Below are 252,966 nucleotides of genomic sequence, written 5' to 3'. Positions count from 1 at the left end.
TGAAGCGTATCTTGGGATATCGAAAAGCCTCACAATACAATTATTTCAAATGATTGTTTTGTAATTATTAATGTAATTTATAACGTATCCAAACGTCCTATTCGCATTACTGCTTGGTTCGGATATCACCTTAACCATTGGTTCCACCAAATAAATGGTTAAATGAAGTCAACCTGGTACGAGAATTAGACTATCCTTTTACTTGAATAGTTGTCTCATTAATAATAAAGCACATGAGTTTTCAATAGTGTTCAATCAATAAGAACTATTTTCCTTTTGTGGTTTTGCTGAACCTATTGTGCCGACTTTTTATTTAGTCTTTAATACAGAAGGATCATGCGGCAGACCGGCAGTAGGTAATGATGAAACCTGCATATTTTAGAATTGCTTAGTCCTGTGTTGACTCTTTGGGAATTTGACAATATATGATCCGGACCCAATTCCTCATTCATGCACAACAAACACACACACTCCTCACCCATTACTATACATTGGTAATTTGTAAATTCTTAACACAAAAAAAATACCACAAAGACATGTACAGAACAGCCGATGAGGCCGGAAACGCTGAAGCTTGAGTGGTTTCCAAGACCCAAGAAAGATTATTGAGCTAAATAACTGTAACGACCTTATCTACTGAAGATCTCCAGAGAAGTTGCTTCAGCATCTCTAGTTCGCAACCCTAACACATCCGCCTTTCTCCAGATCAAAGCAATCATAAAGATGATTAGTAGTTTTTTTCAATCGTAACAACAATTGTTCCAGAGGTGTTCCATTGATATGATTATCTCCCACAAGTGATAATTTTCTGTCCTCCTCCAAGATCAGTACGGCACCGGCAGTAATTCACCCGGAGGACTTATTTTATCTTAACTCACATGTCTCAAAATTAAGCATACCCAGAGATCAGTCTCCAAATCCACTTTTATTATGTTTTAGAATTTTTATTGAATAACGAATTTTGTAATTTGGAACTAATTACGAATGACAAAACCAACATATAAAAATTGTGAGCAAAAATTTGAACATGTTACAAAAAAACTCTCATTACGTATATATATTAAGCACTCAATTTTTGAAATCATCTTAAATATTCATTTACTAAATAAAAGAATGCTGCGTTCTGATTTGAAGTGAATGTAGAAAAATTTATTGCGGTTTCCAGGACCTTCAAGGAGAAGCTTGTGCCATTCTTCATTCCACACTGTCAGAATTGAAACACGAGCATTAATTCTTTTTTGTAGAGAACTGTGAGGTGACCCATTGTGTTACCGCAATGTTGTCTCGGAGGCTAGGCCGAGTGCTGCGTTATCCAGTAGGTTCGGCCTTGACATCCTTCCCAGCGAACTGCGACTTTTGCAGGAGTTGGATAACATGAGGATCATGCGGCAGTGTCCCCAGAAACCTGTGAGTGAATAAATTCAATCTTCTTCTGGTGTGTAATTTGATCATAATGCATATGCTAGATTAATTGTTTCCTAAGACAAACATTTTTAATTGGTATTTCACATTACAACCAATCAGTATGGGAAGATGGGCAAGTAGCATGTTAAATAACCAAGAATATTAGTGAATTATTATGTACTATCAGATTAAGATTCACATTTCAAATGAATTAATTGTAATTACATCAAAGTATTAATTTACTGTTCAAATAGTTGGTGGTTTTTAGTCATAAAACTCTGTTTTAGGAATCTCAGTCATTTTCCACACATGCTATTCAAATTGAGCTTTATGGCAACACTTTAAGTAAAAGTGATAAATTGTTCTTCCCTGAACATAATTTATTATTAGTAATGGTTGACAGAGGTTTTGATTTTATCCTGGCGGTAATTAATCAAATTAGCATAAAGGTGTGATACACTTAATCTAGTCGAAAACAATATTGAGTAAAAAAATAATTGTAATATTCCGACTAAAGTGCAGTTTGTCTAATTAATCATAGAAAATTGTGAGGTAAAGTATTGAATTGAAGTTACTATAACTGATACTCAAATAATGGCTGTGTATTTTTATTAGAGTTTCCATAAAACATTTCAGTCACAATGCTGATTTAATGGAATGTAGAAAAATATTGCATTGGATTTGGCTTCAATAATGTCATTTTAGAACTGTAATAATCGTACAATGAAAAAGAATTGAAATAACCAATTAAGTTCTTTTAAAAGTGTTTTGTGTATTGAGGGAAGCATAACATCTTGCAAGATGGACATGCTTTCAAGTTACCAATGTTTTCGTTGAAAATACGTGAATTTAAAAACTTTCGGTTAAGTAAATATGGAGTATTTTTAACTTCAGTTGTATCTGTGTATGATCATTTTTGTCAATATTGTTTGTTGTCATTATTGCAGGGATGTTGGAGAACTGACACCTACATTTGGATGAAGAAAGAAGGTAAGAGAATTTATTGGTGTGTATAACTTAAGACTATTTATAAAAATTTCCTTTCATAGATCTATCATGTTAAATACAATTCCTTTAAATATCACATTGTTAAAAAATATAGTAACATGGGGATATTTGGAAGAAACCCCTATTCTCAGGGCAGAGTCTGTTAGAATATAATTTGGGGTTAAAAAATTTTCACATTTTCACATGAAATATTAAGAATACTAATGTTCACGGCAAGGAAAGATCCATGGCAAAGCGCCCTTTCTTCAGATTAGTTTTGCGGCTATTTTTGTCATAAAAGGCTCTGCGGTACCTCCTACTGAGGGTACTCAGTACATTTCTATTTTCCACCAGAGCTGTTGCTAAAATAATTATATTTTGCACACTTTACTTTAAAAACTAAGCCATTCACTGACATAATGTTCTAAATATGTTTTATTTATCATCTAATTGTGCATGAATAATACAATGTTTCTATGAGTCAACAAAAAAAAAAAATAATAAAATTTATGTTTTTACAATGTTTAAAGACTCAAAACTTGTGTTGTATTTCTTAATAACATTTTATATAAAATTACTCGAAAAAGTTACGGGAATTAGTGTAATTTGGTACATTAATAGTAATACTCAGCCAATAGTAGTATCTGGTACGTTAATTAGAAGTTTCATGAAATAGTATTTTATACATCAACACATCCGGTAACAGTCATAGTAATATCCGGTTTATACGTCTTAGTAATATCGGCATCATAGTAATATCCGGGAAATAGTAGTATCCGGTACCTAAAATAGTTGTATCCGTAAAGCTGAAGTTTTGAAAAGTGATAGTAGTACCATAACACAATAAATTAGTATCATGTACGTCATAACTCATGTACGTCAAAGTAAGTATCCCTTGCTAGTAATCATGGTACAACGTAGTCAGTATGTTCGTAAACGTCGTAGAAATTATCTGCGTACGTCATAGTAATATCTTGTTTCATAGTAGTTAAGTAAATATTGATATCTGGTACGTTCCATCAGTATTGGTACGTTACGGAGTAGTATCTGGTACGTCATAGTAAACATTTTTGTACGTCATAGTTGTTACAAAACGTCAAGTAATATCGGTACGTCATAGTAATTAACCGGTACGTCATAGTGTAATATCCGTAAACGTCTTAGTAGTTCACGGTACGTCATACACTATCCCCCGTCACAGTAGGTATCGGTACAGTCATAGTAGAATCCGGGGGTACGTCATAACAAGTATCCAGGTTTCGTTAGTAGGATCCGGTAAAGTATCCGGTACGTTGTGTAGTATCATGGTACGTCATATGTAGTATCTGGTACGTTGTAGTAGTAATCTGGTACGTCGTAGTAGTTAAAACAAATGATACGTTAGTTTAGTAAAATTAGATAGTACGTAGTTGTATCTGGTACGTCATAGTAGTATCCGGCAACGTCATAGTAATATCCGGGCACGTCATCCAGGTACGTCATAGTTAGTACAGGCCGAAATAAGCCAGTAATTTGGGGTTAAAAGTCAATCGTAAAATTTCTCAGAGAGGATAGTAATATCGGTACGTCATAGTAATATCCAGTACGTCGTAGTAGTATCACGGCAAGGAAGATCCATCTTGGTTCGTCAGTAAGCGCCCTTATCTTCAGTCATAGTTGCAGCTTCAAGGTGCGGCGCCAGTATCTGACGTACGGCGGATAGTAGTATCTGGCCTCTGCCGTAGTACCTCCTCCTGAGTTGTCGTATGTACACAGTGTCCCCTTCGTAAGCTGGTATTGGTACTACAAATCTGGTACGTCGTATTTTTATCTGGTACTTTAAAGTAACTTTCCATTCATTGTATAATACCAGTACGTTCGTTTTGCATAATCCGGTACGTTGTATCAGGATAATGTTGTCATGACTAATACTGGTAAATCGTAGTTCTATTGGTATGACAGTCGTGCAGTAGTAGTTACGTGTTCCTCAATGTATCTGGCCTAAGTGTAAAGACTCAAAAATCTGTGTTGTACGTCTTCTAGTATCTGGTACGTGCGTAGTAAAAGTATTATACAGTTACGTAGTAGTATCTGGTACGTCATAAACTGGTACGTCATAGTTCTATCCCGGTACGTCATAGTAATATCCGGTACGTCATAGTAGTAAATCTGGTACGTCATAGTTAGATCTGGTACGTCATTTGTTGTATCCGGTAACGTCTGTATTTTCCGGTTCTTCATAGTTAGGATATCTGGTGACGTTCATAGTAGATTATCTGGTATGCCATAGTAGTATACCTGGAACCGTTCATAGTAATATTCCAGTACGTCGTGGTACATAATCCGGTACGTCGTGAGTAGTATCCGATGTACGTCATCGTAGTATCGGTATACATAATATAAAATATCTGGTACGTCATAGTAGTAATCTGGTAACGTCAAAGTAAATATCCGTTACGTCATAGTAGTATCTGTGTACGTCATAGTAAGTATCTGGTAACGTCAGTACGTTACATCCGGTACCGTCATAGTAGTATCCGGTACGTCGTGAGTAGTATCCGTCATTAGTCAATATCTGATAACGTTCATAATAGTATCTGTACGTCATAGTAGTATCTGGTACAATCATAGTAGGTATCTGGTACGTCATAGTAACATTCCGGTACGTCATAGTAGTAATCTAGGTTACGTCATAGAAACTATCAATAACGTCCATAATAGTATCTGGTTACATGTCATAGTAGTATCTGGTACGTCGTTTAGTATCTCTTACGTAATAGTAAGTATCCGGTACGTCCATAAGTAGTATCCGGTACGTCATTAGTAGTATCCTGTTACGTCATTTAGTAATAGCTGAAACGTCATAATGAGTACTGGTACGTCATAGGTGATTATAATCTGTGTACGTAAACACAGCTTTTTAAAGTAGTAACTTTCTTGGTACTTGACATTAAGTGAGGCGATTAAAGTTTTACTTGTTGTTGAATACGTCATGAGCGATTAAAAAACACTATGTATCTGGTATAGTCATAGTGAATAAATTTACATGTGTACATGGAAAAAATTTGTTGGGGAGGAAAACATACCGTATTAGTCTGACACGATCGAGATCTAAATTGTAGTAATCTGTTACGTGGACATCGTAGTATTTTTGTCAGGAAATGGTTATGACTATAAGTAATGATCATGGCACTGATCCTATAGTTATATTATTGTCAACATGGAGTGCACGTCATAATATATCTGGTACGTCATATAGTATCCGTACGATTCATAGTAGTAATCTGGTAAGTCATAGTTTAAGTATCTGATACTCATAATAGTAACTCTGGTACGTCTATGGCATGTCTAAATATCTGATACGTTCATAATAGTATCCGTTACGTCATAGTAATATCCGGTACGTTCATAGTAGTATCTGGGTTCTACATATAGGTAAGTAATCTAAGTGTTACGTCAATAGTACACAATTACCAGTTACCAGTCATAGTAGGTGATCTGGTACAGGATGCTAATAGCTATCGACCTATCTGATACGTCCATAATCTAGGTGATCTGAAAGTACGTCAACTAGAATGTTATTGTAGCTGTACCATAACATAGTAGTCCCCATCTCATTATGGTACGTCAAGTAACTATTAAGGCCGGTAACTGTATCACAGGTAATGAGTATCAGGTACGTCATAGTAAATATGCTGGTACGTCATAGTAGTATCGGGTACATCATAGTAAAGCTTTGGATCTGATACGTCATAATAGTATCTGTACTCATAGAAAATATCTGGGACGTCATAGTAGACATCTAGGTAACCGAATTATTTATTCCACCCCCCCCCCCCCCCCATAGTAATTATCTGATGATACGATATCATAGTAGTATCCTGGTACGTCATTGTAGTATCTGGTACGTCATAAGTAGTATCTAAAGTGGGGTACCGTCATAGTAAATCTCTAGGCACGTCATAGTAAAATATCTGATACTGTCAATGATCGTACCTGCTGTACGTCAATGTATTTGATATGCAGTATCACGGTACATGTTAACTTCATAGCGCTAGTATCTGGTAAACTGTCATAGTTAAAAAACTATCTGATACATCTATAATATATCTGGTACGTCATAGTAATCATCTTGAATAACCGTCATAATAGTAGTTAATCCCGTACGACATAGTAGTTTATCCGGTAAAACTTAGAGATCACAGTATTATCTGTTACGTCATGATAATTCTGATAGGACTTCATAATAGTATCTGGCACGGTCACAAGTAATATGCTGATACGTTCATAGAGTTAGTATGCCGTACGTCAGGTAGAAGGCTATCCGGTACGTCAAGTAGTACATGGTACGTCATAGTAATGCATACTACGGCCTTATAACTTCATAGTAATATCTGGCCCTAATCCTGTCATAGTAGTATCTGGTACTCATAGTAATATCTGATACTGGCATAATAGTATCTGTACGTCATAGTAATATCTGGTACGTCATAGTAAGTATCTGGATACGTCATAGTAGATCACATCTGGTACGTCATAGCTAGGCATATCTGGTTACGTCATTGATAGTATCTGGTACGTCATATAGTATCTGGTACGTCATAGTTAATAATCTGGCACGGTCATAGTACAGAGGTATCTGCCATACTCATAACACTACAGAAAAATAACTGGCCTACGTCATAGTGATTGTAAATATGTTTAGACTGTTAAAGTTTGAACATAAATACAGCCTTTTGGTTATACAATTTGGGGTCCAAACTGTTTGGGTTACATTGAATTAAGAAATGAGGTGACATACACTTTTACAACATTGTTTGAACATGTCATGAGAGTAATTAACAGCCTTTTATTGTTACATGGGAACACATGCTGACATATTGTGACCGTAAGTTTTAAATAACACGTAGCCTACCACATGGAAAAAAATTTTATTTGTTTGGGAAAACACACCACTATTGTCTGACACATGCCCACGGGTCGAGATTTAAATTGGACTCGAAGACTGTTGTTTAATGAAATTGCTGCAAACTGGTATATGATTTGTACTGAATTAAATGCAAATTAATCTAATTTATTTTATTTTTGTGTAGAGGCAGAGCGGCAAGTTCAGGACCTTACAGACCTGAACTATCACAGTGAAGCCTTCAGTAGCCGTCTCAAAAACATCACTCACGGCCTCTATGTGATGTGAAAAAGACCTATTTAACACCTTCTATACCCTAAAAAGACTTGAACAGCACAATTTTACAATGTGCAGTAGAAGACTTTTTGTTTATAACATTTCTCTGAGGTTGATCTCTGAAATTTCATAGACATTAAGGACTCAAATTCTCTAATATTAGAAATACAGTGATGACGTATTGTCACCTGTTTGTGTAATATAAGTTTGTGTGATAGTTCTAATTTATGAGACATATCAGAATAGTCAACATAGAAGATTTGGTAGGAATTTTAAATAGTTTTCGCTCAATAAAGGTAGATCACGTTTTATTTTAACATATAATTTTTATTTATCCCACAGTTTTTACCAACTGTAATTGATTGTGTGTATGTGGAGATAAATGTTTTACTGTCTTCATCAAACGATCTCTTAGCGAAGCTAATTATGAGAATATGGCTTCCCTCTAGTCTTCAGGATTGTTGTATCTTTACTTTTTGAACATGCCTCATAATTATTACGTATTATAGAAACTTTGCTGATTAGCACTTTAAATTATATATTTTTTAAAATAGAGATAATAGGTAAATAAGTGATTGTGATACCAAATAAATTACAAGGACAATTAACTTCCTAACTTTTCTCCCTTTCATCCATAAACTTTAGACCATAAAAATTACATTTATTTTAATTTATAAAATCGAGTTTATATAAACAAAGAAAAACCAATTTCCAATAAAGTGGAATTCAATAATAAAATTTGAGCAAGATATTACTGAGCAATATTACAGCTCAGCCAATAATATGTGTACAAATATAGTTTATAGGGTGGAAATATAATAGAGAAAAAGTACTCCTTAAGGTCAAAAATGGTGGCTAATTTATTTCCACAATGTGTATACTTTAGTGTAGGTTTTATTCCATATAATGAATCAGTAGGTTTACAAAATTAGAATATTTATTTCTGGATTAGGGTTGTTTTTGTCAGTGACAACATTTATGAGACGAAATCCAGTGGAAAAAAATAAAGAGGGTTAGTAAGTTAAATAATCTATGAAGGCCATTTGTAATGGCTTTAAACATTATATATTATTTTCAAAATTAGGTCTTAACAGTTTACTATTATATAATTCCTGTACAGTATTATAGAAAGTAGTTTTGTATTTTACTTTCCCCCGTACATGAAATGGGAGAAAATATTGCGCTAATAGTGAAAATAAAATTTTGGTTTTCAATGGAAATGTTTGAATTTTTTTATTCCTCAAAGTAAAAAAATTGTGTTTAGTGAATGACGTATGTGCGTGTGTTGGTATCTGCCGTGACCGATTAAATGTTAAGATATTTGAAAAGAATGTAGAAATACCCAACAATCTTTTACATCTTATGGTAAAACACAAACTGGGAAGATTATAGAAAATTTAAATTTTTAATGTTGGACAATAGAGTATATATGGATTATCTGGGTTTAACAAACTATGGTATGTATTAATGGATAAATTTATGTGCACTAATATCCTAATAGTTGTTGCAATTACAGGATTTTCAACTGCCCGATCCAAGGTTAAACCACATCTACATGAAAATTGATTCGATTTAAATTTAGTTCAAGAATACAATCTAAGGCATCGAGACCGAAATAAGATGTCAAGCTATACCTCTACAGAACTCTGTGCATGCTCTAAAGTGAAGTTTTATTCTAAATAAATCAGTCTAAGTAGAGCGAGAAAGTTTAAAAGTTTAAGTCATGTTTCTGCATTATTATTTATAATTAAAATAATGGAATATTTCAAAAAAACCTATTTTGGTATCTTTTTCCCTGCTCAAAGAACTGGTTTGTTCACCAGATGACTTGCCTTTTAAGCAGCAAATGATTAAATTCACCCTAAAAGAGTATGATTTTATATTTGTAAATTCAGTTAGGAAGAAAAGTTGTTTTGGTCATTTGCCAAAGTACAAAAGTATTTTCTATTGTGTCACAAGGATGGAAAACGCTCAGGCTAGCACACTGCCCAGAATTAATTTTAAACTAAAAGAAAAAGGAATTTCTTAGTAGTATAATATATCTCTTAGATGCTAAAGTAGAGTTTTCGTTTCCAGTCATATCTTGGAATAGTAGGATCTTTTTTGGAAAAGTTATACTATTCCAAAAAGATCCTACAATCTTGTATTTCTAAAAAATGTATGCATAGTAATTGTGTTTTGTATTATAGTGATACCATGTACTGCATTATTTCCTAATAAATTCTTTCATTTCTAAATAAATTAGGCTATTTTTAGGTATTTATTTTAGTTTGATAAAGTATTTGCAGGAGAATGGCTTTAAAAGAAAATTAATCTAGATTGTAAGGTCTCTGTGCAAGATAAGTTGCACACGAAGTGTGTAGTAATTGTCTAAAGTACAGCATACTAAAGAATAGTTCTAAAAATTTTACCTAAATCAACTTTTAGATCTATTATTTATTTTCCCCATCATATTCCAATCTTTGACAGGTATGCTAGCAGGCACCAAGTTTTCTAAAATAAATAAATAATTTTGTGTATGTATTTATTTCAATATCATATAACAGGGTAGCCACTCAACCGGGAATCTGTAGAATCGGGAAAAAAACCTAAACAGTTTTTCCGTTTCTAAGAACTTATAAAATGATTAGACACCCTCCTTAAATCATGATTTGAAAACATCGTATTTTACGCGACGTGGTTCTAGGAACTGGGAATGAAGAAGACATGCGTTAGTATTGTGTATTGGAGTTTATCTTGGTTCTACTACTGAGTCGCGGCAAACTCCCACAACACTTAACAATCCATTTGACAATTAAAGTCGGCCGATCTCTTGGGTCTCGACCACTATACAGTTCGAGGACTTTAGCTGCGCGCGTGACTTTTCACGCGTGAGTGTATGGTGATAGGCGGGAGGGGTGGCGGGGTAGCATTATGCGCTGCGTCCCGAAAACATTTCATGTGACTCATGGGTAAAACCCTCCTTTCAGGAATCGTATTGGCCCAAAAATCACACTCGCAATCAGTCTGTTTTGTGACAGTGCTGATTGTGGTGGAATTAAATAATAAGAGAATATCAATAACAGGACTTATAATTGTTTTTCAGTTGTTATAGTATTGTTTAAACGTGTTTTTGAAAATAACGTATTTGTCAATACTAATCTGCAAATTGTAATCGTGAGTTTAATGTCGTTAAAGAGATTGCTGCGCCTTCATCTCAGCGGCTAGCACGTAAACGCAACCCGCCACACAGGCAGCGTTTATTTGTTGGAAGGGTAGTATTTGGGCCCTACGAGCACAGCTAAATTCCTCCAACAGTACAGTTCGAGGACTTTAGCTGTGCGCGTGACCTTGAGTGTGTGGTTATAGGTGGGAGGGGTGGCGGGGTAGCATTGTGCGTTGCGTCCCGTAAACATTTCCTGTGACTTATGGGTTAAAAACTCTCCTTTCAGGAATCGTAATGACCCAAATAAATCATCACATTTGCTAAAATCAGCCTGTTTTGTGACAGTGCTGATTGTGGTGGAATTAAATAATAAGAGAATACCAAATAATAGCAACAATAGGATTTATCCTAGTTTTTCAGTTGCTATAGTGTTGTATAACGTGTTTTTGAAAATAACGAATTTGTCAATACTAATCTGCAAATCTCAGTCGTGAGTTTAAAGTCGTTAAAGAGATTGTTGCGCCTTCATCTCAGCGGCTACCACGTAAACGCAACCCGCCACACAGATGCGTTTATTTGTTGAACGGGTAGTATTACCGCCCTATGAGCACAGCTAAATTCTCCCAACTGTACTAGCGGTAGTTGTAAGTGGCAACTCGGTAGTGGCCGCTATACAAACGGCATTTATTTAGTCACCGAAATGGATCTTCGAACGAAATTGTCCAACTCTTATTCTTGCACATAACGTACAACAATGGTAGGAAGGGTTGATTCAGTAAGAATGTTAAGTTCAGGTCCAGTTCACCTTCCACTGAAGTCTAACATTGTGACAGATTTGACTCCTGGAATCCGGAATCTACATCATCTGAAAAGATCCAAAACAGTCTGCTATGAAGAAGCTCAAAACGAACTTTCGACATCAGAGACACCTGCACTACAAACAAATGTAATCAAGATGAAGTGGTGTGCTTATTGTCTCATCAGGTTCACAAATTGAGTGCACTACGATATTTCTGAGACCGATCTCAAATCACGATGGAGCAACCGAGTTTTCTGCACATAACGTAGAGCAATGGTGGGAATTTACATATGGGTTGAATGGGCCCAGGCGGCAAATTTTGGTAAAAAGGTAAAAAATATATTATTCCAAAAATAATTGCAACTGTAAGAAGCGTAAATTCAATGTTGACAATTCAACCTATTTTATTTGAGTTTTGTTATAAGCTTAGCGTGGCCGCCTCGCTGCCGCCGACGTCGCGTCGACCCACCACGGTACCAAGTTAAGCCTACGTGGTGGGGAGGGCGGCAAATTGTGGATAGCCCAGGGGCGGCAAATCTTCAAATCCGCCTCTGACTTTCTAAACAGGCTTAGAGTTCGGTTCATCTGTTTGACGGGTTGATTATAGGTGCAGCCCAGATTTTTGAGTACATCAGAATTTTAGATTGATTTATACATACAGGGTGTATATTATGTTTGGAAACACCCAAATATATCCTTTAATAATTTAAATATAAATTTGAAACCTCTTACAATGGTGATAGAGATTGGGCATCTACTTTTTGGAACAATGTTTTGTTATGTCACACCAACGGGGGACGTCCTGCCGAGGGTATCGTGAATATTCTTAATGGAAGCCTATACCTTGTGATACATAATTTTAAAGGTAATAGCTTACTGAATTGAATGCCACAAACCGCATCTCAAAGGAATTATTCTATCAGAAAATAGAGCATTTTTAGTATTGAAAATTTTACTGATGTTCAACAATGTAATTTTAACATGGTTCTTGCCACAAAATGTGTTACACTTAATTTTTTAGCATTTTTTAAATGTTCAATTAAAATAAAATAAACAATTTATTTTTAAGCTGGTTTCATTAGTACAAATTTGCCAGTTTTTATTACAATGAATAAAACTTATGAGTCACTTTCTGTGATTACTTATGAATCTGTACTTGGTGTTTTCCAGTCAGCAGGAAGTTTTAAAGAGACAAAGGTCACTAGCCTATGAGAAACATTATTGTGTTATTAATCATTCTGGTCTACAGGTTTTCAGTTTGTTGAGCATGGAGCTTTCACTAGACAGGTCTAAGCTTGGGAATTACAAATGGACAAAGGTCATATCATTCCTGTCGAGTTAATCAGTGTCTCTGAAGCATTGCTGTCAACAAGTTATCTAATTACAGTAGTTCAGTTTTTATTTGGCATTTTAATGGAATTGTCTGAAAGAGAACGAATTACTCTGTTGATGATGCGAGGATATGGCGATCGTCAAAGATCTTATCGGGAAGTTTGTAATTTGTTTAATGACACTTTCCCAGAAAGGAATCCCATAAGTGTTTCAACAATATCAAAAACTATTGAGCGTTTTGAAATGACAGGGAGTGTACGTAATCGGCCCAAAGTCGGGTAGGATACAATCTGCAACAGATGAAGAACATGCACTAGATGTTTTGCAAACATTTTATTGAAGACCCACATACATCGCTCAGAAAAAGCTGCACAGCAACATGATATGCACTCTATGTCTGTGAGTAAGTAAGATTTTGAAAATTAATAAATACAAACCATTTAAAGTTCATTTAGTCCAACAGTTAAGTGAGGATGATTACGACAGAAGAGTTGAGTTTTGTGAACTTGTGATGCGCAAATGTGATGACAATAGAGATTTTTCTGACTAACATACTACTTTTTGTGATGAGGCAACTTTTTTCCTAAATGGCAATGTTAACAGGCACAATTGCCGTTACTGGGCTAGTGAAAACCCACATTGGATTACTGAGTCCCATTCACAGCAACCACAAAAACTGAACGTATGGTGTGGAATTTTAGGTAACAAAATTGGTTGGACCCTTTTTCATCAATGGAAATTTAAATATGCCGAACTTTACTACAATATGCTCCAAAATGAAATAATCCCAGCTATTCAAATTGCATCAGGAGAATACTTTGATAATGTATGGTTTCAGCAGGATGGTGCTCCACCCCATTATGGGAGACAGGTAAGAGAGTATTTGGATTTAAGGTTTCCTCATAAATGGATTGGCCGAAGAGGAGAAATCGAATGGCCTCCAAAATCTCCGGATTTGTCACCAATCGATTATTTCCTATGGGGTCATTTTTAAAATCCAATGTTTATAGAAGAAAGCCTCATAATTTGGAAGACCTAAGAAACAGGATTATAGAGGAGATTGCTTTGATAACTGAAGAAATGTTAGGCAACTCTGTCGAATCATTTTACACAAGATTGGCTCATTGTCAAACCGTAGAAGGAACACAGTTCGAACAATTGCTTTGACACCAAATGCAGGTAAAACGTTTGTTGTAAGACTTTTCTAACAGCATACATTATTTTGTATTTGTAATAAGAAATCAATAACATAAGTATTTCCATAATTGTACTGTAATAAAAAACTGGCAAATTTTGTGCTAATAGAACCAGCTTAAAATGAAATTTTTTGTTTTATTTAATTGTAACATTTAAAAAATGCTAAAAAATTAGTGTAAACACATTTTGTGGCAAGAACCATGTTAAAATTACATTGTTGAACATCAGTAAATTTTCAATACTAAAAATGCTCTATTTTCTGATAGAATAATTCCTTTGAGATGCGGTTTGTGGCATTCAATTCAGTAAGCTATTACCTTTAAAATTATGTATCACAAGGTATAGGCTTCCATTAAGAATATTCACGATACCCTCGGCAGGACGTCCCCCGTTGGTGTGACATAACAAAACATTGTTCCAAAAAGTAGATGCCCAATCTCTATCACGATTGTAAGAGGTTTCAACAATTTATATTTAAATTTATTAAAGGATATATTTGGGTGTTTCCAGACATAATATACACCCTGTATATACCAAATGAACGTAATCAGGAAAATAATTTTGAGGAGGGGGGTTTCAGAAAACTGATATTTTCCCAGAGTGGACATAGAGCAAGGCCCCATTTTGTTCGTTAAAAAATTCTTGACCTGTTTCTTTGTCGAGAACGATCTTTCAGCAATACATGTCAGTAACACTGAATTAGTATATAGTTATACATATTATATATGTGTAACGCAATTTTGATTATTTTCATCAAATTTTGAATAGCTCATTGAGTCGTAAAGCACATCAACAAGATTATCACTGTAGACTAGATTTTACAGAAATTAATCCTAATTTGATCGGCCCGATTTAAAATTGTCATATGGAGTAAATTATCTCATTTTAAAAGATAAGGGTAATTTTATAAAGTTAAAATATATTGCTATTATGATTATGATTATTGCTTATGATTTTTGTAAGTAAAATCTAGTGTAGAGCTTTATGTTGAAAAGTTAATACGAACGTCAATTTTTGAAAGACGGTTATGGATTTGAGAAACTTAATTTTGGACCAGATACTAAGATACGAATCTATTTACTTTTCAACACGATGACAGTAATTGGTAAAATATATAAACATTTGTTAAGGCTTATCACCAACTGTTTTTGGACCTCTTCATCAAGGCATAGTTAGTAAAGTACATGCAAATCCGCAATCAAGTAAAAATTTGAGCTTTTCTAAGTAACACTTCACAATTTCCTGTTAAATTGTGTCATATATCATCGCTATAACTTGATGATATATGGAATACACGTTTCTGAGAATGTTTAAATCTACTTACTTTTCATATTCAATACAATACAATACAGTATTTTTCCTAAGTAATAGAGGGTATCAGTTGAAAGTCACGGCTTTGCCTATCTCAACTCCATAACCTACGAGCAGAACAAATTTACAATTAGGTATAGACAGCGTCGTAAAAACGTGCAGTTTCTGTACAGATGACTATCTTGAATTTTGGTCGATAAGAACAAGCTATTTTTGTTTTCTTAGTCCTCGTTGTAGAGTTTTCAAAAGTTCTCGTTTTTTACATCCATCATTTATACTCATCCAACTCGTACGGATATCAACGTTAAGATGAGACTGCAGGCAGTAAAAGAACGAGTATCACAGGTTATTGTTTAATCTTATTGTAGTAGTGTGAGTCTAACTTTAGTTTCATTTACATTTGTAATAGTTCCAAGTTTAAAGTTTGTTATTGACGATGGAAGATGTGAAAGGATAACAGGATTTTAGAAATTTGCCATCGAAATATGTTACAAAAGGTATAACACGACGTTTCGAGGATTGGAATCTATCCTCTTCGTCAGTGCTGGCGTGACGTGTGATTGTACTCGTGACTTGTGCTCGGAACATCCTGTGCAGTGACAACCCATGGGCTGGACTCCAAGCAGCTTTCGGGTATGTTTGAACCCTTTTCTTTCCAAAGAAAGAAGACAACTTATATCTACTCTTATCCAAGATAAAGTCAAAGACGCAGAAAAATTAACAAACTAAAAAACATAGACCCGAATGCACAGAAACCTTATTACTGAGAAATTTAGCATAAATATCAAATTAAAATGCTCATATAAGTAAAATATTAAACTGTGACAAATTTACAATGTCATAACACATAAAGAGTGTGTGTATACCGACCACTGTGAAGCTAGACACACCAAAATTTCATCACTTTTCTTCTCTGAGCCCATGCTTAATAAATCGTAGTTAAACTGAAATAGGCTACATTTTATTACAGATTGCTAGAAAATTTCTGAGGTTTAACAATACCGACTTTTGTTTAGGTTTCTAACGATATATTTTAGATGCCGCTATTATTGCAAGCCAAAGAAGAGCTAGTAAAGCGAATGGTTTTGGTTAGTTTCATAAAAGATTTTTTTGTTTAGATTTTGAAACTAAGAATCATCGGTTAACAAACATCACACTAGCCTGCAAAAGGTAGTTATTTATTATTTTCAACGAATTCCGTGAATATGCACTTCACGCCACAATTGACTTGCATGATAGATGGTTTTCTACCCAACTTTGATTCGGTTAAAAGTCCTCGCTATAAATGTTTGTTTTTAAAGAAAGCTATTTTTACTGAACAAAAATTTAAAAGTCGAGAAAATATCTATTTGGGGAAAAAATGTATAAGTATTTTACTAAAATTATGTTTCATTGAAAAACATTAAATAGTTAAAAACATATTCTTTTTTATGGAAAGAAAATTCTAAAGTTCACCGTAACTTTTAACGAAAAAATATAGCAAAATGCTCATAATAGCATCAGAATGATTTTTTGCATTTCTAAAAGTTTTTGTAAATCTTTTAGTTTAGGTTTTAAAACTAAGAATTATTGCTATTTAACAATATAAGTTATGTTCATGCTACTTTCAAACTAGTCTCAAAATCATATTATTCGTTGAATCATTAGTTTAGGTTAGTTATGGAAAATTTTTTTGTAGTTGAAGCTTCTAATAATTAGTATTAAGGTAGCAATAATGATGATATTTAAATTCGGTGTTAGATATCGTAACAATCTTTTATACTGTAAAAACTATCTTAAACTAATAACTGAAAGAGCAGACCACTGCGAAGGCCAACTTCACAGACCTGCCAAAAATGAAATGCTACATATTATAATCTTGAGATTGCCGAGGAAATTGCTGGAATCTAAAGAGATAACAACAATACACAAACATAACAAAATACGCATCGTTAAAACTGCAGTAAACGTCAAACACATTTTACAACTTCATTCCCAAAATCCCTTTCATCTCCTATTATATTTTCAAGGTATCCATCTTAACCTTTAAACCGCAGATTAAGATTTAAATCAATGGAACACAATTAGTCGGTTTGTATGGGAATATTCTGTTTTTATTTATGTAATCTTTTGGGATTATCTTATTAATTCGATAAAAGTGTAATAGATAAGCACCTGTATCAAATAAAAGCCTTTATGAGACCGATTCCGGAAACAAATAAATCCTGCGAGTTTTCTTCTCTGAGTGGTCTTGTGTTTTATAAAACTGGATGTAAACAGATCATACTTAAACTGAAATACATTTATTACAGAAGTCTTTTTATTGTTGAACCTTTAAAGCTGTGGAAGATTTCGTACTTAACGAATGCGATTATTATATTTACACAGTTCTTGCTTTTGAATATTTCCAATGTGGCAATTTAGTTTAGTCATTTAGATTGTAATTATGTGGTAGATTAGTTATTACCTGAAGAAGAGATCAGATTGCAGATCTCGAAACGTAGCGTTACCTACTGATCTTTTGTTTCACTGAACGGTGGCAAATGTCCGGAAAAATCCTATTTCCTTCACAGTCCTTCCATCGTCAAAAATAAACGTCAAGCAAAGAATTTAGTTTAGTTAGAAGAACCATTCAAAAACGTCGGTGCTCCAAAATCATAGTCGAGAAAATAGCGGATTTAATTAGAAAGCCCTGATGACCCATATAAAGCCGGTAAACACACCACCTGTAGAGTCCACTGTCCCTTGGACGGCGGTAACTATGGAGACCCGCTAAACGAGAGGAAGTGGAGCGGGGGAGTGCAGGCAGCGGTCGTGGAGGGAGAGCCCGCAGAGTGCAGAGCGCAGTGTGTAGTGCGACTCGTAGACGTGCAACATGGAAGACGACGCGCCCAGAACTTACGAGGAGAGACGTCGCTGCAGCATCAGCAACATAGAGGCTCTTGTTATGAAGGTTGGTGGACTCCTCTAGAAAACTGTTTCCGAAGTTCCAACACTACGGACGACAAAAAGACTAATTTTCATCCATACTTTCAAAATGTATTTAGGGTTTGATTAAAAGTTGTGTGTTGGGCCTTATTTTATTTATTTGATCAAACAATTGTTTATCATCATAGAGGTGTTTTATTTTTGATTATCAAACAGATTTCCACGAAGTTATACATACTTATCGAAACTTATTCGATAAGAAAAGGTTATCAATTCTTGTCCATTAAAGGACAAGAGCAGATAAAATTTAGACAGAATAGGTGTAATTTTACAGAGAACACGCAAAATGCAATATTTTTCTCTCCCCTTCTGTCAATTGTTTAATCAACGTATGTTTAACAACTCAATTGCTAACACAGTTGCTTTTTTTATCTTATCTTCGAAAAGGTCTTTTATTTTTGAGCTATCAAACAAATTTCCACAAAGTTAGTAAAGTTATACGTATTTTTCGAAAACGTTTAGTAACATCAATATGTCCATTAAACTACAAGAGCAGAAAGAATTTAGACAGAATATGTGTAATTTTACAGAGAACACGAGTAAATGCCTCTATTTTTTTCTTCCCCCTCTGTCAATTGTTTAATCAACGTATGTTACGCTCAATTACTACTAACACAGTCGTTTTTATTTCTCGTACTTGCTGTTTTTCCACGACGCATCATTTATTGTAAATAGAAACTTCTTTTAATCGCACTCATATAATTATTCATTTATTCAAAGACAGTGGTAGTTTATGCTATGCAACGCGTCTGTTGTAAAATGTAACATGGTATAAATATGCATGCCCCTCTGACGTAGTCTGTTTACACTATTGACATGTGCTTTAACACGACATTAAATCGGATTGAATTTAATTCATGGTCCTATGAATACCATTATTCATAGTTATTAAGGTACATTATGAATAATTTCAGTTTGTATTTAGCTAAAGTTAACGTTTCTTGGTCATAAAGTGACAGAGTACTTGCATGTTTAAGATATATGATGCCTAAGAAGACTTTAAAAGATGTCAGCGACTTTATGGGTCCTGCTTCCCCAAAACTGTGGACTCATATGAGTTAAATTCAGTTTCAGCTAATCGGTTAAAAAATCGCTAGAGTTCGGCAAAATAAAAAAATAATACAATTTTTATTTCAAAACGTTTGCAAATAACGTAGGACTGAAGTATCTAACACAAATAAATAGGATTTATTGAAGAAGGAGCTCATATTTTTGGAATACACTATTTTCCAAAAAATATTCCAATTTTTATTCTTTCAATACTATTCGTGTATAAAAATAAAATTATTGAATAATTGTGACTTTCTTTCATCAATAGAAAATAAATAGGATTTAGTCTAAAAAATATGTATAAATCATGTTTATCCATTAAGTAGCACAACGAAATGATCCTTTCTATTCCTATTTACTTCTAAAAGGAATTAAAACGTTAACTTTACTCCCTCTAAACTCATAAGGTATAGCTATTAAATACGTGAATAATCTCCTAACCTTATTTTCCATGTGAGTATATTATAATCGATTACTTCTATTGTCATTTTCCTATCTACACATTTCCAACTATACATTCAGTATGAAAATCTGGAGAGGTGTTGGACCGTAAACTTTATCAGTTAATAAATGGCTTCCTCATTAAGTCAAATGACCCCTTCGTTAAAGCGAAGTGATATCTATTCGCCCATGACAGGCGGGCCTCTGCGCCACGCCGCTGAGCAAACGTTTATGCGCAGTACAGATGATAGAGTGGGCCTGCGACGCATTAATTGACATTCGCTACAGTGTTGCGAAAAGATGTGGCGTATCCTGATGCGCCAGTAGCTGGACAACTGATACGGTTGTTAGTATACGTAATGCTAATTTAACAGTAGCAACGTGTATTGTTACAAAGATCTAATATTTTTGTTTTAAGTTGGTCATTGATGGTGGAAGGTTTGAAAGGATAACAGGATTTCGGACATTTGGCATTGTTTGTGTTACACAACGTTTCGAGGATTGGAATCTACCCTCTTCGTCAGGTGGGGGAGGATTAATACATACAAAAATAAAGAACAGAAAGAAGAAAAAAAAGGGAAAGGGTTTGAACATACCCAAAAGGTGATTGGAGTTCATCCCAGGCGTTGTCACTGCACAGGATGCAAGTCCCGAGCACAATCCACGAGTACGAGTATCACAATCACACATCAAACCGGCACAGGCTATAGTGAGGTCAACTATTGTTACACTCTTAAGCACGTGCACAAAATTAATAACAGTGGATGCCTCATAGAAATATAAAAATCTATGCATATGAGACGAAAAGTTTGAAACTATAGACAAGGTGTTTTAGGTCAAAGAAGAGAACGTATTCTCATGATTTAGATTTTCGAAAGTGTGGAACGCGGGGTTACTTAACGGCAGAGTTAAGTCACACTGTGACATTTTTCGAACAAGCATAAATATTTAATGAATAATCCAAAAATATAGGATATACAAAGTGGAGCCCGAAATAGGGTGAAATATCTCGGCGTGAATGTCGTGAGGTGGTTTGAGTGAGAATATGTTGAAAACTGGGTTCAAACCGGTTCACCCTTTCGGTCTGTATGCTGAACGAAAGACTATTTCGTGCACAACATTGAGGATTTTACAGATCCCTCAAAACAATGCGTCATCGTGGTGTAAAACGGAAAAATGAGAAACAATCATATTGTAAGAACTTATTGTCCATCATGAATTGGATTTTATCTCATAAATTAAACTCAATAATTATTGAAGTGATTACTTCTCTTTAGAAGTGACATGCCTATTTGCAGGCTAGAGATGTATGTTTTGCACGGGGGGGGGGAGGGAACAACTCCTTTCGCGTCACGGAACGTCACGCTTGTTCGCTCTGTAGCCGCTAAGGGCAGGACTATCGTGGTCATTTTGATGCTAGGCTATTTCTCTGTTCAGTGGCTATCCAGGCGTTCTATTGATAGGCTACTTTCACTCCTTGTTGAAGTGACTACTGCTTTTGGCGAGCTATGGATGTATGTTTTGCACGAGAAAAAACTTTTGCTTCGTGTCACGCATTTTTGTTTTCCACACGCTTTCAGAGTAGAATGACGGCTTTACTGAAACGTAAACAAACCAACAAACCGTTATATAAGCATGCGATCTGAAATAACAAAAGTTTACTTTAATGAAAAATCTATTGGGAGAGATTAAAAAGAGTAAATAAATAAAAATAACGAGAGAAAATAACGATACGTTTCTTTAATCTAGGAGTATTTTAGAATGGTTCGTTTTCTAACTATTCGATCAGTTTACTCATATTATTACTGACTTAAATGTCTTCCGAAATATTGCATCATCTAGGTCTATCTCTGCTTCTGCAGACTTTCCTTGGATATTGAATTTTTCAGGTTAGGTTACCAAGTGTCAAACGTGGTTTGAAGACACCTTAGATTGGAGGTTAGCAGAAGGAATATGCAATGCCCCACACAGGTGGCTTGAAGACTTCTGACATTACATTGACTTATGTTCTACGGCTTTTATCTTTGCCACTGCGACTCAAAATGAAGTAATGTGGGGCCACTATAGACACCATGAAGGCAGTCAAGGGTTAATGTTTATCATCAATTACCTCACTGAGGTCTAGGTCGCGAGGCTCTAGTACCAGTGTTGCAAATAAACAATGAGTCATCGTACCATTTGCTTGCTGTTTTATGGTGTCTGTAATTACTCTGCAGCCCATAAATGTTCGGTTGACTTTGAAACTGTCATCTCTGGTGAATTCAAATCTACACACGAGTTACTTTGCGGTATGTTTAGTTTTCAGTTCGTATGTAGGCCTATTTCTTTATGGGCTAGTTTTATACACTGACCACGTCTAACTACAAAATTGCATTAGTCGATCAATAAATGAAATTGAAAAATAAGAGTAATTTGATATGCTTGAATACCCCACAATGGCACTGTCAGGTTCTATGAGGGTGACAAAAGTGATATTCGAGCCAAACTTATTGGGCTTCTGGGGATGTACACTCTCTGTTCAGTGTACATAATCCGCATTAAGCATTTTACTAAAACGAAAGGTTTATTAGAAGAAGTTTAAAAAAATTAAACTTACTACAATGTTGCATCCCTCTTGACGAAATAAAAATGAAATTTGGTTACGTATCTGAAAGTTAAGAACTGTATTTGTACAATGAGGTGCAGATATTTCTTCGTAACTAATGCTTTACCTGTAATTTAGTTCTTTGTAGGTACGCATAATTTTAAATTAATTTTCTTTAGGTTACCCAGCACAAAATTCCACTACACAAACCTGAAGACTAATATAATGAATTATGAAGGAGCGTTGAAAGCCGAAAAGTCCAAATAACTTTTTGGAAATGTAAACCGGTTTCGTAAACGATTTTCAAGACGTCGTTAGTCGTTATCGGTATTCATTATAATTCATTATGGCCTTCTTATCTAATCAAACTCTGGAATTTCATTCCAAACAAGCTTTGGTAGAATGAATTTTGGAAACTGTGTCCAAACAACCTTTAGTAGAGTACATTTTTGAAACAGTGTCCAAACAGTGAATTTTGGAACCTAACAAGCTTTGGTAGAGTTAATTTCGGAAACCGTATCCAAAAAAGATTTGGTAGAATACATTTTTGAAACAGTGTCCAAACAAGCTTTAACAGAGTGAATTTTGGAAACTGTGTCCAAACAAGCTTTGGTAGAGTGAAGTTTGGAATGTGTCCAGTTCAGGCTTGCGTTCATTTTATGTTTTTAAAATATAACGTATATTTATAAAACTATTGTTTCCTGATCTTATTTGATTATATTAGGTACTTGCCTATTACTTCTTCTTTTCACGGAAAGAAGAGTTCCAGAGAAAGCATCTCGTGCTAAACCCTGGCGTTCTTCTCAATAAGTTAAACCATTTTTATATTTGAAGTTATTTTAAAAGTAATTAGAGCATATTATATCTTCTTGTGATGATAAGCGTTAGAGTTTTATGTAACCGTTTATTTTTTGTGTCACGCATACTATGTTGGGCATATTTAGGTACAATTTACAAAATTATTCGTAATAGAGCGATACAAAATTGTTCTATCTTTGTCATAGTCGACTAGTAACAATCAAGACAGGACATGCCAATAGTTTTTAATAGATTTAATTCTTGTTGATCATTTGAATTTATTAGTAAATGTACAATAACTAATACCAAGTACTTCTGTATATAATTCTTCTTAACTTATGTCCTCATGTGCGTGAATGTGCAACATATTGTCCATGTACAGTCACGTTCCATGGCGATTGCACACCGAGGAAGTATCCAGCTGATAATACTCGATAAACTGTTAGAGCCTATATTGATTATGGCTTAAACAGTAATAAAGGGTTATCAATCTCACAACAGTGACGAAAACACTTTCTCGCTCTCTCTCTCTCTATTCCCCTCTTCCTCCTCACCATTACTATCTCTTCTTATTCCCTCTTCTGTTTTTCAGATTTCTCTCTTCTCTTTTGCTCTTCCTATTATATTCATCAATCTCTTCTCTTTCGCGCCCTCTCTTACACACACTCCTGCGTGCTCTCGTTCTTTTTGTTCTGTTTCTTCTCTTACTATTCTTCTATTTCATCTTTCTTCATATCGTCCTCTCTCGATCTCTTTTCCGCTCACTTCTCTCCACTGACCGATAACTTCAAAATCATCAATAGATTTGGTCAAGGTCTCTGATGCACTAATAGTTATCCGGCCACACATCACTTGAAGCATCAGAAACTTTACTCTGCTTATGTTAGCTGTCAACATTTTAGGCAAGCATCAATGTAGAACCATTTAGACGTCTGAAATTAACTGGCGTGGGTGTTGTACCAGACCAGGAGTGGTTTTTCTGTCTTCAGTGAAGATATCTAAAAGGGCTGAATCTATTAAAAAACCATTTAACCCAAAAAACACAGTTGGTGCCATCTTAAACAATTACAGCTTATAAGATCATTCCAGTTCTGCTCTCAATATTTTTATTCCGTTAAAATAACATACGATATGTTGTTTAACTTTCTTTTTGACTCTTTTTGAGCACTTAATATTTTAAATAGTTGGTTTTTATTTGCGATATTACTTGTATTTTATCGTGTAGTATATTGACGGTGGTATTCTTACCATCTGATGGAATAATTCGCAAAAACGGAGTTATAAAACGTGGTACGAGCAGTGAAACTTTGATGAACACATAAACACCGATTTTAAATAGCAGTAATTAAAATTAAATTTTTCCACTTCGATAATCTATCAAACCATGGCTCTGAAAATTAAAATATAATTTGACATATGTTTATCTTTAAGTTTTTCCACTGGTGCTTCATGATCCCGACCCTCTGAGAGGTTTTGAATGAGAAAGTTGCCTACGAAATTTCAAATAAATGCTCTAACACAAACGGTTCGCGGAATAGACAAACAGGCAGACACGGCTGAGTTAATATCTTCGATTAAACTCACCCAGTAATAAAATTAATTACATGGTGAATATGTAGCGATGAGTTATGTGGACACAGAACATGTCCTCTCAGAGCGAGGATCTCTGTAGTACATTCCTCTCAAACGTGGGTGTTGAGCAACAATAGCCCAGCGACACGTTTCTGAGTTATTTTTGACAAGACGTACTGCAACACCCCCCCCCCCCCCCGCTCCAACACCAGGCCAACCTGTCGCCCAAATAGTTCACGACATCTAGTAAATATAAGTCAGTAGAAGTTGTTTATCACGTAGGCTTTCACGCGTAGATCTTACTGTCCAATGGCGGATTCTTGAATTTTCCGAAACAAAAAGGAGGCTCTTTGTTAGACAGTATGAGTTCTTTGTTTGAAGTTTGATTTTAATGATGGAAGGTTTGTGAACGTAAATTAATATTTTCAGAACATTTGCAATAGTTAAAAGTTATTGTCCTTTTCATTTAGGTTATTGTTATATTCATGTTCGGAGCGAGAGTTCAATAAAAGGTTATATTCGGCGTTGAGAACAAAACTGTTTAAAGTTTAATGAATCGTAACACATTTTCCTACATCTCATTGAAATCTAATCAAAGATTCCGTGATGCCAATATTACTGTATATGAACTGTGGCTAAATTTATCAAAAATTTATTAAAATAAAACCTAGTAAAAGCAGTAGGAATTGTTTGGTACTGGAACTAATTAGAAAGGACCACGATACCTGTTCAGTTCCACTCAAGGAAGATAAGATAAGAAGTTCTGCTACAAACGATAAGCTTTGACTATGATTGTTTATACACATTTTGTGATAAAATCTCTTAATTATTCTAATTGCGCACACTAAAATAGCGTTATAATTCAAAAAATTCCAGCGACTTAAAGATAAACCAATACAATTATTTACGGAACCGGAAGTCTTTATCTAACTAACCTGGATTACTTTACCCGGATCATTGCAGCTTAGTTGCCATTTGACCTATTGACCCCAAACTCAATAGAGGTCTTTCTGGGACCAAAATGACATAAATCTATGTACCCAGTTTCAAGTATCTAGGCATTTTTCTATCAAGAATTGCAGCACAAACGGACAACGACTTACGATTTTAAGAGGATGTGCCGGAAAATTAACTATTAAAAGGAGTGTTTTTAATATGTTGAGCAATGTTGGAAAGTGTGTTTATAAATTTAGGTTGTAAAGATAAGGATACCGCTTTCCTAGTTCATAGTTTAACCTTGCCATAAAATCGTTTTATTAGCACGTTAAGATGTGCTGACGCGGAAGCATAATACAAACGCCATTTCCACTTTTAATATTCAAATTAACAACGGCATTTGCAAGTTTGAAATATTATTATGATTTGCCATGGTTTAATCAGTCAAACGTAATTATTTATTTCTGAAACAGAATATTACGCTATATATCCAACATTGGATCCACGTCTATTTTCGCTTAACAAAGAACTTTAAGTAATAAGCCATTAAATTTCGTTGTAATCATTTGGACACCAACGTCTGATGGATCAGCCGTTAGAAAAACCATCTTTTGAAAGTTATTTTAAAACTTGAAAAGTTTTTTTAATTGTTTTGGACTATTTTTGAAGTAAACAAGATTATCTGTGATCAGTTTTGAAGTTGATAGTACTAATGATCTTGACACAGCGGTTTGTTTTTGTGGTTGCTATGCAACAATGTTAGTCATTCATTATTGTTTGTCTTTTTTTGATAAAGATTTTTAAATTGTTCTGTGTGCAGTAGACTAAGTACAGCCCAAGATGGAAAAACAAAAACAAGATAATTTTGTAAACATTGCAAAAAAGTGTTCACTATGTTAGAAAAGTGTGAACAAATGCACGCGAATATATATAAATTTGTAACTATTTTTTTTAGATATTTCTTACACATATTTTTATTAATTTCTAGAAGGAAATCTATAGTATAGCCTTATGGTAGTGAGAAAGTGCTCTCATTTTAATACTATGTTATCTCATTTTATTTACAAACTTACTTCCTACTGTAAAAGTAACACACGTTATATTACGTGTTTTTTAATGTACTATACACTAACAAAATATTTTGTTAAACTATTTATCAAATTTAATTTCTGAATTTTTGTGAGCAGTCTTAAATATAATATATGTATCGAATAAAAATATTACCGAGGAATAAAAATATTTTTTTGTACCAATAGCCTATTTTAATTGTACCAAAATTACCGTGTCGTAAACAAATGTGTTCTATAGAACATTTTGTATAAAAAATGCCATTCATATTATCACTATTCTATAGCGCATGTAATCTGCTACAAAATACAAAAAAAACATTCAATGTACCTACATAAAACAATAAGGATAATACAGACAAAGCGTGATAGGTTTCAAAAACGTCAAAACAGTTTTCGGTGTTTATATAACGTATTATTTAAGTAAATGGCTTTTTTAATGAAATGCAATTTAAGAAAATGTATTGTGTTGATAAAATAGTACGTAGGACATGGCCTGGACCAAAGGCAAACAAAAATATCACTGGCACGCAAAACAAGGCCTAAATCCTGCAATAGGTAAGGGATTACCACAGTTCAACAAAGTATCGTTATAATCAGCTGATTAGAGAGCATCTAAAATTAAAACAGCTGTTCGATGTGGCTCACAAACAGTGCTGTCACGTAACGAAAGTGGATACTGTTTAGTAGTCGGTGGTTTAAAAGAGCGTTATCTCCCTTTTTATCCCCCTTTTTTATCAACAGATTTTCTTAAACTTGGTATCGTTGGATTTTTAATTAAAAAATTAATGACTGGCTAAATTGTAAAAACTGTTTCTTATTATTATATGGTGTTTTTAAGATTTTTTTTAAAAGCCACCATTTTGAAAGTAAAGGTTCTAAAAAATGTAGCTTTTCTGTAATTAGGCCTTTAGGTTATAAAATGACATACGAAATTTTTAAGTTATAGGCTAGATGTTCTCAAAATTAAAAATAATTAAGTGGAAAACACAAATATCTGAATGTGTATAGTCGCCATCTTCGAACGCAAGGACGTAGCCAGCGAGGGGGTCGAAGGGGTTAGCACAAAATACTCCAAATTTTCAATTACTTTTTTAGTAATCAATTATTATTATTTAAATAATTCAGTATTACTGACGTGTACTGCTAAAAATAATTCTCATCAAAGAAACGGGTCAAGAACCTTTTAAGGAACAAAATGGAGCCTTAATCTCTGTCCACGACAGGAAAATATCAGTTGTCTGGACCTCCCAACATTTTTTTCCTGGCAAAAAATTCTTGTTCGTTCGAACGTTTTACTGGTTAAGACTGGCTAAGGAAAATATTCAAGGTATGTGCAAATACAGTCTCTGTAAAAAGTTAAGTTTGGGTATGAACTATCAGGTACAAGATGGTACTAAATCATGGCTGGCAACCAGACCGTTCAAAATGCTAGGACTTGCAAGGGACTAATCAAACTCACCCAAGGGTATTCACAATGCTACCTTTATTCGAACCTTCATAAACATTTAGGATATGTAAACAGATTTTAACTTTGACTTAGACGTTTTCTCAATTGAAACTTTTAATTCGATCTGCTGTCCAACTGGTAAAGGACGATCTTCGTTATTTGTATTGATTGTGCGAAATGGCCTTTGAATGGAACAATTCAACTAGTAATGTGTGTTAAACAGATTATAATACTTTGTTTAAAGTTTGTTATTGGCGATGGAAGGGTTGAAAGGATAACAGGATTTCGGACTTTCACCATCGTTGTAGGTTATAAAAGGTATAACACAACGTTTCGAGGATTGGAATGTATCTTCTTAGTCAGGTTGGGAGGTATTAATACATACAAAAATATGTAATACTTTCTGTTCGCTGTTTTTGTATATATTAATACCTTCTCCAACTGACGAAGAGGATAGATTATAATCCTCGAAACGTTGTGTTATACCTTTTATAACCTATAACGACGGCAAATGTCCGAAATCCTGTTATACTTTCAGATAATAATTTTTGTGACCTACTTTTGTTAGAACCCATACGATTCAAATTCGTTTAGAAGAATTACGATCTTCGATTTTGCCCTAATACTGAACCAATGCTAAAGGTTGTGTGTATTAAAAAATAAAAAATAAAAATTCTTTGGTGCATTAATTTTAAATTAAATTATTTATGCGTTTTAATGAAATAAAGCAATAGTACTCCAATCATGTAAGAAATTAACATTTGACAGAATTGAAAGACTTGCCCCTCATGTTAATCTTGGTTAGGATGGAATGCCAAAAAAGTCAATGGGGGGAGTCGATGCGCCAAGCGACTTTTACGTCCTGTGTCAAGAAAAGTGATTTACAATACAATTATCCAGTTAGCTGTAGAACGGAGGGCCGTAAATATGTCCATTTGGTGTAGTAGGCGCGAGCGTGTCGCGTGGGTGTATTATTGTTCTCTAATACGGATGTCGCTACCACCACGCTAGTGTGTTACACACGCTGGTCACGGCTCGACTATCTGGGAATTGTGTCAATTGACTCTCAACAAACAAATTGTCCGTTAATACACTCGTCTGCGCTCTGCAACAACCCTTACGTCTGCCTTGTGTTTACGTCGCAACTAGCACACCTGCCTCCAATGTCACATGTCCAGTGGGCGATCCCCAGAGTGTTTTAAAACATTTAATACTGATTGAAACTGCTAAACGTTCTAATGCAGGTACACGAGGTCAATAAAGTAGTTAAATTTACACTCTAAACTTGCATTTTTTATTGGAGTAAAATAACTTCAACAAGAAGAAAGTATAAGAGTATCGGAAACCTGGCAGCCGGTGATGTAGGAGCTATATTAAACGCCGATTGGTCAAACTGATCGGTGATTGGTTAGGCTTCATAATCTTTAGGCAATCGCAATAAAGCTCCGCCCTTTTCATTCACCTGTGGATGTGCATTACTGGTGCTGCCAGTTGTGGCTTAACCGTTTTTACTGAAGATAATTTCAACAAGAATAAAATATCAGAGTATCGAAAACCTGGCAGCAAGGTCGAAATATCTCTTGGTTTTCTCAATCGTTTGATACGACGACTTGGAAAAACTTATATGATAGTGATACATTTGAAATCAATATATATTTCTCGATGTGTTTATATCTCCTTAGTTCCAATAGACTTACGTGATATCCGTAAAACTGTTATCTATGTTTTCCGATTCTTGGAATTTCGAGTTGTTGTGGCTCAATCTAGATAAGAGGAGCAAAGCAGTTACTAGCTTATCGACACGAGTTTGTGAATTTATTATGTGGAACAATCGGAATTCATGCAATAGAATTCGCAAAACAAAATTAAATTACTTGCAAAATGTCCATATTGTTATTTAAAGACAATAAGGGAATTCATATTAACCAATCAAAACGCTTTATTGTTGTAAACATATGCACATGCATGACAAGGGTAAATTCATAAAATAAGGTCTAAAGCAAGAGCATTATACAATCAACATGATAATAATTTACTTAATATTAAACTTAAATTAGAGATTGTCTTTGAGTTGGTCTGATTGACTTCTTCATGAGGCCAACTGGATTCAGAAAGAACTGTTTCAAATGATTTATAAGAAACCCTAGTTAGGCTTATGTTGTGAGAGTATCATAAAAATATGGCAATTTCTGATTAGGGTACAATTTCTACACTATTTTGTTACACTCTGTTTGTTGGTTATGGCAGAGGAATGTTAGACTTTTAAAAATTTACGTTTTATCAGAATCTATCTATAGTTGTGCTCTTATGCTAGGAGTTACCTATTTAGAGATGCCACTGCCCACTTAGGTCATTGTAGACACACCTAAATCGATGTATTTCTAAATATTTGTCTACTAATTTACATTTTCACGAGTCTTTCCAAACTGTTTAAACCAATGATTGAACAGTTAAAATCAACCGTTCTAAACAAATCATACGCTACGTCAGATTTACCAAAGACAACTCGAATTAACTTTGGCAATGTTTAGTTTGTCGAATTTTTGACAAAATTTGACACTTAAATATACGGTTCTTTTTTCAAAATAAAACATCACATAAAGAAGTTATAGCTTGTTAAAAAAACACAACGGCCAGGAAACAAATCAAGCAACGTTCACACAATTTAATTCAAGTATAGTTAAAAATTCAAACCTACTAAGTTTTACTACTGCGAAGATATTCAACGGCTATCATATACTTGTCATATACAGCACACAAGCGGATACTTGTTGATTCTTGGTAGCTCCTCCTAAATCTTGGCTGTCTTGCTAATGTTAATGGGTTTATTTACAAAAAGAAGGGTGGTAAATCTATCGAAATTAAAAAATCTTCCCTATTATTTGAAATAAGATATTTTTAAAAATATTTTAAATGTTTAATGGAGGTTATATAAGAGTATTCTTATTTTAGTTTTAAAACTCGATGTACCATCAATGAAAGTACCATCAGACATAAAATGCAGCGAGTAAATCCTAAAAAAACGGTTATTTAAAGTTTTAAATAATTAATATAAAAGAAATCATTACTTATTTGTAAGTCATTACATTAATAATTAGACTTAATTAAATAGAAGTAATGATTGCTTTTTGTATTCAATCAGTATAAATTATTTTATTGTAAACGTTACAAACGTACTTGTAATACATTACAATACTCTCCTAATTATCCACACATATTCAATCATACATACATACAATAATCCATATATCCATTTACCTCTTTTATTTTGTACCTCATTTTGAGAATCAGAATATTTTCTCTGCTTATCACTTTTTTAGACGGCTTTTTGAGAATTCTTCCACAGAGTGAAAAACATTCAGTAATATTAAATAATATATTTCATATAAATATTATTTAATATAAATAATAATATATTGGCTTTAACACAATAATTCGGATTTATAAATTGACGATCAAACCCATTTCTTCACGTAGTATGTTAATAGATTTCACTCTAAAATGAGATAGCTGATTTCCCAACGTTTAATGTTGTCTTATAATGATAATTGTTACTATTCCTTGTCTCATACCGATGTAGGCTATGTATCTGCCTTGTGTACATGTACAGAGAGGTTGGCAACAACGAATTCATAAACACAGAATGAATAATTCAAGCTTCCTGAATGCATCAATGCACAACTCTGTGACTTTCAATTAGATGTTATCCTGATAGTTTTATGAAGTCCAAACATTATTGAGGTTATACTCGGCGGAGTTACCCCAGTGCTGTACACCATTTTATGCAAAGTAAGAACGTTTGCAATAAAAATACGCCATCTATAACAATATCTGACGTAGTTTTATAAACGTTTAACACTCTCTAGCCTATGCCAAGTACATATGTTGTTTTGCATTAAAATATGCCAAAGTATTTAATTTCGTCCTATGATCAAATTTAAATTATCTTTGATTTAGTGGGTATTTATAATTTATTGTGGGTACTTGTAATTGTTTGTGTGTACAAAACTACAGTATACTTTTTTTAATTAACTCATGTACTTCCTGTTCTATTTGTGTAAATATTTCGAGGAGCACAAATCGAAATCGTGTAAGCGAAAAAATTACAGAATTATAACTCACGAATAATGTAACTGAATTTATTGATTACAGAATATTACAAAATCTTAGTCATGCCAAATCATTTTAACCAATAAAAGTCACAGTGTTCAATAAAAACTTACAGTTATACAGTACAAAGACTAATATAAATAATACTTAAAAGTCAACTGTGATTATAGACTATACAAGTATTTTCGGTGGCCGTGGTGCAAACATAACCTAAAATGAAAAATGAGTAACGGTCAATAAATAGTAAGGAGAACACTTTAAAATACTAAATAATAAATATCCAGGAACAAAAATAAACTAATAGAGTTTCTAAAACATACAATAAATAACGAAATACACACTGTAAAGATAACAGACAACAACAATAACAATAATAAACTTTAAACTGAATATAACAATGGTAAACTGGAGTTTGAAAAGTGATGTATATCAATAATAAGTTGAATTTAGTTGATGTTTATTGGAACTCTTAATGAAACAAAGGGCAGAGTTTTCTGTTATTTACTGAAAGCCTGTTAAAGATTTTAAAATAGCAGATCAGTACAAAAGGCGTGATCTATTTTATATAACCACTAGCGAACTTTGTACACTTAGAATAGCACGTGTTCATAGCTATTGATAAAATAGCGTTAGAGTATAAAATTTTTAAACATACTCAAGCTTGTTTCTCTTTCGATTTGTATGGGTGATACGGTTAGCTTTATTTATCTAAAGGCACATAACCTTATTTTCCTACAACGGATTGTCTATCGACAACCGCGATAGTTTTGGTAGAGGTCAAATTTGAAAGGTACTAAAAGGATTAAAAATATGAAAATATGTTTTCTGAGATTTTAATTTTTTTTTAACTCGATACTCTTAAAACTGACCGCTAGACACATAAATATTTGTTTATGACATGCTATGAGAATGATACATATTTGTCCGACACCACCGTCAGACAACTAGACAAAGAGATAAAGTCGCCACTTTGTATATCGTTAGCTCTGCTGAGTTAACATTTTATTTACGTGCCGGTTGAGTTTAAGAGCGTCAAACTAAAAAAAAATATTATTTGAGAAAAAGAATATGTTGTAGTATTTTTAAACCCTTTTGATACCCTCCAAATTCGACCTCCACCTAAACTAGCATGGCTGACAATCGATTCCTTTCTTATGGGAGATTTCTCTATCGATCGATTTCAGGAATAACCAGGGTATATGCTTATAAAGTCCAAGTCAAGTCTCGGTTTGGGTCTATATTCTTACAAGTATGGAATGTAAGAATATACATACTTATTGATTTTTTTTTCATTTCTCGGATTAAATCTACTTGAATTCTAACTTCCATATCGTTTACACCACAGTATCCGAATCATACTTTATTTTCTTCCGTAATGCCTATATGAAATTACCACAAAGCTACGAAGCTATTACCTGAATCATTTAATTTCCATCAAACGACCTTGATAAATCAGTTGGGCGTACGTGTGAGATCGTGAGTGCGTAGTAGGTGTAAGGATATCCTACAACTTGTGTTGTAAGACTTCTTCCTGTCCCCTCTCCTCGCGTAATAATTTCCTCCCAAAGCTTATTTGCATTATGTATAAGGTTTCCAGGCGATTATCCGTCTTGTGTTTCCTATAGCTTCTGTTGTCATCCGAAATATGTATTGATTTAGGTCAGCAACTTTTACACACCATATGCAGAAACCAGTTTGGTGAATTCAAATCACAAAATAGATAACTTGTGGAAAACTGCATTGATGAATAAGTTTCGTTTTATTTGACCAACTGAAGTTTGCTACACAAAGTAGCTATGGTGGGAAGGATTGATTCAATACGTTTACTCCAGTTTAGCTCCAGTTCACCTTCCTCTTAGTTCAGCGTCTGGAATCCTGATTCTGTCACAGATCTGACTCCTGGAATCTGGAGTCACGTTCGTCGAAGAGATCCAAGAAACGTTGGTGAAGAAGAAGCTCAGAATAACCTCTTTACATCAGAGACAACTTAACCACAAAATATAGTGTAATCTAGGTGAAGACTTATTCAAATTGTCTCATCAGGTGCACTGTTGAGAGCACTACGATGTTTTAGACACGATCTAAATGCACGGTGGATCTTTCTACATCCAACGTAGCCATGGTGGGAGGGGTTGATTGCTAGCTGATGACTTTAATTAATGATTAAATAATGATGGATTAATTACATGATGACTTGATGAGCTTAGATCCAAGTTTACCTTTCTATGTTTAAAGTTTGTTATTGACGACGGAAGGTTTAAAAGGATAGCAGGATTTCGGACATTTGCCATTGTTATAGGTTATAAAAGGTAGCCGAAAATCAATTCTTTGTTTAAATCGACGATGGAAGGTTTGAAAGAATTACTTTTTATAACCCATAACGATGGCAAATGTTCGAAATCCTGTTATCCTTTCACCTTCCTCTTAGTGACTCTGACGCTATCACGGACTGATCACGTATTCCAGACAAGGAGTCCTTATTCTAGGAGTCTAAAAGTTAATAAATAAATAAAAATATAAATAAACAATAATTTGTAAGGGATTCGAATTAATGAAGTTTTAAAAACATTGGATAAACTCAGAGAAATTAAAGACCTACTGATACCATAGAAATGTAGTTTCTAAGGCACTGACTTAATGTGCAGAATTTGTTGAAGTGAAAGCATTAATATTAATTTAATCACACCATTCGTATAATAACAGTATGTATAATCATTAGCACATCAATTAGCCAAAACTGTTTTTTCAAATGTTTACATACATAATCTGGCAAAATCTTCCAAACTATAAAAATCATAATTTCTCAAGTGGAACGATTGAATGTTTATTTAATACCTTCATTTGGAGGTTATCATACAAGAATTCAATAATTTTGGAGTATTCATGGTACTATTCTTGTTGCAAATAGTTAGAATGTGTAAGTTGATAACGAATTGAGTTTTTGGCCACATTCTCTCCAAACCGGTTGTGTCCGGTTCGGATTGATCCCATTTGGCCTCATCACTCGACTACCATCTCTCCAGACTTGATTCATGATCACGTAACAAGAACACGTGGTCCCTAAACCTCGAGCTTCTCATCGACCGTACTGTCAATTTTCGTATTGACCGAAACATTCATAAAGCTGTACCGAAGAACGCTAACGCTGTTTCCCATTATTCCTTAACCTGTGGCATCCTAATGTTGCCATAAGGGCACAGTTGAACGTCGAAAACTTACACGTTCCACCACACCACGTGTCGCGTAGCAGGCTTCACCGAATGTGCAGGCAACATTAAACCCTAAAGCTCATATCATTCTCGAGTGATGCCCTATGGACATATTGACAGACAGACAGCCATACAGAAAGAAAACATTACCCCCCTCTCCTTGGAACGCAAAAAAGAAATTGTGTCATCCTACGGAGCTCAACCAAATTCCATGGTTTGACATGTACCACCATAGAAATCAAACTTGTCTATGCAGATATGAACTTTAATACAGCACCACCATACAACTTTAATACAGCATTTAAAGTCTACAAGTAAAATCTTTTTTCAGATATCTTATACATAAAACATTCAAACCGTTTTTCATTGAATTAGGTGTCATAGCAGTGTTTAATTGAGTTGGGAAGGATATTACAATAAAAGAGTGTGATGAAATTAAATCTTATTACTTTAAACATTGACTTTCCACTCCATTATTTCTCCCATTTCAGTATGAATAAGCTACCATTGATAATATGCCACGCGATAAAATCTAATATGATTGTACTCAGCTTGCCTAAAAAATTTATTTACTCTGCTATATTCTAGTTGCCATCATATTGGTAACGCTCAGCGAAATCCCAAAGAATAGCGCACACCATTATCGAACTCAGTGTTGTCTATATAGAAATAAAGCGTCATACAAAATTTAAAACCTATATTTCAGTTCGTTTTCGAGATATTGCGTGGAAAGACAGACAGATAGAGAGACCGCAAGACAGAAATGAAATTTTACCAGCCCCTAGTGTAATAGGCTTCGCTGACGCTCAGCCAACTAGCTGGCATATCAGTTGTTTAAACTAGCTAGTTAAGGTAAGAAGGGTTGATTCAATTGAATTTCGAGTTTAGCGTCTGGTATCTGACGCTGCCTCAGACTTGACTTTTGGAATCTGGAGTCATGTTGGTCTGAAGAGATCCAAAGAAAATCGACGACGAAGAAGCTCAAAACGAAAGTTTTGCATCTTTTCGACCTCAGAGACACATATAAATGGGTGAGTTGATAGTCTCATTGTCTCATCAGGTACACAATTGAGTGCACTACGACGTGATAGACACGATCTCTTAGCACGGTGAAGAAACCGAGCAACATACAAGAAGTATGTCAAATTATAAAAGTGGGTGAACACAAGAGAATGAGTGGAGATGTATAAATGGCAGACGCTCAAGAAATCAACCAATATTTTTATTTATTTATTTATTTCTTCCAACGGTACATGAACATTTAGCCTATGACTAAAAAAATTACTTATTTATCTAGGTATAAGAACAACTTAAAACTATATTTACATACAACATGCAATCAAAACTTCCAGTTTATCAAGACAATCTTAACAAGACTACATTGCAATTGTAACAATGTAAATGGTATTAACAGAACAATCTAATATCAAAATGCATAATATCAACAAAACAAATAAGATAACAATACAGGAACAAACATAACAAAGACTAGTAACAAAATAAATAATTTTAACAAGACAAGAGAATAACAATAGCAAGTTACATCACAACAAAGTTACTGAGTATTAGGACCTATAATTAGTTAACAATTTGCTTTATTTTTTCTTTGAAAGGCGAAAGAGACCCCAGGAAGAAATCCACCTGCCCGGACCACACACCACCATGCCTCAGAATTCTTGCAACGCCATTGTTGCATGCGTAGTTCGTGGGCAGGAATGATGGTTCGTAGGGATTTGGCCATATGTTACAAACATAGCCAAATTAAAAAAGTAGAAGAACGCCCACAACTGGCCTATCATTCTTACACAAATAAAAAAGGTAAAATATTCTATAGAAATAAAGAAAAAAGTAACACACAATTCAGCTAAGTACACTGAGTCTACAAAATTCCTTGTGGGTGTAGCTCATTCTGCTTTGGGGAAACAACATTTAATATCTAGATGATGTCTCCTTATATTATACAAAACATCAGACTACCTAATGATCAGTCATTGCAGAATACAGTTACAAAACTAAACAGCAAAATCACATCACAAAGTATTTGCGAAAATACCCTGCTGTTATCAGACGATACTAGTATTTATTTATTTATATTCGGCATACACCATTTTACAACAAATGTTAAATCCGATTCAACAAGACATAAATTATTTTATAATACAGTACAACAAGCAATAATATATTTAAAGATAACAAGCAACAAATAAATAACACCGAACTATATGAACGATTAAAAAAATATGGCAATAATCACAGCAACGATTTATGTGTGTGTGGGGGGAGGGTGCGTGCGAAGGGGGCGTGATGTATGTGTGTATAATATATGTATGGGTGTATAATTAAATCTAACTTGCAGCAGAATATGAAATTTCGACAAGTAATAAAGTATCTTATAATATATATAATAACAAGCAATAAATACATTTATAACATTTAACAAGCAATAAAAAACAAGATAACAAGCAATTATAAAACTTCTTATTATAGTACAATCACAATGCCAGAATGTGTAGAGAAGAATCACTCATGCACTCAATTTTATTTTACTCAAGTTTTGTCATCACACTGATATGTGACCCTCTAAAGGCGTCACCAATCAATCATCACTAACTCCATCATTTGCAGTAAGAAGGCGCACGGCTTGGCTACGAAATCGAGCCACACCAGGAGAGAAAAAGTTCACAGATCCACCTATCTCATTGCCGAGTTGTAAAAGGCGTGGGAGCGTACTGAGTTGCTGGTATAACGTAGAGTACTGAAGCCTCTCAAACAAGTCCTGGGATCTTGTACGACCAGGAATGTGAAAAGGAAGCTCCTGTAACAGCTCAGGGCAGCCCACAACACCATTGATCAACTTCATGCGGAGAACTGAGTCTTGAATCCTTCTGCGAATGTCCAAGTCATGAAGACGGAAGTGACACTTCAGTAGTGGTACAGGGACTTCAAGGTAGTTGTATCCCATTCGGCAGCCAACAACTCTGATGAATCGGACCTGGACTCTCTCAATATCTGATATGAGAGTAGATTGATACGGAGCCCACACAGAAGAGTTGTACTCCAGGAGTGGGTGCACTAGTGTCTTATACAATGTTACTAGAGAGTCAACATGCAGCCCCCCAGAGAAACGAAAAACGAAGCCAAGCGTGGAGTTGGCTCTTCCTGCAAATGAACCGCACATGCTCATCGGAATGGAGAGTTGAAGTAGTTATGATACCAAGGTCCTTCATCTTCCAGACTCTGTGGAGAAGTTCGCTGCCAAGGTAATAGTCATGAAAAAGTAGATTTCGAGATCTGGAAAAGGTCACTTAGATATGTTCAGATCCATAGAGTTTTTAAAGCACCAGTGCTCCACTGCCCTAAGCACTGGCACTGATACTGAGCTAAACTTTAGAAATAATCAGGAATGAAGATTACTCAACACAAAGACAGCATGAGATTATCAGAATCCTGGCAGCCTGCGATTATGAAACCTTATTGAACACTGTTTATTTATACTGGTTGTTGATTGTTAGAGCTTCTCCAATTACGATACAGCCCTGCCCCCTTTCCACACACCTTTACAAGAGAACGTGCATCACTGGCTCTGCCAGTTTTGGTTTAATATCCTTTGACGTATTTGATATTCATGATACCAGCCGCATAAGTATAAGCCTTAATAAGACTACTAAAGTATAAGATGCATGGGAGAGAAAATGTAAAAGAATATAAACTCTTAATTTCAAATATTTAAATGTCTCCATACTAGGTCAATAATCAGACAACAGGTCAGGTTCTGATTTCCCATCACATAATTCTGATCACATACTCAACATATAATATATACCTGTATATATATATATATATATACATAATGTATATATATCACATATATTGTTCAAATATTTAATTCCCTATTTTATGTTTTCGACAACTATGACGTCACACTAAACAGGTTGTAGTTTATCATTTTCTCTTTAATTTAAATATAGTGTGTAAGTAGGAAAGACGAGGTAAGAAAAGCGTAGACTGAAGAAGGAATCATTTCCTCTACTTTCTATATTTTGCTAAATTAAATAATGTATTTTTGTAGTATACATAATATTTTGTCGAAGTTGTTTTTTAACACTTCATGGTTCTCAACAATATGTGTGTATTAATAACTCATTATTACAATAACAGAATGTACACTATACATAATAATAATATTACATTTTTAGTATTTACATAACTTCTACTAAATCACTTTGGAGGCTAATACGAGGATAAATAACGTTATTGTTGCTGTTAAGGACATTTTACAGCACTTAATGTACATGATTTTGTAATTTCTTATTAACAAACGTTCAAACGTTCTATTACATTGTTTGGCAACTCTAACATGCTTTCATGTGTTGCCAGCACATAGAGCTCTTCTCTACTTTAAAATTAAAAAAATAAAAGTTCATCCTTTCATCTTGTATGCTCGAAGAAGGAGTGGAATGGAAAAGGGTCCTAATGGATATTTATCACAGTACATACGCATATATACCACATTATGAGGATAAACTGGAGGGGAAGCAGAACAGAACATACCTCTTTGTTTAAAAAAAATTGTGAAAACGAGTTCAATAACGTACAGTTAATAACCTGAAAATGGACGTAGTAGTAAAAATAGAATATACGCGACTAAATGTGGTAAAAAAGTTCAGTTAATCAAACCACAGCAGTTATTCGCTGAGCGTTAGCGACGAAGCATATAACTCGAGAGTTTGGAAAAAAATTAATTTCTGTATGTCTCTTTGCACGATAACTCGAAAACGAAATGAACTTTAAACTTAAAATTATGCTTGAATCTGCAAAGTTGCAAGGGACAACATTGAGTTAATTGATGGTGCATGTTACTCGTAACTTGACTGAGCGTTAGTGTTTGACTGAACTTTTGTAAAATGTTCAACGGTAATATCACAGAATAAATAAATTTGCAAACAAACTGACTACAATAATTGTGAAAGTTTAACTTATAACAAAGTAACACATGTAGCTTAACCATACGTAAGATATCGCGAAGTATTTCGTCTGTAGGCTTACTTTTTTGTAGGAGACTTAAATTGTTACATAGACAATAATGAGTTGTATTATGGTATTATGTGTAGTACCATACAAATTGGATGAGCTTCATCGAAGCTCAGTAGGTTGATACAATTTCTCTTGTCTACCGAGGTGATGTAAAATTACTTTTTTGAATTGTCTATCTGTTTGTCCGCATATATGTCATGAATATGTCAAAAATGAAAGGTTTAGATTTAAAATGTTGCATGCATCCTTAGCAAACCTGTTAAAACAATACGTGAGGTGGCTTACTCCAGCCTTGTTTTATTTGACTGGAAACTAAAACAAGATATATGTGTGGTAAATTGTACACGATTAAAGGATACGTGGCATTATTAGTACAGAATAGCGGATGTGAAATGAGAAATACAATAACGATCTAAGGAGGAGCTGCTCCATCTTGGTTGTTTGGCATAGTTCCGTCTGTCAAACATCCAATGACTATGGAAAACATTTCAACCTGTTTCAACTTTGGCATGAATTTTGACTGTTTGGCAGGGATGCAACTATTATACAGCCCGACCAATGTGGTACTAGGAACCTTGACATAGTTATTCGAAATGATTGTTTAATGCAATGGTATGTTCTTTTTAAATAAACAAAATAGTGAATCTGTAAAATAGCTACAATATACAACCCGTCACGTGACTGCCAAGCTAGAAAGCATTAGGTTACTAGTGTCTTGAATAGATGGTTAATTTATTTGTTTATTTTATTTTCAACTCGATTAGCATTATTTATTGTGTAACTGTTGTTCATTCATAACGTTTGGAAATGTAATCAAGTATGCAAATTACAAGATTTATTGAAAACTCATTTATTAAACACAACTTTCATAGAATCGCAATAACCAATACTCATGAGTCAAAGTTGTTGTGGATTGGAATATAGAAAGAATACTGGAATTATCTACCCGGTCTAATCGATTACTTGATAAGGTGGCCCCGTTATCAACCCTTATCAAGTTTGTTTGGACAGTCGTTTACGTAGCTTCGTCAATAATCTATGCTACTGAACCTGTGGAGATTGATATATTTGGAACTGTTTTTGTTTACATGTTTGAATCTTAATTTATTCCAAGTTGTGTTGTATATATTTTTAGGATAATTGTGTTTGGTAAGTAGTGATTATACATAAATAAAATAATTAAATAATTCTGTTGGTTCAAAATGCTGACGTGTTGGGGTAGAGATTTTCAAGTAAAAAGAATACCAATTGTTGGTTACGGCTTCACCGTACAGACAAGAAATTCTGAAATGTGCACTGGTTTTCGTAGGGTTTACAGGGCCCCTTTGTTAATTTAATAAAATATCATATGTGGGATATGTATAAGGTTGTATATATAATTTTAAGTTATAATATAGGCTATAAGTTAAAAAGCAAATATACTCGTATATATTATATTAATTAGGCTATTTGGTACGTAAAAATAATATTAGACAAAAATAGCCGCATTAAAAATTCTAAATAGCGTAATAAAAGGATATTTAGTCGTAAGCACATAAATATATAGTTTTATGGGTTTCAGAAATAAAAAATTTTATGTTTACAGCAAAAAGAGCAGTGGAAAATTTTGACTAATTTTCAGTTGCCAACATTTAAAGCTTTGCTTCCACAAATGGTATTCACTGAAGGTATCCTAATCCTGGATCTAATTCAGAATAAATAAATCCCTAACAGCTCAGGGGGCGAGAGCTAATTTGCTATTTATAGGTCACAACTTGGTATTTTGATCACTGTATGCCTAGTCGATTCAGTGAGTGTTGAGAGTGAATCGCCGCCCACCTCTGCCGTGACGTAGAGAAAGGCCGGTTCACATGCAGGCAACAGTAGTGCCAACTCAACTGCTTGCGCCTTTATATTGTTAGTAAACAGCTCTCAACACTCGATGGATAGACTTTAGAGGACTGGCTCCTAGGAAACAATCGTCAGTCGCGCTAGATTTGGTGAGAACCGAATGGAATGGCGATAGGGTTTTAAATACCAGATGATGTTTCATAGGTTGCATTTTGTTTTGCTCAGTGCAATTAAAACCAACCGACAGAGAAGTAAATAGTAGGCCTAATTATATAACGTTCAGGCAACAGGATAAATAAGTGAATGTAGAGCTGACCATAGTTTTATTGATGGGAAATGCATCTTTAGATTCAACCAAAAACTAGGAATCGCCTCTTGGGCTATAAGAGGTTGAGTGGGGTGGACACCTGAGATTGGGCAGTGAAATAGTTCTTTTTGGTGGCCATCTATGAGGTAAGGTGGAGAATTCCGTGACACGTGGTTGGAAGTTTCAAATATTTTAATATTTGTTACTGAAATAGTTAGGGCCTGAAGTTGGAGGCCTAGTCGTTCCAATGCTAAAATGTGCTATCAATCGAATTGTTCTGGTTGCGCGCTATCTTGCGGCGAACGAAAGAAACAGTGATTATAAATATAAGTTACTGCTGTAAATAATTAAACGTGTTATATTGAGCAAGCTCTAGCGATAATAAAATATAGGTACCCAATATTTTGAATGTTATCAGTGAAAAGTAGAAGAGTTTTGTAAGTTCTACAACTCTAATTAAATATATGGACGCTATCTGTGTAGGGTTGTTGCAATATTGAGGCTAGTTCCGATATTTGTTATCGATATCAATATCAAGCTTGGATATCGATATACCGATATTATCGAATCCAAATATCGATATCCTCAATATTGACCGATATCGATAAATAAGGGAAGGGGAATGATTAAATTGGTGTATAAAACCTTTGATTGTATGACTGTGTGTAACTAGCATAATCAAAGATACAACTTACGAGTTCATTTCCAAAATAATGGTTTTAATACAAGTACAACTTAATACATTAAAAAATAAACCATTATTTAAAGATAAAAAAGAAATTCCTTAAATTATTGTATTTAACATTTTTTAACTAAGAATCATTTGAAGCACAATTATTAAGGAACAATTGACAAAGTAAGAATAAAAATTACAATTTTACATTTCAATATAAATCTATAAGAATCTAAATTGAGTTTTAAGAACACAATTACAGTTTAAGAAGCAACTATATTATATAATGTGCTTAACTGAACCAAGCATCGTCTGGTTACTTTTTACTTTATCTGCATCCAAAGTTAATTTCTTTGCTGGCGTTGCATTTAACAACTGAACAAAGCAAGTTGTTTGAGTTTTGCTTTCGTAAAACTGATAAAGCCAAAATAATAAATAATTACAACTTTTCATTCAATATGATATCAAAACCCCGATATTTTTATATTTATTCCGATATCACGATAATATCGGATAATATATATCGATATCAATATAGGAAATATCGAAACGATAATATCGCAACTTCCCCTCGTATGTGCCACTGAACAGAACTAGATTTACCGAACATTTCTCACACCATCCTTCTATGATACATTAAGCAAAGAGTGTCCATACTTTGCCATACTTTCCAATCTTAAGAAATAAATATTGTCTTTTAAAATATATAAGAACGTAGCCAGAAAAAAATTTATGGAGAGGTCCAGACAAATGATTATGTCCTGTTTGTCCCGTAGTTTAAGGAACAAAATGGGGCCTTACTGTCTGTCCACTACGGCGTTCCTTAAAAAGTTTTTGACCCATTTCTTTGTTGAGAACGATCTTTCAGCAGTATACAGGGTGTCAATTAAGTCTGGAACCTCTTTTTTAATTTTTAAACCACCATTTAAAAAAATACCAAAGTTCACACGTGCTTACTGGTGATAGTAATGCACATATCTGCCCAATTACCGACCAGATAATCCCTTTGGGGGACGGTCCACAAGGAGTCAGACAAAATTCTTAATTAGCAGCATAGGTCAAGTTTGGTATCAAATTAAAGGTCTTACTTAACAAGGTACAATGCCGCAAACCGGACTTCAAAAGGTGGATTCATTCAGTAGTTATAGCTATTTGAATTTTAAAACAATTGAACAATGTAAATTATTAAGTATTACAAGTAAACACCAATTTTTAAGTACCTGTGATCAAAGTAAGTGTTCAAAATGTTCCTCTACCATCGTCTGGCAATATCCTAGGCGGTTGTAAAAGCCATCCACTGCATTTTGAAGGTAGTCACGAGGAATATCTTGAGCTTCTTGGACTATGAGATTTCTTAGGTGCGCCAAATCTCGAGGCTTAATACGATAAACTTTATCTTTGAGGTATCCCCAAAGAAAAAAATCCAGTGGAGATAGATCTGGGGAAAGAGCAGGCCACTCTACTGCACCACGTCTTCCAATCCATCTGTGAAGAAATATTGTATCCAAGTATTTTTTAACAAGGAGAGCAAAGTGTGGTGGCGCGCCATCTTGTTGGAAATAAATTCTTTGAAATTGTCGACCAAGAGCAGCTTGTAGTGCAGGAATTATCTCATTTTGGAGCATTGCTAGATACGAGTCACCATTTAAATTACCATTGATAAATAATGGCCCCATAATTTGATTTCCTATAATACCTGCCCAAACGTTAAGTTTCTGTGGATGCTGTGTATGACTCAATCTGCCACTTTCACATTCTAACAGTAGTTGTGTTATTGGTAATAATTATTGATTCCTGGCTTCGATTACTACATTGTCAGATGATGGGAGGGGAACATTTTGAACACTTACTTTGATCACAGGTACTTAAAAATTGGTGTTTACTTGTAATACTTAATAATTTACATTGTTCAATTGTTTTAAAATTCAAATAGCTATAACTACTGAATGAATCCACCTTTTGAAGTCCGGTTTGCGGCATTGTACTTTGCTAAGTAAGACCTTTAATTTGATACCAAACTTGACCTATGCTGCTATTTAAGAATTTTGTCTGACTCCTTGTGGACCGTCCCCCAAAGGGATTTTCCGGTCGGTAATTGGGCAGATATGTGCGTTACTATCACCAGTAAGCACGTGTGAACTTTTGGTATTTCTTTCTATTATGGTTCAAAAATTAAAAAAGAGGTTCCAGACTTAATTGACACCCTGTATGTAAGTAATAATAATAGTTTATTTAAAAAATCATTAAAAAAATTGAAAATGTGGAGGATATGGACCCCTTGGACCCCCTCGCTGGCTACGTCCTTGAAAATATAGCTCTTAACTTAGACTTAAACATTAATTGTTATTGTGATTAACGGAGTGTCAAATTATTATGAAATAAGTAGGAATAAATTTAGTAATATCTTCAAATTATTGAAATATTTACGAATATTTCAATAACTTTAGCATCCCTATTTACTCTTAATTGTAATTCAAATCCAAAATTCGATTTTCTCTCGTATAATCGGTTTGAAAAAAGTAAAAAGAATGCACCATCCTCAGAAACCAAACAAGAACAATATTGTTTGTAATTAGAATTCCCTACATGCAGTATTGTGTTTAATATTACGGTATACTCGTACTACACGTAGTAAAGAATACATTACGAATATTTTGACAATTTTCATACGAACCAAACAATGTTGTATATTGTAGTTCAACGTCCTTGTTTCATCGTGCTTATATTGCTAGAGCTATTATTTGGTTGGAACTAATTCAACATGACGTACGTCTAATTTGACTGCAGTTCTAGTTCAACTACTTACCTACAGATAGCACCAACTGTTGTATTGGCAGATGGCGCTGTCATGTGCTGCTCCTTGCGTAATTCTCAGTAACTAACTGCTCAATCTGGAGACGGACAGTACAGTATATACAAATCAATACCTTCAATTCTTTCTCACAAGTACGGATAATGAAAGGTTGTGAACAACTATTAAAACACATAATTCACAAATTTAGGTATTAATATTACGTACACAACCCCTCAAAAAGTATGCTAATGCTTTCTTTTATTTAATAACAACAGTATTCTTTACTATTGTTTAGTGGCAGTGAATTATGATACACCATGAAAATGTGGTAAGGCCCTTTCTTAAACCACCTGGAAGAACATACACCAATCACATATGTTTTTAGTAGTGATGGAAAAAAACCATTTGAAATAAAATTTTGTACACCGCTCTCATATTACTGCTTGTGTCAGTTCCTAATCAGCAACCTACACATTTCAGATTACTTCAGAGCGATGTATGCTTATTTTTGAAAAATGAAAACTTTGTTGAAAAACTCCAACTCGTTTGAATGTTTACATAACATAACCTTAAAACTTAGAAACAGATTCAAGTACTTGCGCAGTAAATAAGTTGTGTTTGTAATGATAAAAAGATAGATGAAACATATGAATTATAATATTGTATGGCTACGTAATACGTAATTAAACAAAAAAGTGGAATTAACAATTAGAAACCTACATAGTTTTATCAAATAATATTCAAACCCGAGCAATTAATTGGTCTGTTTTTTATGAAATTAAATGATGGCTTATTGTAAGTATTAAATTTGGTAAAATGTAAGATTGATTTTTGAATATCCTACACTTCCATTGCATGGCAATCGAACTCGAATCATCATATTTTAATTTAAAATGTCATGACGAACACAATTTACTTCGATTTACATTTCTGTAGGTTATCTGTTTATTCAATATTCATTAACATATGTATGAATTTCATATAATATATATATATATATATATATATATATATATATATATATATATCCGTAATAGTTGGGCACAAATGTAATGTAAATAGCTTATTTTCCGCATAAATTTTAGTGGGTCTACTGTAAAGATTACTACTTTTACGTATAGCACTGATAATAATTTCTCATTAAATTACTGAAAAATTACTTTCAAATAAATGTGTCCCAATAAATCTTGCATAACTATAGCATTTAAAAATTCTTTTAGGGAAAATACCCCATAATTTAAGAATAAACTTAATTAAATAGCCATAAATTGGGTCGTTGAAACAAAATCAGGTTGATAATCATTTTTATTTTTTTAATTTGTAAAAAAGATGGAGCGTTCTTCTACGATTTTAAACGGCAGATGTTCCCACACGGAATCATGTATCAGCCTAATTAAAAATTCGATCAAGTTTGATCATACGTGGTAACAACAAATTTGATGGAGCGGTTTAATAAAGTTGTCTTTGTTTGATTATATGTATTAAATCTCGTTTACTAGATAACGTCGTATGATCAGACTGATAAAGTTTGATGATGTGGTTGAATAGTCGATTAAGACTAATCTACATTAACACATTTCATATTATATCGACAGATAATCTGACAAAATACTTTCACGATAACTTATTATTTTACATTTTACAGCATGTGCATGGCATTTACCAACGCTACTATAGTGTAAAGTTGCCTATATTAAATTTTGATCAGGTTTGATTATGGGCTTATCAAAGTTTGTGTTTGTGTTGAAATGAGGTAACTGGTACGATAAATTGCAGGACTTCAACTCAATAGCCAACTGTAATTAAAGGAATTAAGCAATTACGACCTTACGTAGGTCTACTGTATGGAGCTTACGAGTAGAATAACTCCGCCTGTCAATCATTTGTCATACATTCCTAAAACATTGAGCATATTAGACTATGAATTTTACTTACGGTACGTTTTTAATAAAATAACATTAAGTATTTAATTTTTAATTACAATAAATTATTATTATTTAATCAACTGTTTTCTTAATTTGGATGAATTTTGTGTTTACATAGTATTATTAACCATATTGTTTCGGTCTTTGATCTTGTTTTATTTTTGTCTATTAGACTATTTTCATTGGTTAGCAATTCTAACTTTGGTAATTAATGTAATACGATTGTAACATCTTTTAGTACTATTGACTGTATTTCTACTTTTGTATTGTTGAATTGGCGTCGGAAATACAATTCACTCGAACCAGCAGTGGTTATACACGTGCAGCGCCTACTAAATTACGCGCAAAACAGCGGGTAACTGCTAGCAGTGCAGATATAAGAGACAATGTAATCTAACTTTTACATTTAAAGACTGCTATGAAACATAAATTAGTTGTCTTTTTACAAAAGTAGGCTTCTAAAAGCTGTGTATGTCTACATATTTTCTTGATCGGGAAAGAGGCAAAATCAGGTTTGGAATAAAAAAAATACTAACCTCGGAGTAAATTACAATCACCATAAATATACACTTTTTGACACATTTTCTTGATCATGGGAAGAAGGAAAAATTAACGTTGGTATCGGAAATATAATTCACTCGAACCAGAAGTGATTAAACAGGTGCAAAACCTACGCAATCGCGTGTGGAGCCGCGGGTAACTACTAGTAGGTATATATTTAAATGGACACTATGCATACGTTAAACGTACAGTAATTATCAATAAATTCCGAAAATTTCTAAATTACGCACAGGACTAACCATACTGTTAACAACGACTTAAACGATACTCTTAAGTTGAATAAGGCAGATAAAGACATTGCGGGCGGGAAGAAGACTGAAAATACGAAAGCGTTAGGAGTATTTAAAAAAAAAATCAACACAGATTCTATATTAATACGATTTTTTAAAATTAAATAACACCCAATTTTATATATAATTCTCCCAAAGGGAGCAACAAATTTGTAATTCTAAAATATGTAATTAATATTTTTTCCGTAAAATATTATACATGGTGGAAAAATTAACTCGTATTTTTCAAAATAAAAGTGTTGTCACTCCCTAAAGCCATATATCACATACTTACTGTAAAAATTTGATATCTTTATCATCAGCAGTTTTCAATTTATTGTGCCTGATTATAAAATAGCCCAAAATGACTACTTCAGATGTCCATATAATTCCTCGTGAAGTGATAAAATTGTTCTTTCTCTGTATTCTAGAAGAGTACCTTGAAAGATTATTATAATAAAATTTTTAAACATTACTCAAACTATAATCGATTTCAACACCTTAAACTGTTGCAGAGAGGCGGGGTAAGTATAACGGCCTATTCTTGGAATCGCAATTCAGGAATTCGCTCTTATCTATCCCTCCCCCCTTACCCCTCGCTACAACAAAAGTAATCTCCCTACAATAAAGTTGCTCACATTGCTAGATCTACTCCACCCTCCTCCCTAGATACACGACATATACACTGGTACAAGCAAGGCTACAGTGTCATGCTGTGTGTTGCCCTACACCGCAAACTCGTGTATAATTAATTAATTTAGTACCTGTTTCCTGCCTCAACCGCAACCGCTACACGAGTTCCTGCCTGGAACAAAACAGAACTAAACCCGTACACAATATACTGTCTATTTTTAACCAGATTAACCTTAACCTAGTTACACTGTAACGAGTTCACATTGTTTTATATGTAAAAATTTTCGTTATAATTTTAAAACTAACATGTGCTGTGTAAGATAAATTATTATTTTTAGCGAGCAACCTGTAATAGGGAGAATAATTTTATACGGAGTGTTCAAAATGTGGTAAAATACTCTGGAATATGGTTAAATAGGTAAGAATGTACAAAACAGTTTCTCTAACACTATATATCTCACATACACACAAGGATGTAGGCAGTGAGGGGTTTCAAGGGGTCTGGACCCCCCCAAAGTTTAATTTTTTTAAAATTTTTTTTAGTTAACAATTATTATTATTATTTAAATAGATCAGTATTACTGATATTTACTGATAAAAGATCGTTCTCCACAAAGAAACGGGTCAAGAACTTTTTAAGGAAGAAAATGGGACCTTAGTCTCTGTCCCACTGCGAGAAAAAAATCAGTTGTCTGGAGCCCCCCCTCCCAATTTATTTTCTGCCTACGTCCTTGCATAATATGTATTGAACACAACTTTGTTCAAACATAATCAAGCATACATGGCACATAGTATGTGACGTCGACGTCAGATAGAATTGAAATCTTTGAAGAGTCTGGTACAAATTAGTACAGTTCATTCCCTGATTAAAAAAAGCTGGACCAAATCATTCGTTTAGAACTGGAATAATTTGTTTAGTGGATGGCATTTCCGTAGAATACTAGAATACTCGTCCTCGTAGTCAAGGTCTTGAAAATTACTCTAGAATAAATATTAAAGAGTGCGAGATTTTAATAATGGAAGCAACTTTAAAATTCATGAGAATAAACTTCGAGGAGAGGAGAGATGCACTATCATAGAACTCTCATAGAGGTTGCATGCAAAATTTAAAACCTTCAGTAGAGATCTTTCTCAAGATGTCTTGCCACATGATACATTTACATTTTTTTCACTCGCAGTAGGTTTCATAGCAATGTTTAAATAATAACAGTTATTGTGAGATAGTGTAGGTACTAAAACGCAAGAGTGTGCTAAAATCAAATGTTTTCACCTTGTATTGACTTTTTAGTGTATTTTTTCATTTTACGGTATAGATAAGCTACATGTGTTAATTTGCCACACATTACAAACTCTCATATGATTGTTTGATACCCAGCTTGTTTCCAATTTTATTTATTCTGTTTTCTCGTACCATCATGGTTGCTCATAAGACCAATGTACGATTAGATAACGCTCAGCCAAATCCCATGGAATGGTTGCACCATCATCGAACTCTGTGTTGCCTATATACAAATGAAAATTCATGCAAAATCCCAATTCTACAGGTCATTTCAAGATACCGAATTCATTTCTTTTTCGGAGGAATTGAAATTTGTCCAGCTCCTCGAGTGATGGGCTTCGATAACGCTCAGCCAAATCCCATGGAATGGTTGGACCCATCATCGAACTCTGTGTTGCCTATATACAAATGAAAATTCATGCAAAATCCAATTCTACAGGTCATTTCAAGATACCGAATTCATTTCTTTTTCGGAGGAATTGAAATTTGTCCAGCTCTTCGAGTGATGGGCTTCGATAACGCTCAGCCAAATGCCATGGAGTGATATACACCATCATTAACTCAGTGTTACCTGTAGAGAAATGAAGGTTCTTGCAAAATTCAAATTCTATAGGTCAATTCGAGATAACGAGTTCAATTTGTTTTCGGAGGAATTTAAATTTGTCCAGCTCTTAGAGTTATAGGCTTCGCTAACGCTCAGCCAATGATGCAATATTCATATATTTTTAGGTCAAAAGCATACCTTCCTTATCACCAAATTTCTTGATCTGTATTTTTATTCCTTACGTAGTAGGAAGAATACATAAAAATTCTTAACCTTCTTCCGAACTTATTTAAATGAAGATAACTAGTATGACACCTCAGAAGCGCTGTGTAAATGAAAAGGATTGCCAACATTGTAAGCTAATAAACCAGAGAAGCTTCCGTTTATATTGGATTGTACAACAGGTGCAGACGTTTGAAATCTGATGCAATCATTTCCTCATCTGTACAACAGATTTTTGTTTTAGTGGTGCAATCGTTTTACTGTTGGAATAAGTTTTAAAAAATGTTCACGCAACATTTTTTTGCTAGATAAGAATATGTTTTTACAATACGTATGTGAAAGAATGCGGTAAAATAAGTTGTTTTATTTATAATTAATACATTTTCTCAAAAAAACTTTAATAAAATAGTAATTTTTATAAATTAAAAATCGTTAAAAATGTTACTTCCTGAAGGAAGTGACTCGTGCACATCGTGTGAACACAGATTGTTTTCTTCAGACGTTTTATTTGGGCCTTATTATAAAATTGTTAAAAATTTCTCCTGATAACGCTCGTAAATTTCTCGTGGAGTGTGAACACATTTTTTATTGTCTCTACCTTCAAGGAAGTATACTTTTCTTCTTAAAAGGTGTATGCAATTTGAAATTATTATGACTATTTATAAGATTATCACACCCAAAAGTGGATTTCATCAAGGTAAATACAACTGGTCAATTTCCATACTACACACCATGGGTTAACAGTTATGGTTTTAGAGTTTACAAATTAAAACTGGTAAGACCTTAACAAATAAAAAAACTGTATTGTTTTATTTTGATCAGAATTTGTTTAAAAGAAACCCTTCAAAAAATTGAAACATTTCAAAATAAAGCCACTTTGATAAAAAATCGTCATTAAACTTTGTAATTCCCAACGCGATTATCGGCATATTTGCGAAAATTGCCGACGATTGATATTTTGAATCGTATAGGTCACTTTTATAGGCATTTTGACATATCAACTGCAAAACAGCCTGGCATTATCCGCTATAGTACAAAAACTCGCTCTGACACTAAAAGGGTTAAATCGACGATCGATATACGACTGTGTCCAATATTACTTTGGAGAGATAGAGTTGCGTCAAATTTGAAGAATGTTTAGAAAAAAAATTCGAACATTGCTTTAGAAGTGCAAAATGCATCCTCCCCAAAGCAAATTCCAATACCTGTTTGAAGCAAAACAATTAGTAAAGTTCACACAAGAAAAGATCAAACCAGCCCATAAACCAGGCTGGTCTGTGGGGCGACTGAGCGGTACAGTTCAGGCTTATTGTAAACACCCGTCAAATACGCTCGGTTTACATGGTGTCCGCAAATATTTCCAAATGCCGGTGAAGCGGCGCGCGCACACCGAAGCTCTCTTCAGTTGTGCTTTGGCGTCGGCGTCGTCACCATGTATCGCTCTTCCGACAGCACGGTAACCCTTGCATGTCTTTATCTGTGTACCGTAGTCGTACCGTGTTCGTCTGCGAGAGTACCGTCACTCTCAACAATATGGTCGTCCTTGAACATCCAACCGCTGTCACCCTTAAGTGTCTAGCAAAACGTCAACAACTCTGGTTACCGAGATAAGAAATAGGCGCGATTTTTGGAAACAGTCCAACACACTAACAAAGGGTAAAGGGGAAGGAACGTTTTGTTTGTCGTAATTTCTCTCTCGCGTCAGCGGGACTGGGAGTGGTGCAACGCTTTGTTTACGTCTAGCGATCTTCCGAAATGTAAATTACGTTTACGGCCAATAAATCACGCTTAAAGCGCGATTGTTCACGAAATTGTGTTTCGTTGTTTTCATGCCAACCAGGGCTGTATTTCATGCTCAACAATTAGAGCTTCCCTTTGAAAATTAGCATAAAGGAATTTTTACAGAATTCAGTTTCGAATTGTGAATGGGCAATCATAAAAAACTATTTATATTGCAAATTTCAAGAATAAATTTTACAACTGCAATTTCAAAAGAAAATTCTTAGTTACGTTTGAATGCGATTTGCTTTGTAAAACACAGAATAACAATTAAGTACGTATATTTGTAATGGGCTTAAACTGTACTTTGGAACGTACATTCTATTGTAGATTGTCAGAAAGTTATCACTGAAACGCAATCATAAAAAGCTTATCAATATTTCACGGTAACAATTTTGTTTAAAATTCATTGTAATAAGGTGTAGAGATGCAATGCAATGTTTATTTTTTTGTTCAGCAAGCCATGTCGGAAAATTATAATTAAAACTAAATATAAAAAGCTAATCAATATTTCGTGTTATGGATGTGGTTTAGAAGTTAATTGTAATAATATATGGCGATACAATGCAATGTTTATTGTTTGTTTAGCTAACTATTGCGGAACATTATCATTAAAAATAAATATAAAAAGCTTATCAATATTTCGTGGTATTGATTTTGTTTAAAAGTTAAGTTTAATAAGTTATGGACATGCAACGCAATGTTTATTTTTTGTTTAGCTAACTATTACGGAAAATTATCATTAAAATGAAATATAAAAAACTTATCAATATTTCGTGGTATTGATTTTGTTTAAAAGTTAAGTTTAATAAGTTATGGACATGCAACGTAATGTTTATTTTTTGTTTAGCTAACTATTACGGAAAATTATCATTAAAATGAAATATAAAAAGCTTATCAATATTTCGTGGTATTGATTTTGTTTAAAAGTTAAGTTTAATAAGTTATGGACATGCAATGCAATGTTTATTTTTTGTTTAGCTAACTATTACGGAAAATTATCATTAAAATGAAATATAAAAAGCTTATCAATATTTCGTGGTATTGATTTTGTTTAAAAGTTAAGTTTAATAAGTTATGGACATGCAACGTAATGTTTATTTTTTGTTTAGCTAACTATTACGGAAAATTATCATTAAAATGAAATATAAAAAGCTTATCAATATTTCGTGGTATTGATTTTGTTTAAAAGTTAAGTTTAATAAGTTATGGACATGCAACGTAATGTTTATTTTTTGTTTAGCTAACTATTACGGAAAATTATCATTAAAATGAAATATAAAAAGCTTATCAATATTTCGTGGTATTGATTTTGTTTAAAAGTTAAGTTTAATAAGTTATGGACATGCAACGTAATGTTTATTTTTTGTTTAGCTAACTATTACGGAAAATTATCATTAAAATGAAATATAAAAAGCTTATCAATATTTCGTGGTATTGATTTTGTTTAAAAGTTAAGTTTAATAAGTTATGGACATGCAACGTATAATGTTTATTTTTTGTTTAGCTAACTATTACGGAAAATTATCATTAAAATGAAATATAAAAAGCTTATCAATATTTCGTGGTATTGATTTTGTTTAAAAGTTAAGTTTAATAAGTTATGGACATGCAACGTAATGTTTATTTTTTGTTTAGCTAACTATTACGGAAAATTATCATTAAAATGAAATATAAAAAGCTTATCAATATTTCGTGGTATTGATTTTGTTTAAAAGTTAAGTTTAATAAGTTATGGACATGCAACGTAATGTTTATTTTTTGTTTAGCTAACTATTACGGAAAATTATCATTAAAATGAAATATAAAAAGCTTATCAATATTTCGTGGTATTGATTTTGTTTAAAAGTTAAGTTTAATAAGTTATGGACATGCAACGTAATGTTTATTTTTTGTTTAGCTAACTATTACGGAAAATTATCATTAAAATGAAATATAAAAAGCTTATCAATATTTCGTGGTATTGATTTTGTTTAAAAGTTAATCGTAATACGGCATGGACATGCAATGCAATGTTTATATTTTTGTTTAACTAACTATGTCGCAAAAAAACTAAATATAGCTTATCAATATTTCGTGGTATCAATTTTGTTTCAAAGGTTAATTGTAATAAGGTATGGGGATGCAATGCATGTTTATTTTTTGTTTATTTAGCTATGTCGGAAAATTATCATTGAATTTCTATATTCTATGAATGAAATATAAAAAGCTTATCAGTATATCGTGGTATTGATTTTGTTTAAAAGATGATTGTAATAGTATGGAGATGCAATGCACTTTTTATTTTTTGTTTAATTATGTCGGAATATTATAACGAAAGAGATATACAAAGCTTGTCAATTTTTTTGGATAGATTTTGTTAAACTTTAATTGTTACAGGGTAAGAAGATTAAATTAAATATATATATATATATATATATATATATATATATATATATTTTTTTTTTTTTGTTTAACTAATTACGGTGTGATATTTCATCATCATAAATAATACCGTGTTTGACAATGTTTGTGTAGCAAATCACGAAATTCTGTGTAATAGAATCAATCTTACAATAAATTTCACTGTAAACACGCCAAACAATTAACAAATAAACTGTCTCAAACAGCTTGATACCGGTAGAATATGTGTCGAAAAAAGCAGCTAAATAGACAACACTGCTTGGCTCAGACATGATGAAAAACTCATACAGCGAGTCAGTCATTGTGTATTGTCACAGAAAATATAAAAGCAGACTTTTGTGACGATCTCTTTGTGAACACTCTTAGTTCTTTCAATGACACTCTTCATTGTTTCTCTCGGTAGCAATTTTCTATCTCTTACCCTCCCCCTCTTTCAATTGGGTGGTCCCTCATTTTAAAAATATTGGTATAATTTCGAGCACTTTATAAACGATTTTTAAATATTGTGCTAAAATTACGGTTAGTGAAACCCCCATAATCATGCTTGATTCACCTTCAACCGTACAGAAATTTAAAAAAATTGTAGCAAAATAAGTTTCAGTAAAATCATTAATTTTGTCTACTTCCTTACCAAGCAAGTTTATTGAAATTAAAATTGAGACGGTCATGAATTGTATAACTGTATTTCCTGGTAAATTTTCATCACCAAATCCTTATCACATTATATGTTTTTATTTCTTAATGCAATATTTTGCGTTCCTAACAATAAAATGAGTTCTGAAATGAAAGGGTTAAATCGTATTTGGTCATAGAACGTCAATAAATGTATTACATTTATTGATCTCTTTTAGCACTTTCATTCCTCCACTGTAAAATACGGAGGTCCCGTTTTCATGTAATTCAGTTTTTTTACCTAATTAACTCAGCTTAAAATTCTGAATTAGATTAGGGTTCTTAAATAAAAAAGACGGGATACGATTACTGAGTAAGAGTCTTAAACTTGGAACATGCATTAGATATAATGTTTTGGTATTTATTTACAATACCAAGACCATGGAAAATGGACTTTTTTTCATGGGTTGGGCATTTATAGCCTAGTATTATTATCACAGGTGCATATAAACTGGGGGGAAAGAATATTATTGTATTATATTGATGCCTTTCGGGCATTATTGCGTTAAGGAGCACGGGCATCAGGGGCATCACGTGATCTGGGATTCGACTTTTGCAAGCTCGAGTTAATTTTTTTTCTAAAAGGGCAAGCAGTGCACAGCACTGCGCAGCGGGCAGGCATCGTTGACAGGATTAACGTATTAGTCAGCATCATTTCAGTAACTTATCACTTACCTTAATGAACATCCAATACAAAGGTGTGCCATTACCACTACTGAACTAGGTGGTTAAGAATAGACACGGAGGAACAAAATAGTTCAAAATGGCGTCCCTTCTTTATTTGAGAGAGCCACTACCAAACTGTCAAATATGGATGGTGTTGCCAGAGGTACTGTCAAAAACAGAGTTTCCAGAGAATTAAAAAAATCGTAACTCCTTTGATTTTCGTTGCCGACGAATTCTTTTTTTCACTATTATTTTCAGGAAAAATTGTAGTTTACAGGAAAAAAATGAACATACCTCTCCATGGTCACGATATTGTAAATTGATACCAATGTTTTTTTAAATTCCCACCTTACTTCTGGTTACAATAAAAATACTATAATAATAATAAAAAAAAGAAAAATTAAAAAGCATTAGAGTATGATTTTATGTAAAATTTAACTAATGAATTGTATATCCTCTGCAGTAATACAATTAACTGATAAAACTTTTACATCTATTTTTACATTTCTACTTCTTTGCATACATTAAATAATAATTTAATAATCACTAGTCCACCTAGGTTATCCAATAGCAGTTACAAACCACTAATCTTTTAGAGTGCAACATGAATATTTAATTCGCTATTCAGTTTTAATAATATAAATGAACATTTTATGTCCCATTAAGTATTTAATTTTGAATAGAGTTACCATATAATGGGGTGGATATAAATGTGCCATGATATGTATTTCATTTTAATTTATACATTACGTACATTTGCATACATCAAAGTAGAGACATAATATCCTGAAGTAATTAATTACAAAATTTTATTTATTATATTAAACTGTGATTGCTTACGAATTTTAAAATAATTTTATTCCCTATATCGAATATTTAGAATTTCTCAATAAATTGCTGTTAGAAAGAATCTGTATATTGTAGAAGAATATTGTAGAGAAAGAATCTCGAAATATAATTGTATAGGGTATCTACATAAGAGTCTATAAAGATTCATATATGCTCCTATATGCCCACATATGAATACAATTTCTTTGTACCAGATAAGTTTGTTGGTTCTATCTTTGATCTTTTTAATCTTAAGACCACAGAGACAATTGAAATTAATTAAGTTAATAGCTGTCATGTAAGCCTTATTTTTTGGAGACAAAAACGTTTTATATTTAATTTATAAGGTTATATTCATAAAATTATGTGATTTTTTAAGACAGTGTTGAGTATTAGAACAATCATACAAGCTCGAGAAGTTACAAATACTATTGAAGTGTATGAAGTTTCCAAATGTGTGAAGTATACCAAGATACTTCTGAGTTCTAAAATTTACTAGGGTTTTTAAATGTGCTGTTAGGCTGTACAATTGTAAAGTCCATTAAGGCGTTTCTGTCCTGTGATGTTAAAATGGGCTTATGAGCTGCGAAGTACGTTTCTGAGCTGTAAAGTTTAGTGATGTGTTTCTAAATTGTAAACTTTTACGGTGTTTTTTATGTTTTTTTTTTTTATCTTTGACGATTTTCTTGGTTATTTCTGAATTTTGAAATGCACCAAATTGTTTACTACACAGCTTACTTATATAAGAGCTACGAAGTTTAATAACGTATCTGTATGCTGCGAAGTTTATTATTTGCTTATAATCTGTTATGTGAATAGTTTTTCCATGCGTCAAGAAAGATGGGTTTTCAGAATTAAATGTTCGAATTGGGTCCAAATTTATTACAAAATTAAAAGCAGATATCTGTGTACCTTAGTTAATAATTTGTATCAAATATTTAAATACCCCCTAGATATGATTATGAATGAAGTCTTTGACAGACTCTGGTTTAATTTAACAACGCATTATAATAATAAAAATAGTATATGGGATTGGTAGAAAATGGAATTAGAAAGGTATCATTTGAAGTCGGTCCCGTAATTAAGTGTTAGAAACACATACATTTGATTTGATAAGATATATATCTGAATACATTAACTGCCAAAGGTTCGATAGTTTGGTCTGCGGCCACTACCAAAGTTGGCAATGAATGGACGGACTTCTTCCGCTACCAAAGCTGGCAATGCAGTGCATAGAGATTCGACTCTTTAGTTCAATTTAAACGAGCCCTTTTACAACGTTATTTTTTATTTTTTAGTAACAAATCAGCCAAGTAGGACCTATACGCATAAACAGACCTATGCTGAAAATTACTTTACACGGGTTGTTTCGAATGTCTGGTATATAAGAACAACAACAAGACCTTCTATATAAGAATAACAACAAACCATCTACAATTCTATTGAAAATATTTTAAACATGTTTAAATGTTAATTATTACATCACAATGCTATCAGTAATTAGTAAAATTTTGGAAATCAAGCAGTTATTTTCAATAACCCTGTACAGTAATGATTTTGATTAAATTATTGCAATTTACACTCGTATCAATTAAAAACCGAATCATTTATGGAAGCATAGTCCTTTCGGATTTTTGATAGAACACAATTGAAGGTTAGGTCACCTAAAAGTGTTTTAATCTCCACGTTTCATATTTTTCCTGAGTTGCTGAAAAGCGAAATACATCATATAAAATATATTCTCTTCTGAAGCAGTTCTGCTAAATTTTGACGCTATTGTTTCTTTTATGAGAGTGATTTTCAAATTCCACAAACGCAAATTCCACCAAGGTGACACCCTCTTGCGAAATAACAGTTATAGATATACCGGACAAACATTACATCATCGCTACGCTAAGGCTCAGCTCCCCCTTGCAGGTGAGAACAAATCGTAACGTGTCCAACAGAGACGAGGCGGTGCCTAGAAAAATAGATGATTGTTTTGTGAGCCAGCTAGTACAAGAATACCGTCATTATGAAATGAATCAGCTGACCACTGTTGACGTCAACGTAAACAGGGTTTTGGCGGGAAGCCAGCTGGCCTCGCCGCGCCGCCGCTCCTGCTGCTATTTTTAGACGTTAACAACCTATATCCTCCCAAATATCAATGAGGGTTGGAGACAAGACCAGTTTAAACTGCGATTACATCCAATTATATTCTATCGCCATTGTTTTAACTGCCAGCAGAGAGGTTATGCGTCATAGAAGTAAATGCTTTGTGTAGTTCTTTAATCACTCTTCTCTTTGTTTCATATTAGTAGTAGTGTGCCTTTACTTATTGAACACTGTTTAACAAAACATTAACATTTGCTAACTCAAATGGTTTTAATAACACACTGATTTGATTCTGATCTCATGAAATGAATAAAGGATAATGTAATAAAAATACTCTTTTATATCTGATCCTAAAAATTTGAGAAATTGTTGTTTTATTTTTGTACGAACTGTTTTCGCATGGTCAATTAGTATTTTAACATAACACATATTACTGAACGTTTCTTAAAAGTTAAACATGGAATATCCTTTAAACCGTAAACCTTTTTAATTAAGAAAATGTATATTTTACATATACTTTTTGTTAATAAAGCGTATTATTAACAAAAATAAATTTTGGAGCGAAACTTGTTTATGAACGATGTTTAACGTGTTCAATTTGTAATTTAATAAAAAATATATTAACTGTAAATTTCCTGAAAGTTTAAAAATGGAATTTCCTGTAAACCGTAAACTTTTTTAATTAAAAATATATTTTTTTATTTATACTGTTTATTAATAAGGTGTACTTTTAGAAAAAAAACATTTCTGAACAAGAATTTTTTATGAACGAGGTTTCTAATGTTTAATTTGTATTTTAATATAAAACATATTAACTGAAAGTTTCCTAAAAGTGAAACATGGAATATCCTTTAAACCGTAAACTATTTTGATTTAAAATTGTTTTATTATGAAACTTTTTTATGAACGATGTTTCTAGTATTCAATTTGTATTTTAATATAAAATATATTAACTGAAAGTTTCCTAAAAGTGAAACACGGAATATCCTTCAAACCGTAAACATGTTTAATTAAAAAAATATACTCTATTAATAAAGCGTATTAAAAAAAATAACTTTTTGGAGCGAAACTTTTTATGAAAGATGTTTCTCATGTTCAATTTGTATCTGAATATAAAACATATTAACTGAAAGTTTCCTAAAAGTGAAACATGGAATATCCTTTAAACTGTAAACTTTTTTTAATAAAAATATATTTTTTACTTATGGTTTTTATTAATAAAGCGTAGAAAAAAAATGCTATCGAAACTTTTTTATGAACGATGTTTCTCGTGTTCAATTTGTAACTTAATATAAAATATATTAACTGAAAGTTTCCTGAAAGTGTAAAAATGGAATATCCTGTAAACTTTAAACTTTTTAATTAAAAAATATATTTTCTATTTATACTGTTTATTAATAAAGTGTATTTTTAGAAACAAACATTTCTGAATAGAATTTTTTATGAACGATGTTTCTAGTGTTTAATTTGTATTTTAATATAAAACATATTAACTGAAAGTTTCCTAAAAGTGAAACATGGAATATCCTTTAAACCGTAAACTATTTTGATTTAAAATTGTTTTCTTACTTATACTTTTTATTAATCGTGGAATATCCTTTAAACTTTTGTAATAAAACAAATACTATTTATACTTTTTATTGATAAAGCGTTGTTAAAAAAATTAAAAATTTGAACGAAAACATCGATTATGTGTGCAATTAATTCACTAACTGTCAGTACGAAGGTAAATTGGTTGTCAACTTGTAATAAAGCAATTTGTAATATCGATTGTAATACTACGAACCGCCCAATAAAGCGGATCCAATAGAGGAAAGAGGTGAAGCGACTAAACAAATAACAATACCGTGCGACGGACGGTCGGCAGAAGCGTGCTATAGTACGGGCGTGGCCCGGCTATTCCTGTCATACTAATTACTTCACTTTGAATGCGTCCATTTATTAGCGACCTCTCTGCTGTATTGGATTCGTCAGCTGGAACTGTTCAATACAAGTACGTTTTAGCATTTCGTTACAAATCGGCTGTTCAAAACCTATCTTATTAAAACGTAACTTTGATCAAAAGTAAAAAAAATCCATTTAAAATAATTAATTAGACCAACGTAACATCAATAATTTCCAAAGAATCATAAAAAGAGCCCAAATACGTACAGGTTTGGTAACGTGTGTGTTAGGTTCGAATAAAATATAAGAAAGAATAACATATCTTAATTTTTTTTCGGAAATTTGCCATCGTTCAGTGATACAAAACATCAATAGCACTACGTTTATTTTAACATAGTTTGTAGTTACGTGTTAGGTTAGTTAGTTACCTGAAGAAGAGATCAGATTGCAGATCTCGAAACGTAGTGTTACTGATTTTTCGTATCACTGAACAATGGCGAATGGATGGAAAAATCCTGTTTCCTTCACAATCCTTCCTTCGTCAAAACAAACTTCAAACAAAGAAGATATCTTTATATCGTATTAAAGCTAACATAGCTTTACTACATCTTAATAAGAATCAAAAGCTTCCTCCAGTGAAGTTCTAGTTTTTTTGGCTCCATCTTCAAATTCCGTCAAATGGAGGTTCAAACCTTTGGGTATCTAGGAGTCGTCTAGCAATCTTTTAACAAATAGGGTTATGTAGCCGGGTTAAATAGAGTGGGGTTCTAATGATTTTTGTAACTAGGCCAATATAAAAACTACTAAAGGTAAAATGCGATTTTGAATGAAGTTTTAGAGAAATTACATTTTATAAATAACATGTTTTAACTCCTACTACGTTTTTATTTACATAAAGTAAAAGTTTCATAACCTTATCTTCAGCAGTTTTTCTGTCGGCTGGGCCTTGAGATACCTCCTTAGTACTAGAATGTCTATTTTCCTTTGTGAAATCACAAAGTTTTTAAAATATAAAACACTTGTGACTAAGACAAGTAAAGGAAAGAGGATTTTCCCGGATATTTTCCATCGTTCAGTGATACAAAATATCATTAACACTACGTTTCGAGATCTGCAAACTGATCTCTTCTTCAGGTAACTAACTAACCTAAGACACATTACAAACTAGGGTAAAATAAACAAATCATACCAGAGCGTTGTGACACGCGTAAGTAAAGAATCACAACCATCATGTTGTGTGTCAACTTCACTAACTCTAAAAAATGCACTTAATAAAAAACAAAACACTAATTATTAAAAGTGAACTACAGAATACAGGTCAAAATAGGTCTGCATTCGCCGGCCAACCACCACCAACTGAGCAGAGGCCAATAGTAACTGGCAATCGTCACGGCAGAAACAAGATGGCGGTATAAAGGAGGGAACAGGAGTGGGCCTTTTTTACACTGTGTGTTTCAGGTGTAGTTATTTGCCTGAAGAAAAGATCAGATTTCAGGTCTCGAAACGTAGTGTTAATGATTTTTTTATCACTGAACGATCGCAATTGTCCGAAACAAATTTCAAACAAAGAAGTACGAGTAATAATCCAAGTACCAATTACACCACCTCTTCTCGGACAACACCGAACTGTACTGAGAATGGCCAATACAAGCCAAACAGAGGCTTATGGATAATTTTGGCCGCTGGAATTGCGCGCGAAAATTCCAGTTGTTTTCGAACTTTCAGATCAGTAATGGCAGTACCTAAATGTGGCAAGTAACTCAGCAGGTTGTTTCCATCGAGTGCGCCTCGCCGAGTTAAACAAACTGACAAGATCGAGATACAAACTAATCATGATTAATTGTGGCGGTGTTTAGGTTTATAAATCATACAGATTATCTTTACCTGTGGCCTTCAGGTAGTTTAGGAACTTGGCACATCGCGTAAATAACAACTCCTAGATCGATTTACTGGAAACATCACTTGTTCTGTTAGTCAACAGACTCAGCGGTATCTCTTAAGGAATTTCGCGAGGTAAGGAATTATAGCAATTAAATTTTAACGCAATTTGTAATAAAAGAAATAAAATTATATTTCAATAGCTAAGGATGCCAAGTTGATTATTCCTTTTGTCTACCACTGAGGGTTTAAAAAGTTGAGAAAATCAACTATAGCCATGTCAAAACAAATATATTACATTATTTTCCGTACTCAAAAAGAAAATATATTTTTATGGACATACATTTCTTAAGTTAAAATCCATTTTCTCATATTCTGTTTGTTTACATATTTTGTTTCTGCGATATTCTCTTTGCCATCAGTTTACCCAAAAGACCAAAGTCAGTCCGCTAAGTGAAATCCTATAAAGTGAATAGCGTCATCTTCGAACTCGTGTTGCCCAAATAGGAACGAAGCTTCGAGTAAAATTTCAGTTCGTTTTCGATATGCCGTGCGTACAGACAGACATACAGGAAAATATGAAATGTTTCCAACCCCTTAGGTGATAGGCATCCCTAACGCTTAGCCAAACTTGTTCATGCAATTTTTATTATAAAAATGTTCTATTTTATAGCCTGTTTCTCCCTCATTACGTTTCTACAAGTAGTGTGTAATGAAAGCCATTTCTTTTCTTGTGTACATAAAGTTTGCATCATTAAAAAAAGGATATCGTCAACAAGACCTTTAACCGTCTCTCTTGTATTGTTGTCGTTAATAAAAGTAAAACAAATTCAAAGCCCTTTGTTTAAAGTGTGTTTTTGTCGATGGAAGGATTGTGAAGGAAACAGGATTTTCCGGAAATTTTCCATCGTTTAGTGATACAAAATATCATTAACACTACGTTTCGAGATCTACAATCTGATCTCTTCTTCAGGTAAATAACTAATCTAACACATAATTATACTGATTTTTTGTATCACTGAACGATGGAATATTCTAAGTATCTTCGAAGGGTCGTCTGTTGTTGGTTTCAATTGATGACGTTTACAGAGGTTGCGTTATTTAGTAGTTTACAAGGCTTGTCTATTAAAACTTGAGCAGGAAGCCTTGTCAGTAACACCTCAAAGTATTTGCGAGCCAAAACGCCCACCAAGCGTGGCGCAGCGCGGCGGTGGCTGTTGATTTTAAACGGCATTACTTACGAGCAGCTGGCTAACAAACAAACATCAAGTAATGATTTCGTACCCACGTGTGCGTAAATCCGGGGTAATAACAGTAAACCGCACCGTGCGCGGTTATAACCGATTCTTTGTTTTATTCACGTAGCCTGTTCTGTAGTTTATTCTGAGATCTGTTGGCAAGGCCATCATGAAAATATGGGTAAGATTGACTTTTTCCTATAAGTTTTTAAATTTATAACTTTTAACTGGTCATTTCATCATGAGTTGGCAGTTGAAGAAATACAGTTGTATGACATGTCACAAGATAGGTGTTGAAATTCGAAAATTTAAAGTTACCCCCTTCTAACCCCCCTTGAAAAGGGAGGGTGAAATTTTTTTACTCTCCAAAAAGTTCAAAATAGTAATTTAATAAGTATAGTGAAAATTGTACATTTATATCACAATCCGTTTGGAATAAATCAGGACTTAATGTACACCCTTAGATGTAAAGAATTGTTTGCCCATAACTTTTGATAGGATCGCCGTAGAGATGTTTTGTTAATGTCATTGTGTTTCTTTTGAATTTACCTTTCAAATGACAAGTCACAAGATAGGGATTTCAATTTGAAAATTTAAAGTTATCCCCTTCTAACCCCCTTTGAAAGGGGAGGTAAGACTTTTTCACCCTTCTAAAAAATCGAAAATAGTAATTTAATGAATATGATGAAGGTTGTTCATTGATATTTCAATCCATTTGGAATATATCCAGGTGTATCAGGTCTTAATGTACACCCTTAGATGTGAGGAGTTTGTTTGCCCATAACTTTTGATAGGATCGCCGTAGAGATGTTTTGTTAATGTCATTGTGTTTCTTTTGAATTTACCTTTCAAATGACATGTCACAAGATAGGGGTTTCAATTAGAAAATTTAAAGTGACCCCCTCTACTTCTCTTGGAAAAAGTGGGGGTAATATTTGTACCCTTCTAAAAGTCCAAAAGAGTATATTAATAGGTAAGGTGAATATTTTACATCGATATCTCAATCACGTTTGGGATATATCCAGATGTATCAGGGCTTAATTTACACTCTGTATATAGAGGCCGAGAGATTCCATGTGGTCTTCTAGATGCGCTAGAGGGGAACCGCGGCTTGCAAGGAGATAGAGGGTTGGTGGAGGGGAGCCGGCTCACAGACTGAGCTTGCGACTTCCCCCTCCACTCCACATGAGCAGTAGGCTACTGCGCATCGTCGGGCCGAGGATCACATGGAATCTCTCGGCCTGTACATATAAAATGCAACTGCAGAACTTAAGAAATGGATATGAGATATTTCTAATATTGCTACTTGATTCACCCATTCCTTCACTAAGCAAATGATTTAATTTTAAATATAGAGATGTCTTTCGGTTCTGTTTGCCCATTTATGTAGCGTAAACTAAAATTCTACAACGGGTATATCGTGCGGACAGACACAGATAAACATAAATTAGATTCTTCTAGTCCTTCGAGTGATAAGCTTCACTAACGTTCAGCCAATAAGAGATTACAAATTACTACAAACAGAACCCAAATTCAATTCCGTAGAATGTAAGCTGAGACATGATCACTCAGCTACAAGTGATGGCACCATTAGTTAGATTACGTAGAGAAGCAATTGTATTAATTAAATTGAATTGCATTTGAAGCAATCCTGAAATCAATTTTATATGTAAGAAAATTGAATACCTCAATTAAATTTCAATCCTAGTTCTCATTGTTACCGTATTTTATTGGTCAGCGTTACCGTTTTGATAAGGATAAGTATTAACAAACATCCACAGCACAATGAATTTTAGCAATCATTTGGTAAAAATACAGTTCAAACATTAAATACAAGTAAGGAGTATGACATATCACTTTTTGCGTAATAGACAGGTTGCATGTAAAATTCCATCATGGTTATCCTTAAGAGTAATGTAAAGATGTGCACTAACGCTCAGCCAAATCTAATGGAGTGGCATGTATCATCATCGAACTGGATGTAGTTCATATAGAAACAACGAAAGAGTACGCCACACCACTTGTTGCGTAACAGGCTTCGCTGAGGTTCAATGCAAAATTTCATGTACATAGCTCATTTTATTATTGACAAATAGAACGACAGTCAATCATATGGCAAAGAAAATGTCACATCCCCCGGCAAAAAAAAATACGTTGTGTCAGCCTACTGAGTGACAGGTTTCAACGACACTCAGTCAAATTCCATGTTTGGACATGCAACTCATAAAACTCGTTATTGTCTATGTACATATGAAGTTTCATGCCAAATTTCAAGTCCACAGTTGAAATATTTATCGAGATATCTTGCCATATGATAAATTCACACCATGTTCATTAAATTGAGTTTGATACAAGAAAAGTGACATCCCTGTTTCGAGTTATTAAAGTCACTTTTCATTTTTTTTTTAGTAACTATTAGGTGTTTCCCGCGGCTTTGCACGCTTTTCGTAAGCTTTATCCGTGTATGAGCACTTCTGGTTCAAGTGAATTATATTTCCAACACCAATGTAGAGTTTACCTTGTTACCACGATCAAGAAAATCTGTCAAAATGTATGTTTATAGCCATTGTACACGTACGTGTACTTTATTATAAAGTGGTCTAACACTCAAGCTTTAAGTTCAACCAGAAATTTATTTTAAAGACAAATAGATATCAAAACTTAGCGCCTTCAAATAGTGTTTGGCTATGTAAAGACGTAACTGTCTCGTAATTGCAGTTTATAATGTGCAGGCGCTTTGATAACTTTTATATTTTGCAGCGCCGCCTGTTGGTGAGTCATATTAGTGGGAATAGCATAAAAACCCTCTACGTGGAAAAATACATATGCATACAAATTTTCATAACGATCGGTCAAATAGTTCCTGAGTCTATAAAGGACATACGAGTATTCATAATGTAACTCGCGTGTTGCGCTAGTTACTAATACAATAGTAACGATGCCACGATGTATAGCAATACTATTATTACCTTGCCGTGCAGTTGATGGTTCTGAGTGACAGGTTTCAAGTAATTGTACACCGCCAAATGAATACTTGATACTGGGAGGACTCTGTGCGTGGATATGGCGCCGAGTCTTGTGACTTAAGTGACATTTAGAATCGATCTACGGCAACCTTTACTTTATCGCATCCTTTATACGACTACATCATAGTGGGTCTAAGTACTGAAACAAGAACATAAATTTAGTGAAGATATAACTAACAACAATTAATTTAGTTTCGGTCATCCAATACGTAATTATAATTGACTGAGCGTTAGTGAAGCTCTAACTCAAGTTGTCGAAGAATCGTGCTCTATAACTGTCTTGAAGCACAATATCTTGTAAATTGTTTGAGGTAGAGTTTAAAAATTTAGTACGCGTTTATATTATTACGACAATAATACAAACGTTGGTTTGTAATATTCAACCAATGGGAAGCGGCATTGTGCATATAAAACCTTTTAAGAAATAAAAGTTCTAATAAAAAAAAAAACATTTAAATAATGGACTAACGTATCAGGCATAGCAGGATTTCGGACATTTTCCATCGTTGTGTGTTACAAAAGGTATAACACAACGTTTCGAGGAATAGAATCTACCCTCTTCATCAGGTGGGGGAGACATTAGTACATTCAAAAATAAAGAACAGAAAGAAGAAAATAAGGGAAAGAAAAGGGTTCAAACGTACCCAAAAGCTGATCGAAGTCTAATTCAGGCGTTGTCACTGCAGAGAATGCAAGTCCCGAGCACAAGTCACGAGTACGAGAAACACAATCACACATCACACCATCACGGATGAAAGTGGGATACTGTAAGTTTTCTTTCCCTTCTTTTCTTCTTTCTGTTCTTCATTTTTGTATGTATTAATACTTCCCCCACCTGACGAAGAGGATAGATTCCAATCCTCGAAACGCTGTGTTATACCTTGTAACGATGTTATACCTTATACATATAACAATGACATATGTCCGAAATCCTGTTATCCTATCAATCCTTCTATCGGTTTGATTAACCATAAGCTTTAAACAAAGAGTATCAGGCATCTTTTAAAAATAGTATTTATATTCAACATTTTGCTTGACACGTACAACAAATGTATTTTTTTATTTATTTATTAGTTTTTATATTTAACAACACATCAGGCCGTGGGTTATCATATTCTAAACTTTATGCATACCTCTTTACTGTAACGGGGAGTTAATAATACAAGAACACTTAACCTATGACGGTAAGAATGTGCATTATTACTTAATAAATTAATGTGAGATTATATAACTTATTTGAAAGAAATTTTGAGCTTTAAATAAATACAATTTACATAGCTACAGCATTTTTTTACAGTATATAAGGTCTTTTTCAACTTAAATCCTATTTTCCTCCTATCAACTATCAATTAACATAAATACTTATCAATTAGTTATCAATAGATTACTTGAACCATATGAAATAGTCCCCTAAAAGGGAGGGAATCCTTGAAAAAAAAATACATAACCTATAAGTACTGTATTTTTATTATTTTATTTAATTTCAATATACAAACCAATACGAATTGTACATTTTGGTGATGTTTGTTTGAGTTTGACTATTTTCTGGCACGTGTTTGTTTTATTAGTGTACTAAAATATAACACAAACAGAGAGCCACACGTTACCTACAGGTGCCAAAGATAACCACGAGACGGCATCGCTACAAGTCGAAGTGACAGAGAGACTAGTTACATCACAATATGTAATAGCGAACTGTCATTATCGGTTTAAAAAATTGTTTTGGTTACCTCAAAAGGGAAAACGTTTAAATGTTTGCATCCTTAAGTGTCTCTCTGTATTTTCCGTGGTCGTCGAACAATTAATGTTAGGTCTAATGTTAACTTTGTCACTTTCTCGTATCTCTGGAACCAGATTACGTAGAGACCTATTTTTTACATTTTAAATATTGGTTTATTGTCTAGTTCCGCAGAGATAATCGTATATTTTCATAAAAACTTATTTTTTCGGAATTGAAAAAATATAAATAATAAAGTTTTTTATTTTAAATATTTTTATGGTAAATGGATTATCATGAAACTCTCTAAGGAATTAAATATATGCACTGTTAATATACCATAAAACCTTCATAGATCTAAATCTAACGGTTTTTGAGATATGCGACATCAAACTGTAAAAAATAAAAATTACGAAAATTTTTAAAAAACCTGTAATAAACTAGGAATAGGCCTAATAAAATAAGAAGTAAATTTACCTCTTACTGTAAGCCAGCACCATGTACATGGTGGGTTGCCAGGGTCCTCTGACACCTGGTATAGGTTCTCAAGCCTTCTTATTTTTGTTAAAAGTCCTGTTCTGACGGATTTTTTTCCAGTTCTGTCGTCGCTTTTCCGCTATACGAACGCGATCAAAATCCAGACGTTTCATCGCCAACGGCATATTCTGTCCTACTTTCAATATTAAATTCTCAAGAACTCAACACTTCTTGAGTAGCCTTTATTGAGCTACAAAACTGCTTAAAATGTACAAAATTTTAATGTTGAAAGAGTGACAAAAGACCTTTTGGGATTGAGAGTCCAAATACGATTATTGAGGGACTCGTTGTGGTTCTGTGATTTGCCTTTGAGGCATTTCCCAAGCAACTGAGGGCCAGAAAGGCTTCTGAATATATGTTTTATCTCCAGCATTTGTTACTACTTCTAGTACATGGAAGTACTATATAAACTATATATACTTGTACTATATAAACAGTATATGTACCACAAACCACACATTCTTCCAAAAATCGTCTAAAATAAGGTTGCAGATGTTACATAAATTGTTCAGTAACCTTCTATTTTTTCATATTATGAGTTACATATCATTGGAAAGAAAAAGTTTCAGAGAACAGTAATCTGTAAAAATCTCAAAAACGCAAAAAAAATTCATTTTGGCCAATTTAGAGTGCCCTTACTTTCTACGATAAAGTACTTCAAATTCTAATCGTAAATGAAAATATTTTTAGAGATTCGGAATTATTGAAATAGTTTTTGAACTGTTGATCCTGCTTCGCAGACCAATGGGTCTTGGTTCTTGGGTAAAAAAACATGTTGGTAGTTTGTGTTTTTATAATTAACTTAATCACTTAAGCATTACTGGTCTGTAATGCGAAATATATAATATTATTTCAGCGGGGGTGGGGGGGTGGTAGACAATTCAGACCTACTGATTCACTGAGTGTTGAGAGTGAATAGCCGCCCACCACTGCCGTAACGTAGTGAAAGGCCGGTTCACATGTAGTCAACAGTAGCGCCAACTCAACTGCTTAAGGAAAGTCGGGAGGTCAAATATAACTTTTTTTTATTTTAATCCTTTTAATGCCGACGTGCGCCGCGAGCGCACGTCACTAGGTTTTACGAAAAAATGCCGACGTGCACTGGGGGCGCTCGTCCGGTTTTTGTTATATTGTAGTTTTAATTATTAACCAAATGCCACTAAACTTTGCATACTGTATCTAGACACTACTACTGTTGATATAATAAAATCTTTTTTACTCTATGCTCAACATGTGATGACGTATATCAGCTGTTTTCAACCTCATTAATTACGTCCCAATCATTCAGTGAGCGTCTTTGGTTGCTGTGTGGTAATACGTTGTTGCTAGGTTATGTTTTTAATGGGAATTATTCGTGCTTTTCTTTTGTTTATTTCAGTTTGCTTATATTATTATTAGTTTTGTGATTATTGTAAATAGATTTGATCATGAGTAAAAGAGGGGGATTCATACTTTGTGCTTCGGCAAAACACAAGTTGTTAAAAAATGTTAAATTATGTACCCTATATTGTAAATAATTAATTTTAATTTTATGTAACCTACTTTATTATTTCAACAAACAATTTTATACATTGGGCTAAACAACACGTGTAAATAAAAGCGATTTTTGAATGAAACTGACCAAAATATGTCTTATTGAATTTTACTGTAAAATGTGGACTTTACAAGGTTATCAATAAAATGCTGTAACTTATCTATTTTTCAAGGGAAGTTCTTCAAATTTGGTGTGTGTGTTGACAATTAAATATAGTACAATTGCCAGTAACTACCTTTTAGTTAAGGCTAATAATAAAGGTACTTTTATATGTTTCAAACTCATTCTTTAGTTTTTGTTTTTTTATTTTTATAAATATAAATTATATAAATTTGTAAAAATTTAAATACTCATTTTTTTAAACACTCCACATTATTAACAAATCATGGAAAAAGGGCCTGGCATTCTTCGCGTGTACTTTTTGAAAACAGGCTGGCATTTTTCGCATGGTCACTGAAAAAACTGTCTGGCATTAAAAGGGTTAATTGAAGATCGTTCATGCAAACGCGTTAAATTTAAGGCTAATTTGATGCATACCCATCAAGCGGTTATTTTATAATAAATATTTTTTCAAGTATTATATGGACATTTTTTTTCGCAAGAGTTCTATGTGGACAAAACAGAGGACATAATTTTATATAGTATTTACTTAGTCTAGAAAAGAGATATTGATGTTATGTCTCTTTCTATTGATCCACCTGTTTTCAATTGTGTGTTGTATTTTATTTGTTTATACTGTGTCTGCAATTTTATAACCAAACAAAACATATTGATTGTAAAGTTATTTTGTACTATGAAAAGTTTTATTTTTGTAATAAAGTAAATTATCTCCATAAGGACAACTGATTGCTTAATATTATTTTCATTTGTAGAGGAAATCAATCAACACAATTTAAAAAAAGGGGGGAATCCACTAAGTGCTGACTATATTTACTTGCTTGCTACACGTTTTGTATGAGTGTTGCAAACATATGTTGAAGATAATGATAAGTATATGAATGTTAATAAAGTTGTAACATTTTGTTCAGTAAAAGCTACATAATAACAAATTAATAACTACAATGTTTTTTACCATTCTAGGTTGAAATTAGTGTCAAAAAAGTTATTTTTTACTTTTTTATCATTTAGCTCAGCATAAAACGACTTACTGAATTGAGGCTAATAAAAGTTGAAAACAACGTTCAGTATTTTAACCGTTGGATTCTGATTAGTTTTGTTTTCCTCAAAAATATTAATCCAGTATTTAAAATTACTTCAGAAACATAAAATTGCCTATTTTAATTAATATGTAAATTTAGAAACTATTACAAATTTTCTCAAAAGATGCCTTCTGTCTGAAAATGTATGTATTTAAATAAAAGTTTACTTTCGTAATGTAAAGCACATGAGAGTTAAAAACATTTGATAAACAATATATTTATTACATTTAACAGATCAAAATGTTGTGTTCAACAAGAATTTATATACTGATATTCAAGTTTGCTTGCTGTAATATTCTTATAACGTTTTTCTTGTAATGTAATTTTTCATTAGCGATTCTCCCTTTCTTACAAAAAAGAACAAGAAACAGTGTTAAAGCAACAATAAACTGTAAACTTTCTTATTTAAAAACGGAAAGCTATCTTGATGGTTTACTCAGCGGCTCTCTCTAAAGAAGATAAATCACTTTCATGTACGGTGGAAAATATAAACTCCTAAACAGTTTCAACCTTCGGCTTAAACATGCATAAATCTCACTTTGATTTTAAGACATTGTACCTCAAAAGATTCGAAATAAAATGCAAATTTTCACTGCTATTAGCGAGTATGTTTGACTATTTTGTTACGCTACTTTTTAATTTCGAATTAGTTCCTCAAAATATTTTATGGTTTCCTTTATGGTCCTCTCCTTAATCCCACTTTTTACGGAGAATATATCACTGCTCGGTTGGTTATCAAAACGAATAGAATAATTTTAGAATTTGGCAGGAGCAACCAAAATTATTTTAGTTTTGCCCTTTATTTGTTATCAAGGAAATATTAAAAGTTTTAAAATATAAAAAATCATACCGAAATTAGTTTTTGGCATTTCAAAATAATTACCATAGTTCCTAAAAGTATTTTAAGTACGGATAATAACTTTGTATATTAGTAAGTACTGTATTTAACGGAGAGAAGTAAGTCTAATTTTAGAATGAATACACTCTTCTAATCAGCTTAAATCATTAATGGAAAGATAATTTCTGACTTGGAGTACAATATACAGAAACTACATAATATTTTGAATATTACGTTTAATTTATATAAATTTATAATGTAAAATAGATAATATCGTGTTGAAATACTGAATTTGTCTAAAGATAAGTGATCTTGTTTTTAAAACAACCGAGACTGTAGATTTTCCTTCAGTTGTGCACGTAGGAAAAGTATAAGGGATAACAGGATTTCGGACATTTGCCATCGTTTTTCGTTATAAAAGGTATAACACAACGTTTCGAGAATTGGAATCTATCATCTTCGTTATCAATACATCCCCCACCTGACAAAGAGGATAGATTCCAATCCTCGAAACGTTGTATTATACCTTTTATGACCTTTAACGACGGCTAATGTCCGAAATCCTGTTATCCTTTCAAACCTTCCATCGTCAATAACAAACTATAAAGAAAAGTATGATTAGAGGTGGGTTTTAAGAGGTTATTTATATTAATGTACGTATTCATGATTGTGTACTCTTACTGATAATTTGACATCATAGCCAGAGTGGGATAATTTGTTATTACATATATTATTTATGACAGCTTAAATATTAATTTGTAATTACTTTGCCCTGTAATGATTTGAATTCGTTCCAACAGATATTTTAACGTCCATCGGAATTTGCAATTCCTGTTGGTAGACATGGAATTTGACCTTAATTTTATCCTTTCGTGCAGCTCTCCTATTGAACAAGTCAGTATTAATCAGAGTGTTTGTTTTCTTATATCCAAATAAAAACAAATTCTAACGAAATAAAAGTAATATTTTGATAAACTATTCGGAGACGTCACTTGAATTGTTATGTTATAATTGTAAATAAATTTAATTAAAAAATGTAACAAAGTAGGATTTTAAATTCGGGAGAGGTTGTAGGTTTCGTGGAATTGTGAATAGCAAAGACGGTCCAAAGGACTGTATTTGTACGCTGGTACTAATCGCAGCTTTTATTTTCATTGTTTTTCGAAATACAGGCTGAACGTTAACCTCCGTCTTAACAATCGGGTCGCTTGTCTAACAATAGCTGCCGTCATTAGCGTTTTCAACAGGGCTTTGACGTTGATACATTCGAGGTAGCTTTACAAGTCCGTTCTGCATCCGTCACGAGTCAAGATTTACTTATCTGACGTTTTCCTTCTTCGCTGCCAGAGGTCACACAAGACTTGTTAACCCCTGTTTTCAAATCGGTACCTTACATGCAATTTTCGATAAGGTGAAAATCTGGAATTTGGCACTCAAACTAGAGCATTAGAATTTTGGTAACGCTATTGAATAGTCTGTTGTATGTTGAATTTGGAGGTGTGGGATGTACATCAAATTGGTGGGATTTGGAAACAAAATCATTGTATTGTAAGTTAAAAGGAGACATGGAGAATAACTAAAGTGACTACTTATTTTGGCGGGATATGGATGCATGATTTGCACAGGAGAAAACTTTCGTTTCGCGTCACGGAACGTCACGCACGCTTGTTTTCCCACGTGCGTCACGGAACGTCACGCATGTTTGTTTTCCAAGTGCTTTCAAAGTAGAATGACAGCTTTACCGACACGTAAAAAAACCGTTATATAAAATGTGATCTGAACTAACATGCCATTTTAAAGCATGTTTTACTGAAACTACCAGCAGTCAACAACTAGGCAGTGAGACTGGTGTGTGTTATCAGCAGTGACGAAGCGTATAAACTATTATTTGGATTCACAGGTAGTAAATATTTGTTTATTTCTTTTTCAGCTAATAATTGTAATGGAGGAAAACGAATACAAAAAATACAAAAAAATAAAGATTTAATAATTAGCAAACGTTCTTTTTGAAGATATAATATATTTACAGCCCGTTAAAAAAGTAGTCACTTCTGTCAGCCGATCATGCGAATGTCTTACTTTAAAAAAAATAATACTTCATAGCCTACTGTAACCCGAAATTTATATCCACATCATGAACCTAGAGATAAAGTCTGGATCGTGTTGGTTAGCAAAGAAGTTCATTTTAGAAGTTATTCTATGTTCTATAATAAATAAAAATTTGTGTTAATATTCAAAGATGTATTATACATAAATCCATAAGAAACAGTTTGTACTGACAACTATTAGTATAAAATTACCAAGAAATTCTGATCTAAGTCATTAATTTGTTATGACTTAGTTCTTAAAATCTACGAGTATTATTTCGGATTTCAAAGTAATAAAGTAGAATGTACTCAGAAATACAACCACAGTTTTGCATAAAAGACAAGATTTCAATAATTGGTGTGATCTGCACTGTTCACAACAATTAAGGACGTAGCAAACGAGGGGATCTTAGAGGTCCGGATCCTTCAATTTTGAATTACTTTTTTAGTAAACGATTATTATTATTTTAATAATTCAGTATTACTGATATATACCTACCGCTGAAAGATCTTTCTCAACAAAGAAACGGATACAAAATGTGGCCTTACTCTATGCCGACTACGGGAAAATATCAGTTGTTTGGACCCCTCCCAAATTTTCCTGGCTACGTTCTTGACAACAATGTAATAGATTGCACTTTTTATAAAAAGAATTACACACCATAAGTGATTACCTATACTGTTTCAGAATGAGATATTATTCGGACATATTTCGTAGGGATTATGTACGAAATTAGAAACTACTTGTGTGTGCTAGTTACTACGTATGAATATTGAAAGAACGCGACCCTGGACGGAAGATGTGGGCGTGGAACCCCCACATCTCTATAATTTTACGAAGGGCAAAAAAACATTCATTTACGTACTGTAATATCGTACCCATTACGATTTAATCATCCGATCATTGGAGGCGTTCAAGTATGTCCCCGCTCGTCTACTTCTCGGGTCGGAATAAACAGTTCTGTGTTCGCGGTATGTCGGCGGGCAGCGACGTGGTGGACGCAACCTCTATCTAAACTCGGCGCTGTTGGCGCTGACCCAGCCGGTGTGTCGGTCACTTCGCTCGTCCCCGCTCGCTGCCAGACACCGAGTTCTCACGCCCTTTTATCGGGCCAGAGAGCCGTCCCCAGTCTCGCCAAGTCCGTGGTAGCGACACCGCGCTTCTCGCCCTCGCTGTCTCCCAAAGCCCCGAAAACGTCCAGCCTTTGGTTCTGCGGTTACAGGCGGTCAGTGAGATGGAAGTGGTGTCGGAGGGACCCGGCGCGGAGTTCCTCAGCCGAGACGCGCTCGTCCAGATGTTCCGCGAGTTCCGCCAGGAGATGGTCGTCCTCCTGAAGGACTCCTCCAGGATTACCGACTCGCTCAAGGAGGACGTGACTCAGGTCAAGGGTCAACTGACCGCGCTCAGGACGGACCATGACAGCCTCCACCAGGCCTTTACGGACCTCAAGTCCAAGGTCGCCGACCTTCGACATCCCCCCAGCCTCCCCGCCACTCCAGAAGAGAGCTCTGTTGTGAGTAAGAGTACCTGCTTCCCACACGTCCTCGCTAAGAACAAATACAACTCCGTCGTACGTATATCCTTCCTTCATTTTTTTAGTTTTTGGGTTTTGTTCAAGTTCTGTTGTTTTGTCCCCTATATTCTTTAACCTTTTTTACTAGTTTACAAAACTTTTTATCCCTTTAGATCCCTCCTTGACCTACCGAAATCCACCATCTAGTATCTTCGTCGTGACCGAACTTGATTGAAATCAAGTCCCAGTGCACTCCGCGTAGCGTTTTTATGCACTTTAGCCAGTGGAATCGTTTTTGTAATTGTTATGTTTGTTGGGTTGAACTAGAGTTTGAAATCCTGCATTAGTTTTTGCTCCAGGGTTGACTAGGGATAGTTTGTGTTTAGTTGTCTTAGTGAATTATAGCATCCGGAATATTAATAAATGTGTTGTTATTGTACTGTTTTGCTGTGGATGTTGTACGTTTAGTGTAGTATATTTAATTCTTAACTAGATAATGGAACGTTTATATTCATAGCGGGAAAATCTATTAAGAACATTGATAGCAATATTTTTAAGTGAACTATAAAGCCTACATTTTCAGTCATCCTTGCTTTAGAGGGTAATCTTCAGTCAGCAGATGTAAAACTAACTTTTATTGTTTCCTTGACGGCTTTACAGATGTTGAAATTAATTTTCTTCTGTTGATGTCATCCGAAATTCAAAGAATTTAGTTGTGTGAGCACCAGTAAAGATCATAAAATTGCGATATCTGTTTTTCTTTTTGTATAAAAAACATCTTTTGCGTTATTTTATCTCTATTTTTAAACTCTTACCATGTACTATTCGGAAATAACACACTGTTTAAAACAAATCTTATGGCAAAGAAAATGTTTAAAACGGAATAATTAGTTTTAGAGAAAAATTAGTTTGGTCCGACTGGATTTGTTTTCTGGATTGCGTTATCTACTTGTTGACGTGCTTTGTAAATAAGGTTCCTATTGAAGTCATCCGTTAGTTGCAACTTCTTCGTAGCGTAGTGACAAGGCTGAGGCTCTTCAGCCGAGAGGTCACGGGTTCGATTCCCGGGGGAGATTAATATAATTTTGCAAGTGGGTTTAGACCGTTTTCACTAAAAAACGTTTAATATATAATTAAAATGATCCGGAAGTAGAAAGACACAACTTAAAAAACAACAAATTTGTAATGAATGTCATGATTTCTTATGAACTAATGATTTCCTCAGCGAATGATCAGGAAATTAACAAACAACTGAGTAACACTTGTTACCACCCGCTCTCACCTAATGTTGCTCCTCATCTAAAAGCCAGATCTACGAGCTCTATACACTGTTATATTTCGTACCATTCATGTTACATAAAAAAAAAGTTCATTAAATGAGTACTTCGGAGTACATCGGATAGTTTTTTCTAAAATATATTTTTTTTGACAAAAAACAAGTATTTTTGGTACAATAGACTACACAAAATTTCAAATTTATACAGTTTCTCAACATTCTAAATTTACGTATTGTATGATTTTAAAACATATATAAAAAACTTATATGTAAATACGGAAGTTTGTATATGGTATTGATTTTACAAATCAAATTAAAGGAGATTTAAAGAGAACATTTTTGGAGAAAACAAAACTTTTTGGGTTAACTCCTTGTTTGTGTAAGGGTTTTATTAAACCGGGTTTCCGATTAAATGTTTTTACAAAAAAAAAAAAAAAAAAAAAAAAAAAGAACTATGAAGAGGGTTATTTGACTTTTGGAGGGTTAATGGTGGTTGACTTGTAATATAATCAATTTACCCCCATAAGTATATATTTGCCGCACCCTACTTATGTACATCTCTTTTAGTAATTTTTCTTCTTTTAAATACAATATTAAAGTTTAAAAAATCTTGTTATTTTTTAATTCAGAAAAAGCAACAAATATAAGTAAAAGGTCGCTGTGCTGGCACGCTACATAAAGCAGATGTAATAGACAAAGTAGCACCATTTGTAATGTAGCGCAGCGCACTGTACTGTAATAGACTCATTACTCTCCTGGCGCACAAGTGCGCACTTGCACGCAATACACGACATCGTGTAATATGACAGTACTTATTTTATGACGACATCAATTAAAAGTTGGAACTGTCATACGACAAAACATTTTTTAAGTTGAGTAACAGACGTTCAGTATGAAATTGTGTTTGTTTAAACCAAACACCGCGCCTAACTCGTTAATGTCTGATTAAACTCATCAGTAAGTGACGATTGGATAACTTCTTCGTAAACTTCTGATTGGAATTGGATTGGTCAATCAGTACTTTGTGTGGAACAACAACTACTGTAAGTTTCCAATGAGTTATCAAATGAGCAAATCAATTAAACAGATTTAAATAATAAAGGTTGTATTAAAACGATTTAATTAATACCCATCCAAAAAGCATCTTATTTTTTCGACATTTTTATGGTTTATTAAAAAAAACTTTTAAAGTTTAAAAACACTTTTTTAAACTTTAAAAATATAATAAATATAAATATTCAAAAATTTAAACGCTTTACAAAAAAAACTAAAAAGCGTTTGGATGTATATTAATAATAATTATTTTAAATTGGGACATCAGCCATAACAATCACAAATAAGGACGTAAAATTGCATGAGCTGTAATATTGTTCTTATGGAAAAAGTCAAGGTTATTTCAGTACATCAGGCTCTAAAGTTTAAATTGTAAATTGTAAATGGAATAAACAAGTAGTTTGACACATGTTTTCATGAAGCAATTCAATAAATCACAGAATAAATAAATCACTGAGACTATTAACACCATTGCAATTTCAGTAATCAACAGAAGGTTAAACACTTGCATTGTTGTTCTTTTGTGTCGTCATTAAAACAAATAGTGTAAATTAATTACAAATCAATGCGATTTGTTTGTGTTAATCAACATCTTTCGTGGTTTAAGTAAATACGTATTCCATTAGTTGTTCAAACCTGTAAAACATTCAAGGTTTTGTGTAGATTTTCCTAACTATAGTACTTCTTACCGAAATTTATTTCATTCTAATTTTACTTTATCCGCTATTATTTAAATGCTTTAAATAACAAATTTGAAAATAAATATGTTACCCATTGTTCTGAAACATTTAGAAGAATTATTTCTAAAAAGATGTGTTTTTAAAATATTGTTTAAAATATAATCGAATTATTTATAGCAGTTTAGAGCAACTTTTCCAAGAAACCAAAGGCCGATAACAGATTAGTTCGAATTTCTATGAAGATTATTTCGTTATCAAATAACCACTCATGCAAAATACACTTTGATCCTGGCCCGTTAGATAAACTCCGCTATCCTAAATATTATGTTTATAAACAAAGATAGGGTTTTACATTTTCTAAACTTCCTCTTTCAAAATTATTATTCATATACAGTAACTAATTTAGTTATGCAATGTCTATATCTAACAATAGTTACGTGTTTACTAACAAAACCTTAAGATCTTTTTATTTAAATATGTGTATAAGTATACACGATTTAGATGTTCAAGAATCAAATATCTACAATAAGTATACGCGCCTTAACTCGGAAGAAGTTTATCTCACTCATTTGTTGTACAAATTTCATTAAATGATATTCATTTTCTTTAGGTTCGTATATTTTAATAAACAGTGTTTATCTGGTCTAAAATATATAATATGACAAAGAACTTTTTAACGTCTAAAAACACTTGTAATCAATCTTTAATTTTTTTTATTTTAAAACTTACTCACGGATTGAGTGGGACATTTAATATTGGAGAGCTCATATATTTTTACGTATTGTTATAAAGTAGGGACAGAAATGTCGATCTTTTAAATTTGGTAGAACAAACGTTTAACTTATGAAAAGTATCTTTGGATTTCCAAGTAAATTCTAAAAAAGATTTTTCTGTAAGTTGTCTCAAAATATCGGTTTGTGATCTTACATTCGATGCATATTGTTCATGTGTACGTGTGCATGTTGCAAATATACATAAAGGTTAAGTCAATGAGCTGATTTTGGTGGTGTGTGCATTCTTGACCATATTGAAAAATATTTTTATTTTCGAACTTATTTTTGTAAATCTGAATATTTCCCTGAAATGTCTCCCACAAATTTGTTTTAACTTTTCATTACTTACTAAATTCTCTACGACACCATCTAAAATATAACACACCGCATCCCTCTACAATTATTAATAGTTTACCGTTTGCAAATGGTAGGATTTTGTGTAAAATTATTTTAAGCATTAGCACTAAACATTGGACAAATTTATTTTGGGTTATATTTTGGGAATAACTGAATATAACATTACAATTGTTCACAGCTGTGTTAAAATTATTGAATTACTTTTACATCTAAAGAAAAATAAGTTTTTGTCAAAAACTAAAAATAAACTATATAGTAATCTCTTACGAATATGATTAAAAGCTTTTTGTAGACGGTAATAAAGGGTTTACACTAATGTCTTTTTAATGTGTAGTCTACTATATATATCTTATAAAAATGACGTTGAAAGCAGACATCGAAACAAAATTCTCAGCCTATCTAAGTTTACTGTATCCAGTCTCTTTCAGTGTGATAACAAGAGGAGGTGACATTTTGTTGGTGGGGGGAGGGGTAGGTTTGTACCGTTTCGGGGTCCTTTGGGGGGGGGGGGTTCAAATTTAGAGTCCAGTTTGATCTTATAACGTCGGTACATCTTGTCGATTGGTACACATGTTCCAACATAAATTAAGAAACTTTATAGTCCTGAAAACAATAGACAAAATACATACATCTTGGAACTTAACTAAACTAAAAATACTGATTTATACTTGGATGGAATATAAGTTTTGCCAAAATATGCATGACCGTCGCAGTGAGTAGTCTACGTTTCAAACACTTAACAAATTTCAAAAGACGGAACTTGGCTTTGCCTGTTCAACCATAATTTTCTTCTGTTATATTCGTAGCTTCAGAATATCCAACAGTAAAGTGTAGTAATCTACTGCTAGCAGCAAGACTGTATGGGACGGTACCGCAACACTAAGTAAAGAAAGTCTGCCAAGTTTACTCGAAGGCGGCTGGCAGTGGGGAGGGAGGGGGTGTTTGCAGTAATTAGGGAACCATCTGTTTACCATCATGTCGAACTCTGGGATGTTTGTTTACTATGATGTATATAAAACGCCGAAGTGTTGGCCGAGGTGAGGGAAGGTGGACCAATGTCGTCCGTGAAGTAGAAAATGCCTCGGGTCTTTTTCGTTTAAGGGCCAGCACAAAAGACCCTAGCGTGCCTATTCAAAACTCAGATCACGCGATGCTTGCCCGCTGCGCAGCGCTTTGCGCTGCTTGCTCTTTTAGAAAAAAAAAAAAATAACTCGAACTTGCAAAGTCCAAGCCCAGATCAACTCACCACGCTTTATTGAACGCAAAACTCAGACAGAACTAACGCAGGTTTCATTACAGGCAAAAGATAAGCGGCGCGCGTTTATCACTGTTAAGATAAGACGAGTTTATACTAGAAGTAGTACCTGGACTACTGTCCTACGAACTAATAACAAAAAAAAAAAAAAAAAAAAAAAAAAAAAAAAAAAAAAAAAAAAAAAAAAAAAAAAAAAAAAAAAACTATTAAATGCACTGTCAGTCAGGTATAGTATGTTTGTAAGGCCCTTAAACGAAAAAGACCCAATGCCTCTTAGTAAAATACTGAAGTAGGCTAAATCGACCATCCGATCAATTCAATTTTAATCATTTACAGTTATTCTAAATTTACAATTGCCAAGCAACTAAGATTGTGATATACCTAGCAGAGATCACGTCTGGCTGGTTTATACCTTCCAGTTGAACCTACCACTGGGCACAGCAAAAGCCGATGTGCCACTTAAATCTGGGAAACCTTATGGATGTCCAGGAGCTGCACATCACTAACCGCAAATGTAGAGATTCTGGGGTGCAAGGGTAATTCGATAGGTCTAGTCTACTGCGGGAGATGACTGTTAGAGTTCGTTCCCTAAGTATCAGAGGTTCTTGCTAGCCTCAACAAGGGTGTGCCACCCCGTGCCTGCTTAGACTGGGGAGGCTGGTTCAGAGCTAGCCTCCCCTTCTTCCGGGGGGACATGACTTTGAGATTAGTGCCCTAATTCTTCCTCATGGATCTCGATAGGAGGCGGCCCCTACCTTGTAACCTTACCTATCCTGAATATCCTGTCACTCCGGAAGCAGCGCTAAGGTCCTTATTTGACTAAGTGCAATTTATTTGCTTCTTCTCTTAAGAGAACAACAAAATGTAGTAACTTTAGTAACTAAAAATGGGTTATATTAGTTATACATGATATAGGCTAGCTCATCCAATGCTATAAATAGAGCCACGACAAAAGTGACCGCTATGACTACCATCATTGAACGTTAGGTGAGAGGACAGGTAACAAATATTTGAACGTTAACAGTAAAAGATCGTGGTGCTGCTCTAGCGACAGACCTCAGAACTAAAATATTCCCCCAACACCTCGTCCGTATGAATGACTAATCCTGTGTAACTAAAACAATCAAAGACAGTAAGTAGGAGAAGATACGTCATAGTAATTCACAACGATATTACAGATAGTTGTATCCTTGAAATGTACATAAAATACGTTTTAAGAACTTCCAGAAAATAAGGTACTTGTAAAAAGCTAAACCTTTAAGAATGACATACAAATTCCAAACCGCTAAAATGCTATAATAGCTTCATATTTAAACAACTTTCTACTTATAACCTGCAAGATCTTATATTCTCTCTGTTGAACCTGAAATTTACAACACGTTGAAAATAATTTAGAAAAATAAAGCAATGTAGGTTAATAATAAAAAACAATATATAATATTATTGACTTAATAATAACAATAAACTTTATTTATCTCTTAAACAAGATTTACAACAAATACATATAATAAAGACCATTTACAATGTGACACATATTGCAGTAAATATGAACAATTTCTGGTTAACAGATCACTATTCTATATTAAAAGAGACAAAGTAAGATTCCTCCAAGGCGAGTCTGTTCGGAGAATTCTCACATCATGACGTAAGTAATGTTGAGCAGCAAAAGTAAATTAAGCTTTAACACATGCCAATTTTAGTATAAAGAATTCTCATGAAATGAAAGTTTTGTAATACTTTGATTAAGCTCCATCAAATGAATAGCTTATGGTATTGATAACATAATCCACTTACAACAAAAAACAAAATAAGAAGAGTGGTTTAGAGTCTGAAACAAACAAAAATTAAGAGTGCAAGAAAAAAACTGCGGTGGTTTCCACTGAGAATACAAACACTTAATAAATTCATAGCTAGTTGAATTTAGTTGTAATCACACTATATTAAATCAACATCCTTTCTTAGCCGTAATAACAGCATACACACACTGTACAAAGTTGTGTAAGAACGTAATAGTTTCAGTAAAGATAACAGTCTTTGAACTTGGGCAGACACAGACATATGTGTTTGCCGTACCGTCAGTTTTGTCTACGTCTGTTACATCCATAGTTCTGACTATTTATGGCACAAAGCCCATACTCCCACTTTAGAACCTCTCAGAGATCAATACACATCAACACCTGCTTATAAGTTATAACTCAACGTACATATAGCGTTCTGTACTAGTGGAATATTCACATTGCATGTTATCAGTGCTTCTCTCTACAGATCATGTCGTATTTTAGTTGTTTGTCTAAATCTAATGGTCCCTCCTTATCTAACACGATCGATATGTTAGCACACAATATTCCTACTTGTGGAGTTGTGGATATTCACATTGCATGTTATCAGTGCTTCTCTCTACAGATCATGTCGTATTTAGCAGATTGTCTAAATCTAATGGTCCCTCCTTATCTAACACGATCGATATGTTAGCACACAATATTCCTACTTGTGGAGTTGTGGATATTCACATTGCCTGTTATCAGCACTTCTCTCTACAGATCATGCAACATGCTCTCCTTATCTACACTATCGCTATCACTTGTCGTATTGCCTGTTATCAGCACTACTCTCTACAGATCTAAGTCTAAACTAATGGTCCCTCCTTATCTAACACTATCGATATGTTAGCACACAATATTCCTACTTGTGCGAGTTGTGGATATTCACATTGCCTGTTATCAGCACTTCTCTCTACAGATCATGTTCGTATTTAGTTGTTTGTCTAAATCTAATGGTCCCTCCTTATCTAACACTATCGATATGTTAGCACACAATATTCCTTACTTGTGGACAGTTGTGGAATATTCACATTGCCTGTTATCAGCACTTCTCTCTACAGATCATGTCGTATTTTAGTTGTTTGTCTAAATCTAATGGTCTCTCCTTATCTAACACTATCGATATGTTAGCACACAATATTCCTACTTGTGGAGTTGTGGAATATTCACATTGGGTGTTATCAGCACTACTCTCTACAGATCATGACGTATTTAGCAGATTGTCTAAATCTAATGGTCCCTCCTTATCTAACACGATCGATATGTTAGCACACAATATTCCTACTTGTGGAGTTGTGGAATATTCACATTGCCTGTTATCAGCACTACTCTCTACAGATCATGACGTATCTTGACACAGTGATATTTTGTGAAGTATTCACATTGGATGTTATCAGCATTTCTCCTTCCAGATCACGACGTATCAGCACATAGTGATATTTTGTGAAGTATTCACATTGGGTGTTATCAGCATTTCTCCTTCCAGATCACGACGTATCTTGACACAGTGATATTTTGTGAAGTATTCACATTGGATGTTATCAGCATTTCTCCTTCCAGATCACGACGTATCAGCACACAGTGATATTATAAATATTCACATTGGATACTATCAGCACTTCTTCCTTCCAGATCATGACGTATCAGCACATAGTGATATTTTAAAATATTCACATTTGCTTTTATCAGCACTTCTCCTTCCAGATCATGACGTATCAGCACACAGTGATATTTTAAAATATTCACATTGGATTTTATCAGCACTTCTCCTTCCAGATCATGACGTATCAGCACACAGTGATATTTTAAAATATTCACATTGGACTTTATCAGCACTTTTCCTTTCACATCACGACGTATCAGCACACAGTGATATTTTAAAATATTCACATTGGATGTTATCAGCACTTCTCCTTCCAGATAACGACGTATCGCCACCAAGTCCATTTTTGTAAAATATTCACATTGGGTGTTATCAGCATTTCTCCCTCCAGTCCATGACTTATTTCAGCTGTTTGTCTAACACTAACAAGTACCGATATGTTATCACACAGAGCCTATTACTTGTGGAATAGTCACATTAGACGTCATCACTATTGCGGAAGTAACAATGCGATGCTGTACACTGCTGTTTGTATGATGCTGTCTATGTGTATGTAGGCCATCGATTGAGCGGCAGGCTCCAGCTTGGCTCTTCCCCTGCCAATTATGGGAGGGGCTGGCCATGTAGACTGGCCTCGTATCTGGGAGAAGCCTCCGCACTCTTAATGCCACATAATAAAGTTATATAGAATTCTTTCATGACAACCATGAGTCATAACTGGGGACCAATTAAAAACTATATATTCCACACGGTAGACGGCTCGATGAGACATGACATAGTATAAACAGCTAAATTGAAAATGTTAAATCAATTATCTATATTTTAAAATTATTTAAATAACTCCAAGGTTAAGTATAAAGTTATTTAATTTTTATATTTTAAAATGTTTAAATGAAAATTTTACTTTTTAACACATTGAATGTGCAAACCGATGTTTTAGATATAAATAAAAGTGCTATTATTATCATATATAGAATTTATAGAATATGTACTGGTGGTAAGTATAAACAAATTCACTACCTCTTTATGTCAACAACATGACAACAGCTAAACTCAAAATGTGAAATAAATTGTCTATATTTTAAAATTATTTGAATAAATCCAAGGTTAAGTATAAAGTTATTTAATTTTTATATTAAGATTTTATTAAATTTGAAAAAATTTCTTTATCAATACAAATTTTATATTTAACACACTGAATGTGCAAACTGATGTTTTAGATATATAAATAACAGTTTTATTATTTTGATATATAGAATTATGGTACTGGGGAGAAATTTAACCTCTTTATGTTAACGACATGACAACAGCTAAATTCAAAATGTGAAATAAATTGTCTATATTTTAAAATTATTTGAATAACTCCAAGGTTAAGTATAAAGTTATTTAATAATATCAACTAAGAAATTACGAAATCATAAAAAAACTCTCTTTAAATTAAAATTATGCGTTTTGACACCTGCATGTACAAACTGATGTTTTGATACCAATAAAAATTGTATTAGTATGAAGTATAAAATGATGGTACTGCTAGTAAACTTAAAAAAATTTACAATCTCTTTATGTACTAACTTGAATTTGCCAAGTAAAGTTTTGAAGGCAGTAGAGAGAAGTGAAAATACTATTATTACCTTCTGAAACTTTCTGTCCACACCACGTCGATATATTGCGAACACAAATAAATTCTTAGGATGTGTCGGTTTCGTTATGGAGAGCCACCTCCAGTCTTCAACTATGTACCTAACCTAACCTACTCTCTACGCCTAGCTTTTAATCCCAACATAACCTAACCGGCGCGGCGGCTACCGCAATGCCTATACGTCTTCTACGTGCTTGATGTTGATGATTTCTGCATAGACTTGCATTAACTAATTAAATAATAGGAAAATCTTCAGGGCGTATGCACCACAGTAATTGTTGTAAATCCATAGAATCTCTATTCACATTTTCTTCAGTTTGTATTTTTTTTAATCCATCATATCTAAACTTGTCCGATCTTATCCCATCTCCAACTTGTCTATTTCGTGGAAAGAGGCAAAATAATAAATATTTTAAGCGTAATTTGTATTTAAATGCTGTTTGAAATTATGTATAAATATCTCAAAACTTACGTAATTAGGATTTAGTACGCATTGTAATTCTTTAGGAACGACCTGGACCTTTTCGTATGCCCTGAAAGAACGATTGTCGTGTAGCTAAGTACGTATAAAATATTGTGTTAAATATTTGGTTATGTACGAAGTAATAAAATTTGCCTTTAAACAATTACTGAACATAGATCTAAAATTATTTATGAACTAGTACATTAACATTAACTCTACCTAATAAAAACCAAAAAACCTTGAATTTTTGGCATCTTTGATATTCTACTATTATGAAGAAATTACTAGCGTACAGACAGACACACGGACGGACGGATAGTCCCTTTACCTTTTGGCCCTAAAAGTAATCGTACAGATCTAGACCTACATCTTAAAGGTTTTTAGGTTTTAAATAAGAACTTTCTATTATAATAATTGATACCTGGATTTTCTCTTGATCATTAATCTCTGCTAAATAACCCCTTTAAAATAATGTACATCTTAAGCTATGCTTAAGCTAAAATGTTTTGCTCAACTTCTTGTGGACCATCCTGCATTGGGTGTGAAGAGTCATTAAGTTACCTTAAAAACTATTTCTCAAGTCCAATTTAATGTATATATTAAACTAGATTTTCTAAGTTTAACTTTCACAACTTGAAGAATAGACCAAGACAAGAATATCAAACCGCCTAGAACAGGACCTACATTGTAAAGGTTTTAATCTTTAGACCAGCGTAACTTTTTAAAGAGTGAAACTTTTCAGGCTAGATTTGCAGCATTGCACTCTACTAATAGAACCCTTTAATTGTATGTCCTACTCGAACTATGCTCTAATTTAAGATTTCCTACTGACTCCCTGCGGGCCATCCCCCTGACATGACAAAAATGGTAGTTACTACAAACTACAAAAAGTATATTTATAGGTGCAGTAATTATGTACCAAGTCTTATTGCTTTACCTGTAATAATTCGGGAATTATCAAACCCGTGTACGAGTTTTTTACACCCGGTATATGAACTGAGCACTGGGTCTACGTAATTTCCATCGTTCCAAATGGCAGTCAATGTGTATTTACAGATAGTTCGGCGAATCCGTGTTACACCACAACACATGTCCAGTTTGTCAGGACGGCTACACGTGTATGAATAATTTGTGTAGATATACCGACATGACTGACTGAATAATCCGCTACTCAATAACAGTTTAATAATTGATGTGATTCGTACAGAGAATCGAACATGTGACATCACATATTTATATATCGAGAATCACATGAAGATGCCAATTAGTCAAATGTGTGAATGTAGTCAGGTGTGCTGTAGTTAATCACGTTCTACTCTTCAAAGTTTTTATTATTTAAGGTAATTGATGTATTGTTTGTTGCGAGAAGCGTATTCTGGTTGGAGCTTTTTCTTTTGATCCATTTTTGAAATTTAATCACATCTCAAAATTAATTATGGAGCGGAGTTGATGCTAAAAGTTTATAAGTGTAAAAATCGTCAAGCTGTAAGAATTTTATATGATTTTAGATGCCTGTAGGAAACACCACAAGCATTCTTATAGATAAACCGTTCGCAAAGAAACCTGCGCAGAAGTAAATATCTAAGCACCACGCGCAGGAGGGGCCCCCTCCAGTGGTGGGGAGTGGGACAAGCATCTCCTCTTCTCTGTTTTATCAGCTGTGTGGACCGTGCCTCGCTCGCACCATTTTGTTTACACTGCAGCTACTTACCTATTCTATAATTATATTATACTTTTGTGTGTAGGCCTATACAAGCGTAAAATATTAATTGAACAGACTAACGTAGCCATAGACGTATCCAGGGAGCACCTCACACTTTTTAGTGTGAGGTTAGCCGCTAAGTGGCAGTGGCCCGGTCAGGGGATAGAGCAAGCGGGCGAGTGCCGAGCAGTGGTGGGGATACTGCGAGAGAGCGGCATCACAGCGGTCTAGTTTCTCCATTTTCTTGAAAACGAAATATTTGCAAGCCTATGTGTATTGGACAATATATATGTTTGTATTCCCATCCTCTATCACCCCTAAAGAATGCACACTTTTATCGGAGTTACCAGGTACAGTTTGTATGTCAGTGTCCTGCTACCACACAGGAATAAATATAGTACACAATTAAATATTGCCTTAGTCTGACTGTTTTTTAGATTCATGGCAATGCAAATGTTTCATTGAGTTGCAATTTTTATGAACTGAACTACTTCACTAGCATTTAAAAGTATTTTGTACAAAACAGAATGAAAAGTCAAAATTGTCTGTCTTCTTGATTTAATAAATCTGTATCTGCTTGATGGACCAACACAAAAATCAATATTATTGTCACGAAGATTACAAAAATAACATTCAAAATTTAGATAATGTAATGATTTTATTTTATTTTACACACTACGCCACACGGGATAAATTAATTTTAAAATCACATACGTCAACTATTATTAAAAACAAATTGAATTTTTGTATTTACTTTTGTGGTTTGTCTGATGAAGATAGCCTTGGTATCGAAAGGCCTCACAAAAGTAAAAAGTTTTAAGTATTGGTTGGTGTATTCTACATGTAGTGATTAAGTTGATAATAGCCAATACAAGCTCCGCCTTCAACATTTCAACAAATAATGTGTGTAAGTTGTTGCATTTGAAAGAAGAAGGGGGTATTAGTTACCAGTTTGTCTCTATCAAATACCTTTCCACCGTAATCTTATTGTACCATCTACAAGAGTAGAAGTTGGATGGCCATTTCCGGAAGTATCATGGAGGATGGATCTCTTAATTAAAAACAGTAATAATTATCATATTAATGTATGCGGGCAGATAAGATACATGATACTTGAGAGCTTCAGGAATTAGGGAGAAAACTCATTGCTCTTCATCATGGTATTTATAATTATCTCCTTAGATATCAAGAGGTTAGACTTCAAAGCTAAATCCGACCGAGGGGTCTCACAAATAGACATGTGAAACTGGCGGCATCCATTCCAGAAAAAGACTTTCAAACGTGTTGGAATCGTTTGTTTGGATGTTTGTAGCGCTTGTTTGGTACATATATTCTGGATATAACAAAAACAAAGTGAGTGTTGCTAGCTTAAAACTCACGACACGACACCATTCACCAAAATATACCCAAAAACTGTTGGGATCGCTAGCGTACTCCACTTTATCTTTACTTTTATTGTATATTAAACAAGAATGCCAAACAAGCTCCATAGAAGATAAAATATAAAACCTAAACAAACGCCAAACAAACAACATAGTTTTTTACATTTCGCACAAGAATTCCAAACAAACTGTGAAGAAAATATCGAAACAAACGTTAATTGAAACTTTTGAAATACACTAACAAAATTATTGTTTAATTTGTCCCACTAGATTCACACTGTTCTCACTATAAAACCAAATGATCTTTCAAATCTAAACTATGAAAACATAAAAAAGTTTGTTTGTACATACAACATCAAGCCACGATGTAATTTGCGTTATACAAGCCACGTTGTAATTTGCGTTATACAAGTTTGTTTGTACAACTACTGACAGAGCTCGAGCAAGCTCTTAGTCGTACAGCAAGCCACGTTGTAATTGGCTTTATACAAGTGAGTGAGAGTAGCAGTGATCGGCGTGTCGAGCTCGAGCATCCCACCACAACGCTCTTAGTCCTACAGCAAGCCACGTTGTAATTGGCTTTATACAAGTTTGTTTGTACAACTACTGCAGAGACAATGAGAGTAGCAGTGATCAGGCGGCGTGTCGAGCTCGAGCATCCCACCACAACGCTCTTAGTCGTACAGCAAGCCACGTTGTAATTGGCTTTATACAAGTTTGTTTGTACAACTACTACAGAGAGAAGGAGAGGAGCAGTGATCAGGCAGCGTGTCGAGCTCGAGCATCCCACCACAACGCTCTTAGTCGTACAGCAAGCCACGTTGTAATTGGCTTTATACAAGTTTGTTTGTACAACTACTGCAGAGAGAATGGACAGGAGCAGTGATCAGGCAGCGTGTCGAGCTCGAGCATCCCACCACAACGCTCTTAGTCGTACAGCAAGCCACGTTGTAATTGGCTTTATACAAGTTTGTTTGTACAACTACTACAGAGACAAGGAGAGTAGCAGTGAGTGATCAGGCGGTGTGTCGAGCTCGAGCATCCCACCACAACGCTCTTAGTCGTACAGCAAGCCACGTTGTAATTGGCTTTATACAAGTTTGTTTGTACAACTACTACAGAGACAAGGAGAGGAGCAGTGAGTGATCAGGCGGTGTGTCGAGCTCGAGCATCCCACCACAACGCTCTTAGTCGTACAGCAAGCCACGTTGTAATTGGCTTTATACAAGTTTGTTTGTACAACTACTACAGAGAGAATGAGAGTAGCAGTGATCAGGCGGCGTGTGTCGAGCTCGAGCATCCCACCACAACGCTCTTAGTCGTACAGCAAGCCACGTTGTAATTGGCTTTATACAAGTTTGTTTGTACAACTACTACAGAGACAATGAGAGGAGCAGTGATCAGGCGGTGTGTCGAGCTCGAGCATCCCACCACAACGCTCTTAGTCGTACAGCAAGCCACGTTGTAATTGGCTTTATACAAGTTTGTTTGTACAACCTACTACAGAGAGAGAGGAGAGTAGCAGTGATCAGGCGGTGTGTCGAGCTCGAGCATCCCACCACAACGCTCTTAGTCGTACAGCAAGCCACGTTGTAATTGGCTTTATACAAGTTTGTTTGTACAACTACTACGCAGAGACAATGAGAGTAGCAGTGAGTGATCAGGCAGCGTGTCGAGCTCGAGCATCCCACCACAACGCTCTTAGTCGTACAGCAAGCCACGTTGTAATTGGCTTTATACAAGTTTGTTTGTACAACTACTACAGAGAGAATGAGAGTAGCAGTGATCAGGCGGCGTGTCGAGCTCGAGCATCCCACCACAACGCTCTTAGTCGTACAGCAAGCCACGTTGTAATTGGCTTTATACAAGTTTGTTTGTACAACTACTGCACAGAGACAAGGAGAGGAGCAGTGAGTGATCAGGCGGCGTGTCGAGCTCGAGCATCCCACCACAACGCTCTTAGTCGTACAGCAAGCCACGTTGTAATTGGCTTTATACAAGTTTGTTTGTACAACTACTGCAGAGACAAGGAGAGGAGCAGTGATCAGGCGGCGTGTCGAGCTCGAGCATCCCACCACAACGCTCTTAGTCGTACAGCAAGCCACGTTGTAATTGGCTTTATACAAGTTTGTTTGTACAACTACTGCAGAGAGAAGGAGAGGAGCAGTGATCAGGCGGCGTGTCGAGCTCGAGCATCCCACCACAACGCTCTTAGTCGTACAGCAAGCCACGTTGTAATTGGCTTTATACAAGTTTGTTTGTACAACTACTGCAGAGAGAATGAGAGTAGCAGTGATCAGGCAGCGTGTCGAGCTCGAGCATCCCACCACAACGCTCTTAGTCGTACAGCAGCAAGCCACGTTGTAATTGGCTTTATACAAGTTTGTTTGTACAACTACTGCAGAGAGAATGAGAGTAGCAGTGATCAGGCGGCGTGTCGAGCTCGAGCATCCCACCACAAACGCTCTTAGTCGTACAGCAAGCCACGTTGTAATTGGCTTTATACAAGTTTGTTTGTACAACTACTGCAGAGAGAATGAGAGTAGCAGTGATCAGGCGGTGTGTCGAGCTCGAGCATCCCACCACAACGCTCTTAGTCGTACAGCAAGCCACGTTGTAATTGGCTTTATACAAGTTTGTTTGTACAACTACTACAGAGAGAATGAGAGTAGCAGTGATCAGGCGGCGGCGTGTCGAGCTCGAGCATCCCACCACAACGCTCTTAGTCGTACAGACAGCAAGCCACGTTGTAATTGGCTTTATACAAGTTTGTTTGTACAACTACTGCAGAGAGAATGAGAGTAGCAGTGATCAGGCAGCGTGTCGAGCTCGAGCATCCCACCACAACGCTCTTAGTCGTACAGCAAGCCACGTTGTAATTGGCTTTATACAAGTTTGTTTGTACAACTACTGCAGAGAGAATGAGAGTAGCAGTGATCAGGCAGCGTGTCGAGCTCGAGCATCCCACCACAACGCTCTTAGTCGTACAGCAAGCCACGTTGTAATTGGCTTTATACAAGTTTGTTTGTACAACTACTGCAGAGAGAAGGAGAGGAGCAGTGATCAGGCGGCGTGTCGAGCTCGAGCATCCCACCACAACGCTCTTAGTCGTACAGCAAGCCACGTTGTAATTGGCTTTATACAAGTTTGTTTGTACAACTACTGCAGAGAGAAGGAGAGTAGCAGTGATCAGGCGGCGTGTCGAGCTCGAGCATCCCACCACAACGCTCTTAGTCGTACAGCAAGCCACGTTGTAATTGGCTTTATACAAGTTTGTTTGTACAACTACTGCAGAGAGAATGAGAGTAGCAGTGATCAGGCGGCGTGTCGAGCTCGAGCATCCCACCACAACGCTCTTAGTCGTACAGCAAGCCACGTTGTAATTGGCTTTATACAAGTTTGTTTGTACAACTACTGCAGAGACAAGGAGAGGAGCAGTGATCAGGCGGCGTGTCGAGCTCGAGCATCCCACCACAACGCTCTTAGTCGTACAGCAAGCCACGTTGTAATTGGCGTTATACAAGTTTGTTTGTACAACTACTGCAGAGAGAAGGAGAGGAGCAGTGATCAGGCGGCGGCGTGTCGAGCTCGAGCATCCCACCACAACGCTCTTAGTCGTACAGCAAGCCACGTTGTAATTGGCTTTATACAAGTTTGTTTGTACAACTACTGCAGAGACAAGGAGAGGAGCAGTGATCAGGCGGCGTGTCGAGCTCGAGCATCCCACCACAACGCTCTTAGTCGTACAGCAAGCCACGTTGTAATTGGCTTTATACAAGTTTGTTTGTACAACTACTGCAGAGACAAGGAGAGGAGCAGTGATCAGGCGGCGTGTCGAGCTCGAGCATCCCACCACAACGCTCTTAGTCGTACAGCAAGCCACGTTGTAATTGGCTTTATACAAGTTTGTTTGTACAACTACTGCAGAGACAAGGAGAGGAGCAGTGATCAGGCGGCGTGTCGAGCTCGAGCATCCCACCACAACGCTCTTAGTCGTACAGCAAGCCACGTTGTAATTGGCTTTATACAAGTTTGTTTGTACAACTACTGCAGAGACAAGGAGAGGAGCAGTGATCAGGCGGCGTGTCGAGCTCGAGCATCCCACCACAACGCTCTTAGTCGTACAGCAAGCCACGTTGTAATTGGCTTTATACAAGTTTGTTTGTACAACTACTGCAGAGACAAGGAGAGGAGCAGTGAGTGATCAGGCGGCGTGTCGAGCTCGAGCATCCCACCACAACGCTCTTAGTCGTACAGCAAGCCACGTTGTAATTGGCTTTATACAAGTTTGTTTGTACAACTACTGCAGAGACAAGGACAGGAGCAGTGATCAGGCGGTGTGTCGAGCTCGAGCATCCCACCACAACGCTCTTAGTCGTACAGCAAGCCACGTTGTAATTGGCCCTATACAAGCACTTCCTCATTGTGAGACGAAACATTCTATTTATAGCCGCGGCTGGCGTGATATCACATCCGCGATAAACAACGACAACTATAAAAACATCTACCGGTCTTGTTTACTGTCGCTTTTCAATGTCAACTCGGTACATTAACAAGCGACCGTGCAACCACATAAACTACTTTAAATACGAGCTTGACAGTTATCACATGTTTGATAAATGTTTAAATAGCACAATGCATTTACTGTCAAACGTACCATTCTATTTATGAATTCTAAATTAGCTTATAACAGTGTCAAATTGTTTATATTATTAATATTTGAAGCGAAACGTATTCATCGTGGTTTTTTCCGGAATGCATGATTTTGTACAGTAACCAACGACTTTTTTTGTTTAAAATGTAGGCTACTTTTGACAAGGGTTTCATTTGAAAAATTGTAGGTTTTTGGACATTTGCCATCGTTTTACGTTACAAGAATAGAACACTACGTTTTGGGGATTGGAATCTGTTTTAAGTATTAAAATTATTTTAAAAAAATAGAAACTAACGACTTTATTGCGATTTAATTGACAGAGTTAACAAGTTGTACATACCAAAATGTAAGTATATACCTGAGGGTCCAGATTTGTCAATTAATCACCAAATCGTTTCACTGAAAAACACATGCTGCATACACCAGAGAAGGCGAGAGACTGGGGAAATCAATATAAGCATTTCCTTTGACATCGCGGCACGTTATGCGAAACAAAAAAGAACAAGTACAACTAAATGGCGAAGCGCTCACCAAAGCCACAATATTTGGCAACGTCGGTTGTAAAGAATAGAGTCCAGTCCTCAAACCGTATGACTGTTCATGTACCATAAATATTGTTATCCTTAACAACGTTTCCTCCGACGTATATAATTTTAAGAAATGTGTTTATACTTTGTTTGTAACGGAAACTGGCCACAACTACTTGTTATTCTGGTACTGTACTAATGTGAAAAGGAGTGAAAACATACGTTTCGCAAGACAAACTATACGTTCTCTGGGTTTAGAACTTTTTGACTTTATGATTAATTTGTAATTTGTAGTTGGCTCTTTTCATACTAACCAGCTTAACACTAGCATTAACAAAATTAGTCAAAACTAGTTTAAAATAGTTTTTAACACATATGTTTAATAAAAATATACGATATCACAAGAAAAAGCACACATTTTTTTAAAATGTATTCGATAAAAATTTATTTGGACAGCAATTCTGTTATTAGAAAATACGGATTGTTGGCGACGAAACAGTGGGGGAAGTGTGTTTTTTGGGGAGCTAAAATAAATAAATTGAAGGTCACGTGAGAAGAAAAAGAAAATTAAATTAAAATACCAACTTCCAATAAAGTCATAATTGGTCATAGATACTGTCCTGCCTCATTTGATTGTACCAGCTGATAAAACTGGCTAAGCTGGCAACTGCGTTTCTGCCTTAGTTTGTATTTAGGTTTTCAATGTATTTAGTTTTTATACTAAATATCCCTGTTATTTAAATGGCAATATCACAGAATGGCGAACATGTGAATATATTGTAAAAAGAATTATATTAAAAATTTCTTAATATTCACGCGGGCGGTCTAATGTAAACAAGTCAAAATTTATATATGCCCAATAGAATATAAACTGGTTCTTTACACTGCGAATATTATTTACTATGGATGTAAACATGCTTAGATGTACTGATTAGTTGCTTTGTTCTTTATTAAAAGACGTTGACCTTTTTGGAAACAACAAAAGTTCCATTAATCTAAGGTTGCCACCTCTTACTACTAATATTGCGGTCGGTGTGAGTGCAGGAGTTTCAAAAGTGACGTTGCTGCTTTAGAAGAGTTCTTGTGTGTATTTCAAAAGTGTTGAAGCGTAAATTAAAATTAATATAGTTTCATGTGAAAGGTTAAGTGCTATGCTAATGTGCTTATAGTTTTGGTGGTAGTGTAATTGCGTTGTAACTTGGTTGTTAAAATTCAACTCATGCCAGGAACCAGAAAGGAACTAAAGGCATCCGTTATGAATGTGTTTTCCGAGCTCAAGTCTCCGCCATAAATCTACGTCATGGCTCCGGCAACTGCGGCCGTTATTCTTATTATGGCGTAGTTACTACGCCAGTCGGCCATTATTGAGGCCTACCTATTCCGTGTCCTCTGGAATATTTCTTCCATTGCTATAATGCCAGGTGTAAATTTGATTAAGATATTTTCTATTTATTAAAAGAATGATATGAAAGGACACAAGGACATTTATCATCGCTAAATCTTACAAAAATGAAACACGACGTTTCTAAAAGTATAATCTGATCTCTTCTTCAGGTGTAGAATCATAAGGCGTTGGAACATTTAACGTTAACTGGCCTTGTGTTTCAATTTTTAAAGTCTAACTTAATCATTATTCATTAAAAAATTATATGAAAGGACATAAGGATTACGGAAATTTATCATCGTTAAATGTTTCAACAATAAAACACGACGTTTCGAAAACTATGATCTGATCTCTTCTTCAGGTGTAAAATCTAAAGTTTTGAAGAATTTAACGTTAACTGGCCTTGTGTTTTAATTTTGAAGTGTAACTTGATCACTATTCATAGCGCCATCCGGCGGCCAGACCTAGAGTTCCCAATTGGTGGGACAAATTGCATCACTAGCGAAATCTGTTGACTCGTCCTACTTCCCAACCTCAGTTAGACGTCCAAGTTTCGGTTGTCTTTAATTTCAATTTTTGTAACAAATTCCTGTAATCCTGCCAGATCCCTTCAATTCTAACGTTACAGGCGTTCTTCAACTTGTTTGGTGTATCAGTAAAATTATCAAAATTGAAATTCTAAAAAATTAGTTGTAATGGAGTAGAAATAGTTTTCAGTCTAGTTAATTAAGCATACTCAACTGGCATTAGTGTTTCATAAAATATCTATAAAACACTACCAAACCTATAGAGGAAAAATATTAAATTTCTATAATCTAAAACTGACTTACTGATACGAACTCTGATAAACGGGAGATTTATCTCTCGTTCCGCACAGAATACTATTTAGGGAAACAGCTTATCTACCTTATCGCCGCAGCCTCTGTAACTCGCTGCCTGATATGATAAAATCTGGAGCTAATTGTAACTGTTCTCGGTCAAGGGTCAAGGTCATCTTGCAGTCATTAATATGTAAGCGAGTTTTGTCAAGCCAAGATGACTTGTTGTAACAGTCTGATGATGATTATGACGCAATCTAATTTGAACAAGCGTAATCTTTGGTTAAGTTAGACAATCTCATATTATTAAAGTTCTAACAATATATAAGTTTATAAGTTTTACAAACGCGTTAATTATATAATGGCTGTTTAAACTTAAATGTAAGATAATTTGTGTTATACAGAATTTAATTTTCATTTAATGCATCAATAAAGCTTTTTTGAATAAATAGATTGTTTAAAGTAGGCTACTACATACAGGGATGTAATACAAAATTGAGGTTATTTAGAGTTTATAAACATTGAAAATTTGGTGTGCTGTATAATTTTATACATGAAGTTAAAAAACGAACTTTAACAATTTTAATTAGGATAAAAAGATCTAAAAGTTGACTTCACAGATGGAGATTTTTAGTAATATTTTTTTCAGAGCCTTCTTTTATTGGAGAGGAGTACACAAGGCTAGAAAAATAATTTTTTTAAGGAGGCCGTTGTTTGGGCTTTTTTCTTTTATAACGTTCACTATATCAAATTCTTGTAGTAAATAAAGAAATATATTTCATATAATACATATTTTAAATCAGTATGTTATGGATTTTAACGTAATTAATTCGCGTGTTCTTCGTCCATTTTTTCATTCATTTGTATCATTCCAAAACTAATAGTTAGAAATTAATTATTGATAGGATTTAAATAATCTGCATTCAATTAAATTAAGTATTATTATTATTTATCGTCGCACTTTATGTAATATTTTCGTACACTTACCTCAGGAATCCATCACTAACAACCCGTACTAGTTTTGTCGTACACATAATATCGCAAAAGCTACATGGTCTGTAAAACTTTCGGGAAATGTATCTGTAATTAATGTTTGATATTTTATAAATTTTGATATAGGAAATGTTTTAAAATCAACAACACGAATCTTAATAGTCAGTCTCGTTGGAATAAATATTGTGCATTATTTCTTGTTATACGTAACAGATGCGTCCACACCATTGTGACATCGGAAAGTTTACATTGGAAACGATTCTATAAAACGTATTTCAAAATTAAAATTAAATTATAAAATCGCTACACATTATTGAATAAAAGTTGTTTACGCAAGTGTACTTCATAGGTTTTTTAACCAATGTGCTGTCATTGAGGAAATGTTTATCAAAATAGCATATAAGTTTGTAAAATAGAGTTTATGCGTAATTGTGATCCTTTAGTAAAGACCATGAAAGGTTTAAAAATCCTAAAATTTCAAAAATGTGTCATAACTGCCACGTTAAAGGTTTTAGCGTGATATTTACAAAAGCTAATTCAAGAAATAAAAGTTATACAGGGTGTCCCGTAACTCTCTTGACAAAGGTATACCACGTTATTGCTCAAGATAACACAAGAATAACAACTTTTAGAGGATATTATCACAAATCTAATGACACCAACATTATTTAAATCGAGTAATAAATTAATAATCTGCTCTAAATTAATTAATTTTTTTCGATTTAAATAATTTTGGAGTCATTATATTTGTGATAATATCCTATAAAAACTGTCATTCTTGTAGTTCTTCAGGAAAAACTGCTGGTTTTTAAGATATTCAAAGTTTAAAAATTCTAATGGCTGCCATTTTGAATATAGTACAGAAATGTTCATGATATTTCTTTAGGAACTGTCTTTGTTATTACAAACATTTGAGCCAAATTTAGTATAATTTAATTTTTTTGTTTTTGAGATATTGATATTTTTAATAAAAAAACACATACAGACAGACAGATGGGCAACTAACCATCGGAGACCCATGTTCATTTTGTAAAATATGTTTGTTTTGACCGGTATCAACACATTTTATATCTAAGCATTTAGCCTACTGACATTCGTGAATCTACTTCTACACCATTTCCATCTTGTTTGTGTATGAGGTAAGTAGTAGAATGCGTTCAACGTATTGAACACTTTACCGATCGAACACTTAGATAGGGCAACAATATCCAATAACCGCCCACCTCCCTTGGTCCTTTACCCTTTAAAGTGACACGCCCTACCCGTATTGAGTGACAATTCAATCGTTAGGCTATGTGTCCGGCTATTTTTAGATTCACCTATCGGTAAGGAGGGTTTACGTCACGTTCCACATGATAACATCGGAAGTCCAGAAAGAGAATGCAACGTTAATTAAGTATCGGTTTTATTCCTCGTTTTTCTTTGCCTTTTTAGGTCACCTTTTCCTTTATGGGGAGACTGTGGGAGATTTTCGTAAGGTTCTGTTCTTCTGATTTAATCAAATTTGGCATACGTGTAAACTGCTTACTCGAAGAAATATATTTTTTTATTAAACATTATTTGAGAAAATAATAAATATCTGTGTAAAGAAAATAAATTTGTACTTTATCGTTTAAATATTGAAAACTTATACATTTTATAAGAAAAACATAAAAGATGGTTTTCGATCGTTTCTTAAAATTGAGGAATTTTTCCATAATTCTGCGAAAAAACACTGTTTAAAATTTAACGTTGTTCTTATTGGCCAAACATGGGAGTTCCGATGGCCATAAGGTGAAAGACGTTGGACTTTGGCCATCCAACGTGTCTGAGTTAGAGATAGGGCAGGTTCAAATCCTGCCTGTGACTTTATCAGTACCATTGACCTTGTACTGTATCGGCTCCTCCCCCTTATTCTGTTTGATAAGATCCTCGCAAGGCCAGTGGCCTATGGGGACAGGCAGAATAAAGCTCAGTACCATTGATCTTGTACTGTATCGACTCTCCCCCTTATTCTGTTTGATAAGATCCTCGTAAGGGCCAGTGGCCCATGAGGACAGCCAGAATAAGGCTTAAAAGTGAATTGGCCTCTTCTAAAAAAAACTCAGATAGTGTTGGCAAAGACAATTGCAATTTGCCTATTTTCAGTCAGGAGGTCAGTTGGAATCAACACGAGCTTGCACAGGATTGTACAGGTGCCGTAGAAGCCATAAACATTCTTACAGATACGGGTTGTTGACGTGTTTTGCTAATCTCCAACAGTATAGCAGTTTGCATAAGGATGACAACTTTGAACATGACAAAATTACATTGATCAACAATTATTGAAAGTTAAACTTTGATTCAGATCTACTGGATAACTGGTTGGAATCAACAGCTTATCAGCTCTCTACAGCTCGTCTGTTATTGGCCCACCTCGTTATCTTATCGACCCGGATCAAAGTTCAACCCTCAATCCTTATCAATTGAATACGATTTCTATTGGCTAAGCGTTATCGAAGCCTATCACAATAGGGGCTGAAAATTTTATGTCTGTCTGTCTGTCCGTAAGATGTCTAAAACGAACTGGCGTAAAGACTTAAAATTTTTATGAAGCTTTATTTCTGCATAAGCAACATCGAATTTGATGATGGTACATGTCACTCTATGGGATTTTTCTGAGCGTTAGAAAACATCTTTAGTTTGTCTCTTTGGGTAACTTCTAGTGGTTATTAGAAAATCACAACATAAATCAATTTTTAAACAAATTGAGCATTGGATATGGGAACAAATTTTAGTGAAATGAGGTGTAGATTCGAAATTTTACATACAACCTCGACGAACCCTGTTATGCTGCGACCTACTACTGTCGTGCCCCTATAGAACATATTTTCAAAATGCTGAGGCGTAACCGAAAAGGTCCTTTTAATTTAGTGTCATTAGAAATATCATCCAACGTTTTTCTGTTAACTACAGTTTCAATGTTTACTCAACGCGTCTTGGTTAAATTTATCTGGAAGGTTTCGCGAACTCATCCATTATTCAATTCGAACTCTCTCGTACCCTATACAATGTCTGTCACAGTTATCAACCCTTGAGAACTGTGATATCACAGTTGAAAAAGTAAGCGCTCTGTGGTGTAATGGTAGCACATTCACCCGGCAAGTGAGAGATCCGGGTTCGACTCCCGGCGGAGCAAGTACTTTTTGCGATTCAATGTTTATTGAAATTAAATAAGGCAATTGCCATTTATACAATTTAATGTATATATATATATATATATATATATATATATATATATATATATATATATAATTTTATTATATAATATAAAATGCCGTACAGTAAATTTACTTTTATCTGGATGTATAAATTACAGTATACACCCGCTTAGCAAATCTATAAAGCCAGTCTGCAAAGTAATTTTAACCTGAGTTTACTCAGTAGAGGAGATGCGCCAAAATCAACTACAGTCATACATGTAGCATTAAGTGAGCGCCATATTTTGGAGCTGTTTGTTTTGGCTAATACCTACCCAACACTGTGCTTCAAGTTCACTAGCTCTTTAATCACTAATGTTTACATTCCAAAATAAAAGCATTTACTGTAGCTTATTATTTATTAGCTCCTTTATTATTGCGTTTGCCCACTAGACAAGGTATTACACCACACTCCCGTATCGCGTACCAAGGGTACGCAGAGGCGACTAAATGTCTATTTCTTTCTTAGTGAAATTCGCTACCGATTTCACGAAAACTAGGTTGTGTGCTTATCCACTGCAAATGTTTTCTATGCTCTGAACTACATTCTTTAAGGCCAGTCAAAGTGAAGCGAATGCAAGTTGAACAACATATTAATGGTTTGAATAAAAAATTAAATTCTATTTAAACTAAATTCTATTAGAACTTTTTACTGTTTAAAAAAATTGTGTAATATTGATATTCTAAGTTCCCTCTATTTTGGCTTAATAAACTCTAGATTGCAATATGGTATAACATGTTTGGGCGGGAACGTGTAAGTATTTGATAAACAGATTACGAACCACCCAAATCTACTTTTTACGTATCATGTTAAAAAAACTAAAAAAGGGAAAGTTCCTTTCCCCCCTACAAAGAAATAAATATTAAACCTATTCAAAATTTTTGTTGTGTACAAAGTCCTAAGATTGTTTTTTTTACTAAAAGTGAGAATGTGGACAATGACAATATACATTATTGTACTAAATATGTAAATGGAAATAATTTTAGACTACCCAAGGTAAATAAACCTATTATTCGCCATTCTTTTCAGTATTCGGGACCAAATTATTTTAATCACATTCCATCAAACATTAAAAACATTCCAAATTTTAAAAAAAATTGTCAACAAGTAATTATTTGGCTTACTTTGCAGCAAGACATTGACTATTTAAGTACCATGATGTCATAAGGTGTAAGGTACTTTGATAGAGTTTCGTAGTCTTTGTGTAACTTTATATTGTTTTTTATTATTGTTTATTAGTATGTATTGATATTTACATTTATGTATGTATTTGTGGTGTATATTTATTTATTTTTGTGTATTTCTTTATTGCATATAGCCTAATTTATTTTCTGAATTGTAGCTAATATTAAATAAATATTTTGGAAGATACCCAAATGGTGGCTTAAAGTAATCTAAGATCCTAGGTTCTCATAAATTTGTATTTATTGTCTTTCAATTTACTAACTGGCCACACCACTTATAAAAGTGGCCAGTCAATAAAAAAAATATACTGTTAATAATTTTTTTATATTGATTGGAAATAAATTCATTTATTCAAGTTAAATAGTGGTCAGTTCCGAGCAGCATGTTAAGTGAACGTGACATTGGGTAAGAAAGCGATCTATGACTGACACCAGACGAGTGCCAGAGGCTAGTAGCTAGTGCCAGAGCCAGTTGTGTTTACGACTGAAACTAGCGCCCCTGGCATCAACACGCTATTCGGGAACCGTTCCTTTAAATATCGCTGCGCGGTCTAAAAGAGGGCTCAGTTTGCACTGTGGTTACGATGTGTGACGTAACAATACCATTGTCAGGATGGTGGAGTTTGAAATAGCCTGACCTGTTCTGAAAATTATTGCTGCTATTGTAAGTCACGTGAACTATTAGGAGTAAGATATTTTCCATTGCATGCTTCTGAAATAATGAAATAATGAATTTTATTCCGAAAAAAATACAAACGATACAAAACAAGATTATTGTGGAATGCAATCTAACCACATTATCAAGTTACGTGGTTAGATAAACAAAGAAAGGTCTGATAACAGTCCGGTCTTCTCTGATAAGGACTTGATGTGCAGATCACTGCAGTAATATTGAAATTTTCTTACTACATTTAACTAAAATTGCATCTAAAAGAAAAATATATTTACGATGATAAGAACATAGCTTACTCAATTCAAACTGTTGTCAATCTTAAATTTACTTACTAGTCAATGTTTAAATATACAAAAAAGATATGAAACTCATATTGAAGATTTTAAATGTATTTTACAAGGATTTAAATCATCTAGAGGACGCAAATTCTGCACGATCTCAAGACCAACGATTTACTATTGTCTTAATTAAGTTCTTTGATACAATACCAAAGAACCAATTAGTTGTATTGCACTGTAAAAACACAACCGGGTTTTCCGTGAATCGATAAGGGAATTGTGGTATTTTGGTATTACGCGGAAGCCACTATTTTTGGAACAGTTTTACTTACCGGAGACCTAAAAAACTACACTATTGGAAATAACCGATTTTATACAGTCGAGCCTCAATAAGACAAATTTTAAGAGCTACGGGAAAATTCGTCTTATCGAGGTATTCTTAATAAAGAGGTTCGTTTCAATACTGCCGTTATACGTATTATGGAGGTTTCTCTGAGATAACGTCTGTAAAACGAAGATTTTTTTGGCAAACCTCTATAATACGAATCATTGTTAACGTAACTAAAGATATTTTCAATATAGGCCTAGATCAAAATAAGACTGAAACAATTTAAAAAAATACAGTATCCATGTATGTATTACATCACTGGTACATATGGTTTTAGAAACTTATACATTACAGATCAGTATTTAAAAAAAAAAATAAAAAGAATTGCGAACAAGTCTTGAAAAAGTCATCAATTTTTAATTGTTTACCTGCATGAATAGTTACCATATCCAAAATAGAATCTAACTCGACTATACTTCATGGAATGTAATTAAACGAAATTGTTCACTACACTTTCATTTAAAAAAAACTTTCTCCACGAAGAAACACTTTAGTATTTGAAGTTTGTTTTTGGCGATGGAAGGATTGTAAAGGAAACAGGATTTGTCTGGACATTTGCCATCGTTCAGTGATACAAAACATCAGTAACACTACGTTTCGAGATCTGCAATCTGATCTCTTCTTCAGGTAAATAACTAACCCAACACATAGTTACAAACTAGGTTAAAATAAACAAATAAATGTTATGTGGTAACTTCACTAACTATAAAACATGCACTTAATAAAAAACAAAGCAAAAACAAGTGCATGTTTTAGAGTTAGTGAAGTTGACACACAACATGGTGGTTGTGATTCCTGACTTACGCGTGTCACAATGCTCTGGTCTGATTTGTTTAATTTAACCTAGTCTGTAATTATGTGTTAGGTTAGTTATTTACCTGAAGAAGAGATCAGATTGCAGGTCTGGAAACGTAGTTACCGTACTGATTTGTTGTACCACTGAACAATGGCAAATGTCCTGACAAATCCTGTTTCCTTCATATTTTAGAACACAATAAAATATCACTTATCCCATGCAGCTCTGCTGCGGAGAACCACATTTTTGAAAACGAATTAAAAATCCCCCAAATCCCCCTTGTTTTGTAATTTTGTGTAAACACTTTTCTATTAGACCCTAACTTTCTGCAAACAGTAAGAAAAAAAAACTCAATTTTCTCTGTGTGTTTAAACTGCAAGTAACTGAAACCATGTTACTTTAGATATTACTCATCTGATGTTTAAAAGTCAAACACCAAACTTTTTGCATTTTTATGAGGACTATCCATCATGACCTTCACCATCTTATAGTTATGACAGCTTTTGATACGTTTCACATGACGTTTTTAGATTACTAGCAATTTAAAGTTAGAAGGTCGTTTAGAAAGTTTTCGTAATGATAACATCAGCTTTTCCATTTTTTCAATCACGTAAAATTGCACCACTTCAATTCAAAACGTGTGGTTATTTCAAAATTGAAATTCACAAGTTTGCAAATGGCCGCAAAACGAGGCGTCATAAGTAGGGTAATTTCTTTATTTTTAAAGCGTTTTTATGTTTATTTTAGGTGATTTAATTGTTTCCTTAGGTAATTGTAATAAACGTAACAAAGAGTATAACACAACGTTTCGAGGATTGGAATCTATACTCTTTTTCAGGTGGGGGAAGTACTAGTACATACAAAAATAAGAAAACAGAAAGAAGAAAAGAAGGCAAAGAAAAGGATTCGAACATAGGCCTACCCAAAAGCATAGTAGTTAACTAAGTGATTTCATATTGTGTCAAATGTGTTGGGGGTGTAGTAGGCCTATTCCTGCCCATAACAATTTTAGCGCAGTGGAGTTGTTTGAAAAATTGATTGAAATATTCCAGTGTACTTTAGATTTCCACGTATTATCTACAAACAAAATGCCGCTTGCAGTAGTTTTCAAGTATTTTAGTTTCAGGATGGGAATATATAAAATATATATATATATATATATATATATATATATATATATATACAAGTACTTTTTGTGATTCAATGTTTATTGAAATTAAATAAGGCCATTGCCATTTATACAATTTAATGTAAATAAAAGTCGTTTGACAGGAATTTGGTCTTCCGATCATATGTTAGTTTGCTTATTTAAACGCATATATAACAGATACGGCCAAATACAAAATAATTGAATCGGAAAAAGTGAGCGCTCTGTGGTGTAATGGTAGCACATTCACCCGGCAAGTGAGAGATCCGGGTTCGACTCACGGCGGAGCAAGTACTTTTTGCGATTGAATGTTTATTGAAATTAAATAAGGCTATTGCCACTTATACAATTTTATATATATATATAATATATATATATATATATATATATATATATTAATTACAATTAATTATATAATATATACTGTTTATTGAAATTATATATACCGTTAACGTTAATTTCTTGTAAACATTAAACTAACTGTAAACATTTTAGAAATTCGGAGCTGGAATTGGTACATTAGCATAGTTCTTGCCGACTGCTTCGAAGAGATTCTTCGTGTCACATTCTAATCATCTTATGTTGTAGGGCATTTCGTAAGATAAATGAGTTCCTACCTAACCGCTGAAACCTAAAACTGTGTGAAAATAATTGTTATTCCTTAGAAAGTGTACTCTCTATAAAAGTAAACAAATTACAAATAATAAACAGTGTTTACACAGAACAATTGATCACATTATAGCCTACTAATAGAACCAAGTCGGGATTTTTAGCTACTTTAAAAAACAGTAGGGCTTAGTTCGGAGGGATTTTCGAAATAAGAAAGGCCTATATTCACCCCTGGAACCGAATGCCCATGTAAATTTCAGTACAATCGGTTAAATAGTTTACGCTTGAAAGCAAAACAAATAAAGCCTCTTTCGCATTTATAATATTATTAGGATTGCCCAATACGGCTTCAGTCAAGGTAATGCCATAATTGTATTGGGTGATATTAGATGTAATTTAAAACTCTCTTCTACAATAATGCTATCATCCTAAATTTTGAAATCATCTAATCCTAAGTTGACACACAACATGGTAGTCGTGATTCCTGACTTACGCGTGTCACAACGCTCTGGTATGATTTGTTTACTTTAACCTAGTTTAACATAATTATAGTAGTAATTATGTGTTACGTTAGACATTTAGCTGAAGAAGAGATCAGATTGCAGATCTCGAAACGTAGTGTTATTGATTTTTTTGTATCACTGAACGATGGCAAATGTCCGGAAAACCCTGTTTCCTTCACAATCCTTCCATCGTCAAAAAAAACTTCAAACCTCGAATCCTAAGTAATTCTGAAATGTTGACAATCAAAATCAAATCTAACTGTTTCAATTGCACTTTTGCTTAAAATAATTTTAACATACGTTGCAAATTTATGTTGCAAATAAATTATTTAATTTACAATAATACGAGTCAGTACAACATATTGAATTGCTCAGCGTTAATGTTAATTGTTAATTATTGCACACCCTCCATGGTGACTTGTTTTAAAAAAACCCAACTGTTTTGGAGAGCTACTAAACAGCGTAATGTGGAAGACGTATCTCCATCCTCCTCCAAATCATCCACCCTCCTTCTCCACCCCTCCACTCACCACACCAACAACAATTGCTGCAGCCAGAGCCGAGTAGCCTGGCAAAAGCCCAACTCTTTCTATCTCTCAGTTTAATCTAGATGGTAATTGTCTTTTCATTGCCAATTCGTCAGTATGTGTTGAATTCAGCGAATTACGCATCACGCAATGTGGATTATGACGCAAGAATGTTGCCAATGAGTCTTTATCGATCCACATTGAGGAGTGCTGATCGCCGAGTTATCAGTACTTTTTATCAGTACTATCGCACTGTACCGACTATCCCCTTATTCTGTTTGATAAGATCCTCGCACATGCCAGTGGTCCATGAGGACGGGTAGAGTAAGGTTTAAAAGGGGATCGTTCTCTCCTTAAAAAAGGCCTCTTCTTAAAAAAATATCAATATATTTATATTTATTCACATTAGTATACAGAATATAATGTCATTATTTTTATTTTATCAGTGATTCTATTTTCCTTTTCACTTCGAAAATGTTTGTGTAGTGAAATTTCAAATAAAGCCGTGCTTATTTCTTCGTCAATTCTAATTGCCTATTGTGTTATTTGCATGCAATTGTAATTGGTTTTAGCTAAATTAAAATGATCGGAACTTTTTTATATGTTTTAATTTCTTATTAGGTAACATAACTCTGCAATTTATATGATTTTAATGAGCTTTTTTACTTTAGTAATTTTATCATCATCCTTTATTTTTCTTCTCTTAGGACAAGAGGCTTAGAAATTGCACCTAGTCCTATAAGGACCTTTGCGCTGCCTCCGTAGTGACGGGGTATTTTGGGTATTACGGGGTAAGGGTGGGGATATGGCCGCCTCCTGTCGAGATCCATGAAGAAGAATTTAGGGCACTTATCTCGTCATGTCCCCTCGGAAGAATGGGAAGCCAGGTCTGAACCAGCCTCTCCAGTCAAAGCAGGCAGGGAGTGGCACATCCTTATGTATAGGCTAGCAAGAACCTTTGACTCTTAGGGAACGAACCCCACCAACTCCAACAGTCATCTCCCGCAGTAGACTAAACCTATATAATTACCCTTGCACCCCAGAAGCTCGACATTTGCGGTTAGTGTTGTGCCGCTACTGGACATCCATAAGGTTGCCCAGATTAAAGTGACACATCGGTTTTTGCTGTACCCAGTGTGGGTTCAACTGGAAGGTATAAACCAACCAGAAGTGATCTCTGCTGGGTAATCCTTACTTTTAAGCATGTTTTTCCAACACACAAAGAATTGTAACAAATATATGTATAGTACTTGTAAGCAAATACCAACTCCACAACGATTGATTCAGGATGCAAGATCCTTAACCGCAACGCCTTCAATTCAATCTCCTCGACGTCAGTACTGCTTCAAAATTGCGTTCAGCTCCTGAGAACTCTTCAAAAGTTTGAATATAGCCAGGTGTACAGACGGCCATCTTGATTATAGACCCGTAAGAACATTGTTAAACTCCAAACATGATTACGTCACTATTTATGATCTTAGAATAATGGAAGATGTCTCATATTGGCAATCTCATTAGTACGCATCCAATAGCTTATTAGTTTTTTATTGTAAAGTTTATATATTTTGACTATTCAAACTATAAAGTACAACAAATTTTGAGAGTTTTACCAAATGAGAGAGGAACCAAAATTGTATGTATGACTTTTCCGAAAACTAGAGAATCGTATCCTTATCTGCCAACTACGAAGTATCGTATTTAAATACATTTTTTTTATTATTACTTTTCTCTAAGTATTTTGGGTTTTTAGCACACACTATACTATTTTCAAAAACCACTAAAAAGAACAAATTTCCGTGTTAATGTTTATTATATATTTATAATCCTACGTTTTAATAGTTTTTCATGTGCATTGGAAAGGAATGACATATTTTTTACCCAGTATGTATTTGGATTTGTAAATATTCAAAGTCCGCTGAAGAAATCCCTATGTGGTTAGACCTTCCATTTGCTAAAAATGTATTACTCTTGTTAAGCAGTATAATTTTGTCAGATATTGTTCACATAACATACAATAATTTTTGCTAGGGCTGAGCACGATTTAAATGGGAAATTCAAGATTTTGCGGGTGGTACGCCTGGCAGGATACAGTCACAAGTGAGGTACACAAACACAATGCGGCCCAGCGCAATGGGGCCGGGACGTAGTATGGCGCGATGCTGCATAATTGTCGTCCATAGAGTCGGTAATTGTTTCTTCCGCAATTACACCGCAGGATGTCCTGGTCAAGTTGGCTATCAACCCACCAATCAGTACTCATTAGAATGTGTGCACGCGCCGTGGCATTGTTGGCATGTCGCTTCATCGTTGGACACCCACTGGCATGTTGTATTCATAGCTCTTGCTAAAATTGTCCTATCAAATTTTATCCTTCGGTTTTCCTGGTACTCTAGTCGATTTTTCATCCCTGCTGTACAAGACAAAACTGAAAAATAACTAAAAATTACGATTTTTTAATTTGTACTTTTTTACTTTTTAGGATTTTCTCGTTTATAGTCTGTTATTGACGATGGAAGGTTTGAAAAGATAACAGGATTTCTGAAATTTGCCATCGTTATAGGTTATAAAAGATATAACACAACGTTTCAAGGATTGGAATCTATCCTCTTCGTCAGGTGGGAGAGTTAAATCCACAAATTCAGTGGAAATTTCATTCAGCTTTAAACTATTATCGCAGTTGTTAAGAGCTGGCTCTGTTGGCGGCCATCTTGAATGTAGCCCCATAATATCAATGCCAATTTTAGGATCTTATTTTTAGTCGCAGAATTATGTGAGATTCCTCATGTTACAAGTGTAATAATACACATTCAAACGTTTTTTTTATTATTTCCCGATATTTTTATATGTAATTCAGAAAAAGTCTCTAGCATTTTTGTACTTCATTTTAATTATTAAAAAAGTCTACACTTCAAAAAACACTATATTAATTGTGCTCACCTATCTGACCCACAAATTCTCCTCTATGATAAATGTCTCCACACTCTTTACAATTTTAGTTCTAAAATCGCTGCCACCCACTAAAATCTCCCATTATCTCTCTCATATATATATATATATATATATATATATATATATATATATATATATATATATATATATAAATCTTCAATTGTTTAAATTAAATAGGTTCTGTATTTCGGCTTAAGCCGTCTTCAGGAAATTACAAATTATAAATAGGGCAATAAGAACAAAATAAACATAAAACATAAACACACACACACACACACACACACATATTTATTTATTTATCACAAAAACAAGCTAAATTTAAACCAATTAAAGTTTTCTTGTTTTGAATATGTGCAAACCACTATTATGAAATAAATTGAAACAGTAGTGTTTTACTGAAACACTGTAAATGCAAGCTATTTTGTCGTGCATTTCACTTCATTACAATTTACCCCAAATTATACATTTTCCTAAGTCTACGATCACCAACATCAATTTGTGTCTTCAGTGTGAAGAACTTGAGATTGTAGCTAAATTAATTCGGCCTTTTCGTGGTAACGTGACAAAGAAAATAAAGAAGGAGTTTCTCGGGAAAAGAATCATCATACCTAATAAAGTGATAGATAGACTTAAAATTGCTAAATTATTGGGAATACCTGTTTTTTTTCGGCTGTACGTGTTACCCTATCCAAACTTTAATGAACTATTATTACTTTACTATTATTATTATTATTATTTTACGAAAATAAAGAGGAAAATAGTTCATACTTAGTGATACTCAGGCGGATTCGTGCCATTTGGATTCAATGTGGCCCATTGTGCGATGGCGTCACGCTGAGCGCTGAAGGCTGGAGCCTCCTTGGAGCCTTCAGATCGATTACAAAAGCCTCCTAATCAAGCATCCCTTTTAAACTCTTGGCGTCTTATTGTCCGATTTTATTAAAGGCGTTAATGGGACCAGTACCTTGCACTGTATCGACTCTTATCTTTGATCTGTTTGATAAGATCCTCGCACAGACCTATGGCTCATGAGGACGGGCAGTATAAGGCTGGAAAGGGGAGAGGCATTTCCTTTTTATAAAAAAAACATATATGACACATTTCTTGGAAGTAATAATACGATTTATTGGTTTATATTACGATTTATAATCACATTATTTAACGATTGTGTAAATTTGAGCATTAAGATGGATTTCTGAATATTACGTAAATAGCTTAGTTTGTCGTACTACAATAAAACTCACAATTTATCATGTACAAAATAAACAAACGCACACGAAGAAGTACCCACGGATTCGACGAGACGTAAAAAGTCTTTACCGAACTGTAACTTTTTTCCTGGAATATCGCAACTTTGTATCCCTTTTATAAATAGTGGCTGGAGGCTCTTTAGCGCCTTTCTATCAAGAGTTGTCGCACAGATAAGCAGACAGATAAGATAAGATTCTAAGAAAAACCTGTAGAGTCCTTCGTAAATAGCTTCAAAATAAGGTACAAACGATTTCTATTCTAGTACAAACATTGTATCACCTTTGAAATTGCAGTTGTGAGGAAGAGGGAGAAGGGGGTTGAGAGAGAGAGAGAGGGTAGGGGAAAGAGATAGAGACTGACAGAGAGATATTATGTACCTGTACACATCAATTCCAACGTACGTGTCTATCACTGATCAGTTCACCAACATGTTTGTACAAGCTCTAATCCAGGCGAGATAGCACATATTATGACGTGAACACTCCCTCCCCATCCCCATCCATCCCCTCCCACGGTGATAATGTCATTGTTTACTCCTCATATATAACCTGTCCTCTGCTGCAGCCAAATTTCTTGGCGGGATCTCAAAACAAAAACCTCTTGGCACTAAAGTGGCCTCTATTATTACACCCTTTGACCTGAAGCTTGAGGTGTGAAGCAATTACAGACTGGTCTAGCACTTGTAATAACATCTCGTTCACTGAAGTAATAACGTCCTCATTAAGCAATATTGCTTCTTCAAACGTTGTTCTTCGCGACTAGGACAACCTCGTGCTTTACTAAATCTCACTTCGCTTACTTATGAAGTTCTGGTATAAATGTACTCTAAAAGTTGAATAGCATTATCTTGACTAAAGTAGGCTAAATGAAGTATACAATTATTACCATCCTTTTGCTGCTGTTTGGTATTCGAGTAGTTTCTAATAACTACAGTACTATCTGACTTTTGCTATACAATTCAAAAATCAAATAAAAGATATTTCCAATTCGTAATAAAACAATTTTGATTTGAAGTAAAATGATATAAAAATAGTTAGCTAATTCAGATTTTTTTTCTACGCGTTCACAATCAAATATTCTTCTTGAAATAAATAACTTACATCTGAGGCTCATCTTTTTTTATAAGGAAACTAAAATACGTTTTGTAAAAAAAGAAATAACGTCTGTTACTCTCAATAAAACTCGAGAACGACCTGACCGATTTGGCCAATTTTGGTTTTGAAATATTTGTAGAAGTCCAAGGAAGGTTTAAAAGGTGAGAGACACTGGAAAAGTTTCTCTGAGTATTTGTTAATTCTGGAAAACAATTACAATATTTACGACACGTAATCCAAAATTAAATGAGCCTAAATATCTGTTTACAATTTCGGCTACAGTTCGCCGAAGTTACACTGAAATTTTAGAAAATATTGAATAATTATATAGTGTTTGATCAGTAGGTTTGTGGAGATGCAAAGAAAAAGTCACTGTCTACTTTTTATTTTAGACTAGCTGTTTCCCGCGGCTTTGCACGCTTTTCATAAGCTTTGCCCGTGTATGTGAACTTCTGGTTTAATTGAATTATATTTACAACGCCGATGTAGAGTTTGCCTTGTTGCCACGATCAAGAAAATATGTTAATGTTTATAGCCATTGTGCACGTACATGTACTTTATTATAAAGTGGTGTAACACTCAAACTTTAAGTTCAATCAGAAATGTATCTTAAAGACAAATATACATAATAACTTAGCGCCTTCAAATAGTGTTTGGCTATGTAATATACGTAACTGTCTCGTAATTGCAGTTTATAGTGTGCAGGCGCTTTGAAACCTTTTATCTTTTGCAGCGCCGCTTGGTGGTGAGTTACATCAATGGGCATAGCTTATAAACCTTCTCCGTGGAAAAATACGTATACATACAAATTTTCACAATGGTCTGTCTAATATTTTGCGATTCCACAAAGGACAAACACACAAACATTCATTTATATATATATATACTAGCGGGCCCGGCGCGCTTTGCTGCGCATTTCAATAATTTTTTTGCAAAAGTTGCCCGCGGCTTCGCACGCAATTTCCCGTTGAAAACAGTACACTATATTCACTTATTCTTTTTCTATCACATTCTAAACATTGCTGAGATAATTGATAGTCGTTCCATCGTGAGCCTCTTGGGCGTATTATGAAGGTATGTACCATTTTCCTGCCTCTATCTAGCTGTTACCCACGGCTTCGCACGCAAATCTTAAGAACCGAAGTCCTTATATTACTTAGTAAATTTTTTTTTTTTACTATAATAAATTTTAGATTAAATTAGTTATATCTCCGATGCCACGATTGAGCTTGCTTTGTTGTCTCGACTCGAGAGAATATGTACACACGGAGTTTTGAGAACCATACTTCTGTCAAAAAACAACTAAGGTTGATTTTATAACATTCTTTATATTTGTAGCCAACGTAAGATAGTAATTATGATATCTGCATTTACTCTTCTGATCAAGCATGAGCATGGTTTATATTAAATAAATATTTGCAGTTAAAGGTGAATTTTTACGTCAAATTTGAAATTGTATTATCTGGATAGTAAAGTCTATGTTTAACAGTGATTGCAAAAAAACAGTTTAAACAAAATTTGTCGTTTCTCTTAAGCTTACTCTATGCTTTAATCAATCAATCAAAAACATCTTTATTCCATTATGGTACAAAAAATTTAGAAATCATAGGAGCACAATTTTTACATTTATAATATAAAATTACTTTAGTAATTAACACCAAAACATAAAACTACTAACAAATTAAATACTTATATATATATATATAGACTGCTCTAATGATTGTGGAAATGTTTCCTCACATAGGTGCTTAGCACCTGTGCGTGAGAGAATGAGTCCCATTAATTCAAAAATTATTTTTCTTAGGGAAATATGATGTTAAAATAATGTTGTTTAGAAAAAAATATATATATAGAAAAAATAATTCATTTAATAAATGAATCGGGTTTTTTTAAAAGGGCGTAAGTCATCATTTTTCCGATTTCCACTTTTAATTTTTTTCGAAACTCTATACTACTAGATACATTGATTTTCATTAAAAGGGCGTTTGTATCGTTATCATTTATGGTAGAAAAAAAATACTTGAAATTCTGATTCAGTTTAAAAGGGCGTAAAGTCAGTATTAGATTTTTTTTAAACAGGCGTAAGTCAGCTGCAAACCTTTAAAGCTGCTGTGTGTATGCTTGACTTACGCCTTTCAAAAAAAATTGAAACACGCCAGCTGTTTCATCATTACATCTTCATTCTTAATGAAGACGTGTTGTTTGTGTTTTCTAACCTACTTTCTTGAGATATTTTATCTTTCATTACAAGCAGATGATGAATGATGTTGTGATTGGAAGTCCTCGTAAGAGGAAACGTCGAGATCCATCTAATTACAAACTAAAATATTGTTAAAGAGGCTCGAATAAAGGGACAATCTTATGTCAGCCATAAGGGGAAAGAAGTGCCAGCCAAGAAAACCACAATTTGATTGCAGGTAAGCTAAAATAAATGTTTAAGTTGTTTAATTATCACAAATCAAACTTTAAAACAAATTAAAACTCAATATGGCATACCTCACTAATGCTTTCTTACCTATCATGATGAGTTTTACCTAGATTGTTAGGTTATGTTTATGAATAGGGACTACAGGTTTTCTTTGTCATGGTTAAGTATTGTAGCCTACAGTTCTTGTATGTTGTTACAGATGTGCCAACAAATGTTTTTAAAAAACCTCGGTGAGGAAGACTGTCTTGATGTATTCCAAAGATTTTATGACATTCCTTCCAAAAATGAGCAAGACTTGTATATCCAAGGATTAATTGACGCTGTAGATGTGCAACAAAGACGGCCTAGAGAAGACGTCGTGAACAGAGGAAAGAAAAAATGCTTCATTTTCTTATCATCTTATGGTAGGAGTTACACGGAAAGAGGTATGTTTCAAAGCTTTTTTATCCGTGTTCTCCATTAGTGAGAAAACGAGTTAGGGAGGATTAGAAATCTAAAAACTTCTAGGCAAAACTCCTGAGGACAAAAGAGGTAAAGGTGTCAGCCATGCTTTACCTGTCGAAATCTATCATTTAGTGCATGAGCACATACAATCTTTTCCACTCAAAGAAACACATTATTGTGGCAAAAAAAAAATACTACTTGTCTGCAGACCTGAACATTAAAAAAAATGTGGCAAATGTATCAAGAAAAACATCCGCAAGTTATACCTAAGGTTAGCCTAAGTTTTCTTTTGGCAATATTACCATGATAATTTTAACTATCCATTTGGTCGCCCACAAGTGGATGTATGTAGCACTTGTGAGAGAGCTCAATATTAAAATAAAATCTCCAAACTTGAATTGATGTGGCGAAAAAGAGCAGCAGTTGCTGAACTGCTTGTCCATAAAGCCAAAAGTTAAAAAAAATTTACTCAGCTTTACAACATGAGCAATCAGAAGAGGGTAAAAAATGAAAAACACGTGTTATCCCTAGCCTTTGACTACATGAAGACAATTTCAATTCCAAAAATTACCGGTTCAAGAGCTCTATTACATGAGGCAGATATCAGTTAATGTTTTTGGGATACACAACCTAAAAGACAACAAGACAACAATATTTTTGTACCATGAAGGAGTGGCAAAAAAAACCCCTAATGAAGTTTGTTCTTTTTCCTCAATGAGTATTTAAAGTCGGTGTCTGATCAGTATACTGAACTTCGACTGTTTAGTGATAATTGTTCTGGACAGAACAAAAATCAGGCCCTGTCAAGATTGTGTCTGTATCTAACAGACTCGGGGAGATTTAGGAACAGTGACTCAATACTTTTCCCTTACGTGGGTCACAGTTTTCTTCCCTGTGATAGGGATTTTGGGATCATTTCCAAGGCCCTGAAGAAAAAATGACCGAATCTTTACTGTTATGAGATAAACACAAATCATTTTGCAGTGTTCCTCACGCTTTGACAAATTTACAGTCCATGAAGTGTCATCTGATGTTGTGTTTGACTTTAAGAAGTGGCAGGGGATATTTTACAAAAAGTCATGTGTTTCGCAAGAAACAAAAGGCAAACAAACAAAAAAAGAAGACAAGGTGTCATTTTCAGATTAGCTCTCTGTTCATGTTTGAGTACAACAGTGACAGCAAAGGATGTATCAAAGCTTATCCAAATATTAATGGAATTGTATCGCATACATTCTTAATGTCAAAGACAAAAGAAGCAGTTTGTCCCCCAGCCAATTTGGCATATCCAGAAAACCGAGTACCGATAAAAAAACCTAAGATAGAGGACATAAAGAAGCTAAGAAGTTACATTCCACAGGAACACTCACTGTTTTATGAAGAAATTTACAACTGGCCAACTATTGACTGTGAACATAATGTGGTTGATAGTGATTTTGAATTAGAACAAACAGAAACTTGATTAAACTTTTTGATGGTTTTCTACATTTATTTAAACTTGTTAGTTACTATTTTTTTAAATAAAGGACACACATTGTAATTTCATGTACATTTTTGTACTTTGCTATGTAAATAAATGCCTATTATTCATGAAATATCTTGTAATCATTCTATCAAAGATTTGATTTTTTTTAAAAGGGCGATATTTTTCAAATTTTAAAGTTAAATATTACGTTTGTTTTTTACCGTTCACTAATGAAACTTTGTAAAAATTACCTCTACTCTTATACTTTATAGGATAATAAAATAAAAACCAACTTTTGTTACATAATCTTTTACCTACACAGTTTTTTTTAGTTTTTCCAAAAGTTTTCATTTCTTGACTTACGCCCTTTTAAAAAAAACCGATTCAAATATAAATACTGATAACGCTCATAGTGGTAAAGAAGAAATATCAATATGAGGTTAAAGAAGAGACGCAATAACAAAAACATACTTATCAGTGATTGTAGGTAATTAAATAAGGATAAACGACGAAATATTAGTTGATAAGAAATAAAAAACCGACAGACAAACGGACTCCTCAGTCAGGACAATACTAGAGGCCTCTGCCCCTCCTTTCAATTAGCCTACCCCAACTAATCTTACCCCGTACCTCTATCTACCACGCTGGCCACCAACACCACACGCTCACACTCACACGCACAAACCCACATAACACCCCCCCCCCACACACACACACACACAACACACACACACACACACACACACACACACACACACACACACACACACACACAACTATTACCATGCGATCACAATTATAAAAGCACGCTCCCATCCTGTAATCCAATTTTGGACATTAAATTCTGTAATCAGATGTTATAATCCTTTCCATATAATCACGACCCACACTTTTTAACCAGTTTTTTACTTTTATTTTATAAGTTGATAGTTTATATAAAAAACATATCCTTGGAGAAAAGTCCGGTAAATTTCTATAAATAATGTGAGAAACATAAAATGTATTTGTTTTTGAAAAGGTTCTATTTTGCCTGGGTGTAAATATGGAGGATGCAAAATTTTCTTGTTGCGTAATGGTGAGTTGGAAATTCGAAATATACTTCTGTAATTTTTGAAAATATATACAACAACTACTCTAACAAACAGTTGTCTTATATCCAAAACATCCATTTCGGTGAACACAGCGCCTCCGATGCGTAAAATGCCTATTTTTTCCCAGTGCTGCTTTAAAACTATAAGTGTAATATATGTTTACAAAGAACAGCTGATTAAAAATTTGAAAAGACGTTAACATATGTTTGCTGCAATGCATTTCTTATGGGTATTTCTGTAACCAGTGGGGCGGAATCCTGAATCGGGAAAGGGATGGGCATAGCTTATAAACCTTCTCCGTGGAAAAATACATATACGTACAAATTTTCATCATGATCGGTCCAATAGTTCACGATTCCATAAAGGACAAACATACAAAACATTCATTTTTATATATATAGATATATATATATATATATATATATATATATATATATATATATATATTACACCAGTGACAAACTAACCATATATGCGTTGAAAATAATATTTAACCGGTTTTCTAAAACCCACCTTGATGAACAAAGGTGTAGTATCACTAGATAAAGAAATACGACGTTTTCCAATATATAATTTTTTATTTTGTGCAAGGCCTTTCTGAATCAAAGATTCCATCATCAGGCACTTCACAAATTATCAAATGTTTACATTTTTGTAATAATAATTAATTTTATAATAACATATGGTAAACAAATTTGGATTTATGGTTAGCCAGTATCAAATATTTAATCAGAATTTAATTTTAATTTTTTTATAAATTGAGATGAGAGTAAAACTGAATTTTGAATTGGTCCGTCTTCATTATTGATAATTTTTTCTTGATTTATGGTAATGTAAAATGTTTCCCAAGCATTTAAGTGTGTTGTGTTTGTAACTTCTTTTAATAATCGTAAATTTTTATTAGAGATTGTGTGTCCAGATTCAATACAGTGATTCGCCACAGCAGATTTTTCATTTCTTCCATATTTTATGTGTGCAAAGTGTTCTTTGAATCGTGTTTTAATGTTCCTTTTAGTTTGGCCAATGTACAATTTATCACAGTCGTTGCATTTAATTTCATAAATTCCTGATTTGTTTTCGAATGTGGTTTTGTCCTTGGGATTTCCTAATATTTGTGATAATTTGTTGTTTGTTTTATAAGTGATAGATATGTTTGTATGTTTTTTAAAAATTTTCTGCAATTGATTTGAAATGTTACTGTATTTTGTACAGATGAATTCTTGTTTATTATCTTGAAGTGGTAGTAATGTTGTTCTAGATTTTCTTAATTTTCTCTTGATTGATTTGTGAAGTATGTTGTCAATAAGTTGTGTGGTGTAACCGTTAAAAATAGCAATATCTTTGATGTAGTTTAACTCTTTGTTGTAGTTATCGATAGATAGTGGAGTATTCAAAAGTCTGTAAATCATTGAGTTGAAACTAGCTCTTTTTTGTTGAGGTGGATGGTTAGATTCGTTGACAATAAATCTATTTATATGCTTCGGTTTACCATATGTTATTATAAAATTAATTATTATTACAAAAATGTAAACATTTGATAATTTGTGAAGTGCCTGATGATGGAATCTTTGATTCAGAAAGGCCTTGCACAAAATAAAAAATTATATATTGGAAAACGTCGTATTTCTTTATGTAGTGATACTACAATAACTAGTTTTTCCAATGCTCCAAGATTCTACAAAGGTATGAATGTTGCACATAAGGTTATCGAACTGCAACAACAATTACTGCAACTGTCTTCCTTAACAATTGTACTGTAGTTAAAGGAAAACAAAAGGATGGCATACTCCTCCCCTTATATCATAAGCAGAATACAAGCTATGGAAGTAGGTGCATTTTGACTGAAGTAGTCTTTTTAAGCTTACGTATGCACATATTTTCGGGGTAAAAATCATTATTACTTATAGCACCAGAAACATCGCTTAACCAAGGACACTGAAAGAATATGTACCTGATATGTTTACTTATGTTTAAAAAATTGTGGGTCTCATTGTAGTACATCATAAATGCTATCACTAATAAATATATGGCCTTCCCTTTTGAAACTTACGTGTGAACCCGCGGGTAACTGCTAGTTTTTCAATATTAATGCTTTCATCATTGATGTAGATGAAAATGTTTATACGACAGTTTATATTATATTTCAAATATTTTATTTTGGAATTTTATAAAAATGTTTAATTTTTACTTTCCCTAAAATTATTTGACCAATATTTGGTCCTGTGTTGTTATTGTAACAGAGCTTTTAAGAATTAGATTTAACATTTTTAGATTTCAGTTTGGAATTTAAAGACATAACTGGCAAACTGGTCAAATAAATATGGTCCGAAAAACTATTTAAATTAAACCGTTTTAAAAAGTTTTGATAGGCTTTTTGGAACATTTTTACACTATTACAACTGGAAAACTACGCATGCCAATTGAATCAGAATATAATCTGCCATATAACATGTAAACTTTGTTTATAATAAGTGTTTTTGTTTTGTTTCAGAGATACGTAGTAAAGACAGACCGATGCGGCGATATAGTCATCCATGTCCAGGTAATAAAAAAATAATTATTTCTTAGAAATTCAGAACCTTTATTTTTTATCTATAAGGTAGTTAATTATTTACTTAGTTACTAACTCTCAGATTTTTATTTATATATTTCCTGCCTGATAATCTATCCTTAAAACGTTCGTAATATTATGTAAGTAAATACGAAACTCTTCTTCTAATCCTGAACTTCTGAAATTAATAACTTTACATATTTAACATCATTTTTAATTCTTTTGTTTAATAGTAGCGTAAGTGTTCATAATAGTAAGTACTTTAATCTTGTACATTTATAAGTGTCGAGGCCAGTTCTTGTTTCAAAATTGTATCACTAACTATGCTCTAAATTATATTTAAGAAATATTAAACATATGTATGCTGTTGCTAAAGTTTTACGTATAAACTAAATTATAAAGTTAAAAATGATAATTTACCACTACACCACTACAAATAACGTTATTGTCTCCCAAAGTTACAATGAAATCAGGGTTAAATCAATTTATTTTGTTTTCGTGAACTTTAATTATTTTCACATATTTTTAGCAGGATCTTTTGAGTGTGCTGATACACCAAAGTTTTGTTTTATTTTGGTAATTTTGATTTCAAAAACCTGAGGTACCAAATAAATATAGGGCTATTCTACCTTTTTATTCCTCCTTCATCAACAAAGTGCAATACAGAAAAACACGTTCTCTTCTCATGTCTTGCAGGAAGTTAATGTGTACTTTAACTCGAATCGGATCCCATCCCAAAATGTGTACCTCTTCTACTCAAGAACGTATCCAGGAAACATTTGGGGGGGGTCCAGATAACCGACATTTTCCCGTAGTGGACAGGCAGTTAGGCCCCATTTTGTTCCTTAAGAAGTTCTTGACCCGCTTCTTTGTTGAGAACGATATTTCCGCAGTACATGTCCGTAATACTGAATTATTTAAATAATAATAACCGTTTTCTAAAAAAGTAATTTAAGAAAATTGAAATTTTGGGGGGTCCGGACCCCTTGGACCCCTCGCTAGCTACGTTCTTGCTTCTACCCATACATCTTCTTCTCTTAAATTCCTCAATACATCCGTTGATAAGAATGAGAGATCCACAAAGAGCAAGGGCGATTTATGAAATTTTTCTGATAAGGTTTCGAAATAGCAATGTGGGGATGATTTGAAGGATCAGAATGATGAACGCACACCGTGAGGTTTACGTCTCAATAAATTTAAAAAGTTAGAAGTGTCTTCGTTCTTAACATTTCCCACATATATTTAATAAATAATTGTTAAGTATTGTTCCGATTAAGACTATTTCGACCCCAAGCTATTCTTTTATGAATACAATGGGACAGGAAACTGGTTACATACATGGATGATTATGTTTGAATCCTGCCACGCAAAGCGTACATGTCAAAAAAATCGTTCCAAATAGTTTACAAGGAATTTTAACGAATTTCTTTTACCAGATGTATTTCTAATCCGAAAATGAATACAGTATTTAATTAGAATGGGCATTTACGTTAAATTTTCATTAAGTGTTATATTATTTTAAATACGTTACATTGGATAACCGTAAAATGTTTATATACACAAACAACACAAATTGGTAAATGCAATAAACGATTAATTTCGAAACCTCTAAAAAGGGTTGTACCTTTCACACTCAAGAAAAGTTTGCAGAGTAAAAGTTACATATCCTCACTCTGATTGGAACTCGTAATCTCATTATTATCTCTTTAAGTAGTCTTAAACATTTAAAAAAAATAGTTACTTTGTAAGTTGTTATTAGGTTATGATTGTTCGATTACAGTATGCAAGACGTATAAATAAACGTACATCAATATACAAAATTCATTTTCAGTGTGTTAAAAAAATGTAATATGGTTATGAGAATGGTAACATTTAACTATAATGCTCCTTGAATTATTGTTATAATTTTATACCGATATGCCCTTAATAATGTCTTATCTGTGAGGCAAACCTATTTCCATTGTTATATTCTAACCTCTACAGTACTGGTAGTTTAATATTTGGATCGATTCAAACCGTGTAAATCGTTTACTCCACACTCTCGTTGAATTATGAATAAAAATTGAGCCTGTTGAATGAAAGGGATATTATTTGCCGACAAGTAGGCCAAGGTAAGGGAAAGGGATGGAGCAGTCTGGGGTCGCTGACACAAGGTGTTAGTAGCAAACGGAGGAAAAGAAGACACGTGCACAGATCGATGACTTACGTCACAATGATAACGCTTGAGTATGGCTTCATCCTCCCCCCCTCCACCCCCCTGCAACACTCCAAACTTTCCTGGTACTCATCTCCACAGAGCACTCGCACACGCACAGGCACAGGCACATCACAACACTACCTGCAGAAGAAAATTCCTAACATTTCACATCGTATTCTTCTTAGAACCATAGAGTAACTATTATAATATAATATATTACTCTATGTTTAGAATGAAGCTGAATTTACAACGTGAATTTTTTATAAGATTAATTATTTTATTTTAAAGTTTAAAAAGTATAAGATATTGGTAATGATAAGCACTGTAATGGATGTATTACACTGTGTAAATTACGCAATGGAGTTTGACATGAAAGTGATTTTATCTTACGATAAATCAAAGTAAAGACAATTTTAATATAAAAGTAAATAATAATTAGACATGTAATTGTTTTTATGTGTATGGTTCTGTGTAATTTACTGTGTATTAATGAGTTTTGTATGTTTATAATTTTGCGTGTTAACCGGAAGTACGCTACAAGTTGTCGAGCAATTTTTGAAATGGTCGAATTTTTTCCGTTTTGGATTTGCTGCCTCGTAGTTTAATTTTATTTAAAGTTATTTTTCATCTGTTCCTGGAATAATGATAACGTACATGATTGTTTTGCTGTTAGTAAAAGGTTTGTGGAGTTTCTAGTCGCACCTATCAAATAAGACAACCCATACATATCCCAATCTCCGTTCTAGGCACTGGGGAAGCTGCAAGATTTATACCGTCCAGAGCCTATATCAAGTTAAAAAAAAAAAAAAAAAAAAAAAAAAAAACAGCAGAATATTTAGTACCATGTGGTACCCCATACCAATTGGCGGTTGTTATTTGTTTTGGGACATTAAGATTCTATAAAATAGAACAAAATAAAATATAATAATAATGTATTGAACTTTTTGAATTGAAATTTAGGCTAACTACATTTAATATGAAAATATTCTCTTATTAAAAATATTACAAGTACACCATATAATGTTAGCATAAATAAATGAATTAATTTATATTAATTAATTAAATTAAATAATATATACACATTTATTGTAATTTATTATTATTATTTATATTGGGAGTGCCGATGGCCGAGTGGTCTAAGAATTTGGGTGAGTTAGCGATAACGCTGGTTCAAATCCTGTCTGTGACTTTCACTTTTTATCAGTACCATCAACCTCGTACTGTATCGACTCTCCCCTTTATTCTGTTTGATAAGATCCTCGCACAGGCCAGTGGCCCATGAGGACGGGCAGAATAAGGCTCAAAAGGAGATCGGCCTCTCCTTAAAAAAATAAATTGAGTTTTTGTCTGTCGAGCTAAAAACTTAATAATGTATCTACATGTACACGAGTTATTATTTAAGATATTGAACATACTGATAATATTGTAGTAAGTCTCTGACATTGGACGTGTAAATAGTTTATGTTGATTATTATATTACTAGCATAAAGTGATATAATTATTTGTTTAATAAAACATAAAATTTGAAAAATAAAATGTTTCAGGGTGATGTCTCTCAACAAGACAAGAGAGCCGTTTTCCTTACAGTCCATGACCTTGGGTGTAACCGTAAGTTAAATAATAATGCATAACTATTAGTACATTAGAACAAAATTCTTTTTAACTTATTTTATACAAAAATGCAAATATATACGCTACATATAATGTTACAAGAAATGTGTTAGTTATTTAATGTGTACGTTTAGCTGTCAGGAATGTAATGTAAATTAAATACCATGCCTCATGTTAGTTCTGTCATATTTAATTAATTACTAATTGTTTTTCGGTGAAATTTTGTATATTAAAATAATTATTTTGACTTGTTCAATTTTAAAATGCAAACATATACATATTATATCATAATTTTATGAAAGAGATGATAGTTATTTCATTTTTACATTTAGTTTTTAGGAATGTAATATAAATTAAATAGTGCACTTTATGTTATTTTGTTATATTTAATTAGTTACTATTTGTTGCCCACTCAGAAATTAATTTCTTTTTTTATTTTATATGTTTGGTTAGCACTGAAACTTTTGTAAGCTACTTTTCAGTTAGTCATTCTTTCATCAGGAGTAAATATTTTGTTGTTACAGAAACATAGAAGACAAACAAAATTAAAATGTTGTATTAAATTTAATATAACTTTTGTATTAAATTTACCATCTAGAACAAGGAGCCTACATGTACTTCAGAAACATTTTAACAATATACAATAATATTTTGTCCACTGTTTATGCGAATTTGTCAAATTGTAGCATTGTAAACAACTTTTAATCATTTCATATGTAATTATCACCTAAGACCAATAACATTAGGCAGGCTAATTAATATGGTAGTATAATCATTCACTAAAGTTATGGGTTATCTTTGTTTCAACATAATAAACAGTGTTGTATGTAATATAATGAATCAAAATGCTCACTGATCTAGTGGTGTGTACATTATATATAATTATTGATACATTTCCTCGAATCTGTTACTCTTCATTAGGTAAAAACTATTCTTGTATTCAATAAATCTATACTGTACAATAGTTTTGACAATAATGCTGCTTAATAAAAAATAGTTGTCTCAGTTTGCTAAAATTGAGTAGGAATTAGCTGCCACTTTTATTTTCAAAGGTATAATAAATACTTCGAGATTTTATTACACACCTATAAAATGCAAACCCTAAATGAAAATTTTATATTCAATTGTAGCTGCTGTAACTAAAAGAAACAGAGTTTTAATAAAAACTATAATAAAAGTCAATTTTATTTAAATGTGTAAAGCTAAAAATACAATTTAACCTTTATCATCCTTATCTTCAAAATTTATGTACAAAAGAATAATATAGCTAATTTTTTAATGTAATTATTTATGAGATATGTAACATCACTACTTTTGATTATTCCGAGTTAATAATACCATCGTGACAAAATTTATATAGCATTGTAAACAATGCCAATTTTGGTGCAAAACAATGTGAGCACAAATGGTGGAAATACAATTAATTATAAACACATTTGGCGTCTCATATTTATTTATTTGTAATACTATTAGTAAAACAATGTTCATTGTGTTACAAGAATAACATTTATAAATTTCCAGATTACTCGTTTGAGGACTTCATAAACAAGCCCTGCATGAGTGACATCAAGGAGAGGTCTATATTTATCCATGTAGACGTTCCTGGGCATGAAGACAACGCAGATCCGCTGCCTGACTCGTGAGTACGAATTGTCCAAGTCTTCACAAGTCTTCGGACCACAGACTCAAAACTCAGTTTCGGCCTTTAAGATCAAAATGTGGTGAAACGGCTTTGATATTTACTCCATAAGAACAAGTTTTAAAACTTTTCACACAATGTTAAGTCCTTAGTTTTGGCCAAGAATTATTAGAAGGTCTCGTTATAAAGATATAAATAAGCATGCAAAAGGTTTTTTATTTTCTGCCTGACTCGGGAGTACAAGTTATACAAGTCTTCGGACCACAGATTCAAAACTCAGTTTCGGCCTTTGAGATCAAAATGTAGTAAAACAATCTTGATGTTTAGGTACTCCATAAGAACAAGTTTTAAAACTTTGCACACAATTTTTAGTCCTTAGGTTTCACCAAAGATTTATACGAGAGTCGCATTAAAAAAATATAAAATAGTAATAAGCATGCCAAACTTTGTTTGTCAAAAAGTATATTTAAATTGTATATAAATGATAAAGTACAAAAAAGCTTCAGATTGTTTTCTGAAAAAAACAACAATTTAAAAAAGTCTAGTCTCAAATGTTGGCAACAGTGGCAATACCTTATTATATAATCAGTATTTAGAATATCCTTCGGTTTAAACATATGTATTGTCCAACTCATTTTTAACCAGTTGTATTATTTTTTCATTCACCAATTTAATAAAACACTAAACTCAATAATTCCTGTCTTTATATAATACATATAAATCAGCCCATCAGTCAGTAAATATAAATATTCTATTGAACTACTTTCACAAACATCTCAAGAAAAAGAGGGCAATACAATTAGACTTATAAGCAGCAAGAAATTCTTTCATAACAAACAACAAAGCAAAACAGACAAAGTGATTTTAGAATAGCAACATGTTTTATTGATTACAATTTTTAAACGTAACAAAAATTAACTACCCTATAGTATAGATAAGTAAATATATTATTTACAAATTGTGAATTTTTCGTTTAAAGTGGTGACTTTTAGGTAAATTTTCAGTCTCCCGATTCATAACCACTGGTTTAAATATTATAAACAAAACTTACAAACAGGTTTGAATGTACAACACTTAAAAAAATATGATTTGCAAAAATATCATTGGTATTTCTTTACTCGTTCGCTAAAGGAGAATTGAATCCCAAAGGTGCATTGTATGGTACACTATCTCCTTATACAATGCAAACGGGTCCTTCTCTTACTATACCAGTATATCACATTTGAAATTTGTGGTAAGAAAATACTGAATCTGTTAAGTCAGTAAAAAGCCTGCGTCAGTAATGACAGAGTCAATCTGTGATCATACACAGTTTTATTAAAATATATGTACAATATTGAAACTTTATTTATCTAATATAAATATTTACGTAGAAAATACCTATAAACTGAAACATAACTGAACCTACATACTTATTGTCTATTTTCACTGTCTTTTCGTAGATTCCTAATGGTGTAAGAATTGTCCAGAACAATGAACAGAGTCTAAATTTTAATACTGTAGTTGGAATCGTATAAGAGATATTATGAGGACAAATGTACAGATCTGTGTTTTAGTCATTTCAGTTTGTAGCTTTATTTAAGCACTGCCAGTGATATAACTCCTAATAATCCAAAAGATTCACTTTATCCAATTCAAATTTTAAAATCTATAAAAAAATTCTGCTTTCTTTAAAATTCAAATGGGTTGTAAAGCAGTGAATATCATTGTCATAAAAATATGAAGTATATTAGGAAAACTACTTACTGGACCATGTACATAGACACATGACTTCCAGATAAATCTTTATTAGCAGCTATTGTTACACAATCTACTCTGACACAATTGAATGTTAGAAACTATCCTCATCAATCATTACAGTTATGATCTTTTTACTGACTTAATCATAATTCTTTTGTGTATAACAGACTGAAACGTTTGATATTTAAAATTATAAATTAATCTAACATTGGTGTTGTAATGTCTTGGCAAAAACACAGTCTTTTAGGGTTCATTCAGTAGGGTGAAACTCAATTTATTTTGTAATGTTTACTTTCTTCCTACAAATTTTTAGTATTCCCTTATCCAAGTTTTATTACTGTCCAAAAGACATACACAGTTGTTCAGTTTAATTACTCAGAGTCCAATTCAGATTTACAAACTTACAGAGTTTACAAAGATGGGTACTTGATACCAACTTCAATATTTTCCATTCTGTTGACAGTTTGGACCCGTAACCAAATTGTCGGGAATCAACAAATATTAAATACGTTGACGAAAATACGTTCACAGTATTTTCCCCCTCCCTTGCAATTGCTCAGTAACTATAAACATCCAAAATGGAGTGAGAAATAGTGAAAGTATTGATCCTACCCAACACTTTCGAAGTAAAGAACAAAAATTGGTTGCTATAAAACAATAGGTATAAAATTTAAAAAAACCAAAGCTTCTGCCTTTCAATAATGTCTAAAATCTCAATAATTATAACCCTTTGCAGACAGCTAAAAATTATAACAACAAAATCTTTATAGAAACACTTTTTTGAAACATTTTTATGTAAAACTTAGTGTGTGTTAGTAAACTTCCACCAATTAATTTTTCTACTTTTTATGGCAAGAAAAAGTAAGCTGATATTTAAGACTGCTATGTTGCCAACTCACCAAACAAAATGTCCCTTAAAAAATCATACAATTTTTGTTTTAAAGGTTTATTTATATTTTTTTTATTAAATTTTGTAAGTACAGAACAGTTTTACATAACAAATAAATTGTTATGGTTTTCCTCTGATTTTGCGAATACGACTGCAAACCGTCCACGAAGAATGTGTATGTATCCACAATCTATTCGTGAAGGATTAAGTGAAATACTGATGCATGATACTCAGTGGATAAAGCAAAGTATTCAAAATTATTTGAAATTAGATCCTCTAGACCACTAAAGTTCGAACTCTCTGTAGATTTATCTAAATACAAATACTCCAACATAGATACGTTAAGGATATGCAATTCAGTGTTCCAATGGATGTTTCAAGTTCAAACATAACATAATGGACTTGCCAATGACCCCCAGTGGGTGTTAGGTTCCAGTTCCCATCACTCCAGACGCTTGGTGAGGACTTAATAGCAGTCCTGGACTTCGTGAAGGTGAAGTACGTGATTGGACTAGGAGAGGGTGCAGGGGCCAATGTCTTGGCGAGGTTTGGGCTGGCTCATCCACAGCGCACCCTCGGGATGATACTCATCAACTGCACTGGCTCGGCTACCACCGTCAAGGACAACTTCAAAGCTAAAGTAAGTTTCGATTTTTCCTTGAAGAATTCCCCTCAATTCACTATGATATTTGCCATAATGCAGTGATACAAAAAATCAGTAACACTTTTTCTTTTTTTTTCTATCACTGAACAATGGCAAATGTCTGGGAAAATCCTGTTTCCTTCACAATCCTTCCATCGTCAAAAACAAACTTCAAGCAAAGAACACTATGGTAGAAGATCTAGACTTTGGGTTTGTCATTAAGTCTTCAGTAGAAGATTAAGAACTTTTTAGGAAGTTCAGAACCTGAAGATCCTAATTTTGTCAGACAAGCAGCAAAATTCCGTTTTTACAAATCATACAAGGCACAAATAAATATAAACAGAGTGTGCTATAAATCATTTAACAGGAAATGATTTTCAGTTGTAGTATTTAACTCTGTTTGAAGTTTGTTTTTGACGATGGAAGGATTGTGAAGAAAACAGAAATTTTCCAGACATTTAGTGATACAAAAAAAACTTATTGTTACTGATTTTGTGTATCACTGAACAATGTCAAATGTCCGAAAAAATCCTGTTTCCTTCAGTGCACCAAAATACAATTATTTTCCTTAATTTCTACTGACAGAAGGAAGCTGATTGTTGATTAACAGTAGGGACATGTTTGCACCTGTTTTAATGCAAACCCTACTCAATTTCCTATGGCTTCTAATCTTCTGCAGTTCCAACAGATAAGTACTGCAGAGCTTCTTGTTTTGTACTGAATAGCAGGCTTCACAATAATTAATTAATACATCATATGAATTCAAGGAGAAAAACTAAACAGTCACCTTTGGTTTTGGAACTGGAAATACCATGTGAAAATTTCATTCATGATGATGATTCTACTCATAATCTGATAGGCAGATATGCTCATACTGTATATTACACAATGATACAATGCGTTCAAACACAAACAAAGTTTGGTTTTGTAAAGCTGCATAAATAATGCATTACACAATACACATAACATGTCTCAACAAATCAAGAGTTGTATAGCCTTAACACGTGGGGTCCCACAGCAAGGAATCCTATAGCGAGGAATCTATCAAGACTCCCACAACGAAAAATCTCATAGGTAGGAATCTCACAGTGAGCAGTCCCACAGCAAGTAATCCCATAGTGAAGAATTACATAGTTCGTAGTCCCACAGCAAGGCGCCTAGCTTAAGGATTCTTTCCTGTAAGTTGCCTCGCTCTTCGTAATGGGACTCTTTGCTATGCGAATGGTTTTCAAAATTTTTCCCATAGCAAGGAAAAGTGGTGGGGGAAATATGGACGGAGGGGAAGGCTACATTAGCATTTACCGTTCTGGGAGTTTCTCCCTCATGGGAGGGAGATTGTCTAGATTCGTTGTGGGATTCCTTGCTATGGGACCAAGCCCCTTAACATAGTAAGATTTTTTTTCATCTGGATTCCTTAGACCCCATGATCCTCAGTCTCCTGGACTAACATGTCTTTGTTTCCTCTGTAATTTCTCTCCCAGATTGTATGACCTATAGCTCACCGTTGCCTCTGGTCCTCCACAGAATGTTGATACCTTATCCTTTGCTCCTTCTCTTTTCTTCGTTTTCAGTGTATTTCAGTGCATTGTCTTCATCTTCTCACCATAAAGTACAACCAACATTTGCTTCTGTTTCAGTTCGTAAATTGGAAAGGCAAAGGTTCGGTATCTCAGTCAGCAGAGGATTACCTTGTGTTCCACAAATTTGGTCATGTAAGTATACATCTGTGACGTTACAAGTAAGATTCTCCAGTTTCTGTGGTGGTGGTAAACCTGTCTGTGGTGTCATATATGGTGTTTAATGTCAAGTGTGCATGGATGGATTGCATGTTTGTCAGTATTTTGGACCACGGTATAGGTCCGAGATACCACTACCAAGAACCAGAATTTGGTCCTTGTGCCAGTTTTAGAATCAGTTTGGAACTAAAATATAGGGTGATTCCAAAAGGACCTAACGGATTTCATTTTTTCTATTGGTTTAATTGTAGAACTGACAAAGCTGATTAGATGTGACTTTGAGCCTATAAATTCAAGTTTTTTTAACCTTATAAATAAACATGGTCAATGGGACTTCCATTTACTATGTTGCAGACATAGCATCTGTAGTAAATTTCTTGCCAAACACGCTGTAGCATTGCAGGTATACTTACTCAAGAACATTGTGGATTATTCTCTAAGCTCTGGTAGGAATCTGGTAAATATAAACACGATATTGTTGATTAATTTCCAAAAGATTCAAGATATTTTATTGTCATTAAGCACAATACATATTATGCAATAGACAAAGTCAACATATTATATAGCCTACTTTATTCTAATCTTTAATCTAGGCACAGTTATAGGACAAAATACAGTATTGCCAGCTAGAACTAAATAACAATAATATAAATGTGAATAAAAACAATAAAATTACAATTAAATCATTTAAAAATCTATACAATATGTGCTAACAATCCTAATCTTAAATTAACAATGGATTAAAAACTTAATGAGCTAATATCACAGGCTAGGTAATCTTCAACAGTGTAAAAAGCTTTATTTTTCAGCCACTTTGCAATGGTAACTTTAAAATTATTAAGTGTAACATTCCATGCTTTCTCTGGTAATTTATTAAATAATTTTATACTGAAAAATATCTGGCTGTTTTTGGTCTTTTCGAGTCTGACTGGGGGTAGATCGAGTAAATACTTTTTTCTTGTGCAGTGTAAATGAACATCTTGTCTATTTATGAAACTATTCAAATTTTCTTTTACATCAAGTAATGAGCAGTAGATGTATAAACTTGGCAAGGTCATAATTTGAAGTTCTTTGAAAAAAGGTGAACAAGATTCTTGTTTAGAAACATTTTTTTAAAATCCTAATAGCTTTTTTTTTGCCATAAAAATATTTTTTTTGGCACTGGAACTGTTTCCCTAAAGAGTCACACCATACCTCAAGTGTGAGTGGAAAAATGCATAATAAGCAGTTATCAACATCTCCTGAGTAACAGTATTCCTTAGTTTACATAATAGGTATATAACTCTAGATAGTTTAGTACATAAATAATTAACATGATGTTGCCAGCTTAATTTACTATCTAGGATAACACCCAATAACTTAACAGAATCATTACTGTATTTAGTATTATTGTGTAGAGATAGTGTTAAATATTCAGTTTTATTATGATTCACTGCCAACCCATTTGCTTTAAACCATTCTAGAGCTAATTTAAATGAACGTTCTTGATCAGATTTTAAGGTTTGTGAGTCTTTATTACAGTTTAAAAGAGTAGTATCATCCGCGTACAAAACAGAATTACAAGGTAGGCTAGATGAAAAATCATTGATTGCAACAATAAACAGAAAAGGTCCCAAAACAGAGCCTTGCGGAACTCCCAATTTCACTGTTCTGAAATTGGACTTGTTCTCCCCTTGGACAACCATCTGTTTCCTGTCAGATAAATAAGATGACAATAATTGTAATGCTTTATGTTTTATGCCATAACTAAACAACTTTTTTAACAACAACTCATGATTAATACAGTCAAACGCTTTACTTAAATCTATCAATGTTGCAGATGATATAATCTTTTTCTCAAAATTATTTAAAATGTTTTCCACAATTTTTCCCATTGCTTTCACAGTGTTTGATTTTTTTATAAATCCATATTGTTCTTTACAGAGCAAATTGTTTTGAGAAAAGAAATAGAAGAAATAAATAAAGGAGTATCAGAAACCGGTGACTAAGAAAATCCTGGACATCAATGAGATAGTATGGTAGTGCACATCTTGTATTCTTGCATAAATATTACATTCTTGGTCATCCTGAACAATCTGTGCGTTTCAAAGGTTTTCCAGCATATCCGGGTACACTATTCCAATGATGGTTCTCTCTTGAAAATGAGAACATTACATTCTTGGTCATCCTGAACAATCTGTGCGATTCAAAGGTTTTCCAGCACATCCGGGTACACTATTTCAATGATGGTTCTCTCTTGAAAATGAGAACATTACATTCTTGGTCATCCTGAACAATCTGTGCGATTCAAAGGTTTTCCAGCATATCCGGGTACACTATTCCAATGATGGTTCTCTCTTGAAAGTGAGAACATTACATTCTTGGTCATCCTGAACAATCTGTGCGATTCAAAGGTTTTCCAGCACATCCGGGTACACTATTTCAATGATGGTTCTCTCTTGAAAATGAGAACATTACATTCTTGGTCATCCTGAACAATCTGTGCGATTCAAAGGTTTTCCAGCACATCCGGGTACACTATTTCAATGATGGTTCTCTCTTGAAAATGAGAACATTACATTCTTGGTGTTCCTAAACAATCTGTGGGATTAAAAGGTTTTCCAGCACATCCGGGTACACTATTTCAATGATGGTTCTCTCTTGAAAGTGAGAACATTACATTTTTGGTCATCCTGAACAATCTGTGGGATTAAAAGGTTTTCCAGCACATCCGGGTACACTATTTCAATGATGGTTCTCTCTTGAAAATGAGAACATTACATTCTTGGTCATCCTGAACAATCTGTGCGATTCAAAGGTTTTCCAGCATATCCGGGTACACTATTTCAATGATGGTTCTCTCTTGAAAGTGAGAACATTACATTCTTGGTCATCCTGAACAATCTGTGCGATTCAAAGGTTTTCCAGCACATCCGGGTACACTATTCCAATGATGGTTCTCTCTTGAAAGTAAGAACATTACATTCTTGGTCATCCTGAACAATCTGTGCGATTCAAAGGTTTTCCAGCACATCCGGGTACACTATTTCAACGATGGTCCCCTCTTGAAAATGAGAGGACTGTACACTTTTGTCTCTTCAATCCGTAAAACATTTCAGTTTTAAATAATCACAAACATCTTATTTTTATTGCTCCAAATTCCTTAGATAAGATGACTTATCACTAAAGATATTGTTGCCAATGAAAAGTTCAATCTCATCTAATAGAGTAACTACTTCACAGATGTTCTTATGAGCTTTCTTATCTACCTTTTATTTTCTGTAAGATTATATCATTTGTATGACTTTAGATACAGATTTTTTTTCAACACATGCCAAACAGCCTGTCTGTAGTACGTGGAACTTGTAAGAACGACACTAAGTAATTTATAGGACTGTTAACATAACTTTGTCTAACTTGTTGAACATCATCAGATGTGCTTGGATGATCTAATGGTTTCTTATGTCTCACTGAGCATCCTTTTTCAACAAATTCTCTGATGGAATTATTACGAATGTCGAAAGTTGTGAAGTCCTTTTTGAATCACCCACACAGTTCTTTTAATTTTGACACGGTTTTCTTATATCTTTCTTTTACTTTCTTAAAGAAAATACGGGCTTTAAGAAGAAGCTTGTAAAATCTGAGTTGATCTAGTCATGCTAGATTAAATTGTGTTTTATATTTGAGCAAGCTTAAGTAATAAAAGTATTGTGCATCCTAGTAAATATATAAAGTATAATTAATAGTTTTAAAAAAATGTTGTTTTTTGAAATCTTTGTAACTTTCAAACTAATTTAACTCACCTTCTCAACACAATAATGTCATTTACGTCAAAAAGTCTCTAGTCCTTAAAAATTTTAAATACTTGTTTTGTGCATTACAATTTTTGGAGCATTAATGTTATTGCTACTGAAATTTTATTTACTAACTGAAATGTATTGTTTTACGTTAAAACTGAAAGTGTTATAAAACTAAATTTATTCAATATAGTAAATTTGGAAAGTATTAGTTTGAGTAGTTTTTAATTCAGTTATTTAGAAAATAGTTTTAAAAATACGAGGAAATAGATAGTAAGTGTATGTAAATAGAAAACTAACAAGAATTCCATATTCTTTTAATTTGAGTAAGAGTTCCATTTGATTTCAATGGGCACAAGGACTAAATTCCTTTTTCATTACATTATATTCTAACACTTAATTTCTGCCTTCTCACTCTATGTATTGAGGATGTTGTGTTTGAACATAACCAAAACTATCTTTCAATGCAATAATCAGAATTATTGATTAACAATTAAAGCTTTTGCCTAATTTTTAATTGCTATTTTTAACTGTAATTAGATACTTTCTTAATAATGATGACTCCTTCATTTTATTTCCTTTGTTCAGAGACACCTTATTGTTTCATTGATGAATAGTTTTTAATACTGAGCAAAGCAGTGTCTGATAAAAGAGTGCAGCTTTAACCTTTAATAGCTTATGACTGTGTCATATATTAGCAATAAAAAAACCAATTACTTTACAAAAACCCATTTTTGGTAAAAAAAGAAACATCAGAATTAAGTAATGAATATCTCTTCTCAGATCTCATAGAAATTTATACCTCACAATTGAACTAAGGAAGGCACAATCTGCCTTCCCTGTGCAGATTAACTATCAAGATGTTATCAAGGAGGTTGACCTTGTTCAACTATGGGGCTGAAAGGAGGAAAATTACAGATAGTCAATACTAGAATAACTTGATTTCCACAGTATGTTTTAGGATCCAGGGCTAAAATGAAGATTAGTTTTTAATCACTTAGGGATCCTGTTGTTACATTGGCCTAAAGATCATACTACTTTTATTTTAAACTAATATTTATTATTAAACAAAGATTCCACTGAACTGTTAAACATTCCTGGGTTTTTGATGTTTTCTTCAGAAACTTTGAGATGTCCTTAAATGAAATGAACTGTTTATTCTCTCTTCACAATCAATGAATTGTAACAAAACAACAATAATATTGTATTTTTATAGTATTTTTTTTTTATCAAATAAAGTGTTAATCAATTGGCATATATTTTTCTATTCTTGAAAAACTAATGTTATAATAGAATTTATAAAACGAAACAGAAATATAAGCTGTTGTAGAAAAAAATATTGCTGAGAGAAAAAAGTACACAGCAAGAGAAGATAAGATTTTTGCCCTTAAATATGTTGTATTCACATTTCTGGGAGAAAATAAATTACTGATCAAACCAGGAACTTAGTGATTTCCTAGTCAATTCAATTCAAATATTCTTTATTCATACAGTGTACATAGCTTATAGCTTGATATATTACGTACAAGAATGGTGTCAAAAATATTTATATGTTAATAAATATTAATATAAATATACCTGTAAAACTATACCATAATTATTAAATTATTAAGTACAAACTAAAATTAAAAAAATGCAAATGATATCAAAAGAATGCAAACAATAGCGTGAACAGAACTTTCAATATATACTAAACATTATTGAATATTAATATTGCTAAAGTTCAAAATATTCATCGATACTGTATAGTGGCTTTTCAGTTAAATATTCTTCTAAAATATCTTAAAATGTAGTTTTATTTTTTATTTCTTTCATGTACTGGGGTAATTTGTTTTAGAATTTACCACCTTGAGAGTCAGTTTCTGATTTCAGCACTTTAGAATATAATTTATAAAGTGAATACACAATAAGCATCAATCAGTTCACTCATAGCTTTAAAATTATTATTATAAATCACTACTATTTGACACAATATTTATTATCAATCCATGAATATTGATAATATAAGTAAAATAATTGGAGGATTAGAATAAACTCTAAGTTATAGCTTTAGTATCTGAATGTTTAGGAATTTACCAAACTGTTAAGGTATTTTAGTCTCTAATTTTGTTCACCATTTGTGTTCATGGCAAACTGATCTTCTGACCTTGAACGACTTTACAGATGCTCGCCGAGGTAATAAGTTTCATCTTTACGTGTTTTCTTTTCTTGCTTCGCCACTTTTCAGCTGCTTAGAACTTGTAAATACATATTTGTATAAGCTTTTTATATTATTGTATTGCTTCTCATCGCATACTTCTGCCATAATTTGCTTAAAAAGCTGTAGATATTTGGCTTGGAAAAATTTGAGTAGAATAATATAAATATTACACATTTTTTAACCCTTTCGGGAAAATACAGTAGCCAAAAGATTTTGTTTAAAAATGTAGAAATTCACTATATTTGTATAGTTTTACAGTTTAATTGTCACCATTATCAACACTAATATTAACTTGAGTAGAATTTTTTACTCCTTAGTTCTGTATTATTCAAGTCATAAGTTTACATATTTTTATGAAGCTGGACTTGATTACTTACTCAATGTCTGGCTGGATCATTGACACAAAATGTGGTACGGACTTAAAATTTAATAAATTGGTGCAGTTTACTTTAAGATCTTTTTTATGGTCAGGTACCATAAATTGCCTCAAAGACATGTTTAAATTGCTGTGAAAACTCATGAATAGTAGTTTCTGACAAGGCCGTCTATAGAGATTTTCACATTCAAAACAAATAATACGAATATTAAAAAGTTTGAAAAAGTTGCATTTGGAGGGGGTTTGAAAATACAAAGTTATCGGTGACAATGCTCAAACTTTCAGTTAACCAAAGAGATAAATTATGTTCCTAAACTAAACAACATTTTTGGCATACAGTATACATACTAGAGATATTCCAGATCCTAAAAAAGTGTTGAAAAATTCAATCTTGATAAAGATTTCAATCTTAAAATACCCCTATTGTACTTGTAAAATGTAAAGGCACAGAATAAAGAAACAGACAAGTGTAGTGAACATGAATTAAGAAAACAGCAGGCTGGAATTTCTCCTAATGTAAGTGTCTTCACAATTTAACAAAAATTTAGAAGATGTAATGCTATGTTTTTGTTTTTTATGAGATAGACTATCCCTTTATCATAATTGCCCAATTATGATAAGTTGGCACATAAAAACTCCAATCTTCTGTCATGAATTATAAAATATTGTCATTTACTTCACAGAAATATTTTGAGTAGCATAAAAACAACGATCTTGCATTTAACTGTAATAACGTAACTCATGATCTGTCATTTCTTCATATTTATATCCACATGCAAGCCGGATGGTAGGTACTGTGGTTGATAATGTTGAATTAATTTTTAGATGTATGGTGAAGAAACCCAAAATGATTAAAAATGTAAAAGTAACAATTAATTATTTTGTTTAAAGTTTTTTGTTAGATTTATTTGAAATGAAATATTGTAACTAATATGCGTATCTGTCGTTGTGATGTTTTTCAAGTAACCAAAGACAGTCTCCAGACGAAAGGTTTGAACAGATAATAAATAATAATAATTCACTATACGATTCTATTTTAGAAGAGCAACACTTACATACCAATTAACAAACTGTTTTGGAAATCACTGTATAGGGTTCGAATCCATTAGACATAACAATAAATTATTCCAATTCGGGTACATGAATTGACTAGGCCTTAGAAATTATGGAGATGGTTTCCAAATATTTCAACAGCTTTTGAATACTTTGGACATTCAACTTCTGTCATTCTTCTGTCATTGAACAGGAGTTCTTCCAGAGTTCTTGGAAAGCAATATGATTCCCTCTGCATGTTAAATAATGTACACTCAAGGATGTTGCACACTTAGAGGTACATTGATTACAGTACAAAGTGGAGGTTTCCCATGGTTCATGAGGAACATATACCAATGTGCAATCGGCACAACACCACTTCAATTATAATGACCGAAGTCGCCCAAGGAACGATGAAATCTTTGACAGTCCTTAATTTGTTGTCTAGTTGCCAGTTGCCTAGTCTTGTCTCTCTGGAAGCAAGCACAAAGGTCCTTTTAGGGTTAAAAAAAAATAGATATTTCCATATTTTAGTGCAGACCTTCTCTTGGATAAAAGTGTTACAACAATTTAAAAAAATAATAAACAACAAATTAAGATTAAAAAATGTTTGTTGCTCTTTTATTTTCTTATACTTTATGTTTACAGTATTCACAACAGGACATAAACCAGATGCAATGCGTTGTTTACAATTTGAAGTTTTGCATTTGCAAAAGACTTCAAATCCGCCCAAATAACTGAATGTTACTCATACACTATACGTGACAGAAACTGATTTTGTTCACAGCAGTTAATGAATGAGAACAGCCCAGACAAGGACAAGGTAATGTCCGACTTCCTCCACAAGCTGAGAGGCACTATCAACCACAGCAACGTTCGCCTTTACGTCAACGCTTTTCTCAAGTGAGTTTTATATAGAGAGGTTTTGTAATGCTATTGGGCATGATACAAATTAACTACCAAATTCTAGTGGCATACTTTTGGTGAACCGTTAGTAACAGTACTGAATGTTGATAGGACTATTATGAATGTGTCAAAACAGTCGATTTTAAGTGTGTCTAGCTAGAAAAGAATGATCTGAGAAAAATATTATTGTTTCATATTTTTTAACCCTTTTGATACCCTCTTATTTCAATCTTTCTTAGGAATAATCGATTTCAAGATTACCACTTCACCTATTTATAGGCGTCTTTGATATCAAAACTATGTAATGTAAGTGTTTCGTTTTGAGCTTCTTCGTTGTCGACTTTCTTCGGATCTCTTCAGACGAACATGACTCCAGATTCCAGGATTCAAGTCTGAGACAGTGTCAGATACCAGATGCTGCAATAAAAGGGAGGTGAACTGGAGCTAAACTCAAAATTTCAATAGAGGTTTGAGTTATCACCATTTGAGTATCAGTTGCTGATTTCCCATGGTTAGTTAAACTTATTTCATTCTGCAATTTATTTGAAGTGGCTGTTTTAAAAAAGGATAGTCTAGTTGGTAGACTTCCGCCTGTACTTGGTACTGCTGACAATGAATAGGTGAGGGTGGTTGAATGTGAAGGTAAATTTTGGTGTTGCAGTTTGCTTCAAAACTCTTTATTTCCTTTTGAAAGAACTCCTCATAGATTTCTGTGTCCCTCCTCCGTTTTGCAGAACACGGAGTGCCTCTGCCTAAACTGACTTTGAATTTTGTTCCTGTATCACCCGTCCAGGCTGTACTTTTGTTTTGTTTGGGATACCTGCTCTGATTCTTGGGAATGTTTACCTTCAGAGATTCTTGATTTCAAGTGGGACAGGACTATTTATTGTATAATGGTTGCTGGCTGGATTTTTATCTGTAATTCGATTGTAGTGAAACACTGAATTGGTCATTTTTTCTTATTTTATTTGCTTTACAAGGAGTGTTTGTTTTCCTGATGTATTTATTTTGTGTGCTTATACAAAGCAAAATAGCTCTTGGATCTTGGACTATTAAAGATGTTACAATATGGCTTTAATATTTATCTTACTACGACCTAATTTACTGGTGAAAATAAAAACAAATACTGTATTTTCAATTCTTTCAAAATGTTGCTTCTAAAATTTTTATAATTTTATAAAAAAAAAAAATATTTATTACTTTACTTTTTTACTGTGTAACTAAATATATGTTTGATATAGTAGACATACTATATGAATATCCATAAAAATTTATGCACAAGAGAAAAAAACACTTTAGTTGTAAAATATAGTTAATGGTATTGTTACAGTCGAAAAGACTTGCCTCTAAAACAGTACAAGTCGGATATCTTGCTGATCACGGGTGTGCTGAGTTCATACGCAAACGTTGTGGAGAAACTGTTCCAGGACTTGGACAAGAATAAGGCAACACTCTTGAGGATTGAGCGTGCTGGAGACGTCCTCAATGAATCTGTAAATGAACCTTCTTAGTCACTCTTTATGAATTGTGCTTTTCATATCAAAAGTTCAAGTGATTTTTCATTGTAAGCTAACAGAGTAATGTGAAATGTTAGGAAGTTTATTAAATTTTTACCTCTACTTACTTTCACGCTTATTTTAAGAAAAAGTTGGCTGAAATAATATAGAATAGAAAGCCTTCCATATTCTATAATTCATCAAAAGACAATTGTGGGGATTATATGATTTTAAAACTATATTATGAAAAAAGGAAATGTATTTCCGCTCTAATGTACCAATTAACTGTTAAGTACTCTCTTTGTACAGACTACTGTATACATTTTTACTCTACATTTTGAAAGTAAGAAATGTTTGATCTTTTTAAAATTAATTACATTTTTATGCAATTAAAATGACAATATACAATTTTGTTTTTCATACATTTTATTTTAGTAATTAATTTACATATACTGTGAATTGTTTCATGTTTTACTTAGTCTGTTGGTTTATAAAAATATACAGCATTTTCTATAAAAATGCTGCAGTTTAATCAGATTTAAATACATTTGAAACAATATTGTGTCTCTTCACTTTTTGGATATTTCTTTCACCTATTTTGACTCATTAAAAGCAAAATCTGTTGAAAGATACGAGGCAAAAATGTTCAAAGAAATAAAAGTTAGGCAAAATAAATACCTAATTAAAATAGTAGTAAATGTTATTAAAACAATACTTTTCCAATATACCGTAGTTCATTTTCTGGACAAGGGTTTTCGAAAACAAATATTTATTTCTGGAGTCACCTGATGATGAATACTTTGGTTTCGAAAGACCTCGTCCAAAAAAATAAACTATATTGGAAAAGTATTATCTTAATAACATTTACTACTATTTTTAAATGTTTTCCAATTGCTCCAAAAGTCTTCAAATATTTAATTGTTTTAAACATGTTCCAACCTTTACTTTAATAATCATTCTTTCATCATTGTCATTATTTTTCAGCCAGCCAAAGTAGCACACAGTATCCTACTGTTTGCGAAAGGTCAAGGACTCCTGACCTCGGTGACCTTGCCGGGCGTGGAGCGGCAGAGGACATTCTCCGGAAGTTCCATCGACATGGAGCGACCTCGTCGCTTCTCCCGTGGACTCAGCATGGAAGAATACGACAAGCCCAATCTGAGGCGGCTATCCATCACAGTGGGCGAGGTCCCCATACAGACGTCCAAATAACTCGCTCACTTGAACACCTCTGGAGGAGTATCCAAGGCGGCTTTGCAGATTTCGTTGCCTCTGTAAACAGCACCAACCGGCAATGGTATGCCGGTCCCCCTTAGTTAGCAGGCTCTTGTTTACCGATAAAGACACAATATGAGATGTAAAAACATTGTCTACACTAAGTAAAATACCCATCTGAGCATTTATAAACAACAGAGACCTGGCCTAATCGATTTTAATACATTGTGCACTTTATGTTGCTTCACGAAATTCAAAATTCACACAAATGAAGTGACAAATGGATGTTGAAATAAAGAGTAGTTTAGCTTGTATCGAAATTGATATAAAATACTTTTAGGAAGTCAGTCGAGTACCTGTAGTGTTAGTTTATTTATAATTAAGAATTTTGTGATGTATGAGCAATTAAATAAAATGTTTGTGTTAGTAGAGTTATCAGAAAAAAGATTGCTAGGTCATTTATATATTCAATGTTAAGCTTGGATAGACTCTGTATGTAGGAAGTGTATATCAATATATGTATAATACGTGTTAATCAAAATAATTTGTATACTATAGAAAGAGTTTATAGAAGAATAGGAAACTGCGTAGTGTTTGACCCACTGAAAAGCCCTGGAAGTATTCAAAATATTACAAGTTTTTGTATACTGTTCAGAATTATATATTATTTTATTGTTTATAATCTTTACTTGCAATTACGCCTGTACTTTGGCTTTAGGAACAACGACTGACCGACTTCAAATTCAATATTTACTACAACTCTTACTCACAAGGGAAATACTGTATTCATGAAAACTCCATGTTAAATTACAAGTTATTGTTATTTTTCTAATTTGGAAATGAATCCAAACTAGATTATGTTCTTTTTAATTCATTATTTGAATAATATTCTATATTGAAATTTGTATAGTCACGTTCAATTGGTAACCACCTACACCGCTCCTGAATGTATTACGTTAGTTGTCCAGTATCCTAACCTCAAAATTTTGCATTCTGCTTAGTACACTAATAAACACATTTGCTAATAGCAGTGTGCACTAAATTCTTTTTCAGTTTAATTCATAAATCAGTTTATTAAAGTAAAGTTACCAAATGAGTTTTGAAAAATTGTATAATTTCTTTCCTCTAATAACTTTGTCTGTGTTGTAAAAAATTAATATTTAACGACAGTGTCAATGAATTCCTTTGTACAAACCTTATCAGTGCCATTCTTGAATGCGACTATTACCACTATTCTAATGAAATATAGTTATTTTAAACAGTGTTGTTTAAGTTTTGAATTTGAGTATTGTAGTGTTGGTTTTTCAATATTTCTATTTTTGTTATAAAATATTTTTAGATTGAGGTTGTTCGCTTCATAATGTCAGAAATTTTTAATGTAGTAAAATATAAAACGTATAATTAACTTTTTAAAGGCGGTTTGCATCAGTCTTCAGTTTCATTTGCAACAGTAATTATATATCCATTTTCAAATATATTTAATGGACCCACTCACCAAGAAATAATGTTCTACTTGCTTTCCTAGCTCAAGTTTTCTGTTTCAAGCTAAAATTATACTTTAACCCCAGTGATCATTTCCTAAAAGATTAAATCATAGACAACTGAAAATTGTAAATTTTATTTATTTTTCAGGTAAAACAAAATAACATAAGAAATTGAAGTATACGCACTATGTTTATTAAAGTTGACATTGCCATAATAAAGTAACTGCCGTAGCAATAAACTACCAACACTTCATAAAAGACCATTGTTGTGTTACGAAATGTTTATAATGCTTATTGTCTGGCATTTCGTTATAGCGTGTAGTAATAATCAAAGATACACTTGCATACGCTTAATCCTACTTAATGTTCAGAAATACAAATAGAATTTTGACATAATTATTTATCCACTTAAAATTAAAGGAAGAGCGAATTAATGTTCTGTAAACACTTGGAATCAATATATTACGTCTGAATATTTTTATAAATTTGTGCATTACACAAAAACTTATTTGTAATTAACTGGACCAAGTATTTTTATATTTTAGAAATAAAAGTTGAAAAAGATGGTCTGTGGTTGAACACAATTCCATTGAAAACGGATGGGAATTGGAAGTTAATCGAAGTATCTGAGCAGTGAAGCCTTTTTAAGATATTTAGATTATATAAAAGTTTGTGATTATAAGTAAATAAAAATAATTATGAACTGTCAAACGTACATTTAATGAAAGGTTTTGAAAACGAAATGTTCAACATATTTTTAACTGTATAGACTATGTTTTATACTTTAACACTGTTGCCTTTCGACAACTATATCGATTTACTGATGCACCACTAAATAACAGCCTTCTCAAGTACTGCTCATGTGCCTTGCTCTCACTTGGGGCCCTCGAAAGCAAGCTACAGCTTTTGCTACAGTTAGGCTACATTCAAAATATTTTCAGTCACGCTCTAAGTGTTTATCTGTAATGGTCTACCGCAGCAGAAAAAGTGTTGCAATATAGTATATCTTATTCTTATGTTATCTTTAATCTTAATTAAATTACCTTATCTTTAAGTGATGCATACGCTCGAATACAATATTGTACCATTTTGTTGGCCACTTTTCGAATAAAAATTATGTTGTTTCTATGAAAGAGAATTATTTTCCTTTGAATTTTAAACAAAACGTAGTATAAGTGTGTAAGTTTTGAACAATTGTAAAAATACATCTTCTGACAAAAAGATAGAATTTTCCTTCTTTGCATTACTATACAGGGTATTAATTAATAATGTTCCACATGGGATTGATAATTCCCGAACGGTTACGGGTAAAGCAATAAAACTTGGTATATCATTACTGCACCTATAAATCTACATTTTGGAGTAACTACCATATTTTTTCTTTCATGTCAGGGGGATGGTCCACAAGGAGTCATAAGGAAATCTTAAACGAGAGCAAAGGTCAGGTTGTACATCAAATTAAAGGTCTTTATTAGTAAAGTACAATGCCGCAAATCCGACCTCAAAAGGTTCACTCTTTAAAAAATTACACTGGTTTAAAGTTCGAAACATTTACAATGTAGGTCCTGTCCTAGATGGTTTAATATTTTTGTCTTGGCTCAATTAGTGAAAGTTAAACGTATACTTGAATACGTTTAACGTATACGTTAAATGAATACTGGACTTAAGAAATAGTTTTTATAGTGCTTTACCTGTACTTGTTTCGGAATTATCAAGCCAGTGCTGGCTTTTACTCCACCCTGTATAATTCAGTAGACAATGGTCTATGCTAACTAACTGTATCAATTCCTGCATTAACACATAAACTAAAGTAAAGTTACACATAATTATGTGTTGGTGAAGACATTGACTGTGACTACTAGCAAGTTGTGTTGTGTCATAAAAGTATTTAATGTTACTGAGTATAGATCAGGGAGATGATGTAAAATTCGTTAATTTTATCCAGCTTCAGAATAATACATGTTGCACATACTGAATGTGTAGATGGACATGGTTCGTAATGTGTTTAGTGTTGATGATTTTTATGCTGAGACATCCTAAAGGATATGTGTCACTACGCTTATCCTGAAATTTCCAGGTGAAAACGGAAATTGACATTGAAATACCACTGTCAAAGTTGATTTCTTCTGCTAGTCTTGATTTCAACTGCTGCTCAAGAAATTTACTGATGTCCATTAGTGATAGGACAATTCTAATGTGTACCTCTCTTATTTTACACGATCGTCAAGTACATATCCAGTGAGGGAGTCCAAGGGGCCTGGACCCCCCAAATGTTCAATGTTTTCAATTACTTTTTTAGTAAACTAATTGTTTATTATTTAAATACCGTAATTCAGTATTACTGACATATACTGCTGAAAGATCATTATCAACAAAGAAACGGGTCAAGAACATTTTAAGGAACAAAATGGGGTCATTAGTACAAAACACTCTCTGCCCATTACGGGAAAATATCAGTTGCCTGGACCCCCCAAAATTTTTTCCTGGCTACATTCTTGACAATCTTAGGAACAAGTATTTCTATGTGTGCATGAATTTCAAGGCAGAACATCACTAATGGCCCTCATTTTTTTAACAGTATGAACAATTAGTTCCTGCATTATCTTGACGAATACACATTCACTCTGGCTACCAACTTCAGTACTTTAATAAGAAAAATGAGAATGGGATAGTACCTAGTAAAGACAGTTGGAGATAATTGTGTTGTGTGGGGCTTGATTGACAAGAAAAAAGGTAGTTTAGTTTGGACTACACCAAGCTACAAAATTATAAAATTGAAGAAGCCATTATCTATCTTATTGGAGAATGTTTGGGATGACCGCTATGAGTACGTGGCCAGAACTCTTGGAAGTCTCTAGATAACCTCCTTGGTGATCCTTAGTGGCAGTGATCGAGTTGGTTGAGGGTTTTAGATTCGCGGGTGAAGAAAGACCACCAGTTCTAAGGAGCAGTTGCCTTGATGATTGTGAAAAACACTTGCCATAGGCTTTAGCAGTTGATGCTCAAAAAAGTTTTAGAGGACACAGAAGGCACTCTGAGAGAGGACAATGAAAGTATTTGAGAAAAACGTAATTACCAAATGAGTACACATTAAAAACTTGATGAACGAGTGAACAAAAGAAAACTTCTAGAGTGAGCAAGAGGGGTAAAATCTCTTGAATTCAAAAACGTTAAGCAAATAATTTACTAATTTCACACTCTAACATTTTATTACTTTTGTTTATTTTTCTTTCTACACAGTTTTGAAACATACTCAAAGGTTCTTGTAAATTAAAAATTACTCAAACATGCACATCAGTTGTTCTGCTCTCTCAGGCTTTTTCCGATGCATAAACAGCCCATTTATTTATTCATTTTACATTTTTACACTTCATTATTAATCTTAATTCAGTGTAATATTTAAGTAGAAATGTTATATTTTAGTTAGCCACCAGTTTATTTTCCATTCAACTGGTTAAAAATATGGCTACTCTCACGCTGAGCCATGTGAGCCCTACGACTCATTGTACTAAAAATTAGTCCAACCTGTAACATTTCACGCAGGCCCGGTTAATTTACATGCGGTATTTCTGAACCAAGATTATTTTCCTTCTTCTATGGCAGTGGGTGCTAGTTGGATAATACACGAGGGCTAGTAAAGATACATCTTGTTTTTAATGACGGTTTTATATTAATATAAAAATATTACCTATCAAAATAAATTTGCTTGGCTACTTGTTAATTATTTACATTCTTTACAGTTCTTTTTGTTGAGCAACAAGTGTTAGGAAGATTTACCGAATTCAGTAATATTTAGACCTATTATGTTTTATTTAATTTATTAAAACTGTGTTTATAATAGTCACAGATCCATTTTTCTTAGTTTTTAAAACTTTCAAGTTTTATAGCAGTTTGTGATGTAAACAGTTGAATTTTTGTAACATTTTATTTACTTACAATATGTTCAATTTGAGAAGAACAACAATTAAATATCATATACAGAAAAAACATTAACAATTAAAATTGAGTTAGATGTTAACCATTGTTAACACTAATACAGTATAATTAATTCAAGAACCTAATAGGTAGTTCCAGGATAGCAGTTCGGTGGGGTCTGTACACATATTTAGAATAATTATCAAGTAGATTTACTGCAAGGTCGTTTGTGTGATCTAATTTTGAAAGATAATTGCAACTGAATTTGTTAATTTCTTCTTTCACTGTTGGGGTATTCAAATCTTGATGTAACATTTAGTTGGATACATACGATGGTGCTTTTGCAATTTTTCTGAACTATTTTGTTTGATACCGTTAAAATATCTCCAGATTTTAATTGCTTGCTGTGCCCATTAACTGAACACCATTTGTCCATACAGGTTTTAGGATAGTTTTATATTATAATATCTTGTTCTTCAAACTGAGTTTTGATTTAAACCCGATTAGCCAATTTATTTTATTTGTTTTTAAAGTTAGCTGCTGTCTCTCCGTCCAAATGTGAGATTTCCATGTAAGCCTTCTATCTAAGCGGATGTCTAGTTCATTTACTTTAGTTACTTGGGGTAAATGAACGTCATTCTATGTAACTGGAGGACAATAATTTTGAATCAATATAAACGTTATGTGAACTGATTTATTTTTCCATGAATATTTGTTCTCCATGTCTTACACAAATTTGTAATTGCGTCTAAGCTCTGTTTTAAGTAATGAGATGTTCAAACACAATCTTTATGGACTGACAAAACTACAGTATCATCTGCGAAAGTTGCAATTTGAGTATGTTCATTTGGTAGTATCAAAATGGTATTAATATATTTGAAATTGGCGCCAGGTGTAAGCTACCGGAAATTAGGGCCACCAGTTCCCGGTGAGCTAGGGCGAATACTAAAAGGCGAGAGTGCATTAAAATCAAATATTCACAACGATTTTTAATATTGACTTTCAACTCTATAATTTTTTTCTTTTATAATCTATTTAACATATATTAATGGCAATGTGTCTATATTATAAATAAATAATATATTTGTTAAATTTTCTTGTCTACGTTTTAATTAAGCACAACGATTTAATATATATGGAAATAATGTTTTTGTCTGTTCAGTACTGACCTTTTTATTATGCTATCATTAAACAGTGATGATTTCATGATAATATTAATAGTTCAAACCAGGGTTTGAAACAATTTCTTACGTACGACAGTTTTGCAGTATCTAAGTTAGTTCACTTTTTCCCAAATGGGAAAATTGACATTCAGTTGAAGTAAAAATTTCATTATAGTAAGACTTCTATGAGATCTTTAAAATTTCCTAGGGTGGACTCCCGTGCCCATTGTTTAATGGGATATACCCATTAACATCAAGTATGCCCTTGATACTTTAATGTTTTACTCACCGACCAAACATTGTATTAGCTTTAGGACAGTCCAACTTGAAAAAAATATATATATTTTTTTTGTTTTTTGTTGATTTTTCTTCTCTAGAATTTCCTCTTTCCAGTGAAATATAACACTTGGTACATATGTTCAGAATATATATATATAAATATATATATATAATATATGTATATATATATATATGTATGTATGTATGTATATATATATATATATATATATATATATATATATATATATATATATATATATACATATATACGTATCGTAACAATCAATTATTAAAATCTCTTTGCATACACTTTTCACAAGAATTTTACACCGAGTACGTTAGAGATGGCAAGTTGAATAGTCATGGTTCCCAACACTATGGTCCTATGAAAATAAATAAATTTGAGTGTGTGGGATGTGTACAAAAGAGGATGGAATCCGATTTAAGTCTCAGAGTGACAAAAAAGTAAAACATTGCTAAACTAAATTTCTGAAAACAATAGACTAGTTATAAAAAGCCAAACGTAAATTCCACACATTTTATGGATTTGTCTTTATGATGAATACTCACAGTGTTGAAGTCACAATACAAGCTGTGGGGCACTTTACTGTCATGTCCAGTCCTCAAATAAAAATTCTCTATACATACTTTCCACAAAAACCTAGTGTACGTACTGTCAGGCGCAGAGGTAAATCAAAGCATATGGCCGCAAAAACCATTTTCATATACTTAGCATACTGATTGAAGAAATGAATACCATTTTTAAGCCTTAAGCAATAGGGAACTGCTCGAAAAATGCGTCAAAAGATCTTTAAATCCAAATGAGTCACTAAAAATCTCATGAGGTTCGTTCACCAATTGTGACATTCGAAAGCTTGGATGTTCTCGAGTTTGTTGTGTAGTCTATTTTTTAATGTGGGTTATGTTTCCAAACTAGGAATTTTGAAAGATTTGAGTGCTGGAAGCTGGTCGAAACGTTGTCATAGTTCCAAAGCGACAAGTTGAGGCGCGAGTTTGCAAAACGGAAAAGCCATCAAAGATCTTGAAAAGAAGATAAAATCAAAAGAGACATGTACCAAGAGAAAGAAGACCCAGCTGACCCCTCTTCTAGTGGTGGAGCTTATGAAAGGCAAGTAAGTCGTTGTTGCCGTTAAAGCATGTTGCATCGTTGTAGTTTTCTGGAAATGTCTTAAACTTGTAGTTTTGTAAGTTTGGGAACACATTTCTCAAAACTGCTGATTGAATTTTAATTAAAATTTATGTAGTGTAATTAACGCTAAATACTAGTTTCTCCCATTATCAGGTTTAAAAAATATCAAATACCTTCTGAACTTTGTTTTTGTTTGCTTTAACCGGGTGTTTTACGCGGGGCTTACCCTAAATGTAGCAACAATCCACCTATCTTAAACAAGGTAAAAGTACGTCACACTAAGTATCGCATAACAGGCATCGTTGAAGTTGCATACTTTGGGACAGACCGCCCTTACCACAAGCCTCTGGGAGGTTGTGTAACGTATAGGTGGCTTGCGACTTGAAAAATTGTGTCCTATTGTATCTTAATGGGATGTTGGATCGGAACGTTGCGATGTTTTGAGGTGGAGGTTCGGGAAAGGAAGACCGGGAACCAAGCCACAGGCGCGATTAACTAACTTGAAATATCATACCAAAGATACATTATTCATTTAGATTTTTAATTTGCACAATATCGATAGTTGGCGTTAAAAGTTTTTATGTTAATGTACTGTGTTATTTCAAGGTATATTAAGAAACCTTGCAATGCAAGAAGTGATGCGCATATAAAATTGCGTGTAAAATCATAGACGTAATTTCATTACATTCAATCCGAAACGTTATCTGTAAACGTAATTACTTACATTGAACCAATGTTATTATATACTTATAAATCGTTTGCACATCCTATACTTTGAAACTTTAAGAAATGTTGTAATTTTAAAATATAACAACAAATAACAAAAAGGCAAAGCCGTATCAAAACTACACTGACACGAATTTTACTTTAAATAAGCAACCAACAGGGAAAAATAACGAAAAATAACAATCCAATGGACACAGCTCTGCTTTATGCTTTCTATATTTTCCACCAAACACTCTAAAGAGCTCCAGCCCCTGGTCTTTCTGAAGAAATCAAGATCCCTGTGGTCACCAGTAACACAGTTTTCGACATTTGAAGTCACAAAAATAGAATGTTAACATCATAGTTATGGAATGATGTGCGTCATTATGAATATCTCTGATATGTCACTGAAATAATCCTCCAGTTGGTCTGGCTGAGGAGGAAGGAGCAGTCTAGATGATTATTGAGGATATTAAGTAGATAACAATAACGTCAATTCCTCTACGTTCACCAATTGATCGAAGTTCCATCTATAAAACGAAATACATACCTTTTTTGCTAAACTAGCTAACTTTTCTAATCTAATTACCTAATTGATCTAATCTGTGCATAATACGACTACCTCATCAACCAGTTATTTTGACCAAAGTTGTAAAGATCTGCACTTTGTAAGGCAAGACAGTTAGTTGATAAGGAGAAATGGACCTACTTAGTTTTATTATAGTATAAATAATTTTACTTATATTTAAAAGAAATAATAATAACTTATTTCTAAGTTAAATTTAAGCGTTTCTTCTCTCTTGATTTTGTCATCGCGATCTACTCATTGATAATTTTTTCTGAGATCTCTGCTCATACCAAACCAAGCCGAGGACAAATAACTAAAGGCACTCATAGTTATCCCCCATATAAAGGATAAATATTTTTTTTCCATTTTATGTAAAAGTACATAATTATTAACTTGTAAATTCATCAATTTGGCATCCAGTTATTTCCTGTAAAATAAAAATAAAAAATAAAAGGCTAGCCATTTTTAACGTTTTTGTTACCCTTCTATTTCGACATCAATAAAAACTAGCATGTCTGACAATCGTGATCTTTCTCAGAAAAAATGTCTCTGGGGAGAGAGCGAGGTTTCATTTCAAAAAATGGCGTATGCACGGTTACAAGTGAGTCGACCAATTCCAAAACTCACTAACTCCAAAATTTTTGAAATTGAGGTTTTTATAGTATTTGGCAGTATTTGGGGAGTTTTATAAGGTAGCAAAAGAATCTTGTTCCAAAACTCTCTAATTCTTATGGAAATATCAATGTAAAAAACTGCAACTGCAACAAAACTCTCTAAATCCAATCCCTTTACTGAAATAAAACTCGCTAATTCATCTTCCTCCATTTACTGTTTCAAAACTCTCTAACTCCAGGCTTCAACTAGCACACTTCAAGGCAGTACTGCAACAAAACTGACTAATTCCTAATCATATGATAGTCATTGGCAACATATTCTTCAAACAGAAAGTGGGCAGTTCCTTCAAAATAGTTATTATTTTGTGTTTATATATTGGCTACACTGTACAGCAGTGCATCTTGGGAAATTGTTTTGTTTACTTCATTAGTTATTTCTGTTTTGTACAATATGGCTGATCCAGAGGTAACCTTATTACAAAGCGGTAATGTTGAACCAATGCCTGACAATTCCACGAGAAAGAGAAAAGAAAGAGTAGATAACTGGAAGAAAACCAAGGACAAAAAGAAGAGGTAAGCTAAACTTATATTTATTACAGGACAACATAATTAAATTTGTATGTTTATCCAATGATGACATAACCTAAAACCCTTTAACAGTACACTAACATTTTCACAGCATTGATTGTTTTTATGATATCGGCTTGTATTTTATTTCTGTTTTAAATACTGGTTATTTAATTAGCTTACGGAATATGATTTGTTTCAGACACTCCGCTCAAGGATTCCCAAATATTCCAACTTGTGGACATCGTGAAAGAGCTAACGGATCCAAGCACTGTTATGACTGTTCCCGTCTTAATATGCAGGACATAAGACGTTTTCATCAGGGGTTCTACAAATCTTGCAATAAAATTGACCAAGATCCAATTTATACTGAGGTACGCCAAAGGAAAAGTTCCAAAAAGACATCGGCTTCAAGGTCCTCATTCTTCTGAAAGAGGTATGGCTATTGAATATTTCATACCATCATACCGCAATGAAGGAGGAAGTGAATGGTAAAAGTTTGCCAAAAGGCTTTTTTTTAGATATTTTAAATATTTCAAAATTTAGAGTAACAAAGATTGTGCCGTCTTGTGTTTCAAAACTGGCGAATCGCCAAAAGAACTTCGAGGTGGAGACCATCGTTCTAAAAAGTCTGAGGAAAAACTATCCAAAGTAAAAAACCTTTATTGAGGCTCTACAACCTGTAGAGTCACATTATTGCCGAGGGAAATCCAGACGGCAGTACCTAGCAAAGTCATTTAAGTATCTCTAGTCTGTGGAAATCGTACAACAACACTACTGAAAATGAGTTTAAAAGTCAAGTATGAGTACTTTAGGAAAATATTTGTAGAGAATTATAATGTAGGGTTTGGGGTCACCAGCAACAGACCAGTGTTCTCAATGTCTTAACTGAAAGAGAAGATTCTATCTGTGGTAGATTTTGAAGAAAAGGGGAAACTGAAAATAGAAATTACAAGTTCACAAAAAAAGAGGTAAGATGTTTTTTGAGCTATTGCAATCTGAAGAGGCTGGGACAATCACGTTTTCATTCGACTGCCAAAAAAATCTAATTTTTTCCTAAGTTGACCTGATCAAGCTGCTTATTTCTTACGACAGTTTTATGTATATAATTTTACAATGTGTCTCGGTTCTTCTCTGTCAAAGCAGACAGTTTGAAAACACTTTTCATTTATGCTTGGACTGAAATGGAAGGTGGCGAAAGGTTCAAGCGAAATAGCTTCTTGTGTTCGCCATCGATTATCAGAAAACAGTCTATCCAGAAAATGTACATACAATTAGATTGTTTGCAGATGGTGCTGGGAGGACAAAATAAAAATACCATTCTTATTACAGCTTTACTAAACTGGTTATTGACTAAAGCACCTCAGCACATTAAGACAATTGTAATTCACTATCCGGTTCCAGGACATTCTTACATCCCACCCGATAGAGTTTTTGGGGTAATAGAGAGAAAAGTCAGAAAAGTTGAAAGCATCACCCATCCAAACACATACTTTGACATTTTTAGAGAAACGGTCAATAGATTAGGTTTGGACTTTGATGTTGAAAACTGGATGGAAGTATGCAGATCAACAGTAAAGAAGCCAGGTCAATGGCACTTTAAGTTTTCCACTTGTAAACGATTCATATTAACAAGAGGCAAAAAAGGAAATGGATTAGTAAGGGGTGAAGTAGCCTATAAAAACGATATAGGAGCGTCCAGAGGAATAGCCAAGAAAGGCTGTAGTCTGAGAAACATAAACCCCCAGATGAAACCAAATTCTGTTCAGGTTAATCCTGCAAAAGTTAAGGATGTTTAAAACACTACTACGAAAACATTATGGGGAACAATGGGATCAATGGAGTTTCTTAGGTACTACGCTGATCTATTTACTACCAATGATGGGGAAAACCAGGAACTTAATCAAGATGATCCTAAATGAACATGAAGATCCAATGGAGGATGAAGTTTTAATCTTAGAGGGCAACTTTGCATTGTAAAAAATGAATTTAAAACAACAAAATGTATTTAAGTTTAATTGCATACAAAATTGTTTAATTTAAATACATATTTTTTCATTATTACAAGTTTTATATAATATTTACCCAACCTTGTTTGCCCTAAAACACAATGTTGCAACAAAACTACCTAAATCAAAACCGTACTGCAACAAAACTGTCTAATACCAATCTCCATTTCCAAAACTCTCTAACTCCAATATTTAACTGTTGTTTTCTAGTTCAACAAAAGAAATACATTTAATTTCTTACTGTTTAACCAATTAGTAGTAGGATTTATTATTCATAACAATAAAATAATTACTTTGAGTGTTATACTTTAACCACTATAGTTTTTTGCTCATCCTGTAAAATTTAGGAAAGTGGAGTTAGTGAGTTTTGGAATTGGTCGACTCAAGTGTAGATACTGGGAAAGTCTTAGACGTTGAAGTTCTCAGCAAATACTGAGGTGGGGTGCAAAAGAAATGAAGGCTCTGTTGAAAAAGAAAATAAACATGAAAAACACTGTCTAAAAAACTATGAAGGGACCAGTGGAGGTATGGAGACGACGGCTGCTGTAGCTGTCTGCCAGCCGATCGGAACAGGATAGAGGTGTTCGCTACATAACATTTTTGGGTGACGGGAGACAGTAAATCTTTTAATGCTGTCCTAGAAAGTAATCCTTACAGTGATGTTACTGTAGAGAAGTTGGAATGCATAGGACACGTTTTCCAAACGGATGGGCTGTCGGCTTCTCAAACTAAAGCAAAAGTTGGGCGGTAAGAAGTTGTCCGATGGGAAATCCATAAAAGGGGTTGGTAGGCTGACGGACACCGTCATCGACAAGTTTCAGCAGTATTATGGCAATGCTATAAGAGGAAATGTGAATGACTTGGAAAAAATGAGGAAAGCTGTTTGGGCAATTTTATTGCCATAGCATGTCCACGGGATGAAGAACCTAATCATATACTTTGCCCAGATGCTCCCGATACGTGGTGCAAGTATAACAAAGCTATTGCTGAGGGTAAGTTACACAAGCACAACCCAGTGCCAAAGGCAGTGATGGAGGCCATAAGACCAGTATTCAAAGACCTAGTTCACCCTACTCTTCTTAAGCGTTGCCTGCATGGAAAGACCCAGAATGTCAACGAGAGTTTCAACAACGTTGTGTGGACCAGGTTGCCGAAAAAATGTTTTTGTTGGCCGTAAAACACTCGAACTAGGGGTGTACGATGCCATAATAACTTTCAATAATGAAACCTGGGTAGATTAGAAGTTTTTAAGCATTTGGGAATCTCAGATATCGGCAGTAACACAATAGACGCTTTGAAGGTTGCTGACAAAGCTCGAATCAGAAAATCTGAGTACGCAGCGGGGTTGGCATCCAAGGAGGTCCAGGGTCAAGAGAAGAAGGGAAAGATTGAGAGAAGAAGAAGTGGATGATACTGAGTACTGCCCTGGAGGATTTTTAAAAGTGAGTGATCAAAGATTATCAGTAAATTGTCAAATTAAAGTACAATATTCAAAGAATTTTTTGTTTATCGTTGATTTCCGAAAATAAGTTTTTTTCATACTTAGGTACACATATCTTAAGTACCGTTGGAGATATTTTGATGAAATTTTTTCTACACTTCCTTTATTCTATAAGTAAGCTTTGGGCCTAAAAGATTTTAAATTGGTAGAAAAATGAACAAGGAAAAAATATTTTTATAAATAAATTAATTGTAAAAAACATGTTTTTAAAATAAAAATTGTTAACACTTTTTTTATGTATTTTTGAACATAGATTTTTCGTCACAATGCCTCAGCAACCATAACATAAGTAACTGCAAAAAAATTTCAAAAGTGTACTATTAGTAGAACAGGAGATAATGGTACCGAAAATATGTCAATTTAACATGGGCGGTATAGGGACGTTGGACTCCCCAGGAAACACAGGTTATACATGAATACAAATTGGCTTTTGGATTCCAGACTATAATACTGACAACAATAACTTCCTTATATGTACTGATTCACGATCTGTAATTCTATCAATTAATAATGCAAAATATAAATTACACATCGTTATGATTTTGTATTGAAGGTACGGTAGATAATATAATTGATCATATCATTACTAATATTATATCATTTCAATAGACCCCTGGGAAATTAGATATTATCTGCAATGAAAATGTGGATAAATTAGCCAGAGGCAATATACATTAAGCCGCGTTTACACCGAAGTTTGAAACAAAAAATTGAAAACTTTTATTGCAATCAACAGTTGCAAACAGTAGTTTCGAATAAAAGTTTGCAATTTTTATTATCATATGGTTTTATTTCCATGTTTCATGAAAAATGTTTGAAACACTTTCAACCTTGATTATGACTCACCTATGTTCTGGTTCCTGGGATCAGTCCTTCCCAGGATGTTAAGTGTCGAGGATGTCATTTTAGCCGCAGCGGCGTGTGTCGTGTTATCAAAGCAACGTAGGCCGAGACGATACTGGGTGAGGCCGTCTCTGCATTCCAGAGCTACGTACAGTGGAAACGACCTGTTGGACGATTTAAATAGAGATGATTTTGACCCTCTATCAGGTGAACTGAGAACGGACGGAAGTTTTAAAAACTTTGTAAGAATGACCAGTGAGGATTTTGATTATCTAACTTTAATGATTGGTCACAAAATTTCGAAAATGGATACGAATTACCGAAAGGCTATTTCTGTAACGGAAAAACTAGCCGTAACCTTGCGCTTTTTAGCTACCGGAGATTCATACACAAGCTTGAGTTACCTGTTCAATATATCAAAATCAACCATATCTTTGTTTGTACCTGAGGTGTGGGAGGAAATGACACTTGAGTCGAGACAGGGTGGTGCGAGTGATCACGTGAATGAGAGTGGAGGTGCCAGCGTAGGGGATGGCGGGGAAATGTTTCTGTTTCATGTTTCAACGGCGCGTAGTGACCGAAACCAGTGCTGCAAACAAAAGTTTGGAACTCCTTTTGATCTTTACCGACTTCAGGTAGAAAAAAAAATTTCTGTTGCAAACACTGAAAAACTGTTTGCAACAGCGAAATGTTTTGTCTAAAAATGCGCGTTTTTAGAGATGTTTGCAACTCGTATTTTAAACTCCCGTGTAAACACGGATTTAGAGAAACAGTCAATAACATTATTATTTCTATCGAAGACAATGATGCTTATCGGAAACTATATAAATAACACAGAACAACTAAACGAATTCATTACAAATATATCTAAAGCATTATGGTACCAAAGTATCAAGGCAGAATTGTACAAAGGCCAGTGGTTCAGAAATAAAAAAAACTAAATCATTTGTGTGTGTGTGTGTGTGTGTGTGTGTGTGTGATTATATAGAAATTATGTAAAATGTTCGGTTGTAGAATCAGGTATAATGATAAGCATCTTTACAGAATTAAGACATATCTTACTCAACCAACCATGTCTAGAATTTACATTAAGCGAGCAAGACCCTCTGGATCAGTTTCTAATAAATATGAACTTCTTAGAAATAAATTCTTTATGATTATAAAAATATTTTCAGAGATGATTAAACAATATTGAAGTAAATAAGGAAATTAACATGTGTATGCGTTTGACTAATTGAAGAATACTGTATATAATAAAAACACGTCTGCTTCAGAAACGAATATTATCATTTCATGGGCCTCCTTTTTGGTATATTCAAGCCTGACTGGTCCCTGGTAAATGGCAAAATTTTCTCAACCCGGAAACAAATTTTAAATCCCTTAATGTTTGCCTAGATTATCCAAATTCTTACTTACTAGCTAAACATAAAAAATAATGCTTGTAAATAATGATACATATATTTGTGATTTTAATGCCATATTTGTTTAAATTTCCTTTACTATATTATAATTAATTTTAAGAAATAAAACCTATTTAATAAAATTGTGCAGCATTCTAGAAATAACCACACGTTGTCGTTAGTGAATAATGAAACTGCATGGTTTAAAACATTATCCCTCTACTAGATCGGCAAATCAGAAAAAAACATATTATGAAGTTTAGTGGCCGGCTTGGACGTGTTTGTTTTTTTTCTGTTTTTGATTGTTTACAATTCACATATGAATACGATACAATTTGAATAAAATTGTAGAGGTTCGGTTTGGATTGTCGTATTATTATAGGTTATTTTGAACCGTTCCTAATTAGGTTGTCACGTGTTAATTAAAAAAGTGGTAATGAATCGGCACCAAAAGTTACGATTAGAAGAGCTACAAAACTATTTCAAAACAAGAAACAAAATTAGAGAATATCCAGCTCATTCATCAAAAGTTCATTCTGTAGGTTGGAGTTGTGATGGTAGAAGATTGGCTTCAGGCTCTTTTGACAAATGTGTTACTATTTTTTCACTTGACAGGGATAGGATGGTAAGATATAATTTATATGTATTATTAAAAATAGTATTATTTCTTTTGTTTTGAAATTTCCAACAATTTTGGATAATGTTTACTTTAGCTTAGTGAGCCGCAGTGAAGGTATTATAGCTAGACAGTTATTGTACAGTAGTTTAAAACGTTGTCTGCGGAAGACACCCAAGTGCATAGTGGTTTCGTGACACTAGTCAAGATCACTTAGTGAGGGTGTGGGGAGACTTTAATAAGTGGCCTACATTTGTTATTCAATTGCTATTATCGAACAGTTTGATATATGGTAATTCTAAGCAATATATGGGTCAACCTCGATTTTTCTCATATTACAATATAATGTTCCAATAGTCAATTAGAAAAGGAAATGAGTAGAATTTCTTGCCGGAAAGCAGTTATAGGGAGCAGGCAACTCATATTACAATATAATGTTCCAATAGTCAATTAGAAAAGGAAATGACTAAAATTTCTTGCTGGAAAGCAGTTATAGGGAGCAGGCAACCGCGAGAATTACCTATTAGTGATCAGGGGCACTGACGTGATCTGGGCTTCAAATTTTGTACTACTACTCGAGTTAATTTCTTTTTCTAAAAGAGCAAGCAGCGCGAAGCGCTGCGCAGCGGGCAAGCATCGTGCGTGATCTTCGTCTATACTGAATTGATTCAGGCCAAAGGAATGACACAGATTCCTTTACCAGATTTTTACGGAGATTTTGTATTGGGCGGATTATATTGGTTTACTTTGCTTTCCAGCATGTAATTATGTGTTTAAAATTGTTTTACATACATTACCTACATTATATTGTAATATGTAATAACAATTTATCAGAAATTTTTAATAAAAGAAAGGATCACGCACGATGCCTGCCCGCTGCGCAGCGCTTCGCGCTGCTTGCTCTTTTAGAAAAAAAATAACTCGAGTAGTTCCAAATTTGAAGCCCAGATCACGTCAGTGCCCCTGATCACTAATAGGTAACTCTAAGCAATATATGACCGTCTGGCGGTTGCCTGCTCCCTATAACTGCTTTCCGGCAAGAAATTCTACTCATTTCCTTTTCTAATTGACTATTGGAACATTATATTGTAATATGAGAAAAATCGAGGTTGACCCATATATTGCTTAGAATTACCTGATATATTATCCAACTTTGGTATGTAAAAATTGTGGTATTTATTTACATTAGCGTGACCATGGAAAATGGACTTATTTCATGGGTCTGGCATTTATAACCAAGTATTATTATCACAGGTGCATATGAACTGGTGGGAAAGTATATTATTGTATTATATTGATGCCTATCGGACATTATTGCGTTAAGGAGCAGGGGCATCACGTGATCAGGGATTCGACTTTTGTAAGCTCCAGTTAATTTTTTTAGCTCCATGGTCACGTTAATGTAAATTGATACCAAAATTGTTCACAATTAATGTCTTAATAAATAACAAGAAGAATCTCAGACATTACAATTTTTTAAAACATAAATTTAACAATAACATTATGAAACAGTAAAACCAACTATGGCCTAGACTTAGATTCTAAGAAACTTTACACTATTTATATCTTTCCCATCTTGATATCAATGAATAACCGCTTTTGGGAAATGGAGAAAAGAATTCTCCCCGTGTATTACCAGGAGCCAAACCCACATGTTGAAGCCACTTAAACAAATTTGTAACTTGTGCTGAGTATGTTACATATTTAGCCTACCTTTCATATTCATCGCCATTTTCAAAGTCTCAAAATAGTAGTTACTTCTTGTTGTTTATTGTTTACATTAAAATTACTATAAGTAATAAGTGGAAATCATATGCTAAGTTAAATAAATTGTAATATAGTGAATTATTCCTTCGGATAAAAACAATCGAACCATTTGATAATAGTAATCGAATAACGAGTGTAGGTCGCTTATTAAAGTCTACCCTTATATTTTTATTTCCAGTTACAAACCATATATTGTACAAAAATAATTAGTTTTATTTTTGGTTATATCTTTATTAGTCAATCTATCTAGGGGACCAAGAGAAATTTTTGACACGAGTTATAACTGTTGAATTCAGTATTAATTATATTTTTTTAGATATTTCTGGTTACAATATGAGGCCTAGTAAGTTTCTAGTTAGTATGTACTATACTTCTTGTCTTGTGATGTAATAATTACGTTATTTATGTGTAACCTGGTCCGTGATGAGTCGGATGGTTAATATAGGAAATACGTAGTTAGGTTTTAAGTAAGTTTGTGTAACCAATGTGTTTTTGAATTATGTAGACATTATTATTTGTAGAAACATAAAGGTTTCAGTTGTCTAATCCCATGTAAAATAACTTGCTGAATCAAAGTTTTGTCAGAAAAGCATGTAGATCAATTCAAACGTAGGTACAGAGATCATCGCCTCCTAATTATAGTCCTAGAGCAATCCAGTAGGCTATCTTGTGACCTCTAGGCCTGGTATAGTATTTTTGGACTATTCTATTTTTGGACAGCTAGAAGTAACTTGTACAACATTTGCACAATCTGTCTCATGTGACACTAGACCAAATTAATTATAAAATGTGTACGTAACTCAAAATAATTGACTTTTATTAATCAGTTATTTGTACCCTAGTTCACAAACAATGAAACATTTAAACGTCACTACCAAAGAGCGAATTAGTAGTGTTTTATGACACTTGAATTATCAAATATTGAGTCATCTTGTATTTAAAGTGTTAACTTTGTACAGGCCTACTATAGCTATAGTAGTTATGGCCTAGTTGGGAATGTAGTTACTAGCCACGCTAACAGCCTCTCTCGTTGTTTCTCTGTCTCTGCCTCCTTGTTTGCTCCTATTTTCTGGATTTCTTAATAGCCTACTCCAACCATCTTCATTTGGGTCTTTTTCTTTTATGTTTCAAAGGCCTATGTCCTTTAAAAATTAGCCTTGCTCTGCTCTCAATAGACATCTCATTCTCCTCATTCTTATATGTTCTACTCCATCATTACATCTGTTTAGATGTCTTTATTTCCTTATTGTGTTACATTTTTCTGTATTATCCAAAGATAATCTTTAAAATTTTATATTCAAAGTCAATGAGTTTTCTTTCTTATTTTTCAATCATAACCCATGTCTGCACTTTGCAATATCACTGGACAAGTTATGATATGGCATACTTTAATTTTTGTCCTGTGTGACAATAACTTTGAATTGAAGATCTTACTGTAAGCTATATGGAGCTTAGTGTATATATTAGTACGCCAGCCTTGTACTGTGCTCTCTGGCTTCTCTCATTCAGTACCATAAGACATGCATACAACTCTGTAGGTACTTTGGGATTATACCGACCACACCAGTATGAGGAAAACAAAAATATAAATTTATAGAAACAAACATTATAGAACGAAAAAACAACTCTTTAATTACAAAATTACCAACTTACAATGATTATCAATTGTTAATGGGTTTCCTGTGACGCCCAGAATGCAGCAATATCAAGGATGAGTGAGTGTAGTGGAGTTCCGCCTTCAGCCGTAACTGCCGACCGCCACATGTATTCAGCTAGGTATTAGTCGAGATGGTGTCGTGCTGTTCCTTTTTGTTTTTTATTACGCCATTTAGCTGAACCCCACATTCACTCAACCTGTTGGGGGGGGGTGGGGGGGGGGGGGGGTGGGGGGGGGGGGGGGTGGGGGGGGGGGGGGGTGGGGGGGGGGGGGGGTGGGGGGGGGGGGGGGTGGGGGGGGGGCAATAGTGTAAACAGACTACGTCAGAGGGGCATGCATATTTATACCATGTTACATTTTACAACAGACGCGTTGCATAGCATAAACTACCACTGTCTTTGAATAAATGAATAATTATATGAGTGCGATTAAAAGAAGTTTCTATTTACAATAAATGATGCGTCGTGGAAAAACAGCAAGTACGAGAAATAAAAACGACTGTGTTAGTAGTAATTGAGCGTAACATACGTTGATTAAACAATTGACAGAGGGGGAAGAAAAAAATAGAGGCATTTACTCGTGTTCTCTGTAAAATTACACATATTCTGTCTAAATTCTTTCTGCTCTTGTAGTTTAATGGACATATTGATGTTACTAAACGTTTTCGAAAAATACGTATAACTTTACTAACTTTGTGGAAATTTGTTTGATAGCTCAAAAAATAAAAGATCTTTTCGAAGATAAGATAAAAAAAGCAACTGTGTTAGCAATTGAGTTGTTAAACATACGTTGATTAAACAATTGACAGAAGGGGAGAGAAAAATATTGCATTTTGCGTGTTCTCTGTAAAATTACACCTATTCTGTCTAAATTTTATCTGCTCTTGTCCTTTAATGGACAAGAATTGATAACCTTTTCTTATCGAATAAGTTTCGATAAGTATGTATAACTTCGTGGAAATCTGTTTGATAATCAAAAATAAAAACACCTCTATGATGATAAACAATTGTTTGATCAAATAAATAAAATAAGGCCCAACACACAACTTTTAATCAAACCCTAAATACATTTCGAAAGTATGGATGAAAATTAGTCTTTTTGTCGTCCGTAGTGTTGGAACTTCGGAAACAGTTTTCTAGAGGAGTCCACCAACCTTCATAACAAGAGCCTCTATGTTGCTGATGCTGCAGCGACGTCTCTCCTCGTAAGTTCTGGGCGCGTCGTCTTCCATGTTGCACGTCTACGAGTCGCACTACACACTGCGCTCTGCACTCTGCGGGCTCTCCCTCCACGACCGCTGCCTGCACTCCCCCGCTCCACTTCCTCTCGTTTAGCGGGTCTCCATAGTTACCGCCGTCCAAGGGACAGTGGACTCTACAGGTGGTGTGTTTACCGGCTTTATATGGGTCATCAGGGCTTTCTAATTAAATCCGCTATTTTCTCGACTATGATTTTGGAGCACCGACGTTTTTGAATGGTTCTTCTAACTAAACTAAATTCTTTGCTTGACGTTTATTTTTGACGATGGAAGGACTGTGAAGGAAATAGGATTTTTCCGGACATTTGCCACCGTTCAGTGAAACAAAAGATCAGTAGGTAACGCTACGTTTCGAGATCTGCAATCTGATCTCTTCTTCAGGTAATAACTAATCTACCACATAATTACAATCTAAATGACTAAACTAAATTGCCACATTGGAAATATTCAAAAGCAAGAACTGTGTAAATATAATAATCGCATTCGTTAAGTACGAAATCTTCCACAGCTTTAAAGGTTTCAACAATAAAAAGACTTCTGTAATAAATGTATTTCAGTTTAAGTATGATCTGTTTACATCCAGTTTTATAAAACACAAGACCACTCAGAGAAGAAAAACTCGCAGGATTTATTTGTTTCCGGAATCGGTCTCATAAAGGCTTTTATTTGATACAGGTGCTTATCTATTACACTTTTATCGAATTAATAAGATAATCCCAAAAGATTACATAAATAAAAACAGAATATTCCCATACAAACCGACTAATTGTGTTCCATTGATTTAAATCTTAATCTGCGGTTTAAAGGTTAAGATGGATACCTTGAAAATATAATAGGAGATGAAAGGGATTTTGGGAATGAAGTTGTAAAATGTGTTTGACGTGTACTGCAGTTTTAACGATGCGTATTTTGTTATGTTTGTGTATTGTTGTTATCTCTTTAGATTCCAGCAATTTCCTCGGCAATCTCAAGATTATAAAATGTAGCATTTCATTTTTGGCAGGTATGTGAAGTGGGCCTTCGCAGTGGTCTGCTCTTTCAGTTATTGGTTTAAGATAGTTTTTACAGTATAAAAGATTGTTACGATATCTAACACCGAATTTAAATATCATCATTATTGCTACCTTAATACTAATTATTAGAAGCTTCAACTACAAAAAAATTTTCCAGAACTAACCTAAACTAATGATTCAACGAATAATATGATTTTGAGACTAGTTTGAAAGTAGCATGAACATAACTTATATTGTTAAATAGCAATAATTCAATATATTTCAATAACAATATATTTCAAGTTTTAAAACCTAAACTAACAGATTTACAAAAACTTTTAGAAATGCAAAAAATCATTCTGATGATATTATGAGCATTTTGCTATATTTTTTCGTTAAAAGTTACGGTGAACTTTAGAATTTTCTTTCCATAAAAAAGAATATGTTTTTAACTATTTAATTTTTTTCAATGAAACATAATTTTAGTAAAATACTTATACATTTTTTCCCCAAATAGATATTTTCTCGACTTCAAGTCAATTGTGGCGTGAAGTGCATATTCACGGAATTCGTTGAAAATAATAAATAACTACCTTTTGCAGGCTAGTGTGATGTTTGTTAACCGATGATTCTTAGTTTCAAAATCTAAACAAAAAATCTTTTATGAAACTAACCAAAACCATTCGCTTTACTAGCTCTTCTTTGGCTTGCAATAATAGCGGCAACTAAAATATATTGTTAGAAACCTAAACAAAAGTCGGTATTGTTAAACCTCAGAAATTTTCTAGCAATCTGTAATAAAATTTAGCCTATTTCAGTTTAACTACGATTTATTAAGCATGGGCTCAGAGAAGAAAAGTGATGAAATTTTGGTGTGTCTAACTTCACAGTGGTCGGTATACACACACTCTTTATGTGTTATGACATTGTAAATTTGTCACAGTTTAATATTTTACTATATGAGCATTTTAATTTGATATTTATGCTAAATTTCTCAGTAATAAGGTTTCTGTGCATTCGGGTCTATGTTTTTTAGTTTGTTAATTTTTCTGCGTCTTTGACTTTATCTTGGATAAGAGTAGATATAAGTTGTCTTCTTTCTTTGGAAAGAAAAGGGTTCAAACATACCCGAAAGCTGCTTGGAGTCCAGCCCATGGGTTGTCACTGCACAGGATGTTCCGAGCACAAGTCACGAGCACAATCACACGTCACGCCAGCACTGACGAAGAGGATAGATTCCAATCCTCGAAACGTCGTGTTATACCTTTTGTAACATATTTCGATGGCAAATTTCTAAAATCCTGTTATCCTTTCACATCTTCCATCGTCAATAACAAACTTTAAACTTGGAACTATTACAAATGTAAATGAAACTAAAGTTAGACTCACACTACTACAATAAGATTAAACAATAACCTGTGATACTCGTTCTTTTACTGCCTGCAGTCTCATCTTAACGTTGATATCCGTACGAGTTGGATGAGTATAAATTATGGATGTAAAAAACGAGAACTTTTGAAAACTCTACAACGAGGACTAAGAAAACAAAAATAGCTTGTTCTTATCGACCAAAATTCAAGATAGTCATCTGTACAGAAACTGCACGTTTTTACGACGCTGTCTATACCTAATTGTAAATTTGTTCTGCTCGTAGGTTATGGAGTTGAGATAGGCAAAGCCGTGACTTTCAACTGATACCCTCTATTACTTAGGAAAAATACTGTGTTTGTATTGTAAAATATGAAGAAAAGTAGCCTAAGTAGATTTTAAACATTCTCAGAAACGATTAGGGCCTACTCCATATATCATCAAGTTATAGCTATGATATATGATACAATTTAACAGGAAATTGTGAAGTGTTACTTAGAAAAGCTCAAATTTTTACTTGATTGCGGATTTGCATGTACTTTACTAACTATGCCTTGATGAAGAGGTCCAAAAACAGTTGGTGATAGGCCTTAACAAATGTTTATATATTTTACCAATTACTGTCATCGTGTTGAAAAGTAAATAAATTCGTATCTTAGTATCTGGTCCAAAATTAAGTTTCTGATAATAATTAACCGTTCTTTCAAAAATTGGTGTTCGTACTAACTTTCAACACAAAGCTCTACACTGTTCAACACAGCTCTACAAATCAGCCCTTCATCATAGCAATAACCTATTTTAACTTATCTTTTAAAATGGGATAATTTATTCCAAATGACAATTTTAAATCAGGCCGATCAAATTTGGATTAAATTCTGTAAAATCTAGTCTACAGTGATAATCTTGATCTGCTTTACGACTCAATAAGCTATTCAAAATTTGATGAAAATAATCATAATTAACATTGATCATGCGATTTGATGAAAACAAATGTTTTTGTTGCAGTTATAATTGTTCAAGCGAGATCTAAAAGTGCCCAGTAACTTCATAAAATTTTGATGACACTCGACATATTTGTTCAAAATGATTTTTAAAGATGAAATTGAGAGGATATAACTTATGGCATGTTACATCAGTGTGTCTGAGATTCAAGTACTTGGAGACCCCGGTGCAAAATATCTCACCACAACCCAAATTGCTCATTCTTGAGTCCAGATGCTTTTGCCAAGACATATTCTTTTTAGTAAATCTGGTTGGTGAGGACTGACTGTTCAGACGTTCCTGAAAGAATCAGCTTCAGGGTTTCTCCAGGCTTAATACATAAAACACTCTTCGTCAAACCTTTGGTTCCCATATCATATGCAACCAACAGCACTAATTTCACCTAAGTATTCAACCCCAAGAAAACCTACTACCTGACCAACCGAACATTTCTTCTACCCTCAGGTCATTTGGTCGGATTGTAGGACTGTAGGTCCACGCCTAGTTTGACGAGGGTGGCTGACGTCACTTTTCTGCAGGGTAGGACAGTTAGTCCACGCCGACACCTGTGGACTAACGGTCCTACTTTTCAAAACTGACCTGGCCGTGCATTAGTTTTTCTACCTGCACTTATTCTTTATTCTGGTCAGTGATGCTTCCACTACATTCGCACAGCGTACTGCTAAAGCAGCAAATATTAACAACAGTTTACTCAAGCTATCACATATGAAGTGGATTACTAATAGGGATTATATCTTAACGAATTCCATATAGCATTATATTACTATCTGATTAATTTGGCATTGTCCTAATGAATCATAAACATCTACAGTAAGTTTGTGTTAGTTATTCCTTATATTAGACCATCGTTTGTATAATACTGTATATACCAGTAGACACTATAATCGTTACAGACATTCTTAAGTTAGAAATGGCGTAACTAACCTGACTTTATTTTATGTATATAATTTCGTTTCATTCTTTTTGCAGCTGTCTTATGTAGTGTACTGAAAATTATTTAGCAGATATAGAGTTTAAATCTCGAAACATCCATTCAAGTGCTGCAGTGTGAGTACGACGATCCCTTATCAACCCCTCGTCAAAAGAAACCCGTGAGTCGGACAGTGGGTCCCAGGCCGGGACCGTGGACCTACTGTCCACCCCTTAAGAAGTAGGTAAGAAATGTTTCCGGCAGTTTTATGACGTGGACCTACAGTCCGTTTACCATTTGGTCGATACTACATAGATATAGAAGCGGTTGTGTACACTATTGCTATTAACACCTTCACTACAGCTGGTATATACTGAGTGAGACTGACTAATCTCAATGTGCTTCTGTAAGGCGTCTGCTGTAGTCAACGCGTTTATGGCCAACATTAATTCATTCTGTGCTTGACAGAAATTTTGCTTTATGATGCTTTATTGTGTTTCTTGCCATTGTTGTTATTTACATTACAGTCTAATTTTCTCGTTGGTGTTATTTTGTTATAGCTGTTTTTGTTCTTAATCATTATCTCAGCGTTGTTGTAGGCAGTGATGAAATAATTAAAACAAATTCGTTACAGATTAAAGTTTCAATATTCAGGGTGGCCACTCTAAACTCTTTTCAAATTCCCTGTTTTCCCCGGTCGAAAATGTCCGATTCTCTAGTCCATTTTAAAACCAAATAAACAACTGCAATACTGTATTTAACTTATACAGAGTGGAAAGTTTAATTTTTATCGCCACCAGCTGTATCTACAAGAAGCTACACTGGTCTAGCGAATTGCATTAAAGATATACGACAAAGTGGTGACGATCCATCATATCATTTATTTTAAGCTGCTTAGTTTTTTATCTCTGCGTCTTTCAATGTGTCGACAAGACATCGAGAGTACCTAATAACTTTCTTTTTTTGTGATGTTTGGAAAATACATTTACCCGATTTGGGAAAAGTTCAAGAGAACAAACCGTTACCAACACAAACGCTACCGTGGGCAGACTGCAGTCCAGCATTGTGGGTCAAAGGTCTGCGGTGCATGAACTGTCGATACCAGTCAACGTTTTTGCCGTTACACAAGGTCGGTTCGATACAACCAAAGAATAAACAAAATATTTTCATCTGAACTCTAATTTTAACTTGACCTTTTTAGAAAAGCAAGCCTATGAATGCCTCGTTTTCCATTGGAAAAGATCCAGGGATTCATTTCAGGGATTAAGACGTTTAAAACTACAAAAGTCACATCACCTAACTTCTCCTTTTATATATCTGAAATGGTAGCTTATAAATGAGCTTCCGGAATAAATTCTATTTACGATAAAATTTAGGGATACATATTTATACAGAAAAATTAGCATAGAACCAGCAGACACACTGGCGTTACAAATACAGACATAAAAATACGAGATTCGATAAAAATATTACTTATACACAATGTTATTTTGTTACTGTGTGTCTCTAAGTAGCTTGTTAAACACAATGAATGCGTTGCAGTAATCGGTGCGCCAAAATACATATAGAAAATGCTAATTATAATTAAAATGTTTTTAGTTTAAGTACAATAATTATTAATTTTTGTTATCTTTTAACATTTGCTCTACATAAAGGAAAATATTAATAAGCAATCGGTAATTTACGAACTGTCGATCAGCTGTCGTCCGCGAATAGACAGTTTTGTATTCGAGATTCACCTTCCGTACATCACTAAATGTAATATTGTGAAATCGTAATTTTCCAAGCGTATCAATCTATCCCTAGTAAACATTCAAGGGACATTATAGAAATTCACGCATGTTTTGCTGGAGTTCGAAATCCATGCATAATTCACATTTTTCAGATCATCATTGTTGGTGGCAACCCTGGTTACAGTCCCGCAAAGTATCTGGCTCTGAACAAAATACAGTTGGAGAAATTAGCTGTGCTCGTAGGGTCCTAATACTACCCTTTCAACAAATAAACGCTATCTGTGTGGCGGGTTGCGTTTACGTGCTAGCCGCTGAGATGAAGGCGCAACAGTTATTTGGCTCAATACGATTCCTGAAAGGAGGGTTTTACCCATGAGTCACAGAAAATGTTTTCGGGACGCAGCGCATAATGCTACCCCGCCACCCCTCCCGCATATCACCACACACTCAAGGTCACGCGCGCAGCTAAAGTCCTCGAACTGTACCCATGCCGGCCAATAAATGAAGAATGCATCAGAAAGTTATCTGTTACAGAAATTACCAAAGTGAGGTTAATTCGCGATCTGTAGAATAAGTAGACACCAATACAGAACAGGACCTTTCTTAATTGCCCCCAGAATACGAGCACAATTATCAATTACTGTTTCGCAAATACTTTGCTCTTTGAGATAATACAAGAAAAGAATCACCTCATCACGACAACACTACTACAAAATGAATAAATACAAGAAAGGCTGTGTGTGATTCAAGATGTGTGTGGTTCAATGTGTTCGTTAGATTGTAGTCAAGGACCACGAAATATGACGTAGGGCTCCTCATATACGTTGGACTATTTGGTTTTGAACAGTTCGAATTCTGTCCGACCGATCGTCGTGTGTGCAGGGAAGTTGTTTAGATGGATAGTTTATCGGATAACTGATAGGTTTTCTATCAGCCGTCGTCCGGCCAATGCCGCTGTGACGACGAAAACTGACTTGCGTGGTGGATTCGGCTGTCTGCAGACTGGCGACAATATTAAGCTTAGTTTAGATTGGCAAGTAAAGTTGCGAGAGAATTTGTGCAACTACGAGTTTCGCATATTTTAAACAAGATATGCAAATTTACTCGCTAGAACTGTCGCAAGTACTTGCAACGGGTATATTGCTGGTTGCTCCGGAAGTCTATACGAAGTGTATTCACACACGGCAGTGATGTCTCGGCAATGTTTATAATAGAAATTTTAATCGCCGACACTGCTCAACAGGTCTTACAAACAACTGTCCAACACTGGTTGCGGCAGCTCTTACGCCCCCGTTTAAACTAGCGATTATTACTGTCGGGACACAAACGCCCCTTTCTCGGTGTTACTTTTCGCAAACCCACCATTTTATTCTCCAAAAGAGCTCTTAGCAGGCATGGTAAAAATCCATCTAACATTCTGGTGATCTCAAAAACCTGGTTGCATCTCTAATCAACCCGTGAAACAGATAACATTCACCGTCACCGAACCGAACTCAAAGCCTGTTTGTAGGGTAAACACTGTACATTTTGGGCCAGCACAATATACGGAGGTTTAAATGTTTGATTTTATATTACTAGCCCATTTATGCACCGGACATATTCAAACTCTACACAATTCATTAAATAGGTTTTAAATTATTCTGTGAAAATTTCAGCTCTCTAGCAATTGTGCGACCTCGTGTCGTCGCGACCGGAAGAGGGCACCTTCCAGAGGAATAATAACCGTGGATCCGCCACTAGATTCCCTCTATCCAAAGCCTAACCAGCTTTGAAGACTAAAGAGATTAACTAATAATTTGGATATAGTTCCGAAAGGTTCCCTAACAATTATAACAAGTCCCAGGCCACGTACACTCACTTCTACTGTCCACTCTACCCGATCGCTGCACAACGGCTCCCCGTACAACCTCCGGTCTCAGCCTGCTAACCTAGCAGGAATCATCCTACCAGAACCTGTCCAGAAGAATGCCGGATGGTAGGAGGCTCCTATTGTTCAAGCTAAGAGCTAGAGGTCGACGCAGCTGGCTATCGCGTTCGCGGCTACAGAAGGATTACGCGCGCCAAATTCAAATCTATAGCGGCACTCGCCTCAATTGTTGAAACAGAATGGTGGCATTTTGAAAAACTATATTTTAAAAACAGTATTTTTGGTTTTGCAAAATTATTCATTGTCATATTCTAGAGAAATAAAGCATTAACAAATTAATAGTAAGCTCTTACAAGAAATGTCTGCGGTATCCGAAGTTCCTTTTCAATTGATTGTTTTAATTCCTCGTCATTATTGAAGCTACGAGTATAAACTCGTTCCTTTAAGTAACCCCACATAAGTTGGAGGTTAAGTGGTAGAGAGGACTTTTAAGTCCTAACTTCGCCTCTGTAAATAAAGACATTTTTCATTTCATTTCATAAATAAATAACACACAGCTAAATCTTAAAGTTAAAATTTTCAATATCTCACCATTTTCTTTCTACAATAATTGTGAGGGAGCTTTAATTTTCACAGAATATTTTTAAACCCTACTTTATTAATTACGTAGAGTTTGAAAATGTTCGGTGCATAAATGAGCAATTAATATAAATTCAAGCGTTTAAAAATATTTTGGGACACTGTATGTAACGTGTCTTTACAAAATGCTTTTTGCACTCAATAAGAATAGTGCCTTTAATTATGTTCCTGATCAGATAATGAGAACACCACTTCATCGTAATTATATTTGTTTGTAGTCCAGATGTCTCTGAGTTTGTTTTTCAGCTTCTCCGTCGCCGAATGTTTTGGATCTTTTCAGATGTACGTAGATTCCAGATCTCAAATCTGTCACAGCGTTAAACTTCAAACGCTGTACTGAGTGGAACGTGAACAACCGGAGCTGAACAACATTCTTACTGAACCAACCCTTCCTATCATTGCTCTACGTTATGTGCAAGAATAAGAGTTGGACAATTTCGTTCGGAGATCTATTTCGGTGACTGAATAAATGCCGTTTGTATAGCGGCCACTACCGGTTTGCCGTTTACAACTACCGCTCGTACAGTGGCCGACTTTAATTGTCCAATGGATTGTTATTTGTTGTGGGAGTTTGCCGCGACTCAGTAGTAGAACTAACCAAGATGAACTCCAATACACAATACTAACGTATGTCGATCTTCATTCTTACTTTCTTCTCGGACCACGTTGCTAGGGTATCAGATGCTAGTTTGTTAAAAAGACAATTGTTGTTGGCCGATTGGAGTCCAGTAATTAACAGCCCAAACGTAAATAGTGGCGTTTCAAAATTTCTGAATAAGATAAATTGTATGAAAAACAAATTTAGTTGTGGTCTTGATGGTATAAATATAACTGTGATAAAAGAGAATGTAAACATATTTGTACCGATTTTGTATAGTTTATTCACTAAATCGTTAGTAGAAGGGGTGGTACCTGATGAATTTAAAACGGCAGCTGTTGTTCCTATATTTAAGTCAGGAGAAACCAAAGAAGTTTGCTCTTACTGTCCTATCTCAGTAATCACTACAATAGCTAAAATATTTGAATCAATAATTAAAGACAGGCTTTTACAATTTTTCAGTGATAGGAACATCTTGTCCAGAAATCAATTTGGATTTTTACCAGGAAAAGGAACTGACATAGCTGTGCATAAACATATTAATGAAATTATAAAACGTTCTGATAACTGCGGTAATACCCTAGCTTTATATTTAGACTTTAAGAAAGCTTTTGATGTATTGGATATCGATATTTTTAACTATAAGTTTAAAAAGTATGGGATAGGGGGTAATGCTCTCAAATAGCTGATGTCTTTCTGTAAGGGTAGGAAACAAGTGGTTAAAATAAATAATATTACAAGTGACACTGTATCAATTAAATATGGTACTGCTCAAGGTGGTGTATTGGGTCCTTTAGTGTTTTTAATATTTGTTAATGACTTGCTAGAACTGCAATTAAACTCAAATATATTTGCTTTCGCTGATGATACAGCACTGGTATGCTCAGCGTTTAATAGAGATTCTTTAAAACTAAGGATTCAAGATGATCTAATAAAACTCTTCCAAATCAAAATGTGTTCTGTTCTCCGGTCAGAACCAGGACCTTTCACTATTAAAAAATGAATTTAAGCTTTATTGCCACTCACACAGTTGTATTTATGCATGTAAATGTTCACCTATTGGTATTGTAGACTCTTTAAACTATTATGGGAATGGTTATTGACAATAGGCTAAAATGAGACCAGCATGTGAATAAATAAGTGGGAAGCTGAGATCGATTAATTACTCTTTGTATCACATGAGGAGCTATTTTGAAAGTAAATATTTAATAAGACTGTATTGCTCTTGGTTTGAGAGTACTCTGCAATACGGGATTATTCATTACGGCGGAACCTACCCAACAATACTAAAAAGTGTAATTTGTTGCCAACGAAAAGCACTCAGAATTATTTTTAACGTCAATAACAGGAGAGATAGAATTAGTTACCTTTTTAAGGAAAACTAAATTCTAACTTTTAATCAAATTTATAAACAAAGCTGCTTAATGTACATTCATAAACATTTTAATGAATTTCCCCTTTAAAATTGCTGGCAGGGAAACTAGAGCATCACAATTTATACAGATATATATTCCAAATTTTATTAAAGAAGCCAGCAGACACCAATTTTGTGACATTGGACCAAAAATATTTAACGAAACTGTAAAATGCCTTGGAAATGAAATTATTTTTGACAAAAAACAAAAATTTAAAATAAAAGTACTGAATTATATTTCAAATTAGATCTTAGCTTTTTAATATGATAGTATGTATGGTGAGAAACCAGTTGTATGGAGCACATATAAATACCGATGGGTTTTTACTAAATGTTATCACTGCATGTTTTTAAAGAGTTTAAAAAATATATTTTGTTGTTATTTCTTTGTAGTTGTTTGTTGTTTCTTTGTTGATATTTTTATTTATTTATACATTGTCATATAGTTGTACAGTAATGTCCATATTTAATAGTATTGCAAGTAAAGCTAAACTAACCATCTAAAATTAATTGATACTGCCTAGACTTAAGTATATTATTATTATTAAGCCAACTTATTTCCCACACGCACCTAAAAGGTGCATGGGAGTGTTAAAAAAACTACATGTAATAGTTGTCAGAATCCACTGCATGAATTTATGTTTTGCATGTATTAAACGATTTCCTAAATAAAAGATGTTTGAACTTGAACTTACTTTCTCGGACCATGTTGCGTAAAATACGTTTTCAGATCTTGATTTAAGGATGTGTCAAATTATTTTATAAGTTCTTAGAAGCGGAAAAAACTGTGTTTGAGATTTTCCCGATTCTACAGAAAGATTCCCGGTCCATTGCTTGTATGGCTACCCTGTTATATAATACTAAAATAAATACATAAACAAAATTATTAATTTAGTTTAGAAACCATAGTACCTGCTCACATACCTGTCAAAGATTGGAATAGGATGGGGGAAATACATAATAGATCTAAAAGTTTATTTAGGTAACAAATTTAGAAACATTTTTTTAGTATTCTGTACTTTATGAAATTCCCACACACTTTGTGTGACTTATCTTACAGAGAGACCTTACCATCTAGACTAATTTTCTTCTAAAGCCATTCTCTTGAAAATTACTTAACATAATAAAATAAATACCTAAAAATAGCCTAATTTATCTAGAAATGAACAAATGTATGAGCAAATAATGTAGTACGTGGGATCACTATAATAAAACGATGCAATTACAAAGCATACCTTTAAGAAATTCAAGATTGGGATAGATCTTTTGGAATAGAAAGGATTAGCATCCTTTTTTGGTGTCCAGAAATGTATTACACTGCTAAGAATTGCCTTTTTCCTCTTAGTTTAAAATTAATTCTGGGTAGTGGCTAGCCTGAGATTTTTCCATTCTTGTGACACAATAGACAATATTGTACGTACTTTGGCAAGTGTCAAAAACAAACCTATTAAACTTTTCTTCCCAACTGAATTAACAAATGTAAAATCAAACTCTTTTAGGGTGAATTTTATAATTTGCTGCTTAAAAAGTAAGTTATCTGGTGAACAAAACAGTTCTTTGAGAAGGAAAATATATACCATTTTAGAGTTAGTGAAGTTGACACACACAACCTGGTGGTTGATTCATGACTTACGCGTGTCACAACACCCTGGTATGGGTTGTTTATTTTAACATAGTTTGTAATTATGTGTTAGGTTAGTTATTTACATGAAGAAGAGATCAGATTGCAGATCTCGAAATACAGTGTTACTGATTTTTTGTATCACTAGACGACAGCAAATATCTAGAAAAACCCTGTTTCCTTCATACCAAAATAAGTTTTTTTAAATATTCCATTATTTTAATTATAAATAATAAAGCAGAAACATGACAAACTTTCAAACTTTCTCGCTCTACTTAGACTGATTTATTTAGTATAAAACTTCACTTTAGAGCATGCACAGAGTTCTGTAGAGGTATAGCTTGACATCTTATTTCGGTCTCGATGTCTTAGATTGTATTCTTGAGCTAAATCTGAATTGAATCAATTTTCATGTAGATGTGCTTTAGCCTTGGTTCGGGCAGTTTAAAATCCTGTACTGCCAACAACTCTTTATTAGTGCACATAAATTTATCCATTAATACACACGTCTTAGTTTGTTTAAGTCAGACAATCCAGTATACTCTATGTCCAACATTAAAAATTTAATCTTCTGTAATCGATCCATAGTTTGTTTTTCACCCAAAGATGTAAAAAAAATTGTTGGGTATTTCTTAAATTTTTTCAAATATATTTATATTTAGTCGGTCACGGCAGATACCAACACACAACACACGCACATACAGTCATTCACTAAACACAATTTTTTGACTTTGAGGAATAAAAAAATCAAACATTTCCATTGAAAACCAAAATTTTATTTTCACTATTAGCGCAATATTTTCTCCCATTTCATGTACGGGGGAAAGTAAAATACAAAACTACTTTCTATAATACTGTACAGGAATTATATAATAGTAAACTGTTAAGACCTAATTTTGAAAGTAATATATAATGTTTAAAGCCATTACAAATGGCCTTCATAGATTATTTAACTTACTAACCCTCTTTATTTTTTTTCCACTGGATTTCGTCTCATAAATGTTGTCACTGACAAAAACAACCCTAATCCAGAAATAAATATTCTAATTTTGTAAACCTACTGATTCATTATATGGAATAAAACCTACAGTAAAGTGTACACATGGTGGAAATAAATTAGCCACCATTTTTGACCTTAAGGAGTACTTTTTCTCTATTATATTTCCACCCTATAAATTATATTTGTATACATATTATTGGCTGAGCTGTAATATTGCTCAGTAATATCTTGCTCAAATTTTATTATTGAATTCCACTTTATTGGAAATTGGTTTTCTTTGTTTATATAAACTCGATTTTATAAATTAAAATAAATGTAATTTTTATGGTCTAAAGTTTATGGGTGAAAGGGAGAAAAGTTAGGAGGTTAATTATCCTTGTAATTTATTTGGTATCACAATCACTTATTTACCTATTATCTCTATTTTATAAAATATAAAATTTTAAGTGCTAATCAGCAAAGTTTCTATAATACGTAATAATTATGAGGCATGTTCAAAAAGTAAAGATACAACAATCCTGAATACCAGAGGGAAGCCATATTCTCATAATTAGCTTCGCTAAGAGTTTGTTTGGTGAAGACAGCAATACATTTATCTCCACATACATACAATCAATTAAAGTTGGTAAAAACTATGGATAAATAAAAATTATATGTTAAAATCAAACGTATCTACCTTTATTGAGGGAAACTATTTAAAATTCCTACCAAATCTTCTATGTTGACTATTCTGATATGTCTCATAAAATTAGAACTATCACACAAACTTATATTACACAAACAGGTGACAATACGTCATCACTGTATTTCTAATATTAGAGAATTTGAGTCCTTAATGTCTATGAAATTTCAGAAATCAACCTCAGAGAAATGTTATAAACAAAAAGTCTTCTACTGCACATTGTAAAATTGTGCTGTTCAAGTCTTTTAGGGTATAGAAGGTGTTAAATAGGTCTTTTTCACATCACATAGAGGCCGGTGAGTGATGTTTTTGAGACGGCTACTGAAGGCTTCACTGTGATAGTTCAGCTGTGGGTCCTGAACTTGTCTCTTCCTCTACACAAAAATAAAATAATTAGTTATTTGCATAATTAGTACAAAAATATACAGTTTGTAGCAAATTGTTAAAAAAGTCTTCGAGTCCCAATTTAAATTTCGCCCTGGCCAGACTATAGTGGTGTGTTTTCCCAAACAAATTTTTTCCATTTACACGTGTTATTTATTCACAATATGTCCATGTGTTATGTAACAGGTGTTTTACCCTCATGACATGTTCAAACAAGTAAAAGTGTAATCACCTCACTTAATTCAAAAACCCAAAAAGTTACCATTGTAAAAAAGCTGTATTTATGCAAATAACAGCAAAAATAATCACTATGACGTACCAGATACTATTATGACGTACCGGATACTACTATGATGTACCAGATACTACTATGACGTACCAGATACTACTATGACGTACTGGATACTACTATGACGTACCGGATACTACTATGACGTACCGGATACTACTATGACGTACCGGATACTACTATGACGTACCGGATACGTACTACTATGACGTACCAGATACTACTATGACGTACTGGATACTACTATGACGTACCGGATACTACTATGACGTACCGGATACTACTATGACGTACCGGATACTACTATGACGTACCGGATACTACTATGACGTACCGGAAACTACTATGACGTACCGGATACTACTATGACGTACCGGATACTACTATGACGTACCGGATACTACTATGACGTACCGGATACTACTATGACGTACCGGATACTACTATGACGTACCGGATGTTACTATGACGTATCAGATATTACTATGACGTGCCAGATACTACTATGACGTACCAGATACTACTATGACGTACCAGATATTACTATGACGTACCGGATACTACTATGACGTACCGGATACTACTATGACGTACCGGATACTACTATGACGTACCGGATACTATTATGACTTATCAGATATTAGTATGACATACCAGATACTACTATGACGTACCAGATATTACTATGACGTACCGGATACTACTATGACGTACCGGATACTACTATGACGTACCGGATACTACTATGACGTACCAGATACTACTATGACGTACCAGATACTACTATGACGTACCAGATACTACTATGACGTACCAGATATTACTGACGTACCAGATATTACTATGACGTACCAGATACTACTATGACGTACCGGATACTACTATGACGTACCGGATACTACTATGACGTACCGGATACTACTATGACGTACCAGATACTACTATGACGTACCAGATACTACTATGACGTACCAGATACTACTATGACGTACCGGATACTACTATGAAGTACCGGATACTATTATGACTTATCAGATATTAGTATGACATGCCAGATACTACTATGACGTACCAGATATTACTGACGTACCAGATATTACTATGATGTACCAGATACTACTATGACGTACCGGATACTACTATTACGTACAGGATGTTACTATGACATACCAGATACTATTATGACGTATCAGATATTACTATGACATGCCAGATACTACTATGACGTACCAGATACTACTATGACGTACCAGATTCTACTATGACGTACCAGATACTACTATGACGTACCGGATATTACAATGACGTACCAGATACTACTATGACGTACCGGATATTACTATTATGTACCAGATACTACTATGACGTACCGGATACTACTATGACGTACTAGATATTACTATGACGTACCAGATACTACTATGACGTACCGGATATTACTATTATGTACCAGATACTACTATGACGTACCGGATACTACTATGACGTACTGGATATTACTATGACGTACCGGATACTACTATGACGTACCAGATACTACTATGACGTACCAGATACTACTATGACGTACCAGATACTACTATGACGTACCAGATATTACTATTAGGTACCAGATACTACTATAACGTAACTGTATAATTTTATTCACAAAAACTAAGAAATACACACAATTTTTGAGTCTTTACATAGGCCTACATTGAGGAACATAACTACATAGCTGTCTCATAGAAACATTGTATTATTCATGCACAATAACTGATAAACAATATGCAAAAAGAACATGGATTATCAATGAATGGAAAGTTTTTAAAGTAAAAAAAATAATAATTTAGCAACAGCTCTAGTGGACACTGTGTACATACCCTCAGGAGGAGGTACCGCAGAGGCCTTCTTCCGCCGCCGTCAGATGGGCGCCGCACCTTGAACTGCGAATCTGAAGAAAGGGCGCTTTGCCACGTGGATCTTCCTTGCCGTGAACAGTAGTTTCTTATGTTTCTTCCTCTGAAAATTTAAATTGCTTTTAACCCCAAATTCTGGCTTATTTCTGACCTGTACTCTGCCCTGGATAGGGGTTTTTGGTTCCAAATATCCTCATGTACTATCTAATTTTATAAATAATATCATTTGTTTTAACATGATAGACTATGAAATTTTATAAATAGTCTTTAAGTTATAAAACCTATACTTGTTAAGATTTTATTGGGGGGGAAGTGTAGGTGTGAAAGGTTTACAAACACATACTGGTTAATAATATAATATATTTTTGTAATATAACAAAAATGATCATACACAGATACAACTACAATATGAAAAATACTCAATATTTACTTAACTTTAAACAAGTTTTAATTTCACGTTTTAACATGACAGTGTAATGAAAGCAAGGGCTTACTTTGCAAGAGTTATGCTTAATTAATTATTGTGTTATGGTACACAACACTTTTCCAAAACTTCAGCTTTAGCAAATTTCAGGTACGATTTTTTCCCAATTATTGTTCCAAATAAGACAAAGTTTTTCTGTTTACGGATGTGTTTGATGATAAAATATGTCATGAAACTCTAATAAAAAAAAATTGGCTGAGTTATTATAGAAAATAATATTTACTTTTTCTAGTTATTTTATATAAAATGTATTAAAAATAAAAATAGTTTTAAATTGTAAAAATAAATCTTATTATTGTTGATACAATATCAAGTTAGATTAAATAAACTATATTTAATTATGTTCAGTGCTTTTTTTAGTAAAGTGTGCCAAAATACTGTTAATTTAAACATTGGTAAAATAGAGATGACTGAGGTTCCCTAGAAAGAGTTTTATGACAAAAATAGCCGCAAAAGTAATTAAAATATTTGTGAAATTATATTTAATTTCATGTGAAATGTGAAAATATTTTTAATTATATTTAACAGAACTTGTGAGAATGTTTCTTCCATATATTTATATATTTTTAAACAATGTGAATATAAAGGAAAATGTATTTAACAATAGATCTAGAAAGGAAATTTATATTCATTACACAACAATAAATTCTCTTACCTTCTTTCTTTCATCCAAAGATCTCAGTTCTCCAACTCCCTGCAAAAGACAACAATTTACAAAATGAAAAAACATGAAGTAAAAACATAAAACTAAATTTTTCCTATTTCAAAAACATTGGTAACACATGTCATCTTCAAATGTTTTTCCCAATCAAAACACAAAAAGAATTAATTGGTTATTTCAATTCTTTTTCATTGTAATTTTACAGTTCTAAAATTACATATGAAGCCAAACAATGCAATATTTTCTACATTCCATTAAATCAGCATTTACTGAATGTTTTATGAAAAATAAAAATACACAGCCATATTTAGTATCAGTTTGTAACATCAATTCAAACTTTACCTCACAATTTTTATATAATTAGACAAACTGCACTTTAGTCGGAATATTACAATATTTCGTTACTCAATATTGTTTCGACTATAATAAGTGTATCACACCTTTATGCTAATTGATACATTACCGCCAAGATAAAATAAAACCTCTGTCACCATTACTAAAAAAAAGAGGAAGAAAATTATCACTTTTCATGATAAATATCAATTTGAATAGCATGTGTGGAAAAACTGTCAAAACATTGCAAAAACCACCAACAATTCTGACAGTAATTAATACTTTGATGTAAACAAAACTGAAGTAATCTTAATCTGACAGTACATAATATTCACTAATATTTTGGATTATTCAACATGCTACTTGCCCATCTTCCCATACTGATTGGTTGTAAGGAATACCAATTAAAATTTTGTCTTAGGAAAATTTAACGCATATGCATATGATCAAATTCCCAGAGAAGATAGAATTTATTCACTCACAGGTTTCTGGGGACTCTGCCGCATGATCCTCTGTTTCTCAAAGTCCGGCAGCTCGCTGAAGGATGTCAAGCCGAACCTACGATAACGCAGCAACTCGGCCAGCCTCCGAGACAACTTGCGCTGGGTCATCACGTTCTCTACGAACTGCTCGTGTTCCTGACTCGTGTGGAACTGGCAGAATGGCACAAGCTTCTCCTTGAAGGTCCTGGAAACCGAACAAATGCCCATCACTTCAGAATCAGAATGAAGCATTTAATGGTATTAGTAAATGAATTAAAGATGGTTACAAAAATTGAGCACTTAAAATATCTACATAATGGAAATTTTTGTATCTATTTTGCTCATTTTAATATAGTTTTGTCATCTACTCGTAGTAATAGTTGCAAATAGTGATAAAAAGTCAAAAAAATAAAATGCATTTGGAGACTGATCTCTGGGTACTTATTTTGAGCTGAGAGTTAAGAAAAATAAGTCCTCTCGGTTGATTACTACCGGTGCCTATGAGCTTGGAGAGGAAGTAGTTCTCACATGTAATGGACACCTGTGACGTTTGTTGTTACGATTCTACTAATCATTCTTATGATTGGTTTGATCTGGAGAAGGCGGATGTGTTAAGGTTTCTAACTAGAGATGCTGCAACTTCCTCTGGAGGATCTCATAGATAAGGTCGTTACAGTTATTTAGCTAATAATCTTTCTTGGGGTCCTTGGAAACCCCTCAAGCTTCAGGTTTCCGGCCATGCTGTCTGTACACGTCTTTGTGGTTTTTTGTGTTAGAATTTACAATTAAATGTATTAGGAAATGGATGAGGAGTGTTTGTGTGTTTGAATATAATGTGAATTGAATGTCAGGAATTGGGTCCGGATCTGATTGTCATCCCAAAGTCAACACAGAGCTAAGCAATTCTAAAATATGCATTCATCATTACAGCTATATCTTCTTATTAAAGACTAAACACCACAATAGGTTCACAAAACACAAATGGGAACATAGTTCTTCTTGATTGCACACTATGAAAACACCATGTGCTTTATTAATAAAAATTCAAGTAAAAGGATGTCTAATTTTACGAGGTGACTCTTTACCACTTGTGCTGGGGACCAATGGTTTAAGGTGACTACCGAACCAACAGTAATGGCCGAGTAGACGTTTGGATACGTTGTTTAGATACCTACAATTTGACAAAATCATCTAGGAAATATAATTTTGTTTGGAAACAGTTAAATGCATACTACCTCATACGATAAAAATAAGCTACCTCTCATCTTTGGAAATCTTTTTTCTCGGTTTCTCCTTCTGCCTGAAGAACTTGGCGATGAGTTGGTAGTCTCGTACAACTCTGTGTCTCCTCTCTCGTTCCCTCAAGCGCTGCGTGTACATGTCCACTTGGGTCAACTTGAGGGCTGCAACAGTGGACTCTTCTATTCAGTGATGTTTCACTCACGCATAAGCATGTAATTTATTCTCAACTATGCACACACCAATATATACAACAGGCAATATTTTTACAAAATAAAAAATTCCAGAAAACTAAATTACCCAAATAGATTTTTGACATAAAATATTCAATAATAAGATATATCTACACATACTCAAAATAGTTTCAATAAAGTTGAATACATTTAACTTTTAACTGCATTAGTTAGATGGAGACATAAAAATCCCTTTAAAGTAACAAATAAAATAAATAAACAAAAATAAACATAAAAACAAAGTATTAAATTTAACAGTAAGTTTTAGTTTAACTCACAATTGTTCTTGTTACTTTGTACAAAATACTCATACTGTAATACTAAATTAAATAAAAATACTGCAGAAAAATTATGAAATTGCCACTTTTATAAACACTCTTTCTGAAACAATATGTCAGAACTTACGCCATCAAGAAATGTATATACAAAGAAATAAACTTCAATCCTTCTTAAAAATACGAATGGCATTGTTGCACTCATTAACACATAGGTAGTTTTTAAACATTTTCATTAAACAAGTTAATTATTGTTTATTGAAATGCATTATTTTATAATCATAATAAACATTGTAAATTAATTTTAGAAGAAACATACATAGAGAATGACATCATATCCAGGCAGCGCTAAGAGTTACTTGTTAGCTCTTTGGCTACCAATAACATACACATAATTTAGCACTGCCCGTTACGTCACGCTAGGTTCATTATTTTATAGTTGAAAAGTAGTGCTGACATTGATTATTTTGGTATTTCTCTATACTCGTCAATTATCAATGGTCAGTCTATTAAAACATAACATGTTCGATTTTGAAGCTGGTCGACTCTCTTGAAATCGACTATTTCATCTGTTAACCCTCCATCAGGCGCTTAAAATTAGAAACACCATCAGGCGCTCACGGAGGTTTCCTCCAGGTTAGCGAATAATGAATATCATAGTCGTTTAAACTGCTTTTATTTGTTTAAATATTCATACTCATTTAATTTCAATGTAATATATTCATTTTTTAGAAATTAAATAAAAATTACTCTCTTATGTAATAAATTTTCCAAATAAGAAATTCAAAATCTTAAAAAATGTTATTTTATAATAACAACATGATTTATTTTAAGAAATAATGCAATTAATTGTAAAAATGTTTAAACTACTGTAATAATATATGAAAATTAACTTAGTTTTTAACTTCTTACAAAAACAACTTACTTAAATTCTTGAGATATTATACAATTGTAATGTCAATTATTACTCTAAAATCAAAATTTATTCTTTACTAAAATTTTTTTAACACTACACAAAGTTCCAAAACATTTTCCTTCTGGTTCTTATAACGACAATGTTCACTCTATAAACAGTACTGAAATGTTCCCTAGCACACGGGTACTGTACTGACAAGTTAGTGTCTCGTCTTCATTCTCCATTTCACAAAATTCAAATAAAATATATTGTAAAACTTAAAAAGAAACCATCACAGGTCACACATTTAGGCGCACACAAATTATTATTCCATAAAAACTAAACACTATAAGGCGCTTACGGAGATTTCGTCCAAGCACTACAAACACAACCTCGGGCGCTCACGGAGGAATCGTCCAGTCTCGCACGAAAAGTAGACCTCATACTGACAGATTTTGACAAAGATAAGCAGGAAGCTATTGTTTCGCTTCCCCGAAAGATGCTCGTGAAGTACACTGCGGGAAACGACTGACAACATCAGAAAAGTAGTACTACTTTTAATAATAAAAAATACACGGAGGAAAACTCTGTTTAGCGCCCGATGTAGGGTTAATTGTTTGTTTTGATTAGTAGCAGTCTGAAATGGTGTAGCGGCGAGATCGCATTCTGTCTTTTGAGAGTTTTAGTAACTTTGTGAAGAAAATACTCAATGAAAGTGAAAATAAAGTGAGTGATCGTAACTTTGATGACGATATTTTGAGTGAAAGTAGTAGTAAAAGTGGCAATAAAGAAATTCAAAAAAATTACGTGACAAGGTCTAACCTTAAAACTTGGGAGTGGGCAAGGCGAACAAATGACCCAACTAATTTTACTTCAAGCAGTAATGTGTGAGTAAACAAAATATAAGGTAACTACCATGTTATATTTTGGTTAATAGTTTATCAATTAATCCTAAGTACCCAAACAACGGTTTCCATTGAGAAATAAAAAATAAATTCGGCAATGAGGATAAAAATATTTGAATTTTAATTAGTTGTAAATATGCTAAGATAGTCAGACAACAAAGATGAAATTGTTTCTAATCTCCTACAGTCGTTTACCCGATCACAGACAGATCTGAAGTGAATCTTTATCCTAATCATCAGTTACAAATGAATGTAATTTGAGTCATTTCTATATATTACTTTTTAGGCAGCCATTTAACAAACTATAATTTAAGTTTTTGAAAATGGTTCCCATTGCTAAGGCAATTTCAGATAGCTTTTAAACAAAAACTGGCGAAGCCACTAATACAAATCCCCTTGTAAAGGTGAGTGGAGAAGGTCATGGCTGTATTCTGGTTATAAAAACTACTCAGTATTGCCATATATAACGCTATAATAAGATAATAATAAACCCCCTTATAAACATTACCGTTATTGATTAAAACATGATTGGCTTTAAAAAACCCTAAAACAATTATTATGTCAAAGTCAAATCATCTTTATTCAGTAATTCTTTAAGAATAGTTTCAGCATCAACTGTAATATCATTAAACAAATTGTATAATTTAAAAAGTACAAATTATAAAATTGTACAGGTATATGTATATTGTCCTCTATAGAAATTCCTCAATTGTATAAAACGAATGATCAAAAAGTCAGGAATTCAGTGCTGTCTCCAGTCCTAATTCTGTCTTGGACCTCAAGTTCGGGGGGAGGCAGGTGTATGTTTTCTATACCATTCACTCGCTTTTATATTATAGTGGTGTTCATATAATGATTACCACCATAAGATAATCCTGAACTAAAATAAACTAATGGAATTACCGATTACATACCGATATCAAGGTCATCGTCTTCTCCATTGACTAGAGTGAGAGACGACACCAGGGTTTCTGCGCTGTTGTCGTATTCCTTTGAATAAAAGATAAAAGCCACTTTATAAAACATCCAAATTGTTGCTTTCTTAAGAAAGTAAGCCTAACCACTACAACATCACTACCAATTATGGAACTAGCTTAAACGCATAGTTTAACAATGTGTTGAAAAATACTATAACATCTCATTAATTTATATCAGGCTTGTTTTACAACAATAAACTTTGTTTATTTTACACATCATAAAATCTAATTTTCATATTGTATGGTACTGATATAGATAAAATAGTATATATATTTTATGATTGTGTATTTTTTAACCCTTTTAGGATGAGTGGGAATTTATAGACCCCAAAATTTGATGTATATAGTCTGCTTTTTGTTTTAAAGTTCATGAGTCACAAAACATCGTAAAATAATGATTTTCTATGGTAACTAATCTCCTAGGGACCAAAAAAAATTAATATCTATTACATTAACCCTTTGAGTGCCGGAGCATCGCTATTTGCAATCCTGCATTATATGCAAAAAATGCCAGAATCGCTATTTGCGACTTCTGCAGTAACGCTTATATTTTATATAGTATTTATCTAAATTGGCTCAATGACTATATATACGCATTCCAAAGGCTTCAATGTAACTTTTGATGTAGGTTTTGTTGCATTCTGGTTAGATTCTGATTTTTACGGCGGTTGTAAAGTGAGCTTGTCAGTCGAGTTTAGAATCGACCGCTACGCAGACAAGCCGTCACATGTTTTGTTTGCACTGGTGTTTATTTCACAAATGATTGTAAATATTGAAAGTTTTTAAGTGTAAATGGGTTTGTAGTGTTAGTATCTTCAAATTATTTCGTTTGTGTATGTTGTTCTAGTCTGTAAGTACAACAATGACTTGACCGTGAGTTACGGTGATCGTAAGCAGCTACTACTTTACTAAATACATTTGTATAGTTTTTATGTTTTTTCTGTTTGTTCAGTGATATTTATAAACAATGAGTCGTAAAAACATTGCTGGCAATGAAGACCTAGTATTGCAGGCATTAGATTTAAGCATTAGTAGTGTAGACAATACACAGAGTGTTAGGTTAGGTTAGAAAATTTCTAGTTTTGTAGTGGTTCATATTTTCATATTTATTTTCCAAACTTTATTTACAAGTATAAAAAAAGTTTCTATATGTCTTTTTGTAAATAATTAAATGGAGTATAAGATAGAATAACTAAAAGTGAAAAAATAAAATATTTCAATAAACACTAAGTTGTGTCAAAATAAAAAACAAAATATTTTTGCTCATAAAGTTTTTGTTAATGTTTTTTTTTTATTGATATAAAAACATTAAATAAGTGATCAATGTATTATATTTATAAAGAAAATATATTTATCTAAAGAAAAAACAAACACACAGGACATTATACCAATAAATAATTTTGTTATGAATTTTTAACCAGACCCTTGCAGAATCAGGCATTTTCGCTCGGCATTTTATGCATACCATATAGCAAAATGTCACAGCACTCAAAGAGTTAATATGCAGCAATACTCTGCTTACGTTTTATAACTATAATGTACATTAACTTGCAATGGTGAGTTCTCAGAAATCATTGAACTGATGGTATAATACTGGTACATTAACATTATGCAATGTGTAACTCACCTTTAATACTGATACAATGTATTGAAATGGTAAGATTTAATTAAATATATTATTTAGTTGAATAATACAGAACAATACTACACTAGTAATAAATTAAAGAAATTTAATGAAATCAATTTGAACTAGGATTGACTATTAATCCTTTCAAACTTTGTATGCTTGTTTTCAATTTATAATGTTTCAAAATTGGAAAGTTGATAGCTAACCTTCATAATAAATAAGTTTTTATTGGGAAAATCAACTTAAAAACACGGTTTATGTACAACCATAGTACACATATTATTTTGGCCACATTAGACCAACCACTACTCACAATCTCAAAGTCATCTCTGAGAGGATAGTAGTCGAGCTGCTGAGCTTCTTGGGTTCGGATATCCAGCGGAGGTAAGGTGGACACGATGTTGGGAGCCAGAGGCCCATCATCTGGTTCCACCAGATCTCGGAGCACAGGTCGGCAGTGACTCACCGCTGGCCAGGTTACCTGACCGATGCTCCCTTCCAGGAACCGGTTTCACATACTCCTCCTTGGCCTCTGTCATAGAACACAAGAATGATCAACAATTATTAGGTGTAGATGGTGTAGGAGTTTCCATCTACTTAGATCATGCTGAAAGTTAGGAGGCCTGCTATACTTAGGTTATTAGAATAGACCTTTGGATTCTGCTTAGTATGTCTTTGGGTTGATGCTATTAAATATACATTTTTTTGTTGAATTTGATTCATTAAGACAAGAGTTAGCTCTAATTTTTTTTTAACCTTCTAGTTGACCCTCTCACTGCAACTCTTAATCTCAGCAAAGATCTAAAAACCAACAGATCAGTAGACAGTGTAGAACGGCAAATAAAATAAGTTCCTTTTATAAATCAGAAAATATCACAATACATTTACAGTTTTTTTAGTATATCTAAAATTTTAATAATTTAAGAACTTATATCTGATTATCAATGACTAGTAAATAAAATATTAAATTGTGTTTATTTAATGTATTCTATTTTTAAGATTGATAATTCTTTATTTGCTACAAAAACCAATAATAATGCATTTATTAATTTCCAACCTGTTGCCAAAATGGTAGATAATTTTGATCTTCATCACAAACTATGTCCTTTCCAAAACAAACAGCACCATTTTCTCACACTGCACTATCATTCATGACGCACTCTCAATGTATAGAATACAATTCACAGTGAATCTTTAAGAATTGCACTTTTCTTGATGAAATAACAGCATGGAATTTACAAGTTGGCAAGAAAGTGATTGTGCTTCTCATTTAGAACTTTGAAGAACACAAATGTTGGAATAACCTCCATGGAGACAAAAGAGAGGCACTATACGTATTTATACTACACAAAGATCATAACTATTTTTTTTTTTTTATACCACCACCCATTAAACAACAAGACAGCAAAGAAGATTGTTTTTCTAAAAACCCTAGAAGACTTCTCAAACAAATTTAAGTTTATGAAACTTACCGTCAGCATTCCTTGTGCCGATATGTTGCGCAATATCTTTCCAATTTCCGTAGGAATAATGTTCAATGGCGTTGAGAAGATTGATCTCTTCCAGAGCTGACCATCCTGAGCGGTCTTTGAACACGTCAAGTGCCACAGAGTCCTTACATAAGAAAATGTCATTAGTTGTACAATAATCTTAACAAATTAAAGGTGCAGCCAAAGAACTATTAGGTACTATGAGGGTCACTCTGAAAGTTTTGAGATATATACAGAGTTTTTATGCTAGACTTACAAACAGTAGACATGTTCCTCTCCGGCGTCACTTTTTAAGTCTGATTTTAAAATAATTAAAACGTCCATTCACTTAATTTTCGGAATGAAGTCAAAATATTAACGAATCTCATCAACAATTAGCAAGATTGGGTGAATCAGGAGGATGCTCCAACGTTTTGATGCCATTTTCAGTAAAAAAAAACCCCAAAACTTTTGCAGTAGTGTGAGCAGAAGCATTGTCGTGGTGCAAAATTAAAACCTTACTAATCCAATCCTGAAAGACTTCTAGCAGGCATTGTTCAGTGTACCAACTTCCTGTGAAAACCCTTTATCACTCCAGCTTCATAGACTTCACCAATTTTGTATTCCTGAAGAAAACCCGCATACATTAGTTTCTTCAATTATTGTTGTATCTTGACCATTGCGGAGGATGGTTCGTCTTCAAACACCCATATGAGACTCTCACCTCGAGTTGGAACGTCATGAAATTGTATGTACACTGATGACAATTTTGTAAATAATCTGACACCTTTATTAACCAGTTTGAGGGTTTTCTGGCTCATTTTCACATGCTTTAGCTTCTTGCTTATGTGTCAAATTGTGGAGTGCCAATTGAGAAACAATTTTCCTGACTTTAAAAAATAATCGTGCAAAATCATTTACACTGATCTAAGCCCTAAGAAAGCTTTAAATGTAGTGTCTCTCCTCTTGGACCATAGTGCGCACCTGATGAATGTTTTCATCAGTGCCAGCGAAATGCTATCTTACTAAACATCTTTAAATGAGTCACGGCACCTTTGAAATTCCAAATACCACAGAATAGTAGCACGGAATGGTGCTTCAAAATCAAACACAATTTTTTTAGATATTCAACACACTCCTTTTGAGACAAACCGTCTTTAAAACCGTATAAAATCATAACCCAAAAATGGTCTCTTAATAAATTAATAACTTAGACGACAAAATTGATGTTTCCAAACAGAAAATGCAAGTACACATGAACCCTAGTTGCTGTCAGAAGCTCAGACAAACAAATAAAAATGATAAGATTACGGCAGTATGCACTGTCTGCCAGTATCCCAAAACTTTCAGAGTGACCCTTGCTTGTATTATTCGATTTTGGTATATCATTTGATCTAATGAAAGATAAAAAAGTGTTCAAGTATTTTCAGTATTATTTATTGCCTAAATCATCTCTTCATTACAAACACTACTGTCATCAATGTTGAACAAAATGTTTTCAATGCTAAAAATGTTCAAAAACATGTTTGGTGTAATGTCGGCAAATTGTTGACAAATGTTATACTAGTAATAATTCAAGATAAGAGAAACAGGCACAATTCTTGTTTACGTTTTTGCAATCAATTGCATGGTCATACTTCCTGCTAGCTAATTATTGTTATGTCTTTTTTGTATTAGCTTGTTATTGTTAAGTTTATCTTCTATTTTTACCCCATTGTTGCATTTTACTTTTTCTGTTTTAACATTTATTATGAATTGGATTCTTGTACATTTAATTGCCTCTTTTATTCATTACCTATTTTGAGATAGTTAGAACTGGAAGCTCAATAAAATTGATCATTATTATAGTTCTACTATCTATTATTGTTATTAATTATACTATTTTGTTGTATATTAGCTTCTTCTTCTTCATTGCTACTTTACTAACCATTGCATTTCCATTGTAAATGGGTATTCCTGTTGGAATGAATAAATAAATAAATTTTAGCTTAAATTTTGAAGCAAGTATTTATTATTAGAACAAACTGATAAATCTTTTCCATCCCATATTTATGTTGAGTTATTACACCGGTTCCCCCAATAAAATTAAATCTCTCACGTGCCCTGAAATCTTCAAACCCACTTTAATCACATTTTTTTATATAATGCCTAAAGGATTTTATAGCTTAGTAAGGAAGTGTCTGGAGTCTGACTCTGGTTGAGCACTGACATGGAAGCAGCAGACTTAGATATCACTCTTTCTCTTTTAATATTATGAATGATATTTTGTTTCATGAATGATATTTTGTTTCATATTTAATGTTTTATCTTAACTTTTAGGTTGTATAACAAGCACTTATAAAGCACGGATGTAATTCTATCTAGAACTATTTTATTTTGATGTTAATTAATTCAAACGGTTGAGCCAATTTCAAGGCGTTTAAAAAATTTGCTATTCTATTAGATAACATAAAGAAAACCTTCAGATAACAAGACGGTACCAAAGATTGAAATTGTAAAAACATTAATAAAATAGGCCTATAACAAATTATAGCGATGACAAAATATGAATGTAACAGTGATAAATATGAAACATATAGGTAATATCAATAAGTAACTGCTTTAATTTATAGATCAAGTTGACATGTAACCTAATACATGTATATACAGGTTAACCTGACACATGATTAGAGATTGAAAATACTTATTGTTACAGTACTTACCACAAATTGGTAAGGGTGATCATTCCTGTGAGATCCAATTTCAGCACCATTTGAGAAACACTAAAAAGAGAGAAAATATTTAAATAACAAAGTAATCAAGAGAAAATGTTTCAAAAAATAGATTGATTAAACCTTCCCAAACAGTGAAGGAAAACTCAGTGCCCCAATTTATTTTCAGTTAGGGTAGAAAAATTTGTTTCATTTTTATTTGTTGTTTACTTGAAAATTATAATTAAATTAAAGTAGAACACCAGGTGAAGGCTGATATGGAGAAGATGGGCGCTTCAGAGGAAGATGCAGAGGACCGTTCAAGATGGAGGAGCTTTGTTGGTGCGGCTAAATATCACCTCCGATATAAATGGCCCTGGGAGTAAGTAGAGTAAGTAAGAACACCAATTATCCGGATTACCAATTTTCCTGATCAGACAGAGAAAAATTTTAAAATATAGTTTTTAAAGGCACATTGAATATAAGAGCAATGAATATGCAGGCATCACGCATAGTACTTGACCCTTCTTACAGCAAACATACTGTAGTGTAGCGATAGCGGATGCTGTGGGGAGTGGGAGGGGGAGGGATGACTCACACTCCCTCCGCACCCTGCTACTGTCAACTCACTACAGTCAATTAATAATTATTCGGCCAGTGCTTCTTCAACTTGTAGTAGGGTGAACTGATATACTGACTCTTTCATATTCCTTAGTGTTTTGATTGTCATGTCGCAGTACTACAAAAAAAATTCTAAGAGGAAACATGTAGCGTTATGGTTGGCCAATAAAAAACAGGTGGACAAAGGTGTCCTGGGTAAATATTCTGCTGAGGTGTATAAACTGGGAACATCAACAATATCGGACAAAAAAAATAAATCTCTCACTGTAAACTTCATATCTGTCTTCGAGAATGTAAGAAGTTCACAAAGAAGTCTATGAAAACAGCAGAGAATAAACAAATAAACATTGTCATTGATGTTTTTTTTTTTCATAATATCTAGTATAAATGTTTTCTATTATGTTTTGTTAACATTTATTTCCTCTATAAACGGCCTTTTTTGACAAAATTCCAATTATCCGGATCTTTGATTATCTGGATTGGGTGCGGTTCCAATGAATCCGGATAATTAGGAGTTCTGTAATCTATTTTCGCTTACATGTAAAACAAAAGAATATTTTTCTAAGTTTAAACACAATAAAATATTTTGTGGATATATTCGCCACACACTTGCTACGAAAACAGTGCTTGTAGAAATTTTCAAAGCTGATTCTAGAGTCCATAAAAAATCTTAAACAAAGCCAATATAGAACAGATTTATTTCAAATCAACAAAAGTTTAGGAGTTTTAGTGATATAATCATACAACATTTGTTTGTTACAACTGAGAAGCGGATTATGGTAACAGACTAGAGTATTAGTATTATGTATTTTATACTGATTAAAGTAGTGATCTTTTCTTATCACTTTGTCATTTACTTTCATGTGTAAGAGATAGGATAAGTTATCTTACTGTTTTAGTAAACTGAACATATATATTGAGTAAGTTGTGGATTATTCACTAGAACCACTTGACTATGGTACTAATTTAAATTTGGAAACAGTAGTTGTATTGATTTTGAATCTGATATAGCCTATTGCTATATGACTTTACTTAAGACCTTAATAAAGTTCTTATTGACTCTTATATTCACTTAATCAAAGGTGGTCTTTGATGATATCACCACCCAAATTTAGTTCACCAACTCACCTGTAAACACATTTCAAACTTGGGGCACACCGTACATCGCACTCGTAGACCATCAATCTTATATTGACAGTGCGTGCAGTGATATGTGTTAAACATTTCTGGAACAAACACATCATAATTGAACAATTTTATTTATCAGTTCTATACAATAAAATATTACTATATTGAGTACTTCCAATAAATACTTATTGCAGCCAAAACATTTGATAGAGCACCCACTACACACATTTTTTTTATTTGTAGAAGGTAAATGTATTGTTCTAGAAGCTTACAAGCAAACACAACACAACTAGAATAGAAAATGGCTACTGACGACGACAAAACACAAAGAGCAACGCCTTTATTTTGAAATGTACTAAGCAGCAAACTGACCAATCACAAAACGTGAAAAATAATTTAATAACGATATGCAAAGATTCGTATTGACAAAAAAGACCAGGAGCACAAAGGAAAAAATACAACAATCACACTTTCGTAGAGAGAGGAACTGTTACAAAAATGAAAATAAAAAGGTCAACGTACTGAAAAACTCTTAAATTATCTTCATATGCATTTACTAGTCCAGCTGCACTATAAGAAGCAGTCACCTCAACAATTACATCAACTACCAATTTATAAATATCTATACTATCAAATATAAAAACATTTGACCTATAGATACTCATAGTTAATAATTTTGCTCTTTTAATATAAAATACCAATATAGTGTGTTGTTGCGAGAAAAGTCAAAATAAACACAATGGTTCAAAAATTGCACTTAAAAAACTTTTTTTAATTCGGTTTAATGAATAATATTAACAATCATGTACTATTTTAGTTGGAACGAAACCATCTATGACTTTCTAATAAATGAATGTAGTTGTGACATCAGTATGATGTGCAGATGTACCATTGCAGATTGGCATCTACAATGCCAATACAAAAAACCTATCATTTTGTAGAGAGTTTTATTTTGTATGGATAAAAAATATAAGTAATTATTATTTTTTATGACCTTAAATATCTATATTTCTTTTACATATAAAATAGAGCTTCACTATAAAGTTTTCATAAAGTAAATTCATGTGTATGATATTTGAGTAACAGACACAAGTACAATAGTGATATTCATCTTTAAATTATTACTTTTTAATATATAAAAACAGCCAAATTATACTGAAATTTGGATAACTTATAATGTAATTTGGTTTGATATTTTGACTTCAGTAGATTTAGATAATCATCAATATCAAGGATTCAATTGTCTTAGCCGCTTATTATACTGCAGATGGTAAATAACTTATTTGCTCATCCACACTGACTGCAGGGATGAATGAAAAACATCCCTCCAAATAGTGCCTAGTTATTAGTGAGTAATCAAATTTTTCATGTCTAACTATCCATTTACAGAAAGCTTAAAAATATAAACCTCAATCAGGCTGCAGAATAATTAGCAGCCACCAACACAATCGAATCATGATTATCGATTATAAATAACAATAGTATTGAATACAACATTTGACCTGTAGATATTCATAATTAATCATTGCCAGCTGTTTTTATTTCATACTGAATAGGCTAGTAACGTCATCCAGAACAAAATCAATGAACATGGAATTATTGCCGCAAAATTTATATTTAAACATTGAACAATAAATTGTTCAAAAGGTCTTTTCAAGTGCGTTTTTTGCAAAGTCCTGTTTGTTCTTCCAACTTTAATTCTAGTTTTCATATCCTCACTACAAACAGGATACTTCGGATTTAAGGAGCAAGCTCCTTTTCTTGCAGCCATATAATACATTGCTGTTTAGAAAACATTTTGAGCCAATATTTGCATACTCATCACACCATTGTTCTAGTCGTTTCACTAACCTTCTCCTTCATTAACAAAGTAACAACAGCTGGTAATGACATCTAAATAAAGGAAGCTGGCAATGATTAATTATGAATAGCCTATCTATAGGTCAAATGCTGTATTCGATAGTTGTCATCCGATTGTGTTGGTGGCCGCTTATTATACTGTAGCCTACATTTCTTTTACATAGCCTATAAAAGTATAACTTCACCATAATACGATTTTAAAAGCATACTGTTTAGTTCAGGAGGACGATGGCAATAGGTTAATAATACGAAACTCGTATTTTGCCGGGTCAGCTGTTAACTTCATAACTACCATACATATAGGTTAGTTTTTTTTACCTAGCTACACATTTTGGTAGCCTATGTGGGTTTTTCTTTTAGGCCTACAATGGGTTAAAAATCCCTGGCCAATGGTGGTTTTTTTATTGTATTCCATTTCTCATACGCCTAATACAATACAAAATATTTACACATTCAAGAAATTGAAACAATTTCATATGCTTGGAAATGTCCCAGCATTTGATATAGTTAGCACTTGGATGGTTAATATCTTAATAGATCAACATTGATCATTGTTATGAGTTGAAATAAGTTCTAGTTAGATATAAAAGAGACAATGAAATAAGTTCTAGTTAGATATATCATAGACATAAACTTACCGCTTGCCATCGCCTAAATCCTAGAACAGGATGAATAATACCTAATAAATAACCAACATCGATTCAATTCAAGATGATTCCATTCAATCCATGTATTGTTGTAACCTTAATCTAAGATTAACCACAAAATACGCCACACAAAGTTCCAAGTTCCTACTTACAATTCCTACAAACAAAACTACAGAGTACTAACCTATTTTATTTTGCTATACGTACTAATTTAGTGCAGTTCAGAGTGCATGCCAGTGCATGCGAATGCGACTTGACTGAGAAAAACCGGCAACTAATCACTAATCAGGATAACCAACAACGCACCATAACATAGCTCTGAAGTACACCATGAACAAAACAAAATCAGGAATCAGGACTGCCACACACACAGCTTACTCCTAAATTTTTGATGACACCATTAGAGCTTTGTTCATTTTTTTTATTTTATTTTATCAACGGCAGTAGCCAACAAATTTATTTATTTATTTATTTATTTATTCACGGCAATACTCCAATTACAAAACTAAACACAGATTGCAGATGCTGTCTGCAATAATAAAATAAAAGCCATCATGACTACAATTAGATTATGGATAAATATATAATAAGTAATATTAACAAGATTGTATAGTAAAAAGCTAGATACTTAATGAAAATAACAAACTGGATAGATGAGTGACACTAAATACCAGAAACGAATACAATTGATTACAACATAAGATAGACAACGAAAACACTAATAAGTAACATTAAACAAAATTGTACAGTAAAAAGCTAGATCCTTAATAAAAATAACATAACTAGATATATGAGTAACACCAAGAACCAGAAACGAAAACAATTGATAACAACATAAATGATAGTCAACGAAAACACTAATAGACTATGAAAAATTAACAATGTAATATATACTAGTAACTACTATAAATACGTAACAACTTGAACATGCTACGGAAAAGATAAATACATAACAATTTAAATAATTAATAACAGAAGACGAAAACAATTGATAACAAACATAATGATAGTCAACGATAACACTAATAGACTATGAAAAATTAACAATGTAATATATACTAGTAACTACTACAAATACGTAACAACTTGAACATGCTACGGAAAAGATAAATACATAACAATTTAAATAATTAATAACAGAAGATGCCGAATACACAATAGCCTAAGAGACGATTAAAATAAATACAATACAATAAATAATAAAGACAGATATGAGCTTTGTTAATGAAGTACACCCGAAGTCAGTCAAGTGCCGCTATTGGTTATAGATTTCGGAAGTCAGTGCTCTAAGGATAGGAATAAAGTCCTCAGACTAGAGGTGCTGTCGTAGAAGAAATCATAGTTCGCGCGGGAGACCAGATTTCCAAGCCCTGTGCAGACGAGGGATGACGCTGTTCAATTCATGGTTGGTAGGACATGAGGGACGGCAGAAGAAGTCCGCGGGAGCGAGTCCGGCCGGGAACTCTGATGTTGATCAAACGAAGCAAGGCAGGACAGTCCAGATCACCAACAAGCACCCTCTGAAGAAATGTCAGGTCGTGCAACCTGCCTTCTCACAATGAGAGGATTCAGGCCCAGAAACTCTTCCACAGCACGCACCGGCACATCCAAATACTCGAAACCCAATCTGACCCCGACCACACGCACAAACCTATCCTGAATTCGTTGCAGTCTTTGAATCTGACCTAGTTGATAAGGTGACCACACTACACTGCCAAACTCCAATACAGATCTCACCCAAGGACACATACACTGTTTTCATTGCTTCGATGCTAAGTCCCTTTCTTGAAGTCCTGATAACAAATCCGAGCATCCGAGAAGCCTTGTTAATGATTGAGTCTATGTGGTCATTTGGGCTCAGGTTGGCAGACAGGATAACACCTAAATCACGTGTGGAATAAGCTCTCTCCAACGATGAACCATCAAGCGAGTACTCATAGTGGATGAATCCAGCGGAACGATGAAAGGATATGGCGTGACATTTCTTAATATTAAGTTTCATGCTGTTCCAACCACACCAATCGTAGATACTACGCAGCAGACTGGACCTGAAGTCTGTGGCAGTCATCAATGGAACTAACAGAAGTAAAGATTTTGATATCATCAGCAAACATAAGGTAGTCAGAACTGATACATTGGTGATGTCGCTTAGAAAGATGCAAAAGAGAAAGGGGCCGAGATGTGAACCTTGGGGGACACCCGATGAAGCATGAAAGGGCTGGGAAAAACCACCAGAAGATCTAACCATTAACATCCGATCGGTAAGGTATGAATGAAGCCAGCGTAGGAGGCTGCCCATAAAACCCATAGGCACGTAGTTTCGCAACCAGATGACGATGACTCACGTGTCGAAGGCTTTGCTAAAGTCCAAGTAGATACTATCAACCTGATAGCCGGCGCTGAAGGAAGATCGAATATAATGGTCGTATAGAACAAGATTCGTAGTAATTGATCTTCCCCGTGAAAAAAACCCATGCTGTTCGGAGTTTAGAGACTTTTTGCAGCTGAAACTGATTCGATCGAGTACTAAGGCTTCAAAGACCTTGCCCAGCGCTGGTTTGAATAACTATTGGTCTATAATTCTTAACATCCGAGATATCAGAAGGATTTATGGATGGGGACCACAAAACTAGTTTTCAAACAGTCGGGAAAGGTGCCAATCTTCAGAAAACCGTTGAACAAAACAGTCAAATGGGGCGCAAAGTAAAGTACAGCAGTGTTTTAAGTACAATAGGGGGGATAGAATCGGGACCAGTCCCCTTGTATGGATCCAGAGACGCCAACTTCCTCTCCACATCTGACTCGACGAGCACACATTCGGATAAGTTAACAGATTCATCGAATTCGTAGTCCGGGAGGGGGCCGACATCATTTGTAAAGACTGATGAAAAATGATTAGCAAAGAGGTTACAGATACCCTCCGGAGATGATTCGACTGCGCCGTCAAGATGGTACGAATCAGTAGATTTGGAGGAAATCTTCAAGGAGTTAATGAAGCTCCAGAAAGATTTAATGTTGCGAGGTATCAAGCAGTTAACATTAGCAATGTAGTTAGAGTAGCATCTACCACTCAAGCTCTTGCATGCAGATCTTAGATTTTTAAATTCGTTGTAATGGGTTGGGTTCGAGGTAGCTTTGTATTTTTTATGAGCAAGTTTTTTTCTTTACAACTAGTTGCTTAAGTTCAGGAGACATCCAGCATGGAAAGCAGGACTTGCCAGATCTCTTAGTGGGTGTAAATTCAAGAACAGTTTCTCTAATAAGTTCCGTCATAAGCTCAAAGTATTTAACAATATCAGGGGGTTGGAAGGCAACAGGCCCAAGGAGGTAATTGAGTTTTCTAGAGATCTGATCGATATCACAATGCAGAAAGTTGTAGGTAGTAGAGTGGGCCGGAGGCAACATTGTGGGTAGACAGACTCCACAATGCAGAGCTGGGTGAGCAGGTTCCTCGGGTAGAAGGAGATCCAGGGCTGGCATAACATCAAGTGAGTGGTCCGTAGAGAAAATGAGATCAAGGGTGACATTTCGCACGTTTGAGATCTTGTTGCACTGGGTCAATTCAAAACCAGTTGCCATATCTATCATATGTTGAGAGCCGCCACTTGTAGAAACAGGAACGGAAGCAGTCCAGTTCACATCGGGAAGGTTGAAATCACCAGCAAGAAGAAAACAGCAAGAAGTGGGACAGGAAGAGAGGACTTCGTCAACAGACACACAGAACCGTTCATATACTGAAGCAGGCTGTTGAGGCGGAATGTATACGCCGCAGACTAAAATAGGGGAAGTAACTGTAGAAATAGACAAGAATAGAGACTCCACATCAGCGACAGAGGAGTTGATGGTTCTAATGTGAAGATCTGACCTGGTAGCAACTAGGACGCCCCGCCGCCACTCTTCTTAGTACTAGTAAGCAGAGATCTATCCCTCCGAAAAACATTGAAACCCGATAACTCCAGTTCGTTATCAGCAATGTCTGGGGACAAATTTGTTTCTGTTAAGATAATGATGTCATAGACGCAAGCGGCGACAGCATTCCGCAACTCAGTTAATTTGGAGCGTAGCCCATTCACATTCTGATAATACAATAATAGTTTTTCAGATCCGAGAATTAGTCGTTTTTTGGCGCATTTTTAACAATCTTTGGAATGCCGTTGAGAAATTTTATGGTCAAATCAGTCTCCCCACCTTCGGTTCTGCTTTTTAAGGTAGCTCTTAACTCGTTTAGGTATTTCCTTTCGGCGGGAGTGCGGTCACGTGAGACAGTAGTGTCATGCAGATCGGGACTTAGGTCTTTGAGCTTAGCTCTATCAAATGTTTTACAAAAGTCAATGACGGTGCTGGAATTCCCGAAGATGACCTTAAGAGGTCTGGATTTGCCTTTTGATGGGCGGCCAATACGATATGACTTGAAGGAATAATCAAGCTCGGAATCGCCAAAGTGGGAGGTCAGCTTTGATATGAGAAGGTTGTCATGCTCAATTCTGGCAGAAACTGTATTGCTCAAACTCTCGGGGAGATTATAGATAATTATGTTGCGAGAACGACGTTCCCGGTCGTTGATTTCTTCAACGACATTTTCAACATTGGGGTAGGTGTATTCAATATTTTTGAGATCTTTGACCTGGTCCTCCAATGACTTGATTCTATCTTCTGAGTCGCAGATGCGGGGCTCCAAACTGGTTAAACTGTCACTGACCTGGGTCAGTTGGTTCTTAATAGAGGTAATGTCAGTAGATAAAGCAGTTAAATTACCAACGTTGGCAATTAATGCCTCCATCTGTGACGATACAGTCTCAAGTTTCTTAATTAGGTAGTTCAGTGGGTGATTTAGGAGTTCAACACAATCGTATCTGTTACAGACCCATTTTTTTTTGTTATCGGCCGAGAGTTTCCGGTATTCCGAGTCGGAGACATTAACACAAGCGGCGTGGAACCATCTCTCACATTTAGATTCGCATTGAAGGCCCTTTTCCTCGTGAAGAACCTTTTTCATGCACAAGGTACAGATAGAAGCGTCCGGAACCAGTGACATGGCCAATCAGGAGCCTGGTGGGCGAGATAGTAATGGTTGGGTAGAAAACTGTATAAATATATATGAGCGGTGAGAAAAGAGACGAACCGCAAATGCAACTATAGCCACTCAGTTCACCATAGATACATCTGCACTCATCATAGTACCAATGGCCAGATTACGGTGTGAAAGGAGAAGATTGAAGAAGCAATATATGTTGCAATATACTTTGTGAAATGCAACAATGAGAAGGCAAACAGCTCACAAATCAGTAGCTACTCAGTTCACCACTGAAAGTGTGCTTTTTATAACACCTAAATTGAATATGTTGAAATGATGACTGGCAACACTAAGCAATAATTTCTAAACATGAGTAAATTATGTATCATAAATGCAAAATTAAGTTGATGTTTGTCACGTTGACTGACAACTCACGGACTATGTTCAAAAGTAGCGAGGAGCAACAAGAAACGAAATGATACACTCGTCAAACAACCATACTAAGCGAAGCGAATTAAAATATACAGGCTACATGCATAAATAACATGCCAAGCTATTGGGATTCAGTTGATTGAAATTGAGTGTCTATGACTTGCTGAGTTGATGACAGCTGGAGATCGTTTACACTAACAACGGTAAGTGAATTAGGGTTGAAAAATTAATTGAATTATGCAAAGATTAAACAACAGAATTTAAGAACTAATAGGTAGATGCACTCACTCTGGTTCAATTGATGATATAAATGTAGTCTAAATACACCTGAGCACCAATAACAAAGTATATACAGTAAAATAAATTGCACTAGTAAAATACGTTAGATTCAAACTGCTATCCAAAGACCCATGATATCATACACAATGATACATACATAATACAATAACTGGCAAGAAGAATGCATGCAGTTCACGATGCAAATACCGATAAGAAAGAAAGAACAACAGCAAATACAAATCCATAAGTTTCAGTACCTGAAGCTAAAAAGAATAAATCAACAAAAGCAGTAGTAAAAGCAATATAACGGCAGTCCTTACAAGTAGCATAATATCGCAGTTACTCAAATAAAAGGAATAAACAATCCCAAAATCCAAGAACGATAAATCCACACTAAATTGGTAACTTATTAAAAATACTATTGATACATTAATTTAATATATTGAGAATATATAATAAATTAAGCACAATTAGTACTATTGTCCTAAAAGCAAACATGCATTTCACATAGGCTAATAAGTTACAAGATAAATAGTAGATATACAATACATGTTGGAGTATATTAAATGAATAATTTTTATTTTATTTTATTTCCCACGGACATATTTCTTCATTTTATATTCAAGATTCATATAATTAACTTATAACTTATAAACAACTTAACCTAAACAAGAATTTCTACAAACCATGTGGATGGATGAAAAATAATACTAACATAATAAACTACGGCAGGGCATAATATAACAAGAATATTTTATATACATGTTTTAAGACAGTAAAAATACTAACAGGAAAACAGTAACAATAAACAAACTATAACAATAGAAATAACATAAATCTATAGCATAATATAACAATAATATTTATCAATGTTTCAAAACAGCAACTATAACAGTAAAGCAGTAAATATAACGGTGAAGCAGTACTATAGCAATAATAAAATGATAAACTATGGTATAAAATAACAAAGATTATAGATAGGCAATAGATAATAGATCTATTACATATAGATAACAAATTCGCAGCAGAGATAACAAAAACTGATGGTGGTATAATACGTGAGAAATTAATCAATAATTAGGGTACCTAACAATAATTACAATAGATATTACGAATAGCTATGGAACAGTCAATAATACATAGTATAGTATATTATAACAATCAATAATTAATAATGTAGCTAACAATAATACAAATAAAATAAATGATAAGAATACTCGTAACATAAAACAGTTTAAGATAAAGAGTAAAAGATAACAGTATTCAATCAGTAATAAATAAAACTCAATCTAAATAAATAAATTTGACAATCCTAGTCTTAAAAGACTAAGGGTAATCGTCTTCTGATTTGTTGGAAACTGTCGCAGAAGGAATCACAAGCTGATTCCCCAAGCGCACAAATTTCACTAAGGTACTATTTAAGTCAAAGTTTGTGGAGTGTTGCTTGCGACTTAGTAAACCACGAGATCTGTTGTCTATTGGTCTAATTTAACCAGGATATCTGAGCATGGCATGAGGCCATTCCAAAGCAAGAGTACATCAGCCACGTCATGTGTATTAAAGCTAAAGATGGAAGATTTAATTCCTCTGAAAGGATTTCCACATGAACATTCTTACATCTGTAGACAAGCCGGACCCGGATGAAGCGCCGCGTGGGGCCATACTCGACTGGCATATTCCACAATCTGTCTCACCAGGGGTCAGTAGAGAAAACGCAGAGACTTTCATGCGAAACATCTAATTTGAATGTAATGTAAGTAAAATTATAACTTGTAAAGTAACTTACCTTGAATATGTTTTATTTGCCAGATCAACTTGAATAATATTAGTGGCGATGTCCTTCTGACGAGACCACGTTGTCGTGATTATAAGTTGTATCGATAAATGGCTAATGCCGTCGTGATTTTGTTTTAGGCGAGTTGCAGTTCGCTCTTCGAGCTCACTTCTTGAGTTCAAGCCCAATTACTTCAGGTTTTAGACTTCCAGTCTACTAGTCTTCCGCTCTTCCGACTACAGCTGCATTGTTGAGCCAAGAATGCTGACGCCCGCATTTGTGAGACAAGTTCATCGTAAAAGAAGTTATTATTAAAGTTTTAATTATTAATTTCAAAGGTACAACCCATAGAACATTAAGATATTTAGGCCCATCCCATGGTATCATATTTTAGTTCATTCGTACTCTATTTGGTAGCAACGTGGCGATACTTTATTTTATTTTACCAACTGGAAGTGGTGCTTTTATGTTTATGTGCCAATATTAAACGTATACGTAAACTTCGAATTCCGAGTATTCATTACTACGATCTCAGCGGTATCCAACCCTATGTGTATTGTCCATTCGGTATTATTGATGCCCCTAGAGAATTTCATTACAAAGTCGAACATCCTATTTTTTAGCATATTTATCAATGTCTTCGATATGCTCAGAAAATCCCATATAGCTGCAGAAACGAAGTCCCAAATCTTTTATGCTATTGGTTCTTGGAATCTGAGAGTTAGAGATGAAATAAGACTTAAGGATTAGCATCTGATTCAACGAAAAGTAATTGTAGGGTATTTGCTGGGTTTCCTCTATTGCAAATAAGTTATCTAGAAGCTTTTGAGAGTCTTCAAGTGAACAGATTACAGTGAAAACTTTCAGATAATCTGCAAATTGTAAAGCGCGCTAACTGCCTTCAGGAGATCATTCAAAAAGATATTGAAGAGATAGAGACCCAATAAATAGCCCTCATTTACCCCTGAAAATGGTAAAAACTTGTTGGAGACAGAAGAATCAATTTTAACATATTATAGAGATCGATCAAAGAGGTAGCTGGAAATCCAAGACAATAAGAGATCGACCACCCCGTAGCCTTTTAAATTGGATAAGAGGGTGGAGTGGCCCATTTTTTCGAAGGCCTTTGCTATATCTATGTAAACCGCATCGGTTAGAATAGTGATCGGGCGATAGTTCGGTATATTGCTTGGGTCATTGGATTTATGAAGGAGTACCATGTAGCTAGTTTCAAGAGCTCCAGGGGAAATGTCTTTTTCCACCGATTCATTGAAGAGACGTTTCAGAGGCTCAGTATCTTCTTTGGTTACTTTTATATTACTTGGGAAATCATAGACGGGGTATTCATTAAAGCCATTCATAAAATTATGAATCAGTTTCTAGGTCTACATAGTAAAGGAGAGGCAACCCCTTTATAGTACCATAGTAAAGGTAACCCCTCACAGATAAATAAAGAATACTCCTTTTTTTAAACAAGCATGTAATAATCAAATTATAAAAAAATGAAAATGAAAATCATGGAGATTGTTAGTGTTTATTCGTATAGTTTCTATTAGAATGTTAAGTATTACACTAAAATGGAACAGAAGCACTCTCAGAGACGGCATTTGTAATTTATATTTTGTAACGATGTATACTCAATGTTTCATTATATTATGAATACTAATAGGCAAATCACTATTTTTATGGCGTCTTTACTACGTTGTTAACAGTAGAAAATGGGATACTTTTTTACCTTTTGATCTGGTTTACTTTTAGATTGTTGTAGCACGTCATTGTATTACATATTGTTAAATATTAATATGGAATTGTGTATTCTTTATTAATAAATTATACCAAAAAATAGAGGCCGTTACGTATATTACTTGACACTTGTGTTTATTTATAAATTAAACTACGGTAATCTATCTACAGTTTACGTATTGGCAGGCACTCAAGCAAGGGACATATGCCTCTTGATTATCTTTCAGGATCATATGGAAGCTCTCTTGTTTATTATTAAATTTAACCGAACAGCACTAAAGGTTATAAATCCTGGTCTAGTGAACACTACTGTTTTAAGATATAGAACTCTAGGTAAATGAAAGATAATCTGAGAGGTAAACTAAAATTCGATTAGTCTCTGGCGAGAAAAATTTAACTATTAAGTACATGAATGGCATATAAAAACAGGCAAAACTGCTAAAATATGACCGCAAAAGACTCCACATTTATTGCTTAAATGTCAGAGGGTTGTAAACCAAACTTGATTAGTTCAGAAACTACTTGTGTTTATTGTTATTTATTTCTATGAGAAATGCATTTTTTACAATGAGCAAACATAGTAAAGACAACAGGCAACAAAACCAAGGATATTTATAATGATAAATATGTTCATAATAATTACAATTGTGTTTATAAAATTCTCATGTTGGTATTATATTAATACTTGTAGCAATAATGTTGATTCCAAAATTTCTTAGTTTAAAACTAATGTGTTGTTTAAAGCTATTAATCTTAGTGGTATTAAGTATTGTTATTATTTTTGTGATATTGTTAAACATTTATATTGCAATTAAAATGAAGAAAACGTAAATAAATATGCTACTGTGTACATAACGTATATGAAACAGACATTTGAGTCGCCAAATGCCAAAACAGGCTAAATCCAAAATTTAAAAAAGTTGAGATATTGATGACATTGAGTTCTGTATTACCTAGGCTACAGATTTGTCACTTCAAAATGTTTCCAAAACCAGTTAAAAACTGTTTAAAATTAATATTTAAAAGTGAAGGTTTGTTCCAAAATCAGTTATATCCTATAGCCATTCGGTTCCAAAAACAGTCATATCTGCACAGATGACAATGTTCCAAAACCAGCTATATCAAACTACAATAACTTACAATGTTTCATGTTCCTGTGTCAAAATAAGTTAAATCCCAAAAGACTTTTCCTATAGGGAACTGCTGATCATTTTCCTTCTGAATTAATTGTTTATTTTGTTGGCTAATTTTAAATTTCAAAGGCTAAAATAGTGTTATAAGAAGCAATAGCACTCAATTATTTAACATTATTTTAAAAGCTCCTGATTTGTTGTGTGTCATAAACATGGAGGCTGAACATACAGGAGGTATTTTAGAAGGTAGTGAAGGCGTTGGTATTGATATTATAAATGCTGAAGTTGTAATTGTTCAACAAGAAAATGTCAATATAATGGACATAACAGTGGAAACTCCACAAAATGTGGAACAAGTAGAGTTGGTAGAAGAGATGCCTGGCCCCTTTGGCAAAGAAAAGGAAGAAAAACGAAAGAGCATGGAAGAAAACTGTTGCAAAAGTTGCTAGGTAAGTTAACAACATTTGGTAAAGAAAACTAAACTAGCCTAATCTTAACACTCATTTGAACTAAAAATAACCTAACCTCAACTAAGCTAACCTAACCTCAACTAAACTAACCTATAACCGCAACTAAACTACTTAATCTCAACCAGCCTAAAGTAATTCAGCTTAGGCCCTAACTTAACTACAACAGTTTTTGACAACGTTTGCGATCTATAATTTGTTTTTATTACAGGTTTAGTATTTTTTTTAAAGGTATAGGAGAACTAATAATCCCTATTTTGTTTTAGACACCGCCCGAAGGGATTTCCACAGATGCCTAGTTGTAAACATTCGCCAAAAGTAAGTACCGCTGCGCAGAACTTTCACTGCAGGATGTTAGAAAGATACATCAGCAATACTATAAAGACGCTGACCTTCAATCAAAGAAGAATTTTATTCTTCAGCACGTCATTGTTTCCTCAGCAAAAAGGACTCGTCTTCCAGAAGGTATCAAATCAAAAAGAAATGTAAGTACTGACTTTTTCTTACCTAAAATGAGGAACAACAAAACTGAGAATGTTAAAGTATGTCGGGCAGCACTACTTACAATTTTGCAAGAGAGTAAAAACCGAGTGCAATTGATTTGCAAAAAGTACCTGGAAACAGGCGTCGTACCTTTGGAGACTCGTGGAGGAGCACGCCCAAGTTGATAAATATAATATAAAGAAAGACAGCATCAAATCTTTTATTAAAACATTTATTCCAGTACAAAAACACTATTGCAGAGCGAAAAACAAGCATAGGCAATACCTTCCAAGTGAGCTTAACATTACAAAAATGTGGAAAATGTATATTGAGCAGCATCCAACTGAAGAATTAAAGTGTGAGTATGACTTTTTCAGGCTGGTTTTTTCTTGAGAACTTTAACATTGGTTTTGACGCTCCGTACACTGATAAGTGTTCCAACCTGCACAAGGCTTGAGTGTGAACTAGCCACAGAAAAAGATGCAGGCAAGCGTGAAACACTAAAGCTAAACCTAAAAGCCCACAAAGTCCGTGCAGACAAATTCTACAAACTTTTTAGCAAGAAAATAATGATAAAGAGCTTATTCTGAGCTATGATTGTCAGAAAAATCTTGTCCTTCCTAAAATACCGGACCAAGCCGCATACTATAAGCGCCAGCTATATCTATATAATTTTGTGATTTGTGAGGGACATTCTAAAGTCCTCTTGAATTCAGAAAACACCTTTTCTTACCTCTGGACTGAAAACCAGTATGCAAAAGGGTCCAGTCAAATTGCATCTGCTGTTTACCACAGGTTAACAAGCGCTAAACATGGAAAATGTCACCACAGTCAAACTTTTCTCTGACGGCTGTGGTGGCCAAAACAAGAACACAACTGTTGTCGGTATGATTGCTCATTGGCTCCTGAAAGATGCACCTAAACATGTTACTAAAGTTGTACTACTCTTTCCGGTAGTCGGCCATTCTTTTCATTCCCCCTGATAGAGTGTTTGGAGTACTTGAAAGGAAATTTCAAGATCTGAGTGTAATCAACAATCCCAATGAGTACACTGAAATAATTGAAAAGCACTGTACTGTTGTGAAACTTGGGACGGATTGCCCTGTGAGTGATTGGAAAACTCTAACCGATGCTGTTTCTAAAAAAACCAGGACAATGGCATTTTCAATTTCAAAAGGCCAAGAAATTTATCTTTTCAAGAAGTAAAAGTAATCCAAACTCCATCCTGGTACAAGGAGAAGCAAACTATGTATTTGAAATCGGCGAGAGTAAGTCAGTAATGAAAAGGGGGAAAATTTTTGACAATGCAGTTTTGAGAGTGATACAAGAAGGACACCTCAGTGAAACAAGTAAAAATCAATGATGTGAAATGCTTGCTAAATCTCCACTATGGAAATGATGGCAACGGGAGCCAAAGTTGAAGTTTTTTCAAGGACTTATTCCAGCTAAAGGCGAAGAAGATGATGATGATGATTTTGAAATAAATGAAGAGGATGAGCCTATGATTGAGTGAAAATATTTTTAATAAACGACACATTTATTTTATAAACTCTGTAGATAAATAAATTCATGGTTTTGTATTGAAAATGAATACGATTGTGTTCATTAATCCTAACCTAACTTTACCTAACAATATAGGCTACAATGTTTTGAGAAAAAAGGATTTAATAATATAAGGTTCTGTTTTTAACTTATTTTGGAATGGTAAACGCAATTTAACTGGTTTTGGAACCAAAGTTAAAAAGCAAATGGCGGAGAGTAAGTTTCCAAAAGCAGCTAAATCATAGTTACTGTTCCAAAACAAGCTATGCCATATATTTAATCGGCTGCAGTAATTATAACTTTTGTACCATTTTTTAGCAATTTTAAAACAATATAACTAATTTTTTTAAACCTTTTTTTTTAAACAAAAATCATAAAAATGTAATGGATGTGAGAAAAAGCAATCAGTTTTTGGCATTTATCTAAAAAACTTGCAGAGTGGATTTTAGCTTGTTTTGGCATTTGGCGACTCATTTCTAAAAGAATGATGATCGACAAAGTCAAAAGTCTTTGATAGATCAGCAAGCAAGCGTGAATCCAAGAAGCGTAAATAAACTATAAAAATATTGTTTTGTTAAACTGTTTGAAATCTTCTGGAAGAGGAGATGCCGAACGTTGAGTTATTTTGTAATTTTGGGTAAATATTCTTTTTTTTTAAGATACATATAATAAGATGCAGGAGAGTATCAGCATTTTACACATACAAAACTTAAACACCCTTCAATCCTTTAGGTTCGGAGTCACGAAAAAAATATAATAAGGATGCACTTCGAGAAAGCAGTGAATATGTGTGTTAAAATATTACATGACTATTTTTTATAATATTCGAATAGAACCAAACAGACTTATTTGAACTAGTGAATTCTTCACTTTTCATATCCGAATACCTCTTCACTATTCGCATCCGGGGAGTGGAGTGGAGTGGAGATATAATTGTGTTTAGTGTTTGTTTGTGTTCGTGTTTTTGTAGTTGTGAGGAAGGTCATGGACTTGTTTGTTGATGTTGTGGATGCATTGAGTCTATTTTATTAGAATCTGCGTAATTCTAAGTAAAGTTTTAACCCTTTCCTGCCCATAGGCTCCGTATGGATTCAGTTTCTTTCTGATTTTTTTAGAGCTAACATCTGAAATCTTACAGATTTTAAACTCTGGGGACGGGTAAATTTGATGTTTGGGTGGGAAAATGATTTTTTTTCATGTTGGCAGACCTGTAAATTCTCAAAAGAAATGGTTTTGTTCAGCTGAACTCACAGCTACTACATCAACTGCTGGATTCATAATTTTCAGAGATAAATTAGTATTATTTACTATTGTTATGGAAACTGGAAAAAAATTATTATGATGTTGCCTGGGTTTTCACAAATGTATTTACTTACATAAAATTAAGATAAGTGGTATAATCTTTTGTAAAACACCCAAAGTATAATTGAATCCGTATGGATTCAATAGGCATGACAAGTTCATTGTTTTAAGGTAGTGAAGTTCTTCCTATGCCTGTAAGTGCCATATGGATTCAGTTATTTTGTTCAAACGTCATGGTTCCTGCTGTACCTGTAGGTGCCATATGGATTCAATTTGATTTACCTGTGACTAGTGTTTAACTGTGTATATTGCAATTTGTAATAATTTTGACCAGTATTGTAAATAATACATTGTTCAATAAAATACAAAATGTTATTGTTATTATTCTCCTATGTATCTAAAAGTTTTTTTTTGTAAATTAGTGCCATATGGCACCAATGGGCAAATAATTGTTTAGTGACAAAGTATTTGATATTGGATACTTGTGTTCCTATAGAATCCATATGGACACAGTTTCCTAAATGTTTAAATTGTAATGGATTTTCAAAATAATTAATGAAAAGTGATTATTCAAAGTATAAATAAAAGCATTTGTACAGAAAATTATTTTTTTTCTTACTTTTTCATAATTTGGGCATGAAAGGGTTAAGAAGTGTGTATAGACTACGGCGTAGATTCTTTCGATTGCCCTCAAGAAGATTAGCTCATATAAAATTGACTTTACTTTTAGAACAAAAGTGAGGAAATATTGAGTAGTTATTTCACTTCTATGTTTATAATACACGTTCTTTCGTAATGGAAAATTCACCACTTCTGTTGGTAAGTAATTACATATATATTGTTATAGACAATAGTTATTGGAATATTATTTAAACGCTCCGTTTTATCTTTTTTGTTTTACTAACCCTATAAATTTTGAGATTGTTAATTTAATTTGTCCTCGCTATACCTAAAATGCTGAAACAATCACTACAAAGGTTAATAATTTTCTATAACATTATATTCTTATTTCTAAGCACTCTCTGACTATTTTTAACATAAATTATTAACATAGTCTATTAAAAATGTTTGCTTAGCCTACTTGCCAAGAAATTATGGTTGAGGTTTATATTTGTAAGCCTTCTGTAAATGGATGATCAGATCAGGTAAAATTTGATTTTTCAATAAGTAGTAGGCACTATTTGAAGGGAAGTTTTACGTTTATGCCTGCAGTCAATGCGGATCAGCAAATAAGTTATTTACCGGCTGCAGTATAATAAGTGGCTACAACAATTGAATCCTTGGTAGGGTATTCATGATTATCTAAATCTACTGAAATTTGCTATTTTGGAGAATAAACAAAATAGGACATTTCAGTAGATAAAATAGTGTCTGACACCTTATGACACAAATAACACAAGTAAATCACCATTGTACTAGTGCTGTTACTCAAATATCATACACACAATTTTACTTTTTTAGAGTTAATTTGCAACAATAATGTTGAACCGAAAATTGTTATAGGCTTTTAATATTGTATTATAATGAAGCTATATATTGTACTATGTAAAAGAAATATAGTTATTTAAACAAGGACTTTGCAATCGACATTATAATGTTGATCCGAATCAGTTCCGTTATGGAAATGGACATTATAATGTTGATCTAACACGCATCTGTTTTTACAGTTTATATAGTACATAAGTCAGCACCACCACCACTGTTTATATACCATTTCAAACTAAAGGAATTGCTGATTTCAATGGTGAGATTTTTTGACTGCAGTATAGTAAGTAAGCGGCCACCACCACAATCGAATTAGAGTACTAAAGCTCCTTTGGCTTCTGATCTTGTTTGCCTCCAAAAGAAAGCGAAGTTGGCGAGGAGGTCCCTCTCTCCCTATTTGTTATTCTGGCTATATAATTAGGTAAATACATACATACATACTATAAGTATAAAAGAGTTAAAAAGCACTCACTTGATTTCAGCTTGAATTTAGGTACTATCTCGAGGGATATTTTATTTTTTTCACCAGAAGATGAGATGTTGTGGGGCCCCACCAAAGCCCCATCGATGGCAAGGGACGTTTTTGATCGTCGGTACTTTCCTGATCTCAGATCACATCCCAGATCATCCAAAATCCATTACTTTAAGCAAATAGTATTTAAACTTGTCCAAAAAATGTTTGAAAGTTTGATGTATAAAACCCTGAATGCCTAATGCTTAAGACATAGCTTCATTCAGTTTATTATTTTTTATACTTTATTGATGTCCGGAAGTAGGGAATGCAAATTTAGAAATTATTTAACTACATGAACATTATTTTCACATTTTGTTGACAGTGTACAATTATAGAAGTGGTTGGGACTTCCTAATTGTGAATAGATTAAGATAAGTTGAACTAAAATCATCTATTAAAAGTGTCAAGATTTGATTTGTACAAATTCTGTAGTAAAATTTTAAAAATTTAATCAAATTCCTTTAAATAAACAAGTTATAGCTCATCCACAATTACTTGCACCACAGGCACTACTGAATGGCAGAACTTTGGACTTATTGTGATGTTACTAGGTGAAATAATAATAATATTTAGAATGCATTAACGGATGTGTTGAGTATTATGTAAATAGAAATTTATTTAGTGAGGACTTTCAGGCTGATATCTAAACTTATAGTGTTCATAATTTCCCCGCTACATAATATGTGTGTTGCCGCTGAAAATCCTAAAAAAACCAGATTTTAAAGAACTTGACATTAAAAAAAGTGTTACCCTTGCATATCTTTTACAATAACTTAATGCTTAGAAAGCCCAATATTAACATTAACCCTTTGAGTGCCGCAGCGTCTACATAGTAGATGTTGTTAAATGTGCATAAATTGCCGGCATCTACCCAGTAGACGATTTGTATTTAATTAATATCACATATAATTCATTTTTGTTTTGACAAATAACTTATTTCACGGCAATCTACAAGTTTCGAACAATCGATTGTGATTGATTTTTATTGTTCACCACCCCCTTGTAGTTATTTGCCATCAGAAAAAAAACAGATGACGCAATAGTTGGTCAGCTGCTACTTGTTGCCATTAACTACACAGTTTCGTTTGTTGTGTGTTTACATTGTGCTAGTTTCGTGTGTTTATGCTGAAAACTGTCGTTATTACTATTCTGCAATTGTGTTCAGTAAAACATACAATGCATTTATAAACTTCTTTTTTCGTGTTTAGTGACGTATATTTTATTGTTGGATTGGTGATGAAGTAAAACGCAAGTTCCAATCAAACTATTGATTTTAGGTGAAGTAAGGTTATAGAAGTAAGATTATATCGTAGGCCTGTGTATATTTTTATATACTTTTTATATAATTAGTATTTTACAGTCGTCTTACTTCATTGAGTGAAATAGGATAGTTATAATATTGTTTCTAAACTTTTGACAAACTTGAACAAAAATTGCTTTTTGTTGTATTTTGTATATATTGCAGTATCTGGTTAAATATTACTGTAACACACCATATTATGCATGATTTTTGTTAAGTTTTTCATGCTCTTTCATATAGTATAGCTAAAAAAAATTAAAAAAAATATTGTATAAATAAAATTTTAGTTCAAACTTGAAATTTATTTTTTTTTCATTTTTTAGTTTTTTGTTATAACCTATATTCTTTTTGTGTAAATAAAAATAAAATTATAATATTATATGGAAAAAATACCTTGTTTTATAACACACAAACTAAAAAAAAATTATTCAAATCGGTTGAATAGTTTTTTTTAATATAGTTTTTTCCACACACGCTTGCAAAACAGAAGGAACTGCTCCGGCAATTTATGCGTATGACTTGGAAAATATGCCGTGGCACTCAAAGGGTTAAGCACTAACTTATTTATAAACTAAAATTATTAACATTTTCATCTTAAGTTTGCTCGTAAGAATATAATTTATACAGGAAAAATACTACTTAAAAATACCAGGTACACTAAATGCTGCACTTGCTTGTTAGTAAGTAATTATTTAATTGTAACAACTTCTACAGGAGTCTGTTGGTCTTCTTAAGAATAAATACAGTACTTGTTAATTATAAAGATGTACAGTTTTTTTTCATGGGGAAAAGGCAATTCACTATTAGTCTTTATTATTATTGGGTGTCCGCATTGTTGTACAGTAGTGCTTACGTTATGTGATCTTAAATTTAGGTTTTTTTTTCGCTAGAAGTGCGGGGTGGCGCCGAGTTGCCAACGAAGCCAGTAAATCTGGCCAGAGGTATTTCCGATCAATACTTTTCCATGCTCAGGTCACGTTAGATGATTTGGTATGGAAAATACCAGTCATAAAGACCCCAAGTGAGAAGTACTTTGATGTAACCACCTCACACTTCTGGTTAAAAAAAGAAAAACATTCCTCGAAAAGTACTCCAATTCAAGCCCAGATCACGTAAGCGCTTGTAAATGTTAAGCTATTAAATATTAAATTACTGGAACCAATGAAATTGGGAACATAAAAATAAATTGCAGTGACACAACTGCAGTGGAAGTGGTATACTACTGGCAGCTATGAGAGTTATCTGATCTAAACTGGTTCGGCATTACCTGTTTCCATGTGCGGTGATCTTGAATATACAAGTTCTGTGTATTTTTTGTAAATTCCGTAAGATTTTTATCACAATAGATTACGTTATTTTAATTTCAACTATTTAATTTAAGACCTAAACTATAATTAAATCATATTCAAGACAGGAAATAACAAAATTAGAACTAGAGGTTAATTTTGACTTTGGTTCACAATTAGACCCCATTTCTCAATTCAAAATTACCCTGCCATGAAATTGAGTTTTTCTGCGGCAATTATGAATTTGCAATAAAATATTTTAAATCCATATAAAGAAGCGGTAAGTGGATAATGAGCATCTTATTGCTGCCTGTAGGCTATTTCAATTTATATTTCCATTCTCAGCCAAGGTTGGTTCATTCCTTTATATTATATCAGAAACAACATGTCCAAGTTATTGCAATACAAATGTGGAACATTTTTAAATCCACAGTAGTTAAAATGGTAGATGTAGGTAGACAGAATATTTAATGTATTACTTTGTATTTTTTGGTTTATTTAGTCCCTGAAGTACTTAAATTCTTAAATATAATTTAAAACATTTACATTGTAAAATAACTCAATAGTGATAAGGTACAATATTAAATACTGATGAATCAGACACTCAAGGTTGTTTGAGCCCTGAACTTACTGTAATAGTCTAGGTTGAAGTCACCAAATACGGATCACTTACCTTCTTGAAGCCACTTGTGGGAAAAATGAGCATTCTCCTAATGGTTATATGATTAATAATTAGGAGTAGTTAACCATGCCGACCATAATGGATGCAAACACATTTGTTTTTCTAGCTAAATACGTTGTTAGAGATATGTTAAAGATATGGATTCAAACAACCCCTACTTTTGTACGGAATACATATATAACCAGATACTCGTTTCATGGCGACTGATTCTCCTACTTCTACTGACTTATAATATTGGCAATGAGGGTGCTTGCTGCTGAGATATATTGTCCAGACAGTTTATTGCGCAATTAGTGACCGGTTATTCATTACGCGTCCATGTAATTTAAATAATGTTCATGTAATTCTAATAACAGAGTAAATATATTAATCTTTGTATTGTTAATCAACATTCTCTGTTTCCGACCAACGTCGTTTGCAGTATTTATTTTGATATGTTAACATTTTCTAGTTGATTAAATGTACAGGGTTCATTATGAAAGTAATGCACGTCTTGTAAAAGGTAATAGATTTATTCATCCGATTAGTACTAATGGTTAAAATTCTTCAAAAGTCTCCGCCTGCATCGTTACACCTGCAGAGACGATTCTGCCATGCCTTGGAACTACTCGACTGGAATGCCTCTCAGGAACCTTATAACAACTACTTTGAGCTTGGATGTTCTCCACCGACTCCCAGTGCTTTCTCTTCAGCTCTCTCTTCAGTTGGGAGAACAAAAAAAGTCACACAAAGCCAAGTCAGGACTGTAAGGATGCTAGGGCACCATTGGGATCGTGTTCTGGGTCAGGTAGTTGGTAACGACGAAGGCTGTGTAATTGGGGGCATTGTAGTGATAGAGCTTGAAGACTTCTCAGGCGATATGCACGACCTGGCGGTTCAGTCTCTTGAGCACATCCAATTAAAAGGCTGTGTTGATAAATTGTCCTTGTGGTACAAACTCAAAATGGATGATTCGTCGGATGTCAAGAAGACAATCAGCATTGTTTTGATGTGAGATTTATTCATGCATGCTTTTTTTGGGTTTGGGAGAGGTTTGTGTGTGCCAACTTTACTTTTATAATGCACCCTGTATATTCACATGACAACCTTAACAATATACTCCATCAAGGTATCAATGTCATTGAGTTGGCACCAGCTAATTATGTGGCTTCCACCTTGGTCATCTTCACCTGGGGAGTGAAAATCTTTTTGCGCTCTTGTGCCAGCAAATCAATTGGAATGACTCCTGCCACCACCAGTACAACTGCATCAGATATGTGAGTGTAGCAGTCACTGTGGCAGCTTTCACAGGATTTTCCGTATAACGTGAAAGCTGCTGTAAGATGTGACTTTACTTCTCATCACATGTAAAAAAGTGCTTTAAAAGCACCTCCCCTTCTTGCTGAAATTGATCCAGAACAAATGGAGCAAACATTATATCAGACTTTCCAAACGTCCTGATCCAAAATTGAGCCATGGGCAAGTAGCTCTAGAAGCAACTCTCTTTGTCCCTAGCTTCTGGTTCGGCCCTGTCCGTTGGTCGGGGATTCAGTTTGGACCTTATGAAAGTCACAGTTGCACAGATCACAAACAAGAGCTGGTTCTGGAGGCAACTTAACAGTCCTACTACCATTTAAAGTCTCTTGAAGGAATCTCAGTCTGTGAGAGTTATCCCTCTTTACTTGAAGTGAAAAGAAAGGCTTGCTCCAGATCTTGGAACATGAGATAATGGAGTTCCATCATCCCGCCCCGCTTGCTACACAAGTGGCATTCTTGGCCTGTGGCGTAACAGTCACGATGTTTGGCCTTGCTCTGGCCCATCACACAGTCCAAACATGACATGAAGAAGAGAGAAAACTTTTACAAAAAAAAAAGAAAATGAAAAGAATACCGGAGGTTTTTTTCCTAAAAAACAAGATTTTAGCCAAAGATGCCTAGTGAAGTAAAAAGGTATGGGATCCTACTATTTGGAGAAGAAATAAAATAAGATCCCACTGCAGGAGCATGTCACCAATAAGTGGAAAAATTATGTACTCAACTCAGGTTACCCCGTGGTCACCATCCATAATGTACTCAGCAATTATGAATTCCTGTTGGGGGGGGGGGGAATTCCCATCATTTAGATACCACAAATTTGCTATTATACGAACCTCTCAAAACTTCTATACTCTAGCTATATTTTGCAAATTTATAAATGATCACAAAGGGTAGTTTTTTGAAAACAATTTTCCATGAATGAATAATTATAAAGTTTATTTGTGTTATTTGAAGTATAAGTAAAATAACATTTAACCAACTTTTACTTTAGACCACAGTCAAGAAGTAAATTGTAGTCAGTTTTGATGTTTAACAGTAACTTTTATAACCTATAGTTAATGTTTTTGACATTAAAATTGTTGTACCAAAATTAAAAATTTTCTTAGGCACATCAAAACGACAGAAAAGCGGACAACCACATTCAGTATAAAAGGTTTGATGAAGCGCTGACGTGTCACAAAGCTGCAGCAGAGCTGCTGCTTCATGCTATGCAACTGACGTCTGTGACCAAAGCTGTCGAAGCTTTGCGTCTGCAGTATGACTATCATAAAAGACAAGAAGATATTGTGCAGTAAGTTTAACCTAAATACATATCTGTAATGATAATGTTTTTAGAAACAGCAATATGGTTGCATTCTGTACATGTTTAAGTATTTCCTTTCTAATGAAACGGTTTAATTTGTTTCTTAACATTTTCTTAAAACAAATGAAAACTTGTAATACTCTTACATAGTCTTATTATTTACACTAGGTCATTTTATACGAGGGTAAATTAAATATAAACATTAATTTTTGTTTTGATCTTTCTTTGATAATTTTATACACTTATTATTGTTCTAAAATTTTTCAATATAGTCTTCGTGATCTAAACACTTTTGCCACCGATTTGGAAGTTTCAGTATTCCCTGGTCATAGAAAGTTTGAGGGCGAGTTGTAAGCCAATTGCGCACGTGCTCCTCGACTTCTTCATTGCTCTCAATTGGTTTTTCCCCCTCCAGTGAGTTCTTCTTACGCGTGAACAAAAAGTAGTCAGAGCTATAAAGAGGGTGCTTAAGCGTTTTCTAGTCCATTTCTACTAGTGTATCCCTTATCAAAGCTGCGGTGTGGGGCTTGACGTTTTCATGGAGGAGAATGACATCTCTGATGGTCATGTCTCATCTTTTATTCGTTTGATAAGTTGATTTTGGCGACTGTAACTGACAGCTGTAGCTGACAGTAAAAACTTACTGTCATTTGTTTACCGTAAGCAGTATTCAATGTATGTTGATCATGTGCAAAATAGACCAATAAAATTCCTCTAGAGTCCAAAAAAATCGTTGTAAGGACTTCTCCAGGAAAGAGACGCGTTTTGGCTTTCTCAGGGCAACATTCATCCCATTACTCCTTACTGCCTTTTTGGACTTTGGGGTGTAGTGATGTACCCATGTCTCATGACATGTTACGATGCCCTTTAAAAACACCTCTCCTTCTTGCTGAAATTGATACAGAAACCTTACAGCAATCTCCGACCTAACATGACCTAATTTTTCTGAAACAGAGTTGATCAGTGATTATGGATTGAACACTTCCGTAGCTGATATGCACTTCTGATGAAATTTCTTTTATGGTTAATCGGTGATCACATTCAATAAGCTCTCAAACAGCATGAATATTGTCATATGTAAGGCTTGTAATATGTAAGGGCATCAATCATTACTTTTGTTTTTAACTCATTCTTGTCCACCCTTAAATGCTCTCACTTATGTAAACACATGATTTTGAGACAGTGTACTAAGCCAAAAATGTGCCTGCTAACGAGTTAAAATTTCTGACTATTTAATGCCATCAATGGTTAATAACTTTATAATAGTCCATTGCACAACAGACGAAGGAACTTCTTGCTTGGCCATGGCTGTATTGATGACAGTGCCGAGCTAGAATACTAATCAGAATGGTTCCCCCACTCCTCATAAACCAAACATTATGTTGGTAGCACCTGTATTCTAAGAAGAATAGCAAAATTACCATTTATATTTAATTTGCCCTCGTAGTAATAAACTCTCCATCTGCCAGTTGAAATGTTTTATGGTTCCATATAAGAATATCTGTCTATCTATCTTCTAATAACACCATCACTAAAACATGAACTGAATCAAATTAAATGCCAATTATTAAGACTGAACTAGAGAATACATTTTACAATAGGTCTGTACTATATGACCAACCACTGATGACAGTAAGTTTTAATAATAATTAGTGTTTTGTTTTTATAAGTGTATATTTAAGAGATTATGTTCATGGAGATGACTCACTATATTGTGATTCCTGCTCGTTATGCATGTTACAACGCTCTGGTATGATATTTTAACATTTTAACTAGATTGTAGTTATGTGTTAGGTTGTTTGAGGAAAAGATCAGATTGCAGATCTCGAAATGTAGTGTTGCTGATTTCTTGTATCCCCGAACGATGTCGAATTTAGAAAAATATTGTTTCAAACACTCCTTCCATCATCAAACACAAATCGTAAACTAAGTAGCTGCTAAGTTTTATAATTTCCACCACTTCAAAACAACATGAACACTATTATATATTCAGATATTTTAGCATTGCTGTAGAATGCCATCTTCAGTCGAAAGAGACGTTAAACTTAAAACAGTTTATTTGGATTTTAGTGAACTGGAAGATAGACCTAGTGAACTGGACCAGTTATTTGTATAAAGTATATTTGTTTACAAATTATGATTAAAGCTGTAAAAATTGTCAGTTATACCTGTTAAAAAGCTTCAAAGTGCTTTGAGTTATGTTAAGAATAACGAAATGTAATCTAATGCAAAGATTATTATGATTGTGGCAGAGGGCATATTGTATTATTGTAAGGCAATGTCTATCCTATTTTAGTTTTGTATGTTGCCACTACTATTATTCTGTCATACTGTTTATTAGAATAATATATTTTAATGAAAAAAGTGTTTCAATAAAAATGTTGATTTAGTGAAACATAATAGAAAAAAATCAGTAAATTAAAAAGAAAAGAAAGTTTTCTTTTAAAATATTCAATTAGAACATTGACATTAATTTTTGTATGGTGGGAGGGGTGAATATTAACTGAGTTATGTTTCTCAAGACTCATAGCCGAAGTGAATGGTGCGACATATTCATCTATGTTGGGTAGGAATGTAAAGATAATGGGAGGGGGCGGTGTAGTTATCAGACCATACAGGCAATTAGTAGCATATCTGAGCTAGAGGTGCACATGTCTGTTGAAGAACGCACTATTATGAAATATTTTTGTCAGAAGAGGACATGAAATCTGCCGAAGTTTTGTGTTGACACATACTTAAGTTCTTTGAAAAAACGCTTTCAACGAGCCAAGTCAGTCTGGCATAAAGAATTTTGCGATGTGTGAGAATCAGCCCGAGAACCATGCATGTAGACCTCAGAGCTAAGACCCATTTTACCGAAGGAAAATTTCTTGGTACGATTTTTTGGAACTGCAGAGGTATACTCCTCAGTCATTTTATTTATGAAAGGTTTACAATTAATGCTGCATACTCCTGACAACTGCTTGATGCTGTGAAAGTAGCCTATCTGCACAGGGCCAGATCCCTATTCAAAATGCAATTCTGCTCCGTGACAATTCTTGGCCACAACCACAGCTGCATTGACTCAAGAAAAATTGGACCAAACTTATTAGGAAACAATCGGACATGCACCCTACAGTCCAGTGTGACTTCAGCATGTTTTAGCCTCTCAAAGAATTTGAAGGTCGCCACTTTGACAACAATGAAAACGTTCATACACAAATGTGTAAAAGATGCAACCAGCTCCAATCTTTGATGATGGCATTGATTAACAAACTTCCGATTCGGTCAGGAAACTAAATAAAAGAGTAAAGTATGGTAAAATGCACTCACGATTGTATTTAGTTTACCAAGAAATGTTCATAAAGAAAAGTAAGGATGATATTTAATCCACCTTTTATTTGAAACATTAGCCTTTTTAATGCATAACCATAGAGCTTGCCTGTACTGAGTTTTGAGAAGTACCACACACAATACCAATCAACATTCATAGTACGCTTATTTGGTTTCCAATTAAGTTAATTGGATGCAGTATTATATGATAGCTAATAGAAATATTCAAATATCTTTATTGCAGTTGAAAATAATATTATTGCATTGCAAAAATCAGAGATACAAGTGAATTTTGATGTGCTCACCACAGTTTTCTGCATGCAAACATACAAAAATGTACATGCACTTGCCAATATTTATTTGTTTATTTACCCTCAAATCCGGCTTCAACACCAGTCAGCCAAATGGGCGGTCTCCCAGTCAAATATCAATCACCACCTGATTTTAACTTGACATTAATGAGTGTAACCAGTAAAACAGAATACTAATATGATTGAACTAAAAAGCATCTGATCATCATGTTTGCTGAATTTTATTGTAGTATTGATTTGAAAAACAAACTTAAAACAAAAGCTATAAAACATAAATAACTTTAAAAATGTGTTCAGCCAAAGTAAACAAAATTACAAACTTGTTCTTTAGTTTTCCAAATTTAAAAATTAGAGATATGTAAACTTTTTAGAAATTATACACGCTTTTATATGTAACATTATGCTTGGATGGTATATATGTAATGTTATGCACAAAAAAATTTGAAATAAATGTTATACTTATTCATTGTTTTATCAATAAAACATGTTAAAATAGTAAAACATGTTTTATATTTAACATGTTCTGAATAGTAAGTAATATACCACATGTGTTTTATGAAATCTATTAAATTGTATTGCTCTTCAAGACTTGTACATATTATAAACAACAAAAATATTGTCAAAATTGTATATATTTAGTCCAAACAAAATAAAATTTCATGTTACAATTAAATTCTTTTTTATAGCCTTTAGATTTGCGCCTTAGATCATAATTATAATTTTTTTTTATTTATTCTTGACATTAAAAATAATAAAAATGTATTTTTACTACACAAGTAGCTCTGGTATTTTTGAAACGAAACTTGCTTAACTACTATGGCACCATAAACATTTCTTAAGTTCATACTAGTGATAAATAATAGATGAATGAATGCATACTGTTTAGGAAGAAAACTACAAGAGAAAACCTGAAAAATTGTAAATCCAGCATAACCAAGTTTTATTAACCCTTCTAGGACCAAACGGCACTTTACTGCAATTTGTGTAACTGAAAAAAAAAGACCAAGCAGCAATACAACCCACAGAACTGCCAAAACACACCAGTACTGCTGCTCTAATTTTTACTTCTTTCAATTCAGCTAAAGTTAAAGTTAGTTAGTTTGTATATGCTTTTCTTAGAGTACACAAGCTACTGATATATTTTGTCAAGATTTTAAATGACTTTGACTTCTCAAACTTTGTTATGGAAACCTTTTGTCATCATCATTTGATTGTCGACTGTGATGCTAAATGTAATGCTGTGTTTTTTTTTAAAAAAAATAAATTAGTAAAATATTCATTAATTAATTGTAATTTCATAATAATATGTTGTCTCCCACAGTAAAAATATTTTGAATTTTATTACAATTTTGTAAAAGTAAATTTTTAAAATTTTTGAATTGAAATTTATAAGAAATATTTTGTGTAATTTTATTTAACTTGCATATAGAAAGAAAGGGCATTTTTACTGTATATTCTTTTTACATTAACATTAAAATAATACCTTATAAAATATATGGTTTACAGGTGTGCAGTTTTGTCAGTATGTTAAAAAACAAGCGTATAAATTGTATGGTATATAATTGTTTTATCTGGTTCTAAAAGGCAGTTAACGTCAATAAAAATGGAAACTCCAGTTTAGGCATTATACAGAAATTATGAAGAGGAAAATTCTTAACAAAAAGGTTAACTTGTGTGCGAGAAAAAAAATATGGGAAAATTGCAGGAAAAGGTAATAGATATTCACTAATATGTGCGAGTATTTTAGCTTTATTGCGTTGGCTCCTTTTGTTGACAACTCAATAATTGTTTGGTGACTCATTTTCAGATGAGCCCTGTTTTGTTTTGAGTTGGTGGAAAAAACAACAACAAGTTATCTTGCTAAAGTAAAGATATCAATAACTTATTTATTAAAAAATGAATACAGAAAGATACGCAATTCGATCAATAAAGAATTGTTAAGAAGGAAAAGGCAGTATTATTTTGAAGTTTTAAATAAATGTAAAAAAAATATTAAAAGATGTATGGACTAAAATTAATTGTATAATGGGAAGACAAAAAAAAAAGTCTGTTGATGATACAATCAATAATTTTTTATAAAATGGAAGAGGCTTAAAGGAGTATGAGTTTTGTCAGGGATTTGTGGACATCTTTACAAAAGAAGTGAATAAAGTAGTTCATGACTGTGATATAATAGTATTGGACGAGCAGAATGAGAATGTGCGTACAAATTTGACATCTTTTTATATACCAAAGGCAAGTAGTGGAAAAGTTATTAAAATTATAAAATGAAATGAAAAAGAAAAGTCCAGGAATTGATAATATTAGAATTCAAGACATCATAGAGTGTGAGAGTGTAGCTTCACCCTTAATCACAAAAATGATTAACACGTCAATTAAAAGTGGAAGATTTCCAGATAGGCTTAAAACTGCAATAGTAAGGCCGATATACAAGGGAGATGATCACAAAGAATTTAAGAACTACCGTCCAATATCGATATTATCTGTATTAGACAAAATAATTGAAAGGTATGTTGGGGATTAATTTAACAAAGTATCTGACAGAAAACAAAATTATAACATTAAGTCAATACGCTTATCAAAAGAGGTAAAGGCACCAATGAACTATTAAGTGATTTTTCAGATTTTGCAAATAATACATTAAATGAAAAAAAACACATACTCATTGACTTTTGTTGATTTTTCGAAAGCGTTCGACTCCCTAAAGCATTGCAAAATACTTAAAGTACTTGAGAAAAATGGAATTAATGGAAATTTGAAAGATTGGTTCAGAAGTTAATTTAGAAAATAGGAAATTAGTTTGTTAAAATCAATGACACATATAGCAGAAGAGCAATACTAAATTCAGGAGTACCACAGGGAAGTATATTGGGGCCAATACTATATTTACTATATGTGAATGAAATACCAAATTTGATGAAATATGCAAAAGTATACATGTATGCAGATGACACTGCGCGCTTGTGGTGGCCCATGAAAATGGTATTGGAAGCAGAAAGACAATTACAGCATGACTTTTACCAGGTTAACAGTGTGGTGCCATGATTATGGATTGGTTATGAATGGGAAAAAAATCAAAAGTCATGCATATTCATTCCCCAAGGGTAAGTAGTGTCCAAGCTAATATAAAACTGCATACATACTCTTGTCTCCACGATTGTTTGTATATTGATAATGTCTGTAGTTGTGATGTGTTAGAAACAGGTTGTGAACTTTTGTTATTTAGGAGTAACAATAGACAAACATTTAAAATGGGATTTTCATATTAATAAAATATGTCAACGATTAAGATTATGTCTGGGAAAATTCTACTATTTAAAACAATATTTGCCATATAATACTTTGCACCTAATATATGCATCTTTATGTGAATCAATTATAAGATATGGGATTAGATCATGGGAAGTGCAGTAGACACAAGGTTACTACAAGTAGAAGACTTTACAGAGAAGGATTTTGAAAATTATACTGCCTGAACCATATGAGACATTGCATACGAGAGGAGATCACAGTGTTTCATATTACACAAGCTTTGCCAGTCAAAAAATTATTCTTTTTCATTAATTACGTTGATTTTTATTTTTTCTCTTGAATATAAGACTATTAACATCCACAAATATTTTTCGAGGAAAAGATTGTATGTAGTGCCAAGGATTAACAATGGCTACGGTAAAAGAACCAGGCAGAGATTAATTCCAACACTTTTTAATAGGTTGCCTGAGGACCTTCAAAATTGTAATACATATAAACAAGTAAAGGTTAAAATAGGGCAGTTTTTAATGTTAAAAAATATACATGTTTGAAGCTTGAAATTGTTACTGTTGTTGGCACTGTGTTTGAAATAAGTTACTATTGTATATAAATTATTGTATTGTTTTGATTTGTTACATTGTTAAAAATTTAGAAGTATTGTTAGATGTTATAATTACAGTTAAAATTGCTCAGTTCTCGTTTGTGAAGCTTTATAAATATTTAATTTGTTTGTTATGTTTGTCCTGTTATTCTTTGAAGTTTGTGTTGTTATGGCTTTTTAAAAATGTTGTCGTGTTTATTTTTGTACATAATTTATTGTTGCTGATTTGAAGTTAATTATTTTTTGTTACATAGTTTTCTTGTTATTAATTTATTATATATTTATTTATACTTATTGTAAGAATTAACTGTTAATACTGTAAACTGAACAACATTTGGTTATTCAAAAATTAATTAGAGCTGCTCATGAAGATCAACCACATCAAAATAAATAGATAATTAGTTTGTATTGACTACAGGCAAACCTTTTTAGGTTTTTGTAGTTTTGTGTAAGCAATGCATGTAACTTGATGTTTTTTTTCGTGAATAAATTGAATTGAATAAAGTCCTTAATTTAATCCCGTAATTTATTACTGTCAGCCTGGCGTCCTAAAGCTCCTTATTAGTAGTCCTCCTCATCAGATAGAATATTATAGAAATTTATACTTTCAATGGAAGTTATCTGAATATTTTATATTCCCATAACCTATCCGTTATAAGGTATTCATAGTTGGGGGCTTTATTATGTACACTTTTAATATTCTATTAACTCACTTGAGAACAGCTGGGTTAGTAGCTAATTGTGTCTACCATAGTTAATATATTCATGTTTTTTTTGTTGTTTAATGTATTATAATATTGGATAAAATAATAGTCTTACCATTTACTAAAACAATGGCTAATATTCTTGTGGTTTCCATAATTTCGAATCATTAAAGTTTGTACCTTTGATTAATTATTATTATTATACATAAAGTTCATTGAACTGCAGGCTTGATAAATGTCTGCATTCTTTCAGAAATGCTAAAAAAATTTTAAAAATCATTGTCAAATTCGACAATAACACCACCGTCTAGAAAGATCTGACCAAGAGTATTGGCGTCGAATTCGGTACGGAACGTTAACAGGGGTAACATAATCAAGAAGTCCTGTATTCGGTTCTGAATACAATGTACTATCTAACTTTCATCTCTTCATGTATTTCTAATACATAACCTACAAAGCGTAATGGTCAGTAATAAAACCTTTGCTTTCCTTTCACCAAAACAATAACTACACATTGATTGCTCTGAGGATAATTTGGAGTTAATTTTGTATTAAATGTGTATAAAGATATATACTGTAATAAGAAGTTGATATCCAAGTAAGTATTCTAAATACTTATTTAGACAAGTTGCATAAAAGGAATATGATATTAGTTTTGCGAGACAAAAAGTTGGAGTAGTTGTTAGTTACCATAGTATATATTTTGTTTATTTAGTTACGTTTATCATGATGTAGTTTTAATTGGACAATACACCTGGAATTTATTCCTCTACCATTTTAGGAATTTGGAATGGCCAGAGAAAATAATTTAAGGTTATTTTAATCACTAATTGGTTTAAAACAATATTTCACTGTTGTAAAAACATTGTTGTGTTGTGGTGGCGATACTTTCTAATTGTTCTAAATTGTCGCCTATAAAATTCTATTCTTCAAATCCGTTATATTAATTCATTTGAACTTTTTGTGTATAATTAATTTGAATTGTTTTGTATTTTAGGGTGAAGAAAGTCCAGTTTGAAATAAAAAAGAAAATTATGGAATATCGAAACCGCAGAACAATGCAAAAAAAGACAACTCAAAAGGAGAAGAAGGATAAGGACTTGCAATGGGCCATATTCAAGTGAGTTTGCTAACCAGAATTGACCTACTGTGTGTGTATATTTATGGATTAGTTATCTCTTGAGCCATATTCAAGTAAGTTTGCTAACCAGAATTGACCTACTGTGTGTGTATATTTATGGATTAGTTATCTCTTGAGCCATATTCAAGTAAGTTTGCTAACCAGAATTGACCTACTGTGTGTGTATATTTATGGATTAGTTATCTCTTGAGCCATATTCAAGTAAGTTTGCCAACCAGAATTGACCTACTGTGTGTGTATATTTATGGATTAGTTATCTCTTGAGCCATATTCAAGTAAGTTTGCCAACCAGAATTGACCTACTGTGTGTGTATATTTATGGATTAGTTATCTCTTGAGCCATATTCAAGTAAGTTTGCCAACCAGAATTGACCTACTGTGTGTGTATATTTATGGATTATAGTTATCTCTTGAGCCATATTCAAGTAAGTTTGTTAACCAGAATTGACCTACTGTGTGTGTATATTTATGGATTATAGTTATCTCTTGAGCCATATTCAAGTAAGTTTGCTAACCAGAATTGACCTACTGTGCGTGTATATTTATGGATTAGTTATTTCTTGAGCCATATTCAAGTGAGTTTGCTAACCAGAATTGACCTACTGTGTGTGTATATTTATGGATTAGTTATCTCTTGAGCCATATTCAAGTAAGTTTGTTAACCAGAATTGACCTACTGTGTGTGTATATTTATGGATTATAGTTATCTCTTGAGCCATATTCAAGTAAGTTTGTTAACCAGAATTGACCTACTGTGTGTGTATATTTATGGATTATAGTTATCTCTTGAGCCATATTCAAGTAATTTTGCTAACCAGAATTGACCTACTGTGTGTGTATATTTATGGATTAGTTATCTCTTGAGCCATATTGAAGTAAGTTTGCCAACCAGAATTGACCTACTGTGTGTGTATATTTATGGATTAGTTATCTCTTGAGCCATATTCTAGTAAGTTTGTCAACCAGAATTGACCTACTGTGTGTGTATATTTATGGATTAGTTATCTCTTGAGCCATATTCAAGTAAGTTTGTCAACCAGAATTGACCTACTGTGTGTGTATATTTATAGATTAGTTATCTCTTGAGCCATATTCAAGTAAGTTTGTCAACCAGAATTGACCTACTGTGTGTGTATATTTATGGATTAGTTATCTCTTGAGCCATATTCAAGTAAGTTTGTCAACCAGAATTGACCTACTGTGTGTGTATATTTATGGATTAGTTATCTCTTGAGCCATATTCAAGTAAGTTTTGTCAACCAGAATTGACCTACTGTGTGTGTATATTTATAGATTAGTTATCTCTTGAGCCATATTCAAGTAAGTTTGTCAACCAGAATTGACCTACTGTGTGTGTATATTTATGGATTAGTTATCTCTTGAGCAAGTAGTACTGTCAAAGGTAACAATTACCAGAAGACTAGTAAGAGAAGTAATTAACTACATCAGTACGTTATGTAGTTCTATAAAATTTTGAATGGAGATTCTAAGTAAACGAATCAGTAACTTTTTTTGGATACTAAGATCACTGGCATGAATGGTAGATTTGAATTTGGAGTTTCTAGAAAGCCTGTCAAACACAATTTGTTACACCTATAAACTCCAATATGCATCTCAGTCTAAAATGTCATCATTTTGTTAAATGAATCATTGTTTGTTAAAATATCACCTCTCAGTCTTGGAAAAAAGTAATCAAGCAGATAGCATGTAACATGGTTAAATGAACAAGTATGGTAAATGTTTAATTCTAAGGTAAACCAAATTATAAGATCATTAGGGAGAAAAAACATAGATAAAAGGTATTTTTTTTATGGGTACACAATAAAAAAACTGAAATTATTGTAATATTATTAAAAAGTACAATTTTCATCCCAGTTACAAAATAAATAAGTGGAGTTTTGGTTAAGCGCATGATCACCATAATAATAAGCAATCTAAATGTGTGTAAATGCTTAGTTATAATGATAATTCTACTAGAGAGAAACAACTTTTCAAATTAACTTTGAAAAGTTTTTGAAATGTTTTAAAAAGAAATGACAAAAATAAAGCAAGATTATCTGAAGAGGATTTTAAGTGTAATATAAACATATATTCAATCATGGCAAGGACTCCCTATTCAATAAGAAATAAGATTTTTAATACAAAATCACATTTCAGCTATATAATAATATCTGGAGAGAGAAAGAGCCTGATGGACTGATAGCAATGACCTTGAACTTGTTAAGTGAATAGCCTGTACATGTATATTCCTTGACATGACAGTCTGTGTTTGAGCTGTATCTGTGGTGGTAGTCTAACATTAATAAGGCCTGTAAATATGAGTGTTTTTATTTATTTTTAAGAGTTCACGTTTGTTGTGTGTATTTTATTTATTTTGACAACCCCTCATAATATGACTGAGGAAATATTGTAAGTAGTGAAAATATATAATTATACTATGGATCTCAGCCTAACTAATGTATATATTTACTTTGATACTTAACCCTTTAGGACCAGACCAACGTTTTCAATAATTTTTTTAAATATTTTGGTCCATGTTTAAAAAACTGCATGTGTAGAAAATATACCATGTTTTATACTTTTGGGGAAATAATCATATCTATTTAATTATTAATTCAAAAGCTGTGATTTAGGCGTAATGTTTTACCTATTGTTTTGTACTGAAAATGATACATAGGCCTATAAAAAATATATATATATATATGTAAAAAAATATATTTTATGTCGGAAAACTTAAGTTTGATTATGAAAAACCATTGAATTTAAATATATTTAATGCGTGGGTATATTACATTTTGATTTTACATTCGATTTTGTATAAATGTATCAAAAGCTCTAGTATGTCAAATAAATAAGCTGTGAATACATAATCCAGTAATGTGTATTTGCTAAAACAAAGTTTTTATCGTGATTACAGAAACAATCCTTATAGCCTAATTCTAAAACAAAGCTAAAAACATACCTGTATGAATATGAGACTGCCTTTCAGATAAAATAAACACAATTTTATTAAGTTTGAAAACTTAACACTATTTACAAAATGGCCTGACTTTTTTGCAATAGGGTCATTTACATTTATGTTTTATTAGACAAAGAGGATAGCAATCCTCTTTGTAATTTGTGGAGACAGTTCTACAAATTGACAATCCCGCACACCTTCAAATTATAACAAAAATTAAATTATACAGATAAAAAAATAATATCGTTGTGACTTCTAAATGATGAATATATATTGTAAGAAACAATAAAAGTCAGCTGGCGATGGGTCACTCGGCTGGTCTTTTTTGTGTAAGTTACAACTAGCAATAAATCACACGGTTGGTCTTAAAAGGATTAAAGTAGATATCTTTATTTGCAGATAAATTTTTTAATTTTTTTATTGTATTCTAAGCTAGACTCAAGTGTTAACTTTTTGTTATTTTACAGTACACTAATCACAATACTGGTAATTTGATCAGTCAGTTTCATAGTCTATAATTTTGTATACTGTTAATAGCTTTTGAAGGAAATAAATCATTATTATCACTTCACATTCTGGAGGTGCTTGAATGGTTACCACAAACAGCAAACAAGTGCCTACCTACAGTTCCAGACTTAAAACTACCGGATCATATTTCAGTCGGACTTAAGGTTTTTTGTAATTGTGATTATGTGGCTATATTATTTCATAAAAGTATGTTAAAAGAAGTTAAAGTGAAAAGTAATTATAGTAATTAAATTAAATGCTCTATGTTTGTTTTTGATATATATGAGCAAAACTAATTGTTTAGAATTTCAGATATATAGAAAAGGATTGTTTTGTCGGTTTAATTAGCTAGTGGACATACCGGAGACATTTTATTTCTTTAAATAACATTTTATAAATTTACAGACAGCATTTTGGAATATTTTAGTCAACAAAAATTACATATCTAATAGTAATAAATTTAGAACGACAACAGTTTGTTGAACACGGATTTAAAAATATTAGTAATTATTTGTTAATATTAGCAAAAAGCTGTTAATGAGATTTCCAGGCAATCTTTAGACATAAGTTGTTTTCACTAGATTGTGCAGGGCTCAAAATAACAACTGTCTCAATAAGTTAGTTTGTGTTTTTCTTTCTTGAGATAAACCATGGCCTATATTAGTCAACAAAATTAATTATTTACTATAATTGTGGTGTATAATAATTGTATCACTGTTGGTGATGAAGAGTCAGATGTAATCTCTAGAGTGAGTGTAATGTACCAAGCTGTTGTGGTGAGTCTTTGTTATGGAACAAGCTGTTATCAGTGATGTGGTCGGCTCTGATGAGTCATGTTGTCATGCAGAGTGAGATGTTGGATACAGCTGTTTCTAGCCAGTGTGTGTTAGGAGTGAGTGAGGCCTATCTGTATCTATAGAGTTCTCACTGGGCCTTCTGCAGTACAGCGATGGAAAATGACGGCCTTAAACGGTCTGTGTACAAGTAAGTCCATGGGAAAATCACAAAAAATTATCTATAAAGTAAATCTTTTTTAAACCATTAGTATTGTTACACTTAAATCAAAATTGCCAATAACCTCAATTATTGTTATGAAAACAAATTTGAGTAGTGCATTTTCTAAATAAAAAAATTCACGTTACATAATTTTCTGAAAGCCTGTACATTTTTTTACCCCTTCTAAGTGTTTAATAAACGACCTTCAAGGTTAACTAAAATTTCAAGGTTGAATCTAAAAATTTACAGAAATTAAGGTTACCACTAAAATATAAGATGTTCTCACTTATTTTGCATTGTATGATTGTGGTTGTATAGGAAATGTTAAGTTTTTAATTTTACAATTTTTAAAAGATTGTATTCTGCCAACACGTTTAATGAATTAATTTATTTAAAATAACAATTTTGTGTGGCCATTTTGATTTTCTTGCACAATATATGGATGTTTAGAACCGTTTTATAAATGTTATTCACAATTGCCAAATTCATCCGCTGCTCTAAATCTTTACCTACAACAGTCTGGTTAAACCTAAATACTTATAACGCATGGTGGCATTTTATTTTGGATGGTAGCTAAAATAGATTATCCATGAGGGTCAAAATTTGCAAATACAGTATCTAGGATTTTTGTATAGTTGATCAAAAATGTACATTAAGCTTACACGTAACATTCATTGACATTACTTTGGAGTAATAAAATACGTTTGGCCTAGGTACTAAATAAGATAATTGAAGATTATTATTTTTACTAAAAGGAACTATATTAGGCTACATTAAAATGTCAGCATTTGTAAAAATATTTTGTTAGTATTGTACTAAACCTTGTAATCTTAATTAACTAAAGTTATTACTTGTTTTATTAGGCTTTGGTTTTGATTAAACTTCCAAACTTAAACAATCGTTCGATAAAGATTTTTTATTTTAAAAACGTTTTTACATGGTGAAGCACACAAAATGTCATTAATTTGATTTTTTATGTGATTCTATGCTTTTTGTAGATATGAGTAAAAAGTGAAATACTTGATTATCATTCTGCCTTTTTAAGATATTGTGATTTTAGTAAAACACCGTTTCCATTCCTAAAAATACTTAAGGAATAAAAAAAAATATTTTAAGCCACATAAATAAAGATAACTAGGATTTATATTTTTCCTGAAAAAAAGCACAGTTTCTTAATAATGCAAATTTTCCTAACAGTTACACTGTAAATGATGAAGATACAAATTTTTTAATTAGAAGTACAAGCACGTTTGGAGTTCTTTGAATATGTTAAAATGCTCATTTTGCCCAAACTTTTAACTGCCTATAAAACAAAAACGAGTTGAGATAGGAATTTAAATTTTGTATGTGTTCTTATCTATATGGATTAAAAATGTAAAGTTTCATCAAAATCTGAGATGGTGGGTGACAAAACCAAAATGTTCTGGATGATTTGACGTGGAATGACCTATGACACATTTTGGTCAATTAGATTCATACAGTAAAAATCTAATTTTCATTCTTGAAAAACACAAAGCCTAGTAGCTAGTTCCATTTTTCTTATGGACAAGATTAGATTTCAAAATGTATATTTGTCTCTGATTTCAGCCACACTAAAAATTAAAAATTTTTCTCTTAACTAAAAATTAATCAGTAAAGAAGATAATAAAAGGTTTGCACAATAATAAAGTCAAAATCTGTGTGAAACAGCCAACAGTAACTAAATAATATTAATTTTCTAAAAATTCTAAAAATAGACACTGACAAAATGCTTGGAATCAGCATTTTGAAAGTTAAATTATTCGTTGTTAAACCTGCCATTGGAGGCCAAGAGCTCATATGAAATAAGCTGATAAGAAATGGTCTAATATATTAAAACAATATTTAATTTATTATGGCTCCTTCTTGCACTTAATAGCACAAGTAGACTGGGCATAACCGTTGCAACATCGCTCTTGACGGTCTGACAGTTTGCGCGTTCCAACGATCATGCGCCAGCCACAGCAAATTAACAAAATCTGTTTAAATAAGTTAAATTGGTGTTGGTAATTATAATTTTAAATTGTGTTTACAAAAATTATGACCATAAGCTCAATAATGTGACCAATGCCAAGTATTTTTATCTGAACCCGGTTGAGAATTAATGTTAAAATGGTTTACAAACAACTGGTTCAACAACTATATATTCATATAATTATATATCCATATAATTCAAACATTCGAAAATTACATACTCTAAATTAGTACTCTTGTGAAGTTACAAGATACGTTGTATCTTGTAAAAAAACTTACTCCTGTAATTTTTGCTGAACTAGTTAGTTTGTGGTTAACGTTCAAACTCAGTTATCTATACTTTTTTATGCGAGAGTAGTATCCAACGAACGGTCATGCTTGTTGCTATGTCAGTGGTGCTGATTTAATTTTCTAACTATGGTGTTTTTAATACAACCTTTTAAAAAATTGTTTAATTATTGAGGTTTTAAACAATTTAACAACACTATGTATAATAATGTAAATATTGGTTCTGGAGGCTAAAGTACTATAGAACTTTAGACTTTTTTTTCCGATAAGTATTATTGTAATCCCCCGCGGAATATCAATATTATTAATAAGTGCAACAAGACAAATATTTTTGCTAAAATGTATGAAGAGCTTGTTGCTGTTTTGCTAAGAACATTTTTATCTCAGCTTAAACCCTGATTTCTATGGAAAAGAATGTCAAATCTCAAATTGGTTGTTAAAGTAATAACAGTTTGCAAGATCGATTATTGCTGTCAATACCACAGATCATCTCAGTGATTGATACAAATAAACAGACGAAGTAGCGGATTTCAGACTCTCATATTCATTATTCTCTCTTTGAGAATATTTCGATGTTGATCTCAACAAGCGTACTGGCGTTGATCTCAACAAGTGTACTGGCATTGATCTCAACAAGTGTACTGGCATTTATCTCAACAAGCGTACTGACGTTGATCTCAACAAGCATACTGACGTTGATCTCAACAAGTGTACTGTTTGTTGCAGGACCATGGAGGAGGCTGACTCCCTGTTGGGATTGCTGCTGCCAAAGGAGGCACCAGAAGCAGAGGTGGCCACTGTGCCCGGATTCAAGCGACCCAAAGACGAACAAACTGTCATTGAGGAGCTGTACACACTAAACACACAGTTGAGGATATTCATCACGCAGCTGTTGACAAAACTGGAGACAGCTGAGCGACAGTTGGAGGTGGCCAAGATTCGACTGGAAGTGTACGAGAATGCACCGCCGAAGATCATCGATTTGCCACCCCTCGACATGTCAGTCAGTGAGTCTCTGGAGGCTTCAAAGTACGAATTTCCTGCCCCCACTTCCAAAGAGGAGCCCAATACAGGCCAGGGTGAGAACTAGGCCTTGAGTATTTTGTCACAATGAGAGTAAAGTCTTGATTAGTTTAGGTTAATTTTTTTCAAAAGTTGTAGATGAAGGAAAGTTCTTTAGCTCCAATTGTGTGATGCAAATTTAATGGGACGATTAGACGACTTTTTTCGCCTCAAAAATCTAGATTTTTCTAGTTCTTAGGAACAGGATAATACAAGAAGCAGGAGTTTAACTCCAAGAATTTCAGTTTGATCTACAGTCGAAATGCTTAAGTTGAAAGAAACGTCACTGTTACAATCACTATGTATTTTATAAAAATATTTTTGAAATTACTATAAAATCAAACAGAACAACAGCTATTAAAGATCAACATTGTTGTTCAACAATGGCAGGCATAATTTGTCAGTAACCAAGTATTTTTACCTCACAAATTGTGTATTTTACAGTATGCATTAACTATTTTACAGTGTCTTATTACAGTTGGGAGGAAGCCCAAAATGTCCATAAAACTGCTATAGATGCTACCAGATTGATTAATAAATATAATATAACCTTTCAGAAAATCTACGTACCTGATATTAATTTACACTGATTCAAGCATCTTAAATCAAAGCAATGCTGTATGTGTTTGAAAATTTTTGTGTAAAATTCACCACCAATTTTAATTATTTTACATTAAAAGATTACTAGTTTGACAGAGAACATTATGTTTATATATCCTTTGTACTTTCTATTCTGTTATTATTGGTAAATTAAGATTTGACGTAGAAAAAACTAATAGCAAGACTTATTAAGTAATTATTTTTAAAATGTATTTTGCTGTACTCATTTAACACAATTATTTGTTAGCAAAAATGGACAATTTATATAGTTCTTTTCTATAAATAAAGAATAATACGTGTAAGTGAGTCACCTCGAATATTTTAATGTATGGGAAAAGTTTTTTGCTATACCTAGAAATTGTAATTAGGTTCAGTGAGTTTATTTCCAGCATTCTAAATTTGAAGTAAAATTTCCTATTTGTCGGAAGTACTCAGCCATTCGTTTTTGGAATTGATTAAAATTAACCGATGATTACATCATCAATGTCAGTTTCTTGGAAATCTGATAAGATTGTCACAAAACACATGGTTGTAAATTCATTGTGGATAATTCAGGATCGTTTTTAATTACTAAAAATTAAGTTTATAGCCTACCATGAAACAATCCAATGAACATAAATGTCTTATTATAAGCATGTTTCGAAGGTCCTGCACAGGAATATATAACTCAAGTCAAGTGACTCTCATACAACTCTAGTCGTAACTTGCACCTTGAGACATACCTGTTCGCTGGATTGTTAAACGGTAAGTCATAAACCTAATATTTAGTCATACATGGTTGGTGCAAATGTAAAAAATTGTGGGGTGGCCTTTGTATACTTATCATGTCTTGCTAAGATCTTATAACATAGTATTGATTTATATAATTTTTTTATTTAATAAAATCTCACTAAATGAGGTCAAACCCATGAATAAAGTTCGATTGCAAATAAAATAATCTTATTTGCCAAATATTTTTACATTGATACTTTTAGTTGAACCTTTATTTCATCCTTTTTTATCTCTTATTGTATTGTATAAAGGACTTCTTAACAGGCTATTATTAATTTTGTCAAAAATTGTATTTTTGTGATACTTTGTATAAACTGAACCATATCATACATTTCTCTTAGAAACAAGTGACTTGTAGAAGGAAATAATTTAATTGAATAACAAATAAAGGTATATAAATTAATATTGATAAATTAATCTTAATAAATTTGTTCTATATTAAAATTTTTGATGTAACCTAAGGCAGTAATTTTTCGTACGTCTTCAATATTTCGAATGCTTTATATAAAGCAATAACATAAAACAGAATAAATTGTTACTATTAAAGTGTTAGTTGTTTGCTAAAGAACTGTTGTGATATATCTGTGTTATTATTTTGTGATTTGATATAAATAGCTCACATGTTGACAGTGTATTGTGTTAGTTTTAGCAGTAATTAGAGTAATATGAACAAAAGTGGATCGGTAATTTCAGCAGCATATTCAGATTTTATATATTGATTACAGTGTTATCTCTCTTACTTTTGTAATTACGTTATTATTGTGTATAATTAACTTTTTATATGTTATAACATTTACTTTGACATTGGGCTATTTTGAAAATAAAAAAATGTGTATCCAGTAAATCGTTGTTTTATTTAATTTCAAACAGAGAAATGAAAATTTGGTATCCCAATAAGGAAGATGTTTAATATAGTATAAATAAATATAAGTGTGTTTGTACATTATTTAACTAAAAAGTATTTCTAGAAACAACTGAGAAAAACTAAATAACAATTTAATAAGTTATACAAATCAAATACAGTATTGTGTACGAACACTGTTAAGATTAATGCATTGTGTCAGAGGAGTATAATAAGATTAATAATGAAAATTATTGAATGATTTATAATTAATATTAAAATCTGTATCTTACAGAACCACACTGTGCCTTATCAAAAAACCCTTTCCAGATCATCTTGAGTGACTTTCTTATCCACAGCCTTACAAAAACTGGCTATTCGAGATCATCTTGAGTGACTTTCTTATCCACAGCCTTACAAAAACAAACTCTTTCCAAAGCATCTTGGATCTTCTAACTTATAAAACAGTGTCCATATATTGTACTAAATCTTTTGAACTAGTATTTACAATTTTTGTCCAAAAAGATTTATTCCTTACTTTGGTTAGACCTCAGCTACATAAATTTTTTACAAGCGCCAGTTCTGTAATCACAACTTTGTTCTGAATTTTATATTTTTGTTGACTCATGTTTTCTCAAATTTTATTTGTACTGACATTTCTAAGTAGGCAGGTACATTGAGATTAAACCTTTAATAGGCAGGAAAACTTCCGGACAGGTTTGTGTTTGTATTAGGTCACACATATGTGTTGATTGAAATGATTCTAGAATCAATAATATTTAAGGTCATCCCATATATATATAAAGCTTCACATAAATCCTATTCTTATAAATAGTTGTTATTATATATGAACCAAATGAACAATTGGTAGTTTTATTTATGTTTGACATTATTCCTGACCTTCTTTTCATCTACAAATAAAAAAAAATCTAAATTGGTTGGTAAATAATGACAAACTGTAAACAATTTTCATTTTTTCAAGGCTGACCAATAAAAATCGTAATACTTTTTGAACTTTAAGACCCTATAATATCTAAACCGTAAGAAATAAGGAAAAAATTTAGCATTGTTACTTACAAAATGAATGGAGCAACCATGCCAAGTTTCATCAAAATCTGAGATGGTGGGTGTAAAAATCCTTTATTTCTGGTTGATTTTACATCAAATGATACCGCATCAAGCACAACCATGTTTCAAATGGCAATGGATTTCAGCTTTGAGTGTAATATCTTATAGATTGTTACATAATCAAAGCAATAGATTATAATTAACATTTCCAGTGGGTTTCCATTGGAAAATGAGTCATGTTGATAAATTCATATTTTACACTATAACATATACAAAAGCTGAGCACATGTTCAATAAGTGGATAACAATCAGTTACCAGAAAGAGTAAAAGATTTTTAAAACTATGTTGAGTAATGATAACGTTGAATAAAGAAAAAACTGTCAACCCATTTATGCCGAAATACAAGTATATTCGTAGTCTGATTGCAGTATCTGAAATATGAGTTAACTCATATTTCACTAAGGATTTAAATAATGTGTTATTTCAATAAGTTTTTTAAGAAAGTAAGAAATAGTAAATAACCCCACTGACTTAGTTCAGTACCTTAACCATTACTTCATATAGATGACTCCACTTATAGAAAAACAGAATTCAGTTCCATAACACAATAACCCATCCAATGCTCCCACCAATATCCAGCAGTTTATTAGAAATGATAGATGAAATTCCATCAAAAGCTGTAAAACACTGCTAAAGAATTAGCTGCTCAACTTGACAGTATAATAAACAGATCACTCTGTTGGATCAGTTCCCCTCAATTTAAAAAAAGCAAAAATATATTTAAAACATAAAAAAGACACGCTTAAAACAAGAAGAAAACTACCGTCCTATCACATTAATATCAACATTCTCAAAAATAATAGAGGATGTTGCACTGTCAAGAATGCCAAACCACCTGGAAAGACATGATCTCATTTCAAAAATAGCACAGATTCCTCAATTGAAGGTCTACCACCACTGGACCTAGCTTAGTAGCAAATATTATTATTGACCATCTAGGGGCATGCGGCAGCAATTTTACTAGATTACAGCAAGACATTTGACTGGTTAAGCCATAACTTTATTTTGAGGAAACCTTCAATTCTGAGAATAGAAGGACTGGCAAAAGACTGGGTGGCCAGGCATTTGAAAGGACGCAAACAAATAGTTGAAATTCAACAAAACCCAAATGGGAAACTACATATATTAGAGGTCCACACAACTCTGTCAGCAGAGTTATGCCTCAGAGCTCTGTCCTGGACCCTTTCTTTTTCATACTGTTTACTAACGATTTTCCACCTTCATCAGGTTTGAAAGTATCAAAACTATAATATATGCAGATAATACAACACTGTTCTGTTTGTACATTACATATACCACAAGAACTATACTTTGATATTTTATCAACAACAGATAAGATTAATACTGTATTCAAAATGATTTGGCCATTAATTCGTCAAAAGCAACAACAATAAATTTCAGCAGGAAGCATGAGCAAATTCCCAAAATACAGTGGAAAATAATGCAAAATTGCTAGGTTTAACAACTGATGCTGATTTTTCTTCGAATGATCACATACATAGCCTGACCAAAAAGCTTTCATTCAGCATTTATGTGGTACAGAGGATAAAGTGGATACGAGATTTGGAAATACCTAAGGACCGCATATGCGGTGACAGAATCACATATAAGGTACGAATTTATTTCATAGGGAAGAACATCAGACGGAAACCTTATCATCAAAATCCTAGTGCACCAGAAAAAGGCTATTATGGCTTTGGCCTATTGACAGCTGCAGGGAATCTTTTAAATCCTTAAAGCTTCTAGCAGTCACAACGTTCTACTTCCATACAGTTGTCATGTACACAAAGAATCTGAACCTTTCCAGAAATATGGATTTTCATTCGTACAGTACCAGATAGGCACGGATAACACTCTTCCCACCTATCTCACAACACCGTTCAGCAAGAAACCTTCCTACGTAGACCTGTAAAATTCGACTCCGTCCCAGACAACGTCAAGAATACTACAGGTAGTATTAAGAGTAAAAAGGGAGTTTAGGGACTGTCTAGTGGAACAACCAGTGTGCTCAATAAACGAGTTCTTTGACCAACTAAAATCAAGCAATAAAGTCAAAACAATATAACAAGCAATAAATATTTCAATTTTAATGCTGCCATTGCATTTCTTTAAGAAATGACAAATAAAGAATATTGTTTATTGTGTACTCTAATTATATTGAAACCCCTCGTATAAAAAACAAGGGCAGCCTATCCCTCCCCCTACTGGCCAGAAAATATGAGATAATGGGTTTGGGCCCCAGACCATTGCAGATAAAAAGAAGAAATTTGACAGTAAGGTAAGGTTATGATTCTAAGTTAAGAGAGTTAAGATATAGTGAGGGCCCTGTAAGAACAATGCTAAACCTCATGAGATTGTTACAACCTTATTTTTTGGAACTATGGGACAACTCGTACATTGTAAAGAATAATTAATATTTAAATAATAATTAAATAAGGACTAAGGCCGTACAAGTGCATTAGATGTAACATTTTCACAGCCGGCCCTTAAGTTAGTAGTAGTTTCACTGCCTTGCATACATATTCATGTCATTAGTTCTAGTAGGTAATTTCTAATAGTGAATTGTAGTAATTGTGCGTTTCCTGTTTTTTTCTTTTTTTAATACTGCCCTTAAAAGATGATCAGTGATTGGTGGTAATCATGATTTAAGTAATTTATTTTTTTGGGTCCTATATGTCGTGAAAGTAGCCTGAGACGAAAGTGTAATGTAAGATGTTTATCATGTAAAGTCCCAACTAAAAATTAGAATTTTCTATTATAATAACTCATCCCACGTTTTTCCTTTCATTCATCTCTTCTAAACAACCCCTTTATAATGATGTAGGCTACCTACGTCTTGGGCTGTGCTTATGTTAATTGTTTTCATCCGAACATTTAATAATAATTTTAGTATTACATCTAATTTTAAATTGGTTGTATTTTTATGTTTCAAACAAATAAAAATATAAATAATTCTAAGAATTATAAATTTAGATTAGTTGCTTTTACCTAACTCTAGAATCAGGTCGTAAACTCCTAGAATAGCTTCAATCACCCTCCCGTCCAAGACAATCCAGGTCGCCTACAGAGCCACTACTGTGTTCCACTCTAGGTTCCATGAACCATCTCTGGCACACATCTACTCAGTTTTACTCTACTCTGGCCCTCCTGACTCTACTTTCCCTTAAAAAGTACAGTTACACAACATTAATTTAATGATATAATTATCTCCAATAAGAGAACGTTATTTCATAGTTACATGCTGAGGGATTCCATGTGGTCTCCTAGATGCGGGAGAGAGGAACCTCGGCTGGTAAGGAGGGGGTGGAGCGGCGGCGGAGAGAAGGATTTATAATATTTATCCATATATATATACAAATATATAAGGTAGGAGTAGACTCGTTTAATACCACGTATACTTATTGGTGAGGTATCCAGTGAGAAACATATTAATTAGTTACATCAAGACAAGTTAATGGAGAACTCATACGTGTTCTTTGTTTAAAGTTTGTCATTTACGATAGAAGGTTTGAAAGGATGACATGATTTCGGACATTTGCCATCGTTATAGGTTATAATAGATATAACACAACGTTTCGAGGTTTGGAATCCATCCTCTTCGTCAGGTGGGGGAGTTATTAATACATACAAAAATAACGAACAGGAAGAAGTAAAGATGGGAAAGAAAAGGGTTCGAATATACCCAAAAGCTGCTTGGTGTCCAGTCCAGGCGTTGTCACTGCACAGGATGCAAGTCCCGAGCACAAATCACAAGTACGAGGATCACAATCACACATCACACTAGCACTGACTACAGTGGGATACTAACAAGAATGGCGATGTCGATGTCGGCTCTTTTATTGGCAAGCGTAGTGTCATGTAAAACAATGTTACAGGAAGGGGGAGGGGTAAAGGCTAACCGTTTCCGACCCTAAGTTTTGGTCCTAGATCTTAGTGTCAAGGCGTGTGTGCGAATTCTGTTGGTTGAGGTTTGTTTGATTGTTATAAATCTTTTTAGGTTTCCTAGTTCGATCTTTTTTGAAATATTGGTACCAAAAGTGGCCTCACCCCAAGCTAAGGTTGACTTAGCGGTAGGTCTGCTAATTTTATGTTTGAAGCCTGAATAAGTTTGCGTTTTCAGACGGGGTTGTAAACACTTTGTAGTTTTTTTAACACAACTTAAACTATAATTCATACAACAAATCAAAGAGCAACTTAAACAGTTTTATTATTTGTCACCTGTGCGCATGCGGACGCAATGTTTCCTCCGCAATCGAAAGCGCTAGAAGCAAAAATGGCGATTCGTGAACAGGCTTTTTGTGTTTTACAGTTTGCAATGACGGAATCTTTAGTAACTATGGGTTCCGTATAAAGTTCCGTTGTGATTTTATAATTGATAATAACATCCATAGATGGTATCATCGGTTTAATATACTGGCTGCCTTTGCAAAGGAAAGAGCACGGGACGGTGAATGGTTAGTTAAGAGAGTGTTGAACGAGTGAGAGACTTTCACGCGTAGCAACTGAAATCAGTTCGGAGGGCAGTCGTGAATTAGCAATTCCAGTGCAACGTTTTACAGAAACGCTTACAACTACGTCCTCATCGTTTGAAGTTGTTACATGCTCTACAGCCTGCAGACTATGATTTCGTGCTAATTTTGGAAACGGAATATTGTTGCAAAATAATAAAGATTTTCTGGATCACGTAATGTTAGTGATGAATCAACATTTCATCTCAGTGGGCATGTGAACACTCACAATGTGCATATCTGGGATTCAGAAGACCATCACGGGTGGTGTAATTGTAGTGAGATCCCCTAAATTGAATGTTTTGTGTGCCATATCTAGGCGGAAAGTTTATAGGCCTTTCTTTTTTGGAGAAGGAACTGTAACTGGCTTTTGTTATCTTGATGCTCTAGAACTACGGCTATTTCCTCAATTGGAAGAAATTAAATGAACCACAGAATTTCATTTGGCAGGAAGTTGGTGCACCGCCTCACTGCATCTCAGTACGCGATTGGATAAACGTCATTGTACCCGACCGCTTAAGTTGGCCGCTAGAGGCCTAATGACAGCAAGTTTTTGCATGGCTCCATGTTCGCCCGACCGGACGCAATGTGATTTCTACCTTTGAGGGTTTCATAAAGGGCTGTGTGTATGTGCCTCCGCTACCAACTGACCTACCCGACTAAAGGAACAGGGTTGAAGCAGCTGTTGCTAGTCACTCCAGACACATAATCAAAGATTGTGGAAGAACAGGGCTATCGACTTGATGTGTGCCGTGTAACGAATGGAGCTCACATTGAACACTTGTAAGCCTGTAGATATAAACTATTTGAATTTTCCTTTAATTTCGTGTATTAATTATAATTTAAGTTTTTTATAATGCCTTGCAATATAGTATTCTGAGTCCCTTGATTTTATTAATTTGTATTAATAATCTAGAAAGATTGAATTTGGGTAAAGGACAGATAGGCTATATCTTTTTGCGGACGACATCGCTTTGTTGTTTAAGGGTAAAAGCTGGGAGGAAGTGACGGATGTGGCTGAGCGCGATCTACTCACTGTGAAGCACTGGTTTGATCAATGTTAGCTCACAGTTAACAAAACCAAAACTAAACGTATGCCAATCTCTGACGACAGTGGCGTAGCGAAGGGGGGGGGGTCCAGGGGGTCCGGACCCCCCCCCCCGAAATTTTAAGACATATTAAAAAATAAAGCATGGAGCAGGAGAAAAAAGGAGAGTTTATCATTATTCTTGTCTACAAACATTAAATTGATTGATGTAATTGATTAAAGTGACTGTTGTTAAAAATATAATTGTCCTTTCGTTTAAATCATAAAGTATCAAACGATACTTTTCGGCTCGGCCTTTCGGATAGTGTAGTGTAATCACGTATTTCTATAGGCGCGGTAACGTGACGTCGGAAAGTAACCTGAACCGTAACACGGCGAACAGTTTTAAATTAGCGACCACTTCGTTCGTCTTGGGGACGTAAAATGGCTGCTTAGAATTAAGTTACGACGTTGATTTTAGGTGTCATTAAACTGTAGACGTGTATATAATTATCGAAAAAAATATATAAAATCACTTTCGATCGGAAAATATACTTGAAAAACACTACTGATTAGAATTTAACTAATTTGGACTTCAGTGATTGAGGTAAACGTGGTGTTTTCCATTGAGATAGGACGACGATTTTTATTATCATTAAACTGCACACTGTACCTATATAGTTATCGAGACAAAAAAGATCACTTCCGGTTGGTAAATACCGAAGAAAAGCTCTCTACAGATTCAAGTTTTGACGATTTTGGATTTCACTGGTTGAGTCGTTGAGATAAAAGTGTAGCCTACTTAAAATTATGTTAGAACAGTGATTTTAGGTATCAATTGAACGCCGACTAATTCCTATATAATTATCGAAGAAAAATTGAAAAAAATCACTACCGGTCGGATAATACACCGGAAAAACTCTACTGAAGAAGTTCCGACTACTTTGGATTTCACTGGCTGAGGTATTATTTCATTTTCCTTAGTATATTCCGATCGGAAATGATTATTTTTGTTTTTTTACTCGATAATTATATATTTATTAGTCGGCATTGAATTGAAATCTAATATCAATGTCCTAACATAATTATAAGTACCACTTTTACCTCAACCACTCAACCAGTAAAATCTAAAATCGTCAAAACTGGAATCTGTAGAGCTTTTCATCGGTATTTACCGACCGGAAGTGATTTTTTCTCGATAATTATATAGGTAGTAGTGTTCAGTTTAATGATAACAAAAAAATCGTCGTTCTAACTCAACCAAAAATACCACGTTTATCTCAATAACTGAAGTCCGAAGAAGTTGAAGTTCTAATCATTAGAGTTTTTCAGGTTTATTTTTTTTCCGACCGAAAGTGATTTTTTTCCCGATAATTATATACTCGTCTAAAGTGTAATGATACAAAAAAATCGTCATTGTAACTCATTCATAAATACCTCAATCAGTGAAATCCAAAGTAGCCGAACTTCTAATCTGTAGACCTTTTCCGGTGCGTTTTCAGACCGTTAGTTTGATCTGTACCCGAGCAACGCTCGAAAATTGCCCTCCTTTTCTAAAGGGTTTTCGGCCGCCAGTGGCCCAATGTCCCCGAAGGGGTATTTCATTTTCTCCACAGAATATAGTTGTGTCAATTATAAGCTTGAGTGAAGCTCTGTTTTGTTCTTTTTCTTTCTTATCCGTTGAATCCAACATCACTTTGGTGCCTTCTACTCGGCCAGAATCGAACTTCGCAAGGTTTCTGTAGCTATACAAGAAAATTTGTAATACTAGAGTTGCTGTGAGAGGTGAATTTGCCTATTACATCTTTCCACTTTCTAAAAGGCGTAGTTACTAAAGCTCCATATTTTTTGTATTTACCTTTTAGTGCAATCATTGAAGCATTATTGCTCCGAATTTTTTTACTGTGAACCGAATTGCAAACAATTTTGGAATTAGGTTCATCTTACCCTTAACTTCAAAAGTGAAAATGATTTGAACTCCGCAACCACCCTGGGGGTGGTTGCCACCCCTTCTCGGGGGTGAATTTATTTTTTTCAAAATAACCTCGAATATCGATATAAGGCCTAATTTTAAGCAAAAAATCATCTATAATGTTTTTCGAAAAATCCAATATTTTTCAAGTTATTGGCAATTGAAAATGCGCAATTTTTTCCAAATATCTCCAAAAATATACGTTTTATCGAAAATTATATAAAGAACACAATTGTAGCAGGTAAAACAATGAACCATTTGGTTTTTTATAAAGTACTCTAAGTGCAATATTAAGCTAGATATTAAAAATCAAAGCCGTTTTTTATTTTGTCTGAAATTTAATCGATGTGGTGAAATGCCATCTAGCGGCGAGCAGATGCATTTTAGACATTCTAATAAAAAAGATTTTTATAGTGCTTGAAATAAGCTTTAAAAATGAGCACTATTAAAAGTCTTTTGCACGTAAAATAAGTGAGCTGTATTGCAAATAAGAAGAGCATCTAATGTTTTTTCTTTTAAATCAACGGGTTTCATAAGTGCCATTTCCACCAAAATTCAAATTAATCGTATTCCGCCTAGAATAAACTTTATTATGAAGAGTTTGATAGATTGTATCAGTTTGGCTGCTTCAGGACACATATTTTTCAAAAAAGTCACGAATAAAAAAAAATTCAAATTAAAGAAAAACACCTTTTTTCATAATATCTCAGAAATGACGACATATACGTATAAAAGTGAAGGGATAAAAAATGTAGGTATATTTCTGACAAACAATTTGGATTTTTTTATTTTTCTTTCAAACAAAAATTGACGGATATATGATTGTTTAAAGAGCAATCGCAGTCTCTCTAAGCCCTTTAACCCTTCACCGTTTGAGAAAAAGGTTTTTTACTATATATTGCAATAAAGGATGTTGTAGCTCTCTTAACTACCTTTACAATGGTTTTTTATAAATTGTGATAGCATGAAAATTGAAGGAGTTATGGTCAAAAAACTTATCATATTTTTTCTGCTTAGTAACTGAAAATTTCGGACTGTGAATATTTGGAGCAATGTGAAAGTACGCAGTATAATAGAGATCCAAAACTATTGTAATGTGTATATATATATATACATAATATGGCTCATATATTTTTGAAACGTAGGCATGAATACATACCAACGTTCCTATATGTATATATAACACATTTGAGTGAATTTTATATAATTTGTAACTATTTTATTCAATAAATTGCAATTTTTTACTCTAAATTAAATTATTTTTAAATATGTAATCATATATATTTACTGTTTTAATTTAGGGGTAGTTTTAAGGGTAGAAAGCTTAAGAATATGATAATCATTTTCGAGAGTGTGGAATAATATTTAAATCCTTTTCATTTTATCAAAACAATTTTTTATCAAGAGGTAGATTTCAAGGGTTGAAGGGGGGTTAAAAATTTGATAATTATTATAGAGAATATAAAATATTACTTACTCTATACTTACATCTTTTTATGTCATACCAAAGTATTTTTTGTGATTTTTTCAATTTAGGGGTTGTTTGCAAGGGTTGTAAGATTTTCAAGGGGTTTGAAAATGATTTTAATATGAAGTAATTGTGTTAGAAAACACTTTACAATTTCACCACTTACTATTAAACATGTTTTCTAGCGATAAAATGGCTCAATGTCGATTTTTCCATTAAGGGGTTTGTTTACACCCCTTAAACATAATAGGCGGAGTTCAGATTATTTTCACTTTTGAAGTCAAGGGTAAGATGAGCCTAATTCCAAAATTTCATGCAAATCGGTTCACAGTAAAAAAATTCTGAGGTAAGACCGTATTTTCGCTTCAATGACTGCACTATTTTACCAGTGAACTCATTGGCAAATAACACAGAAAACGTCCCCCGGATCCCCCGATTTCGGACCCCCCCCGAACGAAATTTCTGGCTACGCCACTGTCTGACGACGATCCGTTTGTTTTTACTGTGTTTTGTTGTACTGTGGCCTAGATGGATGTGTTTTGTGTGAATGTATTGATAGGGTGAGTGAGTATAAATACTTTGGTGTGGCTTTTGAATGATAACCGGTTGAAGTGGAGTAATCATGTAGCTTACATGCAGAACAAACTTCGTAAAAAGCTTACATTATGCTTATGTACAACCAATACTTCAGTGTGGCAATTTAGCATGGGGTGGCTGTTTTCAAAATAACCGTGCTCCCTTAGAAGTCGTTCAGAAAACTATCATAAAATTAGCGCTGAAGCGAAATCGTACTTATTCAACTAATTTATTATTTAAAGAGTTTAAAATTTTAATGTCTTGCAATTATACATCAGAACATCTCCATAATTGCCAAAATGTATAAAATCCCAAGACCTTGTACTATTATTACTCGTACACACATAAAATTAATTAATAAATAGTTAGTAGTTGCTGTGCGAGATGGGTTTCGCCATCTTTTGCTCAATCTACACATAGGTATGCTGTACTCTTGGTGTATTGAATTTCTGTTTAACGTTTTTGTAATACATTGGATTTAAGTCAGAGTGTGTAGTGTGGTAGTGTAATCTTGGGGATACAGGCCAGTGAGGACGTGTGGTCCGTGCATGTGTTTAGTCTGTATTGTGTGTGTGTGTGTGTGCTCTCTGTTTAGGATGTGCAGGTGTGAAATGGATAAATCCAAGTCCCTCTACTCGTTTTACATAATTCCATATCATAGTTTTTCTGATTACCGTTTTTTATACTATTTATTTATATTACCTTTTGTATTTGCCTACTTTCATTTTCTACTTTAAGGTTAACATTTTTTTATTAACTTAATGTATTCAGGTACTCCATGCTCTGGTCTTGTATAATTTCTTTTAGAGGTCAAATTTGTATGTAATTTGTTTCTGCAAATTTTGTTCTTAATGTTAACTCATTCCCTTATTTTAGTTTAAGATTTTTGATCATGCATTGTGTATGTATATATAAATATATATTACATATATATAATATGTATATATATATATATATATATATATATATATATATATATACAAAAATGAATGTTTGTCTGTATGTCCTTTATGTCCTGTAGAATCGTAAACTTTTTGACCAATTAGTACAAAAAATTTGTATGTATATGTATTTTTCGACGGAGAAGGTTTATATGCTATGCCCATTGATGTAACTCGCCATCAGGCGGCGCTGCAAAAGATAAAGGTTTTCAAAGCGCCGGCACAATATAAACTGCAATTAAGAGACAGTTACGTATATTAAATAGCCAAACACTTTTTGAAGGCGCTAAGTTATGATGTATATTTGTCTTTAAGATAAATTTCTGGTTGAACCTAAAGCTTGGGTGTTATAATAAAGTACATGTATGTGTACAATGACTATAAACATACACACATAAATAGGTAATTCATTTATAAAAATATCTTGTATTTTAACATTGGCTTTTACATGAGTGAGGTGTGACAAAAATTGACGTAAAGTCGAATCAATTCATTCTCTTTTCAACACTTCCAGCTCGTTGTAAGAAGTGAAGGGATCGTACTTCCGGTTGTAGATCTCTGCCATGCTCTCTCCGATTACCACTTCCGCTGTGGTTTGGACGGTGACGTTTCCCACCACGTGCCCCGCCACCACAGAACCGTCGGCCCGCCCCAGGACGATGTGGAGGTGAGAACCCATCGGGCTTAAGGTTCCTACCAGGGAGCAGATTTCGAAGTTTTCATTGTCGAAGGATTTCACCTGAAAATCAGTGATTTTGAAAAAAAACCTGAAGACAACCGCACTAAAAAATGTGTAGTATTTATATATCCTGCACAAAAAGGGTTTCTCAGTGTCTAGATCAATTAAATAAAAAAAGAAAAAATTTATATTGGCACTATGTTGTTTCAGTGGAAGGCTCGAGAAAAGGAACTAATTACATACCATTGCCTGTATTTATATGTGTTGTTTTGGTTTTTACAGGTTGCAATTTTCCGGCACGGGTTTGATAATTCCGAACGCTAAAACTTGGTACATCATTACTGCACCTATAAATCTACTTTTTGAAGTAACTACCATTTTTGTCATGTCAAAGGGATGGCCCGATAGGAGTCAGTAGGAAATCTTAAATAAGAGCATAGGTCGAGTAGTGCATCAAATTAAAGACCTTTATTAGTAGAGTGCTATGCCGGAAACCCGACCGCAAAAGGTTCACTCTTTAAAGAATTATGCTGGTTTAAAGTTTGAAACTTTTACAATGTAGGTCCTGTTCTTGATGGTTTAATATTCTTGTCTTGGCTCACGTTGTGAAAGTTAATCTTAGTAAATAAATACTAGACTGCCGTTTATTCAGTTTTTGTATTGTTGGCTTTTCGCTGAGAACCTCAGCGAATATATATATATATATATATATATATATATATATATATATAGTTTATTTCTTAGTTATTATAAAAACTGCAGCCCTATACACTGTTGACTCAATCCCATTCTAGTTTTACCCTACTGTTATCTTAGATTCTTTACTGATGTTAGTCCTTTTTATATAGTTTATTTACTGTTTTTTCTTCATAGCATTTAATTAATTGTCGTTGTTTCTTATTTTAATAGCTCTCCTTAGGCTCTATGTTCTATGTCCTATTGCTATAAAGTGTCCTAGTCC

At 33.5% G+C, this 252,966-nt stretch overlaps 4 protein-coding genes across 12 annotated transcripts in view; 2 read left to right on the top strand and 2 right to left on the bottom strand.

The window, feature by feature from the left end:
• The first annotated feature begins 18,138 nt into the window (after positions 1 to 18,138).
• Positions 18,139 to 146,526, top strand: LOC124353113 (uncharacterized protein ZK1073.1). 6 transcript variants are annotated; one of them, XM_046802947.1, is made up of 10 exons: positions 18,139 to 18,268; positions 122,399 to 122,449; positions 126,200 to 126,263; positions 127,788 to 127,905; positions 130,964 to 131,174; positions 132,815 to 132,889; positions 138,853 to 138,864; positions 141,085 to 141,200; positions 142,534 to 142,696; positions 143,684 to 146,526. In XM_046802947.1, the coding sequence occupies exons 1-10, from the start codon at positions 18,191 to 18,193 to the stop codon at positions 143,909 to 143,911; spliced, it is 1,116 nt and encodes a 371-aa protein (XP_046658903.1). In that variant the 5' UTR covers positions 18,139 to 18,190; the 3' UTR covers positions 143,912 to 146,526. The 6 variants fall into 6 exon arrangements, with proteins under 6 accessions (XP_046658903.1, XP_046658904.1, XP_046658901.1 ...); XM_046802948.1 differs by lacking the exon at positions 18,139 to 18,268 and adding an exon at positions 53,008 to 53,047; XM_046802945.1 differs by lacking the exon at positions 18,139 to 18,268 and adding an exon at positions 77,077 to 77,542.
• A 31,782-nt stretch (positions 146,527 to 178,308) lies between these two features.
• On the bottom strand, positions 178,309 to 198,545 carry LOC124353107 (transcriptional adapter 2B-like). Its single transcript, XM_046802934.1, is given in 12 exon segments — positions 178,309 to 179,610; positions 181,772 to 181,910; positions 182,947 to 182,985; positions 183,768 to 183,972; positions 185,026 to 185,170; positions 188,229 to 188,304; positions 190,232 to 190,429; positions 190,431 to 190,450; positions 191,391 to 191,532; positions 194,090 to 194,149; positions 195,827 to 195,924; positions 198,325 to 198,545. Coding segments are annotated over 11 exon segments (1,092 nt in total). The 5' UTR covers positions 198,335 to 198,545; the 3' UTR covers positions 178,309 to 179,610; positions 181,772 to 181,811.
• A 14,608-nt stretch (positions 198,546 to 213,153) lies between these two features.
• On the top strand, positions 213,154 to 239,708 carry LOC124353108 (nuclear receptor-binding factor 2-like). Of its 3 annotated transcripts, none has more exons than XM_046802935.1 (4): positions 213,154 to 213,321; positions 220,172 to 220,356; positions 229,546 to 229,668; positions 237,158 to 239,708. In XM_046802935.1, exons 1-4 carry the CDS (start codon positions 213,298 to 213,300, stop codon positions 237,519 to 237,521), a joined length of 696 nt encoding a protein of 231 aa, XP_046658891.1. In that variant the 5' UTR covers positions 213,154 to 213,297; the 3' UTR covers positions 237,522 to 239,708. The 3 variants fall into 3 exon arrangements, with proteins under 3 accessions (XP_046658891.1, XP_046658892.1, XP_046658893.1); XM_046802936.1 differs by lacking the exon at positions 213,154 to 213,321 and adding an exon at positions 214,276 to 214,408; XM_046802937.1 differs by lacking the exon at positions 213,154 to 213,321 and adding an exon at positions 216,728 to 216,913.
• A 12,067-nt stretch (positions 239,709 to 251,775) lies between these two features.
• The window catches only part of LOC124353112 (bifunctional protein GlmU-like), a 5,985-nt gene continuing 4,794 nt past the window's right edge, over positions 251,776 to 252,966 (bottom strand). Inside the window, exon 2 of one of the 2 annotated variants that reach the window (XM_046802942.1) lies at positions 251,776 to 252,065. In XM_046802942.1, the coding sequence (XP_046658898.1) occupies positions 251,817 to 252,065 (249 nt within the window). In that variant the 3' untranslated portion in view covers positions 251,776 to 251,816. The remainder of the gene's footprint in view (positions 252,066 to 252,966) is intronic. The other variant, XM_046802940.1, reaches the window with a different exon arrangement.

Source organism: Homalodisca vitripennis, chromosome 1 (assembly GCF_021130785.1).
Source record: "Homalodisca vitripennis isolate AUS2020 chromosome 1, UT_GWSS_2.1, whole genome shotgun sequence".
In the NCBI taxonomy this organism is placed as follows: domain Eukaryota; kingdom Metazoa; phylum Arthropoda; class Insecta; order Hemiptera; family Cicadellidae; genus Homalodisca; species Homalodisca vitripennis.
The sequence above is the reverse complement of the archived record's forward strand: the minus strand, read 5'-3'. Positions and strand labels throughout refer to the sequence as shown.

Bases quoted from the DNA above. Each gene is read 5' to 3' on its own strand.
- LOC124353113 (XM_046802945.1), top strand. From the start codon at position 77,207: ATGGAAGTGGTGTCGGAGGGACCCGGCGCGGAGTTCCTCAGCCGAGAC. The intron at 126,264-127,787 runs GTAAGTTAAATA...ATAAATTTCCAG, and splicing joins CCATGACCTTGGGTGTAACC to ATTACTCGTTTGAGGACTTC. The intron at 127,906-130,963 runs GTGAGTACGAAT...AGTGGGTGTTAG, and splicing joins GCAGATCCGCTGCCTGACTC to GTTCCAGTTCCCATCACTCC.
- LOC124353108 (XM_046802935.1), top strand. From the start codon at position 213,298: ATGGAAAATTCACCACTTCTGTTG. The intron at 213,322-220,171 runs GTAAGTAATTAC...AAATTTTCTTAG, and splicing joins AAAATTCACCACTTCTGTTG to GCACATCAAAACGACAGAAA. The intron at 220,357-229,545 runs GTAAGTTTAACC...TTTGTATTTTAG, and splicing joins AGACAAGAAGATATTGTGCA to GGTGAAGAAAGTCCAGTTTG.